At 53.5% G+C, this 243793-nt stretch overlaps 16 protein-coding genes across 26 annotated transcripts; 7 read left to right on the top strand and 9 right to left on the bottom strand.

Annotated features, from left to right (window-relative positions):
• Positions 1–9940: 9940 nt before the first annotated feature.
• On the top strand, positions 9941–28134 carry SMTN (smoothelin). 6 transcript variants are annotated; one of them, XM_065738855.1, is made up of 22 exons: positions 9943–10061; positions 13446–13606; positions 13691–13784; positions 13873–13951; positions 14039–14340; positions 14989–15085; positions 15293–15549; positions 15726–15789; positions 16650–16745; positions 17025–17420; positions 18154–18440; positions 20324–20440; positions 21447–21614; positions 21731–21806; positions 21911–22078; positions 22580–22642; positions 22778–22844; positions 22998–23168; positions 23244–23367; positions 23447–23598; positions 24929–25098; positions 27113–27203. In XM_065738855.1, exons 1-21 carry the CDS (start codon positions 10011–10013, stop codon positions 25071–25073), a joined length of 3135 nt encoding a protein of 1044 aa, XP_065594927.1. In that variant the 5' UTR covers positions 9943–10010; the 3' UTR covers positions 25074–25098; positions 27113–27203. The 6 variants fall into 6 exon arrangements, with proteins under 6 accessions (XP_065594929.1, XP_065594927.1, XP_065594928.1 ...); XM_065738857.1 differs by lacking the exon at positions 20324–20440 and having other exon boundaries at positions 9941–10061; XM_065738854.1 differs by lacking the exon at positions 24929–25098 and having other exon boundaries at positions 9950–10061; positions 16653–16745; positions 27113–28134.
• Positions 28135–28693: 559 nt separating this feature from the next.
• Positions 28694–30013, bottom strand: SELENOM (selenoprotein M). The gene is made up of 5 exons (XM_065738893.1): positions 29910–30013; positions 29801–29836; positions 29697–29731; positions 29274–29352; positions 28694–29192 (listed from the first exon to the last, which is right to left on the bottom strand). Exons 1-5 carry the CDS (start codon positions 30003–30005, stop codon positions 28983–28985), a joined length of 456 nt encoding a protein of 151 aa, XP_065594965.1. The 5' UTR covers positions 30006–30013; the 3' UTR covers positions 28694–28982.
• A 124-nt stretch (positions 30014–30137) lies between these two features.
• INPP5J (inositol polyphosphate-5-phosphatase J) lies at positions 30138–37138 on the top strand. 2 transcript variants are annotated; one of them, XM_065738872.1, is made up of 12 exons: positions 30138–30857; positions 31510–31620; positions 33080–33188; positions 33838–33954; positions 34027–34202; positions 34459–34570; positions 34755–34864; positions 35094–35277; positions 35455–35592; positions 35824–35916; positions 36104–36208; positions 36299–36418. In XM_065738872.1, the coding sequence occupies exons 1-12, from the start codon at positions 30184–30186 to the stop codon at positions 36335–36337; spliced, it is 1968 nt and encodes a 655-aa protein (XP_065594944.1). In that variant the 5' UTR covers positions 30138–30183; the 3' UTR covers positions 36338–36418. The 2 variants fall into 2 exon arrangements, with proteins under 2 accessions (XP_065594944.1, XP_065594943.1); XM_065738871.1 differs by having other exon boundaries at positions 30143–30857; positions 36324–37138.
• Positions 37139–37855: 717 nt separating this feature from the next.
• On the bottom strand, positions 37856–39562 carry PLA2G3 (phospholipase A2 group III). The gene is made up of 6 exons (XM_065738712.1): positions 39136–39562; positions 38801–39068; positions 38572–38732; positions 38361–38490; positions 38126–38254; positions 37856–38045 (listed from the first exon to the last, which is right to left on the bottom strand). The coding sequence occupies exons 1-6, from the start codon at positions 39560–39562 to the stop codon at positions 37856–37858; spliced, it is 1305 nt and encodes a 434-aa protein (XP_065594784.1).
• A 948-nt stretch (positions 39563–40510) lies between these two features.
• P2RX2 (purinergic receptor P2X 2) lies at positions 40511–42729 on the top strand. The gene is made up of 10 exons (XM_065738711.1): positions 40511–40635; positions 40740–40875; positions 40962–41033; positions 41218–41284; positions 41361–41448; positions 41553–41633; positions 41794–41932; positions 42065–42195; positions 42260–42416; positions 42501–42729. Exons 1-10 carry the CDS (start codon positions 40511–40513, stop codon positions 42591–42593), a joined length of 1089 nt encoding a protein of 362 aa, XP_065594783.1. The 3' UTR covers positions 42594–42729.
• An 815-nt stretch (positions 42730–43544) lies between these two features.
• Positions 43545–62751, bottom strand: POLE (DNA polymerase epsilon, catalytic subunit). Its single transcript, XM_065738819.1, has 49 exons — positions 62714–62751; positions 62482–62617; positions 62320–62400; positions 62188–62232; positions 62021–62113; positions 61269–61423; positions 60275–60416; positions 59995–60075; positions 59643–59750; positions 59431–59541; positions 58942–59027; positions 58467–58586; positions 57903–58035; positions 57624–57737; positions 57162–57374; positions 56675–56782; positions 56335–56463; positions 56067–56169; positions 55788–55934; positions 55529–55674; positions 55099–55247; positions 54634–54726; positions 54218–54362; positions 53917–54074; positions 52807–53002; positions 52464–52678; positions 52138–52240; positions 51580–51660; positions 51382–51504; positions 51078–51296; positions 50653–50862; positions 50386–50529; positions 50159–50299; positions 48837–48990; positions 48649–48755; positions 48346–48522; positions 47887–48110; positions 47512–47732; positions 47016–47220; positions 46691–46864; positions 46360–46485; positions 46057–46189; positions 45757–45943; positions 45527–45658; positions 45206–45399; positions 44574–44774; positions 44144–44269; positions 43889–43978; positions 43545–43752 (listed from the first exon to the last, which is right to left on the bottom strand). Exons 1-49 carry the CDS (start codon positions 62749–62751, stop codon positions 43639–43641), a joined length of 6831 nt encoding a protein of 2276 aa, XP_065594891.1. The 3' UTR covers positions 43545–43638.
• Positions 62752–64608: 1857 nt separating this feature from the next.
• On the bottom strand, positions 64609–71275 carry LOC136050091 (caspase recruitment domain-containing protein 8-like). Its single transcript, XM_065738709.1, has 11 exons — positions 71035–71275; positions 70781–70828; positions 70191–70277; positions 69973–70034; positions 69672–69737; positions 68379–68440; positions 68074–68294; positions 67186–67439; positions 66660–66785; positions 65956–66110; positions 64609–64986 (listed from the first exon to the last, which is right to left on the bottom strand). Exons 1-11 carry the CDS (start codon positions 71273–71275, stop codon positions 64707–64709), a joined length of 1602 nt encoding a protein of 533 aa, XP_065594781.1. The 3' UTR covers positions 64609–64706.
• A 2366-nt stretch (positions 71276–73641) lies between these two features.
• AIFM3 (apoptosis inducing factor mitochondria associated 3) lies at positions 73642–98446 on the top strand. Of its 2 annotated transcripts, XM_065738878.1 has the most exons (21): positions 73642–73676; positions 79191–79343; positions 83043–83256; positions 85082–85191; positions 85669–85778; positions 85907–85951; positions 86183–86279; positions 87255–87367; positions 88771–88857; positions 89748–89839; positions 90825–90955; positions 91704–91819; positions 92083–92154; positions 92599–92662; positions 93122–93198; positions 93432–93549; positions 93761–93859; positions 94306–94381; positions 94807–94866; positions 96759–96863; positions 97205–98446. In XM_065738878.1, the coding sequence occupies exons 2-21, from the start codon at positions 79313–79315 to the stop codon at positions 97242–97244; spliced, it is 1857 nt and encodes a 618-aa protein (XP_065594950.1). In that variant the 5' UTR covers positions 73642–73676; positions 79191–79312; the 3' UTR covers positions 97245–98446. The 2 variants fall into 2 exon arrangements, with proteins under 2 accessions (XP_065594950.1, XP_065594951.1); XM_065738879.1 differs by lacking the exon at positions 94807–94866.
• A 1263-nt stretch (positions 98447–99709) lies between these two features.
• On the top strand, positions 99710–101082 carry LOC136050090 (transmembrane protein 17B-like). The gene is made up of 5 exons (XM_065738708.1): positions 99710–99827; positions 99984–100087; positions 100193–100306; positions 100486–100704; positions 101011–101082. The coding sequence occupies exons 1-5, from the start codon at positions 99710–99712 to the stop codon at positions 101080–101082; spliced, it is 627 nt and encodes a 208-aa protein (XP_065594780.1).
• A 130-nt stretch (positions 101083–101212) lies between these two features.
• P2RX6 (purinergic receptor P2X 6) lies at positions 101213–105082 on the bottom strand. Of its 2 annotated transcripts, none has more exons than XM_065738818.1 (11): positions 105048–105082; positions 104589–104739; positions 104332–104403; positions 103283–103358; positions 103034–103127; positions 102740–102820; positions 102476–102617; positions 102149–102258; positions 101932–102025; positions 101760–101825; positions 101213–101473 (listed from the first exon to the last, which is right to left on the bottom strand). In XM_065738818.1, exons 4-11 carry the CDS (start codon positions 103308–103310, stop codon positions 101303–101305), a joined length of 786 nt encoding a protein of 261 aa, XP_065594890.1. In that variant the 5' UTR covers positions 103311–103358; positions 104332–104403; positions 104589–104739; positions 105048–105082; the 3' UTR covers positions 101213–101302. The 2 variants fall into 2 exon arrangements, with proteins under 2 accessions (XP_065594890.1, XP_065594888.1); XM_065738816.1 differs by lacking the exon at positions 105048–105082 and adding an exon at positions 104814–105047.
• On the top strand, positions 104961–108541 carry LOC136050089 (leucine-rich repeat-containing protein 74B-like). Its single transcript, XM_065738707.1, has 4 exons — positions 104961–105140; positions 106021–106153; positions 106678–106884; positions 108436–108541. Exons 1-4 carry the CDS (start codon positions 104961–104963, stop codon positions 108474–108476), a joined length of 561 nt encoding a protein of 186 aa, XP_065594779.1. The 3' UTR covers positions 108477–108541.
• A 48-nt stretch (positions 108542–108589) lies between these two features.
• LOC136050087 (leucine-rich repeat-containing protein 74B-like) lies at positions 108590–111184 on the top strand. Its single transcript, XM_065738706.1, has 6 exons — positions 108590–108607; positions 108920–109035; positions 109453–109531; positions 109716–109811; positions 110232–110649; positions 110684–111184. The coding sequence occupies exons 1-5, from the start codon at positions 108590–108592 to the stop codon at positions 110400–110402; spliced, it is 480 nt and encodes a 159-aa protein (XP_065594778.1). The 3' UTR covers positions 110403–110649; positions 110684–111184.
• A 1276-nt stretch (positions 111185–112460) lies between these two features.
• Positions 112461–116328, bottom strand: SLC7A4 (solute carrier family 7 member 4). The gene is made up of 4 exons (XM_065738814.1): positions 115338–116328; positions 114558–115234; positions 114114–114222; positions 112461–114012 (listed from the first exon to the last, which is right to left on the bottom strand). The coding sequence occupies exons 1-4, from the start codon at positions 116317–116319 to the stop codon at positions 113819–113821; spliced, it is 1962 nt and encodes a 653-aa protein (XP_065594886.1). The 5' UTR covers positions 116320–116328; the 3' UTR covers positions 112461–113818.
• Positions 116329–119977: 3649 nt separating this feature from the next.
• Positions 119978–126626, bottom strand: LOC136050159 (protein DGCR6). The gene is made up of 5 exons (XM_065738815.1): positions 126486–126626; positions 125052–125212; positions 124748–124848; positions 121978–122118; positions 119978–120214 (listed from the first exon to the last, which is right to left on the bottom strand). The coding sequence occupies exons 1-5, from the start codon at positions 126602–126604 to the stop codon at positions 120131–120133; spliced, it is 606 nt and encodes a 201-aa protein (XP_065594887.1). The 5' UTR covers positions 126605–126626; the 3' UTR covers positions 119978–120130.
• A 5032-nt stretch (positions 126627–131658) lies between these two features.
• Positions 131659–144454, bottom strand: SCARF2 (scavenger receptor class F member 2). 3 transcript variants are annotated; one of them, XM_065738811.1, is made up of 11 exons: positions 144087–144454; positions 141037–141095; positions 139961–140062; positions 139295–139814; positions 138999–139217; positions 138477–138605; positions 136973–137076; positions 136789–136906; positions 135128–135249; positions 133924–134076; positions 131659–133558 (listed from the first exon to the last, which is right to left on the bottom strand). In XM_065738811.1, exons 1-11 carry the CDS (start codon positions 144437–144439, stop codon positions 132375–132377), a joined length of 3063 nt encoding a protein of 1020 aa, XP_065594883.1. In that variant the 5' UTR covers positions 144440–144454; the 3' UTR covers positions 131659–132374. The 3 variants fall into 3 exon arrangements, with proteins under 3 accessions (XP_065594883.1, XP_065594882.1, XP_065594884.1); XM_065738810.1 differs by having other exon boundaries at positions 131660–133558; positions 133924–134073; positions 144087–144319; XM_065738812.1 differs by lacking the exon at positions 144087–144454 and adding an exon at positions 140526–140568 and having other exon boundaries at positions 131662–133558.
• A 1643-nt stretch (positions 144455–146097) lies between these two features.
• PRODH (proline dehydrogenase 1) lies at positions 146098–154499 on the bottom strand. The gene is made up of 14 exons (XM_065738813.1): positions 154218–154499; positions 153927–154135; positions 150137–150171; positions 149740–149889; positions 149592–149656; positions 149240–149356; positions 149011–149090; positions 148694–148775; positions 148318–148410; positions 148082–148228; positions 147814–147989; positions 147631–147729; positions 147444–147532; positions 146098–146683 (listed from the first exon to the last, which is right to left on the bottom strand). The coding sequence occupies exons 1-14, from the start codon at positions 154494–154496 to the stop codon at positions 146496–146498; spliced, it is 1809 nt and encodes a 602-aa protein (XP_065594885.1). The 5' UTR covers positions 154497–154499; the 3' UTR covers positions 146098–146495.
• Positions 154500–243793: the final 89294 nt, after the last annotated feature.

The following is a 243793-nucleotide window of genomic DNA, read 5'->3' as shown; positions in this document are numbered from 1 at the left end:
CTACTTTTTCTGTAGCTGCTCTGGCAAAGGTTTCAGACATATTTTTGTCCTCATCTCTTTGGTTTCTCGTAACAAAGTCTTAGAGGACATAGTTTGCTGAGCTGTTAGATGTCCAAGGATCACAGAGCAACGAGTCGTTAGATGCTTTGGGGGATGCTGAGCTCCTTTGTCCTGTGAGCCACTGCCGCAAACTGCTCAGAATCCTTTGCTTTTGATGCTGAAGTATTCCCACTGCAAACTGACATCTATCCTCATTAAGGGGATTGTTCTAGCTTGGCAGCTGTCTCTCCAAACTGTAAATAGCTCTAGATCTCTCTATTATATTAGTTTTGACAAACAGCTTTCCTTTTTTTTCCATCTGCCATGGCACTGTGGGTTCCTGTCCAGCATGTGGATATCCACAGGCATCTTACACCAACAGGCAGCATGTGTCTGGCTTCCTCCATTACCTTCCACAGATGCGATGAAGCATTATGAAGACAATCCCCCCTCAGCTCTGAGTGGCTTTTGTTGCAGTGGAAAGCAACAGCGTGCTGTGAAATACGCAACGTTCCTGATGAACGACCTCTGGAATGGCAGTTTGTCACACCAGTGCATGTTGGGGCTTGAGGCATGCCATCCTGCTCTTCTTTAACCTGTGGCCGAGTTTCATACCTGGAACTGAATTTCAACATCTCAATCTGTGCAGTGTTTTCTCTTTGAAGTGATCCCCAAATCTCTTAAAGAGAATCCACATTGTTCAAGCTTTGTGTTTCCATTTGGGGAGTGACAGTTCCTGCATAGTGTTTGCTGAATCCTTGATCTGGTGTAGTGTTTTGCTCACCCTCTTCCCACTGTGTAGTAGCCTGAGGTAGCTGAACAGTTCAGCTGTGTGGTCGTATTCTGAAAACTGGAGCTTGGTTTTGAATCAGCCCTTATTATTTGTCTTCCCTAATTTGAAGAGACTTGAATTGGAAGCATTTTCATATGTGAGTCACTGCACTGGTAAGTACTATGCACCATACAAATGCAGCAAAGTTTCTGTCCCACATGTACATGAGGTTTCCAGATGTTTTTGGCTTTATTCTGTGTATGTGGATACAAAGAAACATAAACCTTCGTGCTGTATAAATGTGATTTTCGCTGTTGGTGTAGTCCTTGTTGCTTCTGTCCTGACTGTTCACATCCAGTGTACTTCTCTCACGAAGTTCAGTTGTTATGGGTCCCAATAACTTAATTTGCATGGATTTATTTTCTATTGCTCTGAGTTCATGAGTTTCAAAGTGCCTTACTGCAGTGGGCTGTTGGCTCACAGCAGTTTGGTTCTGCTGCGTGATTCACTCTCATTACCTTCCTTTACAGGTGGAAATTCTTCCTTCCATGAAGTACACTGCCCTCTCAACACATGACAAGGCATTCTTCATTCAATGGGGTATGACTGTCTCACTCAGAGAGGAGCTACATCATGCTGCCTTTTCCTGAATATGGATTGAATTTCAGGATCAGCCCAAGACAGTGCAAGAACACAAGCCGTGAAATGAAGAATTTAGGAAAAAAACAAGTGTCTTACCTCCATTTTTTTTTTTTTGCCTAGCAAGGGTTTCTACCTTATGTGGTCTGGAGCAGAGCTGCTTCTTGTATTCATAGCAACATCTGTCTGGTCTCTCTGTTCATGTCAAGTGGCAGAGCAGTTTGCTGACTAACTCCAAAGAGAAATGGAAAGAGACTTTTTTTTTTTTTTTTTTTTCTTGAGAAGCTTTTTTACCTCCTATGCTGGCAGCCCTAACTCCTGGCTTTGTACTCTCTGGGACAGTCATTTAATGCGCAGTCGGTGAATCAATCCTCACAAGACATGCAAACTGAAATGTTCAAATGCAACTACCTGAACGTGAACGGAAGGCACTGATGTGAAAATGCAGCCACCCTTTGCACAATGCCCAGTGCCAGTCTCGTGCTTGCTTATTTCATGGGAAAGTCACACCATGGATTTGAATTCATTATTTTAATCTAGATATTCTCAGTGAGACACTGGCTGTCAGAAGTGACTTTGTAAATCAGTCTACAGGAGATTGGGAAAGGGAGAAATGGATGAGAACAAGGAGACATATTGAAGGAAGAACCAGGAAACAGCAGAATGGAAGATTGGATGTTGAGGATCTTCTGCCTGTACCAGTCAGAATTCCCTGGCCTTGAGTCTCTTTGCTTCATAAACTAAGAAAAAAAAAAAAAAAAGAATTAACAGACAAGGAAAAAAAAAAAGCAAAATGACAGTGTGAGACTTCTTCGCCTAAATCGGAAACTGTGGTGCTGAAGGGTCCACAAGAAGCTAGTAGATGATAAGCAATGGTGGAATCTTAGAAGAATTCAGCTGACAAACTTGGAAGAATTATGAGTGGCATGAATCAATCAGAGATTTATAGCTTGGCTGGGTTGAATGGTTTCCCACAGGGTTATTGAAAATAACCCGAAGGCCCGGTGGCTTCTTTCTTTCTAAACTGTGACTCCATGACAGTTTAGTGGCCTCATCAAGATGAAAGCTTCCTAATAGAGTGGCTAATGAGCAGAATGTCTTTTGTTGATGAATAGTTTTTCCTAACTCATTATTTTAAATGTGGAGACTGTGCTCAGTTCAGAGTGTCTTTAAGCCAGCCTGATGGGCTTGCTTGACATGGGAAGCACATGTGATTTCAGTTTGGCAGACTTGCAACCAACTGAAAACATGATCTTCTGGTGATCACAGAGCAACGAATGGTCTTGTATGGGTGCCTCTCAGAAGCATCCGAGCAGATGGGGCTGTGATTTGAATGAAGAGATGAATGGCCATAGACTGCATCTGAAAGAGAGCTCAGCTGGGCTGTGATAATGTGGAACAAAGGCTCTGGATACTCTTCTTATTAAAACATGCCAGTAGTGACTGTCAAAGAGAACTGTTCCTCTGTTCTGTGAATACTGCCATGTGTTAAAGGTCTTTTGTCAGCTCCAAAGGTGAGTGGTGTTATGGGGAATGAAAGCACCATAGTAGCAAACAGACTTGCAGTGAAAATCCGAATTTTGGAGAGGACCTTCCGAGAAATCTTTGCACTGGTATGTGGAGTCCTTTTGAAATGACTGGAGGAAGGAGCCTGGAGCCTTCCCAAGAGCAGCAGTGCCTTTTTGAACCAAAGACTGGCAATATCAGGACCTCGGTTTCAACAAGCTGAGATGCGACGTGCATGTCCTTGCTGCCTTTGCCTTTACCTTGATCTCTTTCCAAAATGTGTTTTCTGGGTAAAGTTCTCTGACCAACCTAGTCTGCTTTTCTGCGTCTTTCCTGTTTTTCTCACATTCTTCTTCTAAACTGGCCTATTAGCCATACTGTGAGAGCTCAGTAGCTTTATTTGCCCTGTGTTACCTGTTTGTTTTTCCTTCAAACCCTTATCAAGCCTTTTTGACTTCTTAGCCACCTCTGAGCTATCTGCTGCTGTCTTCTGTCTGGGTACCACTGCACCAGGGGTCATCTCTGCCTCATGTCAGCATGGCCTTGGACTCCAGCTGCCACTAGTTTGGGTTGAAGGCTGAGCAGGAGGGTCAAGCAGGAGCTGTGGGGGCTGAGCCTGCTGACTGGAGTGCTGCCATCAGCATGGGGGAGCAAGGAAGAGGCCTTTTCTCACTCTCCTTACATATTTACACCCATTGGAGCCTTGGTGTTGCTGCCGTAGACCCATGAGGTTGCCCTGGTCGGTGCCAGGTATTCAGCATTCAGCTCAAACATGAAGGTGTGCTTTGCCAGGAGGAGCACCACCATTTCAAGGCAGCAGGGATGCACATCACCACATCTCTCAGTGTCACCAAAGGCCATCCCAAATCCAAACCCTACATGGGGAAGCTGCCTGAAAAATAGGAGAGAATTTCTGCATCAGGAGTGACTCAGGACTTTGGTACATTGAGTTCTCAAATATTTATTTCAGTGTTCTTATAAATGTTTTATTTGGAGAAAAATATTGTAATTGGCCAATATTCCATAAAATCAAAATATTTTGCTCTAAGATAGCACTTCCCCTGCTTGCGGGGATTTGATTCTTTGCTGATTACACAGTTCAAGCTCTTTGTATTGACGAGGGCTTTCCCCCTCTCTATGGTCTGTTTACATGTGACCGAAGCCTTAATCAGGGCACTCTTAATAGCAAGCAGGGCAATGACGTTTTATCCTTGGTTAATCTTCAAAAATTGCTTTTCAACTGACGATTTTGTTCCACTGAGAGTGATACAGGAGCAGGATGGGACAGTTGAGGAATAAAAAGGCAGAGTTGCCTGTAAGCTGCAGTGCTGTGCAGAGAAGGGGGACCCTCACCAGAATCCAGGAGCTGTGCTGGAAAGGCCACTTCTTCTCTGCACTCGAGCAGTACAAGAGGTGTTGGAGAGCAGGCAGCGTGCAGTGTATGCCTTGGGCTGCCCCTTAGTGCAAGCTGTGAGAGGACTTTCTCTGATGTCACTCGTTTTTTGGAATTTCTAGGGTATTTAACACACTAAATGGTTCCTACAGTGGAGCAGTGTATTACTCTACACTCGGTGCTTTGCTCCATGCTGATTTCATGCTCCAGAGATCCACCTTTGCAAGACTGCAGTGAGGATGCTCAGGCTTCCACCCTTGCAGCACTCACATTGGAGCACATGAGCTAGCTCTGCTCTTGCTTTTCCCAAGCCTGTGGCAGAGCTGAGGTCAGCTCCTGGGCTGCAGCTGTTGGAACCAGCAGGCAGCAGTGCCAGGCACAGGTGGAAAAATCCATGGTGTGAGCATCTTGAGAATGTTGGGGGGTTTTGGAAGCATCTTCTGAAGGCTTTAATCCATTATGTGGTCCCAGTGGAAGCTGCTGGCATCCATCCTTCTGCTAGGCTCTATTTACCATCTATACTTGGGTCCAGGAAATGTTTTAACAGATACTAGGAGGAGAAAAGGAAGCTTGTAACAACAGCTTTCTGCTTTGCAGGATGCCAAAGGAATGCACATGTGTAAGAATGAAAGGCAAGCACTGCAAGCGGATCAGAAACAGCTTCATTGTGTGACAGGTGGCTTTTGTGTCCTGCAAGTTGCAGCGGCCACAGTGGGATAAGAATGAGGCACGTTCTGGGTGGCTGGGAGAACAGCTTCTTGGAGAAGCCCAGCACAGCACAAGGGGCATCCAAATTGGGTACTGATTAGGAGAAATGTGTTTTGGTGAAACGTTGTGATGTGTTTGCTGTGAAACACGGCTGGTGTTGAGGGGCTGTGGCAGTGTCAAGAAAGGAGAACTCATCAGGAGAGAGCAAGCTGCAGCATTCAGAGCTCTGAAAGTTGTAAAATCTCCAGTGGCTTACACGAGTAGAACCAGAAGCATGGGCAAAAGTCCTTTGGGCTTGGAGGGTTCTGTGAGTCCTCTCATGCTGGGGAAGGCTTGTGTTCCTGTACTTATGTTTGTTATTCCCTCCTCTTGTGACCTAAAAAGCTCGTCTTGGTCTTTGTGCTTTGGATGGAAGAAAAGATTGAAAACTACTTCAAGCCACCTCCAGTAACTTTTTCCAAGGAGGTGTATGGTCGTCTGTATGACTGAGGCTGTCAGTGCTGGATTTCTGGAGGGTGACTGTGGCAGAGGTGGAAAGCAGACATGCACCATGAAGGAGAACCAGCTGCTCTCCCATCCCCATGGCATGGTGAAAAAGAGCAGAGAACTGGTACCCTTCTGGACACAGCCTTTATCCCAAGTGCTGGGAAACAGAGTGAAAAGCCCCTGAGACATGGAAGAGGGGGAAGCAAGACTGCAGGCTGCAGAGATCTGGACAGGATTGGGTCCCAGCACCACAGCACTGCCAGGCCTGGGACCGCTAGTGAGCTCTGCAGCCACCCACCAGGGCTCTGTCTCAGCTGTGGGGACACTGTGCACTGACAGCAGCTCAAGATTTGAACAGTGACAGTGAAGACTTCTGGTGGAGCAGTTCAGCAGCTGGTGATGTGCAGGATCTCCATTTGGAGAGGGCTGCTGTGGTTGGAGCTGCAAGGAATACGGTGCTGGCTTGTGACAGCCACACTTGCAGGAGCAAGGGATGGCCCTGATTTACTGGCTGACATCATGGCTTACAGGAATGACCTCCAGACATGGAAAGAGTGGAAGAGTACCTCACAGGGACCATGGAGCTGGCAGAGCACCCCAGCATACTGGTGGTGGCTGTACCAGCTTTGCTGCGGATAAATTCTCTTTCCAAAGGGAATTTGTGACCACATATGAAATGCCAAACAATGTGCTAGCAGTCTTTTTGTGTGTAGATGGGCCATTTGAATGCAGCATGGCTCAGCCTGCCTGCAGCAGACTGGACGTACTGGCAAGGATTAATAGTCCAGTGCAAGACTTGGCAGAGTCACAGGCAGGGAGGACTCCTAACCAGGCAGCTGTTTGGGTCTTATATAAGCTGTCTAGACCAAACACGAAGAAACGAAGCCAACCCTGGCATAGGACTACTGCTTCTGCACAGACCGTCTCCAACCAACGGCCTTCATATCTGAGCTCGTGCGAAGTGAGGGAGAAACAGAAGGATGTTGGTAGTCAAGGCAACTCTGCATCAGGGAAAAAAAAAAAAAGGCTGTGAGCAACTATAAAAATAATGGAAAAGATCAGTAACGGGTGAGATTTATTACAGCTAGGAAAACAGTTGGCATTTTGCACACAGAAAGTACTGCTTTGCCAGGAATGGATCCTCACAGTGAGCCCACAGGAGTCAGGTAGAGCTGGGGAGCACAGCTTGTGCTGCACCAAAGGGGAGGATGCCCCTTTTCCATGTTGCTTGTGACTTCCAGTGGAAAATCAAGTTCATTCAAAGAGAAAATAGAAGAGAGCGTGGTCTTGAAGTGACAAATAAGGCAGAAGGATCTGTGGCTGGGACAGATATGGCCATGAGGGCATGAAAATGACCAGGGCTGTCACCAGAGAGCAGCAGAGCAAAAGTACCCAGTTGGTGAGTAGGGACAGGGCAACCCTGGATTAGCCATTGGTAACGTGCAGATTGAAGGAAGCCAGAAGCTGTGTGACACAACCAATCCTTGTGCCGTGGGGCAGGATGTGACCTGCTGGGCGCAGCGCACGCAGGAGCCCTTTGTCACCGCGTGGTTTGGCTCATTAATGAATACCAGAACAGGCCTCGTGCAGGTCGTCCACAACATCGCACACGCCCGGCTGTTTTTGGGAGCAGTGTGTCACAAGTGCCTGTGTGGCTGTTGCTTGCTGCCAGGGCTCAGGAGACAGCAGCTGCTGGGCAGTGGGGAGCAGCGGGCCCTGCTTCAGTGGCCATGCAGACATGGGTTTGCTCCTGCCCAGCCCCACAGGAGCTCTCCCCTGGGGGTCTGCACCCATCCTGACAGTGAAAGCAGACTGTACCCACAGACTCTGGGGCTCTTTGGCTTTGCTCGTGGCACAGCTTCTAGGAAGCCCCTATGAAAGACCATCAGGTTTGGGAGTTTCTGTGATCTGTTTTTTGAGTTACTACGATTGGTATCTTCCATGTACCCCTTGTCCTTATTCCAAACCCTTCCTTTCTTGGCTATAGCAGATCTCAGCTTTGTGATTTATGGGCTCCAGAGGTGTCCCAAAAAGGGAAAAAATAGCTGTGTTCAGACAGTGTGACAAAGAAATTGGAGAGATGGGGGGGGCTGGGGACGGATGGGTCACCTCTTAGGAATGTCCTGCCTGTGGAGATGCTGGAGCAGCCTCCTTCCCTTGTGCACATGGCCAGAGCCTTGTGCAAGCGCTTAGAGCTGAGCTGGAACCATGGCAGATATGGACTCTGGACTGAGTTTTCTGCCCAGCTCCAGGTGTGCTTTGTGAGATGGGCCAAGAGCTGGGACACAGCCCCACGCAGCCACTTACCCACCTTAAAGTAACCAGGACTGGGTTTCCTGGCTGCCAGCTGCTCCTCTTCTCAGGTCCCCATCCCTCTGGCTCCCTGCAGGCTTGCACACAAGTCACTCTAGCCCTGCACACATAGTGCTGCCCTGTGCGCGTGCCAGCCCTGCTCCAGCCTCCTCCCATCTCCCTCTGCTCTCAGTGGACGTGGTGCTCTCACCAGCCCATGGCTGCATCCTCTGACACTCTGCAGCTGCTCCTGTTGGCAGCACAGCACCAGCACGGCCAGGTGCCTGGCACAGCGTGGTGCAACAGCTCTTCCCTGCACCTCCAGGCCCCGTGCAACACTTCGTGTGCCACGTGCTGCTCATAATGCTGCTGTGGAGTGCCTGCACCTCTGTGAGCAGCAGGAGCAGGCAGATCAGATCCTGCAGGCAGATGGACAGACCTGCTGGTTCTCTTGTGCACAGGATGGTAGGCACGGCAGAGGTTCAGCCCTGGAAACAAATCACTCCAGAGCAAAGAGAAGTGGTGCGTGCCAGCTGGGCACGATGAGAAGCAGAGTCCTGTAACAGTATTGCTCCTCCTCAGCAAGATGTGGGACCATCACATGGCTGCTTCACATCTCAGCATCCGCAGTGCTGGTAGGAGGATGTACAGTGCCCGTGCCAGAGCAGGATGTGAGGAATTAGACACTCCTGATCCTGCCCTGGCCTTGAGCAGAACGTGAGTCACGTCTGAGAAATGGGTACATCTGTTTAGGAAGGAGTGCTCTGCCCTGAGTGAAGGGCAGCAGTTGTGCCCAGGCCCCATGGCTGCTGCGGGCCAGACTCTTATGCTGGAGGGGTGGCAGAGCTGCAGCACTGCTGTGTGTTCCTTACCTTCTTCCCTGGGGGAGCTCTGGATCCCTTCGGGACTGCTTGTAGCTCGTGCCTTACAGAGAGCCCGGGAAAGGTGTCACCTTTTGGAGGCTGAAGGGGAATGCAGTACTCCCTCAAGGGGCTTGGAAGTGCAGTGCCCAGGAGGAAGAGGAGTCCGCACGAAGCCTGGCTGCCTGACTCCCTCCTTCAGCTGGGAGTTGGGTGCAGCCCCACGGAGCTGCTCTGCTGCCTGGGCGCCCCGGTGTCCTGAGCCGTGGGAACTGAGAACCCCCAAACTCAGCTGGAGTGATGTCACTGTTTGTAACAGCTCCGTGGGAGCTGCCCTGGATGTTGGCATGCAGAGGAGCAGCATCGCTGTGTTAAACGTGTGCTTGCTGTGCAAGCAAAGCCAGGAGCTTTCCTCCTCCTCCTCCTCTCTGAGCACAGCACAGCAGCTTTTGGTAGCCAGGGGCAGGGGATGGACGCCTGGCACAGTCATGCCACGGGGGTGGCACTCCTTGCTCCACTTCTGCACCAGTAACTAAGTCACCTACAAGGCTGTGTTCAGCCGGGCACACGCAGCACCTCCCCGAGCTCACTGCTGCAGAACACTGAGGATGCTGCGCCGTGGGCACAGGGCATGCAACCTCGGGTAAATGTGGCTCAGAGAGGCACACCTGAACACGTAGTGACCTCAGCAGTCGCAGGAGAGGTGGGTGCTGTGCAGGACCCCTACTGACCTTCAGGACCCCCGCAAGGGTGGGTGCCCTCCTGCACCCACGGGGCTGACCCACCACAGTCACTCCGGGCGGATTTAGGGCCAAATTTGGGTGTTTGTGGATTTGTTGGTTGGTTGTTGGTTTCTTTTTGCCGTTAAAGCTGAAAATCGGACGGAAATATTACCACGACGTCTCTCTCCCGTCGGTTTCGAATTGCGAACTGAAGTTTCCTTTACACAAACAAACTCCGCCGCGGTCGGGCACCGCACCACGGGGGCCGCACCGGGGGCTCCCGGCTCCGCTGCCACCGGACCCCGGGGTGGGGTGGGGGGGGTCCGAGGAAGGGGGGGTGAACCGAGCCAGGCCCGCTCCCCCACCCTCCGGGGGCGGCCGTGCCGAGGCGGGGCCGGGGCGGGACGGCGGGACCGGTCGGGACCGTCCCGCCCGGAGCGAAGAGCCAATGGCGGCGGCGGGCGCGGGCGGGGCAGCGCGGGGCCGGGCGGGAGCGGGAGTGCGCGGGGCTGCGGGAGCGGGCCCGGCCCGGCGGAGCGCTGCGGCGTTGTATCGAGGGGACGGTACCCGGGGCGTCGCGGTGGGCAGCCAGGATGTCCCAGGAGAGCCTGCAGGGGATGGACGAGGGGGCGTTGAGAAAGCTGGTGAGTGCCCGCCGCGCTGCTCCGAGTGTGCTGCGGGCTGCGGGGGGGGACGGGGGGCAGGAGGAGAAGCTCCGCGTACCCGCAGGTGGCATTGCCCCTCGGGCCGTGCTGCTGCGGGACCGCGGAGGGAGCTCCGGGCGCTGCCTCGGTTCTCTTCCGGCCGTGCTCGGCCCTTCGCTCGGGCTGTGACATCGGTCCGTCGGTTCCGTCCCCTTTCGGCCGACGGTTCCCCGCGTCCCGCAGCTCTCCCTGCGCGGTGCCGGGCGGGACGGCTCTGCCCGACGTCTGCCACGAGCGCCCCGGCTCCGCGCTCCCCGCCGGCCCGGCTCCAGCCGAGCCCTCCCCGGCCACCTGCTTCCTGCGGGCATCCCGGCGCTCCTGGGACGGCTTCCTGCCCGCCCCGCGCCCATCCCCGGGCGGCGCTGCCTGGATGCGCTCGTGGGCCGTGGATCGGCCGCGAGTGGGAGCGGGCTCCGGCCCACGCAAGGGATCCGCGTTGGGAAGCCGCTTTGAGCTAGCAGCCGGCTCCGCGGGCGGTTCGGTGCCGGAGCAGGAGCTTGGGAATGGAGAGCGGCAGGAAGCTGAGTCAGCTCGGAAACAACGTCCGCGGGGAACGGGAAAGGGCCGGGGTGCTGCTGGGACAGCGCAGGGGTCAGCGCGGGGTCCGCGCGCCCGCAGCTCCCGGCTGTCCTCAGTCCGCTGGGAGCTCGGCTCACGGCCCCATCTTCTGCCCGGAGCCGTGGGACGGATGCTCGGGGTTTCTCCCGGCTCTCCGCTGCCCACCCGAGGCCGCCGAGGCAGCGCTTCTCCACGGGGCTGTCCCCGTTTAACCAGAAGATGCTTCGCACCTCCTCGAGCCTTCCCAGCGCGGCGGTGCCCGGGGAGAGGCCGAGCCCGTGGCCCCGCAGCGTGCGGGCAGAGCGCGGGGCTGCACCGACGTCGGGTGCTTCTCTCCATCCTGCTGCGGCCGTGGGCTCTCTGGAGGACGGTGTTTCCCTTCTCCTGCTCGGCCCTGTGCAGCTGGAGGAAGCCAGCTCCGAGCTGACGTGAGCCGGGGAAGGAATTTTTTATTTTTTTTTTTCTTGGTTAGGTTTTGGCTCCGCTTTGCTGGAAGAGGATTAGCCCATATAAGGGAAAACTGCCTGCCTCTGCCGCCGCTTCCTCCCTGCTCCTCCGCTCTCCCCATCCCTCGGTTCCTTGTTCTCCTCCTCCTTTCTCCCAGCATCGCTCTGACGTCCCCGGGGTGCCACCATTGGAACCCGAGGACAGCTCGGGTGGGTGCTGGCTCCCCGCAGCGGTGCAGGTGCTGCTGCGGGGCTCGTCCCGCCCGGGAGCGATGCGGATGCCCCCTCTGGCTCCTGTCTCCCCGTCTCTGAGCTTCCCCGTGGCCGTGCTCCAGCTGTTCAGTGCCCCTCTGTGCGCTGCCTATCCCAGAGCTGGATGGAAAGCTTGGGCTAATTAGCGGAGCTAATTATGGCCCTCTGCTGGCGGACGCGCGCTGGGTTGAGGCAAGGCTGAGTGCTGCTGTGCTCGGGCATCACCAGGAAAGCAGCCCGTGGTGGCTTGCCAGCACCCTCCTCACAAAGCCACTTTGTGTGGGACGAAGCGGGCGTTTGCTCACAACCATTAATTTGCTGCTGGCTGGGCAGGGCCCTTGGGGCCCTGGCATGTGCCGAGCTCAGGGCTTGTCACTGCAGGGCCCCGCGGCCCCTTCCAGCCCTGGCTCCAGCTGTGGTTTCCGGCACGTTGCCCCACGGAGCCGTGTGTTTGCCGTGTGCTGGCTCCGCGCTGACGTGGGCTTGGGAGCTCCTGCTGCCCCACCGCCATCTCTCCTGCGGAGGAAAGGCCGAACCCTCTGGGACCCCCGTGCAGGTCAGACCCCATCCATCAGATGCCCACGGGAAGGGCACACCGTGGCTCTTCTTCTTCTTCCCTCCCTCCACGCTGCTGCCTTTGCACCCCAGCCACGAGGCTCAGAGCTCCTGCTGGGGTGCTGGGGCTGCACAGCACGTGGCTGACAATTTGTTCAGCAAATGGTCGGGGCCTCGGCCTCCCAGCATGGGGTGGAGGAGTGTTTTTGTGCCCTTACGGCCTTCTCACAGCTGCAGAGCTGCCTTGTTGCCTCCCTTCCATCCTCCCAGCCCTATCGCAGGGGTCCCTCGGGGAGGCTGTGGGTGTTTAGAGGGCAGCTCTGCCTGGCTTCACGTGGGGCTCTGCCACTGCCCCAGGACCCTCTGTGCACGCAGGGACAGGGGTTGCTGCAAGATGGGGCGGCCCCAGGGCCTCCTGCTGTGCCCTTGGGCCCCTCCTGTGCTGTCTGCTAGGACAGAGGCTTCTCCCACCAGAGCTGGGGCCGTTCCCATGCCTGGCTACGAGCTCAGTGGTGCTGAGCTCACTGACGCTGTGCTCTGGGACCCCGCTGAGTGCTGAGCCAGCAGGGAAAGGGCTGTCCTGTTGCAAAGGCTGTGACTCCGGATGAGAACCCACACCCTGCAGCATGTGGCACGGGGCTGCAGCCCCCGGCTCTGTCCCCGGGAGGCGGATGCTCGCGCTGCTGCAGGATGCTGATATGGGATGCTGATATCACTGCACGGCAGGGGGTGCTGGGAGGGACATGGGAGGGAGCCTGTTTGCCTTAGGCTGCGACTCCCGATGACAAGGATCCTCATTTCCAGCCCCGTGCTGACCAGCAGGAGCTGACCATGTGGGAGGATGTCCCTGGGGGGGGCAGCGTGGAAAATGCTGCTCCCAGATGAGGATCGGTGGCTTTGCTGGGATGGGCTGTGTCAGCAGATGCAGTGTGTCCCACGGGCCTGCAGTGGGCTGCAGCCTTCCCCGGGCTTCTTGCATTCCTGGGGACAAGAGCCGTGCTTCTGGCCCTGCAGTGACCTGAAGCTCAGTGTGTGGCTGGTTGGCCTGGTAGCGTCCTGTGGGAATGCGAGGAAGAGCACTGCTGCCTTCGCCCTTTGGTGCGGCCGCTGCTGCTCCCAGCGTGCCGGGCCCTGATGCTGACAGCAGCTGCTGCGGGTCACGGGGTTTATTTTTAACAAGCTCCATGGGAAATGGTTTCCCCGGTTCCTGGGCAGGGCCTGGTGTCCCGCAGCAGGGCTGTGCCTGCCTCGTGCAGGGACGGCTCTGAGCACAGGCTGCCGGCAGAACTCACACTGTGCCCTGCTCTGTGCGCAGTGCTGGGTGCCGTGCCCGCTCCCCCGGGCAGCATCCAGCTCTGGCCGACCTCATGTCCCATCCCACGCCGGGGCTGGGCCACCCCTCGTCCCCCGGAGCGGGGGCAGACAGTGCCAGGCAGTGTGCATCGGGCGCGTGGGCAGCGCGGGACACACGGTCCCATTGTGCCCAGCTCCCAACCCTGCCCTGTCCTCCCAGCTGGAGGCGACGCTGGACCTCGCCGAGCGACGCCGCATCCGCTCGGCCATCCGGGAGCTGCAGCGGCAGGAGCTGGAGCGGGACGAGGAGGCTTTGGCCTCCAAACGTTTCCGCACCGAGCGCGGCAGCCACCGGCAGGACAACAAGGAGAACTGGCTGCGGTGAGTACCCGGGGCACAGTGCAGCTCCTGTTGGCTGTGCGGGGCTTTGCTCCCACACCGCTCTCACCCCTGGCTCCGGCACAGGTCCCAGCAGCTGGAGGAGGAGCAGCAGAAGGCCCTAGCCTCGCTGTCCCGGGAACTTGAGTCCATCACCGATGTGGAGGAGCTGACAAAGCTGGTAGGTGCCCGATGCTGTGGCATGGGGGGGGGGGCCGGGAGCCGCTGAACCCTCCCTGTGCCTCACTCGTGGCTCTGCCCCTCTGCAGCTGCGGGCGGCCAGCGAGTACGAGGAGCGCAAGCTGATCCGTGCTGCCATCCGCAAGCTGCGGGCTGAGGAGATCGAAGGTGAGGTCCCCATGTCCTGGCTGCCCTGAGGCTGCTTGGGATGTGCCCAATTCCTTCCTGAGATTTACCTTCTTTGCTTGCACCCAGCTGCAGCCCTGGCTGGGAACGTGCAGAGCAGCCGCAGGGACGTTGCCGAGCCCTCAGCTGTGCCCACACGTGCAGAACGCAGCAGGAGGGATGATGCTGAAACAGCAGCTCTGGTCAGGAATGGAGGGAGCTCTCAGAGATCAGGCACTGAGCTGCCGGCCGTGGTGAGCGTGGAGAGCAGCACTGAGCCCGTGGAGAACAGGCAGAGTGATGCTGAACAGCCGGTGCTGAGCGCAGTGGAGGAGAGCAGCCGTGGGGGGGACACGGACAGGCTGCCTGAGGAGGAGCCTGAGCGCCCCACGGTGAGTGCTGCTGGGGGTGCCAGTGGAAATTGCTGAGTCCTGCTGAGTCCTGCTGGTTGGGTGTCCCCACAGGGACACAGTGCAGAGCTTCCGCTTGGGAGAGAGGGTGGGGAAGGGACAAGCAGTGGTTTGACTGCTCTGTTCAGATCAGCTTTTCCCTCTGGGCCTGGCATGAGGTTGGTGACATGGGAAGGTGACCCCATACCATTTCCTTCCTGGTCAGCATCTGCTGCCATTGCAGCACCCTATACACACAGCCATCTGTGCACAGGCATTTCCTGAGCAGCCAGCCCATCTCGCATCACCTGGCTGATTTCTCCTAAACCTAAGCCATTCCCATTAAGCAGAGACCACAGTGGGGTACAGGTTTTGGTACTGCCTCCTCCCTATGCATCCCTTGGCTGTGGTCCCCTCTCCTCCTCCCCCCATCCTGTAGTTATACTGGGATCTCAGCTCGTGTCACTCTGCCTTGGTGTTGTGCTTCTGTCATCCCTTCTCAGCACCACGTCAATGCTCTGGACACTTACCCCTCAGAGCCTTCTGCGGCATCCCTGCAGCAGGCTGTGAGCTGCTGTGTGTGTGATGATGTTCCACCCCTTGCCCTGCAGCTGTGGGGCTGGGTGGGCTCTCACCCCTTCTCTCTTCCAGGACCGTGGGGAGGATGAGGAGCAAGAGCGTGGCCGAGCTGAGCTGCAGGACCTGAGCAGTCAGCAGCTGAGAGAGCCCCAGAAACCCTCTGCCCAGGGTGAGTCCATGTGTACAGCATATTCCAGAGGCCCAGCCCTGCCTGAGAGAAGGAGCAAAGTTTGGAAGTGCAGGGAAAAGTGGGGTGTTAGGGGGAAACATGAGGATGGAGAGGGCTGCGGGGCGTCAAGCCCAAGCTGGCAGCCAGGTGCTTGCTTGTGGCCACAGGAGTGGGGATGCTGTACAGAGCTTCTTATCCTTCCTGCAGCCACAGCTTCGGGGACCCTGGTGCTCCTGGACCTGCATGCAGCCCCGCAGCCCGAAGAGCACACAGCAGAGGTGGAGCTGCACACCGAGCAGGCATCTGAGTGTGAGCTGCAGTGCCAAGAGAAGGGTTCTGGCAGCCCCTGTGCCACGCAGAAGCCCAACGTGGAGCCAACAGAGGCCCCGTGCAGCACAGGGCAGAGCCACCAGGCGGAGCAGCGCGGCCCCACACAGCCCTCTGCTGTCACTCAGAGTGGCCAGGTATGGGAACACTGCACCGGTGGGGGCTGGGAGCCACCCAGAGCACAGCCCCCACCCTCTCAGCATGGGGCTGGGGGTGGCACGCGTGGCATGTTGCCCCTGTCGCAGTGCTTGCCCCTCTGGGCTGCTTAGGTTGGGTTTTGATGGCTCACCGTGCTGCCCCTTTCCCCCTGCAGTTTGTCATCTGCGTGCGTGGCCAGGTGTCGGGGAACGCCGTGATGCCCCAGGAGAAGCCAGCGGGTAAGGGCTGCCCCAGGCAGGGGGCAGCTGGGCCTGCAGCACCCCTGGGCCCTCCCCCGATAGCCCCGAGCCGGGCGGCTGCCCAGGAGGATGCACTGCTGTGTGTGGGGCCAGGCCGGACCTGCTGAGGCACGGAGCAGGCAGCGGGGTGCCAGGCAGTGTTTACAAGTCCCCCAGCTACCGGCCGGGCTGCTGCAGGGCCATGAAAGGGAATCTGTGCGTGCAGCAAACCTCGGCCTTTTGCATTCTTTGTCCCAATAAGGCTGGGAGCCGAGCACCGGTCCGGCCCTGGCCCCCCCCCGGGGCTGTGCTCGCTGGCCTGGCCGGGGGCTGAGCGCTGCTCCAGGCCCTCCGTGCCTGCCTGGGTGCTCTTGGCAGACCAAAAGGGATGGTGTTAGGCAACTGGTGCCTTCGTGCTGCTGTTGGGAAAGTGCTTCCCTTCTGCTGTGCCAGGAGGAAATAAGGCCAAATGGGAGCTCACAGCTGTGGGCACGCTGAGGGTCACGGCCCTGCGGAGAGCCTGGCAGCGGGCACGGGCTCAGGCCTGGTGGCTGGGGAAGGGCTGAGCCCTGCTGCCCTTGGGCAGAGCAGGGGCAGCTGAGCAGCAGCTCGGCTCCTTCCTGCACACCACGGAGCCTGCACAGTGCTGGCTCTGCTGTGCCGGGGTCCCATGGGAGCTGGGATAATCACACAGCCCCTATGTTCCTCCCTCATCCTTCTGTGCCCCATGGGGTGCGCAGTGGGCACTGACCTCCAGAGACGTGGGTGTCACTGGGGGTGAGCTGACATCCTTGCTCCATCCCGTGCTCACTCTCTGCTCCCTCTGTCCCATTCCTTGCACGTGGACGTGGCCCGGGCAGTAGCACCCACCCAGAGCTCAGCACGGACCCCATCTCGTATCAACGCTCAGCGCTGGGAGCAAGCACCCTGCTCGCCGTGCCCGCAGGGCCGCCAAGGTGAGGGCACGTCGAGGTCACTGTGCTCTGTTTGGGGCTCCCACCCGTGTGCACGGACAGGCAGAAGCTCAGAGGGCTGCCAGGCACCCGGGGTGGGGGGTAGCATCCCCGTGGGCAGCGTGCGTGGGGGTGGCATGCGTTGGGGGACAGCATGCATGCACGGCAGGGGGTCTGGGGGGGTTGGGGGCAGCATGCATCGTGGGGTGCCCGGGCTGCATGCACGAGGTGGGGGGCACTCGACGTGGGACCCATCTGATCCAGCTGCTGTGTCCCCCGCAGAGCCGAGCCCCGTGCAGCGCTCCTCGTCGGTGCGGGAACGCGCGCAGCGCTTCACCCCTTCGGGCGCGGCCCCGGTGGGCACCGCGGGGCGGCAGCGGGCGGCGGGCGGCCCCGAGGGGGCGGGCGGCAGTGCGGGGCGGGCCGGGCCCGGCCAATGGCAACGGGGACCTCGCTCGGCCCCGCCGGGCCCCGCTCAAAACGCTCGGGGAGGCGGTGGCGGAGGAGCAGAGCATCGCCCGCCGCCTGCCGGCCCCCGCCCCGCCGGTATCGGCCCCACCGCCGCCCACGACGGCATGAAGACGTACTTCACCATCGAGATCAAGGATGGGCGCGTGCAGCCCCACACGCAGTCCGTCACGCCCCGCATCGTGGCCGCCCCCGGCAGCCAGCGGGCAGGTGGGCACCGGGCAGAACGGGAGCAGTGGGATGGAGGGCACCCGTGGGCTGGCAGGGAGGGGTTGGAGCCCGGAGGGGCGATGTGTGGTGGGTGCTACTAGGATGGGAAGATTGGGGAGCATTGGTGGGTTGGGGGATGCTGGGGGCCGAGTGTGGGCTCTGCAGAAGGGCAGGAGCGTGGCAGCCCTCGCCCTATGGCTCCGAGGCCTGTCCCCATTTCCATCTAGATGCCCCCTTCACGTCCCACAGTCCTTCTTCCAACCCTGCAGCCTCGTCCCCTCCTGACCCTGCAGCCCAGCCCCAGAGCACGGCACAGCCCCGAGCTCCTGCCCTGTCCCCACAGACCCGCCTTCGTGCTGGCTTGGGCATCGTGCAAAGAGCCATCCCTACTGCTGCCCCATGTGCCATGCAGCCCTGCCTGCCCGTATCAGGGCAGGATGCCTCTGTGTGCTCTCCGGGGCCGTCCCTCATGCCAGGAGGTCTTGGCTCCTGCTGGAGAGCTGCGGGAAGTGTCCATCTTAGGGGTGAAGGCGTGCTGGGGGGGCCTGGCTCCCCCTGACGCAGCAGCTCCCACATGCTTTAGCCGTCCCCGCTGCCCTCCGTGCACACCAGAGCTCGGAGCCCTGCTGCAGGAGCAGGATGCGCAGGAGCCGGTGCCTCCCCCCATCAGCGGGCACAGGGCTGAGCCTGTCGGGCTGGAGCGCTCCCCGAGTGCCCGCGGCTTCCTTTGCAGAGCTCACCCTGGGGCTGAGGAGCACTCCCATCCGCATCACCGCCATCCCCAGCAGCACCGGTGGCATCTGCAACATCACCACCAGCAGCACCGGTGGCATCTGCAGCATCCCCAGCAGCACCGGTGGCATCTGCAACATCACCACCAGCAGTACTGGTGGCATCTGCAACGTCCCCAGTAGCACCAGCAGCATCTGCAGCATTCCCAGTAGCACCAGTGGCATCTGCAACATCCCCAGCAGCACCGGGGGCATCTGCAGCATCACCACCAGCAGCAATGTCATCAAAGTGAGTGCTCTCAGGGCCCTGGGTGTGGGGTGGGAGCAGCCCCGTGCGTCAGGGCACGCGCTCAGTGCTGGCAGCGTGGTTGGGGGCACTGTTGTGAGGATGGGGGCTCCTTCCCACGTCCTTGTCCCCGTGCCCCCCTGTGCCACAGTGAATACAGATGCTTAGAGAAGGGAGTGGGCAAGGTGCGAGGTTTTGTGGGTCTCCCCCTCTGCTCTCAGCTACCTCGTAGGGTTGTGGCAGCTCCAGCCCTGTGTTTTCCATTCTGGGAATGAAGCTTGGCCATGGGGCCAGGAAGCTCTTCTAGGGCTCTGCTCCAGGGACTGTGTCCTGCAGTCCTCCCTGGGTCCCGCCTCTCCTCTCTGTGCTCTCCAGCTGTGCCTGCCTGGTGCAGGGGGATTCTTGGGGACAACTGGAAAAACAAACAAACAAAGAAAAAAAGGTGCACCCACCCCCAGCTCCGACCTGGGTGGAGATCAGCACACAGCCCTGGGTGCTGCAACAGCGAGGCTGGAGGTGCCCAGGAGGCAGCACGGTGCTTACAGCTCTTCAAGTGCTTTTATCTGCTGTTGGCCATCTAGGGCAATGCAGAGCGCGCGCGTGTGCAGTGGTGTTGGCAGGAGCTGGGATGTCCAGAACGGCGCTGCCTTGCTCATGGGGCCGAGTTCCTGCCTGCCTGCTTCTCCAGCCATGGGCAGGGTGCTGCTTGCTCTCTGTGGGCCCGGCTCGGTGCTCACCTCGGCCACCGTGCAGCCTGGTGTGGCTGCAGCAGGTGCTGCCTATGCCAAAAGTGCAGCTCTCTGCCCACGGAGGGTGGCAGCCCCGCACTAATGCGCTCACGCAGGCTTGGCCCTGCAGCCCGTCAGCTCTCATTAAGGTATTAGCAGCACTGTGCTGCGGGGTGGGTGCTGGGGACCAGGGCTGGACACGGCCTCCAGGTGTGCTGCGAGCGGGCAGGGAGGAAGAGGAGGAGGAGGAGGAGGAGGAGAAGGGGCTGTGGTGCCCTCAGCCCTGCCAGGTAGGGGTCGGTCTGACCCATGGTGTGCGTGGGTCTGGGGGCTGCTGCCTTTTGCTGGTAGTGCTGTGTGTGCCTCATGGGTCTGCGTGTGACGAGGGGAGGTGAGAGCCATGGTCACAGCCGGTGGCACTGCCCTGCAGCGGAGCTTGCCTGAGGCCGGGGCTTTGTGCTGGGGTAGGAAGTTGTGCAGGAGGGGCTGCGTGCATGCGGCGGAGCAGCGTTGCTGGGGTGGATCCTGCAAGATCTCTGCTACCGCCTGCCCGCCCGCCCTGCAGAGCCCCAGTGCTGCATGGCTGCGAGGACAGCAGCTGTCAGGCCGTGGGGGCAGAGGCAGGAGCCCGTTCCCCGCAGCAGCCGCCAGGACCCCCCCTTGCCGGGCCACCTGGTCCCGTGGGGCCTGGAATCACTTCCAAGTGTCAGCGCCTGCCTCGGCGCCCCTGCACGGGACCCCCGACTGCACTGCGACAAGAATAGCCGGGCCGGCCTCCAGCTGGAGGTGGTGCCCCCGCAGCCCCTATAAAGGGCAGGGGACAGCTGAGAGGGGCCCGCTGCGGCACCCGCAGCCCTGGAGCCCACCGGCACCATGCCGGGGCTCAGCCTGGAGGGCCTGGCGAGGGCCGGGGCGGCCGAGCTGGAGGAGCTGCGGCGGGAGCTGCAGGCCTTCGGGAAGGCGGTGGAGGGGCAGCTGGAGCAGGCTGTGCGGCAGGTGCAGCCCCTGGCCCGCGCCCTGCGGGAGCTGGAGGAGGAGCACCTGGTGCTGCGGGCCGAGCAGGCTCGCCTGGGCCGCCGGCTGGAGCTGCTGGCACTATGGCTGGCACCGCCGGAGCCCAAGGAGAAGGACCTCAGCACTCTGTTTCTGGAAGCACAGGACCCTTGCGCTCATTTTGAGGGCACCGAGGAGCCCGGCAGCCCGGTGGCCCATCCACCCACTTTCTCCAGCACGCGCCAACAGTCGACCCTGCACCTCTCCCGGAGCGACAGCTTTGTGAGTGCGGGTCCTAGGCAGCACCCGCTGGGGGGGGCACGGAGCCGGGGCCGAGGAGAAACCCTCGGCTGGGGGTGGGATGGGTGGGCAGTGTGGCCGGGATCAGTCGCAGCCCGCTGCCGGGCAGGGCTGCGAGCCAATGGTGCCTGCCTGCTTCGCATTGCTGGCGTGCCGGCTGCGGGGCAGCTGTCCCAGCCCTGGCGTGGGCTCGCCTTGTGGTCGTCAGCTCGCCCTGCACTGGCCCTGGGCTCTGTGCTGCTCCTCCTGCCCAGAGCTTCACTGCCATGCGCTGCGTTGCTGGCTCCGGGCTGAGCCACCGTGGAGCCAGCCGTACCAGCAACGCGTGCCCTCACGCCTGGCAGCGGTGTGGGATGGGGCCAGGTGTGCAGCGGGGCTGCCTTGGCCCCACACCTCCCACCCGCTGCCTCCAGGTCCTATTCCGGGCTTGGAGAGCTGCCCACGGCACATTGCTTGGGGGTCGCGCTGAAAGGGACTTGGTGTCCTGGCCGTGCTCCCGCGGGGGCTGAGCTGGCCTAGTTCCTGAGCGGAGATGACGAGGAGGCTCTTGATCTGCACAAGCTCTTCTTTCCACTAAGTCCCTTAATTCCCTGGAAATCCTTTGTGCTGCTAATGGTGTGCTTTGGCCTTGCCAGTACCTTGCCAGCTGTGGGGTGCGGGGTGCAGTGCCCCCCCCCCCCACTTCACATGTGATGGCAGTGGGTCGTGGGTACCCACAGGCTGCAATGTGGGGGCATTCTGGCAGGAGGTACAAGAGCTCGTGGGGTCTCCTGGGGCAGGGTGGGCTGCGGTGTGCTGAGCATTGGGGATGTGGCACTCCACCTGCATTGGTCACTGCTGACGTCCATGGTGTTCCTGCCAGCCGTGGGCTCCTATACCACACAGTGCATCTCCGCTGTCCCTGCTGCCTGTGGCACTGGACGAGCATCAGGTTCATTAGGGGGACGTGGGGCTGGTGGGGCTCAGGCCTGCGGTGCTGTCCTTGCAGCCCATGGAACCAGAGGTGGTGGTGGTGGAGCAGCCCCAGGCACCGAGGCTGGAGCCGGAGCTGCCCAATGGCATGGAGAAGGTCCAAGTGAGGGAAGCGGAGAAAAAGAGCAAGCTGAACGTTGAGGAGCTGAACAGGATCGAGGACGAGGATGTCCTGGATAAGATGGTACGTCCTTCACTGTGATGGTGTGGGCTTCTGAGGGCGGGATGCAGGCTGGACACAAGGGGGCTCCGTGCTGGGTGGGAGAGAGGAGCTGTGCTGACCTCCCCTTCCCCCCGCAGCTGGATCAGACCACAGACTTCGAGGAGCGGAGGCTGATCCGTAACGCTATGCGGGAGCTGCGCCAGCGCAAGCGAGGTACTTGGCAGCTGGTGGGAAGGGGGAATGCTGATACCCCCCCCCCCGTGGGGTCGCAGACCTTACATCTCGCTGCTGCCACCATCTCCCGTGTGCATTTGCAGACCAGAGGGAGAAGGAGCGGGACCAGCGGCTGCAGGAGATGAAGAGTCAGGCTACAGCGAGCAGGGCTGGCCACAGCACCGAGACCACCACCACCACGCAGAGCTCACAGTCAGCTGATGGCTCAGCCCGCAGCACTGTCACCAAAACCGAGCGCCTCGTCCACTCTAGTAAGTGCAGGGCTCTGTAAGCATGCTTGCTGCCAAGGTTTACCACTGTTCTCTGTCTGCTGTTCTCTGTGCTTGCCCTAGCTGGGACCCCTGGTGTTTCCAGCATCAGCCCAGCCTGTGGTGTGTACCAGGGGAGGGGACAGCAGAGAGAGCTGAGCATCTTCTGTTGCTCTCCCTGTACAGGGAGCTGACGGCATAGTGCACGGGGTCAGCTGCACCCTGCAGAGAGCAGGACCTTGGCTTAAGGCCGGGTTTTGCTGCCTTTCCTTGGTCAGCTTCCTGCTTTAGGAGCACATGGGTATCTCCTGGTTCTCCCAGAGCCTTCCTGGGGCCTGAGCCCTAAGGGATCTGCTCTGATGCCTTCCCACCTGATCCACACAGAGCTTCTGTGTCACCCCATGCCTGCACAGGATGTCTCCTTGTCCTGCTGTGTGCACACAAGGGTAGTTCACAGTGCTTGGTCCTTAACCCAGCTGACCCCCTTTGCTTTCTCCCCTGCAGATGATGGCAGCAAGACTTCCCGCACCACAACCATGGAGTCGAGTTACGTGAAGAGATCAGACAGTAAGAGCTTTTGCTGCCTTTTCTCAGTGTCCACGGGGGCACTGCTGCTGCACAGCAGGTAGCAGGGCCTCCCCAGCCTGCCCAGCCCTGCTGCTCCATGGCTCCTGCCTGAGACCTCTTTCTTGTTCTCTGCAGATGGCAGCAGCAGCACTTTTGTTCAAACCAAATCATCCTACAGCTCATCCTCCAAGAAGACAGGCAGGTGAGTGGCCGTGACACCAGCCAGGACCTTGAGCTGTGCTGGTTCTGTCCTAGGCATGCAGAGTTCTCTGAGCTACAGGGATGATGAGGGGCGGAGAACCCTGGGCTATGCATGTTCCTTTCTGAGCTGAAGCTCCGCCTGTGTCTCTTGCAGCATCTTTGACCGGGAGGATGAGAGCTCCTCGAGGCAGAGTAGCCTGGCTGCGCTGGAGAGGCGCCAGGCTGAGAAAAAGAAGGAGCTGATGAAAGCTCAGAGCCTGCCCAAAACATCCGCCTCGCAGGCTCGCAAGGCCATGATTGAGAAGCTGCAGAAGGAGGGCGGGAGGTGAGGACGTGCCGGGCACGGGGCAGCTGGGGCAGCAGGCATCACGTGCATTAACCTCTGTGTTTTCTCTCTCAGCTCTCCAAACCCTGCAGCACCACGTGCAGCTGTGCAGCGCTCCTCCAGCTGTGGCGTCCCCAATGCCAACAGCATCAAGCAGATGTTGCTGGACTGGTGTAGGGCTAAGACCCGGGGCTACGAGGTCAGTGCTGCCTCCTCTCCCCATCCTGGGCCAGGCTGGGCCAGTCACTGTTCCCCTCGGTAACTTTCCTTCCCTGCAGCACGTGGACATCCAGAACTTCTCCTCCAGCTGGAGCGATGGCATGGCCTTCTGTGCTTTGGTCCACAACTTCTTTCCAGATGCTTTTGACTACAGCCAGCTCACACCCCAGAACCGCCGTCACAACTTCGAGGTGGCATTCTCCTCTGCAGAGTACGTAACTCTGGTGCTACCACGTGGGCTGTGGGCATGTCCCACGTGCAGGACAGTTCTCCCTCCTCCTGCCTGGGTGCAGGAACGTGGGCAGGGCTCTGGAGGAGCTGGCCATGCCCGGGGCTCAGCGCCTGTTGGCATCGCTCCTTTATGTCACACAGTGAGGTTGGGGAAAAGCAGACTTGGGTGTACTGAGCCCCGAGGGGCCTACAGTACTGCCCAGTTTGTGCAGAGGTGGTGGGCGTGGGACTGGGTGTCCTGGGCGTGGAACATAGAAGCCAAAAGCAGGGCAGGCTCTGTGGGGCAGGGCACCAGCCATGCGCGGTGCAGTACCTGGGGAGCTGGGACTGGGGTTTGTACGTGCAGGTGCCTCCTTCACGGTTGTAGGGGCTCAAACACCGTTGCAGCTTCTCAAGTCTCTTCCCTCCCCTTTTGCTTCTGGTTTTCCTGGGTGCTGAGAGATGGGAGCGCATCCAGCTGGAGGGCTGGAAGCCAGGCCCTCTCTCCTTCCTTCTGTCTCTCCTCCCATCCACTCCTCCTCCCCTCCAGCACCCTGCTGGCCTCGCCTCGGGCAGGGCCAGGTGGGTTTCGGAGGGGTCCTGTCCCCACCTGCCCGGCAGGTGGCAGCCAGCTGGTGCTCAGTGCGGCGGCACTGGCCGGGAGCTCCCGGCAGCTCCCGCGGTGCTGTTGAGTGGAGCAATCGGGAATAGGGGGCCGCGTGCCTGGGTCTTGGCGCTCCTATTAATTGACTTTTTGCTTTAATTGGGACCGGTGCGTGGACTGAGAGAGCCATCGATCTCTCCGGCCTGGAAGCCAGGTGGCCTCTTGTCCTTCCTCCTCCTCCAGCTCTTGTGAGCGTCTTCTCCCGAGCTTCCTGCACCAGGGCTGTGCCATGCGGTTCCAAGCGGAGCTGGGCAGGATGCTGGGCTTGCCCAGCCCTCCTGGCTGCTCTATATACGAGCTATATAGAGCGCTGCTCCGCTCTGGAATTCGCTCCCCGAGCACCGGGCGCGCCAGAACACATCACTCCCTCTTCTGTCTCGTTCTGTCATTCCCTCTGGACCTCACGCCTGTCCACACTGCTCACCTGCCCTCCCATCCCCTGCTTGTGAGCCCTGCCCCCCCCAAGTCACACTGAATGGCCTTGGAGCGCGGCGGTGCCTGGAGCCGTCCTGCCCCTGCATCGCGCACCCCCAGAGCATGTGAGAGCAGAGCAGCATCTGCCCGGGGAATGGGAACTGCATTGATCCGTGTCTCTTGTTTTCTCTCTTTCTCCCCTCCCCGACTGGGCTGCGGTCACTGGCTTGCCCCTCTCTCTCCCTGCCCTCAGGAAGCACGCAGACTGTCCGCAGTTGCTGGACGTGGAGGACATGGTCCGGATGCGCGAGCCAGATTGGAAGTGTGTGTACACATACATTCAGGAATTCTATCGCTGCCTGGTCCAGAAGGGGCTGGTAAAAACCAAAAAGTCGTAGCCCATTTTCACCCCCGGGAGCGATGGTGAGAATCTTCCTGTCGATGTACTGCCGCACACCCGCCCACCTGCGTCCCACAGCCTGGCAGGAGGGCCGGGGAGCGGCCGCTGGGGCACAGAGTGGGGTGTACTGGTGGGAGAGGGTCGAGTCTTGTTCCGGGAGCAGGGTGGACGCAACAGCACAGGTCTGCTCAGGTGATGGACAAGCCCCCATAGCTCCCACAGTGCTCCAGCCTCGCTGCCTGCACTTGCTGCCTCCTGTCTGGGGCAGCCTCGAGTCCAGTCCCGGGCACGCAGAGGCTGCTGGCTGCAGTGGGGGGCTGCAGCCGGTGCTGTGCTGCGGGGTCAGGCGTGGCTCAGAGCGCTCCCCTCCCATCGAGGTGCCGCCTGCTCATATATGGGCAGGAGAAGGAGAGCCTGGAAAGTGTGACTCAAGGCTGCAGTCCTGCCTCCTCTTGCAGTGTTTGTGCCTGTCTTCAGGGGCATCCTAGCTGGCACTGGAGCCTCCTCTCCCCCGGCTCTGCACTGCATGAGCACACCGAAGCCCAAACAATGCCTTTATAAGGGCAGAGCCTGTCTCCCTGTCCTGCCTTAGCTTTTCCATCACCCTGGCTGGTGGTAGCAGAGGACCTGCTGTGCTCCGGCGGGTGCTTTCCCAAGGCCCTGAGTGTGGCCTCCTGGGCTTGCCACATCATGCAGTGGGGCTGCTGCAGGCTAGAGCTCAGAGCCTGTTGCTAGCATGGCTGTCTGAGTTCCAGCTCTGCAGCATTAACCAGGAGAGCGGGGCACGAAGAGCAAGGCCCCAGGCTGGACTCCAGCCTTCCAGCATGGCTGCAGCACCTGGGAGGAACCCAGGGGCCAGGTGGCTTTCTTTGATCCCAGTGCTCCTTGCACCCATGCCTCCCTGTCAAGGGGCTGGTACCAGCTGTGGGTCTGTGCCAGTGCCAGCCCAAAGCTTCTTGCTCTAGAGACTGTGTGGGGACACCAGAGCACATGATGGGCCCAGCAGGGTCTGCAGCTTGGCATGAAGGGGAGGGGGGATTTTGTGGAGGGTGTCAGCCAGGGGTGTCTGATCCTCCCAGTACAGTCGGAGTTGTCCCATTGAGCTGCCCCCTGGCTCAGCCTGCATGATAGCGGGACCTGGAGGAAGGCTTTGTGGGCTCTGCAGGACCCTGACAGGGATGGCTCCATCCCTAGCCCCTGCATGGTGGCCTCAAGCCCAGGATCAGTTTCAGGCTGCTCAAGCCCCGGCCCTGACCTCAGTGCTGGTGCCACCGCAGCCTGTGCCCTATCAGCCAGCACTGGCAATGGCTGCTGCAACTCTGGGCACTGTCGTCCCATGGGTGGGCTCCCAGACACACCCTGCCAGCCCCAAGCCCTGAAGAGCCATGTGAGGGCAGGAGCTGTCCCTTCCCCTCCCTCTGCACCCTGCCTGGCTGCAGCAGCAGCCCCAGCTCGGCCAGCAGCCCTGGCACCAAGGAGCCACCTGGGGCCTGGTGGAGCTGGGGAGCTGCACCTTGGGGTGCAGGCTGGCAGCAGTGGGACAGGGGTAGTGCTCGTAGCCAAGGGTCAAAGTGAGCAGCAGTGTCATCCTGAGGCCGGCTTTGATGGCACAGAGGGCCCTGAGGTGGAGAGCAGCTGGGGAAGGACCCAATGCAGGCAGCATAGTGACTCCAGCTGGGGTAGCCATAGGCCATGGCTGAAGCCATTGGAAGTTGTGCGGCTCCGGCAGAGCGGTGCACACAGTCGGGCCCAGTCCGGCCTCTCTGGGCTGGGATCCAGCAGCTGGGTGGGAAGCGTGGCCAGGAGTCAGAGAGAGAAGAGCAGCGTGGAGTGAGGTTGCTCCGGCAGCTCCACCTCGGTGCAACAGCAGAGGGAGCAGGCCCAGGAGGGCTGCGAGCAGGGCAGGGCACGGTTGGCAGGGCACTGTGGAGGCAGTGGGGTGAGCGGTGCTGCCATTGGGCTGGGGGCAGCGGTGCCTGGTGCTGGCGGCCCCAACCCGGCCTTCTGCAGGCATGCTGAGGCCCCGTGTCTTCACAGGATGCTGGCGGACTGCGTGCCCCTGGTGGAGGTGGAAGACATGATGATCATGGGGAAGAAGCCAGACGCCAAATGCGTCTTCACCTACGTGCAGTCCCTCTACAACCACCTGCGTCGCCACGAGATGCGCATGCGGCAGAAAGAGTGCTAGAGCCTGCCCCGGCCTGCGGCTGCCCGACACCTCACTGCCCCCTCCCTGCAGGGACGCTGGTGTGCGGAGGAGCTGCTGCCCCATGGAGAGGCTGGCAGCGGGGGTGGAGAGGCTGTGGGGCTGGCGCTGGACAAAAGTGGGAGGCTCCTGGGTTACCCGTTGCTTCGGCCTTGCTGGAGCTCCTCAGTCAGTGTCTGCCCCGGCTGGCTGCCAGCTGAATGTATGGGCAGGGCAGAATGGTGCCAGGCGGGTGCTGCCTAGGATGCCACCCTCCCTGCAGCCAGCTTGGCTCTCCTCCCCTCTGCCATACTCTAGTGTGTTAAGTTATTCATTCTCAAGTTCATTTTACACGGGCAGTGCCCCTGCTTCCCCAGGGAGGCTGGGGCAGCGCAGTACCGTCGGGCCCTGGGCCAGCGTGGGTCTGTGTGGCTCAGCCCACGGGCTCTGCAAGCCAGGGCCCAGGTGGGCGCTGCTGGTTTTGGTGCAGCTGGGAGGCAGAGTGCCCTGCTCCCCAGGCGGCCTGAGAGCAGTTCTGGGCCCCCTGCAAGGAAGCCTCTCTGCCCACCACAGTCCCTGCTTGGTGCCACCTCCCTGGGGACGGCCCTGTGCTGACACTGCTTCCCACCGCACACACGTGCCCAGGGTGCTTCCACGGCGGGGACCTGCAGCACCCCCGTGCTGGGGAGCTGGAGGGGAGCGGGGAGGGCCCCAGGGAGCGTGGGGCCAGGGCCAGGGCCAGACAGCCCCCGCGCTCCTCCCCAGCTCTGGGCACCTCGTGCTCAGTGCCACTCGCCCCTTCACCACAGTCTACACCTGCGTTGACACGTGTACCAACACCAGCCAGACAATAAAAGTTTATTCTATAGGGTGATTCTTCTGCCTCAGGTTCTTCTCCCCAACCCCTCCCAGCAAGCAGTCCACTGTCTGCAGGGCCACTTCTCACCCCGGGAGGGTTTGCAGCCCCAGCTGCACAGAGACCCCTCAGCTCTGCACCAGAGGGCCCAGAGCTGGGCTAGCACCCTCACCCCTTGCCCCCCCTGGGGACAGCACAGGAACTACGGAGTGCCAGTGGAAACTGCAGCCAAAGCAACCCTGCAACCCCCTTCTGCCTCTGTTTTGCAAGCACGGATGTGCACCCAACTGAGACTGCCCCAGAAAAATGACAAGGTGCAGCTGGTGGTAGGCAACGGCTTTACTGTGTGCTCGACAGACACAGCTCTGCTGGTGATGTAAAGCCACACCTTCCCAGGAAGCAGCCGTCCCACCTCCAGGACTCAGCACATCTACCCTCAGCACGTGGAGCTTTCTGCTGAGAGTTTCATCCTGTCCTGTGCAGGTAGGATACTGCTGTCCAGCACCAGGAGTTGAATGAACCTTGGGGCACGGGAAAGGAGCAAGAAGATCTCTGCTTCTCCTTACTAATAGCTGGGCTGCGTGGCTCAGGGGCAAGGCAGTGACAGGCACATAGGCTCACTGGATGTCCCCAGTGCTCAGGAGCCCCTGCCCAAGGCTGGCACCACTCAGGACACCCTTGGGACAGAGGCTACAGAGCACCAAGCACCAATGGCAGCAGCAGGGATCATCTCTCTGCTTCCTGCTCACACTCTTGCCACCCCATAGCATGGTCCCCAGCCCCGTGGGAAGGGGCACCCGTCCCAACGCCCTCATCCCCACACTCTAAGGACTGACTGCAGAACCTCCTACCCCTGGCACTGCTCACTACAGGTCTGGGTGGTCCTTGTCCTGTTCAGACAGGGTCTTGCTGTCAGCTGCAGGAGCTCTGCGGGGCATTAGGGTGGGCAGTGGTTTGGCAGGGGCAAACTGGAACTCCTCGGGCACGGGGGCTTCAGGAGTCTCCTTGCGGTAGAAGCCCAGCTCCTGCACCAGCTGGTTGATCTCCTCCCGGGTCATGTCGCTCAGGGGGATTCTCTGCACAGAGACAAGGAAGCATCGTAGCTCCATCAACCCAGGTGCTCTGCAGCCATGCTCGATGCTGTGCAGCCCACTCACCTCCAGCTCCTCGTATCTGAAGCTGAGCAGCACGAGCTCAGGGTCGGCGCCGGGCAGGTGCTTCATCTCCAGGTTATGGCTGGGTGATTTGTTAAGGAGTGGCAGTGCCAGGTGGGACAGCCCCATCCCCCCCATCCTCCTCCCATCCCACCTCAATCTACACCCTGTTCTAGTCCCTGTCCAGTCCCCTGTGCTCATCCTAGCTCACCCCCGCCCCCGTCACATCCCGTCCCCATGCCGTCACATCCTGCCCCCTCCTCGTCCCATCCAGTTCCCATCACGACACGCCCTTATCCCATCCCAGCGGGTCCCATCCCCATCCCCACCCCGACCCCACTCCACCCTCATCCCTATCCCATTCCTCTCCCACCCCACAGCCCTCCCCAGCGCATTCTCCCCCCCCCTCCAGCCCCGCAGCGATACTACAGGGGGATGTCCTGGCTGACGAAGGCCTTCACCTGCGGGCAGAGCGGCGCGGCTCGGGACGGGCCCAGCTCGGCCCCCCCCCGGCCCCGTTAGGCACGTACCTCCGGCAGCCGGCTCAGCCATCACCCTCCGCACGTCTGCGGGCAGACACGGCGCGGCCCGTCACGCGCGGCCCGTCACGCCCAACCCCGACCCCGCAGCCTCACCCACCTCCACTTTGCCCCGTGCCAGACCCCGTGGCGGCCGCCGCTCGGCCCCCACCGCCGCCAGCAGCAGCAGCAGCAGCAGCAGCACGGCCCGCCGCATGCCGCCACGTCGCGAGCGATCCAACCCCGCGCATGCGCGGCGCCGCGCGTGCACGAGGCGGCGGCCGCGCGCTCGTGCAGGTGCTCGCGTCCCCGCCCCTCCGCCGTGACGTGCGAGGGGGCGGGCGCCGCGCAGGTGGCGGGGGGCGCGCGGTGAGAGCGGGGCCGCGCTGGGGGGGATGGAGCGGGGCCGGCGGGGCAGCGCGGAGCAGGGCCCGGCCGCCCTGGGCTCGCGGCCCGTCTCTCCGCGCAGCCCCTCGCCCGCCGTCGCCCCCCCCGCGCTGCTCGTCCCCTTCGGCTCCGAGGGCCCGGCCCCGCCGCCCGCCGCGCGGAGGAGCTCCCGACCCGACGCCGCTTTCGAGCCGTTCTCCCCGCGCCCGCCGTCCGAGGGGGCTCAGCCCGGCTGCGGGCGGCCCGACGAGCGGCTAGCGGGCCGGGCCGCGCAGCTCCCGGCGCTGGACGTGGGCAGGGCCCGGCCCGAACCGCTCTCGGTGCCCGCTCCGCTGCCCGTCGTGCCGGGCGTCCCCTCGGGCCGCGTCCCGGTGCTGGGTGCGGAGCTCGGCCCCGCGGAGCCCCACGTCCCCGGGAAACCGCTGCCCAAAGCCGAATCCAGCGACCACATCTCGGCCTGGGCCGCTCCCCGCGCCGTGGGGCTGCCCAAGGCCGTGTCCAGCGAGTTCCTCTCCGCCGGGCGAGTCGGGCTGGGCAAGGCCGTGGTCCTCGCCAAACCGGAGCCCGAGGAGCAGCCCCTGTTCGGGAGGTGCGGGGCGTCCCTCAGCCCGACGAGTGCCGGCGGATCCTCTGATGCTCTCCTGGGCTGCACGGGGACGGCTGCGGAGGATGGAGCGTTCCGGTGAGCTCACGGTGACGGTCAGGGGACATCGGGACCCCTTCTGCATGTGACATCGATATGGGGGAACGTGGGGTCAGAGCCCGCCGGGAGCCCCACTGAGCCGGCACGGAGCAGCGGCCGTGTCCCCTCCGTGGGTTGGGGCTGCCCTTCTCATCCCCCTGTGCTGGCCTTGGGTGGGGTTTGGGGTTGAGGGACCCTCCGAACGCAGCACGATGTCCGGAGGATGGACGTGGTGCGCTCCGGGTGGAATTAGAGGTGACACTCTCTCGCTGAGCTCTCAAAATGGTGTGGCACTTCTGTGCCACGCTGCTGGAATTGGCTCCTGTGTCACCGAAGCAGCCTGCGGGCTGCTGGCGTTAATGTGCTGTGACGGATGGTGGTGGCTGTGTGCTCTGAAGGACACTGCTGACACGCGATGCACTGCCCAGCTCCGGGCAGGGCGCAGCGGGGGGGGCCCAAACCCCCACGCCTGGGAACGGGGGTGGGGGGGTGAGCTCTGTATGGGGAGGCAGTTATCTGGGGATGTCCTGCTCTGGTTGAGCTGCTGCAGCCTGCTCTGCCTGGGGCAGGCACCTCGTGGGGGGGCTGGGTTGGAGGACAGGGAGCCCTTCTGAGCCCAAGCGTTACTTCGTTCTCCTTTATTCCTCCTAAGCATCACAGTGGTCACCTGGAACGTGGGCACAGCTATGCCCCCCAGCGATGTGACTTCGCTGTTGCATCTCAACACAGGCGAGACGAATGATGCAGACATGATTGCCATTGGGTAAGAGAGGTGCACGGCCCCGGGGGGGGGGGCTGTGATCGAGGGTTTTCTCATAGTCCTGGGGGGGACTCAGAGTGGGAGAGCTGCAGCTCCAGCCCGCTCTCAGGCATAGGGAGCAGGGAGGGGGTGCTCACTGTCAGTGAACAACGTCGTGAAAGGTGATGGAAAATCAACTTCTTCCAAAAACATCAGTGCTAAGAGGAGCTGAAGCCCTCAGGTCCCAAACAGCCATGAGCCACCCCCTGCACAGCCCACAGGTGGCTGTGCCAGGCAGAGTGTGGCCTCGGGAGGTGCCTGGGTCAGACCTGGAGAGGCTTTTAACTGCCTGCTGGATTCCACTGGAAGCGTTCTCATCTCAGCTCTTGTCCGTGCTATGTGAGCCTCAAGGGCACAGATCTGCTGCTCTCTCACAGCTGGCTTGGCTCTGTGCCTCTGGCAACACTTAACTGCTGGCAAGGCGGCCCCAGGTTGGTGTGATGAGGCTTTTCTTGGCGTGGCCAGCCAGGCGAGTTGAGCCAGAATTTTAAGAGAAAACCAGACCCTCAGGGATTGCCATGGAGCATCCAGATCTGTGCCAAGAGCACGGAGTTGCTGCCTGTTGTACAACCTCTGCCCTGCGAGCTCCCTGTGCACAGAGTGGAGGAGCTGTGCCACCGGTGGGCTCCCTGCTCTGCACCTCCACCCACAGCAGGAAAAGCACGATGCAGCTGCAGCACTGTGCCAGCACCCATCCCTTGGTTGGGGTCCCCTCAGCCTTATGGGCAGACCCCACCTGCACGGATTGGGGCAGGGGTGCTGCTTGGTGTGAGGGACTGGCTGGGGCTGTGCTGTGGCCGGGGCACAGTGTCCCGTGCTGGTGAGCTCCCTCTGCCTCCACGGTGCCTCTGCCTGCCCGTGTCCTTCTTCTGACCTATGTCTTTGTGCCCGGGGCACTCGATATTTTCGGGCGAGGCATTTCCTGATTCTGCTGTTCTCTGGGGATGCTCTCCTTCCCTCTGTTCTCTAATTGCTGAGTGGGGAGGAGCACTGTTAACCTTCTGGCGCTGCTGCTCTGAGCTCGGTGGCTAGGATGCGTCCGGACGCCCTGTGCTGACGTACTGGTGGGACCTGGCTCCTTTGCAGACATCCATGCAGCTGATGTGTCCCGTAAGCACCTAGAGATAGACTTTAGACTGCTGCCCAGCCTTGTGCAGCTGAACTGCTCCTGCTTAGAGGGCTGAAGCATTGCAGCTTCGCTGCCTCTTGTGCCTCTTGCTACCCAGCATCGCTAGCGTGAGGATCTAGCTGGTTTGTGCTCTAAATCCAGGGTTCTCCCTTGGAATGCCCTTGCAGCTCTGTCCTTGGTTGCCTCTCCCAAGGAGCTCTCCCTGGCCGGGATGCAGGTGCCTTCCTGTTGTGGCTGAGGGACCCGTCTGGGGTCAGACAGGCTCTGCAAAGCACTTTGTCCTTTCTCTCCCAGGCTGCAGGAGGTGAACTCCAAGATAAACAAGCGCCTGAAGGACGCCCTGTTCACAGATCAGTGGAGTGAGCTCTTCATGGATGTCCTGAGCCCCTTCCACTTTGTGTTGGTAAGGCAGTCCCAAAGGGGCTGGAGAGACAGCTTCCCCCCTGCTCCTGCCAGCCAGGCAGGGGGGCACAGGGCGGGTAGCAGGGCAGAGATAGATGGCAGGTGTGCAGGAGGAGACCTGACTAAAGCAATGCCACTCAGCCCTCTGAGCAGTGCATGGAATCATAGAATCGTAGGGGTTGGAAGAGACCTCAAGAGATCATCGAGTCCAACCCCCAAGCTGAGCTGAAGGTGAATGGGGCATTTTGGCAGTGTGCTGCCTAGCTTCTGCCACCCTGCTCGCTTCTCTAGTTGCTTTTGGCTTCCCCTGTGGTACTCTGGGGACACACCTTGTTGCCCACTGTGTTGCACCAGGGTGAGGAGAGGATCCAGCCCACGCTTCTGGCAGCAGCCTGCAGATCCCAGGGCAAGGCTCAGCTCCTCAGGCAGCTTGCTGCACAGAGTACATAAGTCCTAGTGTTGCTGGGCTTGTCTCAGTCTGTGGTCGAGATCCAGCAGAGTATGCCTGGATCTGTGAGCTAAATGTGCTGCTAAGCCCCCTGAGAGATGGGCGTGCAGAATCGTAGGTGCTGCTCTGGCCTGGAGCTGTCCCTACCCTTGCAGGCTGTGCTGTGGCTATCATCCTGCTACCAGCCCTGCTCCTGTTCCAGGTCAGCACAGTGCGGATGCAAGGTGTGATCCTGCTGGTGTTTGCCAAGTACTACCACCTCCCCTTCCTGCAGGACATCCAGACAGACTGCACTAGGACAGGGCTGGGCGGCTACTGGGTGAGTGTGGTCCCAGGGGGGCAAGAGGGGGTGGGGAGGGGCTGCCTTCCTCACAGCATCCAATTGCATCAGGGCAACAAAGGAGGGGTGAGCGTCCGTCTCTCCATCTTTGGGCACATGGTGTGCTTCCTCAACTGCCACCTGCCAGCACACCTGGAGAAGGCGGAGCAGCGCAAGGAGGACTTTGCCACCATACTGCACATGCAGCAGTTTGAGGGAAGGGCGGCCAGTGGCATCCTGGACCATGAGTGAGTACCTCTGTGCTGAGGCTGTAGGGCCAACCCTGTGCTTTGACCTCCTTCAAATAGTTGGATCTGGCTTCTGAATCCGAGCACAGCTTGGAGGTTGGTCCTGGGTGGCAGAGCTGTGCAGTGAGATGCAGTGCAATATGCTTCAAGGAGCCCTTGTTTGCTCTGGGGGCACATCCAGGCCTGGTGCAGTTGCTGGCACCCTCACAGGGGTAGGGGCTGGTTCCTGCCCTGCTCACCACCCTCCTGCCCACAGCCTCGTTTTCTGGTTTGGGGACCTCAATTTCCGCATCGAGAGCCTTGACATCCGCTTTGTCAAGTATGCCATTGACAGCAACATCCTGAGCCAGCTCTGGGAGAAGGACCAGGTGAGCAGGCCTGGTGTGCTGCTGGGTGTCTTCCTGCAGTGCCCATGCACGGGCTCTTCCAGCTCATTGGGGAAGTGTACTCCCAGAGTGTTATTTCCATTGGAGCTGTGGGTGTCAGCAATTCCTTTCTGGGTGCGTTGGGACGAGCTGGGGCCATGGAGCCTTGCTGCTCTCCTGCCCACAGCTGAACATTGCCAAAAGCACCTGGCCCGTCCTGAGCGGCTTTCAGGAGGGACCCCTCAACTTCCCCCCCACGTTCAAGTTTGATGTGGGCACCAACAAGTACGACAGCAGGTAGGAGAGCAGGCTGTCAACGCCACGGCTGGGGTGCAGGGGAGGGGGGGGGCTGGGACACAGCCGTTGTGCTGGTGCCAGTGCAGGTCTGTCCCTGCAGCTGCACTGAGCTGTGCGCCGAGACGAGCCGCATCCCCTGCCTGCGTGCTCCGTAGTGCCAGGGGGAGGCAGGTTGGGGTGGAGCCCACTGCCCCCTGCCAGGCAAGAGATGCCCCTCTGTGCCCTGCAGTGCCAAGAAGCGAAAACCCGCCTGGACTGATCGCATCCTTTGGAAGATCAAATCTCCCAGCGCTGGGGCGAGCGGGCGCCGGCCCAGCCGAGGTGTGCTGTCAGTGAGCCAGCTCTGCTACTGCAGCCATATGGAGTACACGGTCAGCGACCACAAGCCAGTAGCTGCTGTCTTTGCCGTGCAGGTGAGCCTGCTGAGGCTCTGAGTGAGTGTGTGCCCCGTGTGTGTGTTTCTTATTTGTGCTAGGCGGGACTGCTGTCACGCCACCGTGGCTGGGAGCGGTGGGGGTGCTGCTCTTGTAGGGCTGGTGGCAGTGCTCTGGTGTGTGGCCGCCTGCCCTTACCCACCATCTGCATGTCAGTTTGCTTCCAAGGCAGACAAGCCCCCGGTGGAGATCTTTGTGGCTGATGAGTGGATCAGGCCTGAGCAAGCAGTTGTCAAGTACAAGATGGCTGCTGGCTTCCACCGGAGCTCCTGGGACTGGATTGGCCTCTACCGGGTAGGGGCTGGGGTCCTTTGCAGTGTGATGTGATCCCCTCTGTAGCTGCCCCGTCCCACAGGAGTTGGTGCACGGCCTGAGTCTGAGCTCTCCCATTCTGGAGAGGCCACGTTGCAGGCACTGTGGATCCGGCACTTCTGTCTTTCTCCCTCTCTGTGGGCTCCATGTGGCCCGTAACTTGCTGGAAGAAGGGAAGAGCAAAAGCATCAGCTCACCTCCCTTCTTCCACAGGTGGGTTTTCGGCATCCTAAAGACTATGTGTCCTACGTTTGGGCCAGGAGTGATGATGGAGAGCGCTGCGTAGAGAAGCAGCTGTGTGCACAGGTGAGCAGCTCCACAAGTCAGGGCTGTTTGTGCCCTGGGTGAGGCAGCAGCAGCCTCTAGGACTTCGGGATGGCCCTGAACGCCCCGGGGGCAGGGAGGGAACCTCACTGCTTGGCACTGTATGGGTGTTGGGGCTGGAGGTGGCTGGGGGCAGCCCTGGGCCCAGCCCCGTGCCCACCTGCTGCAGGTGATGTTCTCAGAGGAAGGGCTGCCCAAGGGGAAGGGCGAGTACATCCTCGGCTACTACAGCAACACCTCCAGCAGCATCGTGGGTGTGACAGAGCCCTTCCAGGTCAGCAGTGCCTCGAGGCAAAGGGGGCTGGGGAGGAGGGTTCGGCAGGGCATCCTGCTGCAGTGCCCCACAACCCCCTGTGTGGGTCAGGGCGCGGTGCTGATGCGTGGTGCAGATCTCCCTGCCTAGATCCGAGGAGGGCAGCAGCCCTACGGACAGTTCGGGCAGCAGCTCGGAGGAGGAGGATGACAGCACGCTTGTCCTGCTGGCTCCCAAATCCCGCAGCCCCAGCCCGGGCAAGATGAAGCGGCACCGGAGCCGCAGCCCCAGCCTGGCCAAGTTCCAGGGTCTCATCCTGCGCCCATCGAGCCGTGACCGGGCCACCAGCCGCAGCCCCTCCCCACAGAGTCGCCGCGGTCTCACCGGGGACATCCCTGCCATCCACCTGCCCCAGCTGGAGCTGGGACGCCGCGGATCCAAAGCCAAGGAATCGGGGCAAGTGGCCAACAGCCAAGATAGCAGCCCGGGCTCCTTTTACCAGACTGTGAGAGAGCCATGCGTTGCCCGGCGTGCTGCTGTTGACAACCCCCTGGCCAGGGCTGACCCCAGGAACCTGGGCCTGCTGCCTGCGCTCCGCCTGGAAACCATTGACCAAGCCATGGGCCGACGGAGGGAGAGTGCAGATCAGGGCTATCCCTGCCGCAGGATGAGCCCCACCAGCCCTCCCTGCAGCACTTCCCCGAAGGAAGGGGGCAGTCCCCGGGAGCTGGACAGCTACAGCTGTACCATGGGGCGCTGAGGCTGTGCTCTCTCCCTCCTCGTAGCGTGCTTGCTGTGTGCTTTCCCGTGCCACGTCCCTGCTGAGCCATCCCTCTCCCTTATTTATTGCAGTGAATCACCCCTGCAACCCTGCTGCGTGCCTGCCCTGCTCCTCCCGGGGCTGCAAAGGGGGCACAGGGGAGGGGGTGGTGGTGAGGGAACCCCTCGTGTGTGTCAGAGCTGTGGGACAGGTGAGTGGGCCTGGGGGTGGGGGGATGGTGCTGCAAGTGAAGATGTTTGGGCCCCACCCTGGGGCACAGCACTGCTGCGGGCACCCTGCAGATGGGAGTTTGCTTCTTTCCTGCCCCTACCACTGTGCCTCGGGCTTGGACATAGTGTGAGCAACAAAATAAAGCATCCCGCCTGCCCCAGCTGCACTGTGCTTATTGCAGGGGGTGTGTGTGTGTGTGGGGGGGGGGGGGGGGGGAATATGCAGTGCCCCAGCACCATACGCTGTGTCACGCTGCCCTTTATTTGCCTTATGCCACACACAGGGACTGGAACCCCCGGGGCACGGCACCGTGCTCCAACCTCTACAGCTCAGGGGGGGACCTGGCTCGCCCCAACCCCCCCCTCTGTTGGGCCAGAACCGGGGGTGGGGGTCCTGGCACCATCCTTCCCAGGGCTCCCATGCCTGTAGCATCCTCCAGGGGACAAGAGGCAGTCGCTTTTCCCCCGTCCCCACTCCCCCCACCCGCAGCTGGTTGGGTGTGGAGGGGAAGGGGGGATGTGTGTGCAGCTGAGCCTCCTCCATCCCTCTCCTTGCCCCACGCAGTCACGCCAGCAGCCACGCTCGGTGCCATCCTTTCTCTCAAGGACCCGACATTGAGCAGCTCCGCCCCGCAGCGCAGCTCCTCCCCACGCACGGCACTGCTCCTCCGCCGGGGCTCAGCGGGGCGCGGGGTGCTGCGTGGCCCCCAACCCCCGCTCCAGGGCCACCCGCCGGCACCTCTCGTACAGAGCATCACCGCCGCTCTCCTGAGCATCCCGCTCCTGACTCTCAGCACCGCGACGCCGCAGGGCGGTCCTGAGATGCCGTGCGGGTACCAGCACTGCCCGGGCTGCGGTGACACAGCTGCTGGAAGAACAGAACGGAGCGCGTTGCGGAGAATCAGCCACAACCAGCCCCGGCTCTGGCCCGTTCCCTGCACCACTTACCCGTGCCGTTGCCCGGCTCCGCACTCGGGCTGCGGCTCCAGCACGAAGCAACGCGCGGCGATGCGCTCAGCCAGGAGCGGCGGCTCCGCGGCCCCGGGGCCCCTCGCCCTGCGCAGGGCCCGCACCATTCTGCGGGGACAGCGGGACAGCGCTCAGCGTCCCCCGTCCCCCCCTCCCCCCCTCCCGGTCCCCACTCCGCTGGACGTTGGCGGAGGGGCCGCTCCGTAGCACACACCTGCGGGTGCAGTTGCAGTGGAAGATCGTCCGCGCACCGCCGTTCCGCAGCCCGTACTTCGCCTCCCGGGGCTCGACGCGGTGCTCGCAGCGATCCAGGTGCCGGTAGGCTCTGCACAGCCTCCCCAGCCCTGAGGGCAGAGAGCGGTGATCAAACCGAAGCGCTCAGCCCGGGGACACACCCCTCCCACCCCAAACTCTCCGGCACTCACCCCTCCGTCCTCCCGCGGCTCTCTCCGGGACGGCCTCGCACCGCTCCGCCTCTCCGACGGCTCCGCTGCACGCGGAGCTCCCGACGGCCGCAGGGGCCGCGGTGCCGTAGGGGCTCTGCCGCACCATCGTGGCCATCGGCACCACCGCGTACCTCTCGCAGCTGCGGGCACCGCGTCAGGACCCCCCCGACGGCCGCGGCTCCCGCAGCCCCCGCAGCCCCGCACTCACCCGCCCCACCAGTGCCAGCGCACGCACTGCTCGGCGCGCCGCAGCACGAAGCACGGCACCTCCAGGAGGTCGAAGAAGGTGACGCCGATGAGGTCGGAGATGGTGTCGTTGAGGGCCCGCAGGCAGCGGCGGAACGCGGCGTCGCAGTCGCAGTGGCTGACGGTGTGCGGGCGGTAGTTGCGGATGCCGAAGTCGAACTGCAGCGCGGCGATCTGCGTCCCGCAGCGATCGTGCTCCCGGCAGCAGCGGTCGGGACCGCGGAAGAGACCTGCGGGCGGCGACGCTCAGTGCCCGCCCCGCACCCGCGCGGCCCCGCGCGGCGCCCCGTCCCGTACCCAGCTCGGAGGAGTTCCCGGCCGAGTCCCCGGCCCCGCACCACAACGTCCCCGGCACCGTCCAACCCCTCCGCCGCCTCCGGTTCCCACGGTGCGGTGCCGCTTCCACGCACGCCGCGCTCCTCCGCCACAGCGCGGCCACGTCCCGGCGCAGCGCGGGCGCGGGAGCGGCGGACGGGCGGCGGGCGCAGGCGGCGCGGAAAGCGCGGAGCACGCGTGGGTCCCTCCGCGTCCAGCAGCCCCGCAGCTTGCCGCGTCCGCCCCACGCGCCCTCCACCAGCGCGGGCGGCCCCGGCCCCGCGCTCAGGAAGGCCGCGTAACGCGCGCCTCCCGCAGCCACCCGATGCGCGCACACCACTCCTCCGGGCCAGGCGCGCGCGCACGCGGCCAGCAGCGCCGCTCCCGCCAGCACCGCGCGCGCCCACATCCCACGCGCGCCCCCCGCCGCCGCCGCCGCCTTTAAGCCTTTAAGCCGCGCCCTGATTGGTCCGCGCCGCCCCCGGCCCCGCCCCGAGCGCGGGAACCCCCCGCGGGAGCGCGGAATGCGCGTGTGCGCGGGGCTTCATCGCGCCCCGTCGGGGCTCCGCGCCGACCCCGCGCCGTCCTCGGTGTCACCTCGCGGGTGGGGGCCGCGCGTGTGCCCCGACCTCCTCACGCGCCCGCGGCCGTGCTCGCAGCCCCGTGCCGTGGCGCGGCCAACCGTGAGCCCGCCAGGGACCGCCGAGCTTGGCTTATGTCTGCGGGAGATAACGGCACCGCGGCCGCCAGCGCTCTGCCCTTCACCCCACGGCCCCACGCGTCGCTCCCGGCTCCGCTGACGTGGCCAAGGCCGTGGCCGAGGGCAGCGCGGGGCCCGACGCGTCCCAGCGGGCTGCCCGGGCCGGGGAGGGGTCACTGTGCCGGGGGCCGCGTCCTGTGCCGGTACCGGGATGCGGAGCCCCACGGCACGGGGAGAGCGCAGGTGAAGGCGCCCGAACCCACTCGGGCTCCCGAAACGCGGGGGGGTGGGGGGGGAAATTGCCATCGCTTTCCGCTCCTCCGTGTCCCTGGGAGGTGCCCTCCTCCTCCTGCCGGGAAAAGCCAGCGCCGTGCCGTGCCCTCCCCGGGAAACGACCCCCGCGCTCCGGGCTCGTTTAGCGCTGGGTGCGTCGCGTCCGACTGTTGCACAACCGCCGCCCGTGCGGGTTTGGGCGCTCGCAGCGGGCACCGTGCCGTCAATCATTAACCCGCGGGTACAACCGCGGGCTGCAACACGCTCTGCTTGCCTTTCCCGGCTCAGTCCGGGCCATGTGCATCCGATCCTCAACCCGCAGCCGCCCCGCAGCCCGCAGGGAGCGCTGCCGGGCCGGGCCGAGCCTGGCGGAGCTCCGCGGCCATGGGGCAGGGCTGCGTGCGGGAGGTGAGCAGCTACTCCAGCCCGCAGGTGGTGGTGGTGCGGGACGGGCGGCTCGGCACCGCGTACCGGGCGCTGCAGCTCCTGGTGCTGCTCTACTTCGTCGGGTGAGTGCGGGACGGGATGGGAATGGGGGTAGGAACCGATCCGACCCGACCCGGTGCTTCACTGATAGCTCTGTCCGTTGTCCTGATCCCGTCTTTCCCCGCAGGTATGTGCTCGTCGCGCAGAAGGGTTACCAGGAGCGAGAAACGGGTCCGGAGAGCTCCGTCATCACCAAGGTCAAGGGCGTGACGCAGTCGCCGAGCAAGGTTTGGGATGTCGGGGAGTACGTGGCCCCACCCGAGGTGAGCTCCGGTTCTCCCGCCCCAGCGATGCTCCGCTCCTCCTGGCTGTGCTGTGACCGCTGTCCTCCCCCTGGGCTGCTCCGTAGGGTGGGAGCAGCTTCAGCATCCTCACGCGGGTGGAGGTGAGCGCTGCCCAGGCCATAGGGACGTGCCAGGAGGTGAGCACGGGGGGCACAGGGTAGGGCGGTGTGTGGGGTGCTTGGGGGTGGGGTTGGGGGCACCAGTGTGTGTGCACAGCTGCTTCCCCTGGGAGGAGGTGAATGGGGTGTGGGTGTATGCCCACACAACCATCTCTATTCCCATCCCCTCCCCAACCCCATCCCAATCCCCTCCCTCCCTCAGGGTCCCAGTGCTGTATGCCACTCAGAGCAGGACTGTGTCCCCGGGGCCATGGATGCATCCCACCACGGTGAGTCCAGGGGGCACAGCCCATTGCCCCTCCGCGGGCAGAACCCAGAGCAGGGTGCCTGTCCCCTACCCTGCAGGTGTGAGGACGGGGCGCTGCGTGCCCGGGGGCAGTGGGAGGAGCTGCGAGGTGCTGGCCTGGTGCCCGCTCCATGGAGGCAGCAGCAGGTACGGGCAGAGCGATGGGGGATGCACGCTATGGGGCAGCAGTGCCCCCGGCTGTGAGCCTGGACGAGAGCTGCAGTGCTCCATGCTCACTCCTCTGCTCCCAGTGAGTCCTTGGCGGAGATGGCAGCGCAGTTCACCATCCTCATCAAGAACCACATCCGCTTCCCCCGCTTTGGCTTCTCCAAGTGAGTGCTGTGGGTGCCCGGGATGAGGGCTGGGATCCAGGCAGTGGCAGCAGCAGCAGCAGCAGCAGCAGAGACGTTGTGTGACACAGCACATCTCTGCTCTCTGCCCTCCAGCACCAGTCCTGCCCCATCCCCTGATGCACAGCCTTGCTCTCCCCAGGGCCAACATTCAGGCGGCCGAGAGCCACTACCTGAAGAGCTGCACCTTCAATGCCACCTCCTCCCTGTACTGCCCCATCTTCAGGCTGGGCTTCCTGGCCGAGCAGGCGGGCGAGGACTTCACAGCGCTGGCTGAGAAGGTGCAGTGCAATGGGCAGCCTCACCCCAATGTCCCCCAGCACTGCGGGTCCCACTCCTGCGGCTCTTCTGGGGATGCTGTGCACGCGGGGATGCTGTGCCTGCGGTGCACAAGCCCTGCTGCCCTGCTGCAGGGTGGGGTGATCGGTGTCATCATCAGCTGGGACTGCGACCTGGACCTGCCCGACACCGAGTGCAACCCGCGCTACTCCTTCCGCCGCCTCGACCCCAAAGGGACTTCAGCATCCCCAGGCTACAACTACAGGTGACAGCCCCATCCCCTCGGCGTCCCCGTGTCTTCCTCCAGCCCTCACCCCCGCGCCCTCCAGGTTTGCCAAGTACTACAGCTGGAACGGGACCTGCACGCGGGTACTGACCAAGGCCTACGGGATCCGCGTGGATGTGATTGTGCAAGGCCAGGCGGGCAGGTTCAGCCTGATCCCCACGGTCATCACGTTGGCCACCGCCCTCACCTCGGTGGGATTGGTGAGTGTCCCGGGGTGAGGGGGCTCAGCCCATTGCCCCTCGCTGACCTCGCTGTGCCCCCCCCCCCCCCCCCCTTCCTCGCAGGGCTCCTTCCTCTGTGACTGGGTGCTGCTGTGCTGCATGGACAAGGAGCAGCGGTACAGCAGCAGGAAATTCGAGCAGGTACCACTGGGCTGAGGATGCTCCTCCACAGCCCCAGATCATCTCTAACCTCCCCATTCCCCCCCCTTAAACCCCAAAGTGACATTTCCCACGCAGAGCTGTGCCCATGGCTGGGCAGGATGAGCTGTACACCCAGCCACCACTGCTGCCAATAAACCACCGCTGCTCAGCATCGTGGTGGTGTCCATGGAAGGGTGCAGGAACCACTGCTTGCTGTGCCTGGGGTTGGGCGGCCCAGGGGAGCTGGGGGTGGGGGGTGTCTGGGGCTGCCACCGAGGCACAAATCCTGCCCAGAAGCTGCCTGCAAAACCACAGTGCTGCTGGCCCCGGCCCAACGGCACTGTGCAGCCGGCGCCTGGCGGTAACCGAGCGGGGCATTATTTCTGAGCATAATCCACTGTTTTCCTGCTCTCACATTACAGCACTGCCTCCCCCAGCAGCTCAGGGGAGAGGCAGGGTGGGGGGTGAGGGGAGGGCTGCAGCACGCAGAGCCTTAGGGGTTGTGGGGAACACCCCAATGCCACGCAGGGTGCACTGCTGGGGAGGTGCACGCTGCTGCCCCAGGAGGGCTGTGGCTGCAGGACAGCAGTGCTCAGGCTGAGCCCCTGGGGGGCCCTGCCCAGCCCTGGCTGCAGCCCCCCGGGACTCAGTTACCAGCAGCACGGGCTGAGCCAGATGCTAACTCAATTGCACAAAGCAGCAATCACATTAGGGGCTGGCTCTGCTGCCCCTCCGGCCGCCTCGTTTGGAATTGAGGGCCACAGCCTCTCTGCTTGCAGCCCTGGAGCGAACAGAGGCAGCTCCGTGCTCCTTCCTGCACAGCCAGGCCATGCCCAGCTGCCCCTCTGCAAGAACCAGGCGTGCTTTAAACAAAGCATTTATTTATACATATTCTACATTAAAAACACACCGGGCCAGCACGCTGGGCCATACCTCCAGCACAAACACCCATCACGTGGTGCCCCTTGCTGGGCTGGCTGCAAGAAGCACAGCCCCTCACCTCTTGGTGCAGCACCCAGTGGTCCCTAACCAAGCTCAGATGGAGGATGCAAGAGCTGCCTCACTGCTGGAGCTGGGGGGTGGTGCTCAGCAGCCACTCGATGGTTTCCAGCAGATGGGCCATGCCATAGTGCTGGGCGATGTTCTGGAAGACGGTGATGTGCTCCATGAAGGTCTGCAGAAGGAGGGAGAAGGGAAGCACACGGGGCAGACAATGCTTAGAGGAAAGGCTCAGGGGCAGCTGGGTGGCCCCAGCAGGATGGTCACCACCCAGGGAGCCAGCAGCACCAGGCAGCATGCTGTGGGTGTACCTGGGAGGAGATGGTGAGGGCGAAGTCTCCAGCACAGCTGCAGTACACGGGCATGTGCGTGTCCTTCACGCCGTGGCACTTCTTGCACACCTAAGAGGCAAAGGAGATTTAGGGTGGGACAGGATGAGATGCTCAGCCCTGTGTTGGGCACACGAGTGGCACAAAGGCTGCCATGGGCTGAGGAGATGTGTGGGACCAACGCCTCTCTGCTGTTTGCAAAGGCTGATTGCCCCCCCAGGGCAGCCCGGTGCTCACCAGGTCCTGCAGCACGAAGGCCATCAGCTTCTTCTGCAGGGCTTCCACCAAGGCCATTTCTATGGAGTCGGAGTCGTACTGCGCCTGGCAGTTGGAGCACACCCAGCTGGGCAGCACCGACCCGTCCTGGAGGCAAAGGGGAGGGCAGTGAGCACAGAACAGACTCTTCCTAAGAGGAAACGACCAAACAAAGCTGCCCAGGAAGTCCCCAGCCCTGGCGAGATGCAATCAGGGTGAACTCTGCTCCTGGAGAGGACAAAGCACACAGCACTGGGACTCATCTCAGAGAGCTGGAAAAGGGGGTGCACAGAAATGGGCTTTAGGGGAGGCTGAACAGTAGCACAGAGCCAAGCAAAGGGCGTGAGAGAGGAAGCGGGGATTGACAGGCATACAGCAAAGCCATGCCAAAGCTCTGTGTCCACGGCTGTACCTGGGAGAGCGCAGGGTCTTTGCACAGGTCCAGGTCCCTGCAGAAGTTGCAGTTTCTGCAGATGACTTCAGGGAGCACGTAGGAGCGGCAGGGGTCCCGAAACTGGGCTTCATCTGAGAACTCGCCCACCTCGATGAGGCGCAGCAGGTCCCTGCGCAGCTTGTTCACCTGGTTGGTGATGTTGGCATCCAGGGACAGCACCTACAAGAGAGAGTCTGCTGAGCTCACACGTGGGAGCTGTTGAATCACGGCCTGAACCGCTGATGGATCACCTGAGGTGAGCACTGAGTCAGCCATGGGAGCACAGGTGTAGGTAATGCACCTGTGTGAGCAGAAGGGGTGGAGTCTGGCTCCACCTCTCCCAGACCCCATTTAAGGGCTGACCACCACTGGGGCAGGATCTCTTTCTGGAGATTGCTCCTTTGGAGTTTTTCTGCTGTTAGCCTGGGACACGTGTGAGCACTCCATCTCTTTCCAATTATTCCCTTCCACAGTGACAATCTTTCTCGTTCTCCTGACCACCATACTATTTAAACTGCTTATTCTGTTAACTATACAGCCCACCAGCAAAGAGATTCCTCCTGAGGACATCTCACACAGATGTGAGAGCACTGGCAGCCCACCCTGCTGACCTGGCAAACATATTTGATGAACTCCAGAGCTGGGTTGTTGAGCGGCAAGTGGGACCCAGGCAACACTGGGAACAAGTCTGATGGCTCAGTGGTGTGTCGGGAACCAGACATCTTCTTCTGGATCTTCTGTGTGATGGTGAAGAAGCTCTGAGTGAGCTCGTTGGCCACGTAATCCTGTGAGAACGTGATCATGCCTAGAGAGACGAAGCAGAGAGCTGTAAAGTGAGTGCAGTGCAGGTGTGGCTGGGCAGGTGGGCAGCTCTCTGCCTTCCCTTGGGGTTGCAGCAGTGCCAGCCCCAAAAGCCCACGTTGGGCACCCACCAGGCATGGCCCCCGTCTCGCCTCGTGCCTCCTGGGACACCTGGCTGGTGCCTCTTCTCTTGACAGGAGTGCTGCCAGGAGCATTGCGCCGCAGCTCCTCCTTCATGCTGTGGTACACGGCCACGATGTAGGCTGCAGGGACACCAACAGGGTCAGCCCGTGCTGGGGCAGAGGCAGCAGCAGCCACCTTACTGCAGGGCTCTTGGGATGGACCGCCAGGCCCTACTCACCCGACACGATCATCAGGAAGTAGTTCTGGCAGGAGGCAGCCTGTGGCAGGAACTGCACGATGTTCCAGCTGTTCTCCAGCAGCTCCTCCACGTTGGACTCTCCATCCTCCTCCTCGTCTTCTTCCCCTGCCTCCTCCTCTTCCTCACTGTCTGCCTCCTCCAGTGCTTGCTTCTTGTTGCTATCCTTCTGGAGTTGCACACAATGAGACAGTGACGTTACAGAGCTTCCTGGAGCCAAATGATGCCTGCCCAGTCAGCTCAGCCCCAGCTCGGCTCCTTGGGGAGCTTCCTCTCTCTTACCTCCCTGCAGTGGATGCGAGAATCCACTTTTCCCTTGATACCTCCATAATTGGCTGGATCCATCCAGAGCAGGAACTCCCAGCAGCGGGAGAAGGAAATAGTCAGAGAGTGGAAGATCTCCTTTGAGTGGATGCTGGAGGGAAGAGGCTGCAGTCAACCACAGCATCAGCCACTGCCCTAATGAACAGCTTTCTCCTTGGGAGGGGGTGGTGCTGTCAAGGACACAGTAACCACCCATGTCCTCCTAAGGGTCCCTTCCGGACTGAACCCTACAAGAGCTCTGGGAAGCCAGGTGCTGCCCACCTGTTGATGATGTACTCCATGTAGCTGATGGCATCCTCGATACGCCGCTTCTTGGTGCACAGAACGATCCGGTTGAAGTTGGCGTACACCACCGAAGAGCCGAGGCGCCTGAACTCAGCCACCAACCTGCAGGCAGAGCACAGGAGCTGCGTCCAGCAAGCAGCAGACACTGCAGCAGCTCCACCTCACTGCCCATCTGCAGCCCTGTCCCACTGGAAGATGCGACAGAGAGAAGTGGTTGGGGGTGCCAACGGCGTTCGGGACACAGATGCCATGCCGTGCCTGTCCCCCCTTCTTTCTCAGGGCCTGGCAAGCTCCTGTTCTCACTTACTGCAGGAAAAGCTTCTTCATCATGTTGTGCAGCGTGCGGTGCAGCGCTGGGTCGTAGAGCAGCGAGGAAGGAGAGCGAAGCCAGCGGTAAAAGTGAATGACCTGGTTGTCTGCATAGATGTTGTGGTACTGCGTGATCTCCTTCACCCAGCTCACCACCATGCTCTTCAGAATCCTGCCAGGGAGCACAGAGCACTGTCACCCCCCTGGCCATAAACAATCCCTTCGTCCTTCCAGAAAGGGACATGCTTTCAGAGTTATGCCTTGTGCCCTCAGCCACAGGGTAAATATGTGCCTCTGTAAGCTCCCAGCTCCTCCAGCCCCACCTGAATGTGTTGGAGCAGAGAGCAGTTTCATCATAGCTGGCCAGGATGTTGGCAGCTTGGTTCCCTGTCACCATGTCTTCCAGGGATGCTTGCTGGATTACGTCAAAGCTGATGCTCATGCTGGAACCTCCTTCCATATCATTTACGTGATGAGACTGCAGCACTGTGTTCACAGCCAGGCTCTGGATGTCCAGCTCCAGACACACTGTGAAGAAGCACAACCTCTCAGCAGGCAGGCAAGAGAAAGGACCATCTCCATCCCAGGCTTCCTAGTGCTGCTATCCACGTCCATAAATTAGGAATGGATGTGTACTTGGATGCCTGGGCACATTTTCCCATTGCACACAAGACCATCTCTGGGATATGCCCATTGCACACACCTTGCCCGGATCACTGCCAAACTGTCAAAGCTGTGGGGCACTACTGCCAGCTCAGATCCACCGCATCCAGCCCCGTGCAGTGCCCACAGAGCAGCACCTGGCTCTGCCCTCCTCACCCGTGGAGTAGCAGCCGGGGTTGTTGATCTCCACCGAGGCTCTCTCGTCGAACTCCATGACGAGGCGGTTGTCATCAGCCTCCTTCCCCCCCAGGTCTGGTCGGGCCGTGGGTGAGAGCCACAGCAAGTGGTTGTGACGCCGGAGGTGGCGGGAGAAGAACAGGTCAGAGCCAAAGGTGGAGATGTCATCGGGGAGATTCCCAATGGGAATGTGGTAATACCTGGAGGAAAGGGAGAGGTACAGTCACCAGGGGGGAGCACAGCCACGCCTGCCCCACCATGGAATGGAGCACGTGCCCTCGGCTTGGCTGCAGCTTCTTCCCCACCCAGCGAGGAGCATGCTGACCCCAGGGCAACGTGGCTGACCCCAGGCACCTGCTCATCTCGAAGGCCTGCGACAGGCACGTGTCCAGGTTGAGGTAATGGCGGATCATGCGCCGGGCCGCGTGGCGCTGCCAGTCCAGGACTGAGTAGCTGATGTCATCTGTCACCCGGATGGGGACCAGGGGGAACTCCTCAAGGATGGGAATGCTGCTCGCCAGCCGCTTCAGCTCCCAGTTGGACTGCACGGCGATCAGCGTGGGACCCCTGCGCTCGTCCTGTGAGCAGAAGACGTGTCCTGCACCTCACCTGCTCTGCTGGAGGCCGTCAGGCCCACAGTCCTCATCCCACAGCAGGTGGGGACTGCACCTTCAGCACTGCAGACAGCACTTCTTGGAGCACCCAGCTTCGCAGCAAGCACGGCAGAGCCCAACAGCAACACCACTTCTATGCAGCAGTGCCTCCCACAGCACCTTCCCCCCTTCACGGCCACGGGGCACCTCTGGCTCTCACCTTGTAACCCAGCAGCAGCCTCTGGATGGCTCTGCAGATGGCTTTGGGGTCGGTCTCGGCACGCACCTCGAAGGTGTGCTTGTCTGGAGGCAGCAGCTCCTCGCCCACCCTTTCCAGCAGCGCACCACGCTCTGCTGAGAACATGGTGGTGAGGTTTGGCATCTGGTTGCTGCGCACCTGAAACCAGAGCCAGACACGGTGAGGATGGAGGCTGCACAATGGGAGCCCAGGGCGGGCCTGACCCAGCCATCCCTGCTGAAAACCCACTGCTGTCCACGTGGAGAAAGCCCCCCAAGCTCCTACCGTGTCCAGCACAAAGACGGCGGCCTTGCGCTGCACGGGGACGAAGAGGCCAAAGAGGGCCTTGCTGCCCTGGGAGCTGTGGTAGAGGTAGATGTGGCGGATGCTCCCTACGGATGAAGAGCACGCGTGTGGTATCGCTGTGTGCTGGGCGTCAGGTCCCAGGCACACCGCCAGCACCGCTGCCTCACCTGGCTCCAGGTAGGGGAACTGGGCCAGCGAGCGCATCTCCAGGTGCTCGATGTCGAAGGTGTCGGCCTCGCGGCCCACCAGGTGCCGGGCGAGCTGCCTGCTGACCATGCACACACAGCCCAGCTGGATCAGGGCTCGCAGCAGCAGCGGCACCTGCACCGAGAGATGAAGTGGGACGGTGGCCCTCAGCCCTGCAGCAACCCAGCTCAGAATCATGGGGATCTGTGCTGCTTCGGGTCTGGCTTTGGTCCCGTGACCACTGCAGCTCCTGTATGACCCACCATCCCTTCACCATTTCACTGCCTTTTGTGTTTATGTCAGTACAGCATCTTAACATCTACACACCCCTTGTTTTATTTCAGTTGCTAATTTTAATCGCCTCCTGGCTAGCTTCGTGGTTCCAGCTAGTTCTACTAATTAAACACCACAATGAGAGAGTTAAACCCAGAGAACTGATGTTTGCTGCTGGAGGATTTAATAGTTAGCAACACCCCTGAGCAGACCAAGCTTTCCCTGCCTAGGCAAAGATTTTCAATCCATAATTCTATATTGCATTTTAGCAGCAAATTCGTTTGCCTTTACATTTTCTTCAGCACATTGCCCCACTCTTAAAACGGTGCAACCTACTCTGCCACTTCTATATAGGTCAGATCCTGAGACTACAATGTCTTTTCAATGATATTCCTGTCACGGGGTTTTCAGATGCTGAATAAATGCCCTTGATTAGAAGCAAGCATCCCAGTTTCTCCTCTTTGCTTTCAGGCTACCATTGCTAATAGCAGTAGTACACTTCATGTTGGTTTGATGCTTTGCATGCGTGCAGCTGAACCTCGTTTACGTTGCTCTTTGCTCTCCCTAACATTTCAAGCTGTACCCTGCTCTTCTTTCTGGCACACCGTGATTTTATACAGTCATTTTAGAGGATTAAAGAACCACATGGGGAGGAAGGTTCCTCGTCTTTACTCTGAACTGTCTTCTTGTTCATCTTTTCTAGTTTAACTGTTAGCATTCTCGTTCTGCTTTGGTTTAGAGGAGGATCTCTCTGCTTAAAGGTCTCTATGTTTTCTAATTCCAGATAAACCCAGCCCCCTTTCCTTGACATACCTCAAACCACCTACTGCTTGCTATTCTGCACCTCTGCCCATGCACAAGTGGTTATATTTGAGTACTCCACTGCCTTTGGACTTTTGATCTGTTACCATGTCATCACATTTTTAACTTCCAGGTGTCCTCTGCCATTGATATTCACGATAAGAGCGTCGAGCTAGCACTCAGCACTCCTTACAAAACAGGGAGGGAATGGGAGCACCGGAGAGGTTACCTGAGTCTCATACACTCCCTCGATGTCTGGAGCGGAGAGGTCAGCGTTGATCTCGTTGATATGCTCTTGGTACATCTCCTCAGGGACTGAGTACTCGTACAGGTTGTATACCAGGTTTGATCGGGGCAGGATCCTGTTCACCTGCCAATGGAAGGAGCGCTCATAGCACAGGTTGGGCAGCACTACTTCCCCATCCCAGAAGCATCAGGGCTGGACCAGGTCCCCACCTTCCTGTACACTGCTCCCTCCTCTGGCTTTGCCACTCGCTGGTTGACGTAGAACACCCTGGGGATGCTCAGCTTGATGCAGTGCAGGTCGCTCCCGATCACCGCCCACAGCCTGAACAAGCCAGGCTGGCTGGTCTCAGCAATCTGCAGGACCCAGGGTTTGGGGTGACGTGAGTGGGGAGACCCGGCACGTAATCAGCTCCTACACACAGCCCACGCAGCGCTTCGGGGATCCCACACAGCTGAGCTTGAGGTTGGCGGCCATACCTGAACGATCTGCCAGGGCAGGTCCAGGATGCTGCGCGCGGTCCGGCGCAGGTAGCTGCCCAGCCCCCTGGAGAGGGCATCGCGGACCACCCCTCCCCCTGCTGCCGTCCCCCCGTCCTCCAGCCGCCGCCTCTTCTGCCGCTCGCGGCGCTGCCGGGCCTGCAGCTCCCATTTCTTCTGGTGGAAGCGCAGCCAGGCCACAATCTCCTCCTGTGTGGATCAGCAGCGTGTGAGGGGTGCCCCTAAGAACCAGCGCGTGCTTCCCATCCACCCGACTCCACGTGCCACACCGACGGGCCCTCTTGTCCCAGCCTGCGGCCCTGCTTGCCCGCAGTGGGCCTCTCCCCATTGCATTTCTCTTTGTAGCCCCAACCCGTGGAAGCAGAGGGGGCTCAGGTTCGCAGCTCCAAGCTTCCTCTGCCCACCTTGGTGGTGCCCATGGAGGGAGGAGGGCCCAGGATCTCCCGCCAGGACTGGGACAGCTCCAGGCTCTGGGACATCTGCTGGCTTTCCTCTGCCGTAGGGACTCGCTTCCGTTTGTTCGCAATGGGAACGGACGGCTGAAGGCTCTTGGAGGCCCCAAAATCCTCTATGTCACCAATCTGTGAGCTGGGTGTGCCCTCCTGGGGCTGGTTGGCGAGGACCTGGGGGAGAAAGGGTAGTGGAAAGGCGTGCTGCAGGACAAGTCCCTGCTCAGCACAGCCAGCACCCTTCCCTTGCCTTCCTTACCTGCCTCTTGCCTTCAGAAGTGAAGAGCTCATTGATCTTTTTCTGTTTGTACACATCATTCTTCTCCAAGAGTTTCTTGTGCAGCCAGTCCGGGTGCCGGACCCGTGGCACTGGGTTCTTTACCTGGGGAACAGCCCCACGTTGCAGTCCCTGTCTAATGCTCCCCTACCAGCACAGAATCGCTTCCCACTCCCATACCTGCTGCAGGGCTGCAGGAATCGTGATGATCTTCTGGATGGTGCTTCCCAGTCTCTCAATGTAGTAGTCCCAGTCCAGGATCTGCAAACAGGGCAGAGCAGTGGGGAGTGAAGGAGCGGAACAGAAGGACACAAGTTTAGGTTTTACCAGCAGATGCAGGATTAAGCACTTCATAAATGGTGTGGGTTGGAAAGGACCTTACAGCCCACACAACCCCAGCTCCTGCCATGGGGTTGTCCAGGGCCCCATCCAGCCTGGCCTTGGGCATCTCCAAGGATGGGTGCACTCAATCCCATAATCATGCCATCCATAAAGATGCTGAAGAGCACCAGTCCCAGGATGGCCCCAGTGGGACACCACTCCTCAGCACCATCCACCTGGATGTAGAGCTGCTGACCACAACCCTCTGGCTGCAACCACCTGATCAATTCCTTATCCTGTGAATCCTTCAAACACAAATTTTCCCCTCACAGGAACCTACAGGGCCAGTGGCTGCTGCCCACACGGTGCCAGGGGGACGAGCTGTCCCAGCAGAGCCACAGGCCGTGCTCAACTCACAGCTCGAATATTGAAGTCCTGCAGTGAGGGGCTCTTCAGCCATTTCCGGAGGTAGTGTTTCCGTACACTGGGCTCTGCTTGGAAGATGGCAAGGGGGATGGCCCTGGAGAAGACAAGAAAGCACTTAGAACCCACCGAGAACAAGGTCCTGGCTGCAGAGCACCCCCCCTCCCGCACTGCAGAGACCCTCAGGGCTTTCCCCTTTCCCACTGTGCAACAGCTGTAGAGCAATACTCCTTGCTAGCCTCAGCCCCACAACACCCATTCACTCCCTGCTGCCACCTCGCCCTGCTCACTCGCTGTCACAAGCCTCCAGACCTGTGTACCTCTCAGTGACAGGAGATCCCTCGGGTTTCCTGGAGATGATGAAGCGGCAGCTCAGCCCCGCATCCTTCACCATCTGGTCCCCCAGGAACTCTGCCAGGCGCTTGGCAGTGCTGATGGAGGTGGATTTCTGCTCCCCGTAGTCCTCCAGCTTGCGAGACATGGAACGGTTCTCTGAGATGAGCTCAAACAGCTCCGAGTCAGGCATGTTGGCAGCCTGAAGGGAACAAAAATATACAGCAAGAACCTAACGATCAAACATCACAGCGCCCAGCCAGCTTTTGTGGCATCTTTTATACCACCTTAGGGGCACAAGGGACAGCTCAACTGCCAAGCGATGCGTACCTTGCTGTACAGCACATCCAGCCAGTAGTCAGCCACCTTGGCCACAGAAGCATAGACCTCCTCCAGGGTGGTGCCCTTCAGAAAGGCCTCGAATACAGAAGACTGGAATATCTTCACCAGCTGCAGCTCGCCCCGGCGCTTCACCTCAAAGCCCTTCAGCTCAGCCAGAGACCCGTCCTCGTTGAACACTGCGTACCTGGGGCGCGCACACTGTTTCAGCTTGGTCTGTGAAAGCACAACACTTTGTGCCCCAGCCCACCAACACCAACTGGGAGAACGTTCTGAACTGCACACCAGTAAAGGCCAGGAGGTGAGAGAGGGCAAGGTGGTGGAGATGAAGAGGGAGGTATCAGGAAGAGCTTTAGAGAAAAGGAAGGTTTGTAAGTTCAGCTAAATGATTCAGGGAATACCCCATGTATTCAGGGAATACCCAACAGCCCAACTCGGTCATAAGGGTGAAGCCTTCTCCCTCCTCTGGTGGTGGTGCCTACCAATAACCTGTAGGCTATTTCCATTTGAGGATGACCAAGGAATAAGAGCCTTTGCCAACGCCCAGAAATCACAGGGAATAAAGAGGCCCTCAGGGAAGGGTCCTGTGTGCAGTGTCCATCCAGTGCTTGGCATCAGCTTCATTCCTATGGCATGGACATAGCATGGAAGGGCACTGACAGTGTATGGCAGACGTCAGAACTTGTCTGATGGGCAGAGAGCACAGACAGGATGAGCATTTTAAGGACAGAGGGTGCTGGAGGATGGAAATGGCTTTTTTGAGTTCAGACCCAAGTCCACGGGTGTGTCTGTGGCTATAGAGGTTGCTGGTGCTCCTGCTTAAGTTGCTGTGGATAAATCAGTAACGTCTGATGACAACTGCATTCCTGTACAGGATTACTGTATTACAGCATGTAATAGCAAGACCCATTCCTTTTCTCCAGAAAGAGAAGAAAGGAGAAACGTCATGGAAAGAAGTTACCAGAACTTCTGAGAGACAGAAAGACTAAACCTGGTGAGTTTAAAAAAGAGTAGGTGAAGCATAAGCGATATGAAAAGACCTCAGAAGGAAAATCCAAAGCGACCTGGGAACATAAGAGTATTTCAAGCTTTGAGTCCTACCTTTTCTTCAGCTTCTTTCCCTCCTCCTTGGAAGCTGGGAGGATCATGGCCAGGTACGGCCCATCCACCTCAAAGAAGATGCTGTTCTCTGAGCGTGTGACGTAGGTGAGAGAGGCTGGGTCCTGCAGCTCCTGGTACTGATCGTTTGTGAAGCCTTCCTGCAGGCACAGCCCCAAAAGAACAGCCTGACTCAACAGCTGGGCTGCTTCTTCCAGGAGATACCATATTTTTTCCTCTCCTTGTCAGTCCTCCATTCATTTCCCCAGACTGCAGAGCTGCCAGGGATGGGTGCAAGACTCACCTTCACCAGGATGTTCAGCATAGCACCGGGGTAGGAGATGGTCACCTTTGGTTTCTTGGCGTTGGTTGACTTGATGACAAAGTTCTCTGGGAAGCTGTTGGGAAGGACACACCAAATCCCATCTGTATCCAGTTCCAGAGGTCTCCTAAGGAAAGAAGGAAGACTGCTCAGGAAAGCAGGTGATACACCAAATAACAGCTCTGCTGCTGCCGCCATGGGGGATGCAGCCTGTCACCCCGCTCTCCTGTCCTGCAAAGTGAGCCCTCATAAGGCAGCAGACAGACCACAATCTGAATCTCCAACACAAAACACTGAACTTTCAGCATCTAATGTGCTCCAACCAGTTCTCTGCTCCACAAACCCCACCCTCACTGTGTGCAGAATCACCTTTCTTTCCCAGCTCAGCACATACTCACCCAATCTGCTCTATCAGTTCTCTGGCCTGCGTGATGATATTGGCTCCAGTGAAGCAAACAATCCCGGCCATTTCCATGGAGTACCAGCGAGCTCTGGGAACAGAGGAGTGAAGGGGATGCAGTGCTAGCCCAAAAGCTATGGAGTAGGAAAGCTATGGAAAAGGGCAGGAAGGCATCCAGAGGGAGAAGAGCAAGGAACAAAGCAGTACTGCGCCTTGGTAGATAGCTCTCCTTTCCTTCTTAATGGTTCTTCAGAGAAGAAACACTAATAGAGAAGACTGCTGTCCCTTATTGCTCAACACTACGGGTCTCAAAGACCAGAAATCATTAACAGAAGCAAGAGGAAAGTGTGCCAGGGATCACCCAGCCCTGTGCTATGGAAGCAGGTGAAGTGAGTGGCAGCCTCCCCAAAACAACCCTGGGTGCACTCTGGAGGACTGAGCAACAACGCCAGCTCAGACTCACCCTTTCCGCATGACGTAGCCATAGAAAGAATTGAGAATGCACTTGTGTGCCAGCTGCAGGGAGTCGTAGAGGATCTCCATGTTCTTGCAGCGTTTCACTTCAGAGGCATCTCCTGTCTCCATGGCTGCAGACAGCTTCTTCTTCCACACCTGCAAGGGACAGAGTCAGGGAGGTGGTGTGTGCCCCATCCCCGGAGACACCCGAGGTGAGCTGGCTGGGGCTCTGAGCACCTGATCAGCTGCAGGTGCCCCTGTTCGTTGCAAAGGAGATGGGCCAGATGACCCTTATAGGTCCCTTCCAACTCAAACCATTCTACGCTTTCCCTACTGAGTACAAAGGCCGAACAAAGCCACCCTTCGGGGCTCAGGCTTTCAGCAGTGAGAACTCCCCGTCCTCAGGAGGACAACTGCAGCAGGACTCAGCCCGACACCTTGTGCAGCCCCTTGAACTCGTAGCGGCGGTCCCTGAAAGCTCGCACTGTGTCCACGTAGAAGGAGTTCTCCCGTTGGCACACGGTGGTGACCCGCTCCTCCACCTTGGTGACATGGATCTTCTTGTAGGCTTTGCGACAGTAATCTGGCCAAAGGAATAACACGGGGAGTTTCTTTGTGGTTGGTGCCCACTGTGGATGGAGGAGGTGGACACACAGAGGGGGTGGAAGAGCCCTGGCTCACAGCACTGACTCTTACCTGCCAGCCGCTTCTTCTCATACTTGGCTTGTTCTTCTCGGGAGAGCTCATGGAAGGCACGGGGTGCTCCATCAGGATAGAGAGGAGGGAACTTTTCCGATTCCAACTGCTGCTGAATGCGGTGGTACTCACTGCGGCTCGCAGGCACTGCAAGGATGGCAACGGGGAGTTTTCCAGAGGAGAAGCAGGAATCAGGCTCAGCATCATCCAGTGGGACAGCGAGGTCCCTACTGTACTCGGCCTCGCTGAGTGGGACAGCGAGGTGTCCATCGTACTCACTGAATTCTCCTCTCCATTGCCACGTCATCCGGCGCTGGCAGTTGGCCCCTGGCTTGTTGAAGTCACAGGCAGCACATGTGGCCTCATCCACCATCGCTGAGGGCTGAGGAGGAGAGAAGCAGATGTCAGAGGGCACTTGGTTTTTAACCCCACCCTTATTTGATGCCCCTGCCCTGAGCAGAAAGTTCACCCCTTGCTGTTCAAAGCAGTGAGATGACAGAGAAAGACATCTGAAAGACAAAACAGAGACTGTCCTGATGTCACCCACCTGCAACCTGTTGGTCAGAATGATGTTGGGGTACATGGCCCCCACATCTAAATGGTAGATAAGGGGACACTCAATTCGGTTAGGAACATCCTTCAGGGAATTCAATTTGACTTTGATTTCATCGCAGACCTGTGGAGAGATGATGCAGAAATGAAACTCAGGAAGGAATTAACATGCCAAATACATGTTGAACTTGGTCCTTTACTTCCACACAGAGGCACTAAAGACTGGAAGGATCAAAGGAGGAGCATTAGGGAGAGCAGCAGTGGGACCCTGCTGCCACCAAAAGCTTTGTTCTGGGCCTCCAGGTCAAGCTCTGTCTGGAAGGGGATGACATTACCTCCTGGAAGTTGGTGACTTGATCCAATGGCAAATGCTCCTCCTCCTCAATAGCGTGCCGGAGCGTCTTCTCCACGTGCTGCACCAAGTAGTCAAAGGCAGCAGGGTTCTGCAGGGGCATAGGCACAGTGCTGAGGCTGCTTCCAGCCCAGGCACTGCTGGGTGCTGGCTCCACTTTGGAGACCAAACTGTAGAATAGCATATTGAGGTGCAGGCAAAGGCCCAGCTCACTGACACCAGAACTAAACACAGCACAGGGAAGAAACTAGAGCTGCTCCTCTGCCTCTGAAGCAATTCTACGAACGGCCAGTCTGAGGCCACAGAGCTCCCCACCCCTTCCCAGCTCAGCCCCAAGCAGCTTCAGCCATCTAGAGCACCAAAGGTATTGGCCAACTCCAGCAAAAGCAGATAGGGAACGTTAACAGCAGTGGAGGATCCCCCCAGAGCACCGTGCCCTGCACACACAGGATGGCTGCAGGGCCCTTTACCATTCGGAAGCGGCAGGGGATGTCACTGCGGAACACCCCCGACTCCAGCGCTTCCACGTGGCCTCCAACATATGTCTCTGAGTCCAACACATGGCCATCCTCTGTCAGCTTGTTGAATTCCTCCTCCTGCTTGTTGGGGAAGATGATGTTGGCATGATAGGCTTGAACCATCAGCAGTGCCTCACACAGCGTCCCAGAACCTTTTCGTAACACCTGCAAGAGAAAGCAAACCTGCTCTCAGAAGTGCTGCACGCGGGTCCTGGGATCAGGATGGCTCTGCTCATGGGATGGCAGGGGTGGAAATAAAGGAGCAGCCTCCAAGTGCACTCCTCCTCCTTTGGTGACACGGATTGGAATGGATCATGGCAGCAGGAGTCAACCCTATTGCCAGCACATCTGGGTGACGTGGGAGATGCAGCCCTTTGCCTAGCAGGCAATTTGTTCTTCTCAGAGTGCACTCACCTCATCGGGCTCCATGGGGATGATGGTGCACAGGGCAAAAATGAAAGGATGCACATACTTCATGTACATGTAATAGGTGGCAACGGCGTCGGACACTGAATAGGTGGCCAGGGTCTGTTGGGGAAGGGTGACAGCCCAATCAGTCCCAGTTGCGTGTGATACAGCAGCTCAATGATAAACACAGAATGGTTAAGGTTGGAAATGGCCACTAGGTTCATCAAGTCCAACTATCAACCCATCCCCACCGTGCCCATTAAACCACGTGTACCCTGGGAATACCTGAGGCTCCTCTGTAGCCATCCGGCACATCTCTTCGGGGTCCAGCTCCACTGGGTCGTAGCCCAGTTTTGCTTTAGCTGCTGCCTTCAAGTTGTGACTTCCCACTGGGAGGTAGCTGTCTCTCTTCACCCACCTGGACAGAACAATGAGAATGTGTGCACAGAAGCCAGCCCTCACCTTCAGAAAGGGCTCCGAAATGCAAACAGAACCTTGACTGCTTCTCTACTATACATTTAAATCCTGACCAGGACGTTAGTCCATCGCTCAGGTTGACACTGTTCCCACTCTCATACCTCAGTGACTTAAAGACAAATGTTTCACTGCACGAGGAGATACCACCAGGACTGCAAGACCAGTCAACCACCCTCTAAACACTGGTCCATGGGGAAATTCCACCAAAGCCTCAGTTTCTGAGGCAGATTTCAACCTCACACAAACGTGTCCTTTCCTGTTTTCCCCATGCCAGGCGGGCTGGTGGGTCAAGATATGGTCCAATTTTCGGTATTTTATATAAATCCAGGAGATAACAATGCAGGTACGCAGTGGAAAGGCAGGATGTGGTACCTGAGACAGTCCATGTGGATGCACTGTGATGCTTTGTACTCTCCCTGACTGTCCTTCTGAAATCCAATTTCCTGGTACATGTTAATTCCATGAGCTGCAGCTCTTGCTTCCACAAAGGGCCTGTGGGAAGAGGCCGTGTGGGACAGAAGGAACACAACAGCCATTTCCCTTCATCTCCACCAACAGTTCCACAACCACTTCATTACAAATCACATGCAATTTTTTATCTGAGCTCTCTGGCCTCAGTGACAGCTTCCTGCATGGCAGAGTTATGGTGTAAATGAAAAGGGCTCTGCAGAAGTTCGTTATTTCAAAGGCACTGAACACAGGATTCAGTGACATGACAGCGTGTCCCACCCAGCCCCCTTGGGAGTGACACAAGGGGAAGGACATCAGGGCTGTACCCGACCCTGACCCACAGCTCAGGTCACACCTTCTCGGGAGGAACCGGTTTAGCTTTCATTCCTGATCTTACCAGTCAAAGAAGTCTCCATTGTACGTGACAATGATGGTAGGTTTGGTCTCCTGGACATGTTCAAACCACCTCTGGATTAAATGAGCCTAGTGTGAAATGGAAGAATAAAAACCATGAAGCAACTTCATCTCCAGGACAGGAAGACATTGCATATCATGCAGTTTACTCCGCCCTTCCCCTCTTCTCTCCACCCAGCCAGAAACCCTACTGTACTCTTATCAAGAAGCTTGCCAGAACCTACTGAATCATAGAATGGTCTGGGTTAAAAAGAACCTTAAAGACCATCTTGTTTCAACCCCCTCAGCTGTGGGCAGGGTCAACAACCACTAGACCAGGCTGCCCAGAGCCACATCCAGCCTTGCCTTGAGTTTCTCCAGGGCCCCCTAAGTCTTCCAGTGCGACAGAGTGCTGTGCAATTAGCTCTCTTTGGCCAACAAGAGACCCAGGTGTGTAAAAAGCAGCCGTGTCTGCCAGGAAGAACATACTCACTTCATCTGGTTCATTAAAGACACTGAAGGGACCCTCATACTCTGGCTTGGGAGTGAACTCGAAGTCTTCAATATCCTCAGAGACGATCTCCCTGTTTGTGATCAGGTAGCCCTGGGGAGGTGACCAAGAGACAGAACTTGCATCTCCTGGCTGCAGCTGAAACAGCAGCTTGCTCCCCAGCTTCGTGGCTGGTAGCTCTGCTGTTCCATCACCTGCCCATCAATCATGTAGGAGATCATCATGATCTGGTCCGTCTCCGCATCAGGAAACTTCAAGGGGAGTTTGGTGGTTTCAATGTCAAAAGCCAGGACAACGGGATCCTGAATAAAGCCAAACACATTGAAACAGACTTTAAAGCAGAATCGAAGGTGATTCCCATCAAGCTCACCAAACCCAGTACTGGTGCAGCACGTGAACCAGCTCCTCCTGGTAACCACGCACCCAACTCGACAGCACTAAACCCCATGAATGCCACGGAGTGACACCAGCTGCACGCTGGGGATGACTGCTGGAAGTCAGCTCCTAGGAGAGCCCCCGTGTACACAGCCCCACGCAGACACTCACCGGCCGCTCCACCAGCTCGTCCCGCCGGGTGATCTCGGGGGGGAAGGTGCTGCCCCGGTAGCGCACGGTGTACCAGTGAGCCTGGTGACAGAACAGCAGGCACAGCCTCACTGCAAGGCTGCTCCCAGCAGCACTTCTGTGTGTAGGCTAAGAACAGAGCTCCGCAGACTGAGCGTCACTCGGGGGAAAGGCACAGACTGGGGCTGCACACCAAGCACGTGACTGAGGTGGGAGGGCAGCAGTAGGAAGGCATGGCTTTTCCAGCCTCCTCATCCCTTACCACGTGGATCTTCAGGTCGATGGAGAGCCGCACGTGGTAGGGCACGTCGTACTCCCGCATGTCCACGATGTTGTCCATTTGGTTGGTGATCCTTCTGGAAGCTCCTTCCTCTGCTGTGGTCAGGCTGCCTCCAGCCAGAGCACTGCAGGGAGCAGAGGAAAGCAGCTCCTGTACGTCAGAAAGTCAGCGCTCATCTCGCACATAGCACCAGCTGTACATGAGAGCAACACAACAGCAGCAACACCCAAAGAGCAGACAGAAGTTGGCAAAGAACAGAGTGAGAAACGTTTCCCCTTAATACAACGACCATCTCTGTGCAAGGATGGTCCTCAGGACTGACAGCATCCCTTCACTCTCCATCCGATGTCCACTTTTTTCTTATACTCATGTGCTACATCTGTGCAGAGGTGCTGACAAAATCCCACAGATATCCGTGTAACAAGATGGTTTTGGATTTATTAAATAAGGTAAAAAGCCTAAAGATAAAGGAGCAGCCCAGGAGCTGAACAGCAAATGTACACCTTCCAGGCAAGCAGAGAATGCTATTCCCCTTGATTCTTCTTCCTCATATATGTTTGAACTGAAATCAGACTTCAGGAACAGGAAAACAAAGAGAAGGTCAAATCTTTCATTCGCATTTTTTCTGGCAGACTTCAGAAACTTGTGGTATTATCTACTGTGTTTCCAGTTCTGTAAACAGCTGCCCATTCTGGCAGAAAAAAGCTTTGTTTTGTTTTTCCTTCAGTCACAGCCCGTGCTGAGGATGCTCTCAGTGCCCTGATTGAAACTGGGCCATCTTCTGCAGGGCACAAGGGACTCCAGAAGGCTGCAGGCAGAGGAACCACCACCAGACAGTGCATCCAAGGGGCGCTGGGGCCCTCTTGAGGCACAGCACTGAGCTGCACAAACCATCACACAAGGATTCAGTTCTCAGAACGGAAAACCCCTAAGGAACATCACACTAACGATCAAGTGCCGCAGGAAGAACTCTCACCTTGACAGCATGGATGTGTAGACGTCGCTGGCCTGGTTGCGCTCCCTGTTCTTCCTCACAGCGGGGGAGATCTCCTTCCGCACCTTCACCAAGTCGTCCACAGTGCTGAAGGACAGCTTGAGGTAGTGTCGCTTCAGCCCCACCAGGTGGTTGGGCTGCAAAGCAACGGGAACATCAGGGAGGACGGCGAGATGGCCGGGACACGGGGTGCTGGGGAAGGCTGACTGTGCAGCACACGGGGTGCTGGGGAAGGCTGACTGTGCAGCACACGGGGTGCTGGGGAAGGCTGACTGTGCTGCTGCACGTCTGGAGTGTGCGCTCATGGAGAGGGATGAAGTGGCACAGCTGCCCCAGGGAGGTGGTGGGGTCACCGTCCCTGCAGGTGGTGTTACAGAACTGTGGGGATGTGGCACTGAGGGATGTGGGCACAATGGGGTGGGTTGGGGTTGGACTCGGGGATCTTAGAGATCATTCCCAACCTTAACAATACCATAGTAACACTGAGCAACTTCTGATATATAGTGCAGACATGGGTAAGAAGTTGAGGCGGAGCACACTGCTCCCTTCAGGACTCGCAGAGGTGGGTGATGCCTGTGTCCATCAGTGTTTATAAGGCATTTGGTCCAATGTGCCTTAACTCTTAGCCCTGCGGTGCTCCTCATCTCTGAAGGTCCCTTCCACCTGCACTAGTCTGTCCTGTTCTCCCCATCCCCTTTTTTATCCCCTGCCTGAAAGCGCTGAGGAATACACACCAGATCCAGATCTTCTTTTGGGACAGTTTCCAGCTTTGCAATCTTCCCTTGGAACTTCTTGGCCAGGAAGGAGGACACCTCCCGCTCACAGCCCTGCAGAGGAGCACAGCTCAGCCCTGTACCCCCACGGCCCCACACAGCACAGCGAGGGCAGGGCTGGCTCTCACCTGCTGGGTGGCCACGTAGAAGTAGGGTCTGTAAGGCAGGGCCACCTGGGGGGGAGCACACAAACACATACACTGTTTCAACCGTACTGGTTAGGGGGGCCCAGGGGGTGGTTGGCAGGGTGCAGGGCACACCTTGAAGCGGCTGCCATCATCCTGGATGAAGTAATAGTCCACAGCGCTCACCGCCCGCCGGTCCTCATCCAGCACCTCGGTCTGCAATCAGGCCCGGCGTTCTCAGCCCGGCTCCTCGCTCAGCCCGGCTGGCAGATCCCTCCCCCCTCAACCGCTCCGTACCGGGTGCATGTTGATGAGCCAGCCCGTCCGCTCGCAGGGCTCCGCGGGCCGCTCGAAGCCGAACAGCGCGTCCAGCCGGTCCGTGCGCTGCGACCGCTCCAGGCGCTTGAGGGCGGACACCGCGGGGCCATCGTCCCTGCGAAGAGCCGAGCCGTCAGCCTCCGCCCGCTGCCCACCCCCGGGCTGCCCACCCCCGGGCTGCCCACCCCCGGGCTGCCCACCCCCTGCTCACCGCGTGCCCTCGGGATCGCCGCCGCCCCGCAGCACCATTCCCGCCGCCGCTTGCAGAAGGGATTTCGCGCGCTGCGCTCAGCTCCCGCCAGCTCCAGGCCCCGCCCCGCATCGAGAGCGCCAATCAGAGAGCGCCTCAGCCCCGTCGCCCACACCTTCCGCCAATCGCGGGCGGAGGAGCCTGCACGCCCCGCCCCGCTCGTGACACGCGCTTCCGTGCCTCCAGGCCGCGCCCCCGAGCAGGAGGCAATTGATGCGCATGCGCAGAGGTGGCTGGTCCACCCGGAAGTGGATGCGGATGTTACCGGAAGTTGCGGGGCGGCTCCCGGAAGTGACAGTCCCCGGTGGGTCGGTGGCGTTCTCGGGCCGGCCCCTCCCGCCCCGCCGCGTCCCGTCGCCCTCTCCCAATCGATGTTCAGGTTCATTTCGAGTTCCCTCCGTCTTGGCAGCACACTGCGGTGGACGCCGGCAGCGTGCTCTGGTGGCCAAGTAGGCCAGCAGTACCCTGAGGTGCTTTACAGAGTGTGGCCGGAAGGTCGAGGGAGGTTCTCATCAGCTCTGCTCAGCTCTGCGCTGGGGAGGCCGCATCTGGAGCACCGGGTCCAGTTCTGGGCTCCCTAATTCGAGGCAGGCTGGGAACTGCCGAGACAGCCCAGCAGAGGGCTGCAAAGACGGTTGGGGCCTGGAGTATCTCCCTGGTGGTGAAAGGCTGAGAGCTCTGGGGCTGTTCTGTCTGCAGAAGAGAAGACTGAGAGGGGTCTCTGAAGAGACCTGGGCCTGTTCAGCTTCGAGGAAAGGAGACTCAGAGGGGATTTGATCCACCTCTATAAATATCCGAGGAGTGGGAGGCAAAGAGACAAGGCCGGACTCTTCTCAGCAGTGTGTAGAGATTGGATGAGGGGAAACGGCCACAAACTGAAGCATAGGAAGTTCTGCACAATGTGTGTGGGAACTTCTTCACGGTGCACTGACAGAGCACTGGAGCTGCCCAGAGAGGTGGTGGAATCTCCTGCTCTGGAGATGAACATCTCATGGACCCACCTGGACACCTACCTGTGCAACCTGGGCTGGGAGCTGCTTTGGCAGGGGTTTGGATTTAATGATTTCTAGAGGCCCCTTCCAACCCCTACAGCTCTGTGATTCTGTGATCTGATCAATGCTTCTCAATATCTAAAGGGTGAGGGTCAAGTGGATGGTGCCAGGTTCGTTTTGGTGGTGCCAAGTGACAGGACAAGGGGCAACGGGAGCACATTGGAATGCAGGAAGTTCCATAAATTGAATCTCACTGGGGGTACTGAAGGTGGCCCTCTACAAGTGCAGGATTCTTCTGAGAGTGTACACTGAAAAATGTTGAAAGAAAAGACATACAGCTACTATAAGGAATGTAGTGTAATAAAAAAAAGGAGTTGAAAACACAGGTCAGTTGAAAACATGGTTGGACTTGATCTTATTTTATGAGGAAAACCTTTACTGTGGGGGTGACAGAGAGAACAAGCTGGAGAGGCTATGAAGTCTCCTCTGGAGATTTTCAAACCCTGCTTTTAGACACTTAACTGTGTAACATACTGTAGGGAAGCTGCTTTAAGGGGGGTTGGACTGTGGGATCCCTCCCAACCCTTACAATTCTGTGACTGTGGGAGGTACCTGTTGTAGTGACAGCTCTTTGCAGGCAGCTGCTGGACCTCCTGGAGAGGCAGAGGCTCTGTGTTTACAGAAGGCAGATGGCTTCACAGCATGGCCACTAGATGAGGGACCAAAGTTTTTTGTTCCAGTAGGTTTTCATTGGTGACTGTCTGTCCGCTTCTAGTGATCAAGTCAGGTAAGGGAAGCAGGCCCAGCAGTTAGTGGCTCAGAAGGCTTTGGCATTGCTTTGTATCATGGATTTTGCATTGAAAGGTCAGAATTCATGCACTGAAAAATCCCTCCTTTTGCTTGACTATCCTGTCACTCCTTTAGCCTGGCAGTGGGAGCAAAAGCTGTCTGCTTTCTTGGACTTAGCTGTTCTCCAAGTCTTCAACAAGAAATGGGTCTTTCGACTGGAGGACCTTATAGAGCTTCTCTTGGGCCTTAGGCCCTTTTTTCTCAGCTAGGTTCAGCAGAAATCGGTTCTTCTTCTGTTTGGTATTTTGAGCTTTCACTTCCTCTTCTTCTTCACTGTTGATTACATCTTCAACCCTTAAGTTTTCTAGAATGGAAGAGAGCTGCCCCATCCTGGAACAAAGCTCTGTCCTGTGCTTCTTCATGAACTCTGCACCTAGCAGACACCAGAGCCTGTGTTACTGTGCTGCATGTGGCAAGGCAGATTGGTTCATGCTGTGGTACTCTGCATCCTGGCTGACACACCCAGGGGCTGTTCACTCCCACAGCCAAGAGCTCCCATTCCCTCCACTGCACATCCAAGGGGCTGAGCCAGCAGAAGAGAGCTCCCGCATCAGCGGTGGAAGCATTGGAGCCAAGGCAAGGACAAGGCCAGAGCTGAGAGAGGTCAGGTCGGTGACAGCCCAGGAACTGCCCCTTTCAGTGTTCCTACAGTATTTGAAGCAAGTGGGAAGCACTGGCTCTGTTGTAAAGTATGAGATGTACTAACTGTATCAGTTATTGAAAGTCCAATGAAATATTTGTAGGCTGTGAACTGTGTTAGCTGTGGCTCATTCTCTATAAAGAAAGTATGTCTGATCACAAAAAAGGCAAAACAGTTTGGAGGGTCCCCAGCAATATGACAGTTTACAGAGCATGCTGCCAGCAGTAAGGGAATAAAAGCTTTGAAGGGTGGGAAAAGGGTGGTTATCTGTTTTAAGCCAGAAGAAGGAAAACCCCAAATAAATATTCAGACTCAATAAATGCAGCTCTGAAAAACTGTACTGACCTGAAGAGATCTTGGAGACTCTTCTAGTAAGAATAAAATCACCTGAAAGAGAAAAGAGGGAGATTACAAAATATACCATCACCGAAATGAAGACCCTTTCTGAAAGTTTTCCTGAGATACCTGATCTTCCACTAAACCATTAGCCATTATTTCCTGCTTGCATTACTTTTGCCCATCTGTTGAGAACTCAGCTAAGTGGGGTCCAGGGCTGTGTACATTTGTGGGTGTTAGTGTGAGGGTGCAGAATTAGCCTAATAAAGATGGGATCCAAGGGCACAGTGCCATAACCTGCACTCAGAGTGTCTGAGCATCTCTTCTTACTGTCACGAGAAGTGCAGCTTGCTGTCCCATCATCTCAGTTCCCCTTAGAGATGGACCTGATCCTACCTGATCTCAGTGATGCCCTCCAGACCACGGTGTCACTGTGTCTGTCTGTAATAAGGAATTCAATTTCCTCTGCCATATTCCTGATGTAGATCTCAACAAAGAACTGTTGCTCCTTTGGACTCCTGTAGCAAAATGGCAAATGTGGCTGTAGGGATAAGAAGGAAGTTGAGTCTCACCCTGTGGAACTGTGAGTTTACACGTTTTCTGGCCACACAGAAAAGAATAAAGAAGCCCCAGAGGAATTGAACTCTGGAATGTCTCATCTCCTTCATGAAGTGGGAGTGTGTTGTCAGTTCTAGATTGGCTCAGCCTAGGCTTTATCTAGCAGAACACTGAAAGCCTTGAAGAGCAGAGGTTTTACCCCCATTTTAATGTTAGAGCTCTGAGTGTTGCACCACCACTCCAATTTGGAGAACATGACATGCAAGCAGATGGACAGGGTTTGTTCATCTTGGAGAAGAAAAGACAAAGAACTAATTCAACAGTGTTAAGGGGGGTGGGGGTGGGGTGAAAGAAAAGACAGAGCCTCTTGGAAGTGTATAGTGATGAGACAAGGCAACATACACAGGTTGAGACAAGGGAAATTCTGATTAGATAATAGGGAAAAGATCACAGTGCTGAACTAGAGACCCAGAGAAGCTGTGGTGTTTTCTGTTTCACTCGAAATAATAAAAAAGGGAACAGTCCAACTTACTTCAGGTGAAATCTTCACTCGAATGTTACTGGACACCTGATATCTGTAGCCAAAGAACAGAGGGCTGAATGGAGGAGGCTTGGGAATAAGCTTTGAGTTCCAGCTCGTCTCTTGTTTTTCAATGGCCTGTAAACATCAAGGATTGCTTCTGAGAGATGAAAAAAGGATCTGCAAGCTGGAGATAGCTCTCACTGCCCTTGGAAAGTCAAGGAGAGAAGAGACTGACCCAGTCAGAACAGATGCTGAACATTCATCACAGGCAGTGCTGTAAGAGGGTAAGGGCTGAGCATCTGCTGTGTAGCCACCTATGACTGTGCATGGCAGCAGCCAGCAAGTCTGACACCTGCTCTGCTCCACGTCCTGTGCCATGTCTTCACTCATGCTAGGATATGCTGTCCCAGCTAAAAACACAAGAGTGATTCCTGGAGCAGAACTGAGAGGGCTCTCTGCTTAACAAATCCACTTCCTCCAACTGCAGCCACTCCAGATGTCATCCTCTGAGCTCATCAAGATCCCTCCCTCTTACCTGCTTCACAGAGATGTCATCTGGGATCAGGTAGAGATGCAGGGTTGTGTTTGCAGCAGAGAGCTGATGGAAGATCAGCACTAAGGAGTGCATGGGGAGAGAAATGGTTGAACGTAACTTTCTCCAAACCACCCCAAGAAGTGAAAAGCTGGGATTCTCCAGGACAGCAGAGAAAGCCATCACTTTTGTTGGCTTCTGGATGGTCATCTGCTGGGATTCAAAATGGGCAATAGAGCATCCACTGATATCTACATCTGAAAGAGACAGTAAAGGCAACAAGACTGTACTTCGTCTTCCTCACACCATACCAGGTTACCTCCTTCTCTTTGATGGTTTACTAGAAGAAAGGAGACACATACCAACACAAAATGACATGCTCTGCTTTAGGGGTGAGGTGTACCCTGGGATTTGTGGGGTTCCTCTGCCCAGCAAGGTGTTAGAGGCCTTTGTGATTGTTCCTTTGGGCTCAGAGAACTGCAAACTTGAGGTAGCAGCTTGGGACTGCTGCGAAGCTGGGCAGAACCTTATGGGTCATCACAGCCACTGGGAGAGGAGGGGAGGGGAATCCAGTGGTGTGAGCACAGAGCAGGTAGGGGGGAAAGCACTGCGAAGGGTTAATAATACATGAGAAGAGGATGGAGGATGGCAAAGCAAGGTAGAAGAATACAAGAGAGCATAGGACACCTCTGAAGGGAGGAAAAATTTGGCCCCATCTGGAGAGAGGTCCCCAGGAGCTGTTTTGGTAAGTCACTGTTCTGTGCCCACCTGTGTGAGCAGGGCCTGGAGGCATCTCTGGTGGGCAGGGACAGCAGGCTGAGAGAAGGCAGCCTGGGAGAAGCCATGTGGCTGAGAGGCAGGGGGGCTGTGTCAGGGAGCAGGCTGCCATACCTTCCAGGCAGACGAAGTGAGGGAGATACACAGCCCGCACTGTTCCGGGCAGCGCCCAGATGTTGAAAAGAGGCCCAACAGGTACCCACACTTTCTGGTCAGCCTCTTTCAGATGCATGGTCCAGGTGTCATGGCTGTACACGATGCTGGCCCCTGACTCCACCTCGAAGGCAAGGCCCGTCTCAGAGCACTGGAAGATGCCTGGTCCAGGGAGATAAGCTCTGCAAATGGGAGAGAGGACAGGCTCATACTCTGTGCAGTGAAGGCTTTTGGAAGGAGTTCCCACTTCTCCTAGGAGCTCTTACTTGTATACGGTTTGTTCTGTCAAAACGTCTGGATCTTTCTCCGGCCTCACTTCTTGAAGCTCCTGCAACACAAGTGTGACTGGTTTGGGGCTGAGTGGGGTGTTGTGCACTGGATGCCATTGGCAGGAGGCATGCTGAGAACTGCAGTGAAGCACAGTGCAGGTTGGCCCGTGAGCTGGGAACACTACTGAGCAGCTCTGCCCAAGCTATGTTATTTTGCTTTTTTATTTTTCCCTGTCCAGAGCAGAGAACTAAAACGAGGAAAGGATGGTGAAGGAGAGCCAGTTTGAAAGTGGCAGGGGTCTGGTGCAAGCGGGCTGCCTGGTGGCCTTGTTGCAGAAACGTTCTCTATGTGCAAACTCTGTCACGTGGCCGAAGACGACCCAGCATGGTGCCTTCTTTTAGCAGCTCCCCAATACCTTCTGCTCTTACTCAGATACCTGACATGGTGTGGGAAGCAGCAGTTCAGCAAAGGAGTGCTCACGAGAGCCCAGTGCTTTTGTTTACTTGCTGTGGTTGTATATCAAGCATGCTGTGTTTCTTTTACCTCTTCAGAACAAGGGGACTACAGACCCTGCTGTGTTGTCCAGAAAACATCACTGATCAGTGAAGAGGCCATGAAAATCAATGACTGGCAACTGCCCTGGGATCCGAGGCAGGCATGAGACATGTCCAAGGCAGGCAGGCAGGATCTGTACTGATACGAATTCTCATGACCCTTGAACGTGGCTGCTCATTGCTGTCATTAAGCAAGGTGCCCTTGAGAATTCCTGCACACTGACATAGCAAGGAGGGCTGAACACTTATCCCCCACTGGCATGGGGAAGGCACCAGTTAATGCATGCATCCCTGGTGCATCAGCAGGAATGATAATGGTTGGATGTGCAGAGCAATACCTGGAGCCCCAGACTACAATTTCACACGCTGATTTTTGGGATGTGTTTTGAGCATGGAAATTCTGGATAGCAAAGTTTCTGTTTCCTGGGAGAGAAGATGTAGTTGGCTGCTGGCTTGCTTCAGCCGAGAGAACGCACTGGATGCAGACAGATGAGATGTTTAGCAGGCAGAATAAATTTGGGATGAGAATGAGTTGAAAAGAGCCTCTCCACTAATGTAAAATGAAGCAATGCATGCTGAGTTAGCACAGCAAGGAGACTGGACTCTTCTGGAGTCCAAAGAATTGCTGTGAACAGCAGGACCTGGAGGTACAGGTGGGAGCTGAGGTCTGCCTGCTGTGCCCTGTGAGGACTGATAAGGCTGCTGCAGGACAGAGCTGTGGGCAAGGACCCTTACCTGCCTCACACAGTGACAGCTACTCTCCTCTGCTGGAACATCTGACTGTGGCCATTTCTGGGTTTCCTGGATAAGGGAACATAGGAAGAGCACTCCCAAGCAAGATTTCTCCCCTCAGTTGTGCTTGCTTGCCAGGGGCATGAGGAGAGGCCTCCTGGATGCAGCACTGCAGCAGGACATTGAGTGCCACGGATCCCTGCAGGGATGGCTGCAGGCTCAGGGTGCTGTCACCCTGCCTGCTGCCCAACCCTGTCGCACTCCTCTCTCCATCCCAGGCCTCAAGCATCCCACCCGGCCTTACCTTTGCATTTGTTGAGGTGATGCCTGCCAGACCGCTCACCATTTCTATCCGTGACTCCATGCCTACCTGATGATTCCCTATTTCTATCAGTGATGCCACGTCTATAAGGCCGCCCCCTAATTCCAAGAGTGACCCCATGTCTGTCAGACCACTTTCCGTTTCTGTTGGTGACTCCATGCCTGACAGACCTTCCAGCATTTCCACTGTTGGGCTGTCACCTGCCTGACCTCCCTGCATTTCTACCTTTGAGGTGGCACCTGGCAGACCGCTCTGCACTTCCATCTGTGGTCCTTGATTACTCATACCTGGAACAAGAAGATGGTCATTGTCTCTACAGCTCACTGCAGTCACCTGAAAGGAGGATGCAGCTGAGGAGGGTGTTGGTCTCTTTCCTTGGGTGACAAGTGGCAGGATGTGAGGTGGCACTGGGGAGGTTTAGACTGGATGTCAGGAAGAATTTGTTCACAGAAAGGTTGGCCAGGCATTGTGACCGCCCAGGGAGGCGGCGAAGTCACAGTCCCTGGAGGTATTTAAGGGATGTGTGGCCGTGGCACTGAGGGACAAAGTTTAAAGGTGGATTTGTAGTGCTAGGTGTATGGTTGGTCTTGTTCTAATGGAGCTTTTCCAACCAAAATGAAGCCATCCTCCTTCACCCAGTCTGTCCCAACTCATTAGCTGCACGGTCCCTGGGTGCACCACTGCATGCTCCCGAATTTACCGTAGCTTCTGCGTATGAAGTGGACACACACTTGCCACCCATGCAGATCCCCTTCCTCCTCAAGGGTGCCAGTGAGGTCTGTGGTCTTACCTGAGGCACATTCCTCGGTCGCTAACCCAGATGAGTCACCACCTCGCACTGCAACAGTGACACAAAGCAGAGGAGAGCTCAGGAACCCCTCATGTCAAGGGAAGCATCCCCCCACATCCATTTCCCTTTCTGCCCTCCCCTCCCAGTTCTTCCCTCCCGAGGCACAGGGCTCGTGGTCCTCTTGCCCCTTCCCCTTGGCAGCCAGAGGCCATCCTGCTCCCGTGGCCACTCCCCACCTCTGGCCTGGTACTTACACTTAAGAAGGAAGTGTATAATGGCGTTAGAGGTAATGTTGTAATGTCTCAGAGTTAGTTCGTTCATCAACACCTTGCCTTCATAAATCAGTGTCATCTCAGAAGGTATGCAACCGGTCTTCTGTTCAAGTAGCTTCTTTACGTCCAGCACTGTGTCGTCCAAAGACACCGTCAGAAAAATACTGTCTCCAGTCAAACGTCTCAAAAGGATGGAGATTTTGGAGCCGAGTATGGGCTTCATCGTCCCTGTGTTGACTCTTCGAGACATCTGAAACGCGGTGATGTCCGGGCCGAGGGCTCATGAGAGTCTCGGGACTGCAGACTGCCGAGAGCAGGCAGAGCTGCCCGCAGTTCTTCTGCCTAGGTCACTTCCCATGAAAGTGAAACCGCTGTGATGTCGGGGGGGGGGGGGGAGCACAGCACGTTATCACTCCCTCCTCTGGCCTCCATGTGTCAGGGCAGGGAGACAAGGAGGCAGGGAAAGCAGAGGGACAGGGAAGCAGGGAGACAGGGGGACAGAGGTTCTTCCTGAGGGCATGGCTTGCACTAGGACTTCTTCTGTGTGCCACCAAGGAGCACCCAGGACCATACCCTGTGCTTTCCTATTTGCCCCCATTGCACTTGGCCACAGGTGGGGTCATGTGTCATGGCACTGATCTGACCATGCCCCGTGCTGGGGGCTGCAGGCTCAGCAGTGCCACAGTGTTTGTCCCCTCCTGCTGCTGGCCCCGTGGGTCTGTGGGCAGAGGGAATCTCACCTTCAGAAAGGGCTCAGTCACAGCAAGGATAGTTGTCCCATGCCTGGCAGCCAGTATGGAGCTGGGCCTTCCCTCCTTGAGATGGGAGGATGGAAATTTGGCCCAGGACTAAGGGAAATGTGTAAGTAAAGCCCTATCAGAATGCAGTCGACGTCCTACACAATATCAAAGACGTACCATCAGTGTGAAAGGCAGTAGTGACCCAACACAATCTGCAAGGAGGGGAGAAAAACTTTCCTCTGCACTCAAGGTGGTCTCAAAAAACAAAGAATGAAAACAATATATATGTGGGGCACGTACTAAGAAAAGGCACATAGAGATGCTGACATGCACCCAAACAGGGTATGATGGATAAGGAAAGTAGTTTACTGCAGAAAATAGAAAGCATGCCAGGCAGGCAGGAGGGGGAACAGATCCGTGTCTCCAAAGCTAGGAGAAAAATGTATATCCAGAAGGATGATAAGTGATATGAGAAAGAATGGGATTGGCTATTTCCAAGAAGGAATAATTCTGCCCAGGCAGCAGATGGTGATTCCCTCACCTTGTTTTACAGCAGTGGAACAAAAACTGGGCACCGAGCATTTCACCCATCTGGCAGTGTGTGGCTGTGGTGCCTGCACTGCAGCCTCAGGCTGCTGAGCCCAGAGGGGCTCCTAAGAGCTGGATTGAAAAGCAGAGATCTTGCTGGTGACAGGGCCCTCCTGATCATGGAAGCAGGGAATTGTGGAGCCATAGGACCATGGAAACACAGAGCCATGGAAGTGGAGAATCCAAGCTGGAAGAGACCCGTAAAGATCACAGAATGATTTGACTTGGAAGAAACCTTTAAAAGCCATCTGTCCCAACTCTCCTGCAGTGAACAGGGACATCTGCAGCTCTATCAGGTGCTCAGAGCCCCATTCAGCCTAACCTTGAATGTCTCCAGGGATGGGGCATCCTCTATATCTCTGAACAACCTGTGCCAGTGTGTCACTATCCTTATTGGCCTTCCAGTGCCCAAAAGGGGCCTACAGCAAAGCTGAGGAGGGACGTTTTTTAAAGGCATGTAGTGACAGGACAAGGGGAGATGGCTTTAAACTGGAAGAGGGTAGATTTAGACTTGATAGTAGGAAGGAATTCTTTACTATGAGGGTGGTGAGATGCTGGAACAGACTGCTCAGAGAGGCTGTGGATGCCCCCTCCCTGGAAGCATTCAAGGCTGGGCTGGATGGGACTGTGAGCAACCTGGGCTAGAGGGAGGTGTCCCTGCCTATAGCAGGGGGATGGAGCTACATGATTTTAAATCTCCCCTCCAACCCAAACCATTCCATGATGCTGTGATTGTAAACAAACAAACAAACAACCCTTTTTTCCTGCTATCCAGTCTTCTTCGTTTGAAACCATTTCCCCATGTCCTATCGCGACACACCCTGCTAATAGCACCTGTCACAGAGCCCAGCTCCTGGCTCCACATTAAGACCACCCAAACCCACGCGGTGCGCCCGCAGCCCAGGGGGAGCCGTTCCACTCCCACCGCCCTTAGGGGGCAGACCCTTTCCCTAACCCTAACCCCTTTCCCCCTCCCCTGAAGCAGCTCCACGCCGTTCCCTCGGACCCACTCGCTGTCACCCGTTCCTGGGGTGGGTGGGTGGTTGGTGGTGGTGGGGGGGTGGGTCGGACAGACACCCGCACCCTTCCGCAGCTCCGCCGCCGGTGCATGCGCACTGCCCGCTCCGTGCCATGGTACCCGGCCGAGCCGCTCCGTGCCGCTCCGCACCGCTCGGTGCCCGCAGGTAGCGGGGCCCCGGCCCGCCCCGACCCGCCCCGACCCGCCCGGGGGCGGCCGCGCTCCCTCCCGCTGCCGCGATGCTGCGGTGCCGCGGTGCGGAGCCGGGAGCTGCCCAGGTATGCGCGGGGCTGCGGCTCGGGGTGCGGGGTGGGGGGTGGGGGTAGCATCCCGCGTAGGGAAAATAGGGGGCTGACGGTCCCGCGCTGTCTAACCGGGTCCCGGTACCGGGTACCGGGGGTGGTTCGGTACCGCAGCGAACGCTCGGGGGGTGATAGCAGCGAGAAACCGGGCTGCGGGTGCTGCGGGGGGAAAGCTGCGTTTCTCGTGCGTTCCGGCAGCTCGGCACCGCGAGTTTGTTGGTCACTGTTCGGGGAGTGTGAGCCCACCCGGTGGGGCCGGAGAGGTGCGGGTGCTGCGGTTCGGGTGAGCGAATGGGGAAAGCGGGGAGCCCTGTGGTCCCCTCTGAAAGCGAGCGGCTCGTTCCCAGAGCGATGCCTGGAAGCAGGAATGTGGAGGTGCCGTGCTTAGCTGCTAGGCTTGGAAATCGCTCCCACGGTGAGCTCCTTCTGCGCTGCTTCGGTGGGAAGCACGCTTGTCCCTCGTGCAATAGTGAGATGGTGATGGTGGCGAGCAGGACTTCCCTCTAACACAGCGAAGGAACCTCTCTTCGTTGCAAAAACGCTCCGAGTTTTGCATCCAGCAGCCCTCACCTGGGCGACTTTTCAGCATTTTGCCATTTATGGGCGCACCTTTGAGATCTGGACCAAATCTCTCGTTTAATTATTAATGTCAGAACATTTTCCACGCAGCTTGCAGAGGACGCGTTGGAGCGGCGGCGATGAGAATGAGCCTTTAACCCGGAGCCTCTAAAGTGCTGAAGCAGCAGGCGCTAGAGCGGTTGTGGCTGATTGCGGTCTGACAGTGCCGCTGCACTCCTCCAGGAGCCGGCGGGGCACGTTTGTGGCGGCTTTTGCAGCTGGAGATGGGCAGTGGGGTGGGGGGTCCCTCCCAGCTCGTGCACTGGGCTGTGCGGGGCAGTGTGATGGTGTAGGGTGCGGCATCCTGGAGATGGGATGGGACCGGCGGCACAAATGTGGGCATTTCCCCCCCCCAGGTGCTCTGTAGGGCTGGTCTATGTGAGCGCTGGGGCTCAGGGGTTTGTAGGACCCCGCGTGCATCCTCGGTAGCGTAGCTCCTAAAAGAAATGCTTCCTGGCGTCCAGGATGGAGACCTCAAATTGTTTTAGAAGCCCGACTTTGACCCGCTCTAAAAATGCTGTCCTAGCTCTGCTCTGCAGGACTCTGTTCCCCTCCTGGTGGCTCTTCCCAACCCCCGTGCTGTCCCCGGGTCAGGGCTTGGGCTGACAGCGTGTCGTGCACAGCACGATCTGCGGGGTGCTGGGAGTGCCTCGGGACCCCCGAGGCCCCGGCCACACCTGGGCTGTGTTCAGAGTCATGCATCCAGTGGAGAGTTGTGCTTTCCTTGGCAGCACAGCCCGTGTTATTCTGGAGACGGAGCCAAGAGCCAGCCCCGGCTCCTTTCAGCTCAGAGGAGTGTTAGCATTGCTACGCCAAGCAGGGATTGGGGGGGGGGGGTCTGTCGGGTGTGGGGTGACCACTGTGTGGCTCTGGCTCACGTGAGAGCGGATCCTGTGAAACATAAGAGAAACGGAGAGCCCCTGTGCAAGGAGGACACCAGAAGTTGCTTGTGCAAAATGGTGCCTGGGTGCGTACCTGGGGTAAGCACCATGGAGAGCAAAGGTCTGCTGGGGATGGAGGGCGGAGTGGCACAACGGAAGGGACAAGTGGGTACATTGAGGATGGAAACAGGAGAAGATTTGTAGCTTGTAACTCGGGGGAGTGCTGTCTGGGGACAGTCCTTCTGGCGTCATGTACTGGATCTGTGAAGCTGGCTGGGTTAGAGCACATTGCCATCCAGGACTCAGTGAACAGGGGGCTGCCAGCACATCTGTGGTTGGTGAAGGGTCTGGGGGCTTTTGGGGCTGAGCCTCAGGGTTCACAGGGAAGCCCAGTGCCTGGCTCTGCTCTCAGCCTGTGGTGTGAGAGGGATGTGCTCCTGCCTCCTCCGTTGTCCCTCCGTTCCCTGTTTGCAGCGGATGCTGTTTGTCCCAGGATGTGGCCAGGAGGATGGGATGGGAGGGGATGAAATGGGATGAGATGCAATGAAATGGGATGGGATGCAATGAAATAGGATGGGATGAGATGCAGCAGAGGTCAACTCCGTGGTGGGGTTTGTGCTTCGCTCTGTTTGCAGGGTGTGCCCATAACAGGTCTCCTGCTGGAACTGCTCAGCAGTTCCCACCGTGCTCTGTGTGAAAGACAATATTGTGCACATACAGAGAGTTGGCAAGGAGGGAACTCTGCAGTAGATATGGTGTGTTTTGGGATCAAGGATTGTTTTTGGCCACAGTGGGGACTAGAACCAGAGCCAGCTCTTTCCTGCAAGTGTGGATGGTGCCATCAGGTGTCCTGAGCTCCTGTGCTCAGCGCACAGCTTTGCAAACCCAAATCTCTCTCCTAAGCAAAGGCACGTGGTCCTCATTGTGCTTTAGAGCAGACAGTTTTGGGACTGGGGGCACATTTGCCCTGGATTCCCAGTTGCAGAGAGGGGAAGGCAAACCTCACCTCTGGACTCGCTCCAGCAGGTCCATGTCTTTCTTGTGCTGGGGGCCAAAGGCTCTCCAGGGTGAGAGCTCTCCAGGTGGGATCTCACAAGGGCAGACCAGAGGGGGTCATCATCCTGCTGGCTGTGCTTCTTTTGCTGCAGCTCAGGATGCAGTTGGCTTTCTGGGCTGCAGGCACACACTGCTGGCTCACGTTCAGCTTTTCGTCAGCCAGCACCACCGAGTTCTCCACCTGTATTTGTGTTTGGGATTGCCCAGTGCAGGACTTTGCACACGGGATCACTTCTTGAGCCTGTTGAAGTCCCTCTGGATGGTATTCCTTACTTCCAGCATGCTTACCACACCACACAGCCTGGCCTTGTTTGGAAACCTGCTGAGGGTGCAATCAATCCAAGTCAAGTCAAACGGCTGTCTATGTCACCTACAACAATATTAAGTAACACCAGTTCATTGTGGACCCCTGTGGAGTACCACTGGTTTCTGGGTTCCACCTGGACTTTGAGGGCTGCTGACCACAACAATTTGAATGCAGCCATCCCACCAACCCCTTGTGCAACAGATGGTCCATCTGTCACCTCCACGTCTCTCCAATTCAGAGACAAGGATGTCTTTATCTACTAAGGCTGTGACCTCAGTGCAGGAGGCCACCAGATCTCTCAGACATGACTTGCTGTTACTGAAGCTGTTACTGAAACCTCTCTGTTTTCCATGGGCCTCAGCATCGTTCCCAGGTTGATCTGCTCCAGGATCTTGGAGAAGCAAATGAGGATCTAGGCTTTGCTGGAGAGTCTGTAGGAGAGCTGGAGCAAAACGCTTCCAGCTCTGTCATGACTGCCCGAAGTCAGATGGAGAGATTTCTATCCTCAAGCTGAGGGTAACTTCTGGAAGGCCTGCTTATCTGGCCTTCCAGAGAAGAGGTTATCTGGATGAGCTGGAAGAAGGGCACTATTGATAGACGTCCGGGACCTTCCAGCAACTCCACAAGCGTAGCATAGAGCCTTCTCCTCAGACCTGCACTCTTCAGAGACATCCTCAAAGCAAGTCCTGAGGAGAAGGTGTTCAAATACTTTGAGCCCAAAAACCACCTGCAGTAACTCATAATACTTCTGAAGGGGTAAGTTCTTGAGACAGAAATAGGTGCATGTTTGTAAACAATGGGACCGAAGCGCAGCAAAAAGAGAATCTTATTTTATGCAGAGGCAGTTAAAAAATAGCATCTCCTGTTGAGCTTGAAGCTCTAAGACATTCCCTGTGAATATCTGTGCTACGGATGATTGAGAGCTAGATAAACAAAACTGCCACGGGGAATAGTGCTCGAGAGATCAAGGGCACAGCTGGATTCCTGGTCCTGCAAAGCAGGGAATTGTTGACCTGAAATGGCTCAGAGGGGCCATGCTCAGAGCCACGGACAGTGGCAAAATACTCCACAAGTCTGAGGACTGAGAGAAAAAGAAAATCCCTCCCAGGCCCTGCATCTGAACAGTGGGTGCTGTGAGAGTGGCGTGGTGCTGGTATTGGGTTGAACATCTGGACTTGCCGTTCCTTGGGAGTGCTGCATCTGGTGGAAGAGGTGTGGATGGGGATTTTGGGTGGTCTCTGACTGCCAAGAGTGGAAATCCATGGCCTTAGTCATCCTTGGAGTCTCAGCCTTTTCCACTGATAGGTATCTGAGAGGTCTGGTGCCCATGGGACTTCTGGCCTCACCAAGGTCCGTTGTTCAAAGCTTAGAGCAGGGTTATCTCACGTTGCTCAGAGGTGGGGAGATCATGAGATAACGTGACATCCAGAGACCTTTTAACTGAAGCTCTTCTAGGATCCTGTGGCTCTACAGTGGCACTTGGCTGTGGTGCTCCCAGGTGCAAGGCTCAGCCTGTTGCTTTTGGGGCTCAAATAGAGCTCACGGTGCTTGCTGTGTACAGCTGCAGGACCCCACCTATGAGCACGGCAGGCAGCAATCAACCTTCCATCCCCTCCCAAGGGTCAGCCCAGGCACAGCCTGTCCCTCCAAAGAGCCTGCGGGGATTCAGTAGGGGAACTACACGGGGGATTGCTTGAGACTGCTGCCTTGAAGGCCTAAACAAAGCATTCACTTCATTCAAATGGCCAATACACGTGGGCAGAAACCTAGCAAGTCCCTCAGAAACCAGCCAGACCGGCTGGGAAGGAGTCCCACAGCCTTGGGCAGTGTGTTGGCACCTCCGGAGGGTTGGGAATCTTCACATGGTATTTGCTTTTATTGCTTTACAGTCAATTACTGTCTTCTGTCACTGATACCTCAACAGCTGAGGCTCTTCTTTCTCTCATACAAAACCGTTTTCCATTTCTTACTGTGAGTTTTGGCGAAGGTCCACATAGCAGCACAGCAGATACTGCATGTGACTTTGCTGCTGTATTTTTCCCAAATCTTCTGCATTTGTGTGCCTCCTTCCTTGACCCTTTCTTTTTTTTTTTTTTTTTTGCATTTGCTCTTGCATAAGTATTGGCATGCTGCTCTCCTTGGATGCTCTCACCCTTGCCACTCAGTGACTTGGCTTTTCCCGTTCCACTCCCTCTGCAAATGAGCTTGTGTGGGAGCTCTGCACAAGCCCTGTGTCTCTTTGAGGACTGGATGTGGCTCTCACAATGCATTTCTGGCTCATCCACAGGGACCTGCACGAGGTTGAGGAGTCAGGCCTGTATGAACCTCATGAAATCTGACAAGGTTGAATGCAAAGATGGCCATGTCTGTGGGTGCCCCATCCCCAGCGCTGCTCCAGGCCATGGATGGGCCCTGGGCAGCCCGCTCTGGTGGGGGCAACAAGCCCAGGGCAGGGGGTGGCACTGGGCGGGCTGTAAGTTCCCTTCCAACCCTACATGCTGTGACTCTACGAAACATTTAATTCTAGCCTCCCCGAAGGCAGGGCTTTGGAAATTTATTAAAGCCTGGACGTGACCCAAGTGATGCTGGTGATTTCAAGCTTCAGAAGGGTTTTTCTGCCCCATGCAGGTGCCGAAGGACGCCTGAGGCCCGGTGCCAGCGGGCAGCTGCCATGCGAGGCTGTGCTCGTGCCCTCGCTGCTCTGCCCGCCGTCCCCGCTGCGTTCCCAGCGCGGCACTGCTCCGCTCACCATGGGAGGATGCTTCTCCAAGCCCAAGCCAGGTGAGATGGAGGGATGCGGGGATGTAGGTCAGCGGCAGCTCTGCGGGCACCGCTGGGGAATGTTAATTCTCTGCTCCTGCAGGGAGGATTACCACCTGCTAATCCCCTGCATTCCTGAGCTCTGCCTTCAGCCAGAGTCCTGCAGGGCTGTGGGGCCGTGTGGGGCACAGGAGGTTCTGGTGTGTGCCCGGCCCTGATTCACTGCAATGTACCCAGGGGGTGCTGGGACCTCTCCCATCTCTCCCCACAAACTCCTGTAGTGCATCTCGGGGCCAGGTGGGCTCCTGTTTTGGGCAGCCTGGAGGACCTGAGATGTCGGTGTGATGTGGGGCATGTCTGTGAGCCACCAAACGTCCTCAACCAGCAATCCTGGCTTTGCAGGGCACGAGCACACAGTTTTCTTTGAGACACGAACTGAACATTGAAGGTTGGTTTCTGCCATGTGCAAAGGTTATTTCAGTGGCCAAAGGAGATGGCATCGGACACTCTGGTCAAGTTTCTATCCTCCCATTCACTGTAAGTTTTCCTCTAGAGAAGAACCACTCTGCAGCTTTCCTTGTTAAAAAACAAGAGTACATCTGAGAATAAACGCCTCTATTGAATGAACTTGCAACGAAGTCCACTGGCAGCTCTGCTTTATTCTGTATACCATCAGCAAAATTGCTTTTAATCTTGGGCTGATGCGGGAATAAAAGTGCTCTGCGGGCGCAGTTCCTGAGCTGCATATTTTCATGTCGAGCTGTATTTGCATAGCAGGGCAAGAGGCTGAGAATGCCACCCTGTAATGGAGCACTCCTTCTGCAGCTCTGTTTCTGATTAGCAGCCCTCAGAAGGATTTGACAGCAGTTCCCCAACCCCTTGTTAGCACACACTGCAATGCTTCACCCCAGTGCTTATAAAACCTCCAAGTGCACTGAGATAAGCAGATACGGATTTGCAGATGCTGATGGTGCTGGCAGACGTTTCACAACCTTTGTGTGACGTTTGGTTTTCATGCTGTGTGCCAGAAAGACCTTTTAATGGGCAGAAAACCAGAGCAGGAGACCCGCAGCAGCAAATGACTGCAAGCACTGATGTAATATATCAGTGTTTAATTCAGAGCTTGTGTTCAAGTAGTGACGTCATCTCTTATCTCCAGTGCTGCAGTCGTGTGACCCCAGACACCGTGCTGAAGCCTGGTTCCCAGTCTCTGCATAACTATTTTGGTGCTTGTGAGGGTGGGGCGGTGGGGTGGGGGCTGTTCCTGGGCCTCACTGCCCTTGTCCTGGCTGCTGGTACCTTTTAGAGAGGCAGGGTGGAACCAGGACCATTCATCTCATGAATTAGTGATGAAGTCTACCCTTTTTAATGAGAGTGGTTTTGAGTTGCAGGCCACTAAAATGAGAGGGCAGCGGCCAACTGCCAACCGTGTCCAACCACATCCCACCACATCCTGTGATGTCCACCATCCACATTCACCACAGCATCCCACTACGTCCCGCTTTGTCCACGATGTTCCACCACATCCTACCACAGCCCTTCACATCACACCACATCCCACAGTGTCCACCACCCCCAGCCATACTCCACGGCATTCACCATGCCCACCACCTTCACCGTGTCCCACCACATCTACCGTGCCCCATCACATCCCACAGTCCCACCATGTCCACCGTATCCACCACAACCCCACAGTACAGTGAGCCAGTGGGATTTTGCAGTTTCTGTCTTTCCTTTGGCTCAACATGGGAACACAGCACACAGAGCATCACTTGGAACAACCCACTGCTTCCAGTTTGCTGAGAGGGGGAAAGCAGGTTTGTTCTTAATCAGGCAAGGGGCAGCTCCTTTCTCTGACCCCAGCAGAGGGGATGGAGCATGTCCTGACCTCACTCATCTTCGTTTCTCTCAACTCTGCCATCTTCTCTGCTGAGCAAAGTGTCTGTTTTCCTACATCTCTCTGAATCTACTCACTGATTATCTTTCCTTAACTTCTTTGGGTCGTGGGCTTTAATTTTTATCATCTGCACAGCTCTTCCTGTTTGTGACATTTACAAGATTGGGAAAGCAAAATACCCTCCCGTGTGCTTGGGAGAGCTCTTTGGTCTCTGGCAATTATGCCCAGCTCCCTGTAAAAGTTCCCTGGTGTTTATTATAAATATTAATGACTTTAGTCTCATGGGATGCCTAGGAGATAAAGAGATACTTTATGCCTGCTTGGCAGATGGGGACATGAAATGCATTTTTAAAACTCACAGCTGTCACCTTGCATGGTTGGTTTGAGATGTTAGAGCCTGGTTTCTCAGGCACATGCTGTGACCATCTCCCTGCTCCATGGGGTTTGGTGGCGCCTCAGGGATGTTCAGAGACTCTAATGAGTTGTGCCCAAGGAAAGGCCCAAGGACTGGTACCATTAATGGCCATTAACGACTGTGGACATTTGCATTTAAGTAAGCTGATTAGCCTCACACAGGAGCCCTGTGCTGCTGTTCCCAGAAGCAGTCTCATTCCCCTGAGATCATCCTTTCTCGTGGTGCAGTAGCTACCTCATTCAGTGCAGGTCTTACAGCTTCTTGCAATGGCTTGGGTGTGATCTGGGAAGTTTGGGATGGGGTTTGGAAAACCTCTGGTGGGATCTGGGTGGGCTGGGTTGAGGTCTGGAAGGTCTGCAATGGGATCTGAGAGGTCTGAGTTGAGGTCTGGCTGGTCTGCAGTGGGGTTTTGGAGGTCTGAGATGGGCTCTGGGAGGTCTAGGATGGGATTTAGGAGGCCTGTGGTGGGATCTGGAGGTCTTGCATTGGCTCTGGGAGGTCTGGGATGAGTTTTGGCTCTCTGGACTTCCTATCCCAGTCCCCACCAAGGCCAAGTCTCTCCCCTCTTGACCCACAGTTCCATCACATACATTTCTCATATCTCATTAGCCTGCCCTTGCCTTCGCGTCCAGTGTTCCCAGGAGAATCCTTGCAATTTGTGTTTCTTGTCTCCTGAGGACCTTTAACATTCTTCAGGGGCTCCTGCTGCTTTCCTGGGCCTCCTCACACTGCTGCTCCTTGATTTGGGGAGCAGCTTTCTGGTCTCTTCTAGAAAGCCATCACCTGGCTTTACACTAGCATTTATGGCCAGAAGTGCTTTTATTGTCAAACCTGTTAAATAGTTTAAACCTAAATAAACCAGACAATTCTCACTTTCCATGAAGATTCGGTCTGCACTGAAAACTTCATGCAGAAAAAAATGTCCAACATTTTTAATACTGGTTCCTTATTAAGTCCATCTAACGAAGCAGTTTTATACACCATGCAGTGCCGGCTTTCTCTTTCAGTTAATGTTATCTACCAACAAACAAACGATTTTTTTTTAATCTCTTTGAGCCCTAGAGGCCTTGGCATGCTCACACTTAACTGCCTGAAGCTATTTTCCATTAAACAGGACAGGAAGAGTGACGGAGGGATTGTTTTGCACCAGTGATTAATGCCTACTGGAGAGAGTATTTATGTTATGCATGCAAAGGTGCACAGCTGAGGAAGAGCAGTGGAATAATGGAGTTGTGTATTCAAGCCAAGTTTGATATCAAACGCTTTATCTTCCCAAGCAAGACAGCAAAAAATCTCAATTCTAATGACATCTGCCAGTTCCTTTTGAAATCCAAGGGAAGAGGGAGAGGCAGAATGACAGCAAAAGTTCAGACTTTGGTTTAATGAAGATTTCTGTTTGTTTCTGCAGTTGAAGTGAAAATTGAGGTTGTGATACCTGAGAAGGAGAGGAGCAAGGAGGAGATGTCACCCAACGGGAAAGCCAGCCCACTGGTTTACAAAGTCAATGGGACCGCCCGGCATTACCACCTCGAGGAGCATCCCATTGCCAGCAATCCCTACCACAACCCAAAGGACGTAGTGGAAGCATCTGTGTGCCATGTGAAGGACCTGGAAAACGGACAGTAAGTGCCTAAAATCTTCATAGGCAATTAAAGAAAACACTCAGATGAGAGCTTAGAGCCAAAACCGAACCTTCTGCCTGGTTCCTCAGTTTCTTGAGATGGTAATTTAACTTAGTAAAATGATTTCTTGTTTTCGAATCTTAAAAAAGTATACCATCACCGGTGTGTGACAACAACTGCTCGTTACCCCAGTGTGTGCTCTTGAGGATCAGTGCATCCTTCTGAGCTCCTGTTGTCACGAGGTGCAGGTGTAGGCTGATGGCTGCTGTGGTTACTGCAGCAAGGAGATGCCACGTGCTCAAGGAGACAACCTCTGCTGTTTGGGGCGTTCCTTTGGTGCCCCAGTGCAAGGGATGTTGGAAAACTAGGGCTTAGATAAACGCATTGCCTGGAAATGTGCAGTATGGCAGAGCAAATGGTTGCTGAGGGTGAGGAGCGTGCAGGACTCGTTAAGGTTGGAATGAAGCTGGATGACCGCTTATCCCTTACTCACCTGGCTGTAGCAGAAAGCTCTTTGGTCAAACAGGCAACTGCTAAAGCAAGGGCTGGAAACTGAATCAGTCAGGAAACAGCTTGAACTTCAGATGTGAGTGCATTTAACTGTTGAAGCTAGTTACCAAGTGCTGCAGCAGTCTTCCCCTTTGTGGGCATTTTAAGTTGAGAGTGGCTCTGTTTCTAATGTACAGTTGAAAGTAAAGGTGTGTGAGAAGTCCCATGGTTTGTAAGCAATGATCCAGGCCAGGCCTTCCCCCTCTGGAACTCAGAGGGATACTCAGGGATGAGGTAAGAGAACAAAGTGCCCACTGTGGGGTCAGCACAGCTGTGTGGGTCACCTTCTGGGTCACTGGGACTGAGCACACGATGGGGAATTTGCAGGTTGCTGTGCATTGCCTTCAAGATGCCAGGTCTTGTTTTTGCCTCTCTCAGATCACACAGTTCCTTGGTAAGCTGTAAACTCTCTCACTTATCTTATCTTATCTCCCTGTGGAGTTATGGTTGTCATTTAACGAGAAGCACAGGTTTTATCTGAAGTGCTGAGGAATGCAGCAGGACTTGTACTGCTCTATTCGAGTTGTGCTGACTGAAGGACATCCCAGTGCCAAGTGTCCTGCTCGGGAGTGGGACTGCCAGCTGGTGGACAGGTGGCTCCCAGAGCAAGCAGAATGAGCTCCCTAACCCTCCGCTTCTCCCCACATCTGCACCTTGCTCTGGATTTCACGGGGTGTCTCAGGGCTGGCAAGTGGGAAATCTCTGTCGTACAAGTACCTGAGTAGAGGTTGCAACCAGGAGGAGTCAGTCTCCTGTCTTAAGTGACAAGTGATAGGGCACTAGGAAATGGCCAAGGGGAGGTTCTGATTGGGTGTCAGGAATGATTTCTTCATGTAGAGGTTAATCCAGCATTGGTCTGGGCTGCCCGGAGAGGCACTGGAGTCCCCATCCCTGGAGGTATTTAGGAGTGGCATTAAGGGACATGGTTTGGTGTTGGGATTCAGTAGGTCAGGTTGATGACTGGACTTGATGATCTTGAGGGTCTTTTCCAACCTAGGTGATGTTCTGAAATGCTGCTTTCCAGCAGCGATAGCATTGTTAACCAGGTAGGTACTGCAGGACACTGCAGGAGCTTTTTTGGTTTTGCAGACAAGGTGCATGATCAGCACAGGTGTGCTTTTGCCTAGGGCAGGGCTGACAACACCTGTGAGCCTCCCAGAGCTGGTGGCAGGTAGGCTGGAGGAAGGAGGAGCTGGGCAGGGTGGGATGGGGCTGCAGCACAAGGTGAGGGAATGGCCCTGATTTTAACATTATCTCTCCATGCTCCTCTCCCAAGGATGCGTGAGGTGGACCTGGGCTGTGGGAAGGCATTGCTGATCAAGGAGGGTGGTGAGTTCTACGCTATGGGACACAAATGCCCCCACTATGGGGCCCCGCTGGTTAAAGGTGAGTCTGTGCCCCTTGCTGTGTGAGTCAAAGTGGGGTGCAAAGGGTTTGCAAAGCAGTCAGCCACGGGAACGGGGCAGTGCTGTGCCTTTTGCTCTGCTTCATCCCAATTTGGGGCTGATGTAACTCTTTCAGCAGCAAAAAGACATGTCTCTGGTGTCAGTGGGGAAACAGCGGTTCACTCTGCCCCAGATCAGCTCCTTTGGGTAGGAAAAGCCAAAGTCCAAGGCAGCAGTGCCTGAGCAAATACAAGGAATGACCTTGTTGCTCTGGACATGTGATTTCGCAGCAACTTGTAGACTCCGTGTTGCATCAAGATCTGTTCTCAAGTAGGCTTGCTCTAAGGGATGCTCTGCTTGAGGCATGGCTTGCTCAGGCTCATGCTGGGTTTATAGATCTGAGTGCAGAACCCAGGAAACTGCAGCCCATCCCTGCGGGGAAGGATGTGCCAACACTGCTCTGCTGTCCTTTGTGCAGGGGTTTTGTCCAAAGGAAGGGTTCGCTGCCCCTGGCACGGGGCTTGCTTCAACATTGGCACTGGTGACATCGAGGACTTTCCTGGCTTGGACAGCTTGCCCAGGTTCCAGGTGAGACCTCTGTTGCTATCAGCATGGCCTGCGTGGAAGTGTGGGGCCAACACATGGTGGGCTGGCCCTGTGAGCCCTCCTCACACCTCTTCCCTCTCCTGCAAACCACTGCTCTTTGTTACTCTCAGGTGAAGATTGAGAAGGAGAAGGTGTACATCCGAGCGAGCAAGCAGGTGAGAGGCAGAGCTGCCCAGAAGCAAGGCCAGCAGCAGGCTCCATGTGCCCGTGGGAGAGCACTGCACTTTGGGCTCTCTGGCAGGGGAAGAAGTGTCTGAGCAGATGGATGTGATGGTTGAGCATGGGTTTGGAGTCCTCATTGGGTGCAAGGATGCAGTTGTTCCCGGGTTGGTAGTTGTCCCCAGTTCCTGCCTGGCTAATGACTGTTCTTCTCGGTGGTGGTGTAGGCTCTTCAGACACAGAGGAGGACAAAGATGATGGCAAAGTGCATCTCCTTGAGCAACTACAACCTGAGCAGTACCAATGTGCTGATCATCGGTGCAGGTATCGAGTGGCACTTTCTGGGACATCAGTGTCCCCTCCCAGGGTGGGAGTCAGAACAACAGGATGTGCAGACAGGTTTAAGTAATATGTCTCAAATAACCAAATGTGGAGCTCCAAACTGGAGTGAAGTGTCTGAGAGAAGGGGGACTGGAGGCACCCCACGTAGTTGTGCTGACATAGTGTGTTGTAGGTAAGGAGTACAGCTTGCAGAACAGGATACTATACCAACATGCAGTTAGCAATTTCAAGAAGTCCAAGTACTTGAAAGTCAAAGGCGAGCTGCTGTCTCAAGCACATCAAATGTGCATGGGAACTTATTCACAGGGCAATGACAGAGCACTGGATCTGCACAGAGAGGTGGTGGAGTCTCCTACTCTGGAGACATTCAAGACCCACCTGGACACCTACCTGTGCAACCTGGGCTGGGAGCTGGTTTGGCAGGGGGATTGGACTCGATGATCTCTGGAGGTCCCTTCCAACCCCTACAATTCTGTGATTTTCCCTTTCTTGTGGCCATGCTGTTTGTTGATAAGAGCTGGAGTGTGGCTCCCACTGGCCAAGGGCAGTTGGGCACTCTGGGGACCATGTCATGGCTAAGAGTAAACAGTCATCAAAACCCTGAGCCAAGCTGCTCTGCAAGTGATGGTCATTGTTGCTGAAAGAACTTTCTCAGCTTTGACCAGCAGAGCTGATAGCTCTTTCTAAAAGCCAAAGTCTGTTCTGGTGAGCAGGAAGGGAGATCTCACAGCTAGCTGTGTGGGAGGAGACTACCATAGTCCATTGAAGTGAGATGCTGAAGGCTGCCCACTGCTGTGATACACTGCTGGGCTCAAAAAGCCACCCCACTGACCCTGTGGAAATCCATGCAGGTTTGACTGAGTTCTTTCTACCAAAACCTGAATTTGTAGGGGCAAAGGATTCAGGCCATCAAATACAATGTATGCATGGCTGATGTGGGTCTTCCTTCTTTCTTAGGTGCAGCAGGGTTAGTCTGTGCAGAGACCTTGCGCCAGGAGGGTTTCTCAGACAGGATTGTAATGTGCACAATGGACAGACACTTGCCCTATGACAGACCAAAGCTCAGCAAGGTTTGTATCACCTTGAGTATGAGTTTCAAAAACTGTCCTTTGATATTCTACTCACTGCACCATTAGGTTTCTTCTTCATTCATCCTGAAAGATGGAACACAGAAGAGGAGGTGTACAAACTCTGAACAAGGTTTCATCAGCACAGAAACCAGGGTGTTCACCATAGGTCTACCAGCAGCTGTCTTGGCCTGCTTATGCCTGGATGGATCCTCTTACTATGTCCATGGATCAAAATCTTTAGAGGAATGAAATGGTGCTTGTTAACAAATTGTATAATCTACTGGGTTTTTTATTAGTTTGCATGTTTTTTATGATCCTAGTTGAAACTGTTATATAAAAATGATTGGTATAGAAAATTGATATAGCTCCTTGCTATAATTGTTACGAGTATTGCTTGTCACTGCAACTTGATGAGTTGTTCTCTGTGCAAAGTTCACTTTTTTTCTGGCATACATTCCATTTTAAATGTCAATCTGTAGAGACAAGAGTGATCTTCTAATCACATTTTTATTTCTGATCCAAGGCTTTTCTTGATACCAGACAACAACTCAGGTTTAACAGCAAGGTCTTGAAGCTTGGACTTGAGAAATGAACAGGCAGTGTATGTATTCCCCTTTATGTCAGGGATACTTATCTAGAGGAGCTGGTACTCAGCAATCAGAGCTTCTAACTCATTGTGCAGCCCCAAAACAAAGCCTTTTTCAAAGGAATGCAAAGATACATGTGAATTTTTGAGAGCACTGGAAAGATCCTTTAGAGGAATAACACATCAAGCTGTATGCTGCAGACTTCTTGCCCTCTGAAACTGCATCACTGCCCTTCCTCTTGCTGAATGTCTGTTATCAGTCCATCCCAAGGCTTCCTCCTACTGTTCCCCTCTGTTCCCTTTGGACCATGGTCAGCTCTTTGTTGTGCTGTGTTGTCCCCCTTCCTGTCACAGGAGCACTGGACAGCAGCAAAACCCTCAGGGCCTCTGCACTGCTCCATGCTTGTGCACCAGCATGGGAACCTGCACTCCCAAGCCATGGGGTCAGAAGTTCCTCTCTTGGTAAACACTGAACGTTTAAAGAATTTGCAATAAAACCCACATGACCCTGCACCACCTACGTTTCTTCTGAGTACAGTTACCTGAAGTCATGGGAAAGGTGTATCCCCTGCTCCCAATCAAGTGGAGATGAAGGACTTTGCACGTCCATCCCTGGTGTGCAGCTGGTGTCAGGGGTGCAGGTGGTGAAGCCCTTGATTCATAGAGGCTTAACGAATGCCATAAGGACTGATTTCAGATTGTAGAGTCACAGGATGGTTTGAGTTGGAAGAGACCTTGTGCTGGGAGCAGGCATAGCTCCGCTTGCTTTTTCAACTCACAGCTGTTGGCAGAAAAATCTGCTTTTTTTTTTTGGTAGTCAATGGATTCCCACCCAGAGCAGATCTCCCTGCGCCCCAAGGAGTTCTTCCGCACGTACGACATCGAAGTCCTGACTGAAATGCAGGTAAGGAGAGCTCCACCCATACATTGTGGTCTTACCTGCTGCCTCCTGATGCAGAAACACCGAGTCTCCCTCATCCCATGGGTCACTCTACATCCCAGAGCTCAGTCTTCCTTTTGTTTGTTCAGATTCAGAATGGGCACAATTCTTCCCTGGTTGAACTCTGTGGTGATTATCATTTCTTACCTGCCATTTTCTGAGCATCCTTGCATGGATTTGGGGTGACCAGCTGTCCTCTGATCAGGACAATCTGCCTGCAAGCGCCCAGAAAGTGATTAATTAAATATTTTCTCCTGTTATTTTATTTATATTGAGAGATTTTCAAGGATCTGTAGAAGTCAACTAGAATGATATAAAGTCTGGGTTGGCTGAGCTGAGCCAAACCTTAGAAACAAGAAAACTACTGAAGAATTATTAAAAATTGAAACCTATGTTATGCGTAGAACAGAGGCGGCAGTTGGGGTATGAGCCATGCTGCACTGCAAGAGGACAGATCCTGTTCTGGAGTAAGGTTTGCAATTAGACTGCAGGAGATAGCTCAGGGTGAGAGGACTGCTGGTGCTGGTGAGGCTCTTCTGAGTCCATGCTTCATGCTGGCAGTGCTGCTCCATGCCCCATGTGTGGAGCAGCCACATTACATTCGTGAATAATCGCGGGCAGTTGGTGATTCCCTTGACAAATAGAGGCAGAATGGGTGGAGGAGGGAGGCAGAATCAGAGAATCATAGCATCATTAAGGTTGGAAAAGACCTTGAAGATGATCAGGTTCAAGCATCCACCTACCACCCATAACCGTGTCCCTAAGACAGGGATGGGCAGCCTCTGGCTCAGCACATGGCATCTCAGTGGGTATCTAAGATTTCATCCCTTAACACGATTTAGAAATGATTTCAGGCTGCGGCTGTGGATGTCAAGAACAAGACAGCTGTGTTCAAGGATGGATTTAAGATGGAGTATAACAAGCTGCTGATAGCAACTGGAAACACGTAAGCTACAGAGAAACATTTCAAAGATCAAGAGAAACTGTTATATCTGAGAATCTGAGGAGCTTGTGCCTGGGGATAAGGGATCAAACATGGCACTTTGGTTCAGAAATCAAATCTGTTTTCAAAAATGTTTGCAGAAAAGGCAACAAACACATACTGAATAGGTCTGAATCTCTAGCTGTGTTGGGTGTATCTACTCAACCAAAGCCGAGAATCAAATAATGCATCCACTTGAATCTCTGGATGACCTTAAGATGTTTTGTGTCCAGTGTCTGGCTTCCTTGCAGACAAGTGCTGCTGCCACATCAGCTGGTAGTGCTGGTGCTGGGTGATGCAGCACTGCAGCCAAATGCACCCACCGCCTATGGAGGTGCACGAGCCTTTGGAAATAATTTCAAAATCCTCAAGCACAAGCTCTGAGTACACTGGGTAAAGTGTTTTTAATGTACCTGAATTATTTAGGATCTTCAGTTCCATTTCCAGTCGGGAGTCGCGTATGCAAGGGCCAGATATTTAAAAATACATATGCCCCAGTAAAGGCATGGGGAGGACAGGATCAAACTGCTACTGAAGCCACATCTGCACAGGCTTATAAAACCTTTAAAATCTGGCTCCAGAGCTTCTGCTGAAGAACAGAGTTAGCTGTGTCCCACTGGGCTTCTGAAAACTGTACTGCATGACAGCAGTTCAACTTAGAATCACAAAGCAGGAGCCATCCTGCATTGAGCTCCACTTCCCTGCACAGAGCTTGCCCCAGCCCTGTAGGGTTGTTCTGCCAACCAGCTGCATGAGGGCTGTTCCTGGGGCTGAGGGATCTTGCTGTTGTCCTCCAGTGTTTGGGTTTTGCGTATGATGTCTCCAGTCCAGTTGATTTTGCAGAGAAACGTGGCAAAATGGGAGTTGCCTTGTCCTGATGGGCTGCAGACAGCTAGCCCAAGGTGCCTGCAGGAGCCCACCCCACATACCCTTTCATTTGTGTTTTCAGGCCCAAAGCTCTCAGCTGTAAGGGCAAGGAAGTGGAAAACGTTTTCAACATCCGGACACCAGAAGATGCGAACCGTGTGGTGAAGCTGGCCACCAGCAAGAACGTGGTTATAGTGGGGGCTTCCTTCCTTGGTGAGCTCTTGTTTTGTGTATTTTCACACTTCCCAGCTTTCCACGTGTCCCTGCAGATTGCCACAGCCCTCCTTCCAGTTTGTTGTTACCTTCTGGGAGGAATTCCCCACCAAATTTTTGAAATAGACAGAAGTCTTACAGCTTCTTCTGTGTTTCTTCTTTTTGTGGATCCTACAGACCATAGAAATAAATGATTGTTAGGAGGGTGATTCATTCCAAAATGCTCCGTATTTGTTTCTCTTCTTTTTTTCTGGAATTTAATGTTTTAAAGACTCAGTCAATCCCACCTACAAAAAAAAAAAAACAAACCATGGGTTTTGAGAGATTAATTGCAAACTGCAGATCATTGAAAAGAACAGCTTCCAAAAACTGTCATAGAAAGAAAATGTCTTGCAGAAGCTTTCCATGCAATCACCAGCACCAAAATTGGTCAACAAATATGCCAGAAGAGGAAAAAATACAGAATTCACAGGGGCTGTTTTCACCCTCGCGTCTAAAACGTTCTCAATCATGAAGGCTGTTTCTCTCTTCCTTCATCTGAGGTTCATTACCTAATGGTTCCTGTGGCACTTTGGGATTTCATTAGGGCCTATTGCTTCTTTTGATCCCTAAAGCCTTCCACCTCTAAGAATAAATTGCTGTGAATGATAAAACCATTATGATACTTAATGGTTGTATGAAAGTGGTCTGGCCCAAGGCTGAGTGCTGGGACAGCAGTGGGTCACTGGGATGTGCTTGTGTCCCCCAGGGATGGAAGTGGCTGCCTACCTCACAGAGAGGGCCCACTCGGTGTCCCTGGTGGAGCTGGAGGAGGTCCCGTTCAAGAAGTTCTTTGGGGAGAAGGTTGGCCGTGCTGTCATGAAGGTGACTTCACTTTCCTGTCCTGGCTTTGGTTTTGGTGAAGAAAGTGGGTTCTGCTGGCTTCAGTAACCTGTGGGTGCAGTTGTTTTAAGAGCTGATTTATTGATGGAGCCATGAAAGTGCTTCATGGTGCAAGCCCTATAAATACTGGGATGGAAGCCTCTCTGGGGTGTGCGTGGGTGAGGACGGCCCTCTTGTGGTGCAGGCATGGGATCCCACAGGGGGATGGGGCAGTAGAGGCTGAGGTGCACTCACTCTTCCCACAGATGTTTGAGAGCCACAGGGTGAAGTTCTACATGCAGACCGAGGTATCGGAGCTCCGGGAGCAGGAGGGCAAGGTATGGTGTGGCAGTGAGCAAGAGACAAGAGGTGGATACAGCCCCGCATATCACCCCATGGAGCTGCTGTCTCCTTGAAGGCTGGGTTTATGCCCTCTTTCCTAGCCCATGAAATTTCTACTCCTGGGCTTAGCCCACGGGATGAAGCATGCTCCAGCCATGGTATTTGGGGTGGAATCATTGCTCTGAGATCCTGGAGAGGCAGAAGAAGCATCAAGGGTAACCTTGCTGGGACACTTTCTGCTTTTCTTTAATCCTGTTCCTAGAAAGCACCTGCAGGACTCCCTCAGAGGGCCCTAAAACTACTCCTGTTGCCATTATAGGGGATTATGCTCAACTTGCATGTCAGAAATGAAGTGAGATACTAGCTTGGCTTCCTGCTGCTGCAGACTTTTACTTTGTTGTCTCTGAAATAACTGCAGTTTCCCCCTCTCTCCTGTAAAGCTGAAGGAGGTGGTGCTGAAGAGTGGGAAGGTCCTGCGTGCGGATGTTTGTGTTGTCGGTATAGGTAAGGGGCTATTGCTGTGAGTACACTGTGAGGTTCTTGCAATACACTGGGGCACACTGGGAAGCCTATGGAGCACCCTAGAGTAAGCTGAGGAGCTCTGTGAGTACTCTAGGGTGCCCTAGAGAACACTAGGTAGCCCTGGGAGGTCTCTAAGGTACATTGGGAAGCCTCTAGGGTGCCCTAGAGCACGCTGAGAACTGCCAGGCCCATCAAGCCAGTGGTGGTTTGCTCTCCCAGTGGTGGAAATGAAACTGGAGGACCATAAGAGGAGAATATTTTTCTCTTTTATGCTTGTGGAAGGGAAGGTCCCTATCGAGTTGTAACTTTTCTACACTTTGCAAACTGGAGCAATCACGGGATTGGTATTTCATTCTCCTGGAGTGTTGCTTTATTGACTGCTCCACAACAGAGCAGCTTGTGGAGTCTAGAGGACAAAAGGCCTTTTGTCTTCTTGCACAGGTGCAGTGCCAGCAACAGGATTCCTCAAGCAGAGTGGCATCAACATTGACTCCAAAGGCTTTATCGTGGTCAACAAGGTGAGCACGGTGGTGCACCCATCTCCTCTGAGCTACCAGCACGGGGACAGTGTGTCCCCAGATGCTGAGATATGAATACTGCCACATGCATGGTTGGCAAAGCCCAGCCATTTCGGTGCTATGGGGTCCACCTTTGTGCATCTCCCACCCCTAGGGACTTTGGACAGTTCCCTGCCGGCAGCTCAGGTAGGGTGAAAACCCCACCAAGGTGTCCTTCTGCTTCCTCCCATCAGATGATGCAGACCAACATCCCCGGCGTGTTTGCAGCTGGTGATGCTGTCACATTCCCACTTGCCTTGAGGAACAATAAGAAAGTGAACGTCCCCCACTGGCAGATGGCCCACATGCATGGTAGGTGCTCCTCAGTGCCTTCACTTTGCACAGCAAATTGCTTTCAGGAAAGAACCTTATCCATATCCACAGGAAATTTCCAGCCCTTTAGGAAGAGAATGAGACAACTGAAAACAGGGAAACAGGGTAGTTATAGGAAACATTGGGAGCAATATTTTTTCTCCTGTCCCCACGCTTGCTCCTCACTTACTGTGCTCTTTCTGTCTTCCAGGCCGTATTGCAGCACTGAATATGTTGGCCCACGGCATGGAGATCAGCACCGTGCCCTATTTGTGGACTGCAATGTTTGGGAAAAGCATTCGATATGCAGGTGAGGGATTCCCTGGGGCTGCTGTGGACTCTAGGTGGAATTGTCCTGGCACACAGAAGTCACAGCCACCTTGCAGGGCCGCTTGCAGCCTCCTCAGCTGGCCCAGGGTGGCATGGAGGGACAGCTCTTGATTTGCAAGGCCTGAAGGGCCTTGTGGTTACAGAAAGCCTCCCTGAACGTGTGTGTATTTGAGCAAGCGTGGATGATTCTTGATCCCCCTGCCTTCCAATGCCCATCTCTCAGTGGCTGCAGGATGGCTGCCTCTACGGTAGCTCTGGGTCGCACTTTTTGCTGTATGCAGAGCTGTATTTGGAGGAAAGAAGTGAAGACCAATTTTTAATTCCATGGACAAACTAAGTAAATGACAAGCAAAGCAAGACATTTGCTGTGGAAATTGTATTCTTAGCAGCAACGCTTCTCCAGCTCATAATAATTTCATCTTTCAGGCCACGGGGAAGGATTTGATGATGTCGTCATTCAAGGGGACTTGGATGAACTGAAGTTTGTTGCATTCTATACCAAGTAAGTGTTTCTCTTCTCCACGTCCCTACAAGAGCATTTGTCTCAGCTTGCTCACTAGGCTGGAAATTATTTTTGCTAGAGCTTCTTCCAGTCAGTTCTGCTCCAGTCTGGACACTGAGTTTGCAGGACATGAATAAAACTGCGTGTACAAATGCACGAGTGCCAGGTGCTGGAGGAGCAACATGCTGAGTATTTCTTTCCAGCATACAACCTTCTTTGAAGCTTCTTCCCATCCTTCCTTTCCATCCCAGAGCACAACGGGTGTAGCTATTTATCCCAACCCTAATTAGAAAGGAAATGCCAGAGCACTTGAATAAAACATCTGTGGAGCCCTTTCAAGAGCAAGAATAATCCCCCGTGTGGTGTGGGGCCTCACGCTGGGTCTGTGGGGCGGGCGCTGAGCGCTGCCTTCTTCTGCCACCCAGGAGGGGCCCCAGGAGATGGCTTTGGTGTGGCAGGACGGCACCGTGCGCCGAGAGCTGGAGGTACTGAGGGGTCCAGTGGGCTTCTCTCAGCCACAGCCCCATCTCTGCCTCTGCCAGAGGTGACCGGGAGCGTTCCTTTCCTCCTTTTCTTGTCGTTTGGTGATAGTCCTGCTACTGGTGCTAATGCTTTTGGATGAGGACGCTGTCCCAAAGTGGCCATCTCCTGTTTCCCACGTCTACCTGTTGCCTTAGCCTCTTCCTCTGGTGTGTGCTGGTTCTTGCATGAAACGCTGGTGGTGCCCATGGCTGGAGCCTGCCCTGAGCATCAACTTTCACAGCAGAACTCTTCCAGAATTTGAAGAGTAAAACTATTGATCCTCATTCAGAGCTGAGGGTGAGCTGCTGAGGCTCAGTGCAAAGGACAGGGTGCCCTGCAGTTGTCCCCGTGTGACGCCACAGCACCTCCACCAGAACAGACCAGTGTCATCCCAGTCTGTAACACCCTGGAGCTCTTGGGAGACCCAGTGAGCAGCTGTGGTCACCTTCCTCGTGGCACCCCGTTTCCATTGCACTGAACCCTAAAGGAGAAAGGAAGACCTTGTGCAGATGGTGCTCATCCCCAGCAATTTACTGTCTTTAGGCAAGGACTTCTGATTGCTCCCAACCCCACCTGCACAAAGGGCATCCTTGTTGGCCTCTGAAGACCTCTTGAAAAAGAGGGACTCCTCCTGGCCTCAAACAAAATGTTTCAAAGCCAATGCTGATGTGAGATGCTCCAGTTCACAACTGCCCTGCACATTATTTCACAGGAGGACCACCTGCCCCTTGTCTTGCTGATGGAAGTTCTTGTCTGTGTCAGCACAGCACCTCCCAGCAGGGAGAGAACTCCTGGATGAACTGTCAGTGCAGGGCTCTGTCGCACCCTAGTTCATCATGTTCCAGCAGATACCTCCAATGCAGGCTGCTCTTCCTGGGGGCTGTACTGGAGCATTAGCTGAGGGACGTGGGTCAGCGGGCACAGTGGTGATGGGTTGGCAGTTGGTTGGACTGGATGATCTTGGATTTTTCCAACAGTAATGATTTTATGATTCATGTGCAGTTGCATAGAGGACGGAGTGCAGTTTAAAACAGGATCCAGAACGTGCTGGCTCCTTGCGTGCTGCTGCCATTCTGTGCATGCATTAATGGATAAAACGTGTGATAAGCTGTGGAAGATCTCCAGTGTGTCTGTGTCCTGGGCTCCCAGTCTGGGCAGGGAAGCTGTGGTGGTGTAGCCCTGTGGCAGAGGACTGATCCTGGTTTGCTGGGTGCTTCCACACTTCAGTTTCCTGAGCAGTGTCACCAGTGTTCGATATCTCACTCGTGCACCTTTCCTGATCCCTACATTGTTTATCTGTTACTAATTATAAGCCAGGCTTTGTGCTCAGGCTGACTTCTGCCAGTCTCAGAGCAGAGAAACCCTTCTCGTTTGCTTTGTGACTTTTACCCAAAGCTCCTCTGGTGTTTTTTTACATCTCCTTCTGCTTCATTCATTTCCCATTCACCTTTTGATCTCATGTTGTACCACCAACGCTGGGGTATGGGCAGATGATGGTCAGCCAGACTGGGACACACTGCTCCACCATCAGCTCCATCTCTTCTGGTGTTTCCCCTATGTGCCAGGGTGCCCAGATCTGTCTCCATCCCACTGCCTCTGGGTGCCTAGGGTCCCACCCTCGGGCCTTGGCTCACGAGATGAGCATCTCCAGGCCGACACACGAATATCAGTGAGACTGCAGTGGGGTCATCCAGCTCCAAGCCCTCTTCTGTCCTTGTTGCACACTATAGTCACTGCTCACACCTCGGGACAGGTCCCGTTTTTCCTTTGCTTTCCCCCTCTCCCCAGCATGTTGCTTTTGGGTGATGGAGATGTCCCTATTGGGGCTGTGCTGACCTCTGCTCTCTGGCCCTAGGAGTGATGAGGTGGTGGCTGTGGCCAGCATGAACTACGACCCCATCGTCTCCAAGGTGGCCGAGGTCCTGGCAGCTGGCAGGGCCATCCGAAAGCGTGACGTGGAGTAAGTACATGTGCTGTGCTGAGGGGTGGGCTGGGGAGGAGCCTCGAGAGGGCCGCCTAACCCTGGATGTCTTTTCTTTCTCTGTCCCCTGCTGCATCCGCACCTTTTAGGCTGTTTGTCCGTCACGGCAAGTACGTTCAGTGTGGGGTCCTGTGTCTGTGTGGGGTATTGCAGGAGTGGCACATCTTGAACTCTTGCACTGAGGCACTGATGATGTGCGTGTGCTTGTATCGCAACCCAAACCTGCTGGGACTGTTTTGCATGGGGTGGAGGTGCAGGCAGAGGAAAGGATTCTGCACAGCTTGGAAAGCTCACAGTGCTGCTCGTTTTTGTCTTTGTAGAACTGGAGATATGTCCTGGCTAACGGGGAAAGGCTCCTAACACAGACGTGGCTGTGACCTCCTGACGCTGCGCTTGCCTCGAGGAGATGGGGACAGCTGCAGCTCCACGGCACGATGCAAATAATGCACCTGAGTCCTTTTCTTTTGAGACTTGGCCAAACCCAGCCTCTTTCACCAAGCAGCCACCTTCCCAGCAGCTCCGTGCATGCAAACCACCGCCGGCTCTCCTGGCCCCACAGCCACCAGGCGTGGGGTCAGTGGGTGGAATTCCCACTGGAAAGTCAGGAAAACAGACCCTGGGGGAGCAGGCTTGGCACCAGCACGGCTGGCAGGGAGCTGCAGACTGCTGACATGGGTGCCAGGGTGATGATGGGTGCCACATCCACGCTCTCCAAGTGGCACAGTGAGAGTCCCAAGCACACCCCTTCACCCTGTGAACAGCATGAGTGCCTTTTGTTACTCTCTGTGGCCGGTACATGCTCTCAAGCACATTGCCCCTTCCCCAATCCTCTTTTCTCCCCGTGGAGCCCAGCATCTGCACCCTCTTATTAATGGTTATTGAAGGATCGACGTTGCTGCTGGCATGTTACTCCAGGAAGAAGAGCTGGAGGAGTATTTCTGGCTGCTCTCTGCCCTTTATCACTTATTCTTCCTGTTGCTTGGTGACAGGGCTATTTTTCTCATCTCAGCTAGCAATGTCGGTGCTCTGTGGCTGTGCTTGCTGCCCCTGGCTCATGCTCAGGAGTGAGGATGGCCAACCCAGAGCCCCGCATCCATCCACCCAGCAGAGCCAGGCATGAGATTTCCCCAAGGACAGCTTACAGTGCTGTCCTTTGGGAGCTTTTTTTCCCCGTCTGTCCATGCATTACCCTCAGCCCAAAGCCAAAGATTTGCTATTTTCAGTTTGATTCACCCCCTCTCAATGAAAGCAGTGCTCCTGTTGTGACCCAGACCATTTCTGATTCCTTTCAAGCCCAGCAGGTTGGCCAGATGGTGCCTGCACCTCTTCTGTGCAGGGTTCCCTTGGTGTCCCACGTCCTACTCATCTTTATTTCCAGACTTTCAGACCTTTGCTCGGATGGCAGCGTCACCAGTCATCTGTCACACCTCTGCTTGGTGTCTTCTGCTTTTCCCAGGCCTTGTGACCAGTGGTAGCAGTTGGCAGGGATGTGGGCACAGTACTGCTGCTCTGGATCCATATGCCCCATGGGCAGATGTGACTTTGCATCACACATCTTGCTGCTGGGATGGTCAGATGGTCAGATCATTCGCCTGCTACTGCTCTGCTCCTTTCCTCAGTGTGTGTCCTACAGCAGCTCCATGTGCACCCCAGCAGAGCCTGGCTGAGCTTTTCCAGCAGCTCCATGTGCACCCCAGCAGAGCCTGGCTGAGCTTTTCCAGAGCACTCACCTTTCTGCTCACCCAAAGGCACCATCCTCTGAAGCCCTCCCAGGCAGATTTGCAGCGTGTTTTGCTTTTCAGGAGAAACGTGTCCTGTTCAGACGTGGCCAAACAGAGCAGCAGGACCTCATGGGCCTCTCTACTGGTCTGTCAGCCTTCCTCAGTGCATTGCCCTTATCTAGTAACAGACCAGCACTCACAGCATGCTGTATTTATTGCATACCTTGTTACATTGCCTGGGATATCCATGTAGCATAGGGCTTTTCCCCAAAAGAGAGCTCCTGGTGGGCTTTGGCCACATGTGCTGACCTCACAGCTCTCCCTCTTTCTTGCTGCCAGCCTGCAGCAATGTGCTCCACAGCTTCGATTTGGCTTTAGAAAGTAGAAAAATCCTTTTTTATTTGGTTTCTCACATCCCTTGCCAGGGCCTGGCCCTTAAGGACCACTTTGCAACAGCCTCAATATCTGCAGCAGCCAGACCAGGCACAAGCAGCAGCTGCTGTCCGAGACACGTTCTGGGATGGGGTGAAGGCTGAAGATCATGAGGAGAAACATTGGGTAGGACCAACAGTGAAGGACTCAATGCCCATCCTTGCTAAGGGATGCTGCAGTGAGCAGGAACCCACGGAGACCACCTGCTCCAGGGAGAGTAAAAGACCCCACGTGTCTGGGGACTTTGAGACTTGTTTCTGGCAACGTCACCTCAATACCAGCATGGAGGTGGTGGGGCACCTCTGCTGCGGTGTCCCTTCTGTGAGGGGAAGGCTCTCAGGGGATGGGACACGTCCACACCCATCAGGAAATCTTAAGCAATAATGATGCTGACGCAATGCAGCGGGGAGAGGGTGCAGCGAGGTGGAGCACTGCGTGGAGGGGACGTCCCCATGGCAGTGTCAGAGGGATGGCCACCACTGACTGCTGCCACCCCACCGGGGGAGACGCTCTGTACCCTTGGGCTCAGTGTCTGGGAGCTCTCGCTGTGGCAATAAAGGCCCTTCCCCAGTGGCTGTGTACTATGGGAGCCAATGGCCACCCGGCCCCACGCATTACCGCGCCGTCACCGCGTTAATTCCCCTCCTGCTAATCCCAGCTGAGCTGCCAACCATGGCCGTGCACACACCGCTGCCCCCCAACCTGCGCCGGGGGCTGACAGCCTTCAGCAGTGTCCTCTTCACCACCAAGAAAACATGGGACAGCGGAGCTGCTCACCTCTACCACCCAGGTACCCCCGGAGGGTTCACTGTTGCATCTGTACCATGGGCTGCCATGGGTGCCTGCACCCCCAGCAATGGGTGGCAGTGAACAGTGGGGCTGCGAGGCAGGGGAGGGATGCTGGGGTACGGGGGGTCCTCCCCAGTCCTGTTTTTGCCCTGCCCAGTGCACGAGGTGCTGGCCAGCTTGCCCCTCCAGGTGATGCTCTACTTCAATGCCTGCTACTTCCCCTGCTGGTGCCTGGCCGAGGGCATGATGCTGCAGCTGAAGGTACCCTTGGCTTCCTAGGCAGGGATGGTTACACCGGGAGGGCAGAGTGGGCAGGGTTGGGGATCAGCACGGGGCTGGGACGGATGAGGCTGTGCCCTGTTACAGTACAACCTGCTGCCCCGCTACTACCAACTCCTCCTACTCGCTGCCTTCCTCATCCTCATGCTGACTGAAGGAGCCCGGCTCTACCTGGGCTACATTGGGAACCTGCAGGAGAAGGTAAGGGCTGGCCTGCTGCTCCGTGCTGGATGCTCCCTTTGCCTGGGATCTGAGAGCCCATCACCTCCCTTCCTCCTTGAGTGCCAAACCAGGGTGCTCCTGGGGGTTCAGCCCCTGCAGAGGTGCACCCCACATACCAGTGATGCCCACACATCCTCACCAGCCTCTTGCCCACATAGGTGCCTGAGCTTGCTGGGTTCCTTCTCCTCTCCCTCCTGATCCAGCTGCCCATCCTGCTGTTCCTGCTCACGGACCACCTCACCATCCGCCTGCCCCTGGAGCTGGCTGTGCACAGCCTTCTCCTGGCTTTCCTCACCTGCGAGGTGGTGGCCGCCTTCCTGGCGCTGCGGGCGATGAGCAGGCAGCTGGCAGCTCAGTTCTACCTGCGGCAGTTCAAGGTGGGCAGCCAGGCTGATGCCAAGGGACACGACCCACCCCACAGAGCCCAACAACATTAAACAGCACCAGATCCCCACCACGCTTCTGAGCACTCTTTCTGAGCTGGGCAGCACCGGGGGTCGTGGGGTTCCCTGAGCTCTGCCACCAGTAAAGGAGCAAACGTCCATGCTGACACTGGGGCGTGCAGCTCAGTGCTTGCAGGATGCTGGTGCACTTTCTCTGTGTGACCGTGCAAAGGACACGTGGCTCCAAGGGAAAGAGCAGGGCCAGAGCCAACTCCCACTTTCTGGACAGTTTTATTTCAGCACATCCGTGCTTTTCACAGGAAACCAGCTCCCAGCACCATGTGGGAAGGGGAGAAGCGCAAAGTGTTTTAAGCCTCTCGTGCTGAGCATGGAGAGACCCCACCCCAGTGAGCCCAAGCCCCATGCAGCAACCCCACAGCACGGCCATGGAGCTGCACGCTGTGCCAGGAGGACTCTCCATATGCAGTGTATGTACCAAGGACTTCTGCTGATGCTGGCAGCATCCAGCCCCAGTGCTTGGCCAGAGCTGGGCCGCTTCCTGCAGGGCCAAAGCATCGCTTCTACCTGCAGGTCACTCTGGTGCACATTGCTGAGCATCCCCCAGGTCCTGGCCAGCCCTCTGTCCCTCAGCTGCTGCATCTTTCTTAGCTTTGGGAGGTTTTGCCTCCTCATATTTCTCCTTCCAATACAAGTCAGCCTTCGTATCCAGGTAGAGCAGAACCAGGTCACAGATCATGGTGGCCTAGAGGGGGACGTATGGAGAAGAGGTGGGGAATGCTGCGGGTCGGGGTTGGTAGAGGGGAGAGCCACGGTCATTGCCATGCAAGGGACAGGGACAATCACATCTGGGGGACATGGGGGCAGGCGGGGGACCCCATTACTCTGGAAAAGGGGAAGGGCGACAGCAGCATGTGCCAGGCACATCAGGTTCCCTGAAGCTAGGAAGCTGCAGGCAGGCAGGGGAAACAGCAGATGGGCAGCAGATCACAGCCCACGGATCAGAGGAAAAGAGCATCTTCAGCACTCACGGTTCCGAGGAACGCGATGCCGGTGCCGAAGCTGACAGCAGCAGGAATTACACCAAACTTCCCGGCCTGATGAAAACAAGGGGTGGAGGAGAGAGGGCAGAGAACAGGGAAAGGGCTGCGAGGAGCCCATAGGGAAGCTGTGGGGCTGCTGACAAGGATGAGGACGTGCTACCTGGCCGTGCACAGAGATGTCAAAGCGGATGCCATACAGCTTCAGCAGGCTCCGGTAGTGCCGCCGCTGCGAGTCCCAGTAGTAGGAGGCCATTCTGCAGAGGCACAGCCACACATCCATGCACCCAGCGTGGACACGGCTGGGTTACCACGTCCCATCTGCCCTGCTGCTCCTTCCAGGGAGAGAAAGATCCCAAGTGACAGCAGCGTGGCCTCACCTGAAGTTGTACCTCCTGTCCAGCAGGATGAAGGAGTACCGTGGCTGGCAGAGGGCGGCGGGCTGGTCCAGGTCACAGTCCCACTCAATGCGCACGCTGATGCTCCCTCCCTGCAGCACACCAACACGTGCTATACTCCAGGGACTGGAGATGTCATAAAATCATAGCACAGTTGGGTTGAAAGGGGACCTTAACACCCCCTAACCCCTGCCCTGGGCCGGTTGCCCCCCACCAGATCACACTGCCCATGGCCCCATCCAGCCTGGGCTCCACTGGGGAATTTGCAGTCATCTTCCACACTTTAAAATAAAAAAAATAAGTAAATACCAGCAGTGCAAGGTCCCCAAAGGTCTCCCCGGCTGCTTCCACCATGTCACGGATACGGAACACGGGGCAGGAGGGGCTGAAAAAGGGATCGTACATGCAGGTCTTGAAATAGGTGGGGTCATTGGTCTGCAGAGTGTTACCCCTGAAACAGCAGAGAGAGAGAAAGAGATGGGGGGTGGGGGTGGTACGTGGCCCCCAGGATGGGCTGAGCAGAGAGGCTGGGCCGTGCAGCACGCGCTAAGGGCTGGAGGATGTCATACTCACTTGGAGAAGTTAAATTTGGTGAAGTTGACGGTATTTTTTATAAAAAGAGTGAAATTCTCTGCTTCAGCCAGAAGAGGTTTCCTGCAGAAACAACCGAGGCACATCGCCATCCCACAGCCCCAGGGCAGTGACCAAAGGACCACAGGATCATAGAGTGGCAGAGCCATTACTGTTGGGAAACACCTCTAAGGTCATCGACTCCAAACTGTCTGCCTCCCACCAGTACTGCCCACGTCCCTCAGTGCCACATCTCCCTGAACACCTTTAGGGACCATCCCCATCCCTGTGCCATACCTGGGCAGGGTGTCATTCTCCACGGGGCACCAGCCAAAGATCTCACAGGTGGAATGGGTGCTGTTGAACATCACACATTTTCCAGTCTTAATCCCTAGAAACGAGGCAACGCAGATCACATCCCGCTCTTCTGGGCAGTCTGCTTGCCTCTGGGTTTTACTGCACTGAACTTGGGCAGTGGGGCATTGCTACAGAGCTGGAATTTAATGATTTTATTCTATTTTTTTTTTTAAGCAAAACACGCAGTACCATTGCCATGAACCACTGGGTTTCCCATAGGACAGTCCACATCTTCCACGCAGATCCCATCCTTCACAGAGGGGCTCTGAAAGAGACAGAAGTGGTCACTGCTGTGCAGCCCTTTAAGGCTCACAGCCATTCACCCACGTCTCTGTGGCCGAACCCATATCTTTGTGCATGTCCTGAACACTTCCAGACCAGCAGCACCAGCACCCCCAGGGCTGGGACAAGGGGTTCTCCAGTACATGGTTGGGTTGAAAGGGACCTTAAAGCCCACCCAGATCCACCCCTAGCATGGTGTTGCCCTGTGGTGTGAAACCCAGCACAAGAGCCAAGAGCAGCAGCTCTCTGAAGCACCTTTGGGACTAAGAGAGGTCACTGCCTGGTGGGGTGGGAAGCATTATGGGATGCAGCATGTTGGGATGGTGTAAGTGTTTCTATGGGGTCTTTAGAGGAAGAAGAAAGTACAGAGGAAGGACAGAGAGAGAAGCGGGTAATAAGGATGTGATTACACGTGAAGAGGTGAAGACCTCGGGAATTCTGCTACTGAAGTCCATGGCAGTGCTATAGAAAACCTAAATCTGGCCAAGATCCCTTCAGCATACCCCTCCTGCCACCTTCTAGTAAGTCAGCTTTGAAAATCTATCGGTGATGGTGTTCTCCACAGGCACAAACAGAACCAGGCTACACGTGCCACAGTCGTGTGAGACCGGATCTGCTGTGCAGAAAGCCTTTAAACTCTGGGGCTGAAGTACTGGTGTGTACAGAAAGCAAACGTACCTGGGCAGAGAATGACTTCACTCTTCATCTTTATCAGAAACGACTGCTGAACAGCCATGCACTGCAGCCGGGAAGCAAAGCCAGCTTTCTCGGGATGCAAAGCACAAGTGGCATCAGAGAGCAAACAGGGAGACAGCTTCTTCCTAGTCCTAACACCCAACTCTCCTCCCTTTGTGAGCTCCGGCAGCTCGGGGTCGTGCCCACAGCCCTGGGGGGCTGAGCCATGCCACACACTGCTGCAGAACGGGGCAGCCCCACCTGCAGCAAGGCTTGCTCACCTCGGGACAGGTGCCCTGAGCCTGCTTGTCCGTCGCAATGAAGTTGGTCACCAAGAAAAGCACGTTTTCTCCCTGCGAGGCAAGAAGACACCTTCAACACCGCACTTCTTCAGCGCAAGCGTTGGAGTTTCCAAGCTTTTTTTCGGGCAGCAGAGCTGGGCAGCTTTACAGGGCGGGGGTGGAGAAATCCCGTCGCTGTGCCGCGGGTTCGAATCCCGGCGCGGTAGAGCCGCGGGTTCGAATCCCGCCTCGCCTACCTGCGGGGGCCTCGCGAAATCTGCCGCGTCCCAGAGCCGTCTCCGCGCATCCTCCGCTCTGCTGACGGACGCTCCCTTCAGCTTGGTGACGACCGAGACGTGGGGAGCGGCATCGGTGTCCTGGTAGCCCCTCCGCACCACCAACACCCACCTACGGGCGGAAGGACGGAGCGGTGAGCCCGGCTCGGAGCCGGGGGATGGAGCAGCTCGACGGGGCGGCCGTACCCCAGCACGTAGCCCAGCACGGCGAGCTGCAGCAGGCGGTGCAGCAGCCCCACGCGACGGTTCCGCGTCAGCGCGAACTTCTCGGTTTTATAGTCCAGCAACGCCCCGCACAGCTCCGTCTCCATCGCAACAGCGCGGGGTCCGGTGATGGAGGAGGACGGCGGCTCCGAGTTCTGCTCTTCTCCCGCAGAGGAGGAGGAGGAGGAAGGCTCCATCCCGGCGCGGAGCTCGTACCTGGCGGCGTGCCGGGTCTGCGGTGTCCGCCCTGCCTCCTTCCTGCTGCCCGGCACTGCGCTCCTCCTGCGGCACCGCGGGGTGGGCCCCCGGGTGAGGGCTGCCCTCCTGCCCCCACCCCGTGAGCCTTCTGCCGTCCCCATCCTCTCTATACCCGTCCCCGTTATTACCCCTTCCATCACCCCTCTCGTTATCCTCCCTCGTTACCCACTCCCATCCCCCATATCCTCCTCATCATCCCCCCCATCCCCATTATCCTCCCTTCCCATTATCCCCCCTAGCCATCGTTAACTCCCCATCCCCATTATTCCCCCTTCCCATTGTCTCCCCCAACCCCATTATTCCTCCCCTTGCTATTCCCCCTCCTTTAGCCCTCCTCATTACCTCCCCATCTCTGTTATGCCCCCCATTATCCCCCACCATCCCCTATGTTCCCTCCATTTCCCTCCCACCCCCACTGTTCTTTCTCCCCCACCCCCCTCCATTACCCTTCCCATTATCCTCTTGTCATTCCCCCTCCCCCACCCTGTTATCCCTCCAGCCCCATTATTCCCTCTGTTGCTCCCCACCCGTGTTCTAGCCCCTGTTATTCCCACACCCCTGATTGCACACCAGGACCCCCACCTTATCACCTCCCCCTTCCTCCTCCCCTTTCCAGGGGCTGCTGGTTCTCCCCTCCTGGAGTCAGAGAGCCCGTTTCTGTGGCAAGGAGGCTTTGAGGACCCATCTCCTCCTGCTTGTCCTTCAGTTTAGAGATGTCCACATTAGGCACCATCCACTGGTGCCTGGGTTTGGGCAGCAGAGTCACACAGGAAAGGCTTAGGTTGGAAGGAGCCTCAAAACCCACCCAGCCCCTGCAGGGACACCCCCCACCAGATCAGGCTGCCCAAACTCCATCCATTCTGTCCCTGAGAACCTCTAGGATGGGGCACCTACAGCTCTTAGGCCATGCCAGGGTCTTTTTTTGTTGCAGGGTGCCAAGGTTTTGGCTCTTTTGCTGATGTCCAATACCTCTGTCATCTCATTGGACCTGGGGGACAATTGGCTGCTGGGAGGAGGAGCAGCTGCAATTGCAGAAATGCTGGAAGAAAACTGCTGCATTTCAGGTTTGTGTAATCCTTCCTGCTGTTCCCCAGCAGCAGCTTTGCTCTAGAGGAGGAAACTGTGCTGTTTCCCCAGTTCCAGACTGAACTTTGTGTAAGCCGAACAGGTTGCAGCCCTGGAGGATGTATGTTACTCACTAAGAACAAGGTCAGCATAGACATCTGAGCACAGAACACAGCTTTCAGCTCAGGCAGCCCTAATCTGCCTTGCCAGGAGGTCATCACAGATGGAAGTGTCAAATTCGGTGCTGTGAAACTCCAAGGAGCATGGGATTTCCTCATTCCTCTTCTCTGGTGGTTGAATTCTGCAGTAGATGTTCAGGGCTCTGATAATTCTGTGCTAGAGAAATTCTTTCTATGTATGAATGGGTGGAGAAATTTAGGCCCCTGTTTTCCCTGTATGGGAGCAGTTTCATCTTACTTTCTGAGTCTGGCACTGCTTCTGCCATTAAGTGTAGAGCTCAGGCACCTCCCTGGCATCTGTTATGGTATCATCTGATGATCTGATAATGTTTTTCCTTCCCCAGCTGTCGATTTATCTGACAACAAAATGGGCACAGAAGGAGCTAAGGCCTTTTCTGCTATGCTTCTAGAAAACACTACGGTTGTGGCCCTCCAGCTCTCAGGAAATGAGTTTGATGACCACGCAGCAAAGTCTTTAGCAGATGCCATCATGGCAAACAGCAAAGTGGAAATTCTGGATGTGAGTTATGACAGGTTTGGTGACAAAGCAGGTAAAGTGCTGCCTGCAGGCCGTGCACAGAGGGGTGCTGCAGGAGCTATCAGGGCAGCCTGATGAGTTGCTTGCTTGCCTTTGCGGAGCACTTGTGCAGAACATTCCTCAGTGCTAATCCTTAACTCTTCATCCCTTATGCTCCTTTACTTTTTGCACGTGGCTGGCACCTCCAACGCTGTCTGTGATGGAGACACTCTTGAAAAAGGAGATACTGAATTTCATAGAGGCATTTGAACCGGGGAAGGAACCTTTACAGGCTCCCTAGTCTAACTGCCCTGCAATGAACAGGGACACCTGCAGCTCAATTAGGTGCTCAGAGCCCCATCCAGCCTGACCTTGAATGCCTCCAGGGATGAAGCATCCAATGCCTCTCTGGGCGTTTTGAATGTTCACTCTCCTTTGCTGTCAGATTCACGTTCTCCTTCCCTAAACCTGCTTGTGCTTTTAGTGAAAAATCCATGTTCCCTCCTTTACAACCCTTTATCATCACCATCTCACCTGCTATAGCCTCCTCCTCGAAGATCCTTCATGTCTTCAGTTTGCTTTTCTGGCTCACAGGAGAGGGAAGAAGTCTTCCTTCCCCTCTCCTTCCTCCCTTCCCCTCTCCTTCCTCCCTTCCCCTCTCCTTCCTCCCTTCCCCTCTCCTTCCTCCCTTCCCCTCTCCTTCCTCCCTTCCCCTCTCCTTCCTCCCTTCCCCTCTCCTTCCTCCCTTCCCCTCTCCTTCCTCCCTTCCCCTCTCCTTCCTCCCTTCCCCTCTCCTTCCTCCCTTCCCCTCTCCTTCCTCCCTTCCCCTCTCCTTCCTCCCTTCCCCTCTCCTTCCTCCCTTCCCCTCTCCTTCCTCCCTTCCCCTCTCCTTCCTCCCTTCCCCTCTCCTTCCTCTTCATTATTACCTTTGAAGGCTTCAGTACCTGCTTTTCTCTCCACGCCTGCACTTCTGACCTCCTGCTGCCTTCACAGCCAAACATCTCTCCTGTCTTCTAGACTCCAGGCATGGCCATAGGTCTTTTTTTTTTTCCATGCCTGTCATGGATCTCATTTCTTTCCTACCACATCAGACACTTGCAGAGTATTTGCTGAGAGAGTTTCTTCAGATTTCAGAGCTCTAGGGGTGGCTAGAGAGCAGAGCCGGCTTTGGTGCCACCAGCAGACTGCAGCTGGCTGGAGTCCAGAGCTGTGGAAGAAAGAGAGAGCCCGTGTGATGCTACCTGTTACCTGGTGTCAGCTTTCAGAGCCATGTCAGACTGGAGAAGGAGGCTGTGCTGTCAGCTCTTCAGGCTTCAGCAGCAGACCACGGCTCTGTTATGCAGTGATTGGGTTTTCTCTTCCACAGGCTGAGTTTGCACTTTTATTGTCTGGCTGCTTCTGCTTTGTGTCTGTGCTAAACAAGGTATAGACGGAAAGGATATATTCTGGTTCTGATTGCTTGCCAAGATGTAACGCCGACAGTTGCAGAGAAATACCTGAACTAAACTGACCCCAGCTCCCTGCTTTGCAAAGCAGCAAACTGTTATAACTCCTGAGCTGTTTGGCATCGTGTGTTTTTCTTAAGGTGAACTTCTTGGAGTGGCAGTAGCAGAAAACATTGGATAAAAGGAACTGAAAATCTCCTGGAACCATTTCCACAGTGAAGGGGCAGTTGCTTTGGCCAAAGGCGTGGGGGGTAGGAAATGTTTTCACTCCTGTTTTAAGTCCTGAAGTCTGACATGAAGCTGTGTCTGTTTGTAGGAGTGTCAACGTCATCATGTGATGTTTATCCATGTGTATGGGATCATGCAGACCTTGGAACCAAGACAGTACAATCACTCATTGTTTACTGACATAGTACATATGTTTCCCTTTCTCTACTTCTAGCTCTTTCCCTTTTTAGAGTCCAACTTGGTATAAGGAACGCTTTGAATTGTTTCACTGCACTTCCGATTTGCAAATCAATATAGAAGTTGCTTCTTAGGCTCTATACAGTTTTTACTCTGCTAAAAGAAAGAGATTTCTTTTAGGAACAAGATTTTGAGTTGCATCTGTATGTCACACCACAGGGAAACGTATTCCTCAAGGTGCTGGATGTTTCCTACAATGGCTTTGGCAACAGTGGAGCAGCTGCTTTGGGGGAGGCCCTCCGAGCCAACAACGTGCTGGAAGAGCTCAACATAAGGTGAGTCAGGCTCTTGTCCTGCTGCACATCTTTCCCCATTCTCCAGAACCTACGGGAGTGAGATATGAGGTAAAAACATTACGTTCGGAGCAGGAATTGGACCCTCTGTTCAGCTCATGGCCTGCAGGGAGACACACCTAGGGCTGGGAGCAAGGTGGCCAGGAAGCTGAGACCTCAACAGGTTTGTGGTCGATAACATAGCTGATGGAAGTGGTCCTCCCCCCCACAAAAAAAGAGCATAGACGGTAACGGGGAGCTGCTGTGAATTCCCTCTGGACTCGTTTTCGACACTGGGTGAAACAGGAGGTGGCATATCCTTTGCCAGAGCACTGCATGCAGGCTGTGTCTCGCATCAGCCTGGCTGTGTGGGCCTGGAGAAGCTGCATGGGGTGAATCATGACAACCATCTGTTTTTAGCAACAGTCGGATTTTGGTGGAAGGAGCTCTGCGACTCGTGGTGGGCCTGAAAGAAAACAACACTCTGAAGATCCTTAAGGCAAGTTAACTTTGCTGTGAGGAGGGTTTGGCGTGTGGCTGATGGCTTGCAGTCGCTGTTGGAGGCTGACAGCTTGGTGCTAAGCAGTGTCCAGCTTCAAGAGGCAAACTGGAGCTGACAAAGAAGAAGTTGGGGGTGGGAGGAACTGTTGCGTCTCCTCCTGCTGTTTTCTTCCTGACTTCAGATGATCAGAAATCCCATGCAGAACGAAGGATGCTGTGGGGTCCTCAAAGCTCTACAGGCAAATTCTGGCAGTGGCATGGAGATCCTGGATCTGCTGGTACATGGGACAGCAGAAGGAAGAGGGAGGGGAGGGAAGAAGGTGAGTGTGTGAATGACAAAGTGGTGCCAGGGGGATTCAGGCACAAGACATCTCCTGCAGTCCATCAGAGAGCATTGCTTTCATTGGGTTTCTTTCAGACTGCTATCATCTTAGTGCTCTTAGGACCAAATGATTAGCGAGTACTTGCATTTCTAAAAAGAGAAAACCCACATCTGCCATTGATTCTTGTGCTGCTCCATCACCTCAGCTCTTCTCCTTGCCCAGGGCAACGTGGGCAGCCCCAGATCTCACAAGCTTGTGTTGGAATTTTCTATTTGGATTGGGAGGATGCAGCAAATGTCACAAAACCTTTTTTCTTTATTTCTGAGGGAGGGTACACCATACCACGTGCTGGCAGCGTGCCCCCTGCCTCTTTAGGATGTTCCCATGAGCAGAGAGTTGGCAGAGCTGTGTGAGGCTGTGAAAACGCTTCTCCCAGATCTTCTTCTCCGACATGGTGGAAGCACACAATTGCAGAGAAGTCCGACAGCAGTTGAGCTTTGGCCTCAGCCCAAAGCATTGGGTAATTCCCATAACACGGTGGCTTAACATGGGTCCTTTTGGGGCTGCTGCTTCTGCCTGATGTCCCAGTACTGCTGAGCAAGCGGTGACACGGGGGACACCCCTGGAGGTGGGAGCTGTGGAAATGCTGCCTGCTTCACCACTTGGAAGTTTTCCTGTCTGCTCGCTTTCAGGATTTCTGCTATGTCCGCTTCTAAGTCTCTTCCAGCACATGCGAGAGCTTCCCTGTGGATGAGGGCTCCTTTTTAATCATCACCTTTGGGCACAGGGGCTAGTGGAGCACCACATAAAATGATCTGCTTACGTAGCCAGCAAACTCTGCCCAGAGCTGTGCTGTGAACAGATGCTTGCTTTCTTAGGCTGTCCTGCAGACAGCCAGGCTTGCCTTTGCTGATCTGGCTGTCAGATGCAGCAGTGACTCACTTTCAGCTGCTTCCTACCCCAGCTCCTTGGCCTTGAGGAGCTTGTACTCCCCAGGGTGAAGATCCCATCTTAGTTCATGTCTGGTGTTATTTCCCGGATGCACTCTCTTTCTTTGTCGAGTTTCACATAGGATGGATGCTACGAGCTTCCTGGAAACAGGACAGGAGCTCAGCAGTGATTCAGCACTGACAGCAGCACATGGCTTTAACCCTTTCCCCCTCCCTGCAACGTTTGCTATCGCCCAGCAGCTCCCTGCACTTAGCCCAGGGGATACTCTCTGTGCTGCCAGGGAGAAAATAACTCTTATGCAATAATGTTTTGCCTTAAGAAAACTGTCCTATCGACGTACAAATTATTTGACACCTTACATATCTAATAACTAACACTGTGCCTACAACTCAAAGCACTCGGGGTGGACTCTTGCACGTTTTAAGTTCTCTAAATGGTGATCGTTGGCATTAGTGATAATTTCCCTTTTGTTTTTCGAGCAGCTTTAGCTCTGATTAGGGTGTGCTTGCAGCCTCGCTCCTCTCCAGCTTGCTGCAGGACCTGTCTCCTTGCAGCTCTGTTGGTCTGCTCTGATTGTTTCTGGCAGGTGAACCTTCATGCTCTGGGCAAGCTCACGGGCCAGATCCACGTGAAACAGCTGTGGTGCAAGTCACACTGGTGATCACAACGTGTTCAGCTACAGTAGCTACCAATAAGCATCATTTGGGGCAGGGCTGGAGCACAGCACGACTCCGAGCTGTCCCTCTGTTGCACAGAGGAGTGTTTGTGAGCACTTTCATCTCTATTGCAATATTCAGTCTGATGTCCCCGTGCTGAGGATGAGGGAACGCAGGCACCTGGGGGGAGGAGGGGGTTGTGTGCCAGTTTTGGATGCCCTGCCTTTCGCAGGCTCAGGGGAGGAGGAGGAGGCTGGGGATGGGCATAGTGCTTACCTCATCCTCAGGCTGTGTGTGCAGGAGGAGGGGAAGCTCACGTGGGACACTGAGCGGATTACTTGCAGCCAGCCCTGCAGCTCCTCTGTGCAGGGTGGGTGGCAGATGGCTGAAAACCACAGGGTTGGAAGAGACCCCAAAGCACAGTGCTGTACCACTCCCCAGCGGGGTGGGGATGCTCACCCATGGGCAGCGCCAGCCCCGAGCACAGCCCGGCCCATGGCATCTGCAAGCTGCCCCATGGCCTCCAAAGCCGTGTCAGTTTTCCACAGCCCTTATACTACTCTGACCTACATACCTCACCCCGCAGCACTGCAATTAGTCTGATCTCCAAGCAATCCAGCTGGGCTGATTAGAACACTTCCTACAGGCCCCAGGAAAATGCTGTTTGTCTTAAGGAACAAATTGTTGCAGGAATGCTCCCCGCTAGCGGTGGCTACTGAGAAGAAACGGTCTTGAGCATCATTAGGTGGACAATTTAAAATCAATTAATATGTATTCTGCTTCTGTGTAAAGCACATTACCTCAGTAGGACGTGGGACGGAAGAGAAGAATCAACCAATCCCGTAACACTGGGTAAGAAAAGCCCAACCCAATGGTGCTGCAGAGGGCACGCTCCTCCCAGGCCACCACTAATCACATCTCCATCCTTAATTCTCTGCAGCCACGTCACTCCCCACCCACACGCAGCCCACGTGGTCCCCACGGCCACCATCGCTTTATAGGGAATCAGCTGACAGGTGAGCATTGTTTCTCTGCGTTTTTACAACTGCATTTGGGTTGGGTAAGCACCGACAGCTCGTGTAGCAATGCAGAACAGCACCCGTGCTGGGGCCATGCACATACCCCATGGCTCGCCTTTAATTCACATCATCGACACCGGTTTGCACATTCTCCAAGCTCAGGTCACAGCTCTGGGTCAACACCACAGACCCTGTCCCAGTGCCAGGACACCGCTCTGCTCAGCCCTGTCCCCGCAGCTGAAACTGGGGCTCAACGCATTTCTGCATCCACGGGGCTCCAGCTCCCTGCCCCGTGCCCACAGCTCCAGCCAGAACCCATTCACTGCTGGGATGAAGTGAGCTATGAGGGGGACACAGCACATGCACCCGGAGCTATTGCAGAACCAGCATTTATGGGGGTGACCAGGTCAGCCCATTGCTCACAACCACTACAGAGGCGCCAAGCAGGGCCACAGTGGGGCAGGGGTTGGGCAGCAGCAACAGTGCAGGGGGAGCAGGATATGGGCACTGTCCAGGGGTGCAGAGACCCCGGGGGGACCAGGCAGGGGATAGGAGCAGCTCCCACCAAGGCACAGCCCCACAGGAAGGTGCAGAGATGCTGCAGGGCAGGAGGTCTGCATTGCAAAGCCTGGAGGGTTCAGAAGCCTCTTCCAGCACCCTCCAAAACCCGCAGCTGAGGGAATGACACCAAAAAGCACTCACTGAGCCCATCCTGAGCCACTGGGAGCCAGGAAAAGGCAGCACCCAAGCCCAGAGATGTGGTGGCTGTTGGGGCATGGGGAAAAGGCATGAACTGTGCCACTGTCCACACGGTTCTGCCTATGAACCAAGCCCCTCTCTGCACGCTGCCATGTCTCTTCCCCAGCTCGTGTGGCCCTGGCTGCTCCTTGTGCCTCTCAGTGCTGTCAGTGAAGGGGAGAAGCCCCAGAGAGTTGCAGGCAGAGGGAACAGCAGCACAGGGCTCAGCAGGGCTGCAGCAGGAGCCAGGATGAGGTGGGGGTGGGCATGTTGCCCACCCCCATCCTCCATCCACGCAGGGCAGTGGGGATGAGCTGGAAAAAGGGGCATGGCATCTGGGTGGGCACAGGGGAACAGGGTGGGGATGAGGCTCCCTCTGAGCACGGCGGGCACTGCGGTTGGGGGCAGAGAGCTGCTGCTCCCCAGTGCTGGGAGGGAGGGGGCCAGCCCCCCCACGCTCTGCAGGGATGAGTGAGCAGCACCCCTGGACGGAGCCCTGCACTCGAGCAGCCCTCGCTGCACAGGGGTCAGGCAGAGCAGAGGGGTCCGAAGGGTGGGTGGGCACTGCCAGAGCCACAGGACCCCCTTCCCCTGGGCATCATCTCTTGGCCTCGGTGGTGTCGGTGTCCGGCAGCCCGGTGGGAGGCTGAGGGCTGGGCTGCACTGCCTGCACCGTCTCCTCCAGGCTGCTGCTGGGGAACACCACGTAGCGGGCGCTGACACGCTGTGGCTGAGGCTCCCGCAGGTTCTCCTTGCTGTGCCAGATGCCGTAGCCAAAGTAGACAAGCAGGCCTGGAGTGAGGGAGAGGGAGGTCAGCGTGCCCACCCAGCAGCACGAGCCCTGGCACAGGGGTCCTGGCTCTGCCTCGCCATCAGGTCCCAGGAGCACTCACCAAGGATGAGCCAAATGGCAAAGCGGAGCCACGTCATGTAGCTGAGCTTCAGCATGAGATAGATGTTGAGGACAATGCTCAGCGCTGGGGACAGGGGCACCAGGGGGATCTGCAAGAGATGGAGCTAATGGTGAGGGGTTGCTAGCAATGGCTGTGCCACAGGACCACCTCCCACCCAACCGTGCCTGCACACCAGGCGACACTGCTGACAATAGCCCATGCCAGTCATAGATCGGGCTGGAAGAGATCTTGCAGCCCCCCCCAGCCCCAACCCCTGCCCTGGGCTGGTTGCCCCCACCAGCTCAGGCTGCTCAGGGCCCCATCCATGGCCTGGTGCACCGCTGAAGATGGGGAACCCACAGCAGCCTGATCTAGAGCCTCAACACCCTCTGAATAAAGAACTTGCCCCTAACAACTATCCCCTAACATCAGCCTGGGGCCCACCTGGAAGGTCTGGGTGCTGCGCTGCTGCTCGTGAGCCCAGATGAGGAGGAGGCTGAGCACAAAGCCCAGGCTGAAGAGGACCAGCAGCAGGGAGTAGCTCCAGGTGGGCAGGTGGAGGTGGGTATTGCCGAATACCAAGATGGAGCAGAGACAGACGGCGGACACCATCAGGGTCACCACAGCCACCGTGACCACCTCACCAGGGTAGAAGTCGCTGAGGAACTCCAGGTAGGGCTCGAAGGCTGCCTTCAGCTGCCCTGGCTCGCGGTGCTCCTTGCTCTTTTCATTACCCACCAGCTGCAGCTTGTCAGAGAAGGACTCGTACTCCTTCAGCTCGGGGGCAGCGAGGCCCTCACGCTGCTCGGGGTTGGGCTGGCTGCTGGCCGGCTGCACGGGGCCATTGGTCTTCTGCTGCTGGAAACGCAGCACGATGATGCTGGCGGCCACGAAGGTGTAGGCCAGCAGCGTGCCAATGGACAGGAACTGCACCAGAGCCTCCAGGTCGAAGACAAGGGCCAACAGGGCCATGAGCAGCCCAAAGACCACGATGCCGATGACGGGCACCTGCGTGCGTGGGTGCACCCGGGAGAACACCTGGAAGAAGAGCCCATCCTCGGCCATGGCGTAGACGATGCGTGGCAGGGAGAAAAGGTTGCTCAGCAGGACCGTGTTCATCGCTGAAGGGTGGGTAGAGAAAAGGGCCCCACGTCAGACTGGGCCCCAACCAGCCCAGATCCTGACCCCATGCTCTCCCACCTTCCCCCACAAACCCACACTCACCGCAGATGGAGCCGGCAGCCACCAGGAATCCTGCCCAAGAGTAGCCCCTCCTGTAGAAGGCGTCAGCCAGAGCAGAGTCGGGATCCAGCGTGTGCCAGGGCACCATCAGCGTCAGCACCATGGACACAAGGATGTAAGCACCGGTGGCCAACCCCAAGGAGAAGGCAATGGCCCTAGGGACGGCCTTCTGCGGGTTCCTGGCTTCTTCACTGGAGGCTGCGATGACATCAAAACCCACAAAGGCGTAGAAGCAGGTGGCCGTGCCAGCCATGATGCCCGACAGCCCATAGGGGGCAAAGCCTCCCTCCTGGGCACCCCAATTCTTGGGCTGCGCGAGCACAAAGCCCATGATGAGAATGAAGAGGATGACGCCCATGCTGACGGCTGAGAAGACGTGATTAAGCCAGGAGGACACTTTGGCCCCAAAGGAGATGAAGGCGGTGGCCACCAACAAGATGGCAGCTGCCAGGAAATCAGGATAGTGGGCCAGGAAGGGCACCTGCCAGGCACCAACGTGGGTCTCGGTGAAGTTCTTAATCTTGTGGTTGAAGATGGAGTCCAGGTAACCGCTCCAAGCCCTGGCCACCGCCGCGCCCCCGATCATGTACTCCAATAACACGTTCCAGCCGATGAGAAAAGCCCATATCTCACCCACGGACACGTAGGTGAACATGTAGGCAGAGCCCGTCTTGGGCACCCGGGCCCCAAACTCGGCATAGCAGAGAGCAGCCAGGAGCGAGGCAAAGCCAGCAATGATGAAGGAGACGATGACGGCGGGGCCGGCGATCTCCTTGGCCACGGTGCCCGTGAGGACATAAAGCCCAGAGCCCACCATGCCCCCGATGCCCAGCAGCGTCAAGTCGATGGTGGAAAGGCACCTGTTGAAGGACGTCTCCATCATGTCGGCCTCCAAGGTCTTCACTCTGTTGAGTTTCTGGCAGAAGCGGGCCAGGTCCGTGGAGCGGGGCAGCCATCTCGCCATCCTGCTGGGGGACCTGGGTGGGAGGCGGGAAGGTGTGAGGATTGGGAGGGAGCAGCAGATCGGGAACGCTTCGGTTCCGTTCCGCTGCACGACCCACTGGGACCAGGGGGTGGTGGTGGTGGAGTCACTGTCCATGTTCAAGAACCGTGGGGATGTGGCACTGAGGGACGTGGGCAGTGGGCATGGTGGGGGTGGGTTGGGGTTTGGGAATCTGAGATTTCCAACCTTAATGATTCCACGGGTGAGCAGCCCCTGTGCTTCTGCTCTGCTGCCTGAATCCTGCTTCTTGGCAGAGCCTAGGAGAGCAGGGCATGGGGTGGGGAAATCACCAGCCACATTTCCTTGGGTTCAGACCTCCTGAACACCAACATCCCTTTCTCTGTAGCACGCGGTGGGGTCAGCGCTGCAGTGTGGAGGGGAACCGCAGCACCCCCAGCACAGCATTTCCCCGCCCTTCCCTTTCAAAAATGATCGCTGTTAAAACCCAAACCAAAGCACACCGGGCACACCACAGCTTCCCAGCACCATATCCATCGCCTCCCTGCCCAGGGGAAGCCCTGGTGCTCCGGGAGATCACCGCGGGGTCTCTGCCGGCCGCTCCCCCGGGGTTAAACCCACGCACAGGACCACCACGACGCAACGCGCTCCATCTGCAGCTCGGGGTCCGCTCCCTGAGCCAGGGATCCCCCCCCCCCCCCCTCAAACCTCCGACCCACAGCCGGTTCCCACCCCTCCTTCACCATCCACGGGCACGCAGCTCCGCATCCGTCACGTGGAAGAGAGGGACCGGGACGCGCCCGCACCCCCACCGCAACCACCGCCCTTTATCCGCGCGGGTGCTGATCCAGGGCGGGGGCTCCGGCCTGCAGCCGGGAGAGGAGAAAGGTGAAATCCCACGCGTGTGGTTCTCTCACCTCGGATCTGCTCACCTCTGCGCCCCGGAGGCTCCACGGGGAGAGGTGGGGGGGGATCCGTGCGGCTCCGGCCCCGCACCTGCTCCGCACCGCCGCCGCGCCCCGCCCCGGCCCCACCTCCACGCGCGACGGTGAGCGGCTGCCACCTGGTGGGTCCGCTGGGTGCCGGGGAGGAGAGCAGCTGGAGGGATTGTCGGCAAAGGAGGGCGGAGAGCACGGAAACGGGGCGGGAGGACACCGAGCAGCCCGAGCGTGGTTTGAATTTGGGGTCGGACCCTCGCGGAGCCAAGAGATGCGCTCCGAGATCCTCGTGGGTCCCACTCGGCTCGGGATAATCTGTGGTTCTGTGCCACTCGTAGCACACAGATGGAGGTCTCCAACCGTTCCTGGGACGAGGGACCCGTGGTTGGGTGATTCAGAGCAGCAAAACGTTTCTCGTTTCCTTCTCTGCTGCCATCCAAAGCCTTCGTGATGTGTCCTTCGATTTTATGGTGGCTGCTGAGCACTAATGCTGACGTTTCCGTGGAACTGTCAGGCATTGCCCCAAATGCCTTCAGCGGTGACTGTCGACTCAGCACCTCTCCTTCAATCCTCAGCGCTCCCACGTGTGGAAATTCACCTTCACCCACCCCAAACCCACCCCCTCCCTTGGAGGGGCCCACGCTGTCCTGGCCAACTCAGCAAAGCACAGCAGAATTCACCTTGATCCTTCCTGCTACTGCTCACTGCTTCTCGTGCGCCTCCGCTCACCTTCCACCAGACCACGGTAACTGGATCCTATCGTGCACTGCTTCTCCATGCTGCTCCTGGCAGCACTGAGGCTTTGGCAGTGACTCAAGGCCCAGCACCACGGGTGACTGGAGCCACCTGAGATGCCACCATCCGCACAGCAGGTCCCCAACCAAGCGTTCCTGTGGCACCCTGGAGCTGTGGGGCTGAACAGGGGCCGAGCCAACATGAATGCAGCCATCCAGGGCTGCATTTCCAGCTGGGGCAGCTCCTCCGGGTCAGTCTCACAAGATCCAACAGCACTGCAGGAGCAGGGCTGCAGCCAGCCCCATGGGAAGGGTTGCTCTGATCACGAGCTCCACCAGGAGCTTTATTGTCTTAAAATAACCTTCTGTAAAAGAGAAAAAAAAAAAAAAAAAGCCAACAGAAAACCACACACAGCAACAAAAAGAAAACCCATGACCCGAGGCAAGGCTGCAGGCGTGGAAAATTGCAGCAGGGCTTGTTTGCCTGGCAGAGCAGCGTGCAACTGAAACCAGATGGTGGGAGCAGGAAGCTCTGTTGTCATGGTGCTGCTGGGGCAGCCTGCTGTGGATACCACGGCCCTGGAGAAAGCTGGGCTGGGTGGCACAGTGCTGCACGTGCCATGCGTTGGGAGCTCTGCCCTGCTCAGGTGTGCAGCAATGCTACGGTGCTGCAAGGTGCTCCAAGCTCCTCCAGCTGTGCTGCTGGCTCTGCTGCTGCCTGGCAGCAGGAGCTTCAACCTCTTTGCTTCCTGCAGCGCTGCAGGAAATCAGCTCCAGCATGTTGTCCCTACCAGAAGGCCACCCACGGACTCTGCCATCACCTTTGCAGTTGCCTGATTTGAGTTGTTGATGGCCCCAGTTTGCTGAGAACCACAGCAGCTTTGGCCATCTGCTTTCAGAAGGATGTGAGGGCTTAAAGCATCTTCAATAAGGGGCAGTAACCTGCTTCCTAGCTTCAGTAATTAACTGCATACTGAATCTTCTAATGCTGCCTTCTGCTGTGAACGGAGGCTGCTGCAGTAATAAGAGAGGATGCAGGCAAGAGCTAACAGCAGCAGAAAGGAGAAACCTCTCCAACACAACCCTTTGCTGTAAGAACACTGGAAAAGCTTTAAGCAGTGATCTGTGTGTCATCAAAGCCCTTCAGTGCAGGGTGGTAGAAGTCCTTGATCCACCTCCAGCAGCTGCTCTGACTTTAAGAGCCACTCATCCACAAAGGGTAACTGCTTTCTTATGCTGCCCTGCACCATCCAACCTCCTGTGAGCAGCCAGCACTGCACATTACCTGGCACATTTCTTGCACATGAGCTCCCATTGCTCCTGTGCACCAACTCCCAAGGCTCACGTGTTCATCACCTCATCCCTGAGAGTTCTGAGACCAGAATCCCCACCCCTCCAGCTCCCCACCTTTAATACAGCACAGACCCAGACCCCAAGCAAGGACAGGAAAAGTAAAGGCGTGGCCATCGACCTTTGGAAACCCAGAAGGCCGTGCAGAATATTTCTATCCATTAGGAACTGTTTTGGAGTGACAAAGTGAGGTGAAAACACCACTGACATCATGTCACAGTCCAGTCCAGAACTTTAATAGAACACAGAGAAGTCCATGTTATCCACCTCGATGTCTCCCTGGGAAGTGTCTGCCTGTTTTATTTCTGCCCCAGCACACACCTTGTTGCACAGGCAACTCTGACTTTTTCTTTTCCCAGCTGCCAGCTATCTGCACACTGTGGCTGCCAAGGAAAGCAAACACACTTTGCTCCCTGTCTGATAGGATGGTTACTCACCTCTTCCATCCCCTATCAGACACTCCTCCTTGATTTGGAAGAGCAGATCATCGTTTAGAGGCAACACTGCTCACTGACACTGCAGGCTGCAGCTGGCAGATTCATACCCTGTCAGCCCTTGTCTTAGCAACCCACTTACAACACAGCAGGAATTGTAACATGCTTCTTGCTTCGATGGGTGGAAAGGCAGCCTGGAGCCCTCTGCTCTGAAGGACTGCTTCCCCTGTCTCTAAAGGTAATCTAAGGGTTTCAGCTATTATGCAGTTGCTGGCCAGTAGCCTCTTCCTAATATAACATAAAGCAAATGCATTGACTCTTTTCTTTAGAGAGAAGTCAGAAGAAAACTGCATCTTGTTCAGGAAAAAGCCTTCTCTGCCTCAGATTCCTTCTGCTGCAACTTCCGAATCAATTCCAGTAGGTTCATCTGCAAAGTCAGCTCCTGTTAAGGAAGAAAGATGTTTATGTATGGATAAGAAAACCCCATTCCCTTCTGCAGGAAGCAGAAAGGACTCATTTGTACCACCCACCCAAAAAAAAGGCATCTTAAGAGAACAAAAGAGCCACGCAGATGCCAAACAAAGGCTTAATCTTGTTTGAGTGTTCGTATAACATACAGGGCAACAGTATCTTAAGGGACCTGCTGCAAACTGTGCCTGCATCAGGAATCCCAGGGCTTTACAACTCAGAAATGGTTCAGAAAGGCTCTTTCTCCCTGACAGCTTTCTAGCAATAAACCTGGTGCGGGCTGCCAGGCCAGCCAGCTTTCCCTTTTGTCCCACAGCACACACAGCCACAGCCACGTGGCATGGAGGAAGTTCTCCAGGGAGGCACAGCTTCTCCCACTGCTCCTGAACTGCATTTTCAGAGCCTGATCCTTTTCCAGGAAAAGACAGCGATTCTCCAAAGGCTGCTGTGATGGTACATACAGTTCCCTCTTTCATTCTCCAAAACATCCAATTTTCCCATGGCAGTCACCACCTCCTATAATCACCACTAGCAGCTTATGGCTTCCTTATTATAAACTGCCCGTGCCATCTGCTTGTTCTTCACGTGTGTTTAGCTCACAAGCCATGTAGCACAGACTGCATTTCCCCTGCACATGGTAGGACATCTCATTCAGTAAGCTCTGCTCTGTGACTCAGGCCTGTAGACATTACAGCATGGAAATAAAACTCCATTTTTGTAAAAAAAAAAATATATATATTAACTACATAAACGGGCAGTTTACATAACAGACTGAGGAAAACACAGCTACTGACAGGAAATGCAGGGAGAACAACAGATTCCAGCAGTGATTTCTTGTGCTGGAAGTCAAGGGCTAGCAGCTATCATAAAGGCAAACAAATGAGAAATAGCAATAGGAACCCTGTTAAGAATTATTACTTACAGAAATAACACAACAGGCAGGGACAAGGGGGGAGACAAAGAACTGCTTTCAGTATATAGATGAGTAACAGCAACACAGGAAAAAAAAAGAAGGGACTTCTTTAAAAGTACACAACCAGAAATGGTGTGGGTTCTAGGAGATGGCTGTTCAACTCTAGTTGTTCTCTCTAGTGCATCCTTATCAAAATTAAATGCAATCAGCTGGAAATGAAGTTCAGAACAGCCTGTTTCTGTATTCTCTGCAAGCTTCTGTGGCATCAGAAGGAGATTTTGGAAGTTGCAGTTTTCCATTCCCGTGGTGGACAGCAGAAAGGAAACCCAGGTGACTGCTCTCAGGTTTTAAGAGCACTGGAAAAACCCAGAACAGTTCTCTAATCACAGTCTGACACAATTATGTCCACTAACTCATGTGCAAGAATTAATGAAATACCATAAAGGAAAACTAACAACGTGACTGAAGGCAGTGCATGCAGCTAAGCTAGGCACAAAAATGGCAAGCCTACTTTTCCATTTATTTCAGCATTACATTGACCCATTTCAAGAGTCACAGGACTGCAGGCTGCCAGCACAGTGTTCCTCCATCCACACAAAGCTGGAGATGCTGCCCTGCCCGATGCACTCCTGTCGCTTTGTTACAAACCCACTGCCTCATCTGCTGAGATCACAGTGCCCATCAGCTGATGGGACAAAGGAGAGACCCTTCTTTCTGAGCCTGGATTCAGACTTCGTTAGGAACAGACTAAGCTTTCAAAAACCTAAAAAAGCTGTTAGCACAAGAGCACTGCCAGAACTTGCATTCACTGCTTACACACTGACCTGTGGGTTGGTGGTGATGTAGAAGCCAGACACCCCAGCCTTCTCCAGGGTGCTCTGCTGGTCTATCACTTTCTGGTCCAGTTCCAAGACGATTTTCTCATCCATCATTCTCTGCTCGTCTCGAATTCGCTGCTCCACAGCCTGAGAAGGTAACGTTCAGCAGATGAGCGGAGTGTTTTCCTTCCTTCTGTATTTTTTTTCCCTCTCTTTTACTGAAACCAAAATGCTACAAGGTCCTGAAGCACACCAATTCTGATGACTTCGCCTCTTCCATGGACAGTAGAGGGCAGCAAGCACAGCCTCAGATACCATGTTGGGTGCTTGCCATGCCTTATAGTGAGCTACCTCTCACTACAAAGCACAGGGAAACAGCTAGGACTAGCCTGCTTTAGTGCATTTTGAAGCCAGGAAAGAGACCACGACCAGCAGATTGTGATCTGAATGACTTTTCCTGAGGAGCAGCAGGCTGTAGCCAAGTACTCCAGCAGTACATGCGCTAAAGAAGTCAGCAGCCCAAAAGTCACACAGCCCTCACAGCACTGCTGAAGCTGCAGAAGACACAGAGGAGTGATAGAGATCAGTGAAAACCAACAAAGCCAGCTCAGGTGCCTCTATGTTCTCCGAGCACTAACACACACAGTGCTGGAGCAGCACATCAGACCCAGTTCCTATTGAATCACTAAGGAGCCAAACTCCCCCGTTCCCAACTTTGCAACAGGAAGCACAGCTATGGGTTTTTTTTGTGACAACAGCAAACAGAAGCCTTGCTTGGAACTACAGCCTGCTGGGGCTCTGCTTCTGGTAGACTGAGAGTGTTATCAAGTGAGGACTTTCCCAAACAGCCCTATCAGAAGCACACAGACCCTCCCACCCTGCATGAGAAGAAAACCACATCACTTTAGGAGAACAAATGGAACAACAGAAGCAGGGACTCACTGCCTAAGCACAGGATGGCAGAGCTGGAGCTCACTTTGCCACAGACACACGGTGTAAATCATCCTCTCTGCCTGGAACATGGAGATCACTTGCTACTTCAAAGGCACACTAGAAATCAGGCACTGTGGGCAGGCTCTAAAAACACTACTGTGTTCTGCTAGCTGCAGAAAGGGGCCTAGGTAGGGAGCAGGACCGTGCTGGGTGACAATGAACAACAGCCTTCCTTCTCAAGCCATAGGGAAAGCTGGGAGACACCAAATGGGACCTAAATACAAAGGAAAGCTCCTTCTCTGCTAGCAGCTAAGAGACACAAGTTTAAACACTTCACCCATGCAGTGCTGCCTCTGTAACATTATAAACACAGGCAAGCATACAGCTGGAAATATTCAAAGGAAGAATAATCCTCAGAAAGAGAGAAGTCACCGGGTCTGGGATTTCCTGTATCGATGGCTGTGGTTTAAAAGACCTGGACAAATCCATGTGGAAAGGGAACTGAAAGCTTGTGCTCAGGAGTACTGTGGATATACTGCAGACAATTAGCATGTTACATCTTCAATTAGGTCCACAGATTTGGGAAAGTGAACCTAAAGTTTGCAGAACTACAGTTCATTAAAGAGTCTCACACTCCTACTGCACCGCTAAGTGCTCATAGATAAAAGTTGTATGGGAAAGGCACCAGTAAGTCTGCAAAGTCCTAAATGGGAAAGTTAAATGGGAAGGATGCACCAAGTCTGCCACACACTAGCTGCCTCACAGCAAGGACCTGGACCAGAGACCTCCTGAGGTCCCTTCCAACATGAACTAACCCACGAGCCTAAGAAAGCTCTGACTTTGCTTCTGCTCAGGTGGCTGGAGAGCTGCTATGCCAGGAAGCTGGACATCCCAAAACCATGTTATTATCCCTCCTGTGGGACTGATCCCATAGGAGCAGGTCCTTGAACCACAGAGAGCAGCTCTGATTAGACACATCCCCGTTGTCCCTGAGCAATCTACTTGCAAAGTGCTCTCCAGCAGAAATAATAGAACACAGAAAAAGGGAAGGAGTGACTTCAGTTACCCAACAGAGGACTAAAGAACACAAAGAGGCGTGGGGAAAGCAAAAGGAAGTAGGGAGGAGGTGTGCAATGCAAGGAGAGAAACCACATCTATGGGTATGTTTGTCACCTCACGTGGATAAAGGCTGCTGGATAAAATGCTCTGGAACAGACAGCAAGGATGATTCCTTACTGTTACGATGCAATTGCACGTGACACACAGGAATGAAAAGGATGGCTAATGCAGGTCCAGCCTGACTTCAGCCATCTCAACAGCAAACGAGAGATGTGGAAACAAAAGGTCCAAATGGGCTCTCACACCATGGCTATTATGGGTAAAGGTCAGGAGAAAGCTGACATTTAAACATGTTTGCCTGATGTGGACACATACATTTCAATTACAGGGATTAAGATAACTAGCTACCTGTAATTTCCCTTACTTTAAAAACTGCCTTTATCTTATCACTAACATACAGATAAGAGGATCTTCAGACCTTGGGGACTGAATGTCCCTCTTATGCTGAAGTTCTTTTTCCAGAAATGCTTCGGGAAACACAACAAATCAACTTGTTTTTAGGCACCTTAGGTTATTTCTTCCTTACCTAAAGAGCTAAAACACAGCTTTGTGGGCATTTTCTGCTTTCACCCTTTGGAGTCCCCAGGGGCTGTGATGTCCCTCAAGCTGTGCCAGCTGGGACAACCAGCACTGCCTCAAAAAACGGCTGCAAACCCCTGGGATGGCTTCTGTGCTTGTGTGAGGGGCAGCGAGGGTGGCTGCGTGCTCCTGCTCCCCCCCTTACCTCCATCTCCCGCTGCTGGGCGGCGCGGAGGAGCGGCAGGTTGTGCGGCCTGCAGCACTGCTGGGCCTCCTTGTGCCGGTGGAAGAGCTCCTGCTTCAGCCCTGTGCTCAGGGATGGGGGACAGCATCAGCACCGCGCCGCTACGTCCCCCATACCGCCAGCCCCACACTTCCCCATCACCCCCATGCAGTGACCCAGGCTCCCCCCATTGCACCTCCCCACACCTTCACCCCAAAACGTCCCGCCACCGCTTCACCCCGGTGCCCCCTGGGATCCCCCATCCCCAATCCCTGGCCGTGCTGACCGCGGTGCTCGCTGTGCAGCTTCAGGCGTTGGCTGTAGAGGTTCTTCTCAGTGAGGTGCTGGATCTCCAGCAGCCCCTGCACGATCTCGAACACCGTCCCATCCAGCAGTGCCAGCGCCAGGTCGCTCAGCGTCGTGTAGGACAAGCGCTGCTGGCAGGAGCTGCAGGGACCCAGCCAGGGTCAGGGCTCAGAGCTGGGGTCAGGGTTAGGGTTGGGAACTGGGGGTTGGATTAGGGGTTGCAGTTTGGAATTGGGGTTAAGAACTGAGGTCGGAGTTTAGGATTGGATTAGTGCTGGGGCTTGGATCTGGGGTTCAGAGTTGGGGTCTGAGTTTGGAGTTAGGGTTGGGATTAGGATTGGGAATTGAGGTTTGGTTTTTGGAGCTGGAATCAAGGCTGGTGTTTGAGGTTGTGGCTGGGGTCGGGGTTTGGAGTCAGGGCCTGGAATTGGGATCAGCATTTGGAGTTGAGGTTGAGGTTCGGAGTTGAGATCACATTAGTGCTGGGGCCTGGAACTGGGGTTTGGAGTTGGTGTCAGGGTTCAGAGTTGGGGTTGGGATTAGGATTGGGAACCGGGGTCAGGATTGGGGTTCAGAATCGGGGTTTGGAGTTCAGAGCTGGAATCAAGGCTAGTTTTTAAGGTTAGGGTTTGGAGTCAGGGCTTGGAATTGGGGTTGGAGTTTGGAATTGGGATCAGAGCTTGGCGCTGGGGTTGAGGTTCAGAGTTGAGGATTAGTGCTGGGGTGTGGAACTGGGGTTCAGAGTTGGGGGTCAGGGTTTGGAGTTAGGGTTGGAGTTCAGAATCAGGGTTTGGAGCTGGCGTCAAGATTCAGAGTTGGGGTTGGGATTAGGATTGGGAATTGGGGTTCAGAGTTGCTGTTTGGAACTGAGGTCAGGATCGGAGTTCAGAACTGGGGTTTGGGTCGGGTTTGGGACTGAGGTCAGGATTGGGGTTCAGAACTGGGGTTTGGAGTTGGGGTTGGAGTTCAGAGCTGGAATCAAGGTTAGTGTTTGAGGTTGGGACTTGGGGCTGGGGTCAGGGTTTGGAGACAGGGTTTGGAATTGGGGTCAGCGCTCAGAGTTGAGATCGGACTAGTGCTGGAGTTTGGAACTAGGGTTCAGAGTTGGGATGTGGAACTGGGGTCAGGACTGGGGCTCAGGATCGGGGTTCAGGATCAGGGTCTGGAGTTGGGGTCGGAGTTAAGAACTGCGGTTCAGAGCTGGGGTCAGGGTTTGGAGTTAGGGTTGGAGTCCAGAATCAGGCTTTGGAGTTGGGATTGGAGTTCAGAGCTGGAATCAAGGTTAGTGTTTGAGGTTGGGGCTCGGGGCTGGGGCCAGGGTTTGGAAGCGGGGTTGGGGTCCAGGCTTCGAGCTGGGCTCCGGTCTCAGAGCCTATCGGCACCACCCTGCCCTAACCCCCCGCTCCCCCCGCACCTGGGCAGCGCTTTCACCAGCTCCTGCAGCTCGGACAGCAGCCGGTAATGCCTCTCCTGCTGCCGGGACAGCTCCGCCGCCGCCGCCACCTCGTACCCGCCGCCTCCGAACCGCTCCATTACGCACCCGTCACGGACGCAGGGCCGGGCCCGGCTCCCCGCGCAGGCGCAGTCGGTGCCGTGGGCGGAGCCTCACCCGGGGCGGGGCCGGAGGGGGAGGGGCGGAGCGGGGCCGGCTCTGAGCGTGGGGTTGCGCTGTTTTTCTCGTTGGAGGTTTTCCAGATCCGTGGGGATGTGGCACTGAGGGACGTGGGCACGAGATCTGAGAGGTCTTTTCCAACCTTCGTGAACTACCGAGACGGGTGATCAGTGGCAGCGAGAAGAAGTGAGCTCCTGCTTTGTCTCCTGCGGATGGGAGCTCAGCATCCCAGCTCCGTGTCCTGAGCAGCTGGAGAAGTGCTCAGATTAATTTCAGCCGTTCTCGTGAGAAGATTCCCGGCTCGAATGAGCGAAACGAAAGATAATGCCGAGCTGCACTGTGAAGTTTAGGCAGTGTAACTCTTCGCATCACCCCAGAGCTCACAGGAGCTGCACTGTGTGCCCAATGGGACCAGAAGTGTCCACTCGAGAGAATTCATAACATCCCCAGGGACATGGGACATCCCTACAGTGTCCCCGTCACATCCCTCTGCCTTGTGTGGTTAACCCTGCCGTGTCTGTGTGTCCCACTCTTCCCCCAGTCCTGGCTGCAGAGCTCCGGGCAAAGGCTGTGGTGTATTTTTAACAGGCAAATCAACCTACGTTTTTCCTAACCCCGTTTTCTCAGGAGCTGCCAAACCATTTTTGCTGAGCTGTGGCTGCCAGAGGCAGAGCCGTGGCACAGAGCCTGACTGGTTACAGCCCACTGAGGTTCCAGGGGATGGAAAACACGACCTTTTAATTTAAAGCCATTAGTCGTGGCTCTCAGCTCTGGCTGGAGTGGTATGGAATACAGTGCTGTTAGTAAGTTGGCTTAGCCCCCCAGCACCTCTCTGTCCCAGAGATTTGAAGAGAGCTGTTGCTGAATGTATGAGTTTGGGTGCCCGGAGCACTGTTTGCAGCTCCCGTGCTCCCTGCTGGGTGACTGCTGCCATGTGCTGGGGACATCGCTGATGTGCCATGCAGAGCTCAGCTATCCCAGAGAGGGCCGTGGCCACAGTGGTGAGCCCTGCTGTCCCTGTGCCATCAGGAGTGGCACAAACAGCCAAGTGGAGCAGAGCTGTTGCTGTGCCGTGGCTGACAGGGACTTGAACACTCTTGCAGTTTTCCAATCAACTTCCTCATGGGATGAGACACAGCTTTAGGTGTTTTGATCTTTGCCCTTCCCCCTGCATCATCTGCATCCCAACCAGGCAGTGTTTTGCTTGCCCAGAGCCCTATTTTTGTGTCACTGTAGCACGGCATCCATGCAACCTGCAAATCCTCCATCAGCTGTGCAGGGTCGGGGGGCAGACCCCACTTGATACCAGCACAGGACTGAGTGCCCTGACGTGGTGCTGTGGCACCATGCAGCCTCATTGCTGCTGAGCACATCCCTGCCTTGTCCCTGTCCCAGCCACATTCCTGTTGTTACAGCATACAGCAGCCCTTGCCTTGATCTCTCCAGCCCACAAACCTTCTCTGTGCTGGCTCTGTGTATTCTGCACCCAGTCTGTTCCTAGTGGGAGCTTAAACCCATTGGTGGCACGAGGGTCTGCGGATCTGATGCTTCTCATGCCTTTGTGCCCCTACCCCTAGTGAAGGAGCAGCGTTGCAGGAAGGACCCGCACCCCACGGCCCCCACTCTGTTCTGCTCCACGGCGGACATTCCTCTCCCTTCCTTTGTGCTGCAGGAAATATGTGCTTCCTCCGTTCCCAACGCTGCTCCCCACTCAATCGCTACCAGATGTGGGTCCCATGCGCTTCTCATTAGTCTGGCAGGCTCAGGGTGCTGCCTCCTCCCGGCTCGTGGGCCGAGCCTTGGAAAAACCGAGCTGCTTGTGGGAACCAGCAGGGATATTTGAGCCGGTGTGCACGCCACGAGGCAGCGGGTTTGGGGTACCATAGGACCAGCACTGCCTTTGTGCTGGGCTGGAGGGGTGTCAGGGTGCTGGGGAAAGCAGCTGGGGGGGTCTGGTCCAGAATGGGGGGTTGGAGCTGCCCAAGTGCCGTGGGGGATGGGGTCAGGGGCACGTTGATGACTTGATTGTGGGTTCTCACTGGGGAGATGGCATCAGCAGCAGGGACAACAAGCAGCACATGGATCATCCTGCCCAGGGTAGGATTTGTGGGTTCAGGGGGTGCAGCGTGAGATGAAGCATCATCATTTCTTCCCAGAGCTTGGAGGGGATTGTGGTGGCTGGACACAGAGGCTTCAGAGCAGGAGCAGCCCTGCAGGAAGCTTATGCTCTTCCACAGTAATGAGGTCTCGGGTGCCCACTGCTCCCTGTACATTTGAGGAAGGGAGCCTGGTTCATCCCTTCCCTTGGAGGTGATGTTTGCCCACTCAGAAAAGCCAGGATCCTGATTCAAACAGACAAGGCCAAGAGAGCAGAGTGTGCACACGAATGCAGTGTGATAACTACTTTTTGCAACTGGAGAGCGCTGCAATTAGGAGCAATCCTCCAGAGAAACCTGAGCACAAAGCCATCCACAGGAGATGGCTGCCAGAACCCGGTGTCCCCCATGGGGCAGTGGCCATGTCACCGCAGCTCTTAGTCACTGTACTGGAGCCAGGAGCTGCCGTGGGTTTCCACTGGGCAGCCAGTTGTGCCAAAAGGCAGCAATGAACCGTGGCATAAACAAGCCCAAAGCCTTCCTGGTAGAGGATGAGGGGAAGCAATGCGGAGCCTGGGGGCACAGCAGGGCCAGGGCTCAAACCAAGAGCTGGAGAACATCCTGCCCACAGCCTAGATCCCAGCTATGGGTTGAGCTGGGGATTTGGGAGATCTGGGGCGTTTGCCCCTCCATTCCTCTATCCCTATTCTGTGCACTGCCAGCTGGTGTGCTGGGTGTGTGGTCACCACCCTTGGTACCTCTGTAGCCTTTTGTCAGACCTCAGCGTCCTGCACACTCATCCTCTGGGTGAGGGGGGGACCGTGGGAGCCTCACAGCCACCTCTCTGGGTACGCAGGGTTTATCCAAACTTACTGAGCGCTGTGCACTAAATGTGTTCCCCTGCTATGGCCTCAGGAGCTGAGCATCTGAACGGGAATTTCAGCCTGAGCTGTAGCTAAACTAAGGTCTGGATTTAGGGGCTCCCATGGAGAACACGGGGTCTCCATGAAGGAGTTGATTGCGACTCAGTGGCTGGAGGGGGTGTTCTGGCCCCGCAGCTCCTAATGTCTGCACTGCCCACAGAGCAGATTTGTCAGCAGGGCTGGGTGATGCTGGCTGACATGTTCATACCACCCCACGGACAGTCGGGGTGCGAGAGGGGAAGCGAGAGGGAGTGAGAGAGGGGAAGCACATGCACAGGGACATTGGCTGCAACGCATGCAGAGGGCTACAGCGGGCTGCAAGCGATGCAAAGGATGCAAGGGCTGCAGCAGGGTACAAGGAATGCAAGGGAATGGTGCAAGGGGTGCAAAAAATACAGTGTGTCGTGAGGGCTTTGAGGGGTGCAAAGGATGCAAAGGGAGCAGTGGGGTGCAGAGGTTCAAAAGGATGCAGTGGGCTGCAAGGGCTGCAAAGGATGCAAGGGCTGCGGTGGGCACAGTGGATGCAATGAATGAATAAGCTCTGGTGAGGTCACCTGTGGGCAGGATGCTGAGCACTGCACCTCAGCCGTCACCCCCGTGTCCTGTGCAGCACAGAGGGAGCACAGCCAGCTGCAGCAGCCTGCGCCGATCATGTGGCTCCTAATGAAATCCAGACCCTGGCAGAGCGATGACACAGCGCCATGATTTGTGCTCCCATACAGACTAAACAAGCACGAGTGCTCCTCCGTATCCAGGCCAGTGCAGGCGTGGGGATAAATTAGGTAGTGGTAGTGGGATGCCTCTGCCCATCTTCTGTCAAAGTGGTCTCTTTTGGAGTGCTTGGATGCAAACGCATGCATGCTATTCTAAATCATGCTGAACGGAGCCTGGACAAAAGCTTGGGCTCTCAGATGTGCTTGGAGGCTCCTGCTCCCCATGGTTTATGCCCACCAATGCTTGAGGTGCACATCGTCCATTTGCTCCTGGCCCTTGCAGTCCCGTCCCCCCCCAGCATCAAACACCGCCGCCCTCCCAACGAGTGCTCCCTTATACAACCCTAGCAGCTCACTGCCTCATGCATATTTCATTCTCATTTGAATTTCCCCTTCTCTCTTTCTTTCTTTTTCTTTTTTTTTTTTTTGAGTTTATTTTTGGTAGGGCCCGAAATAGGAAATGAATAGCTGGCAATCGGGTTCGCTTTTATCGCTGCTCTCCAGCCAAGCCAAAACAAATGCGCTGTTTTCCAACCCAACAGCTCCTCTTTCGCTTTTGGAAATGGGGACAAAATGGGAAAGACACCGATGGCACAATGTCAGTGGGGCCCACTGCAGGGCTGGTGACCCCTCCTGGAGCTGCCACTGCGTCACACTGCCACCTGGGCACCGTCCCCGGGGGGAAGGAAGACCTTGCTCTTCTATTCCCTCATTCCAAGTTATTATTCTGCGTTACGACTTCCTCTCGTGATGGGATTCAGCTGGTTTTGCCTCGGGGTCAAAGGCCTCAAGAGGCGAAGGAAAGAGAGTTTATTTATGCTAAGTGTGAACTTTCCAGCGGGGCTCGCAGCTGCGGGGGAAATTGTTTAGGGGTCCACAAATCAACAGAAGATGGAAACCCGTAAAACAAAGTGCTCGCAGCGGTTGCGTGCTGCACGGTGCTCTCTGTCAGAGATAACCAACGTGCAGTGTGTGTGTGGGGGGGATATCCCGCAGACCCCAGCGGGATGCTTGGAAAAGGGATTCGGAGTCCCATCACGCAGAAAGAGTCAGCATCAAAAAATAGCTGGTGGCCCAACTGTGTGAATCATGGAATCACTGAGGTTGGAAAAGATCTCTAAGATCCCCAAGTCCATCCCCCACCACGCACGCTGCCCACGTCCCTCAGTGCCACGTCTCTATGTCCCCTGAACACCTCCAGGGCCAGTGACCCCCCCCCATGTGCAGCCTGGGGCACGCAGAGATGGCACCCGGGTACAGAAGAAATACACTTTTATTAGAAAAGCGCTCTGCAGAGATGCCAGGCTCTGTCGTACCAAACCAAACCCACCTTCCTGACTCCACTGGCCGGATCCCCCCTGAAGCCACGACAGCCTCCACGAGCAGTGTGCTGCCCAGGCCTTAAATAGTGCTTTCCTGCTGCCGCTCCTGGCACAGGCAGCCCTGGGACCAGGGGCATCAGTCGAAACCAGCTCGACCCCACGCCGGGAGCGGTGCGGTGCCAGAGGGACGGTGACACCTGGGGCTGCACCTCCAAGAGGGGAGAAGCTGAAGTGATAGGGCAGGGAGGCCCGGGTGAGGACAAGGGGACGTCCCCGGTGGTGGCCCCGTGCATGATCCCCTTTGCCCCCACGCTGCGATGGGGACCTGGTGGAGTGGAGTGGGGCGTGGGAAGCGAATGGCTTCGTTACTGCAGAATATAACATGGGTACGTCTAGTACAACAAGCACTGCTTATGCAATTGATAATACTGCTACAAAAAAAAGGGGGGGGATGGGGGTCCCCGGCTCCTGCATCCCTGCACAGGGAGCACGGCACCAGGGGGGTACCAGGTCCTGGGGCAGTGGAGGAGATGGACTGATGGGAGAAAGGGGATGAGGGGAGAGATGGGGAACGAGGAGGCTGGGGGGCTCTTCCAGTCCAGGCACCAAACGTCCTTCCCAGGTGCCCAGCTCCCCATTACTGCACCGTCTGCGCGGGCACCGCGGCTGCTTTGGGTGTCTCCAGGGTGGCTTCTCGGCTCTTCTTCCTGGGGGGCTTTTTAATGGGCGTCTTCTTGGTCGTCTGCTCTCCCGGGGGAGCCGGGTCCTGGCCGCTGGCTGTGGTTTGTTTCTCCACCCGCCTGGGCTCGCCCCCGGCCGCCGGCTCGGCCGTGGCGGGGATCAGTTTCTGCAGGTTGGGTGAGGTGGGCAGCAGGGGCTTGCTGGCCTTCTGGCCGCCGGTGGCAGCTGAGCGCTTGGCTTTCTGGGGCGGGGTGGGCTTCTCCCTCTGGGCCCCCACCCCATTGGGCCGGGCGCTGCCCTCCGCCTTGTTGAGGCTCTGAGTCTTTTCCTTCAGCTGGGCCGCCAGCAGCGTGGCCGCCTCGGAGGCCAGGTGGGGATGGAGAGCGTCAGAGCGTGGCTTGCTGGCACTGGGGCTGCGCGGGGCCTCCCCGGCCCGCCGCTCCGCGTGGAAGCCGCCCATCTTTTTGAAGGCGTTCTGCACCGCCCCGTTGATGTTCTCCATCTGCTCCGAGCTGGCCTTGCTCCTATGCTTGGGTTTCGAAGGCGATTGGGGCTCCACGGCGAGGCCGGCTTTGCCTTCGGGGACGCCGGGCTCCCTGGAGTGCTTCTGTGGTCTCTCCTTGCCACGTGTGCCACCGCCGCCCTTCTCCTCCGCTTTGCCGTGCACACCGGCCGACGTCTCGCTGGGGCTCCTCTTCCTCTTGGCCAAACCTTGGCCGTGCTCGGGGCTGCTGGGCCGTGTGGCCGCTGCCTCTGGGGAGCGACTGGGCAGCGAGTTGGACTGGTTGGAGTTGTAGCGGCTGTGGATCCAGGACACCTTGGGCTTGGTGGATGGGTCGGGAGGACGAGGCTTGGTTCTCTCTGGGGACGGTGCCGTCTCCTCCTCCTCCTTGGACTGCTTGGAGAGGCGGGCGACCCTGGCGTAAAGCACGGCGCTGGCCGAGCCTGACCCGCAGGATGAGCGCTCGCTGTCTGAGGACTTGAGCAGGGGTGTTTCGCTGCTGTCAGCATGGAAGGCCTTGACGGAGCCCGTCTCCTTCAGGAAGCTGTACTCGGCTGCCTCCTCCCCGCTGGCTGGAGCCACGAGCTTCTCACCGGGGCTGGAGGATGGTGCCCTGTCCCTGCCATCACCCACGCTCTCTGCAGGAAGAGAGCATGGACGTGTCATGAAGGCATGGAATGGTTAGCGTTGGAATGGAGTCTTAAAGGCCACCCAGTCCAACTCTATCCCACGGGTGGGATGCCCGAAGCTGCACTCAGTATGACCTTGAGCATCTCCAGTTATAGGAGGCCACTGCCTCACCACCCTCATGGCAAAAAACAACCCCACGTACGGTGTTGGGGAAGGGGCAAAACTGGGCTCCTCCATGCCATGTCTCACCACTTGGTTACTCTCTACCCCTTCTGCATGTCACAGGACCCCCCCCCCCCCCCCCGTTACGGGGCCAACTCCAGCCTTCAACCTTGCGTGAAGCACCCAGGGAAGTGCCGTGCCGGGGACTCACCTTCATGGGGCACACAGTACACTGGTCCCTCATCCGTGGTGTCGAAGGAGGAGAAGGAACCACGGGATGACCAGGATGGGGAGGGCTGTTCCACCACTGAGGGCGGCTCGATGAAACTGCAGTTCAGTGTGTTCTCCAGGTCATGGTGAGCTACTGCCAGAGCAGGAAAGTGGCCGTCAGCCAGTGCCTGCCCTGCTGGGTCCCAGTCCTGCTTAACTCCCCTCCCCAGGGATAAGATGTGGTTGCAAGCAGCCACGCTCCCCACACACAGCACAGCACTGTGCAGGGGATAAGGGATCATGGAGATGCACATGTGAGAGGGAATAAACCTGAGAGAGAAATGGCTGAGCAAGGTGGGGGGACCCTGATGTATAAGGGATGGGGGAGGATGCAGCAGCTGAGAGAAACTCCGGAGCCAGAGCAAAAGCAGCAGCGATATTTAAAGAGTGAACAGCCCAGAGTGGGGGATGCAGCCACTCCAGCATGACTTTCCTTGTTGTAAAACCCAAAAAGAGAAAATTAGAAGCAGACCGTTGGAAGCAGATGAAGCGCACTGCTTCCTGTGAGAAGGCGTGACGGGGCACTGGGACTCGCGGCCACGCGGCATCTCCAGGACTTGGATGGGACCAAGGGGATGGCTGGAGGAAGAGGAGCACCAGCAGCAGCTCGAGATGTGCTGGGGCTCCTGCCTGACCCCTGGCAAAGAAGGGCTGCAGGTCCCTGTGATGCCGGACGGTGATGGATGGATGTCACTGCTCCAGGGACAGCCCCAAGTGGTCGGGGCCGCTGCCTGCCTGGGTCCCTTGTTGCCTGCTAGCACAGAACCCTCTGTCCCGGGGTCCTGGGGGGCCACACTGCATAGCCCGAACCCCAAAGCAGGTTGTAACACACAGAGCCCTGGAGTTTGAGCCATCCCCTCCCTCCCCTCCGTGTTTACACAGCGCTGCTGGGTGGGATCCAGCTGCCGCGGGGCGGCTGCAGGAAACGCACACACAGCCCCATTGAGCCCCGCACACACAGCCCCCTCTGTCCTCCTCCCTGAGCCCTGCCTGGCCCCTTCCACAAACACGGCCCCTGTTTGGGTTGCAGTAGGGATGTTTCCCCGGCCCCGGAGAGCTCTGCACGGGTTTGGGGCTGGGAGCAGCGCAGCAGGTTGCACGTGTTGGCCCTGCTCCTCCTGGCTCTCTGCCCCTCGGTGCCTCACCTACGACCTTGGGCATCTTCTGGCGGCGCAAGGGGATGCGTGGCAGCTTCATGCTGATGCGGCTGAAGCGCCCACACAAGCGTCTCGGAGGTTTCTTGGCTGCCACGGGGTCCTGATTTGCTCTGCAAGGAAACACAACGGCCCCATCAGACAGAGCAAGGCAACGGTCACACTGGGGGCCATCCATCACGGAGCCTGTGCATAGAGTTGAGGGCTTAGGGATGCTGCATGTAAAGAAGGGTTTGGGGAAGAGGCGGGACAGGGAGATGCCATAAGGAGTGTAATCCCTATTGGTTTCGCCCCAATTGAAGCCCAGGATGGCTCAGGGAAGAGGTCAGGGCTGTTGCCAGCCCCACGCTCCAGCTTGCCTTGTGGCAGAACCAGATGGTGCCCAGAAAACCCACAGCTCCCAGCCGAGCCCTTGAATCATATGATTAACTTTAGAAAAAGTAAAAAAAAAATAAAAAAATTTAAAAAAATAAAAAAATCCCAACCCCAAACAAACACGTGGCTTCTCTTTATTTGCTCTCTGGTTTTGAAGCCTCTCGGGGACGAGTTTTCAGGCAATTATCTGCAGCCACAGCAGCAAGAGGATCTGTGCAGTGATGCCACTCAACCCGTGTGCACCCACGGCCACTAAGGTCCCCCCCCACACAGCCCTTCCCACTGTGCCCCTGGCATTAGGGACACTCTGGGACAGGCCAGCGGGATGGCAGTTTGGGATCTGGGCACCCTGCAGTGCCCAGGGAGAGGAAACTCTTTGGAGCCATTTCCCATGCAAGACTGCTCCGAGCAGTGCGCTGAGTTTGGGAAGTGGCTCCTTTTATCTGCGGCATAATGACATGCAGCCCACAGGCTCTACAAACCAGATGTGCTGGGCTGGAGTGGAGCTGGCACGGCTGCAAGCAAAGGCTTCCGGAAAATTCCTGCACAGCGGCTGGCGGCACGAGGGACGGCTTTTGTGCAGCTGGTGGAGCTCCCCCAGCCCCTTTTTCTCTCAAAAGTGTCCATCCCCATGCCTACCCCTACTCCTATCCCCATCCCTACCCCTACTCCCATCCCCATCCCCATCCTCATCCCTATCCCCATTCCCCATCCCCATCCTCATCCCTATCCCCATTCCCCATCCCCATCCTCATCCCTATCCCCATTCCCCATCCCTATCTCCATTCCCTATCTCTATTCCCCATCTCTACCCCCCATCCTCAACCCCATACCCATCCCTATCCCCATTCCTACCCCCATCCCTATCCCCATTCCCCATTCCTACCCCTATCCCTATCCCCTATCTCCATCCCCTTCCCATCCCCAACCCTATCCCCACAGCAGGGACTGGAGGGGCCCATTTTGTCCCGCAGACCCTACATCCCAGCCCCACTGTGGAAGCTGCTGAGTGCACTCCTGCTTTCAGCCCTGTGCCATTCTGGGGGTCCCAGCCACAACTCAGGATGCTCTAAGTTTCCCTTTGCAGCCTCCAGCCCTGGAGACCCACTAGGTCCCAATGAGGCGATGGCCAACAGTGGGGACACAAAGCCAGGGGCCACCCCTGCAGTGCGGGGTCCTCCTGCTCCACTCCTTGCTCTCTTTTCTCCATCTACATCACAACAGAAAACTGCCTTGTGTTTCCCCCCTGTTCTTCTTCCCTGTCAGCATCCACTCACCCGTTCCCTTCGTCCTTCTTGCGGCAGACGCAGCAGCAGCAGAGCAGCGAGAGCAGGAGGATGAGCAGCAGAGCCAGCAGAGCTCCGGCCCCGATCACCCCCATCCTTTGGTTGGCTTCTGCAAGACACAGCGTGCTCAGCCACCGGCCACCAGCCTCCCCAGCACCCCAACCCTACAACTCACCCATGTGGCAGGCTCCCGTCAGCGGGTCGCAGGCGCCGTCGTGGCAGCTGCATGCTTGAGCACAGTTGGCCCCATAGTGGCCGGGTGGGCAGGTGAGGTTACAGCTGGGGAGAGGGTGAGGGGTGAGAGTGGGGTGATGCATCCCAAGAACGCTCCCTGCTCCCTTTTCCCAAACTCTCTCTGTGCTGGACTGCATCCCTGTAGGGGATCGTGCCACCTTCCTGCTTGTCCCCATGTTTGCTGTCTCTGAGAGCCCTCCTCCGGCCCCGTGTGCTGCACGAGGCTCTTAGCACCGTGCTGATAACGGGTCACTAACCCATCCCTTGCAGTGCTGAGCATCTGCACTGGGTCTCAGCTCAGCATCACCGATGCGATGTGACCATGTCACACACCCAGGATGGAGCCCTTCCGCTGCAGCTCTTGAGCTTGGAAAGCTCTCAGCTCACTGTGTGTACAGAAGGGAGAACAACCACGGGGTGCCCTCCTTGCCAGGCCTCATCCTCCCAGCTCAGCACCACGGAGAGAGGGCACACACCCGGGCTGGAAGGTGGGCAATACGTTGGGCACCACCCAAAGGTGTGGGTGCCCTCCCAACAAGGATCCTGTCCCCAGAGTTCTAGGGGCAACGACCATTAGGAATGATGCTATGCAGGATCCCACTGCCAATGGGATGGGCACTGGGATACACGTGGCAGGGCTGATGGCACTGAGCCCAACGCCAGCTGCTCCCAGCCTGCAGCACCGTGGCCCCAATCCCAGTCCCTCTCTCCTGGGGCTGCAGCTGCTCCCCTAGCTCAGCCACATTTCACGCTCCCTGGCTTTCAAAGCACCGCCGTGGCTGAGCCACGTGCCCTGAGCACACAGGAGCAGCTGCTGTGCACTGGGACAAGGGGATGGGAGCAGGGATATCTCCCAGATGGTCCGAACTACCCCCATCAGCTGGACCTGTACTTCTACCCCAGACAGAGAGATTTCAGGTGATGCCACGGGAATGATGCAGTGCAACAGCATCTTGTCGGCCTTCCCTTCAGTGCTTCCAGCCACTTTCAGACAGCGCTTCTGCTTCACGTTGGGAGAAAGCAAAGGGGACGAGCACGCACTGGGACTGGGACAGTGCCACCTGGCTGGAGGTGGGCACAGCCAGGGGAAGGGGCTTTGGGCTCGTCTTGGAGCTAGCAGTCCCAGTGCAAGCTGCCACTGGGAGCGGGAGCACCACACGGATGCCATACCCATGAGGCTACATGCTATTCTGGGATGTGGTTTCTTTTCTCTCTGTTTTCGGCTAGAAATTCCACCCTGAACTTGGGGGAAAAAAATAAAATAATAAAGAAAGTTCAGTCGAAGGCATTTGTTTTTGCCAAATGGCCATTTCCTAAAGCGAGTGAGCAACTGAGTGCTGCTGCCTCACGTTTGTTTGGATCCCATCCCAACCAGGGGCAGGAGCAGATGGGGACTGAAGGTGACACGAAGCGGTGACGTGTGCCCGGGGTCCCCGCTTGCTTACTACGTGCCGTGGGAGCCGGCGCGGCACAGGCATCGTCCCGTCTCGAAGTGGCACTCCCCGCTCACACAGTCGCTGCAGACAAAGGCGCAGTTCTCCCCGTACGTCCCATTGCGGCACTTGGTTTCACACCTGGGGAGCGGTGAATGCAGCTGGAGCAACGGAGGGACAGACACACACACACACACACACACCTCTCGTGGGGCCCAACCCTGGTCACCCCATCCTGCTTCTTATCTGCAGGGAGATGGGGCTGGGTGCTGTCAGCCCCATTTGGGTGCGGCAGACCCTCAGATCCAACCCCAGGAGACTCCGAGGGAGTTTCAGAATTGAGCCCTGCTGTGCGTTGGGGTCACTGAGCAGACAGCTGTGCCGTGGCACTGGGGTCTCTCAAGGCTTCCCATGGCCCCGTGTGCCAACACTGTGGCACTGAAGTCCCCGATGCCAGCAATTCCCACTGTCCCTTCCCCAGCCCCAGCTGTGCACCCCCCCCCCTGTGGACCAAGTGAACAGTGCGGCACTCACCGATCTCCAATCCAGCCAGGGTTGCAGTGAGAGCACTTGCCATTGATGTGGTTGCAGGTGTGCCCATCCTTGCAAGGGGGGCAGAGCTTCTCACAGCCCTCCCCATAGAAACCAGCCGAGCAGGGCTGGTCGCACTTAGTGCCGTTCCAACCCGCCTCACACGTCAGGCAGCGCCCATCCGCCACGGTGCAGGGCTGCAGGCTCTTGCACTGCCCACACCTGCAACAACCCAGGGACACGTGGCATATGTGGCACCCCCAGAGCTCCCAACTCCCCCTCCGTGCCCCGACGCTCACCTCCTCCGGCAGCCTTGCCCGTAGAAGCCAGCTGGGCACGGCTCGCGGCAGTACTTGCCACGGTAGCCCGGCTCACAGGTGCAGGTGCCATCCACCTGGTTGCACTTCCCCTTGTAGCACTGGCAGTAGCGGTCGCAGCGGGGCCCGAAGGTGCGCTCGCGGCACTGGCAGCGCCCGGTGAACTGCTCGCAGGGCGAGTTGTTGCAGGAGCACTGGTTGTTGCAGCCACGGCCCCACCAGCCCGGCTGGCACAGGCAGTTGCCGGTCTGCTGGTCGCACTGGGAGTTGTGGCTGCAGTAGCAGGAGCTGGAGCACTGGGGGCCCCACCAGTTGGGCTCGCAGGTGCACTTGCCCGTCTTCTGGTCACACTTGCCATGCTTGCAGAGGCAGATGTTCTCGCACTTGGGGCCCCAGCGGTTGGGGTTGCAGGTGCACTGGCCCGTCACGTCCTCGCACTGCCCGTTGGGGTGGCAGCTGCACATCTCCTTGCAGTCGGGGCCCCAGAACTGACGGGGACACTCTGCGGGTGGAACAGCGCTGCCGTCAGCCACGGGTGACCTCACGCGAGCACTCCTTGGTCCTCTCCATCCCCACTTGTCCCAGTGCACTTAGGGGATGGGCTCCCGGCACGAGGTGGCCCACCCTGGGGTGCCCACTGGTACTCACTGGTGTCGCAGTTGGCACCGAAGTAGCCATGGCGGCAGCGGCACTCGCCGGGTCTCACGCACACCTCGTTCTCCTTGCAGGTGAAGTTCCCCTCGCAGACGGCTGCGCAGATGGACCGACAACAGCGTGTGAGGACAGGGCCTCACATCACCACTGAGTGCCACCAGGCTCGTCCCATCTCTGTCCCCAACCCCCAGAGCAAGGGACGCACGGAGGCATCGTAGCGGTCACTGAACTGTGACTCTGCACGACGGAGATGCCACCGTCCTCCTGCCACCGTCCCGAGCTCCAGCCCTGCCCCAGCCCCGTGCCACCCTGCTCACCCATCCCCGTGCTGCAGGCGAGACGTGGGATGTGGGACAGGGGAACGCAGGCAGCCACCAGCACAGCCCCCCTCCTCCTAACTTCCCTACGGAGGTGCCACCCTGGCACCCCCAGCCCACGAGTCCCCCCGTGCCAAAGGGGAGTGAGTGCTGGGGCACGGCATGGTGCTGGCCCCGTGGCCCCTGGAGCCCCCTTGGCTAGTGGGAGAGGGGGAGCAGAGCACCCGCACCGAATGCCTTACCTGGCTGCTGTTAGACCTACGGTGGTGGGGACTATAGAAAACCCTAAAATAGACAGATGGAACAGGTTAGAGGCAGTGAGTCTAACGGTTAGAGCAGCATGGGGGGAAAAGTGGGGAGAGGAGACCGGGACGGCTTGCTGCGGGACCATCCTTCTCCCTTCCTGCACCAGCTGCATGCAGCGAGCAGTTACGAGGGCGCATGCAGGGTGAGTTAGTTGGTTATGGGGTCTGCAACCCACCGGCTCCCTAGGCACCACAGCCACCCCAAACTGGGGGGACACACGGGGTCCCCAAATCCTGCATGGTTGGCAGCCCTGGCTCCCTTAGGCTCAGTGGCACCGGTGCCTTTCCACGGTGGCACGTGGCTGTCCCTCCATCCTCTACCACAGCACTGTGGCAGCACGCAGGGGGCACTGCACCGTCTCTCGTGTCCAAGGGCTGCACCCCAAGGCAATGTGGGGTGCACTACACAGCTGTGGAGCTGTCTCACGACCTCAGTGCTGCTGCTTACCTATCACGCACTCGCTTCCTTGTTGCCTCCATCCTGGGCAGCACATGAGCACCGAGGAGCTGCAGTAAAAAATAAGCCCACAAATGGTTGGGACGTCCAGAAAGCTGCTGCCCTTCCTGGAAACCTGTCAGTGATGCTGTGATGGTACTGAGAGCCAATTCTGCCATGCAGATGCTTGGCGTGGGGCACCCGGCTCAGTGCCAGGCATGGGGCAGCCATCCCCAACATCTACGCGCCCAAAGTGCAGAAAATGGCTTGGATCATTTTACCACCAGACGTGATTTAAAGGATAGACTAAAATGAGGATAATCCTTAACAAGGGCTTTGGAAAATGATATGTAGGAGGAAGGAAAGCCTGGGCAAAGCAAGGAATGCTTATGGAAACCTATAGATTGGTTTGGTGCCTTTGCATCTTGGCAGCACAGGGATAGCACACCAAGGCAGGATGAAGGCATCTCACCCCATCCCAACCAGTGCAGTCCCCAGAAGAGGGGCACAGGGCCACGCAGAGGAGGGGATGTTCTCTATGCAGCATGAACCCTTCGATTTGTGCAGCTCTGCCTGAACACTGGAGCTGTTCTCCAAGGATGGGAGCAATCTCGGAGGCTCTGGAGCAATCCAAAGGCATGCTGCAGTCGAGGAAAACTTGACATGGGCTGGACCAGTGGCAGAGCCTGGAATGCATGCTTTTTTATTTTTTTTTCCCCCCTTTCTATGTAACAAATGCAGAAAGAGGAGGAGGAGACAGCGAGGAAGTATTCACGAAACGCAGCGCAGTCACAGGACCACGTCTGGCTGCCAGAAGGAGCTGCTGTGGGATGGGGGAGGAGGGGGGGGTGGGAGCAGCCCCCGGTTGGGACGCGGGCTGAGCTGAGCGGGGCAGCACCAACATGGGAACGCCGCGGCCGCCCCTCGTGGAAGATGTTGAAAAATTGGACGGGAGGCAGAAAGGAACCACAAAAATGATTCAGGGCCTGGAAAAAATGCCTTGCAGCTGGAGACCAAAATAGCTCCATCCACAGCCCGACCGTCACTGAGATTACGCGGCGATGTGATTGCGGAGGGCACGGCGAGTCCTGGGGCTGGAAGGGGGATGGAGCAACGAGAGGCAACAGGGCACCAAACAAAGCCTCTCCACAGGGGACAGGACCCAAAGTGAAATAAGCTGGGCTCCATGGAGCAGGATGGGCTGAAACGTGCCACGATGGAGTTGTCCCATGAGCATGGGTTGTGTCCGTGCGGTCTCATTCCCCAAAAGCCCCATGAGCTCCGCTGCAGGTGGGTGGGAAGGGGTCATCCTGCCCAGGGAGGGACCACGGTGCACAGTGGCACTGCAGTGTGACTGAAGTACTGTGAGTGGGTCCACGGCCGGTGTGGGGCAGCCCACACGCAGTGCTGGGATTAAAGCTATCTCCTGGCAGATAGCTAATCGCCTCCACCGGGCCGTGTCCGACACCTCCCCGCTCAGCCTCCCCTCCCTTATCAGCTGCTCTGACAGCAAACCGACGCGCTCAGATTTCAAAGCTTGAGCCACCTCCCTGCGCCCCACAGCACAGCTGGGACCGGGACCCAGCCCCACAGCATCCTTCAGGTTGCCCACGGACCTGCTGCCTCCCCCAGCGCATCCCTTCTCCTCAGTTTGACTGTGTTTTCCCCTTGAGGAAAGGGAAAAAGAATCACTTCGGTGCGTGGCCAAAGTGATGCAGGGGGAAAGGAGCACAGAGTCAGAGCTGCTCCTGAGATGTGTCTGTATCCCACGTTGCACAGAGAATCATCACCTGCATCCTGCATCCCGCTGAGCGTCCCAAATCCTGCATCCTATCAGGGTTTGGGAGCTGCACAAACGGACAGAGGTGAAAACCCCTCAGCCCAGAGCACTGCTGCCACCTGCCCCAGCAGTGTGCCCATCCCAGTGCTCATGCACCACTGCCCAAACTGGGGAGCAGCATCACCCCGGCACTGAGCCCCTTCTTTCTCCACACCACGCATCGCTCGGTGCCTTGTGTGCAAAAGGAAATCCAGGAAAAATAATTGCCAAAGGAGAGTTGTGGTGACCAGGGACAAAGCAACTCCCATGCACACAGTGCTTGCACTCCTCGCCCTGCACCCCTGCTCCTCCACCAGCAGCTTCAGACAGGGGCACAGTAAGTGCTAACAGGCGATAAAAGACCTTCGAAGTCAAGAGGAGCTTCAAAGCACGTCCTATTCTCCTGCCCTATGTAATCCTGCACGGACACAGATTATGGGGTGCTGGACCCAGGGGTCACCGCTTGCAGCCCCACTGCCACTCCAGGCGACAGCTTTGCTGTGTACCGGTTCTACAGGGGAATGGGGAGACCCAGAGCATCCATCCCCCCCCCCCCCCCTCCTTCTGCCGAGTACTGGGGCCGCGCTGCTCTGGCAAAGCCTCCTTCGGAAACTGTAATTTGAGGAGGGGGCACCAGCGCCCCGCGGCCGGGCTGAATGGAGCCATTATGCGGCCTCTCCAGCACGCAGCACATGTTTTCCTTGTGGACTTGCCTGACCTCAGGGGCGAGATGTAAAAAGGTGCATTTATGGCCTCTCCCCTCCCCCCTTTCCAACAGCTCCCCCCCCCCCCCCGCCATATAGGGGTCTCCTCGCCGGGATGAGGCGGCTTTGGGGCCGTCGACCCCTGCGTGGGGGGGAGGGGGGGAAGCAGGCAGGAGGATTCCCCGGGGACAGCAGCGTTGTTCTGAAGCCAACCCCAAGTGCTGTCCCCGTGCTGCCAACGCGGCCGCCCCGAGCTCTCCGGGGGCCGCTCCAGCGGAGGGGACACCCGCAGCATCCCGCATCCCACCCCTGACCGCACCCGGTACGCCCAGAACCGGCTTCCCCCTGCGGGACCGCAGCCGGGACACCGAGATCCAGACCCGGGAGGCAGAGATTTGGACCCGAGATCCGGACGCGGGACACCCGACTCCCCGCCGCCCCGCACCGCTCTCTCCCAGGCCCACAGCCCCCCTCCCCCCCCACCCCCCATCCCGGCCTCCCGCCCGGCCCCACCTGCCCTCCCCTCCCCTCTCTCCTACCCTGCAGCCCTGCAGACGTTCCTGCCCCGTGGGCTCAGCTCCTGCGCGGCTCCGCAGCTCAGCACCGCCAGCATCAGCAGCACCGCGGCTCCGTTTGGGCGCGGCGGCCGCAGCCCCACGGCCGCCATGGCCGTCGGAGCGGCGGAGCCCGGTCCGACCCGGCCCATCCCATACGGGGCTCGGCTCGGCTGCCCGGTGCCGCCCTGCCCTGCCCTGCCCTGCCCTGCCCCGACGGCCGCTCTCGGCGGACGGAAACTGCAGGGCGAGCTCCGCACCGCCGCCGCCGCCGCCTCCCCCGCGCCCCTCTCGGCGGCGGCGGGAGGGGCCCCGCCGGCAGCCAGGAAATTCCGCATTGGTTCCCCTGACGGCGGGCCAGGCTCCGGGGGCCGCCGCCGCCGCCGCCTCCTCCCCGTTCCCGGCCCCGGCCCCGAGCCCCGACGGCTCCGGGGTGCGGGTGTAGAACGGCAGTGCCGATAGCTCCCGGGGTGGCTGTGCCCCGGTGCGGAGCCGTAGCCCCGTAGGAGCCAAGCGGTGCCACTCGTAACCCCAAAGAAGAACTCAATTGTTCTTTGGGTTTTTTTTTTTTGGGGGGGGGGGGGGCACTGAGCGGTCCTAGCCGTCCCAAATCCCTAGCGTGGACGGGGGACAACGCCGGGCGTCTGCCACGTGGTTACACAAACACTCAGCGTCCCTTGAATGCTACAGAGCGTCGTCCGTGGAGCTCAGCTACCCCAGGCATACGGATCGAGGGTCTTCACGGGAATGCCTGGGTCCTCTCCTGCCGAGGGGCTGCGGGCATCTCCTGCATCGCCGCCCTTGAGCATCGCACGCCTCTGGGAGAGGATGCTCCGACAGCATCTTAGGGCAGGGAGCCGGGGCGTGTCCCGAGCACCGTTCCTTCACCGAGCGAAGAGTGGATGAGCAGCCGCTCACCGCCGACCTCTGGATTTATCCCGTCCTGGTCCAGGGAGCAGCGATGCCGCAGCACAGAGCAACCAGGACCCGCCTGGGGTAGCCCCTTCCCACGGAGCTATGTTGTCACCGTGTCACCGACGGGGACTCGTGAGGCAGAGCCACGCCTGGGAGCTGCTTTCTCCCTGTGCACGGGCAGATCGTGATGCGAGCAGCCACGGGTGCAGAGGGAGGGGCTGCGGGGCAGCAGCCATCGGGGACAGATGTCACTGCCCTGAGATGACATGGATGGCACCATTCCTGAGCTGCACTCATTCCTTCCTGCCCCTTTGCCTGTCCAGAAACCACCTCCCCCCTCCCTGGCTGTTACCAGGTGTCACCTACCTACTAGTCTTTCCCGACCTCAGACTTCAAACCACTGGGCATCCCACCCCACTCCCTCTGTCACATCCCCACGTCACTGCTGGGTAGCAGATCCCCGACCCTGGTTTATCCATCCCGGCAGTTGTGAACCCTGCATTCCCCGAGGGGCACAAGGACACCCAGGCTGCCCCTAAAGCAGGGCTGCTCCCCTGCCCCGAGCTGATGCTCCACGAGCCCATCTCAGAGCTCCCTATTCTCTATTATTTTGCAGTTCCTCTTCCAGGCTCTGGGGCTGGAGCTGCCCTGCCAGGTGCTCGCCTCCCGCTGAACATTGTTTTGGAAAACATCAGCAAAAGGAAGAGAGTGAAACCCCGGCGTTGCAGTCACTTCCAAACACAAAGCAAAGGAAAAAGACATCGTTTTGTCAGCGGTTCAAGAACTCCCCGCAGCTGTTTCCCGGGGAAGGACCGCATGGTGACCCCCGGGGCACTCAGCACCGTGCCAGGCTCTGCCCCGTGGACGGAGCCCCCACTCTCGTGCACTCGGACCTCCCCCAGCATTGGAGTGCGGCTGCCGCGATGACTGCTGCACAGCGTGGGCTCTCTGCCTTGCAACTCCCCCTGCTGCTGCATCCAGCACCCAGCACGCAACAAGGCGTGCTGCAGCACCCCCAGCCTTTGCTCTCGGGGAAGAAGTGCAGAACCCAAAACTAGGAACGAGAGCAGCAGTGCTTTAATCGTCGCCATTGGCTGCAAATCCAGTGCTTGGCAGAGCTGAGCTGCAGCCCAACTCCGGGCTCCCCGACCCACAGCACTGCCTTGGCCCCACGGGACAGCAGGGGGATGTGGCTGGGCAGATCCCACCCCCATGATAGGTGCTCCAAGGCCACAAGGCACTGAGTGCCTGCAAAGCTTTGGCTCTGCCTAAGAACAGAGGGGGCATCACTTGGGGCACGGGCAGCCCTACAGTAGTGGCCTCCAGAAGGAGGATGTGTTTCTACAGCAGTAAGAGAACATCTCCTCCCGGGCAAAGGCTTCTGGGGGAAAAACAGCAGCAGAACAAGGCAGGGGAGCTGGGTTAGTGGTTAACATGAAGGCACAAGAGACCCCGCTGCTGGGCACGGGGCTGCAGGGATCAGGGGTTGGTGCTGAAGATGGTGCCTGCAAAAAGTCGCCGCTTGAACTCCCTCCAGAGCAGGTCCCGCTCCTGGTTGGCTCTCTGCATGAAGCCCCTGTTCTCCTGGGCACGGCGAGACAGATAGGGCAGCACCTCATCCACTGGGCCATAGGGCACGTACTTGTAGACAGGGAAGCCAGCCTGGCCTGGAAGGAGAGAGGGAGAGCATGGAAGTGCCCCACAGAGCCTCCAAAGCACCACTGGCTCTGCTGTGACCAAGGGCAAGGATCCCAACACAGGAACCCACGGCACTCCAGGTAGCAATGGTGGTCTGCACACAGGGGACACTGGGACGTCCTATTTGGCAGCTCAGCTCTCTGCCTCTGTGCGGGGGTGTAGGGCCAGCCCAGTGTGTCAGGGCTGGAAGATGGGATTGAGCAACCCACAGGAAGCCTGGGTGCATCCTTGGCCAGTTGCAGGGAGCCCGCCCAGGGCAGGGGGGGAAAAAAACACAGCCGCCTGTCCCCCCCCCTGCTCTGCACAGGGAATTGGGAGGGTGCCAGGGAGAGAGTGCCGAGGTCACCGGCAGCCCTGGGAATGCCTGCAGGCAGGACTGGGCCAATTCAAGAAGCATTCAACTAGAAACATCAAGTTAACACATTTTTCCAGCATGACCAGAGGAGACTGCAGACCCACAGCCAAGCCCTGCTTACTGAGGGAACTCCAGGACAGAACAGCATCCGTGCTGGACAACTGCCTGGTCTGCCTCACTCTGTTCCCCTGGCCTCAGGTTCTGGTTCTGGAGACTGGGACAGATCCTCAGCCAGTCTGCCAGCAACCTACAGCCTGGCTCCACTGGCCCTTCAGACCCCACTGCAGCTGCTCAGGGAGACCTTGGGGTGGTGGTGGGACAGGAGCCCTCTGCCACATCCCATTGCTCCCAAGTGCCAGAACGGCAGCACTCACCCAAGGGGAAGGTGATCTGGTCACACATGCCCAGCAGCTGCCCAAAGCACACCTTCTTCTCTGAAGGATGGATCCCAAGCTCCATCATCCTGCAAGCCAAGCCTCGACGTTAGGGGAAGAGCAGAGATCCTTCATGTCCCATGTGGATTGGCCAACCCAACACGGACCCCACCCCACCATCACCCACCTGCGCAGGGTGAACTTGACCGTGTCCTCATTGTGAGTTGCCACCATGACATTGGCTTTCCGGCTGTGCTTGATCTCCTCTAGGACATAGTCCAGGCACCTGCAGGGCAGCAGGGGGCGGCATGGGGAGGCCGCCCCAGCCCGCTGGGGAGGGAGGCAGGAGCGTGGTGAGGGCACCCCCTACCTGTGGTACATCTTGTTGGTCTTCTCATAGGTGGGGTTGATGGGATCCTCGTAGCCAATCTTGGCTGCTCTCTCCCGCTCCTGCTCCATGTAGGCTCCACGGACCAGCTTGGTGCCGAAGTGCCAGCCTTCCCGGCGCGACAGCTCCACGTCCACACTCACATTGTCGTAAGCCTCCTTGGGGGTGGCCCAGGGTCACCAAACCAGTGCCATCAGCCACCCCGAAGGGCTTACAGCATCACTAAGGCCTCCACCCACTCCATCCCCACCTTCAGGTAGCACTGGTGGGTGTTGAAGATGATGGCCCGCTCCGTGTTGAAACGACGCTGCATCTCCAGGGTGAGGCGGCTGATGGCTGGCTGGAAGTAGCTCTGCTCTGCATCCACCATCAGCCTCACACCCTTCTCTGTGGCTCTCTGTGGGGTGAAGGAGGCATGGACAGCTGCTGAGGCTGCCTGCCACGTGTCCCCACCTGCAGCAGTGCCCGTCCCCACCTCCCCCACACCTTGGCAAGGACGTCCATCCGCTGCAGCATCCGTTTCATCTGCAGTTCCTCTTCCTCGGTGAAGTGGGAGAGCAGAGGCTCCAGCTGCCTGGTCTGAAACGAGAAGAGCCCATTCAGCACTGCCTGAGGCAGCAGCACTTCAGGCAGACAAACACCCTGGGGAGCCCACCCCCAGCACTCTACTCAACGTGTGCAGCATGTGGGGTGCCCACCCCAAAAGCTGCATGCAGCAGGACAGGGTGGGACTCCAGAAGCCCCACACGGCCTGAGGATGGCAACCTCACACCCCAGGATGGGGATGAGCTGTGTCACACTGGCAGTCGCCCCCACTGCAGAGCTGCTTGGTGGGCAGAGCCTGCCCGAAGCACAAATGCACCTTGATGTTGGGGACGAGCAGCAGCTTGGAGAGCTTGGTGCGGCTGTCGATCAGGCTGTTCCAGTCCAGCAGATCCACGGTGCTGTGGGGGGAAAGCCAGGTCTGTCCTGGTGATGGGGTCTCTACCAGCTCCCACCCCACCAGCAAACCAGCAAGGGGCACCCTCACCCAGCCTGTCACCCCTTTGAGAGCCTCTCATTGCTGCAACAAGCCAGCAAAGGCTTTTGGAAACCTCCCCTTGCTGCTGCCCATCTGCCCAGGGTCTTGGTGGGGGTGGCCCAGGTCCCCCAGCACCCTATGGGCTGTGGATAGCTTACCCGCTCTCACCCACATTCTCTCCTGTGAACCAGTGCTGACTCTCTGCCTTGGTCGCGATGCCGAGCTTGGCCAGGGCCTCCTGCCACCAAAAGGAGCATCAGTGCCAAAGCACAGCCAGAGGTGTCACAGTGCTGCCAGGGCCCCTGGGGCCACCTCCTGCAGCACGGCCCCGACAGCCAGCCTCCCCCCAGCAGCACAGCTTCGCTCCTCAGACATCACCCTGCTCACCTGCAGCTTTTCCACCTCCAGCCTCATCTCCAGCGCTGCCCGCCCGCCCTGACCCTGCTCCGCAGCCATTTGGTGGAAGAACCTCCGCCACTTCACCAGCACCTCTGAGAACTGCAGCTGTGGGGATGGAGCCTGGGGTGAGCTACCTGGGCTCAGAGCCTCATGAGATCCCTCCCAATCCCACACGCAGACCCCAGTGCTGTAGTTCTCTGACCAAGAAACCTGGTACAAACCACCCATGCTCCTGCGCTGGGACTCCTTCATGCGCTCCCAAAGCTTGAGGCTGTCCCCTAGGTGGCCTTGGGCACCCCAAAGCACCCACTGCCTTCCCTTTGAGTCAGCAGGCACTCACCAGGAACTGAGGTCTGCCCAGTGCTGTCAACTTGATGGCTGAGAAGCCGTCCTCTGAGCTGCCACCTGGAGAGAGCCACAGGGGCAAGGGCTGTATGGGGCAGGGTCCCTGGCATCTCCAGGCACACAGGGACATGCCAAGGACTTACTTGATGCATCGATGCAGCGCAGGAAGGTCTCCATGTGCTGGTCACACTTGGCCTCGTCGGCGTAGAAATAGGTGCGGGCGCTGATGACTCCATCACGACGATCCCCAAAGCCACGATGGGCGCGGAACTGCTTCTCCCTCCGCTCTGCTCCTAGGGTGGAAGAGGGCAGAGATGTGCCCCACAGCCCCTGCCAAACCCCACCAGCTCCTGCTTCCAGCCTCAGACCTCATGACAGCCCCTAGGGGACACCAATTTGCCGAGGAGTGGGGTTGGCTGAGAACCTCAACATTCCTCCTCCAACTCGTGAAGGAGGAATGAGTCCTTCCCCCAGGCGCCCAGAGCAGCTGGGCCTTCAGCCAGGTGTTATCTGCTGAGAGCAGGAGAGGCCATCACTCACCTCCTGGCTCCTTCTCGGCTGCAGAGGTGCAGGAGCTAAGAAGAGAAACAGGGAAGGTGAGGACCAGGCCAGCAGCACCCTGCAGCCACACAGCAGTGGCCAGGGCAGCCCCAAGGTCTGGCACTGGGCCCCTGTTCTTCCCTCACCATCCCATTGCTAAGGGGGCCAACACCACTCTGTTGGCAGCTCAGGTGCCCCAAATCCTCTCATGGAAAACAAAGAGGCTCCAATACCCAGGACAGCATTTCCTAAAGAGCACACGGGGAGGATGCTCCGGACCTTGGCCCACCCCAGCCAGCTGTGGTTGGGGGCACACACCACATGGCAAGGACAAGACCATCCGTGGTGGGGCTGGGTGTACCACCTCAGGTTGGATATCAGGAAACATTTCTTCTCCAAAAGAGGGGTGCTGCACTGGCACAGCTGATCAGAGATGTGGTGGGGTCACTGTCCCTGGGGATCTTCCAGAACTTTGGGAACGAGGCACTGAGGGACCTGGGCACAGTGGGAGTGGGTTAGGGTTGGACTCAGCCACCTTAGTGATCTTTTCCAACCTCCAAACAGTGGGAGCACCAAACCTCATCCCAACACCAGACTATAAAAGCAAGGAGCTGCTGCAGAGCGGGTCGCACCAAGCCATGGGTCCCACAGCCCCACTGCTGCTCAGCTGTCCCACTCCACCGTGCCTCAGCACCAGCCAGCTGCTTACAAACAAGGCTCAGCCCTGGCTGCAGCACACCTCGGATGTAATTTCAAGCCAGAGCCCCATGTCACAGAGATACCAGAGTTCTGACAGACTGGACTGGTGCCCAAGTCATGAGTTCCCAAGTCATGAGACCCTGCTGGAGCTCAAGGAGCTAAGCCTCTCTGCTGGCCCCCTACATCCAGCCCATGGACAGGGGTCTGATGCAGGAGCCCCTGGAAGGCAGCCCAGAGCCATCTCCTCTCCCAGGAGATCTCTGCTTTGCAAAGCCCCAGCATCACTGTCCCAAATTGGCCATGCCACCAGCTGGGGAGCCTCACTGGGTGGCTTGCAAAGGCAGCACCCACGTGGGAACCCCGTGACAGGGATTAGGAGTTGCTGGAAGCATAAACAAAGCCCTTTCCTCCTGCTGGAGGCTCCCTGGGGCAGCTCAGAGCATAGCAAAGCCTCATGTGAACTGTAGCTCAGCAGGAGCCGTGCCACAACCTGCTGCGTCCTTGGCTTCTGCTCTGCGACCGTGGTGCTCCCTGGGATGGGTCAGGAACCTTGCTGCTCAGGAACGTGAAAGGAAGAAGGATGCCACATCAAAACCCTGATGGCTGCAAGATGCCCTTGGTGCAGGTAGGACAGATATGCAGCCCCAAGCACACCTCGATCCAGCACCTGTGTGCTGGGGACAAGCAGTGCTGACACAGCCCTTCTAGCCTGCACAGTTATTAACAAACACCCCTTGAATTTGAAGTGTTTTGTGTTCCTGAAGACAAACACACCCTTTCCAGCAGCATTCCTGCTGCATGACTGCATCAAACCCTCCACGCTCCCGTGTGTGTGGGGGGGTAGGGCATTCAAAGCAGTGCCATGGTGCTCACTTTATTGTTTTGCATCAAAACAAAATAAAGGAAGCTCCTTCCAGCTGAAGAAATAACCCTTCCTGGATACCAGCTGCTTTCTTTGCAGTGTTAGTTTTGGCAAACACAGTCATTCCCACATCACTCAAATGCCACTCAGCCCAGCTGAAGTAGCTTATACCAGGCCACGGGGGCAGGAAGCATCTCTGAACACTGCCCAAGTGCTCCTGAAAGCACAGCAACCCTTTGTAAGGCATGCTCAGCCCTGGGTAAGCTCAGAACATGCTGGTGCCACCAGCCCTGCACAAAACAGGCCCTGCAAAGTACTGCACAAAGATCCTTCACCTGTAGGATGTCCCGGGACCAAATGTGAAGGAAAAGTGTGAAAATGAGCAGGCACCATTCTGCTTTATCACTGCCAGCGCAGTGCAGCAGGGAGCAGCAGCTTGCTGGAGTGCTGCAGCATTGGGGCTGTTTCAGGATGTTTTGGATCAGGATCAGATGCATTATCTCAGGAGAAGCACAAGGGTCCTCCCTTGTGCAGGTGGCAATGCATTTCAGCCTGGAGGTTGCCAGGAGCTTGCTTGCTTTGCCCCATCAGCAGGAGGTGGGTCTGGCAGAAGTGGAACACAAGGGAGAAGCTATTCCTCAATGACTGCATTCAAGGCAAGCCTCAGGGTCACAGGAAGCCCACACTCGAGCTATGGGCAACATCTAAAACTGCTCAGGGAGGAATCAAGCAAAGCATTTGGTAGAGAATCCTCCAAGCTTGTGCTCGCAGCACCAGAACTGCAGCAACAGCTCCCTGCAAAGAGGAGACAGAAAACACCCTAATCTGCAGCATGCCCTGGCACCCAGCTCCACTGGAAGGGCCACTGGGAACAAGAAGCTCCTCCTGCAGGGGCAGGAGCCTCCTTGCCCACATCAGTGCAACCCTCACCTTGCCAGGTACTCTTCCACTCTCCTCCCAGGGAGCAAAGCCCCTCCCCAGCTGCAGCACTGCCCACCTGTGCTGCCTGCAGGAACCTTTCCCCAGCTGTGCCACCGTGACCTGTGACTGCAGCTCTCACTCTGGCAACTTGAGGACACCCGTAGGGTGCTGGCAGGGTGCCGGGCACCAGCCTGGGCAGGGCAGGAGCGAGCTGGCTGCAGGCATGCCAGGACATGGGCTCAGCCATTGCTTCCCTGTGCCATGTTACTGCTCCCAGCCGAGAAAAAAAAAACAAAGATCAGTTACGAGGATGATTTTTTTTGGGTCCCCAGCTTGCTGCTCGAGGCCTTGCACAGCACTCCAACAGCAGATGGCATCAGGAGGCCACAGATGCACTGCCTGCAGCTGCTTCGTGCCTCCGCGGGCAGCACGGCACCCAGGGTGACAGCTTTGGGGGGGGGTGGGGAGGAGCACCCCACGGTGGCTGCAGCCCCATAGCCTGCTCCGAGGGGGGGAGGGGCAGCAGAGCATCAGGAGGAGGCAGGGGATGGGTGCAGAAAGCCCTCAGTGCTAAGGGCAGGAGGTACAGCCGACACAGGGACAGCGCAAATGCCCGCCCTCCCCCCACCCCCGGGTCACGGACCGCTTACACTCCATTAGGATGCCGAGCACGGCTCGGATAGCAACTCGTGCCCCCATGGCTGCGTGCCCGGGGAAGCACACAGGGATCAGGCGCTCCCGCATCACCGCCGGGGCCAGCAGAGCGGCCCGATAGGCAGCGCTGGGTGCGGGGCTGAGATAAAGCTGCTGGGGGGGGTGGGGGGGGAACACCTGCTCGAAAAGCGGCCACCCACTCCGAGCATGGAGTTTCAGGTGTTTTTAGCACAGCAGGACAGCGCAGCTGCGTGCCACTGGGGGAGACGGCGGCGGCGGGGGGGGGAGAGGGGGCTGGTCATCAGGAAAAAGGGCTGAAATATAGGGGGAGGGAGGAAGGAAGGAAGGAAGAGGCTGGGAATGGAGGAGGGGAGGGAAAGAAGGTGGAAATGGAGGGGGAAGCGGGGTGGGAATTTGGGGAAGCAGACGGGATACGTCGGGGGGGGGAATGGGGGGGCGATGCCGGGGGCCGGGGCGCGCAGCGGGAGGAGGGGCGGTGACGCACAGCGTCCGGCAGCCAATGGGAGAGGGGGGGATGGGCGCGCGGAGCCAATCGCGTTGCGGCCAACTCCCGCGCCCGCCACCTCCCTCCTCCTCCCCACCCCCATTCCCCCCCCCCCCCCCCCCCCCCCCACCCCGCAGCCCCGCGCTCACTCCAGCTCCTGGCGCTCGGCCCGTGCTGGGCTCAGGTCTTCCTCCACGCTGTAGTCCAGCACGGCGCCCACGCCGAACGCCCGGTTCCTCCGGATGAGCGGCTTGATGGCCTCCTGGTCCTCCCCGGCCACGAACTGCCCGTAGAAGGTCATCTTCATCAGCCGCTCGAACAACGCCTGGCCCAGCACCTTCCTCCCGAGCTGCAGCAGCTGCGGGACATCGGGACCTCAGCGCCCGCACTCGCAGCCAGGCATCGCTTTTCCCACCCCCAGCCCGACCCCGGGTACCCACCTCCCGGTTGTGCTCCACGAGCGGTCCCACAGCGCACAGCCCCAGCACCAGCAGTCCCCGCAGCAGCTCGGCGCTGCTTTTGCTGCGGAACGCTTCCTGCGGGTCCCCGAAATCCACGGCGGGGGCCGCAGCCCTCGGGGTGACCGGCGGCTGTACCGGCCGGGTTCCCCCTTTCCCGGTAACCGAGAGCGGTGGGGCGGCCCCGCGTGGAACGGATCGCGGGGCACCCACGCGGGCGGCCGTGGCGTGGAGCGCCCGCACGGCGCTCGGTAGAGCCATGGGTACGGCGGAGCCGCCCGACAGCAACGCCGCCGCCTTAAGTACGTCCCGCCCGGCACCGCCCCGCCGGGCTCCCGCCGGCACGGGCCTGGATCCGGGGGCCGGCTTTCCGCCCCGCGTCCCTGCCCGTTGCCTCCCCCCCGGGTGAGCGGCTGCAGCCCCTCTGAGCTGGGAAGGGTCGAGGGGTGGGGGTGGGGTGGGGTTGGAAGGGTGCCTCGTGTCCTTAGGTGGGGGAGGAAGGGAGCCCCCTCGGAACGGGCTACGGGCGGATAAAGGGATCTCCGAACGCTCGCAGCCATCCCCGGGTGGGTTGTCGCCTCCGCGGGGATGCCCCGGTGCGGGATCTCCGAGCTGGGGTCCCGGCAGTGGGATGGGTGACACTGCGAACCCCCGCTGGCTTACTCCTTTGTGGGTAGCACTGAACCTGGGTCAGGGTGCTCCCGGGCGCTCCGTGCAGCCCCATTCCCCCCCCCCTTGTCCCCGGCCCTCCCTCCCCGCCCTCCCCACGCCGGGCTCCTGGCACGGGAGCAGTCGACGGGCACCGCTCCCCACCCGCTTCGCCGTGCAGGATCGCTCAGGAAGGCAGCCAACCTCCTGCCGGCCCCAAAGTGCCATCTGGCGCCCGGCGATGCTCAGCGCAGCCTGCGGGCTCGGCCGGGGCTCCAGATCGCGGGCCCGGAGGCAGAGGAGGGCATTGCTCTCGAGCAAAATGTTGGCGATGAATAAAACAGGCATTTCCTTCCAAATATTTGTTGCACTGTTCCCGCTGTCGTGCCCCGGAGTGAAAGAATCCATTCGGAGCTCCTTGCTGCAATGTGCACGTGGAGCCTCAGCTCTGAGTTTTCTCACATCTGGGCACCAAGACCAAAATCTAAAGAAGAGACCCCAAATAATTGGATGGAAACGCAGATCTGTGTGTTTGTGTCAGGGTGTGATGCTCACAGGCGAGAGCACGCATCCCAGTCACTCAGCAGTCAGCACTGGGCTGGGAAGTGTCTCTTATTGATGGGCCGAGAAGCTGTAAGATGTGAAGAAACAAATCTGAAGGCAAGACAAATAGGTGAGAAGGGGATTTAGTGCGGGAGGAGAAGGCGGTTTGGAAGCGGGAGGACACAGCATGCATATTTCATGGGCCGGCGCTTGGCGGAGAAGCATTCTGACACAGTGAAAATAACAGATGGCAACGAGTTACAGCAACCGCTGGTGGCACTGGGAAGGGAGAGCTGTGAGCTGGAATTCACTGCTCCTGGGTTTCAGCAGTGATGGGAGTTCCAGCAGTTTGAGGTTACTCTGTCCTTCTGATCTGCTCTGGAGAGGTCGCATCTGGGATGCTGGGTGTTGTGCTGGGCTCCCCAGTGTGAGGGAGTCCTGGAAACAAGAGAGACTTCAACAAAGGGCTGTGATGATGACAAATGGCCTGGAGCAGCTCTCCTACAAGAGGAGACTGGGAGAGCTGGTCCTGCTCAGCCTGCAGATGAGGGGACTCCAAGGATCCTCTCCATATCCTTCAATACCTGCAGGAGGTGTGGACTGGATGGTGCCTGGCTCTGGGACAAGAGGCCATGGGCACCAACTGTGACTTGGGAAGTTCAGTTTCAACATCAGCAGTGCTTCATTTTGGTGCAGGTGGCTGAGTGCTGGCATGGGTTGCACGGAGACCTCGTGGGGTCTCTTTTGGGATCTTCCAGAGCTGCCAGGATGTGACCCTGGGCACTGTGCTCTGTTGGCCCTTCAGCACCCACGTGGTCAAGAAGTTCTCTATAGGTGGCCAAGCATTTTATCCCCATGCTGGTGGCTGTAGTGGTGATAGTCCATGACATAGGGCCATATCCAGGCAGCTGGAGCTGCCATGTACCCTTCCACCAGCTCTGAGGGCTCCTGCACCTCCTTGGGAATGCAAATACTGATGGGATTGGGAAGCGAGGAGGTTACACTGGGGCTGATAGCTAAAATAAAGCAGTATACGAAAAAGCTAGAGCATCTATTTTGTCATTGGCTGTGGCTGTGCTGTCCTCCTTCATCTCCATCCTTCCTCTTCATTTTCATCCCACCCTCTTTTTCCCCCAGCCCCTTCCACCATCCCTGAGGTCTGCACACAGTCCCAAGGCCCCATACAGTGCCACATAAGGGGCTGCTCAGGCTGAGACAGAGAGTCCTTCTCATGCTCCACCATCCTGGATAGGGGGGTGAAGCTGGGATGGCCATCTGGGGGAGGGGAGTGGGGGAAAAAGAAGTGAGTGAATGCCTGAAGCCATTTCTCTGCACTTGCAGCCTAGAAATGAATGTGCTGTAAGATTTCTGTAGAAGCAGTGTCTGGGGAATAAACTTAAAAAGCCTTTTTCCGGGCTGCCTCCTGTGGCAAGGGGTTGTTTACAGAGCTGGGATGCCAGAGCGCCTGGAAGGGAGCCAGTTCTGTTTTAGCCCATCCTAAATGATTAAAACACCTCACGCTGGGGAGCATTCCTTGGAAAAGAGCAGAGAAGGAAGGGAGGGTGCTGGGATTCGGGTCATCTGGATGGGAGCTGGGTATCCTCCCATGGGGTTGCCTCCAAAGAGCTCCTCATCCCACTGTGCAGCCCCTTGCAGGGTGCAGCCCTGGTTCAGGGAGTGTGGGCATGCAGGTCTCCCTGCAGCATCCAGTATCAGCCAGGTGTCACTGGGCTGGGGGACAGCAGCAATTTCCAGGCTGAGGCAGGTTAACTTGAGCCACCTTTGACCTTGAGAATGGGGCTGTTCCTTATTGATGAACGCAATGTCTCTTTTTTCTAAAAATACGCTCTTAATTACGGTGCCTCGGGAAGCAGAGATGTGGCTCAGCAAAACCTCATTGATCTGAGGGCTGCTGCAGGCACAGTGAAACCCGTGGGCTTGCAGAGTCTCAGTGCCCACCACGCTCCCTTTGTAAGGTGGGTTATTCTGCTGCGGGGCACGAATCGATGCTCAGCATGTGGCTGGAACCGATGCTTCCCTCTAACCAAGTGTCACTTGCTTTGGCTTTTTAACTTTCTGTGTATTTAACTGAGAACAGATAGTGTTGAGTGGCCCTTGGGCTTCTCTTCCAGTGGGAAAAAAGAAGAAAGAAAATGTTCCCTTTCCCCTTTCACTACGGAGATGCCTGCAGTGACAGGGGACAAGCCATTCTGTTCTCTTTTTGCTGTTGTTTTCCTGTTCTCCTTCTCCTAGGCAAATGCTTTGCAGGGAACTTCGCACTTTCTTCTTGTTCCCACTGCCACAGGGGAATGACATTCCCCCAGGACCATAGAGAAAAGAGGAGCCAGGGATGGAGCCCACATGCAGCACAGCTGGCCGCTTCTGCCTGATCTTGCATTGGAGTGGGTAAGAACTGAAATCACCTCTCAATGTCACCAGCCCATTTTCTGCAGGTTTTCCAGTGGATGGAAGAAGGCAGCACTCCAAGCCCCCGCTCCACAAGCTGGCTACGTGACAGCTTTCTGCTGGAGTGACTGATTTTGTATTTTCTAACACAGGACGAACAAAGCCATTTTCTCTCATTAGAGGTGCTGATACAGCTGGAAAGCAGTGAGCTCGTTTGCTGTAAGCTCCAATCCATTTGCATCTCACCCACTGCTCCCACAAAACCCTACCCTCCAGCTTGTCCTGGCTTCAGCACTTCTCATGCCCTGTCTGCTTTCACTGAAACTTGGAAAGAAAAAGACTCGAGGATGGAAAATTTCAACCCTAAAGGGCGAAGAGGGACAAGATCCAGGCAGGACTTGGCAGGGAGAGCTGACAGCGGTGCCGGCGCTGGCCGACACTTTGGCTTCTGCTCCTTCAGGAACTGCTCTGTGGCTTTGCTCCATCCAGGCCATGTTCCATGCGAGGAGTGGGGGATGGAGCCACGGAACGGGTCGTGCTTCCCTTCCCGACCCGGAGGAGGAGCCGGGGCGGCGGGCGGTGGGAGCGCGACGTGGCCGCTCGGTGGCGCTGCGGCTCCGTCCGCCGGGGACGCACTGGAAGTGGGAGCCGGGCGGTGCCGAGGCGGTGCCGGGGCGGGGCCGGGATGCTCGGGAGCCGGGCACAGCACCGCGGCAGCAGAGGAACCCACGGTACCCTCCGTTGGGCTCGGCGTTAGGAACACTTGGAGTTTTACCGAAAGGACCCTACGAACGGCAAGGCTGTGGGGTTCCCGTATTGCTGAAATGGCTAATGCTGCAACCCCAGAGAGGCTTCTCCTGCTTGCCCGTCTCCTCGCTGTGCCCCTCAGGCTTCCAGAGGCTGAGCGTAGCTCGGAGCTGCCCGTCTCCCACCGCAGCCCCGCCCCAGCAGAGCGCTGTGGTTCCTTCAGTTTTCTTTAAAAATACAAATAGTTTGCTCGCACGCACAGAGTGAAGACTCTTCGAGCAAGCCCTCCTCCGAATCACGCTATCTGCTTGCCCCAATTATGTCTTTATGTGCATGGGATGGGAGTGTGGGGCAGTGGGTGTGAGTGCACACAGGGCAGGGCACAAGGGCATGTGTGCATCCGTGTGTGCTGGGAGTGTGGGGTGAGGGTGTTACGGGAAGTATGCCTGTCAGAGGATGTGCAGCTGTGCCCAGCAGGCCCAAGCAGGTCTCTCTCAGCTCTGACCCAGGGATGTGCTGTGCTGGTTGATGCACAGTTGCCCCTTGCCAGACACTGCTCCATGTGCCCTGTCCCCAACCAAATAGTGGTGGTGCTTCATTGCTGCTCCCTGGGACAGCTGCAAGAGCTGCAGCAGTGAGCATCCCAGCCCAGCCCATCCGTCACACACCAGCTTGGCATTTATGAGGGGCATGAAGCAATAAATTCTCTCTGGATCTGCTTGGGAGCTGATGTCAAGGACGGGCTTGGCAAATCTCTGTTGCTTGCTCTTGCTGCCTGCTCCTCCCAGTGCCCTGGAGTGAGTGTGTTTGTTGGAGAACTGCAATTTTAAAGATGAGCAAAATGGCATTTGGAGTGTTCTGGGCCCCCCAGTACAAGAGTGACATGGACACTCTGAGGTGAATCCATCAAGAATTAAGGCACTGGAACAACAGGAGTGAAGTGGTGAACCTCCACCCCTGGAGGCACTCACAGCCTGCACCGGGTGACATGGGCAGGGATTGGCAATGGGTCACCTCCAGCCTCAGCAGTCTGTAAGGTGAGCTCTGGGAAGATGGAGCAGATGTCTAAGAGCAAAAAAATAAAAATAAAACCCAAAGGGAAATAAGGCAGTTTAGGCTGATTCTTGACAGTCATGAAGGGCAAAGGTGGATGGTGGTGGGTAGTGGAAAAGATGATCCACTCCCCCCAGACCTCCTTTTGTCTGCCCAGCCTCACCAGAGGGCATCAGCGGGGAACTTGGTGTTTTCCCAAAAGCAGCAACAGTTTGGTCCCAGAGCCACGTTTCCCTGCCTCTTACTGGAACACAAGAACAACAGAGATGCTGCACAATACATACCTTGTCCCAGATTTGGCATTTTTTTTTTTCCCACGAAGGGTGCTGGGATTGTGATTAAACCTGGTTACATCGTGACATTTTGCTCTATGAGAAAGCTCTTCTTGGCTGTGCCCAACACTGCGGTGTTGCTCAGCAGAGCACAGACGGCGTGACAACAATTTGGCTGCTAGAATTGCTAAAAATAAAACCCGCTTTTCTTACTTTCTTACTTTCTTTCTCTCTCTCTCTCTCTCTCTCTCTCTCTTTTTTGTCCTCCTCTCTCCAAAGAACCGTTGCTGCATCACACCTTCCTCTCAGTCCAAAACACTGGGCAGAGGGTTGCAGCCATGCTACTGGGCTCTGAATGTTGATAGTGGATGAGGAAATGGGGAAGTGAATGTCATGGGGTGCATCCAAAGCATCTGCCATTGCCTGGGCTGCTCAGAGAGGAGCTCTTTGGGGTGCCCTATGGAGAAGGTCTTCCTGAACGAGGAGGCTGGGGCTCACCCCAAAACGTTCCAAAATATTTCAAAGAACTGAAGACAGACGGTCTGATCTGTGACTCCTCATCTTTTCCATCCCCTTGTTTTCTCTTTGCTACATAGAGATGCTGTGTTTTACCCCCATGCTTCTCTAGGATCTCTCGAGCCTTCAACATTTGTCACAAACCAGTGCCAACGGCTCAGAGCTTGCTTGTATTCTCCAGTGTAATTTTGCTCGATCCCTGACTACTCAGACAGATTGAGCTTACCTCAGCATCCTGTAAGTGCTTCCTTCCTGGCCCCGGTTCCCATCACTCACCGGTGCTCACTGCCCTAGAAACTCCTCACTGCTCGCTGCAACCCTCTATGTGTACTCTCTTTGCTTCCCTTCTCCATTACAAAACTCGAGTGTCGAATCTCTATTCTCTCTGTTATACACCCAGTGCATTTCTGGAGCTTCTGTCATTGCCTTCTATCTTCTTGCTGCCTGCCACTCACTCAGCCTTCTTGTGCTACACCCATGTGCTCGAGCTATCCCTTTACACTCACCTTTCCTCTCTCATTCCCATTTTTATAGGATTCCTTTTTGATTTTCAGAACACTAAAGTGCTCCTGATGCAGCAATACTGGTCTTTTACTGTTGTCCCACAGTTCCTCTGCGTCAGGATATTTAGCTGCTGTGCACCTCTAATAGACTCTTTTAGTAACTTTGCACACTCCTGTATATTTTTTCCATAGGATATCTCCCCAGGGCACTCTTGCTGGTGGTAAAGCATCCCCATGAATTTGTTCAGTTTATGTTTCTGCAGCCAACTGTCTTTTTTTTTTTGGGGGGGGGATGCTTTCTTTGTTTAGATGTCCAAACCAGTGAACTACGTGGTCTGTGATTGCTGTGCTCCACGTTATACTGCTTCCATAGATGCCCAGCCAGTTCTTCCATATTGGTCAGAATTAAGGCTGCAGTAGCTGCCTCCACTCTATGTTCCCAATCTCACCATTTTCTGTCAGGAAAAAAAGAGCCAGAGAACTCTCCAAATGTTGTCTGGGTAGGTTATGTCCTCCCATATTTATTTCTTTCCCAATGGGATGTCAAAATGGGATGGTTTAGGCATAAAAAGTTGCTGTTTATTCAGCCAACTGCTCGCTGGATGAGGCTTTAACTTGAGAATAATTGCAGATAAAATGAAGCTGTATTTTTGATGAATAAATTGTTCTTCTTTCAAATGTGCTCAATCTGAGGTTTAGTGCTGTGATAAATCTTTGCTAACTTCTGTTCCTGAGAGAAGCAGCAGGCAGGGAGGGAGCGTGCCACGTCCTGCAGGAACTGCTCCCAGGTGCCTTCTCACTGCCCCAAAATGTGATGGGAATGGACAGAGACCAGTCAGCACCTAGAGGCAATGGGGCTGAAGTGCCACATTTGCTCTCTAGCTAGTGAAGAGCTGATGGAGTGGGGTTGTCCACCCATCCCTCCATTTGTCAGTCCATCGAGCCTTCTCTTCCTCCTCCCATCTACCACCCACCTGCTGCATTTAATGCTGTAGAGTGGGATGAGATGGATGTATATTCTGCAAACCTCTGGGGAGGAGAGGCAGAGGGTTGGTGACTGAGCCAGGTGTGAAAGTGTCTTCCCCATGTGCAGGTGCAGACCCATGCTAGCAGCCAGGACAACGTTAGTGCAGGTGAATGGAAGCTGGGATGGAGGATGAAGACTCGCCGAAAGGCTGGGAGGTGAAAGGGAGCCAAGGATGGTGGGAGGCACCGGAAGAGAATTTCCTCCACCAAACGTGATGTTTCCTCTCCTGAATGTGAAATCTCCCCCAGGTGTGTTGTTTCAACAGAGGACAAAGCTATGGTCAACACTCAGTGAAGAAACACAATTAGGACAGCCTGCTCAATGAACAAACACATCCAGAAACAACGTCCCTGAGCCACATCCTGGGCACAACAAGGACTGCCCCTACAGGAGCGTCCTCCTAGCTCTGCTCCATTCATTGATGAGGACTTTGACCACATGGCCTTGAAATGTCCCTTCCAACTCAAACAATTCTATGATTCTATTGATTCTTTGTCCTAGCTGGTGCTGCCCAACACTTGGGAGCACCGAGCAGGGGATAAAGAGCAGCACCTGGTCTGCATGGTGGTCATGTTGTCCTAGAGTGATGCCACTGAGGGGCTTTCTGCCGGGAGAGGCAGCAGTGCCCACCAGCACACACTGTCCTCATCCACATCTCTCCTGCATCCAAGGGGATAGGAAGGCGCAGGGTTGGTCCCTGACCCCAAACCCACCCAAACTGCCATCGCAACGGCTGCAGCTCCAAGGGCCACACGTCACAGATGTGACCTCAAAACGGACATGCTAAGCCATTCCGCTTTCGGAGAAGCTTAGCACTTAAAGCTGATTTCAACAGCTTTTGCCTAAAGTTTTAAGACCCGTCACTAATCAGCAGCTGGTTTATGGCTGCTGTAAAAGATCAGAAAAAATAAAGAAATCTCCCAAAGTCGAGGGGAGCGTGTCCCGGTGCCCGCATCCATCACCCGCAGAACCGACATTTACGAGCACAAGGAGCCATAAATCCGCGTGGGGCTGACACCGGCCCAGGACTCGGTGCTGGAGGGGAAGTGTTGTGTCTGAATCCGTGTCCTGCCCCAGGAGGAACTTTATTAATGCTCCACCAGACATATCCCAGCCCCAACTACCTCCATCCCCAGATTTTGAAGGCTCTGCTGTGCCACAGCCTGGGCTCCTGATGGGTGGTTTTGAGCTGCCAGTGCCCTTTGTGTGCAGGAGACATGGTGTTCTGGGATGGGGCAGGCAACAGCATTGTCTGCTGGGATTTTGGTCATCCTCCACAAGCATTTCTGTAGCTCCCAGGCACTGCTGCCATAGAAACCCACCAGAGAAGGCTCCAGGCTCAGTGTTTGCTGAAATCCAGCCTGAGGGTGGGATGCTGGGGGCAGCGGGGTGAGCTGGGCACGTAATCACTGAATATTCTCATCTTGAAAAGATCCACATCACACCCAGCTCCCACCCTAAACTCAAACCCTTGGCCACTGGGAACCCTGCTTCGAGAGCAAGACCTTGCTCCTCTGCCTTGTAAAACACTGTCTCTGCAAACCCAAGTTTGCATGCAGGGGTCGTGAGATATCCCCAGCCAGAACACTCACTCTGATCACACATAAATTGACGTCTTGTAAGTGAGCAGCCCGGAATCCTGAGTAATTACAGCTGCCACTGAATCACAGGGGAGTATGGGCACCACATCTCCCTTACAAATCAGAGCAAAAGACCCTGTGGACTAAATCCTTCCTTCCCCCCTTCTCTCACCCATAAAAGGCTGCATTTGTGCTGTAAACAGTAAAAATAGCAAGAGCAGTTATTAATGGAGATGTACAACTGCTGACTCCAATGCCGAATGCGTCTCCATATGGTCATTACAGTTGAAGGACAAAAACAATATTTTATGTTTCTCGCAGTTATTGTTCATCAAATGTTTATGAAAATGTATAATGAGTGTGTATGATGAGCTCGTTGTTCAATAAAGGGAACGAGACGAGAACCTGTGTGAATTTTCAGCCCAAATAGTAAAGACCATTAAATTAATAGCTTAATTATGTCATAAATTTCAAAACATTATATAGAATTCATTTTGTTTTTATTTAACCTAATAACACGTTTATCTGCAACTCTTTCTGGGATCCATACATAAACCTGCAGCCGTGGTTATGTTTCCCTGGCCTCGTTTCCACTTTCATAGCCCTTCTGGAAATGTGCTGTCGCTGACAGCCTTACGCAGAGGGACACCAGTGCTGGAAGACACTGGGTTGTAATGCTCAGGGCTGAGTGTGGGGTGTGTGGCCGCCCTTCTGTGTCCCCTGCACCATGTCCTTGTCCCCTTGAAGCCATGCACCCATGTGCACCTCCACCTGCCTTGCATTGTGCTGGTCCCTGAAATGCCCTGGAGTGTGATTTGGCATGGGATGTGGTGGCTGTGGGCTGGGACAAGCTTTGGGGTGGGACATGTGTTGGCTCTGGGGTGGGACAGCCCCTGGGGTGGGGTATATAGTGGCTCCTGGGGGGGCAGTCTGTGGAGTAGGACATTCAGTGGCTCTGGGATGGGACATGAGGTGGCTGGGATGGGACATGCAGTGGCTCTGAGGTGGGACAGGCTCTGGTAGGACATGTGGTGGCTCTGGGGTGGAACAAGCAGTGGCTCTGGGGTGGGACATGCTGTAGCTCTTGGATGCAACAGACTCTGGGGTGGGACATACTCTAAGATGGGGAACAAGGTGGCTTTGGAGTGGGACACACAGTGGCTCTAGATTTCCTCTGCTGTGGTGCACCATTCTGGGCTCAGCATCCACGAACTGTGCTGAAGAGTCACAGCAGTTGTGCTGCAAACCCACAACACAAAGCAACGTCTGGGCACTTTTGGGCATCACTTTTCTGGCACATCCCTGCATCGCCCCTGCACATAGCTAACATGGTGGGCAAGGAAATAGGATCTGCTCAGTGTTCTCTGAAGCACAGCTATGGGTGCTCCAGTAATAACCAACATCCCATTAACAGCAGCGAGGCCTTGCAGCAGGCATCGTGTAATTAGCTGAAACTTCTGTAAACAATAAATTTATAATTAGAGTCTCTCTAACAGCTTATAGTGGTGGAGGGGGGGCTGCGTGCATGCTTTCTGGGTGCCATTGCCTCTGCGGGTGAGCACGGTGTGTCCCCACTGCTCATTCTGCTTGGGGAAAGGTGTTTCATTAAAGGCCAATTGGAAATTTAATTGTATTAATTTTCTTTGATTGCTCATTTCACTCTAGGTGAACTCACCTGCGTCTCCCCTCCCTACCTGCATGCTGAATCAATCGCAGCAGTTGGGTTGCTTGCAAATGTGGATGTTAAAGTTGTGCATGTCTTACTGTCAACATTCAGACCCTTGTTCCCACTCCTGGAGCAGCTGCCCCAACACATGCAGGGAGTCACAGAATCATGGAGTCCTTAAGGTTGGAAAAGACCTGTAAGATCCCCAAGTCCATCCCCCGTCCACCCCACCACGTCTACTGACCACGTCCCTCAGTGCCATGCCTGAACACTGAACGCTCCAGGGATGGTCACCCCATCACTCCCTGGGCATCCTGTGCCAATTGCATCACTGCTCTTTCAGAGAAGAAATGTTTCCCAATATCCAACCTGAAAGCTTGGAGCCTGGTGCACATTGGTTTCCAGCAGTGGGGTTGGGTTGGTGGGGTTCTCTTCAATGGATGGGTGACAACCTGTGCGTGGCGTGCTGCTGGAGCAGTGTGGGTGCTGTGTGCTGTCCTTGCCCCCAGCACCACTCTCCCTTCCCCGCTGCTGAACAGAGATCTTGCTTTTATAGGCACTACATTCGCTTTATTCGAATTGAGGCTTCTTATGGTTTAATATCATTAAATACAGATGCAACTTGTGTTCTCTAAAGCTGTAATGCCCCTTCCTGTTACTGCCTTACAATTAACTGGGCTATAAAGCTTTCAAACATATTGCAGACACTAATTCAACTGCATGGTGAAGAAACATGGTTTTATTGGGCAATTACAGGGCTTGGAACATACTCTGGTCCACGTGATTGCTTCCCAACAGATCCAGGGTCTGCCAGGTCACACCGCTAAGCAAGGTTCAAAGGTGGCATCCAAATAATCTCATCTCCAGGCTGTAGGGGTGATTTAATTCACAGCTTAATAAAAAGCTGTCCAGGAGTGTGCCAGACCTGGGGAAAGCTGCTGCTGCCTGGCTGTCCACACCACAGCTCCCACCTCTGCTCTACTGGGTGCTTGGAGAGCTATGGTTGCCCCATCCCCACTGGTGCTCCAGGCCACAGATGGGCTCTGGGCAGCCTGGTCTTGTGGGGCAACCAGCCCAGGGCATGGCTTGGGGCTGAGGGGCCCTTCCAACCCAACCATTCATTGATTCTGTGCTGTCTCTGTGTCTTTATAGCCAACCCATGTCTCATGTTCTGTAGGCCTCTGCAGAGAGACCCTCCAGTCCCCTGCTGCTGATAGCCCAGAGGATGTGATGATGGTTGGACAGGGGAAGGACCCCGGGGAATAGTATCACCTGTTGGATCCTGGTCCTTCAGCAGGGACCTGTCCCAGCACAAGGGCACATGGGGCAGGAGGGTGAGAAAAGAGTGATGCTGGGCTGCAAGAGAACTGTAGGAGCCCAAGGAAGCTGGGACATTGCTGTGGGGGCTGTTGGTTTGGAGAGGGTCCTCACCTCATATATACCTGCAGGTTGTCCCACAGACATGTCCCAGAGCCTCTGATTCTGCCATGAGGGAAACATGGTATGACATGATGTGGCACAACATGGCAAGACATCAGACGTGGGTGTCCCTTTGTGGGGTTTGGGAACAGGCATGAGCATCTTCATCTACAATGAGTGCAAGGATCTGGGCTGGCTTTGGGGTTGTGCTGAAGCCACATGGCTTGGCAGAGTGCCTAAGATTCCCTGTAGGGAGGACTGGTGATATCTGTCTGCTGGAGGTGTGAAGCGGTGTCAGTCTGTGAGCTGATGTGGGGGGATGGTCCGGAGGAGGACTGGGTTCTCACTCTGTAGTGTCATGGATGCTGGTTCCAGTTGTCTGAATGCACTTGGACAAGCACCAGAGAAAGCTGCTTTTGGGTTCTCTGTGAGGTCCAGTGGGACACGGTCTGCCTTATGGGAAATTCCCTGGCTGGTGGTAGTAAGGGAAAGGAGAACGGATTGGACCCAGGTATGAGCATCCACTGCTCTCCCATGGGGTCATTCCTGGAAAGGGCTCAGCACTGACACTTCCCTACACTTTCTGGGGGTGGAGCAATGGATTTGGGGCAGATTAAATCTCCCACAACACCAAGGGACCTTGTTCAAGGCACTGCTGCCTCGGCAATGAGCCTGCTTCTTCTCCAGACATGGATTTTGGAGGTGTCCATGTCCTATGGCTGAGTTACACCACCCAGATGGGGAGTGAGAGCCAATGATCTCCATATTTCTTTCTTTCTTTTTTTTTTTTTTGTTTAGAAATTGAGAAAATTTGTTAAGTGCAGAAGGGAAATGGTTTTATTTCAGCTGTAATAGCAGAGCTCTGTATCCCTGTTTATCCCAAATATGACTGCTGCTTTCATGGTATTACCTTCAAGGAGCAGTTTCTCATTTGTATGTTTCTCTCTGTAGAGGAAGGTCATATCCTTCTCAGACGGGAAAACTAATTAGAGAAGTAAGTCAGCAGTTGTCTGATAAGTCAGATACTGGGAATAAATACACAGGTTAGCACACGATTATGATGATGCTTGCAGGCAAGAGTGGGAGCATTGTCTTTTGGGTGGGAAGCGATTGCGTCCCTCATCTGCAACCTCAGAGCTGGAGAGATGCGGCACGGCCAGAGGAGCAGCAGTCATGCTTGTAGCTATTTGCTGCTCACAAATGAGCTACAGCCTAAGAATTGTTCACAGGAACGGCTCCAAGTAGCAAATTCATTTGAGAAAGCTGCAATCTGCTCGTGGCTAATTCGAGAACAGAAAGAGAGGAGGACCGGTGCATGTGATGAATTATTCACATGGTGCACCATGAGGCTGGTGGTGCAGAGGTGTGGGGTGGGCATGGCTTGGACCTCATCGTCTCAGACAGGGAGAAAACTGAACTGGCTCCAGGTCTGGGAGCAAATTCCTTTCCTTGGTGTTGAAACAGGGACAAGCAAGCAAAACGCAAAAGCTAGATCCTGGGCAGTGAGGTATGTATGTGTGTACCATCAGCAGGGAAATTACTTTGCAGCAGACAACGAGGTTTCACCTGGGAGGAGAAATAACCGTGTGCATTAGATGCTGCTGAACCAGGTGATGATACCTACCAGCATTCCAAGAACATCTGAACCACAGCAGGCTGCGGGGCCTATGGGCATGCCTTGGTCCCAAAGGCTTTTGGTGGTGCCGGGTTTAACTGGTGGTGTACCTGTCAGGACAGGTTGATTAACACTGGAGCACAGATCCAGTGCTACATGAGAGGCAAAGAGCAGAAGGGAGTGAGAAAGGAAGAAAGTGAGAGGAGGAAAGTGGGGCTGACATTGACTGGGGTGCTGAAGATCCTGGTAGAGATGAGTCAGAGGCGAGGGAGGTATGGGAGGAAAACAGATGGGAAGCAGAGGGGCCAGAGATCCTGAAGTGTTTGACAGACCTGACTCTGGGAGTCACAGCCAACAGCAGCAGCCTGAAGAAAGGGGCATTAGGTTCCACTTGATGATCTGGGGTCACTGATGGTCCGGACCATCCTGCAGAAGGTCACCCCAGGGCTCAGTCATCACACTCTGTCCTGGCTGGGAATCCTGCCTCAGGTCCTGGGCTGTGAAGACACATCTCAGCTTCTTCCCAGGAGTCCTACTGGGCTCAGGAACTCCTCCAAGTGGATGTCAGCAGGAACAGATATAAACCTTGGGCACAGATCAACTCAGACATCACCAGCAGCCATCTGGCTACTGCTGCTGGGGGGCTTAATATGAGCAGGGAAAATGAGATCAGTCACAACAAAGAATGAACATTCCTGGCCAGGAGTGACCAAAAAAAAAACAAATCCTTTAGCCAAAGACAGTCCAGGTGGAACAACAAAGTGACGTTTTCTCATGAAGGAAATTTTTCACCCACCAGTCACTGTGGGTGAGGTGGGAGTGGAGCAGGCTGCCATAGGAGGGAGGTGGCAACAGAGTTATTTTGCCGAATGCTCCGTTGTTTGCTGTGGGAGATAAGACTGCTGGGAGCATAAAAGATAGAAAGTGCTCTGATAGCAATACTTTCTGCAAATATTTGGTGATTGCATTTGATTCTGTACAAGCAGAGACCACCAGCATACCCTGTCTGCCATGGAGAGATTGTTTCCAGGTTGTCAGAGGAATTCTGTTTGTCATCTCCATCTGGAGCTGTTTTCAACAGCAAGCTTGTGTCCTCAGCCCATGTGAATTTTAGTCTTGCTCCAGCCTGGGTGCCAGGGCTCGGGACTGGGACTGACCCAGCAGATGGGAATGATGCTCACAAGAGGTGCAGAGCTTGCTGAGTCCTTTGTTCTGAACTGGTGGGAGTGGCTGAGGGAACTGGGATGGTTCAGTTTGAAGAAGAGAAGGCTCAGGGGAGATCTCACTCTCTCCAACTCCCCGAAAGGATGCTGTGGCCAAGCGGGGATCAGTCTGCTCCCACGTAACAGTGACATGACAAGAGATGATGGCCTCATGTTGTGTCAGGAGAAGCTCAGGTTGGATGTTAGGAAGCTTTTCTTCTCAGAAAGAGTGGTGATGCACTGACAAAGGCTGCTCGGAAGATGGTGGGGTCACCACCCATGAAGGTGTTCAAGGAACTTTTATGTGTAGACGTAGGGACGTGGTTAGCGGGCAGTGTTGGTGGTAGGTGGATAGTTGGACTTGGTGATCTTAGAGATCTTTTCCAACCTTACTGGTTCTATGATTCTATGACTCAGGGAAGAGGAAATGAGGGACTGAGAAGTTCAGGCAAGGCTGCTTGGGGCTGTCTGGTTTACAGGCTCCTGCATGTGTCACCCTCTCATTCCTTGTGCAGGGATGTGTCACTTGCCTTCAGTTAAAGCACCCCCAGGAGAGCAGCCTGCCCCCAGGAGGTGAGCACCTGCCTCACTGGGGCACTTCTCTGCTAGAAGAAGCTCCTTCCAACACTAAAACAGTTCCTCCACAGCAAAGTGCTTATGTGGGAGGATTAAGCCAGCTTGCAGACTTCTTGTTAGTCAAGATAAACAGGTTGAGCTCCTTCGAGTTGCTTGTTTCTCCATCCATCTAGTGGCTGGCAGCTGTAGGCAGCACACACATTACTATCAGCTGCACTATGCTGCTGTGCTCTGCTCTCCCCTCTTTATCCCTTGACTCCTTGCGTGCTCTCAGTGACCCCAAGCAGATCTGCATAGCCCTGTAGGGCCTCTGGAAGAAGCACTTGGCTGCATCTCAGTGTTAGGGAGAAAGGATTTTTGGGTGATCCCATCTCTCCAACCCTGCTGTGGATCTATCAATCCCTCCCTTCTTTGCATCAGCCACAAATTTTTTATGAATGAGTTTTTAATATGTGTGTTCGAATCATTGATGAAAATATTGACTGCCTTAAACCTCCTGCTGGAAAACATTATGAAAACCACAGATTTAATGACAGCTCCCCATCGATGATGGCTGTCTGAGCTCCTACCCAAGTCTCAGTCTGTCTCTCATGCTTCTCCCTGATGCTGCTGAGTGCTCATTTTTAATCAGCTGTGCAGCTCAGTCCCTGTGCTGAGGTATATCACATCTATTCAGTTGCTTTTATTAACCAAACCTGTGATCTCTTCTTTGAATGAAGTGGGGGCTGACAAGATCTATTTCCCATAAAGCCATGTTGATTGGCATTAATTCTCCAGGTTCCTTCCAGCTGACTCCTGTATTACTTCCCCTTGGCTTTGCCTGTGTCTAATTCTCAGGGCATCCCCCAGCCTGCTCTCTCTGGTGGGCACGTGCTGTACCTTCCCAGTGGTACTGAATTTACTGGGGATGCTCCTGTGCAAGGTAACACCTTCTCCAGACCTTCCCATTATATCAGGTAATCCCATTCAGTGCCATTTAATCTTTGATCTTAACACTGCTGTTGAGTTCTACAAATACCTCTTGTGAGACAGACACGAAGACAGCCCGGAAACATTTATTGCATTTCTGCCTTATTAAGAGCTTGGTCATCTCGAGAAGGAAAACTTCTGCACCATTATATTTTGTTCACTGAGCATTTCAATTGCCTTCTCACTGTCATACATTCACTAACTTATGCACTTTTAACTGATGAGTGTAGCTCCTTATATCAATTTTCCATACTTCATAACATCTAATTCAAAATCAATGGTTGTCTATTTCCCCACTCCATTTTGTTACGTATCATTTTTCCTATTTCTAATAGCAGCCTCCACTGCTGAAGAGGATGGGCAACTGGCCAAAGGTGTCCTCTTACTTGATTATGAAGTTATGGCTCTCTGCCCTTGGAGGAAAACTCCCTGTTTTCACTCCCATTACTGCGCTGTCTTTTTTTTGTCCCTCCCGCTTGATTCTGATTGCAGTTTACTATCCTAATGGGGATGTTTGCCTTCTGCAACACCAGAGATGCCCTGTTCCAGTGCTGAGGACAACTGCTGCCCTTCCCTGGTGGGATGGAGTGCTTCTGGTGTGTGCCTCCATGGAGAGTCCCTACTCCTCCAGCGTTTGCAACCCTGAGAAAAAAGCAGGGCAAATCCAAATCAATAATTTATGAGTGACAGCGACAATTTCCACCATTTGGGAGAGAGAAGAAAATAATTCCATAAACATTTTTCTTTTCAATTTCCTACCGGTTACTTGAAATTTGATTTCCATCTAGTTGTTTTCGTTGAACCTCCCCAGCGTGATTTGAAAAGTGTCACCACCAATTACCCAGCTGAGGAAAGAAGGAAATGGCAATGGAGCCACTCTGCCTCAGCAGCCCCAGAGGGACCAGAAGCTGTGTGGGACCAGAAATGACAAGTCAGAAACTGACCTAGGCATGGCCATTGCCTTTGGGGTGGCTGGGACAGGGACGAAAGGGTGTGATCTCACGTTCGTGTTGGATGTTAAGGAAAATCCTCTTCTCCAGAGCTGTTAATTCATCAGAACAGTCTTTCCAGGGACAATGGGAGAGTCACTGCCCCTGAAGGTGTTTTAGAAATGTGAGATGTGTCGTTGATGTTGACATGGTCAGTGGGCATTAATGGTGGTAGATGGATGGCTGGACTAGATGGGCTTAGTGGTCGTTCCTAATCTTAATGATTCCATGATTCACAGGGCAAGTGAAAAAGGGGCTGTGGGTAGCAGCAGGTGGGCATCCGATTGTATGCATGCACATCATCATTCGGTGGAGGATCTGATTCAAGTAGGCGGGGGAACCCCAAACACCAGGCTAAAATATTTTCATCTTCCCTGTAATTGCAGAAGACAAGTGCTGAATAGGCAGCAGCCCTCAGTGGACGTCATCCAAGCCTGGAGGTGTTTACAGTGTCAGCTCTTTGAGCATAATAGGGAATTACATGAATAGGTTGGCTGAGTTTGAAAAGTAATAGCTTTGTTAAAAGCAGTTAGGATCAGGTGATGCTTGTCAGTGCCACAGCTGCCTCATGGTCATGGCAGACATGGCTGTGCTGTCCTGTGAGCCTCCAGCCAAGGAGCACACTTATTTCCCTTCTAAAAGAAATTGCAATAAGTGAATTTGGACATTCAAAACAACCCACAGCACCTGTTCTGTAGGAATAATGTCTTTACTTAGCACAGAGGAGCACTAATCTTTCCATGCTGAAAATGAGGTGTTCTCCTGACCTTTTGCTTTTAAATAAACACTCAGGATGGCAATAACTGCTCCGAGTGTGAATACATCAGCTGGAGAGCTGCTGGGGTAAGGGAAGGGGGAGGAAACCTGGGGCAGCACTGCGTGCTTTCCTCCAGCCCCAAGGGAAAGAGGTGGGTGCCACCGTGCATGAAGGCTGGATATTAACAAATGAGGAAAAAAAATTTCTCAAAAAGAGAGATTATACATTGGCACAGGCTGCCCAGTGATGTCACAGACCCACTGTCCCTGAAGGTGTTTAAGAACTGTGGAGATGTGGCACTGAGGGATATGGTCAGTGGGCATGGTGGGGGGGGTCAGTGATTTAACTTGATGATCTTAGAGAGCTCAAATGGGACCTGACTGTGCATGAACTCCTCTGGCTGAGCAAAGCCAGAGCCAGTTCTGGGCTCAGGTAACATCCTGCTGCCCATATCCCATGTTTAGGTTTAATATCTGACATCACTTTTGCTGTGACATCCACTGTCCTGCCCCACAGACCCTATGCAGCAGAACGTACTACAACACTGGTGTCATACCCTTTCCCCAGGAGAGCTGGAAGAAGTTTCTGTAGAGGACCTATTTTTGGCTTTTCACCCAGCTGCATTGCTCCGAAGACTGATGAGTGCACTCTGGAAGCTAATTAGAAGTCTCTTGCATAGTTTGACTAAAATTGGTCAAATTGTTATGGAGATCCAGGTCAGAGACATTACTCAGATTTGGATTTGCTCCTTAAATTGTGGTTTTTGGAGTATGTTCATCCATCTTAACAAGAAAAATCTTTCCACTGGGCAGTCCAGACCAAGGCAGCAGAGTGACAGTAATTAAGCACTGCTGCTAATGAGGCTTTTACTTTATAGTTAGACACCCACCTCCTGGTGGCAATTTTCAGCCTAGAGACAGCAGGTGTGAAAAGATCCTGATTTGCTTTTAATATATTTTTATTAAGTAGAGTGAAGGTGAAGATACAGAACTCAGTTTTTCTTCTCCTCTGGGTAGGGACGTAGAGCAGCCCCAAGATGCCTCACTGCCCAGTGCTGACCGCTTACCCTTATCCCTCTTCTTGGCTCCCTCCTCTTGCTGTGAGGTCACCGAGCTGGATGTGGTAGAAGAGGGAGGTGACCAGAAGGTTTCAATGGGGTCCCACCTGTGCTGGGAAGGCACAGTTTTGCTGCAAAGCAATGATGAGGGATGAGCCAGAGTATGGATGTCTCTTGGCCATGGTAGGGTGAGTGAAGATGTTTCCAGTGTTTGATGTTAGATAACAGCTGTTCCAATCAGATAATTAATCCAGATTCACTGCCAGCGAATGGGATTTGTTAGTTGGAGCAATGTGAACTGGAGTTTGAAGCTCTCACCGCTGTGTGTTGCATTACAGCTGTGCCATTTCAGAGAGGACAGAACCTTGAAAAATTCATGTGCAGTTCTTGGAGGATAAAAACCCCCCAAAACTTAATATGGGTTTTCCTGACATGCAAGCCCTCTATAAGGCCCTATAAACTTTTCCTGACATTACCAGTTCATGAAAACTTTGATTTTGGATGTTGACTAAATCTTTAATCTTCCTCTACCTGCTAGCTCTGTCTCCTTTTCTTACTTAAAAAAACATTTTGGATTTGTCTTCGATGGCATCTTTCAAATGTCAGAAGTTACCAGACTAACATGGAATGCAAAGGCCTTGGCAAACAGTCTTTTAAAGAGCTGGGGCATATAAATTTAAAGGCATGATATAATCTAGGAGGAATCCATCAGCAAGGGGAGCCTCTTGCATGAAGTGTATTGAGAACTGAACACAATATGAGCAGAAGGAAAATTGCTTTTTCCCTTTTGAATTTTTATTCACTTACCAGCAATATTTACTAGTAGCGGGCAGAATCTATTTTTCATTTTCTGGGGAGATGGGAGAATTCTGGTGCCACTCATCTTGTCACCAAATTAAATCTGTCGACTTGCTGCCAGGTTGCCACGATATTAATGATACACTTGTAATCCCTTTCATTTGGGAGGGCTGTGGATGGAGAAGTGAGACACTTGACCATTGTTCACACACTGTAATAGAAGGAAAAAGCAGCACTTCTGAACTGCTGGGAAACCACGGCTCCCTCTGTCATTTATTCCCTTTGTGTTAACAGAACCCTTCTGCAATCAGTTCTCAGAGCTCTGTGTGTGGACACCCAGCGATTGAGAGCTTTTATTTGTTAATTAGTGGGACCATGGGCCGGGTACAAACAGCAGGCACTCACATATCTTGGAAAAGACCTCAAAGATCACCAAGTCCTACTCCAACCCATCCCACTTTGCCCACTGACCATGTCCCTCAGTGCCACATCTCCATGTTTCTTGAACAGTGACTCCTCCACCTCCTCAGGCAGCCTATTTGGGATGCCAGGATTTGGACTTGCAGGCTCTGGGATGCAGCACTGCAGGGGCTGGTGCTCAGGATGGGATGGAGGGCTTTGCCCTTGGGAGTCACATTGCAGCTGCACCACATCTGTGCCCTTCCCACTCACCAGTCTCCTAATTAGCATTCCTTTTGCACACTTAATTAGCACATTCCTGCCTTTAAGTTATGGGCTGCTTTCCTCTATTTACACCCTCCTAAAACATCAAGGGAGAGGTCTATAAATTACATCTCATGAAAAAAAATTAATTGTTTGAACTCCTTCTAGGATTCATAATGTTCTGCTTGCTACCCACTTTGCAGGAGCAGGAACACAACAGTCCCATGGCCTGAGAGGAGGCGTCAGATCTATTTGAAGCCCTCCAGCTTTAAGCTATGGTGCTTGAGAAGGTCTGAAAATTGAAGAGGTATCTGGACACCACTTGCAGACATACGATTGGATTTTTGGGTGGTTCTGTGCAGAGGCAGAAATTGGATTAGATGGTTCTTATGGGTCCCTTCCAACTCAGGACGTTCCTTGGCCCCCAGTTTTCCTTAATTCCTGGAAGAAACAACACACAGCAGATATCCAGGCTGGTGCTGGTGGAGGAGTGAAGCCGAAAGCTCAGGCATAGGCTCTGCTATTTTGGTTTTCCTTGTGCAGCTTCTTCTGCTGCTCTGAGATGTAACTTGGCCTGGTGGGATGGCTCTGACTAGCTGATGGAACTTGATGTGTCTTGCTGATCCTGTCCTATGGTTCTCATCTTCCCAAAACATGAGAATCTGAAGTCCAGGATCTAAGGAGAAGTCTTCTGCCATAGAGCTCACAGGTCTGAAAGTTGCTCTGTACCTTCCCCCACAGCATTTACTATCACTGTCCAACAGATTCAGTACAGCTCACAAAGGCTCAGACCACCAAGGTCTGGACCACACCAGCTGGAGCAGATCCATGCCACCTTACCTCTCTTCCCAGAAGAGATGCTGAGACCGCTTTTCTGGTGTCCCCAGTGCTGCTTTTCTCCAGGAGGGAATCTTGTGCAGCCTTCTGGGGACAGGCACTGTGCTCAGGTCTTCATGGCATAGCTTTTCCTCCATCCACCAGTTCCTAGACCTTTGCTATCTTGCAGTAAAGCAGAAGAGTTACTGTGACCCATGCTTTCTATAGGGTTGGTTGGACGTGAGCTGAAGGCTGTGAGACATTTGGCAGGTATTCCCTCCATTTACATATAACAAGCTATAGCTATTGAACTCTCATTAACAATTAAAGTGCAGCCAAGACCTTAGCTAATGAGAAAAAAAATGTCACCCTGAAATGTGAGCTGGCTTGGTGCCTCCTGCTAAGTGTTGAGCAGCTGAGATCAAGAGTGCTCTTCATGTCAGCACTGCTACTTGGTCCTGTGTGCTGACAGAGACCAGAGAGTCACTGAATATTCCAAGCTGGGAGCAACACACAAGGATCATCGAGTCCAGCTCCTGGCTCCACACAGGTCCATGGACTATGCAAGGGTCCAAATCTACCACGCAAAGATACTGAACCTGGAGGAGACACTCAGGGAGCTCTGCCGTTCTTGGATATCTCTGGGGTACAATTTCATGCCTATTATCACACACAGACCTCATGATCTTCAGGTGCAATCAGGTGATGTCACAGTCCTCCTCTAAGAGATACCGTGTCAGTCTAGGCATGTTTCAGTGGATCAGTGCTGGACAGCTCATCCATGACTGTTGGAGACGCATGTAATGGTGTGAACCTTGGGCTAATTTATCAATCCAGGCAGCATGAGGAAATTTTGAGGGGATTAAGAGCCCTCAGTCTCTCCATAGTGAGTGATGTTCTGCAAACATGCAGTGTGCGCTTGCTCAGTGCCCCAGGCAGCATGCTGCACTCAGCAGAAGGATGCACTGTGTGGATAGCAAGTGAGGGATGCACATGTCATCTTCGGATGCTTGCTATGTCATCCTAGGAAAAATGCAACAGTGCAGACAGTAATTCTTCATGCATGTTCTTCATCCATCTGGAATTTACACATTGCTGCTTTTGATGTTCTCATGAATGTGTGTTTTTAAGCAATACAAAAAAATATTACTTGTGGATGAGGATGCTCCATGGACAACAGCAAACCTTCCCAGTGAGAGCAGCTTGGCAGGAAGTTTGCTGCTGAGCTCAGCCTCCCTGATCTCCAGCACTGGCATTTCTGCAATATGCACTCACTCTGCTTGCGTTTTCCACAAAGTGAGTTGTTTTTTTCTGCATTTCTTTTAAGACATATTCGAATATGTAGGCCCAAACCACGTCCACGGGGATTCTTTTGGTTTGTTACAGAACATGGAAGGAAATCAGAATCCTATTATTCATCTTTACGAGGTAAAACTTGTGTTTCCATAGGATTTCAGCTTTCTGAATGGCCAAGAGTGAGGCACCATCTCCTTGAGGGCTTGGAGATGGCGTCTCACGGTTCTCAGCCTGCACAGTACAACCCTATCCCCACCCAGCTTCTGAGGATTAAGGCATGTTGGGTTCATCACCAGCTAGACACTGACTGTCCTTTGGCAACTCTCAGCTCAATTTCATTTGGTGTGGGCTGAGAAGAGATGGGTCAGGCAGAAGAACTTGGCACACAAGGTTTTGAATCAGAAGGATCCCACAGGGTAAATAAAACAAAACTGAAGAGAAGGGAAAACAGATGTAGAAATGTGAATGGGAATTGTAACTTCCATAAAAGCAGTTTTGGTTTTACCCCCAGAGAAAGGAAATATAGGACACATTCCTGTAGTTTAGGAGGAACAGTACTTATAAGTTAGAAAATCAATACATAGAAAAAGGAGAAGTGGGGACTGATATCAAATCAGAAGTCAAGAAACCTAGAAGATATGTGCAGAATGTGACAGATATGTGTAAAACCCATGTTTGGCAGGGCTAAATGAATCAGAGGAACTTAAAAGATATTATACAACAACAAAAAAAGAAACAAGGAGTCCCAAATCCCAGCAAGGTGTCAAAGCCAGCACAAGATGGAGGAAGTCCTCAGGGAGACGTGAAGTTTGGTGTCAAACAGAGTCACTAGGTGATATTTTCAGCCCAGCAAGAACCCAGCAGTGTCATGATGTTGCTAATGCAAAAGTGGAACAAGCTGACACTTTGTCTGTGGGGAGGGCTGGGAACGGTGCAATCTACACAGCTTCATCCGCGATTAGCACAGTTAAACATTTTCATCAATTATCTGTGAGTAAATGGAAAAAACGAGTGCTAATTACAGCTGTAGCTTGCACTGCCAGCTTTACATTCAGGAATAAAGAATAGAAGTCCTTAAGCTGTGGAGCAATATCTGCTGGAAGAAAAGAAAAAAATAAAGATTTCCTTATGGCAAAGCAACTCCTGGGGCATGCAATGGCAGAGCAGGCACAGGAATGTGAAAATGGGGAACAGTGGGTCAGGGTTATGTGTATGTGCCTGTGGGCATCTGTCTGTGCAGGAGAGGAAAACTGGCTGCAAAACTGAAGGGAGGAGGCTCCTTGTTTGGCGGTGAAGAAAAGTTCTGGAGCTGTTTGCTTGCTGCCAAAGACAAGAGTGAACCTGTCTCCCCAGCAGGAGTAGGAGTTGATCCCATCCAAAGGAAAAAGTGTGAATTTGGAGTTAACTTCTGACAAGCCCAGTGCTGGGAATTTATCCAAAAAACATCAGATTTCCCCTCTTTCTACACAGCACCAAGCTGAGTCAGGAGTGGGGGCATACGGTTTGAGACTGGGTGTAGCTGGATCTGTGGGGATAGCACAGGAGAGCTGTGTGCAGGGCCATGAGATTCCAACAAACTGTGCAGCTGGACCCCTGCATCCCAAAAGATGGGCTTTGATTCCTAGAGCAGTGACCTGGTCTCACCAAAGGTCTTAGCAATGCTCTTCCTCTTGTTCTTACCAAAGAAAACTTGCTACTGGGCTGCTGTGTCTTGTCTTTCGCTGCCCCACTCCTGTACTCTGGGAAGATGGAAATATTTGAGCATCCATTTCTTTTTCTCCTCTGCAAAGCCTCATCCAGAAGAAGACTCTACCATCCCTGAAGGGAATGGTTGCTTGAACTGGCTGAGACAGAAGGCATTTGGATCGTGGGGTGTAAAGCTTCATTCAGGTGTACTCCTGCGCAACACTGGTGGCGTTTGATCTTCATATGGTGGATTTCATCTCTATTTCTAATTTCTCCAGCTTGCTTCTTGTTTCTTGACAGGTCCTGTCTCTTTTCTGTAATGGAATAGTGACAGATCACTGGAAAGTGCTCGTGTCATGCAGCTACTTACAGAAACACATGCCCAAGTGATCTCATACAGGCTTTTCCTACTGAGATCCTTGTAGTAGAAATTGCACCATTGATTTTCCAGCATCCTATGAGCAATATTTATTTTCACATTTGCCAAATACACATACTCTTTGTACAATGGCAATGCACGTTATTTTACCATTCATCAGGTGGCTAAGCATTTCCAGGCAAGACACAGAGCCATTCTGCACCTGCTCATGTGGAAGGGAAAATGAAGAACACTACATCCCGATGGTAGAGGTAATTTAGACAGACAACATTTAATAATAGGCTTGGAATATGCCCAATAACCAGAAACAGCAGTTTTGCTCTTGCAAAAAGCCCCATCCTGATTATATTCATGACCATGGGACTCTATCTTAATAAGCAGGTGTTTGAGAGCAAGTAAAAAAGATCACCCTCAAAGCAAATAAATACACCCAGTAGCTACTGAGGGCTGGGATATATGTACCCTGCCCCACAGTCCTTCCCCCTTCCAGGGCTCCCCTTTCTCTCTAATTGAGGCCACTGGTGGGGAGGGGACACCTCAGGTCCTGTTCATGGTCACAGCTCTCTGTGGTCCCTGGGATGTCCCTTCCCATAGCAAAAGCAGGCAGATCTGAATCACAAAATATCTGGGCAGAGAAAAGGAGTTTCCGGTGGCACTGAGTGACATGGTTAGTGGGCATGGTGGGGATGGGTTGATGGTTGGACTAGATGATCTTAGTGATCTTTTCCAACCTTAATGGTTCTATTCTATAGATTATTCCTTCATTTTTTGGAAGGCAAAAGCTGGCCTTGCTGCCCCTCGACAGCCTGGAGCTGGCAGGAACCTTTCCTGGCTGGGAGTCAGGGCTTGGGCAAGGAGCATCAGGAGCAGGGCTGCTGTAGTCCTGAGTGGCCTATGGGATACCCCATCTTTCTCCTTCCCAGAGCAGTGCTTTGGCCTGTGCTCACTCACATCCAGCAAGGTGGTTCCAGGGACTGAAAGCAATCTTGCCAAGAACAGCATTTTTCTGTCCCCTGGATAGCATTCCTTTATTTGGCAACCTTGCAAAACCCAGTTAATATAACCACAAATAAAAATGCCTGTAGCAGGCCATATATTAAGAGAGAACTGGCTAAATCCTTGGTGGGTGTAAGTCAGCGTGGCATCACTGGCTTCCAGGGGTCTACCCTGATTTACACCCGCTGAGTTCAGGACAAACATTTACATTTACAACGTACAGACATGATAAAATGAAATAAAAACAAAATACTAAACACGATTCCGTCTTAAAGCTTTATGTGAGCCATAAATGGGTTTGAAATCAATCACATACCTCTCCCGGGCCGTGTAACTCAGACCTGAGGAGCACGGTGTGGAGCCAATTGCTCACCCCACCTGCTGAATCGTGCAGAGATTTGTTGCTCTGTGGAGGTGCGTTCCATACAGAGCACCATTTTTTGAGGCTGGGAGTTATGCTGAGAAGTCAAACTCTTGGAAGGCTGGGGATGCTGGAATTAGGACTGTGTGGGGAGTGAGAACTTTTCCCGGTGCTTATGAGTTAGAAGTACCTTCTGTTCTCAGCCACATCTGATTTTCCCCACCTCACTCTTTTTTTCTTTTTGTAGTTTCATCTTTTTTTCTTTTCAGATCATTATCATTGTTGGGAAATTTCATTAGACTTCAGACCTAAATGGCATTTCCCTCCCTGACCTCCATTACCTGTTCCATTTCAAGTTTATACTTGACTCACTTGACACTACCACTGTTCAAGAAGTTGGAAAGACAACAGCTAAATGATTCCTAACCTTGTCTCTAGGCTTCTTCACAACGTTTGTATTGCTTTAAAAGATGAATTTGCTCCTGGACTGGTTGCAGCGTGAGGTTGATGGGAAAGTTGTGATGGTGGCTGTGGCTTCTGCTTTTGGTGAAGATGTTGGGCATTTTGGGGCTTGCAGAACAGAGGATCTTCTTTCTGTGTTGCTTTAAAGCCTTTCCCTCAAGTCCTTCCGTGGTTGTGGTGTAAGTGGTGTTGGTCATTCTTGGAGCCTTTGCTCCTTTTCTGCAGCTGTAGCTTGCAGAATGGCAGCTCATTGGCTTGGGCTGCTGCATTCTGCGAGAGTTTTTGTTGCCTTCTCCTTAGAGATGTTTGAGTGACCTTGAAACACAAAACCCATCTTGATAACTGCATCACAGCTTTTGATGATCCAAGGTCACACTCCGGACAGGACACAATGGACACCCTGCAACCCACAGCCTGACAGTGCTGTTTGTCCAAAGCTGCTGGTATCTCTGCTAAAAAAAAAAAAGAGAAATGTTGCAGACTTACATGACAAGCCAAATCCTGGGATTTATCACTGCCTCCTGAGGGATTAGAGCAGCAGGAAGGAGCTGAGCCTGTGTTTTCTTTCTGATGGGTGATTGCTCTGGGTGTTGCCTCTTCTTAGCCTTCCTGACAAGAGCTTTGGCTTTGCTTTGTGCATCTAAGCTGCGTGATGAATGGTTGGGGTGAGCCCATGGACCTTTGCAGCAGCTTAAGTTGCTGTGTGGTTTTGTTGCTTCCTGAAGTTCCCGAGGCAGCACGTGGCCATGCAGCTGTGCCAGGACCCTCTGGCCCCATCCACGGGCTACATGGGCAAGTGGTGGACTCTGTGCCTGCCACTTTGGCTACCCCATTGCATCCAGAGGAACCACTGATGCTGGGAGAGACATTGAGGTCCAGAAGGTCTCTTATTGGTCTTTCCTTTCCTTAGGTCACTGCTCTGCTCTTGAGTCAGCGCTGCCCTGAGCAGGGATCATGCCCACTGGGTTTGTGCTGTCCCCTGTCCATCACTATGGCCTACATACTTCACATTACAAACTCTTTATTCTGTCATTCACAAGCAGTGCATTCCATAAGCAATATTCTCCAGGATCTCCCCTTGTCTATTCCTGCCTTAATGCTTCCAGCTTATGGCATCTCTCCTGCTCTGTAGGGGACCACTGTCCTTCTCACACACCAGCATAGCCCTCCACTCTTCTAAGCCATTCTGTGTCTCAGCTTCTGCCCCAACACTGTTATAGAGTCAGGAGGCAGAGGGACTGCAGCAAATGTCATACAGCTACAGGGCACTGTAGGAGCAGTGCACATGCCATGGGAGAGGACACTGGGGAGCCAAGAGAAGGACACTTGTCCATGCTCAGGTTGTCCTGCAGAGGGGAAGCAGCCCCTAACCTGAAATGCAGCTGTTGGCAGCTGTTCCTGAGCAAGCTGAAAGTGTTGAAATAACTCAGAGAGAACATTTTTCCCTCTCTTGCCAACACAACACTCTGGGCTCATTTTTGGAGAGGACAATTAGAGAGATTGGACCACAGTGGTTCCAAACACCTTCCTGGACCAGTACAAATGCTGGGGTCCCTGGCACAGACCCAGCATGGCACGTTCCCAGATCTGTGAGCTCCACGAGCTGCAGTGCTGGGCAGGGATGCTCACTTCATCTGCTCAGGCTTTGGGTGCTGTATACACTTGGGTTGCCTGAATGCACTTCCTGGTGATCCCTGGATAAGGCTCTCCTTTTTAAAGCTTTTTTGTTTGGTTTGTTTTGGAAACTTAGGGTAGGAATTTAGGGTAAGCCAAACAGCTCTAGGAGCTCAAAGGTTTTGGCTCACAGAATCACAGAATTGTAGGGGTTGGAAGGGATCTCTAAAGATCTTCTAGTCCAACCCCCCTGCTAAAGCAGCTCCGTAGACCAGGCTCAATCAGGGCTGGCAGGACTGAAAGAAGTGAGTGAGGACTGGGGAGAGGTGTGGTATGAAAAGATTTCAAATGACTGATCTGAAGAGGGCTGGGGATTAGTGACAGCACACTGACACCGGGCATCGAGCATGTGGTAATGAACCTTAGTTGTTAGAAAGAAAAGATTGGGCCTTTACATTTCAAGGTAAAGCAGAAGGGTTGGTGCTCTCATCCCCCTAAGAATTCAGTAAACAAACTCAGCCTGGAGAGGAAAGGAGCCAAGCTCAGATGCTGCAACGTGATCCAGAGGGAACCAGATTGATTTTGTAAAACTTCTGTCAATGCATTTTAGCAAATCAGTGCTTCCCCGTTTGGCCTGGCTTCCTTCAGGGAGGTCACTGGATAATCTAATGCGGGCAATGAACCACTTCCTCTCTGTTTATTCTTTGATTTTGCTTTTCTAGCAGGTATGGGTTTGCAACCAGCATGATAAAACTGTGTTTACTGCCAGCACCTGAAAGCATTCAGCTCCAACAGATGTCTGTATTTCATTTCAAACGCATCAGGATGTCTCCAATTCTCTGGCAATGGGAAGTTGGGTGTTGTGAATTCTGGAATAATTCTCTGTAAGATCTCTAGTAAAGATGTAGTTAAGCTGAATTTTAACTGCAAAGATAAAATCTCTAGTCATCTTATTATAATGATCTCTCTTAGCAGTGAACATGGAAAACACCTGTATGATGTGTACGAATGAAGTTACGGCAATTAAAAGTCATGCAAGAGGGGAAAATCGTCACGGGCCTCTACAAGAGCAGGAAAAACATCACTAATAGACTCTGGGAATAAGGGCCGTGGAAGGCAGAGACATGGGAAATATTTACTGCAATATGTTACTGCAGTACACATAAAAGAAGCAGGAAGGCAACACACCAAAAGGAGACTTTGCCTTTTTTTTCTTTTCTGTACTTGGGAGGATACATTAAAGAATTTTCTTTTGGCAACATGAGACGACAAAGAAGTATTTGACGTTCCTGTGATCCACATTTGCTGCTTCGGGTTTTGAGATAAGAACACTCTGAGTGTTTTTGAAGGATAAATCAGCTAGAAAATGATTAATGTTATTTGCTTGCAAAATTAGTGCCCTATCCGATTAATAGGCACTTCATTACTACTTTGGAGCTATTATTCCAGGCTCTCTTCAGCTGCATGTCATGGAATCATAGAATCATGAAATCATTATGGTTGGAAAAGACCTCTCAGATCCCCAGGCCCAACTGCAGCCAACCCCACCATGCTCATGACCATGTCCCTCAGTACCACTTCTCCATCTGGAGCACCTCCAAGTGACCTCACATCTCCCCGGGCAGCCTGTGCCAATATCTCACCTCCAGCAAACGTCAGTACTATAAACTTCCATTTGCACTGAAAGTTTTTGTTATGGAGCACTCTGAAGTTGATTTAGCCCGCTACTTGACACTGGAAATAAAAGCCTGTGTGGAAATGGCATGCATGAAGGGAGCTCGGATTCAGGCACTGTTCTTCTTCCCAGCCCTGGCCAGGACCACGGTCCCAGGGGCAGCCCTAGCACACACAGCTTGTTGTCAGCAGCTTCCTTCCCTTTGACTGGAGGAAATATCCATCGCACGTGGTGTTGAGCCTCTTGGAGTGGCTTTAGTTGGTCCTGTACTTGTTCAGCAGAAATAGATCATGTTAGGAGGAGGGGACCCTGCTACCAAGTGTGTGTGTGCGAACTTCTCATGTTGTCAGCTGAAACAGAATATAGAAAAATAGCATGAGGGTGAAATGAGGCTATCCGTCCACCTATCCCCAGAGAATACCAACTCAGTGCGTGCTCACCTAACAGATTATTAATGAATCCCCGATTATGATCATCTATTCCACTGCTCTAGTCTTCAGATGATAAAGAAGTTTCTCAAACATCAGGAGGAATTTCACCTTTGCTGGGCTCCAGGCTCCGTCCTTTCTTCCACTCATCATCTCCAAAATCCTGTTGTGTCAGGAGAGAATCCAAACATTATGCACAGCCAAGAGCTTCGCATCTGCTGAAGCTGTATGACCAGCTTCAAATCAAGGAGAGAATGTCTAGGCAGTGTTTCATCGCTCATTTTACTCCAAGAAACAGCTACCAGAAGAAAAGAAAAAGTTGGGAGGTTGCTTTTGTTGGACAATTGCTCACTCTGATGCTCCTGAGGAGTTTTGCATTTTTCAGGCAAGTCAAGCAGAAGAGGCTAAGTGCACCCAGCTGTAGTACAGAAAATTGGGGAGTGCTGCAGTCCATGCAGGAAATAAAAACCATGAGCAATACGCTTTTCAGTGGATGATACAGGAGACAAAATCATGGGATTACCTGTGATTGATCTAGACAGTAGAGCCAATCTTGCAATTTTGGGAGCTTGCTGGGCCTCTGATAAAAGGCAAGGCTGCGAGTGAGGTCTGAAAAGGAGGAAACAGAGAAAAAGGGGCAAGGAATGGTATGCAAGAAGCCCCAGCTGCACCTCTCAGCAAAACAGTCAGAATTTGCCAAGTGAAAAGAATCTCTGTCATTGGAGAATTTGGCTTCTGGGAGGAGAAAAAGGAGAAGTCTGAGTACTGCCAGGTTGGACTCATGCTCTGGAAGGAAATCTTACCGACTTTGTGAGTACTATGGGTCATTTTAATGCCCCTCCTCCGGGTGTGCTCTAACAGGTCCACATCCCACAGAGATAGTGATGATGTGCTGGCACTGCTGCCTGGAGAGGCTGTGGATGGCCCATCCATGGAGGTGTTCAGGACCAGGTTGGATGAACTGTGGGCAGCCTGGTCTGGTACCAGCTCTGGAGGTTGGGGGCCTTTCCTGTGACAGGGGGTTGGAACTCGGTGATCCTTGGGGTCCCTTCCAACCCAAATCATTCTGCGATTCTGTAATTCTCTCCTGTGCTGAGGATTCTACATCTGGATGCAACGCTGGGAGATGGCAGCAGAGCTAATGTGGGGCTGAGCGTGAGCTGGGGCAGCCCTCACAGTGTTCTGCATGGGGTGGCACACATGCAGCTCAGTTGGACGTCCTTGCAGTGTGTGGTTGTGACAGTGGCATCAAAGCAACTGGTGCTCTGAACTTTCAGTCAAGCACAGGTTCTGTCTTTGATGACAGGTTTTCACTTATGAACTCACAGGTAACGGATGATGAAGATAAATTGTCATGTTATGTAACTTAAAGTGAATTTTGTCTGCATGGTACAGCTAAAATAAATGTGCTCGTTCCCACAAAATGGCTGATCTGTCACATTACCCCGTGTCCTCATCATCTCCAATTGAGCCAAATAGTGGGAATTGGAGATCTCATTGCTTTGAAGAGCAAATTTATCTCATCCTTAATTTCCATTTGTATGGAGAGCCGGCACTTAATGTTTGTTTACGCAGATCCCAGCCTTACCTCCAGGCAGTGCGATGGCTTTGGCCACTCACCACATCATCCTGAAAGCAATGCTGGTTCTGATGCTGCTCATGGATTGTACCTTTAAACAGGTGCAGCTCCGTTCCTTTTCCACGCAGCCTGCCATGAGCAAGCTACTTTCATGCAATTACAGTGATTGATGTTAATCCTACCTTTAATTCTTCATCAGCTGAACCCTGTGCTGGTTTTCCCATTAGGTTTGGTAACTGATTTCAGGTTAGAGACCTTCATGGGGCACAGAGAGGCAAAATATTAGCAATCTCACCATCTCCTGAAGCTCCCTGTTGCCCCAGATGTCACCAAAATTAATACAAGCTGGATGTTTCCTTGTTGGCTGGTGGGATGCTGGGGGAGCCCTGTCTGCTGTGATTAGTGTGGAAAGGCATCTCAGTGAGAGGCTGTGTAACCCTCCATAGCAGTGAGAGGGAACACACCATGGGTCCCCTACTATACCAGCACATCCTCAGGCTCCTCCCCACACAGCACATCAAGATTTCTACTCCTGTCTTCTCTGCCTCATTATTAGTAACTTCATCATCTCCACTAATTGAAGGGTGCTCTTTGATATTCAAGACCTGCCTGGACGCCTACCTGTGTGACCTGGTATAGGGAACTGCTTTGGCAGGGGGGTTGGACTCGATGATCTCTTGAGGTCCCTTCCAACCCCTATGATTCTATGATTCTCTGCTTCCCTTCCCAGTGGGAAAGGCCTTGCTTGGCCCCCTGCTCCTTCCTCCCTGCCCTCCGTGCCCTGCAGTTGGCTTGAGGCTGCCACCGTGCCCTACACTGGGGGATGGGGAGCAGGAAGCACTCTTCATTCGCTGTGTGTCTCCCTGTAACAGCAGCACTATTTCATTGCAACTTATTCCTTTCGTTGAAACCTTTGAATAATTTCCCTCCGTAATCAAACTTTTCTATCCCTAAATCAGTTTTATAACCACCTTGTTATACCTTGAAGCTCAAAATGAAAAATTTGGTTATAAATAACTGGGCTGCGCTGTGAATGCAGAGTAGGGCAGTGGGTTTCAGAGCACGTGTTAATGGAGATGTCCACTCCAACTTCCCCTTCCTTTCATTGTCAGAAAGGAAGAGTCAGTGTGGTTGTTTGGGGAGCATGCAGTTATCTTCATGACTTTTCAGTGAGGGAGTTTGTGTGTGCCTTCAGGAAAGCCTGAGCCACCTCCTCATTGTTAGGTGTGTATCAGGAAGAAGGAGTCTGTTGCTGGCTTGCAGCTTATGTGATGGTTTTATTTAGCAGATTCATAAGGCTGAAGAGATGCATTAGATCATCACATCTGGTTTCCTGCACATTGCAAGCCATTACGTTTCAGCAGCCTCATCATGCAGTGCATCCAGTGACTTGGATGTGACTGAAACATATCTTTCAGAAAGATCTCTTCAGGCTACTTTCACTGGTGGTTAAATGCAATCCTTCCAAAGAAATGTCTAATTTATAATTCGAATGTTGCTGGCTTTGGCTTCCAGCTCTTGTTCTGTCTTTCACAGCGAAGTCACAGAGTCTTTATTGTGTGATATTTTCTCCCTCTGACGGTATTTAGATGCAATGATGAAGTCATTGTCTTTCAGTCTTCTTTTTTAGAAGAGCTAACCAGCTTGAACCCTGTAAATCTCTGGTGCTCTGAAAGGTGCTCTTCCTGGCCCTTAAATCAACTTTGTGGTGCTTTCCTGTACCGTACCGGTGTTCCAACTTTATTATTATTATTATTATTTAAGGAAAGAGCTACACAAATACCATAATTTAGCAGAACATGGTGTTAAACTGGAGAGAGAATAATAGACTGATCCCAGGCTCTAGTGAATGGCCCATATGCCTGCCACCCAAACAAATAATTACAGGGCTGTAAATGAGGTGCAGGCAGCTCGTTTATCTCTGAGCTGCCTCAGCAGTTCCTGCTTGCCAAGAGGCTCAGTAAGATGGCAGCTCTTGCATACCCATGCTCCGTGCACCCAGCTCTGCTCAAAGTTCCAGATGATCCAGTGACACGTCACCCAGACATGCAGGGCCCAGCTCTTGTGCCCTTCATAAGGAATGTCCCATCCAGGTGAAAAAAACTGAGCACTTCATCCATGTATTGCTGTTCGTAAAGCTCCACATTTCTCTGACCACGTGTGCTCAGTACATACTGTCCAAGAGACAGAGTCTTCTTCTCAGTGTGGTCCTGATTCATTTTGGGTCTGCAAAAAGAACAGTGCAGTGCCAGAGGGCAACCAACCCTCTGGATGGGTTGGACTGCAACCCATGATTTTGTCTCCTGTATCATCCACTGAAAAGCGTATTGCTCATGGTTTTTATTTCCTGCATGGACTGCAGCACTCCCCAGTGGACTGCAGGAAGCAGCATGGGATGTAGTGCTCTCCCCTGGCTGACCCTGAAGTGGAGCCTGTTGTGTGCCAAGGCCAAGATGAGTGATAGGGTCTTCTCTAGAGTGCAATGCTCAGGGAACTTAACTGAGTTGATAGTGTTGGGTTCTATTTCTGGGACAGTTCTCCTTAGAAATTCACTCCTCTGTAAAGGTCTCTGAACACCTGCTCACCTTGCTTGTAGCTCTTACCTTGGGTCAGCCTGGTCAGTATCTCTTATAGTAACTGACCCTGGGACATAAGCTCAGCTGCCCCTACTTAGCTCTTCCAACAAAACTCTGCCAAACACTCCCAAAACTGTCCACATAGAAGTCCATTGTCACCTTGTCCTGGTCATTTTCCGGGGAAGATTTAGATTAGACCTGAGGAAGCATTTCTTTTCTGAAAGAGTGGTCAGGCACTGGGATGGCCTGCCTAGGGAGGTGGGTGAGGCACCATCCCTAGCGCTGTTCAAGAAGCGTTTAGATGAGGTGCTAAGGGACTTAATTTAGTAGTTGGGTAGAGATAGTGATAGGAGGATGGTTGGACTAGATGATCTTATAGGTCCTTTCCAACCTTATGAACTTATGAACTTATGAACTTATTGCAGGAAACTGGAAGAGCAATCCATCCCGTTGATAGTGCTCCACGGACTCAAGCAGCCTCCTTTGGAAGACCAGAACTCCCACGGTCTGCCCAAAATCATGTCTGTACTGCAATATGGACACTCCATAGAGGAGATAATTGACCCTTAGGCACACAGGAGTGGGAGTTTTCCAGCAGTGAGATACTTTTCACTGTGCTGGGGGTATCTCCCTACACAGTGTACTCCCAGTGCCCCTTGGGTTCTGGGGTAGAAGTGGTGCAGCTCCATGGAGGGCTCAGGACAGAACTCACACAGAGGACAGATCCTTCTGACTTGGGCATCTGTCACTGTAAATACGTTGCTGGAGGGAATCCTGCATGACACGCTGTTTCCATACACATGCCTTTCAGACACACGCCTGCAGGTCACTGGCTTCTTCAGGTGCCCTCTGGGCTGCAGGCAAAACAGATAGGAAGAGGTTACTCAGAACAGCCCTAAGTTTACTGGATAGTGGAAATTATCACGAAGGGTCACTTACCTGCTCTTACACTGCAGAACTGTGTAGGGCTGCTGGTGCGTGGATGAGAGCTCTCTATGGGAACTCTCCCTCCATCCCATCTACTGAAGCTCTTAAGGCCATGGCCCTTAGATCAGCTCTCCCATGGATCATGCTGTTAACTGATTTCCTCTGAGAAGACTGACATTCAGCCAAGGAAAACTCAAATGGCCAAAGCCTGAGTGTTCCCCTGAATCTCTGCTAATACCAAGGCAGTGAGCTAGACGCTGTTAACCATCAAGGCTGAAGGCAGCTATAATAATCACAGTCATTAAGCATGACTATTTGGCTATTAAAGAAAGAAGAGAAGATGAGAGATGGAACACGAATGGCAAATAGTGGCCGGACCCGCAGAGAGCTCTGCAGAGAGCTGATAATTGAGATGTGTGGGCAGGGAGCACATGTCCCCAGAGGGCTCCTCTGCTCTTGTGAGCTGAAGACAAAGCACATCCTTCCCCAGAGCTGCTGGTGAGTCCTACCTGACACTTTTTAGACAATTAAAGGAGCTTAGAGATGGGCACAATAGCTGAATTTGAGGGCTGGAGAATCCTCTTTGCATATCTGAAGTAATTTAAATGATATCTGCATATGCAAATTGGAAGAATCTCAGCTAAAGCCAATGAAACCAAAAAAAGCATTTAAATTAGTTACTTGAAAGAAGTCACTCGAAGGAGTAGTTTTGAAAATCACAAAATACCTGGATACTAAGAGTCCTAAATCCAAATTAAACCCCATGGTTTCCCTCTGTTTTCCAAGATTAGCTCATGTCTTTTCTCAAGGAACACATAGTATAAGCAAGTTGGTATTTAACAGGAGAAGCTGTTAATACCTTCAATTACAACAGCATTTCATTATCCCATTAAATTCATTACGAGAATACATTAACACTGACTCCTTGCCAGAACATTGACAACTTCCTATTGCTCCCAGTGCTGAAGAAATAATGCGGTGTGTCACATTAAAAACCTGGTGTGTCACGACTCCTTATTGTTCACTATTCTTTGCTTTAGTTACCCAGCCTCTGCTTACCTGAAAAAATTAACTGCCACTGCTAGAAGGACAACGTAGTGTCAGACATCCTTTCACAAGCAAAATGCCTTGCCCTGCATTGATGTCTGCTCATGAATAACGAGCACATCTGTGTATAGGCAGTGTAACCCTCATAGCTTCTGGTGCTGTGGCGGGAGAGTCTCAGAGCATCTTCAGAGAGTTAACTTTTTCCCTCTGATTTAGTCCACAGTCCCATTTGCATGTGGACAAATTGCCATTCTGGCCATGATTTTTCAGCCTACTAACTGGTCTTTAAGGGAAAATCAGTTCTTAAAGCGTTTTGAAACAGGACAATCATCAGTCATTACAGACATCCCTGTTTTTTCTGTTTAAGCCTTTGGAGGTGATTCTTGTTCCTCTGTATACGTATTCTGAGGCAGCAGCATGCTCCCCTTCGAAGGGTCTGGTAGAAGAAGGTCCCCAAGTGGGTCCTTTGCTGCCTGAATGCAGAGGGCCATGTACCCCAAATCCACGTGCCAGGCAAGGCAGCTGCAGCACCACTGAGATGAGGGATGGGCCCCGTTCTGTACTCAAACAGCTCTTGCATCAAGATCCAGTTATAACACCAAACGGCCTTGTTACACTTGTACACATCCATCTCCTGCACTGAGAACAATAGCAATGGCAGTTATTATATGAGGCGTGTATGCGGAAGCGAATCATTTGTAAATAAACGTCTCTGAAGGAGCTTATCAAGGCAAAAACATCCAGAAAGGTTTTGACCTTTAAGCAGAAACATGAATTTAGACGTAAGAAAGGTCTCCTACAATGCATTCTCCAGTTCTAAATGTTCTTCTTAACATTTGAGGAATAAAGATGTTAGCATGCTTATGAAATTGATTCATTTTAGTTTCTAAATCACACAGAACATTCTTAAAAGGAAGACTTTTTCTTGCCAGCCTGGGTAAAAGTTGCCCCATCTTCCTGATGTACTTTACAGCTTCTGGTAAGGATCCCTCGGGTCATCCGTTTTGATCCTAAGTAAAGCACTTCTCTCTTCCTGAAGACAGCTCTTCTAAACTGCAAATGTTTTGGCAAATCTTTTCTCTTGGAGTGTTATTTCTGTGCCTGAATTGTCTTGCTTTTAAGGGGGCAGTCGTGCGATTGTTTCCTTCTGACCCACAGTTTCTTGTGCTGTCATTAATCCCATGCAATGCTTTTACAATGCTCAATTAAAGACCTCGGGAAAGAATTCTGCGTGAGGCACAACTCCTGATGACAATGCTACGCAGTTTGCTTTCAGACTATAGCACAAAAGGCGATAGAGTTTATAGCTTCAACGAGGTGAAGGTACATGAAGCAGAGCTGTGGATGCTGTGTGAAAGCAATAGGGAAATGAAGACACCAGCATCGTAGACACCAGCAGCGCGCTCGCTCTGCTGTGACAGACTCTCTTGCACAGATCCCATCCCTTCAAGAGATTCGTCCACGTCCAAATGATGGTAATGTTACTCTGGATCACTCGGTGCTAAGTTCATGTTGTTCTTTAAATGTCACCCTTAGGGTTTTGGTTTTCTGAGAGCTTTGCTGGGAGCAGGACAAGCCCTGGCCCTGGGCTCACTGGAGAGAGATGGATGGGGCATATCTCAGTTCCCGAGGAACAAAAGGCTGTTTCTCCTCTGAGATCTTCTCTAGGGTTTCCTGGGGTTCATTTGCATGGCAAACTGGACGATGGTGGATGAGGCACCCCAGTTACTGACAGTGGTGGATGGAGAGGACCTCACTTCAACCCCTGAGGGTTCACCGAGGCTGTGCTTTTCGCATCCCAGATCCCTCCAGTACTATCCCTTCCCACCTGCATGGGGACAGGCTGCTCACACCACCTGCCCCAGCAGGTGAGATGCAGGACTGGGGCTCCCAGACCGTTTCTACACCACTGCTAGCTCTGAGAGTCTCCTTGCTCCTTCCCATGGCTCTGACAGACTGTTTCTACAGCCAGACAGCAACACAGCAGCACTCTTTATTTCCAGCAGCACGAAGCCACCAGATGAGCTGAAAACAGCTGTGGATTCTTTGCAGCCTTGGACTTCCTTGAGCTGTGTCTTGCCTTGGCCATTTATTCCCTTCCTTGATTTATTCCCTGTATCATCTGTCTCACCCTTTCCCTTGTATCAGCTCCCTTTAGCCCAGGTGTGCTCAGAGTGGGCAGAGCAAGGCACGCTCTGCCAGCTCCTAGCAGGCACACGCTGCTCCCAGAGGCTGATGCTGTTGGTTTTGAATGGCATTAAGAAAAGCCATGATGGCAAGAGACACTGTAATGAACCCAGCGGTGTGAAAGACGTTTTCCAGAGACAGTCACGTTTTCCTTATTCAGCTGGTGATCCCCCGCTGTGTTCTCACCTCCTGGGTGTTTGTTAGAGGGGTGCTGCTGGGGCATTTGTCATAACTTCACAGCTCGTTGCTGCAGAGCCTGTCACTGGTAATTGCTCCTTCAAGGCGTGACAACACTTGGATCTATTTCTCTATTGAGTATCTCACTTCCCTGCACTGTGCTGTGGCTGTGTGGCTGGGGTGGATTTGGGATGGCTGCTCTGGGTTTGGGCTCTGGTGCAGAATGCAGGTAACTGGGCAAGCAGCCTGGGGTGAGCTACCAGCTAAAATGGGGACTGGGATCCTAACATGCTAGAATGGGATCCCAAGAAGTGGGTGAGTGAATGTTGGGGGACACGTGCAGCTGGGAAGGGGCAGGGGCCTGACCGTGTGTGATGGTTGCAGGAGGGACAGTTGTCCCCGCAGACCCCTGAGCAGCAGCTCTTGTTGATACCTCATGCCCAGTCCCTTTTTCCATATGGGAAAGGCTCCAAGTGTGCATCCCATGCACTGGAGGGGATGTGGATGCGATGGCATCTGCATTCCACAGTGCATAAAGTATCTGGAAACAGGCAAAAGGTGAGATGGATGCTGCACAATCTGCAGTACGAATACAAGCTCTTGCCATGTCCTAATTGGGGTGCTGGGAGCATCTCAGCAGTTCTGAGACGGTTCTGCAGTTTTGTGTAAATGCCTCATCAAAGTGGTAATGCTTTCTAATTATTAGCAGAGCACTGGCTGCCTCCTGAACCTGTAATATTTTGTGGCATGTGACGTTACAATGAAAATGTATGAATAACAATTTTTCATTTAAATTACTAGTTGTGTGATCGATTTTTTTTGGTAGTATTATGAGGTTTGGGGTAACTACTCCATAAATATGTAAATAACTCGTGATATTGATGCATTAGGTAATTGTAGGAGGACGCAACTTGTGATGCAGATTAGCTGAGAGCAGAAGTACCCCAAGACTCTGTTTTCTTGGACAGGTGGTGATGAGCACTTGTTCTTGCATTTGCTTCCCAATGTCTGAGGTGTGCCCCTTGGATGACACCTGGGATGCTTTCTGTCTTGCTGCACTTTCTGTGTCTGTGTCAATTTGAAAAGCTTGTCTTTCCACCAAATTTTTTTTTTCCAACTGGATTTGACCTTGAAACCCTCACTTAGCAGGTCATGTTGGGTTCTTCTGGGCCAAACTGGCCTTGTATGCACACTTGGTAACACCTGGATGTGAGGGTCTGGGTGCTGGGACAGGGAGACTGGGCATAGTCTTTGTGCCTCCTGCTGACATCTCCATGGGGATAATGCAACTACCAGGGCAGCCAAGGTGTTAGGGAATCTACAAGGACAGGATCAGACAGAATGTGAATGTTGCCGTAACATGTGCATCATTGCATTTCGAGCTGTGCTGTACCCCTCAGGGTTGGTGGTGTCCATCAGCATGATGTTGGGCTTCTTTATGGCATGTTGGGAAAGCTGGAATGCTCCAAAGCCAGGGGAGGGCACTGGGAACATGAGGTGTCCTTCTCTACCACCTGGAGTGGGAAATGTCCCAGTCTGGTCTTGTGGGAGGAGAGAGAATGTGATGTTGTGACTCAGTTTTTCCATTGGAAATACTAGAGCAACTTGAGAACTAATTAAAACATGAAGGAGAACAGTGCGTCTGCACCAGGGAGAGGTGAAAACAGCAGCACTTTTATTAGGAGAATGATATTTCTGGAAGAAAACAGCATGAGTGTAATCTCCTGGAGAGAGTGTGGTCACCGTGGGAGTGGGGAGAGAAATGTCTGCAGGGTGGTGATGGCCCAGTGCCATGAGGGAAGGATTACAATTAGCAGCAGCATTCTGCCCTTCATCACCAGCACTGTGCAGTGGTCACAGGAGCCAGAGCAGCCCTGAGTGCCTGCTGGGTGACCTTTCAGGAAACCTCATTTTGCTCAGCTGGGATCGGTAGCCCTGCTCCTTAGCTGCCTACAGGAGGGGCAGAGATCAGTGGGTTTTATTTATCTCAGTCTGCTGCAAACTGCACGTGCACTTTGTCATCTGCTCAATGATCCTCGTGAGTCCCTTCCAGATTGGGATATTGTATGGTTCTATGACTCTACCACTGCTTCCAAGCCCTGCCTTGTGTCCTGTGAATGCATCTGCATGTGGATCCAATGGGATATGGTGGCTCTGGGGGTCAGCACAGCCACCTCACACAGAAGAGACTCTGCCATTCTTGATCTCAGATCACAGCACAGTCTGTGGACTTTCTTGCATAGCAGAAAACTTAATGGCAGGGAGGGGAATGAGATCCTGCTTTCTTTTTTTTCACAGAGGACTTTGGCCTCATTGCTTCCACACTCTTCAGCTGCATCCTGTCCCTCAGAAAGAGGGTCTCTATGGGACAGACCGTCCCCTCTCCTGCCAGAGCCATCCCCAGACTCCTGTCTGGGCTCTGCATGGTGCAGGGAGTAACACCCCCTATAGATCAATTATTTAGCTCTGTCTGATCCTAAGGGGTTTAAAACATCCCTGCAAAGTGACATGTGGTACCTGTATCACTGGAAGGCCTATGGCTGTGGTCTGCCCATGCATGGCTTCCCCACCTCACCCTCGCCCCTCCTTCCCTCCCTACAAGAAGGGGACTCATTTTCCTTCCCCTCCTCCCAAGCTCTGCAAGCAGTTCTGAGTGTGACTGGAAATGCAATGGGGCTGGGAGAGGGAATCCCAGCACCGTGGCCTCCAGAGAGGGAATATTTGATGAGGCTGGGTTCTGTGAAGAGAGAGCAGAGCCTGTTGCCATCACAGATATTGCAGCACAGATGCCACAGAAGAAAGAAGCTGGGCTTTGTAAAGAGCCTTTGTATTATTTCCTGCCTCTCCAGTTTCACTGAAGTGAAAATGAAGGTTTTTTTTTTTTTTTTTTTCAAGAGTAAGGGAAAATAGAGAAAGTAAGAAAGGAAGCAGAGCAACTTTTCTTTCTGCTGAAAGCACGGTGCTGGGCTTTAACTCTTCCCTGAGCTCATCTGCCAAAAGCAAGCTGCCTGGGCTTCCATGCAGAATATATCTCATTCAGCAGACCCCAGTGAGCCACTTCTTCCACCAGATATATCTTCTGGGTTGGCGGAGGGATGGGCTGCTCAGCCCGGGGAGAGCCAGCACGAGTGGCTGCGGATGAAGGACGTGCTGAGTGCCATCCATCACAGGCTCTGCAGGGCCAGGGAGGACTGTTTGTCAGCCTGCCCCACCACATTTTACCAGGTGGCACCCTCCGTCCCTTAATTATTGTCGTTATTATTACTAGCTTTCTCCAGACATAACTGGGTCCAAAATCTCTGCGGTGCCAAGAGCTCAGCTACTCTCTACATTGAGAGCGTTCCAAGTTCCAAGCTTTTCTTCCCTTTGCAAACATTACAGATGAATGAAGCGCTCTGTTCCCTCATTTGTTTTACTTCTCCCAGCTCAGGATGGCTCCAACTTCATGTAGAGAAGAGCAGGAGGAAGGGGGGAGGAAGCACATCGCATCAGGAGGGCTGCACGTGCCTCCAGACTCCTGCTCCCAAGGGACTGCCTGAATGAGTGGCTCATGATCTGCTCCATTATCCTCGGATCATCTCCTTAAACTCTCACATCTGCACGGTGATGTCTGCAAAATATTCTCATTGCTTTTTTACTGTTGTTTGCCAGCAGGAGCTACAGGAGGGACCTCACTTGGTTTCCAGACTGATGTGGTCTGTAATGAAGAAAAGCAAAGATGGACTCATCCTGGGTGGATTTGTCTCCCTCATCAGGTAAGTCCTCATGTACTGGGTGCAACCTGCTCCCCCTCTTACCCCAAGTGTTCAGGTTGAAGTTCTCCCCACGGCATGAGACTTTGAGCACAGCTAACACTCCAGTGTGGCACAAAGGTGGGGTGCAGCTACCTGGGTGGTGATTCTCTGACTTGCAGGTAACACACGACTTTCAAATAACTCCAGTGTCTGAGTCAGACTCACTACAGTTCATAGGGTCGTGAGATTGAAGGGTGTTTGTGAAGGGTGTGGGGTGTTTGAGACATCGTGCTCTTCCACAGGACTGTCCTCGCACCCCAGATATGTGCAGGGAGCAGAAACAGAGCAGTCCACCCCCTGTATGGACAGCATGTGGTTGTCTGCTGTCGCCCTATGGATATAAATTGCATATAAAAATCATATCAAAGCTTTCCAGACAACAATCCCCTCGCCAGAATTCAGGGCTTCTCTGAGAAAGCTGCACTGGGTGAGGCAGTCTTGACCAATTCCTGCTCCTCTGTTTGCTGTTTGCCATGCCTGTGGCTTTCAAAATGGTCTTCAGAGAAATGAGGCTGTGAGTACCAGAGCTCTCGTCCCTACTCAGACACATCTGACTCTGAGACACTTCCCTACGAATCTTCTATATCGTAAAAATAATGGGCATGTAAATTAAACGGTCCTGAAAGTATATGGCAGAATACTAATAGGGAACTGGCTGGCAGGGAATCATCCTCCTTGTCAGCTTATCAGAGGCAGAGGTGAGCTGAAATTAACTGCTCTCCAACACCTTGTGGGCAGGCAGTGGGGCAAGGTCACCAGCACCTTTAGGGACCTGGAGGTGTGCGGTGCCTTTCTCCCATTGCTGCAGCAGAATCTGCTCCTTTTCAGTACTGCCAGTCTGCCCTGCACCTAGCCTTCAAGCAGGACAAAAGCTGCTGCCAGATTTGAAGTCATGTTATAAATAACATCAGGTTATAGGCACGGGGCACTGAGCATGCTCTGCAGACCGCTTTTCCCTGGTATGCTTCTCAACCATTCTTACTGCAGCTCTTTCCATTTGGTTAGCAGCTTAGCAATAAGGCTGGGAGAAGAAAGGTGTTGCCTTTAGCTCTTTAACCAGAAATGATCACAGCCCTTCCAGAGGAAGGTTTTTTTTCCCAACAGAATGGTTGTAAGGTTTGCCTGGTGATTCCCTAACACCGAGTTCCCAACATGTTGATGGATGAAGGGTAACTCAGGGTTCTGGTCAGGGCTGCACACACTGCTCCTTTTGTAGCTGAACTCATCCCAAGCAATGAAACTGAGTTTGCTCCATGCAGTTATGGCTGTGCAGCAAATACATCACAGCATGCCCAGAAGAGGATCCTGGGAACTGCAAAGTGAAGCACTGAAATTTAGGAAAAGCCAGAACCAGAAAAAAAAAAAACATGCATATAAAATAACTCAAAATACACTGCAGCCCAGAGCAGAGCATCCCCTACGCAGTAGTAGGTGGATGAGGAAGGGCTTTTAGCAGAACTGGGTGAAGATGTGGTGCCAGGGCTCATCTGAGTATCTAGGATCTGCACTCTGGCCCACTACTCTACAGAGTTGGTGTTACACACACAGGTTTGCTGCCCTAGATTATTTATTTTATGTCAATTTCACAACATGCAGGCAAACTCACCCGTAGAACAAGCACCTCCAGCACCAAGTTACTGTTCATCTGTGGAAAGCTAGGTGCATTAATAGGGAAGCTGACATTGAGTGATAAGCTGGGAGGAAAATATTGAATTTTGAAAGAAAAAAATCCACTTTCCTTGTGGTTGTGCATGAAATCGAGGAGCGGCAGCGATTGTGTGCAGCCATAGCAGTGGGTCAGCCTCTCCTTCAGCCAGCCAAGGGAACAAGCCACTCCCTGACTTCGCTGCCAGCCTTGGAATTTGGCATCAATGAGACCTGACCACTTCTCTAGGGTTAAGCACAGAGCTTACAGGAGGGAGTCAGGGATCCTGCAGTGCTATATCCCAGCAATTTATTGGATGTGTGGAGGCTCATGTTTCTTGTCCCTCTGTTGCAAGCCAGAGGTGAGAAAACCAGCTCCACAACAAGGATGCTCTCTGCCAGCCTCCAGGAACCCCGAGGAAGTGTGGGAAGCCTTATCTGCAGAAACAGATAAAGGTTTAAAATTAAACTGAACATGAAATTCCGGGGAGAGCTGTCACGTCGGCGGTATTTTATTGTGGCATCTTTCTTTCTATTGAATGCATTGCTATTGTTTAATATCAATCACATTGATGGATACACACGTTTTATATATATTTATGCAAAATTTCAGTCTGTGCTTTCATTCGCTTGCACGTTAGAAACAGCATCATGCTCATTTCCAGTAGCAGCCTTGCTTTATCTTGTGGGAGAGATGTCAATCGTCTGACACATTTTTATGGGGATCGCTTTCCCAGTAAAAATATTGGTAAAACTTCATTCTCATATCCCATCCGTTTCAGAGTGGTGCAGTCATAAAGCAGAGGAGAAAGGATAACCTCACCGTGACACTGCACTTGCAAAGCACATCCCATAGCACAAACTCCCTAAGATCAGGAAGAGGGAAGAACTACTGGAGCAGAAGAGGAAGGGAAGAGGGGTAAGGGAAGACTGGAAAAGAGCACATTAAAAGAGAATAAGGATAGTTAGCTAAGTCTTGCTCTACCAAACAAAGGACCTCATTCTGCTCTTGAGCCTCCTGCCACTCTGCTTGACCATGAGGCCAGCCCATCACTAGGTGACATCTGTGTGACAACGAACAGCAAGGGACTGCTGCTGATCTTTCAGTGCTGCTCAGTTCAAGGGTCCTGAAGGCAGCAAGGAGCTTCCAAACCTCAGTTCATGGTCCCATAGCTGTGACAGTTATCGCAGACTCTGCAGGGACTGTTTGGCCATTGCATTCTTAACCTGGCAGAAGTCCTTTCTTTTACGGTGAGTTTCTTTTCTACAAGTAGAAATTGTTATTACTACAGCTGGTGTTAATAGTACGACATGTTGGTTAGATTGCAGTGCCCTGCAGTCGTTCTGGGTGCTGCTTCTGTGGAATTAGAGGAAATCAGACCACTGGCCAGATGTGCCTGACAGCTTTGAAGATGGGCATGATGTCGCCCAGATGGATGTCCCTGATGCTGAGCTCCTCAAGCACCCTGAGAGGTGTTCCTGGTTGGAGGGAGATCCACTTGTGCAGCCCAGTGCCGTGCAGAAGAGCTCGAAGAGCTCTTGGGCTTCTCACTACTTAGAGGTTAAGATGATCCATGTATAGTTATGCTAACCTATAGTTAGACACATGCTCAACTGGCACTCAGCTGTCACACTGGGTGTCTTCTATCCATTCTTTCAGCCCACCAGTTTGAGACAGCTTTGTGGTTGTTAATCTGTTGTAGAGGGCGTTACCAGTTCTTACTCATTGTCTTCCTGTGCCAGGCGGAGGGAAGAAGGTGGGAGAAAGAAAGAAGGGGTTGGGGGAGCACAGCATCATGAGTACCTTCCCTGTGGTGGTGGTAGGGGGTGTGGAAGTGCTCAGGATATGTGTAGATGTGGCACTTAGGAACATGGTTGAGTGGACAAGGGCTAATGGTTGGACTAGATGATCTTAGAGGTCTTCTCCAACCTTAATGGTCCTATTAGAACACTCCACCTCACTTCTTGGTGCTCCTTCAGGAGTTGTAGTTCCCCTTCGGAGCAGATGTTGATGATGTGAATTCTGCTGGGTGTCCCAGAGGCTGCTGCATGGGAGATATGAGTTCTCATCCTGAAGCAGCTTAGCTGTGGCCTCAGCTCCAGGAGGGGCAGGAAGGAAAGACACATTTGGTCCCTGGGAGCTGCAGTTCATGCCTATTCATTAGCAGGGACCCTGCTAGAATAGTGATCATGATTTTAGTATGATTAGCAAGACATGGAGATACATTTGTTAACCGCTTTTACAGTAATGCCAGGCAGAGCACAGACCATATTAAATGTTCCAGTGCTGATGTAAGGAGATGATAATTAGGCAATAATATGCAGCCAGGGCTGTCAAAGGGTGAGAGCAGAGCACAGCAAGGCAGATGCAGCCAGGAGGCGAGGCTGGGCAAGGGAATGGATTTTTTTCCTCACAGTAGCCCTTTATTTCATTGATTTGAGTGGGATGCCTAATGATGAAGCAAAAACCAGGCCATGTGTTTGTGTAATTATCAGCTCCACCTCACCTGATGGTCCATGTAAGAGGAACATGAAGACCATAAGGCAGCAAGCTATGGGGCAATCCAAACAGTCCTGAAGAAGGTAAAGATCCTACCTGGCAAGGGTTGCCCAATGACCCTGCAACATCTCACTTCACTCTGGTGCCAGCATTTAGAGCCTTTGCAAAATCCCTTCATGATGCCCCTTGTTTGAAGAGATCTCCCTTCTCATTTTGAGATCTGCTGTTTTTTTCTAACACCCAATTTACACACTGGCTTCACCAGCATCACCTAGAACTGGTTTTAATCCAAAGCCGTAAAACCTGATTGTGCCTGACCACTTTATCCTATCAGCCATACATGTTCTCCTCTGAAAACAAGAACAGATTTGTTGGGCAAGGGCTGCTTTGCACAAAACCACGTGGACTTCATTTGATAATATTCCTAGCCTTTAATTCTTTAATAATTCAATCCTGTATCATCTTTACCTTTACTCTGCCAAGGTCCAATCTCCATAAAGAATGCTACCTTGCAAATTAAACCCTGGCATATTAATTTATACCAAGCAATCCTCTGTTACTTTCCAGTCCCCCAGTGACATACTGAATTTGACCTTCTTTTTCTCTTTCTGTCAGCATCCAAGAGCAAACTGCTTTTATGTCATACCTGGAGTGTGCAACCAATGTTTCCTGAGAACCTCTCTCTTAAATGATGCTTGTCACTTTTTTCTTGCACGTGGATACTCTGCTGAATCTGTTTCTCCCATGAGGTAATACTGTGAGTTAGAAAAACCCTTTGTTCAATTTACAAAGTTATTTTGAACATGTGTCTGAGAAGCAGCCACTTTCCTTATCCTGCTCTTGAGCACAAGTGTGTTCCAGGATGTCTGGGGCCATAGAGACCATGGCTTTCTGCATAGGTACTTCTCTGCTCCCATTTCCTTCTTCACCTCTATAGCTCCCAGAATCACTGCTCTTGAGAGTCCATACACATCTTCCTTCTGCATTCTTTCTCTTCTATCACCATATATTTATATATTTATTTCTGTATTTATTTTGTTCATTACTATTTTTATTTGTTTTGGTTTATTGAGCCAAACATAATGGGATTTTCCCCCCCCCCCTTTTTCATCTTCCTGTCCAGCTGTGCTGTTCCTGCAGTCCCTTCTCAACATTTTCTTTACCTTTGGCAAGCCTGTCCTTGCAGGCACAGGCAGCTGAGATGTGACTCGTAGCAGGGCCACCCAAGCACTCCTGCTGGCTGAGCTGGTCCTGGCAGCGAGCTGGGGCTGAGCAATTGAAGACGATCCTCCTGGCACTGTAATTACATTGTGAAGAGTCTTGAAAGTTTCTGTTGTTGAATATTTCATGCTAGAAGAGGAATAAGACCCTGAATGTGAATTTTATGATGGATATCTTGCTCGCCTGTGGATGTGCTGAGAGCCTCCACTCACCTTGCAGACACGGTGAAGATGAATATTCATCCTGCTTCCTCCAGGGCTTGTCTCTTTGTGAGGCTGCCAGGAGCTACACGCTGGGAGCTCAGATAAGCAAGGAGGCTAGTGGGGCATTTAGAGGGAGAGGGGATGTTCGGAGAGTGCCTGTCAGGTGCAGATGGTGTTGTAGTAATTGAGAGCATCTCGTTTCAGGTTGTGTCAGCCTGCTCAGTGTGTATCTGCAGCCCGGGACAGAGCAGAGCCAGTTTCTGTCTTGCTTACCAGAAGTAGGGGAGATGTGCAGGCTGCAGTGTGAGTGTAGTAGGGCATACAGCTCCATGCTCAGCCCACACTTATACAGATGGTCTGTGGTCTGTTTTGGTTGTAGCTCGGTCCCAGGGGAGTGTCACTGTTAACCAATGTGGCATTCACACATCCTCTGGTTTTGCAGCGAAGGGAAAGCTGTATATTTGCTCTAGGCAGGGTTGGACAACTCCATTGTTACCTCTTTAAGTTGATTCCTCACCAGTACCACCATGGCTTCGATCCACAGCGGATCCTGAAGTTTCAAAATTGCTTTTCATCTAACATCCTCATGGAAACCAAACCCTTAGATATATTTGTATGCTTGGGACTGGAATGTGGGGCTGGTGTGAACGCCCATAAGTGCTGGTGTCAGCTCCTGCTGGGCCTGGTTCCATACAATCTGGGCAGCCTGGGAAACTGATGTAGCTTTGTGAATTATATATGTGTTCCTGTTTTTCTGTCTGCTTGGCCGTTATTCCTACCTCCAGCCAAGGGATAACCTGAGACATTCTTGCTCTGAAGGAGATGAAAGCTTTGCAGGTGACACTGAAGAGGACTACGGCTTTGGTTTTGTGGGTACCATGCTCTTCCCAAGTCAGTCTCTACAGAGCTTGGGCTCGTCCTTCTCAAAAAACAGAGAAGAAATGAGGATGAGCCCTACTGGGATGGATCTCAAACACAGCTGCTAAGCACTCTCACATTTTGTGTCCCTGGCTGCCACACAGATGTGAAGAGGGATCATTCCCAACTTGAAAATCTGGGAGTGATGCTCACCCTTTTAAAAAAGGCAGTGCAGCTGATGGGTGTACCCCTTGTGAGAGCACTACTGGGGCAGGCATCTGCTGTTTCCTCTGAAATGGAATGGAGACAAAGAGACAAAGTTTTGAAATCAATTTTGTACACAGTATGAATTCTCTTGTTCTCTGATGAGGGAGATGAAAAACACTAGGAAACATTAAGTCGCTGTGTTTCTCCCCTCAAGTTCTGGTACTTTTGAGTTTTCTCCTTTGCAGTGGCAGCATTTCAAGAAAGTGTATGTTGTTTTTTTTACCTCCTGTGATTTTTCTTCCAGAATCTTAGTTTTTCACTGAGAAAAGGTTTTGATAGTGAATTCTGAATCACCCTTAATTTATCACAGCCACCAGGCTGTCCTAGCTGGGATGCCAGCCTTGACAGGCAGCCTTGACTGATACAGCCACCAGTGCTTTACAAGTATGCACGCAGGTGAATATATATCTAGGGGCAAAAGATACAGACTATGTAATGCAGCAGAGCTGTACTGATTTCTAAGCAGTCTAACTGCCCTTCACAGTTCTTGTGCTGAATCCCCAGCACTCACACAAATGCTGTGCTGCGCTCACATGCAGATCTTCTCCAGGCTCTTTCACCGAAGCCTTGCTTGGCAGAGTGTGACATCTGCCTGCCTGCACGAAGCCCTCAGGAAGAGAATGGATATATCCTTATGTTGATAGAGACTTCCAGAGCTATTGCATGGACATGAAGAGACCCACTGACCTGAATAAAACAGAACGGAGGGTTCTGAGCGTGACAGACCTCTGTGATAACAAGCAAAGGATATTCAGTTGGAAAAATTAGGAAACATTTCTTCTCAGAAAGAGCGGTGATGCAGTGGCAGGGTCTGCACAGGGAAGTGGTAGGGTCAGCATCTCTGGAGGTGTTCCAGAGCTGTGGGGTTGAGGCACTGAGGAACATGGGCAGTGGGCACAGTGCAGTGGGTTGGGGTTGGAGCTGGGGATGTGAGAGGTCTTTTCCAACCTTGATGACTCTGTGATTCTATGAAAGGTCTGGTGAGCTTTCAGGATGCAGTGTGGATGGTGGAGGTGACTGTGTCGTCAGCATTTCTCCCTCAGCAGTCATGGCTCTGGCCAGAGAATGTGTGCTGCTTTCATTATGGATTTTTGCACACACTACAAAAGATGTTCACTGATTATGCAGCTATGCCAAAAGTGGAGAGCTGGCAGATTGTCTTCACACAGCCTGAAGACCATGAGGGAAGCTTCTGAGGCTCTATCCGTGCTGTTGAAGTTCCTCTCCAGGAAGTCCATCCACCCTCTGCTTCGTCCAGGTGTGAATGGCATGCACAGGACACGATGGGAAAGCTGGGGGGATCTATGAGTTGTAGGCAGCTTTGTGCAGATGGAGCTGTCTTCTGAGTCGTGGGAGCTCTGAATGGTGTCAGGTGGAGGATGGGTGAATGCAGCAGGGATTACACTCTGGTAACAAGGTTAGTTTTGATTTATTGTTCCCAGGAACCTTTAGTACAGCAAAGCCTTTTGAGTTCTCTGCAACAAGCGCTCATTGTTTTACTGCCTTTATAAATCACCTTAGTGAGCAGAAATGTGGGAATAGAAAATGTTAGTCTAAAATAAACAATCGCTAACCAGTGAGACAAAATAATCAATATTCATAAGACAAAGCACCAGTGTAAGGAGATCGATGATAATAATGAGGAGGAGAAACAAATCACAAGGTGAGATTCTCAAAACCTTACTGCCAAAACAAGTATGTTGCTTTGGACTGAACTGTAGTCAGTGAGCTTAACCAAAAAGTGATAATTGGTGACCGTGGATGAAGCTGATGGTGCAGGATGGCACGCTGGTTCAACCTAATTCATGTTGGATGTGCAGAAGAATGAGCCTGCAGTGTACTTAACCAGTGATGCTGGGATTGTGCTGGAGAGATCAAGAACACGAGGTGGGAATGGGGTAGAATTGAGGGGATTTCTGCATAGAAAGTCATGTCTGATGAATGGTACATGGGCAGGGTGAGCCTGGTGGCTTGCCCAGTGTCATCTGAGGTGGGAGAGATCAAAGGAGAGTGGCTTTGCAGTTTTGTAGGAGCACAAGTGTCTACAGTAGTAAGCTGGATGCAGGTGGAGACACTGGTATTTCCTCTGTGCAGTGAGTGAGCAAGGAGGACCTCTCTGTGTGGAAAGGCTGCCTGGAATGAAACCATGGCAAGACAACAAGTGAGTTGGCTGGGAAACATGCTTGGCCATGCTTGGGAAAGCAGTCTGCAAAGAATATGTGGCATAGGTTAAGGACTGGGTATATACTTGTGCACTGTGGTGGTTTATGTCTGAAGCCAGCAAGTGTGGACTAACTAGAGGGGGACAGGGCAGCAGCCTCCTTGACTTGATCATCTCCAGATAGAACCCTTGGAGAAACACCCCTGTGAAAATACCCCTCCTCAGAGCAAGGTGCAGCTCAGTGATGTATGTAGCCTGTACATCAGTTAAACTGGCCCTGCTGAGGAGATAAGTCTGATAAAATCACAAAAACTTCTACACAACCAAAGAGTAAAAATTGGAAAAGCATTTGGGATGGGGACCTCCCTGCTGGAGTAATTTTCCTGTTTTCTCCTTTGCAGAGGCGTTGCCAAAACCCACTGACACCAAGAGGTACAGCACGAGCCACCGTGCTTGGTATGAGGGCCATTTCCTTCTAAGTGTAAAGTGTAAGACAGCGAGAGGAAGAGCTGCTGCTGGAGGAATGCCGTCCTCACCCTCTGCAGGCACTGACTGAACGTTGGATTAGTCAAAACCCATAACAGCTTTGACCTCTCCTCAATGGAAGGAAGCACGCCTCTCAGACCCTGCATCCCAAACACCCATATCATGCGTCTGGAGGCACATCCCATCACCCACCCTGTGTGGCACTCTTGCAGTTAGACAGCTGGAAGGGAAGCAGTGACCTATGAGCAGGAGTTGGGTGGGAAGGAGAGGGCAGGATGGCTGTGTCCAGGGAGCTGTGCAAAGAGTGGAGAAGGACAGAGGCCAGGAGATATGGGCACAGATACAGAAGAGAGCAGCTGAGGTCCACAAACAAGCGTCTGTAACTGACCAACCAGTGCCAGATAAATCACTGGAAAACACCAGACAAGTATTCATGAAGATCTCTATAACCTTCCTCCCCAGCAAACTCTTTTGAGGAAAAACTCAAAAACTTTGATCATTGTTGCCATGGTGATGTGATTTGGAATAAGTGGCGGAGTATTTTTTATTATCAGCCTTTGTCATGAACAAATAACCTGCTGTAGACTTAGGAAAAATAAAAGGATAGAGCTGGGCTCAGACCATCTAATCATCAGACCCAAAGGCTGTGACTAATAAATCAAGGTGATGGGAAGATTGTAAATTCCACCAGAGGTCACTTGGTTAAACAAAGTGCAGGCATGGGAGACAGCCAGAGTGGGTGGGAGCTGAATTAACAGCAAGGTCTGGCCACTGTCAGTGAGCATTCAGATGCTGGTTTATGGTGACAGGCATCTCATCTCCAAAAACCTTCTAGGAAATACAGCCTGCATACTAAGCATGGGCTAGCTGGTGTGACTGAAGCTGGGCTGGGGAAACACTGCCCTGTGATTACCCAAAGGATATGAGCAGCACCCTATCTTGAGTACTCTCACCTGATGACTCTAGAGACAGGAACTTGTCCTGGCAGGTGTCTAAATCACTCTGTTTGTGCAGTTTGCTACCCCCCAAGCACAGTGGTTGGAAGAGGATGAGCCTCTTGCACACGTAGTAGGGCTCCCTTATGGGCACATGTGCTTCATGCACATTACCCAGACATGATGTGTACTGAGCAGAGCCTGGTCTCTACTGCAGGTTGGGGTCAAGCAGCCCTGGGCTGCTCAATGCTCTCAAGGTCTAGAGGAAGCTTATATAATGCAGGGAGGAAGGAAAGTCCTAGCAAACCTGGTGATCTGGAAGTTAGCTGTGGGAATGCTCTGCCTCCGGGGAGTACCTGTGCTGCGTGGCTCTTTGGGTTTGTCTTGGAGACACTTGATAGCTCTGTTGACAAAGCTGCGAGCTCACAGTCGCTTCTTAGCATAGGGCATCTTGAGCAATTCCCTTGCCTCTGACTTCTGGTATATGTATCATGGGAAGTACACTATGAACACTGTCTGTAAGCTTGAAATACTTCCTAAACCTGTGGTGAAACCCTGCAAGTATCACCTACAGTTCTAGAAAAATATGGCCCCTTTCTAGTACAAAATCTAATCCTACAGGTTATCAGGATAGACATAGCTGATGTCTATGCAAAGCAGGCTGACACCAAGTGCCTACTGTGAGCCATTATACTCTTTAATTCAAACCATCCCTAACTTCGAACATCTTCAGAGCTCAGACGCTTCCATCTTCTGAAACCCAGAGCATCAAATCAGTTTAGATTTCTCTAGGGGAGGCTTGAACTGTTCTCAGCTTTATTGTTGGCTGGGAGAGCAGCGCTGCTCTGTCTGACTCTCCCTGGGATGCTATGGATCAGGCTGCTTGCTTGCACAGGATTACACTCAGATTTCCTCCTGTTTTGCTCCACGCTCCCAGCAGAGTGCTCTGCTTCCACGAGTCAAGCCATATCCATCCTTGTTCAGCCTGAGCCCAGCATTTATTCCTGTCAGACAAAGCCTTGTTTCTCACAGCCCAGCAGGCTCCCTTGTTGGTCCCAGTCTAAGCAGCAATCTCATCACTATCCTGCATCTTTGGAGAAGAGGGAAAGCAGTGTTACCACTTCTGAGAGCAAAACGAAGTCCACCTCTGTGCATCCCTTCAGACCTCATATCTCCACAGAAGGACTGGTGGCCTTGCACAGCACTGTGAGAGCTTCTGCTCATTCACCTCATAAATAATTCCTCTAGCCTGACTTCCCTGGAGGTATACAAGACATCATATATATACATGACATCATTTATATATACATGGTATATATACATATGCACACATTTCAGCATCAGGAAGTAGGGATTGAGAAATGTGACCTCTTCTAGGGACTTATGCTAATGGGGAAATACGGAAAGATTACAGTTTTGGTTTGGATTTATGGAGAGGTGGCAGCAGAGGAGACATTGTATGAGCAGCAGGAGCGTTCACTTTTTTAGCTTCAGCTTGGAGTTCATTTTAAAAGTAATTAACCCCCGGGAGTTAATTTTCTAGAAGCTTGGTCTGCGTGGTGGGTGGAAAATCCTATGTTTGAATACATCAGCAATGGCCCTGGGGAAAGTATGGATACAAAACCACGGTGTAAGAAGCATGCCCTGCTTGGGGAAAGATTTATCCTGCACAAGCAATCTGCTCTGCCACCCTCAGAAATGTGCACCACCCCAGCAAAGGTGACGTCTAAAGGGCTGCACTTTGATCACAGCACAGTTCTTTTGGGTAAAGAACATATCCCTAACCAAGAGCCTTACTGAAGAGGCTGTTCTCTACTAAAAGTCACTGACACACATGGCCACCACTTACATCAGAGGTGGCCGAGGGTGATGGCCCATAACTGTTCTTAATGGAAATGAAGAACAGGGCTGTGAAATTGTCTGTTTTTCTCACTCTGTGACTGAAGGGAAAACTTCAGGTGGTCAGGAGACCCTGTGGAGTTGGCAGGAGGGTGATGATCAACACTCTGTGAGTGGGTTCTGCTGGGCTACCCTGCACGCAACTGGGGAAAAACAGCTGAAGATGTCACCAGAGCAAACATCCGTGGGCTCAGTGGAGGCCTTGGACACCCTTCTTGACCTGTCTCCGTACCTGCGACATGTGGGCATGCACACAGAAGCATCCCTGGCATGTCCTCTGACGGAGGGTACCACTCTGCTTTGTCAGTGCCTGAGGTGCTCTCTCAGCTGTCATAAATTCTCCCTTCCTCGGCCAAAGAAGATTTCTGTAGATGAAGTTGCACCCCTCCATTATACAGTGGCTCCACCAAGGAGCTGTAGCCAAGGGTAAATTTTCCTGAGTACCCGAGCAGTGAAGCACCTAATTCCCTGTGGGGCCTTCTAAACTGGCTTCCTCCCATTACAGCTGCTACAAGGCTGTGAGGAAGGCCATCCATCCTTTTCATATTCCCCATTACAGGAACAATCTCTGCTGCTAGCAGTGGACTTAGATGAGAAATGTAATTCTTGTTTTCCAGGTTGTATAAACTAACTTCCAGGGCATTATATAACTTTCCCTCCTTGGAGCGTGCACCTGTTTTAATAAAAATAAGTTACTAGTACAATATAAAGTTAATGTAATGATACCATCTGACTCTTTCCCTGTAGGGCTCGGGCTGTTTATTAGAAGGGGGAGGTGAGAGGCGAGCAGAGGGGAAAGCAATTCCTAAGTGCAGATGGAAAGAGAGTTTGGTGCTTGCAGAGAGGAGGACACAGGTCCTGGGTATGCCAGTATCTGCTCACCCACACCCCTACCTCACTGCAGAGTGTAGTTGAGTGAGGTGACAATCCACAAACCCAGGCTGGGCACTGCGGCCAGCCCTCACAAAACACACTGCTTGACCAAAGGTTTTCAGTTTCTGCATCAGATCACTTCTCCCTTGAGCCTGCTGCTGTCTGCAAACAAACTGTACACTCTTTTAGCATGAGTTACCTACACCAAAGACTGCTTGAGGTCCCCCTTCTTCTTCTGGCTGTCATTCGCCCATTGGTGTGGGATGCAGGAACAAAACTGCCTGAGTTAAGTGACTAAACACACACCCAAATCCCATTGTGGAAAGCAGCTAGTAACCAACTGAACCCTTCGAGGCACCCTGAATCTCTGCATGACTCACGAGAACGAGTCAAAAGTGCTTTGAGGAAATGACCCAGTTGAGGAAATCAGAATCTGCTCACAAACTGTTTGCTAACCCAAGAGCGAGTGCACAGAGCCCATTTCTCACGGCCTGACTCATCCACAGCAGAGTACCCTTTTCTCAAAAATTGCATGGAATTGCCAGAGTATTTTAAAGGTATTACTCACCAGCTCAGCATGATTAAGTGCAACCTATAATAAATATAAAGAGGGCAAAATTAAAAAAAAAAAAAAATATATATATATATGTCAGACTGGCTCAAGAGCTAAATTCCCCAGGAGCCTTAAGTGTTGCAAACGCTTAGGACTGCAGCACATCATTTTCAGGCTCTGTGCCACCTAGGAGTGCTTCTCCTTGGGCTTCAAGACTGACAAAGCAATGCAGGGAGATTGGCTTATGCTGCCCAGCTGTGACAGTCCCTGTTCAAATGCAGGTAGCTCTTTCCAGCTGTGAGGAAGAGTCCATTTTAGCCTAGAACTCTCTTATAAGGTGAAACCTTTAGATCCAGATGATTTCAGTAGGTAGACTCATCACTTCGGAATATCTCACTTCGGAAGAAGAAAGTTGTTTGGGCATTTGATGTAGGAAGACTGTGCTGCCCCAAAGTTCCTCCAAGGCAGTTTAAAGGCTAACACTACGATCTCCTGATTTCAGGGAGGGTCAGAAATCCCATCCCAAGGAAGAGATGATGAGGGAGGGCTGCATCACCATCACACTCCTAGGACAGTCTCTTGGAGCTCAATGTCTTGCTGTATTTCAGTGTCTAGATCAAAGCCAACAAATCAGAACTCAGCATATGAGCAAGACACAGCTCTTCTGAACTGCTCATCACCGAGCACAGCCAGTTTAAGGCTTCCTGGTGGACTGTCAGCTTTGAACGTTTGCCCCTCCAAGTGCCAGGAGAGATTATAAAGGGCACAAGTGTGGTGGAGGCAAGGAGAGCCCTGGGAAACCTGGTGGATCCTCTGGCTGCTATGAGGCTGGGACTTCTCTGGGGAGCACCCACCTGCCCCAGCCCCAGCCCCCTCTGGGAGGAGAACAAGCTCCGTTGTTCTAAGCAAAGCAGCGCAGCCAACATTTTTGGCCAGAGCATTTCTCTACCCGATTTGTGTCTGTTGCTGACTCTGCCTCCAAGAAATTTCTAAGCAACACATGTTACCAGCTGCAAAACGCATCAAGGAAATACCCCGGGGTGGGAAATCATTCTTAATCCCCTTTTAGGCTCAGAAGACTTGAGCAACAACCAGAGAAGGCTTGAGCAGGGCTTCACCCTGCTTCTGCAAGCTGTGAGTGTTTGCAAAGAAGAGGTGAGTCAGCAGCACCCTTTCTGTGCAGCAATAGTAATCTTGGCTTTTAATAGCTCTGTTAGCTCAGAAAGAAGGAGCAGCTGACCATGAAGCAGCAGCAAGGACATCAGAGGAGGCCTAAAATTGTAACATGTGAATGATATGTTTTTAAGCTGAGCACAAAAAGGGAAAGAGAGAAGTTGAGATTAAGTCCAAACCTGAAAAAACAGTTTGGGGGAGGAAATCAATGCAAGGTGAAGATGAAAATATCAATTGGGTTTTGAGTGAGGGGGGGAAGATTGATCTTTAAGATCCAGACCCTTTCCTGGAGAAAACAAGTCAAAACTTCCAAGCAGAGGATGCTGTGAGCAGGGAAGGCATGTGATGCCCAGTTCCCACTCAAGCTTCAGCTATAGGGATGTTATGGGCTCTCAGTTATCCAGCTAGGACAAATCCCAACAGAAGGATGCAAATGGTCTGCGAATAGCTGCAGAACTCAGCATTGGGCACCTTCATTCTGAAATGTTCCTTCAACTTTACTTAGACTCATTAAGGCTGGAGAAGACCGCTGAGATTATTGAGCCCAACCACCAACCCACCCACACCGTGCCCACTTCCCAGTTTATATTTTGTCATGCAAAGCTTCCCTAGCAATAACTGCAAAACAAATTAAAAACATCCTTACAGAAATGGGCGTTAGGCCTAATACTTCTTACCATTCAGTAGGTCAGTTACTACAGCAAAGGAAGGATTGCATCTAGCCTGACACGATCTGTTATTCAGAGATCCATACCTTATCCTTTGGGTGATCATAATCGCACTGTTTAAAATTGTTTTCCTGAAAATCTCCAGGCTCTGAAAGTGAACTGTAATTTGGAGCTGGTCTATAATTTCCACCTCCACCTCCCTCCTTCCTCTTCTGAAAACAGATATTATACTTCTGCCTCAATCCCTGCTCTTACGACTGCCTGAAGGTACAGCAAACAGTTCAGACACTGCTTCAGCTGAATCCTTCAGTACTCCGGGGGGGGGGGGACGTCACCAGGTGCTGTAGATCTGAGTACCACTGTTCTGGTGCAGTCATCTTTAACTCATCCTTTCTCACACCTGGCCTGTCTAATCTCTCTGTGAAATGCATTGCCTTACACAGCTTGTTGCAATTATTTCTTTATTCTGAGTGCTGAAGAATACGCCAAATGCTTCAGCTTCATCTGTGTCATCTGTTATTTGCTGTCATGATCCCATAGGGCTAGGCTTCCGTTTGTCATCTTCTTACTTTGAAGGTATTTCTGGAGCCTTTTCTTGTGCCCTCTCTGCTCCTCGCTTGCCTGGTGCATGTAGGGACTGCTGCTTCTATTCGGGTGCAATTGTGCTGCCACTCTACATTCTCTGTGCTAGTTGTGTTCCCCACTGCCATTTACTGTGTGATTCTCTGTTATTACAAAGTAAAGTAGCCATAATGGCTCTTATTATTCTTCCTTTTCCTCTGCATCAGTGTTGTTTGCTTTTGAAAGGGAAACATTTTCCACTGTAAGCCAGGGAGAGAGATTTGGAGATCTGCCAACCATGTAGGGATGCTCTGTGGGGTCTCTGGGTGCTGGGAGGCTCAGGAGGGAGATGGGGTGTGATTCTGTGGGAGGGAAGGGGGGGTATTAAAGCTTGAGCTGAAGAATGGGTTCCTGTTTGATCGGTGCTTCCTTCCAGCCCTTTTGTTTTGATTATCCCACCTCATGTCTGTGGCCACCTGATAACTGATTTCCAGCCAGGCTCATTAACTCTTATGGCACTATTTTCTTCTTACTTTTTTTTTCTCATCGCTCTTGCTGTATTTCAGCTTGGTACCAGCACCCGTGAGAGGTACTTTTAAAGCAGGGCATTCTGTTTGAATAGGGCACTGTGCCTCTGATAACAGCGACGAGAACTGATGGCCTGGTGGCTCTGTCTCTATGTCATCCTCGTCAAAGATCCTAAAGAGTCTGGACAATGCTCTCAGTCATATGGTCACATTTTTGGGTGGTGCTGCGTGAAGCCATGGGTTGGACTCAGTGATCCTTTTGGGTCTCTTCCAACTGAGGATTTTCTATGATTTACAGTCTCAAAGAAAACACAAGGAGAATTTAGCTTGGAGTGGAGCAGCATCTCCTTGTACTGTCCTTAGTGCAGGGTGGCACAGCTTTCTTTTAAATTATCTGCTTGCCATGGGCACTTCAGCACGAGGCAAAACTTCTTTGGTATGCACCAGGACCACTTTCCTGAAAGTGATACAGAAAACCACGATAAAGGCAGATATGAAGGTCATTTAAGATTGGCAAATCCAAGAAAAGGGCTGAAGACATTGTGTGCCCACTTCAGAGAAACACTGACACCAAGGAAGCGCTTGAAATTTTCATATCAAAATGACTAATAACACAGTAGGCAATAATAACAGGAGGTGTGCATTGCAGTTATCCACCTCTCCCGTTGTGAGCAGTGCTCCAGTGCCAGTGGGTGCTTTGGGTGGGTTACAGCTGGTGCGGACAGGTCAGAGATGGATACAGGGACCCTTGTCCTTTAAGACAAGAATGCAAATGCTTACAATCCTTTCCAACCTTTAAAAAGAACTTCTGGAGTCTTCAGCTGAGTTTTCTTGAGTTGGACTCAGGTCCAGCTTGGCATGGGAACAGTGAAATAATTCAGCTACTCTGTGTCCTTGGACAAAAGGAGACATTTTTCTTGGGCCAATTTTAAATCTAAAATCTGCTTGGCCAGGAACCTTTAATGACTGGTAATCTTTCAGTTTGTCTGTCATAATAGAGACATGGGGAATAGGTACAGTTTTTCAATAGCATAAAATACAGTAGAAGGTGGCTTGTCACTCACCTTGGTAAATCCAGTGAGAAGCTGTCCAGGTAAATTTCTGACTCACAGTATTGTAAATGTTGATAATCCAGCTCTCAGTGGGCTAATTCAAATTTTATTCTGGTTCCCAGATGTCATCCAGCTCGTGCTCAGAGAACCCAGTAATGCCTTTAGCATTCTCTTGGCTGGCTATTTTATGAAAACAGAAGAGACATTTATGGAACAGCATCCTTAATTCCTTCACAGGAAGTTTCTGTATTTTGAAGTGGTCTAATAGATTGACTGTGAAGAATCTGGAGCATAATTTCAAGGTATTGAACTGTGTTACAGGGTGTAGATTAAGTTCTTTAAAGATGAAGTCCTGTTCTTGATGTAGAGATGGAAATTAGCATTATACTGATGGAGTCCAAGAGGTGTTGATCAGGAGGCATGTTTGGATGCCTTTGGTCCAATGGTGTGCTCAGAGCAAGACCATCAGCAACACCAGGACAAGCCAGCTGTGGTTTTCTGCAGTGAAATGTGGAAAACCTTCAAAGATAAAGCCCTCTGTGAACCTCTTCCAAGGCTGCACCACCCTCCCAGTGCCATTTTTTTTTGTTCTTAATGTTAAACTTGAACTTAAATTTGACCATAGCCCCTTGTAATGTCTATCATTGCTGAGAAGTGCTTAGATCTGTGACCTTTATGCCTCCCTTTCCCATTGTTGTAGGCTTCTCCTCTTTCTTCACTGAGTCACATTTTCACTGGGATAGACAGTGCTACATTTCTACAATGAGAGAGCTCACTGTTATCTTAGTATTCAACTGAGTGTCCACTGCAACCCCTAGGTCTTTTCCAGCACTGATAGACTTGATCTTGATGGAAAATGAATGGATATGTTCGACCTGATATGAAATATTAAATCTCTATTCAAGATGACATTTCATAAATTATGTGGCTGTGAAATCATGGAGAACTCAAATCATTTTCAGTAAGGATATTTATTCCTACCACAAAACCCAACTGGGGTGCCATTCCTGGGGCAAAAGCCAGGAAAGACCTAGGGCCACAAGACCTCTTGTGGATATGATTTTGGTTCCGTAAATCTGCAGGTGCATGGACTGGAAGCTGCATTTATTGAGTGCACAGGGCAGATGCACATAGAAATGCTGCTCTTATCTGGCCCCAGTATATGTAAAGGCTGAATGTGGCTCATAGTGTTCCTTATCAGGACACATGTCAGAAGCTTGGCTGTGGATTCAAGATTAACAAATTAATGAAAACAAGGGCCATGTCCCCACACTGTAGGGTGTTTCTGTACAGCTCCAAGCCTCCCAGTCATTTCCTGAGCTCTTGGCTATTCCAGATTTGTGTTTGCCTGGACATCTGCAGGCAGGCTGTCAGTCTGGATCCCATGCTGCCAGCTCACTATGAGTCACACTGACCGAAGCATCCATTTGTCCGATTATTGTTTTTCTTTGCTACCATCAGATTGGCAGTTTCATTTCCGAAAAAAAACCCTCCTGAACCACTTTGGAAAGCAGAAAACAAAACACGTGAACAATGCCCAGACTTGTTCTTCCCATTGCTGCTGTGCTGAAGACCACTTGTAATCCGGTGCCAAGGAGGGGAGGCAGACATCCCACACACTGCATCATGTGGCCTCAGCTCACATGCCTGGGACATAGACCATACAAGTAGACCATGGATGTTCAACTTTTTGCCTTGTCTGGCTGGGTTGAGGCACTCATGAAATACAGTTTCTTCTTTTCCTTTGTGCCAAGCTTGCAGAATTCTGCAATCTCTGTCCATGTGCAAGGCCTAGGCAGAGCAGCAGGGTCTGAGTGTGGATGAGAGCCACGCAGACTGCAACCAATGAAGGCAGATTAGACTGCTGGCAAGAACCTAACCTGAGTGGGGTGCAATAGCATCCCACAGAATGATGGTGAGAACTACCGGTGCTCTCGCACCAATGCCAGAAGGGTAAACAAGGTAGTGAAAAATCAGATGTACACTATCAAAAAGCACCACGATATCAAAAAGCACCACGATGTAGCTGACTTCCATGACCTGATAGAAAGAGGAAAGTCAGTGGGTAGAGCACTGTCAATAGAGGAAGTTGAGAAGGAAAGCAGAGAAGGAAGTACAGATGGGGGTTGCACTGTATGCAAGAGATTGTTTAATGTGTAACAGCATAGAATATGGTGAAGAAAGGGACATTTTGGGAATCATTCTGGCTGGAAATCCCAAAATGGAAATGACTAAAAATGTAGCAGTAAATGATACTTAAAGTGCTGCTGCCCCTGATCAACATTGTGGTAATGATCAGGAGATGTCCAGTGAGGTGAGAGGAGCTGCAGGTTTAGCACAGGTAGTAACGCAGTGATTTCCACTCCCCATAGAAACTGAGCCAAAGATGGGATGCACAGACAGATACTATGCATGACAAATGGTGCTTATAGCCCTCAGAGGATGCTCTTTTGGCCCTTAACTGTGCATGGAACCTTTTCTACAAGTCATTAGTGGGAGAGATGCTCTGCAATATAACCACAGTGCAATTAGTTTTAATGCTCTGGCAGGCTGTATAAATCCAGCACGTGGCCATTCAGTGTTACAAAAGAGAGGTATGTAAAAACAGGGGAAATTGTCAAAATAAACCTGGAAGTGTTAACAGAGAGGTCTGCATATGATTGCTGTGCAATAAAGCTACAAAGCAAATCAAAAGAAGGCTACAGATGAAGGTAGGACTTGTCCCTGTCTTTCTGACTTTGCAGCTCTGGGATACTGGTCTGTGTGCTATTGGGGCTCCTGGCTTTTTCCTTTCCTGGTGATGAGAGGTCTGAATCTTTTGATCACGGTGTTTCATCAAAGCAGGACTCAGAGCTTTATGCAGACTCTGCTCCAACAATGTGAATATTTATAGCGAGGACAGAAGAGCAGAGCAGGCAGTTGGCACCACCACCAGCACGTGCACTTATTGCTGCCTGGGGTTGTGCTTGTCAGCAGCACCCTTGGTCTCTAGGGTGCCACACACCACGTGCAGTGCCTGAGACTGTAACAGCAGCTGTGGGACAGTGTGAAAGGCTCCCCACACTGCTAAAGCAGCTTCTCTAGTCCAGAGGAGTGAGGGTGAGGATGGCTCTTCCCACCTCTTCACATTGGAGAACAAGAGGAACAAGACCTGTATTTGGGTTTTGTTCATTATTCCTCTGCAAGTGCCTCTCTCAAAGCTCTGGGACTGACAGCATATGGAGAATCTGCGTTTGCCCCCTAAATTCACGTGGAATAAAGGAAGGTGGGTTAAGATTTCAGGATTTTGCTCATATCAAGTGGCCAAGGTGAGAGAAACAAGACATTTAACCCTGGTCACTTGCCACGTACCATCATACAGAGTAGGAAAATAATGCCAATAAAATAAAGAGGATATAAATCAGTGGTTAGGACTGGGAGGTGATGGGAGACCGTAGGCACAGCCCAACTCTAGAAATGGCTGAATCACCATGACAGGCTGAGTTCCAAATCTAAGGCTCTCCTCTATGAAAAGTAGAGAGTAGAATACAGAAATAATCTCCAAACATGAACATCTGCAGCAGACAGTGAGGCTGGGTGGAGGTGTGGTGGAAACATCCCATCTCTGGCATCTCCCATGGGCTGTGGATGTAGCTGAGATGTTGGACTGGATTTGTCTCTCCTGATTCAGACTTGTGCAGTGAAGGCACTTACAAAGGAGCTAGTGGCTCTGGGAGGGTGTGCTTCACTTCGTCTCATTTAGAATGAGAAGACATTTATCTTCCTCTGTCAACTACAAAGGAAGACCGTGGTTCAGTTCAGACAGTTGCATCTGGTAGAAGAATTCTTAAAGAGTGAGAAGAGTAGATAAACTATTTGCATAAGTGATGAACTTGCTTATGGAAGACTTGACTGCTTTGATTTACTGCAGGACATCACTGAGACCCAGGACAATATGAAGGAAATTCTCCAAAAGGATTTTGTGTCTCATCCATTTTGTATCCATCTGTCACTACCCTGTGTCTAATGCCAAGGTTTAATGCAGCAGGATGGTGTTATTTTCCATGTTTTCAGAGAACAAGACACATTATAACAAAAACTAGCCAGGCCCACATCTTCCGAGAGTTCCCTCTGGTACTCAGAAGAAAACATCACCATCTGGAGAACTCACCTCAAGGTGAGGCGAGCCCCTTAGAAGCTACTGATGTTTCCTGTGGACAGGAGGTGGGGTTGGGATAGCAGGAAATCTCACTTCCAGCCCTTTATTAGTGCAGCTGATTGAACTCGAGTCTGATGGATTTATCAGACAAAGTTCTATAAGGGGCTTAGGGGAAATCCAAAAGGCTTTTGAAGAAGGATTTGAGCAATAGTGTGATGGGAGATGCTGAAAAGAGAGGGATGCTCATAATACGTTGGGCTCAATTACATTTGGTACGAGTCCAAGGATGCACTTGGGGTTGTGCCAAGCTTAGCAGACCAGAACATGGGTTGAGAGCATGGTGAAAGGAAAAATAGATTGTCTGAGAGACCAGCAGGAAGTAATTAAAGCAGCTCTTTCCAGGTGAGGAGTGAACTACGTATCTGTGAATCTTTTTGATTCATTACACACCAAAACAATTGCTATTATTACAGACCAGAACTCAGCAACATGGCCTGGAATAACTTAACAGGACTGTAGGGCAGGAGGGATGTGTAGAGGCAAGGCAGCTCTTGCAGGTTCCTGAGTGTGCCAGTAAATAAAACAGACCAGGTACCATTCTTTGGCCTGGAGATCAAATGGCTTGCATGCAAACGACTTAACAGGCCTTCCTCCTGATGTGTGTGCCCAAACTCTTTGGGAGCACCAATGACCTCATTCTACTATCCTCTCCAGCTGCTCAGGGTGAGAGATTATTAGTGGAAAATTTACACATATGTGTATAGTTAGTATGGATCCCTTCAATAGTTGGTCTTAGACACTCAGTCTGCCCAGTATCTGCCCCTGGATCACAGTTCTCCCCAGTTATTGGCAGCCCTGCTCCAGCTCATGGTGATCAGACACAGATGCAGTTAGTAAGGGCTCACATGGACTTCCCTGCCTTTAGTTTTTCCCCCAAACATCTCATAGTAAATCATGTGTAGTCCTGACATGCTAGAACGTGTTTCATACCCCTTGGCAGTGATCACCTTCAGCCCCTTAGGTGATATCTGTACAGCTGCTCACCACTGGCTCACCCATTGGGTGTCCCACCTGGGTTGTGGGGTGATGGATTTGCTGGAACATCCCAGAGAGGAACCATGGTAGCATGCCTTGCTGAATCTGACCAAGTTGTTGGGGTTTCCTTGCCCATTTCTGTTCCCATGTTCCTTTGTGTATTTGTGGAGATGAGCTAACAAGAGTCAGAAAACTACAGTTCCTGGGAAAAAGAGCCTTGAAACAAAATGTTTCTAAGAGAATAGTAAGGACGAGGAAGATTTTGAAAAGTCAGTGTTTGGAAAGATACAACAAGGCTAATAAGACCAGGTTAAAACCTATAAATAATCAGTACAGGTATTATAAACAAAGATATGTCAACATAACTGTACTTTCCATTGTATGAGAGACAAAGCGTCTCGAATGTTGGAGTACTTGGCAACAGCTTCTGTGAGGATGAGCTGAAAACATCTTATGGATGAGGACCAACAAAATGGATTTCTTCTCGGCAGAATATTTACAAGGAACTGAAATTCAGAGAAAAATCCCGACAGTGGAGTTCTGGCTGAGCATCATCTTCCAAAACCCAAAGTAATCCAGCCCTTGGAAACAATGGCAAAGGACCTCTCTACTATTTGAGGGGTACTGGGGACTAAACAAGTGCACTGCACATTTTCTAGCAAGTTGGTGAAGATGTTGCAGAGGAGTGACATGAGTGTTTATCACCAGCGAGGACAGCTCTTTTCCTTTTGACTGAAAATGCTTTGCAGGCAACATCCTTCTCTCTTAAATAATAAGTAGCCTTCTCCTATGATTACTTTGTCAACAGAAGAAATAGATTTAGGAGTGTAGCTGGAATAATATTTATATGTGTATCTTTTTTTCCCACCACATTTTCTCCCCCCACTTCTTCCCTTGAGAAGGGGCAATAAGAAAATGTGATGCATTTAGTTGGCCGCTGGTATAAAACCACCGCAGTAGTCCACATAGAACATCAAAGGATTTGAGAATCTTCCCTGGACAACATCAAGAAAAGGAATTTTTAAGCTTCTGGAGTCTCTCCCCTGTACCAGAGCCCACTGCCAGTGTCCCAGCAGATGCCCACTCTGCAGTGCCAGCAGCACATGCCGTGGAGCAGAATGTCTGCCCAGCGAGTGTTTGAATCCAGCACCTTGTGGCTGCTGTGATATTGGGTGGATATGAACTCTGATGATTTCTAATCTCAGTTTTATTGCCTTTTCTGTCTTTCTTTTTCTTTTCTTTTTAATTTCCAAATGATGTCTGCAAAGACATGGAATTCCAGGCTGTCATAAACTGTCATAAACTATCAGTACTTTCCATTCCAACACCTTCCAGCTACCTTTCATGTCTCCCTCTGTGTTTCCTTTCCTTCTTTGTTGTCTTTCCTTTCCTTGACAAAGTTCTACCTTCATCCCTAGGTTGAGGATACCCCATATTTATAATCTTTCTGATGCATCAGCCAATCTTCCCTCCCTCCTGGCCTATCATCCCTCTCTTCTTCCTCCTGCTGAAGCTGATGATGCCATGGGGGGTCAAAGAACCTGACATCTTTAATGCAGGCAAATTGGAAAAGTACAGTACAAAAAAAGGACCTTTTTCCACAGTGAGAATGATGCTCTCAGCTTTCAGCTGCCTCCGGGTTTTGGAGTTGTATCTTCTAAAGTGAGACATTTCAAAATACTTGGATGCTTTGGATTAGACTCCCCAAGCTGTTAACCCCTCCAGCTCAGAGTGATCACAGCAAAAGCCTTTGTTCTGTCTTTGCTGGGCACTAACTGCTGGCAGGTGCTTTGGAGGAGGACTTACGGTGTAGACAATATGTTGCTTTGGCAAGAATGCTTCAATGCAGTGACACCTTGGCAGGTCTTCCCCTTCCAGCAGCATAATCCTTCCACTTCAGCAGCTCTGAGGGCACCTCTGGGAGGGAATGCTGCATCTGCATATCCTTTGGTAAGTGCTGGCTCTGAATGAGGCCTCTTTGTGGGCAGAACACATCTTTCAGAGTAACAAACTGAGCACGCAAATGAATGCTCTTCTCATGATACATTACCTACCTGTCCCCATCCAAGTTTTTTAACGGTCCTTTTCAAAGCCAGAGAAATACAGAAAATGTTTATACACAGATGGGAAGACCTCATGTGTTGCTCCTTCTCTTTCCACCTACCCCTTAGAGCAGTGCTTTGCATAGGCACACACACATATAAACCATGATTTTTCCCCCTTGTTCTTTTCAAGCCCTAGACCAAGATCAGCAGCTAGAAACCCAGCATCTATGCTCCTGGTAACAGAACAGCGTGACCATATGTGCACTTGGTACTTTTAAATACATGTACCTATCTGTGCTGTTATGTCCTATAAAATGTATGCTGCTTTTTGCTGTGGTTTATGTTTCACTGTAAAGTTGGTATTGCCGTGTTCAATTAAGATTTTTATTATTTTCACTATTTGATGTTCATTAAGGATTTTATTGACAAAGGTTCCATAAAAGTTTATAAGTTACACAAATACATGGCACCAAATAAAATGAGCTTTCATAAAAGCGCTGCCCAAAGCAGAACAAATGTTCCTTCAGCTCTTGCTGAAACACCCACACCTCTGCTTGCAGTTTGCTGCAGTTTGCTCTTGCAGCACTGAAGGTCTCACAGGGGACAGGGACTGCTCCTACAAGCCGCAGCATCTTCACCTTGCCCTTCCAAGTTCATGCCTTGGTGCTCATCTGTAACTACCCAGGACATTTTTAAGGCCACTCTTCTGCCTATGTGCCTGGGCAATACTTTCAGGCATAGAGTAATTCCTACTAAAGGCTGTTTATTTCCTGCCTTGAGGGCCAGCAGTGATTGTGGACTTAAGACTGGGGATGCTGTCTTACCCAACACTGTATCACAAGAGAACTGGGGACTCTCCAACCTTGGAGGAGCACATGTAACTGTTCCTTTCCATGGCTGAGTTTTGAGACCTGTGATGGGGAAAGAGTTGGAGACTTGCTACACAAACAGGGCTCTATCTACTTAAACAAAACTATAGACTGTTTAGAAACAGACACTGGGGCTCTGACTTGTGCCACAGGGTCTGTGACATGAAAATCCAAGCCATGGCTGCATCATTTTACATCTCCCATCCTCACTAGATGGAGATATCAGCGACAGCACTGAGCACACTGAGATACAAAAGCTGATAGAAGAAGTGCTGCAGGCATACAAGTGCTGCCTTACCCCTGTATGACGGGGGCTGAATCTGATATCTGCACCCTGAAAAACATCAGCTGGATCTACCCTGCCCCAACCGTATCAGTTATGAACTTCAATTTGTGGTTTTGCTTCTGGATCTCCTTCTCCAATCATGAAAAAAAACCCAAAACATTTCTGAGAATCTTTTCATTGCTGTGAAAGCATAGATTGGGTTTGCTGCTTGTTAAGAGTGTATTATCAGTGATGCAACAATGTATGTTTCATCCAAGGAAAATTATTCACTAAATCTGGGAACACAAGATGAGATTCTGAAGGACTCCGGAATAATCTGAGGGATGGGAGACAGACAGTTTCAGCCTGATTGAAAGGTAGAGCAGCCATAGCTCAGATCTCCAGGAAGTGCTACTAAATTGGGATGTACAGAGTCAGAGAATCATGGAGTCATGGAACCATGAAGGTTAGAAATACCTCTAAGATCCTCAGGTCCAACCCCACCATGCCCACCGAACACGTCTCTCAGTGCCACATCTCCACAGTTCTTGGACACCTCCATGGACAGTGACTCCACCACTTCCCTGGGCAGTGTGTGCCAATGCATCACCATTCTTTTCAGTGAAGTTTTTCCTATAATATCCAACCTGAATATCCCCTCATACAGCTTAATCCCATCACCTCTTGTTCTGTTGCTGTTACCTAGGAGTAGAGGCTGACCCTTATCTCGCAACAACCTTCCTTCAGGGCTTTGTAGGGAGCAATAAGACATCCCCTGAGCCTCCTCTTCTCCAGACTGAACCATCCCAGTTCCCTTCAATATCAATATATGAACAACCAGACAAAGGTAGTCACTGACAGACTTTTTTTTATCACTGGCCATTTCCTGCCATGTTTCCAGGAAGGGTCACCAAACCCATTTCAGGAGCCCCCCTACCAATAAACATGCAAGAATACATCTGTGGAGCTCCCAGAGTTTGTGTTAAATCAGCAGATACAAATACATATACCTCTCTTTCCTGAAGATTTAAATGCTGTGTATTTGCAGAAAGAAAGATTCCTCCAACACTTCATCTAAGATGTTATTCATGTTTCCTGTACTGTTTGTCTTCTTTTTTTTTCAAGAAAACTGAAATTTATGATAAATGTTTCATGAGTAAACAATGGTGGTAATCTATTTGTTAAGCTCTGCAGTGCTGCAGAGAACACAACACAAAGAAAGTCACCAGTGTGAGGCACATTTAAAATATACCCTCCAATCTGCATCTGGGGACTTGGAAAAATCAGAGGCATAGGTTGATACTGAGAGTATAGGAAGGAAGGCATCCACTAAGTGTGAGGGAGTGATCCACTGGGGAGGACAGTGTTATCCATCAGAGCTCAGGATGCCTTTCTTCCAGGAGAGAGCAGATGCTTTTCAGTGGGCTTCACAGCTCTGCGGTCCATCTGAGATAGCAGGGGCCTGCTTCTCACTCTCCCAGATACTCAGGGGCTGGTCAACACCATCATATCCAGCTGTGCTGCCATCACCATTCTTCACGTTGCCTCTCTCCATCAAAATATCTGTGTCACAGTGGACTGTACACCCCAGCAGACGTATTCACCCGAGGCTGAGACTATCCCTTATGAAAAGTTAGGCTGGGTGAGGGCCTTTCTAGTGCAGGTTTTGGCAGCAGGAGCACCTTGCGCTGGTGGTGGAGCCCCGTAGAGATTATCTAGGGCTCCTCCTCCCATGCAAATCCCATCCAGCCTCCAAGAGTTAGAAATTGGCTCAGCCCAGCTGTAGGAGGTTTAGTAATATCCTTTCCAAAACACGTTAATGTTAACTCTGTTAATTGGATAGACTCATTATCCGTATAAATTTCTGTCCCACTGGGGTTCTGCACCATGGATGCGTGAATTCAACTTTACAATCCGTTGCTCTGGCATTTCTGGGTTGTGCTCAGCATGATTTAAGTGAAGAACCGTGGTGGCTGATGACTGCAAAGGCATCTGGGTGTGCTGGGGATTTAAACCAAACTGCTCTGACACATCACTTTGAAAAGTGGCTTCTCTGGGAAGGAGCTTTACAGATAGAAATTCTTAGAGTGAATATTAAGTAAATTTGACTGTAAGCTCCCTGGGAGAGAGAATATCTGTTCCTGAAGTTTGTGCAGTTCACAACACCATTGTCTGAATCCAGCCAGCACAGTCATTTAATGGGTTCATGACTGCCACTGATTGAACATTGCCCTCCCAGCTCATTTCCTTGAAATTACTTAAATAGCCCAGTCATTTTCACTCCTTGGCCAGTGGAGGGCTGAAGGTACTCCTTCTATTTGCTCTTGGATGTGAATCAGTCCCTGGTGTGTCTTATTCTTGAATGGGAATGCATTTGGAAATTTCATGTACTGTAAGACTGAGACAAAGGAGGAGACAGGAGCAGGAGGAGCTGGAAGATTTGACATGGCTTGGTTGTTACCACTGTGTTGGCAGACAGAAAGAAGGGGACAGCAATACCTCCAAGCAGTAGCAGAACAATCCAGATCTGCTTTTTAGTAAAAAAGTGTTGTTTTGGCATTTTTTTCCTCCTAATAGATCTCACTCAACAGAGAAGTCTGGAAAATACTGAAATATTACACTAGTGTGGTTGGATTTCTTTCGGAAGTACATATCTGGTTTTAATGGAAAATTACCATCAACTTTTAAAAAAATTTGAAAAGAAAAAAAGGAGAAAAGAGAAGAGAAACTCACAGGTTGTTGTTGTTTTTCTTTTTCCTGCCTAATTTTTGAATCAGCTCCAGCAAGTATGCCTTTGCTAAAACAAATTGATGCAGGATATGTTTGTGTGGTTATTCTGAAATACCTGTAATTTCCCTCCTCCTGTTTATAAAAGACTCAGAACATGATCAGGGAACAAAACCAATAAAGAGCAATTCTAGCCTGTTCCCTCATTTATGGGATGAGTCTCATACTGTGAATAATGAAGAGTGAATAGCTGAAGTAAATAGTTCGCAATCAATCTGCCTTGCCTGGTGTGGCAAATGCAATCAAACAAGATGCAGTGTATGTAATATAGCTGGGTGCAAGGTCGCTGTCTAGAAACAAAGAGTGCAGGTTGCAATTGTGTGGCAGAGAATTGCATTTTGGAAAGTGTGGAAGGAGTTGGGGCCATGATGGAAGCCAACAGGAGTGCTAGAACTTGGGGAGGGTGACGGGGTGACTGTTGGTCCTCTTGACTCCACATTGACTTGTTGATGCTCTTATGGGATCCTCTGCTGCTGAACCTTCATAGGAAGCACCGTTGGGATGCAGGAGGGTAGGACCAAGCTGTGGAAGTATCCTGCACCAAGGAAAAGCGTCAGCTGTAATCTTTTAGTTGGCTTTGTCTGGTATGGTGGGAAAAACTGGACGCATTGCATCTTGGTTGCTGTTATCCAGGGTGAGCACTAGGATTAATCTCAACTTCCATCATGAAGCAGGACGTTTGTAGGGAAGGTGCACTCTGCCACATTGCCTCTGAACTGCCATGAGCCCCCTGAAAGTTCTTGACAAACCACCAAGGGGAGATATCTGTAGGGTACCAGTGTTCTGCCATGGTGAAATACTTCCAATTCAGGCACAGTATCTTCCATCAAACCCATGTTTTTACCAAGCACTCCTACCCAGCACTTCACTGCCCTATCTCTGTGCTTGGAAAGCAGATGTCTGGCTGGGAGGGCAGAGTTGCAGATGTCAGGTTGGAAGAGCGTGGAGCTGGAGAAAGAAGGAAGCACAGAGAGAGTGGACAAAGACAGTAGAGGAGTAGAGGAGCAGAGGAGTATCTACTATGTTTAAGAATAAGAAAGGGAAGCAGGTTAGAGACACAGGGAATGTACAGGGCAGGACAGAGCTCCTGGTGAATTTCATGGCCCAGTGGTTGTCTTGGAAAGGGAAAGGTCTGCAGAGTATTTGACCTGGGCACTGTCTATCATTAGGCACCATCTGTGGTCATGCCAGCGCTTCCATCCCCTCCTCTGTGGAGTTGCAGCCCACCTGCACATCTGCATAATGCAAATTAGAGCTGAGGATTGCTCTCCAGGGAGATGACACAGGTATAATGTGCTGCTGGTGCTGCCCCAGAGCCAGCCCTGACTGAAACTGCTGCTCACACGCACTGCAGAACATGAAGAGTTAAGTCCTACAGGTCTCAGCTCAAAAAGAATCTGGCTGGCATTGCCTTTCCTAGGAAAATTATGGATTCTTGGCAGCAAGCTAATAAACCAATCAGCAGTAATTAGCATCTTTCGAGGAATGAACTGTCTGGTGGCATTCAAGGAGTAGAACATCTTGCCTGAGCGAAATGAAGTGTGAAAGCACTCTGTTGAGAGGTGGGCCTATTGCAGTGGTGTTATCCTCGCAGGCCCAGTATCTTCAAACCTGCTGCAGCAGAGGCTGGACTGATGGTCCCGACTGCCCACACGCCTTCCTGAACAGATTGTCTCCTCTGTCTGTCTTTCTGGGCTGTGATTTTTCACTGCTGGCTGCAGCCTTGCCCTGAGCAATGAAGGCCCTCCTTTGAGGCATGCTTAGGCATACAGCTGGCCCATGTTTTGACCTTTTATTGCAATGGTTCCACTTCCTTTTGCTTTGTGGGGTGTTTGATCTCTTAACAGAAATACGTAAAATAAAATACAACAGATAAAAACCACCAGTTCCTTAACTTCCTGCTGAACTCTTCATTTTCTGCCGACAAATTGAATTTCCACTTTCTATCCTCCCATGTTTGCTCTTCTCAGCTTACAGTAGGGAAATGGACACTGTTGTGCCATGGGGACTGCTCTTCTGTCCCTCAGAGAGATATTCTCTTCTTTCTCTGAATCTGGGATGGAAATACAACTATCCACCCCATGGCTTGTCTCCCTGTAGATACGCTGCTCCCACTGCAGCCTCTATGCTGAGGGTTTCAGCAAAGTGAGTTTGGTTAGGGCTGTGAGAAGCAGGTGAGAGGAGACCCCTCAGAATGGCAATGTGCAGCATATGGCAGGCATGCTGTGGCATACTGCTAACAGACCTGCACTTACAGGCCCATTAGTCTCAATTAATCTGAGTTGGAATATTTAGCACAGGTTCAAGTAGAAGTGACTGGAAGTGGTGCATTGGGGCTAATCAGTGTGGCTGGAGGGACACACCAGAGGCTAACAAGAAGTTGGGACTGGGGGAATGAGGACCAAGAAAGGGGGGTTCTTGGTGTTTTGCATGTCAGTATCGTTGCTTGCATCAACCTCTGGAGGCTCATCCTGAAGCAAAAGCTGTGTTTGAGGAATACAAAAGAGCATATTTGTTGGGTTGGCCTCCAAGGGATGAGCCTGAGGGAGCAAGCAGGTATGCCCACTGCTGCGCCCTGAGCCTAGCGAGCAGAAACATTGCTGCAGACAACTTGGTAAGGAGAGGCATCTTCCTCACTTCTGTGTAATGGAGATACGTACCAAATGTTTCTGCCCACTTTGATTCTGTAAGCTCCCCTTAAACTGAAGCCACAGCCTCGTCCCTGGCAGTAACCCACCAATTTCCATTCAGCCTCTCTCCATAACTCTGGTTCACACATGGCCCCAGCTCTGAGGTTGTCAAAGCAGCTCTGGAAGAATGCAACAGAGCAGCAGTAGGTAGTGCTGATACCACTGACTGTGAGGACAGATGTGGGGGCTTTGTTTTGTCAAGGACATAGGGAGGAACATACACGAAAGGAAGCCATGAGCCCAAAGACTTTAGCTAGGAAACCATCATTAAGAATGCCCTTGTGGAAATGCAGACATGCTGTGAGCTTAATTCCCCACCCCGTTTAATTGCCTCTGTGGGACGCTGTAAGAAAAAGAAAAGCAAACATTAAAATACGCAATGGGATGAGGATGAAAGTTGCTACCTCCGCAGCAATTATGCAGCAAGGGAGAGATCAGAGTCTGGCCATAGGCTGTGTGTTTCCCCACAGCAATGGGAAAGTGTGGCTACAGCCCTGGCCCTCTTCAAAACAAACTACAAAGTTCATTTCCTGAGCTGCATTTTCCTTCAGTATATTATTTATGTGTACAAACACAAACTTACATGGACCTGCAGAGAAGTGCAGGAGCAAAGCAGCATTGTGCATACAAGTATACACGAATCAAACTTCTCCTCTGGAAGATGGAAAGAGGAAGACAGTTACTGCATTGCTTGTTTCTAAACTTTCATGCAAAGGAGATGGACGTCTCATGGTCTGTGTGACAGGACAAGGGGAAATGGTTTCATGCTAAAAGAGAGGAGCTTTGGACTGGATATAAAGAGAAAGGTTTTGATGGTAAGGGTGGTGAGGCACTGGCACAGGTTGCCCAGGGAGGTGGTGGTGCTCCATCCCTGCAGACACACAAGGTCAGGGGATGGGGCTCTGAGCTGTAGGTCTCCCTGTGCATTTCAGGGAGGTTGGACTAGGTGGCCTCTAGTGGTCCCTTCCAACTCGAGTGATTCTATGCTTCAAATCTTCGTATGGAGACAATTTACGTAAAGGTGTTTGGAAATGTCCATGGGAGTGGCTGCAGCTGTGGGACAGTGTGAGCAAGAGTGGGAATGCAACAGCTCCCACAGAACACAACGTGGCCTATACTGAAGGTTAAGTGTCCTTTGAGCAGATGTTTGCTAAAACCATTACTGGTGATGCTGGGCTTCTGGGTGGTGGCTTATGTGATCTACGTGTGTTGCCACTTGGTTTAATAGCAAAATAATTAGGGAAATGATCATATTTGATGCAGTTAGAGCAGGAGGGTCTTGTTTTCAATCATCAAGTGGCTGTTTATGGTGTGTGGAGTCTGCAGATAAACGACCATATTTAGATTAATGTGATGTTAATGATACATGAAGCTAACTGGCCAAAACATTGTTTCTAGAGCAGGTATTCAGAGACCAGCAAACAATGTGTGGACGTCTGATTTGTCCCCTGAGACACATTTAATGAAGCAAGAGCGTCTGGAGCCACTTTAAATCCATGTAGACGCTTGTCTCTAGAATCCAAAGTGGTTGTAATGCTTTCCAGCCTGTTGTCTGGCAGCTAAAGGAACGATTTGTATTGATGCATGTTATATCATTTACTGCATGTTCCCATAAATGGGCTCGCTCTGGTGTGACCTCTTTTTGTACAGCTGTGCACACAGGGACACAGCACACTCGCACCACCTTCTGTAGGCTCAGAAACACAATAAGGACTGGACAACACAGTCAGATGTGTGACTGGGGCATCTTCTTTCTCTCAGATGACCAAAATGAAGTCACTGGCTTTGTACCATTTTCTATTTATCTAATGGTGTTTGTGATCACTGGTGCTAAATGGAGGGTAACTGAGTGTGTCATGTAGATATTAAAAGAATTATGGAATCTTTGAGGTTAGAAAAGACCTCTAAGATCAACCAACCCCAACCCGCCTCCATCATGCCCACTGTCCACATCCCTCAGAATGGTTTAGGTTGGAAGGGACCTTTCAGATCATCTGTTTCCAACCCTCATGTTATCGGCAGGGACACCTCCCATTAGACTGGGTTGTGCAGAGCCCCATCCAGCTTGGCTTTGAATGCTTCCAGGGAGGGAACATCCACAGTCTCACTGGTTAACCTGCTCAGGTGTTTTACCACCCTCACAGTAAAGAATTTCTTCCTAATATCTACTCTAAACCTACCTTCTTCCAGTTTAAAATCATTTCCCCTTGTCCTGTCACTACATACCATTATAAAATGTCCCTCCCCTACTTTCCTGTAGGCAACAGTGCCACATCTCTGCAGTTCTAGAGCACCTCCAGGGATGGTGACTCCCATTTTATCTATTGTATGACTACTTTATCTTCATAAAAATTGGAATAAGTTGAGAAATGGAAACATAAGTCATTGGTGATAGCCATTCAAGAGCTTTGTCTTTGCCTGAAGATACACATGGATACTGCAGAATCACCAGTCTAGAGAGAGAGAGCTGAGGGATTTCCAGCCCTCTTAGATGGCTTGTTGAATCCAGCCCTATTAGACGGCGTGTTGAGGACTTTTCAGTGCCCTTCCTTCTGATAGAGTGTGGAAAGCTGGGTACATAACGGGGAAGGGCTTGCCTGGATATTTATTCACTTTGAAAGGGAGCTTCTAATGAGCCCATCTTCATAAGTTCTTCACAGATGCTCTCTATGAGCAGTTAGGCATGCTGGATTTACATTCATTCCTGAATAAATGCATGAGACCAGGCCCTGGATGTGGTTCGCTCCTGTTCACTGATGTTTGATTGTCTGCACAATAATTTGGATTTTCAAGCTTTTTTTTTTTTTTTTTTTTTTTTGTGAAAATGTCCCAGTATATACAAAGCAGCTTAATTTGAGGTTATTCAAGCACAAAGCCTTGGTTGCTCTCTGTGACAACCCTGATTAAGAAGCGCGAGTTATGCAAGCAAAAAAATAAAAAGTGACTTCAACGAATCACTCAAGTCATAGTACAAGTAGTTAAATATTTTGGAGGTTAACAAGAAAAGTGTGCCTGAAGGGCTCCTGCAAATTTACCAACCATTCTCCAATGCACAGAAAACGTGAATTTCTCAAAATTATTGTTGCAATGGTTAAGTCAAGCAATGCTTTTTGTGAAATTACATTCCTAGTTCAGTTGCTGCAGTTTTCACTGGGATGACTTTGGACCTAATACAGTTCTCTAAGGCTGCACTTGACATTGCAATCACAAAATGTTAGGTTTTGTCAAAGATCTGTGCAGGGAAGTTGGCGTGAAAAGTGGCAGACTATGAATTTATGGTACATTAGTCGCAGCACATTAACTCTATGTGGTCTGAGATTAATCTCTGCGAACTTCAGCTCTCCAAAAAGGAGCTGTCTCATTCAAACCTCTCTATAGAAGGAGTAGGAGAAAGAGGTATGTCTTGAGGCAGTTCATTCTATCCAGGCAGATGTCATGGTGAAAAGAGTTTAAGATCAGTGTGAAGGTGACAATCAGTTTGAGTGATGCCAGGTAATCTGCTAGAAGGCACCAAGACACAAGAGAATACTTCTGCTGAAGATAGAAGGAAACTGTTCTGAGTTGGATATGTGAGACCATTATATGTGTGGTCACAGACAAGATGCAGAGGACCAGGACTAGAGCCATAAGGAGCTACAGAAGAGCTGGGGAAGGAATGTAGAAGATTTTCCAAAGAAAAAGTCAAAAGATTTGGCAGAGGGCAATCCTGGAAGAAGGTTCTGCATAAGGAAGAAGGTATGTGATGGGAGAGGAAAGATTGTGCTGCATTTTTTTACTGTTTCCTTGTAACAGAAGAGGGCTCTGTAAAGCTGATTCGTCAAGTATTTGCTGCAGAACACATGCCTGGACAGCTCAGTCAAAATAGCTTATTGAAGGCATGTAGTTTGAATGTATTGATGAACCTGGATCATGATAAACAACAGGGGAGGGGATGGGGACTGAGCAATGCTGGTGATGCTCACAGAACACCCTGAATCTGGGGTGTCAGGCTGCAAAACTGAATGGGAACCTGGTCAACCTGTGTCCAGGTCTTCCAGGCATACATACAGGACGTAGGACTGACCAAATCACCAGAAGTCACACTGCTCTCCTGACAATGAGGGGCTGCCCTGTGGGTGTCAGGATCTCCTTTGATCTCCAAGATGCAATCAAAGTAACACAAAGTCAGCTTCCCAGGGATAATTTCCTTGCACTCACTATGTCCTGCCTGCTTGGGGCTTGCTCATTTCAGGGGCTTTACAGCAGAGAAGATGTGATTCTCTGCTGAAGCATCTCCAAGGCGCTCTGTGTCTCTGACAGGTCTTGTCTGCCAGAACTTAGAAAGCTGGACTGCTTGTGGATCTTCAAAGTGTCCTCTCAGACAGGCAGATTAAGCTGTATCTAGGATAATCCTCCCCAGTTTCAGAAACCACAGCTCTAACAACAGCACAAGGGACATGTGAAAACTGACCACATTCAAGGTATGGTTCTTGGAGTGCCTCATGGAAACAGTCTTTCCTGCACTGTTAGTCACAATTACTGTGTGTACTCCTGTACAAGACTTATATCTCTTCTTTTATATATTGCTTCATCATCCACACAGGGGAGAGGTACTTGAGGGCCCTTCAGCAGTGTGAGTGCAGGCCCACACACATCTCCATTCAATGACACTGTGACATTTCATCCATCCAGCATGGTTATTCAATGAAACTCTTTGTTTCACTGTGATAAATGGGGCAGGCAGGGAATCAATTTCCTTCTTCTGCCTGCAAGGCGTCAGGGAGCTGCTTTCATCAGGAGGCCTTCTCTCTGCCTCAGTGCTCAGATTAACTTATTAGGAGTTAATTAATCAGGCCCATTGATTGGCTGTCACACTGCTGGATGGTTAGTCTGCACTCAGGTCAGGAGGTCAAAACAGATTAGTTTCTTCTGTCCTCTTTGCTGTGTGACCCATCAACGCCAAGAGAGGACAAGCAACAAGGAAGGAAGAATTGGAGATGATTCATAGTCAGATGGAGCGTTGGTATTCAGCCCTCAGACTCCCACTCACTTCTGCCTGTGGGTGTTCATATTGTTTTTGGATAAAGATTGCTGCTCCAGCAGGTGGGGCACTGCCCACAGTGGGTATCTTGAAGTTACCCGTGAGGTTATCAGCAAGTATCCATGAGGCAATGAGCAGTGGTGTTTTGGAGCACAAGGATTTCAGTGATTCAACACTGTATGATAGTGTTCACCTACAAAACTCCAGAGAAAAGCTCCTTTCTTTTTCAAGCATGACCTTCAATGGAATTTGGATGAGATGCTGAGGCCAGCATTCCTGGATCTTGTAGGAAAACTGATGGGAGGTGGTAAAGTTACCATTCCTGGAGGTTTTCAAGAAAAAAGATGTAGCACTGAGAGATACAGCTTAGTGGGCATGGATGGTGGGTTCATGGTTGGACTAGATGATCTTAGTGGTCTTCTCCAACCTTAACTATTCTATGAACACCTCAAATTTTGTTTGAGGAGTCACCAGCAACAGGAGAGCATAGCCACTGGATACAATGCTGCTTGAAAACCTGCATTAACACAAAGCACTGGAGAGATTTGGTCAGTTTTGTCTACCTAGGAAGGCAGAAGGTAGTGACCTGGTAGAAGCCTCTAAGTATCTGCATTGGAGGGAGATTTCTGACAGTAGAGGACTCTTCAGTTGCACAGAAAAGGGTCTCCTGGTGTCCAGGCTTGAGAAGGAGTTATAAACAGTGAGGCTACAAATACGAGGTGATTTTTTAAAAGTGAAAGATTAACTTCAAAACTTGCCTTGAGGTGTAGCTAATTCTCCTTTCTTTTGATCATGCCCTAGAAAGGAGGAGTGCATGGAGGATGGGAACTTCTTGAAGATCTTGCCCTGTGGTCTGAGCTTTCTGGATGAGTCTACAGATCTGTAGACACCTGCTGAGTTGGGACCTCAGCTCAGAGAACCAACCAAGTATTTAATGCCATTACTCTCATCATGTCTGGCATTTGTTTCACCTGCTGAGTAACTGAGAATCACCTGCCCCTTGCATAGTCCTCCACAGCCTCCAACCAGGGAGATGGAAAACTGATACATCCACATTGGAAGTTGCCCATTCCTGGACATTTCAGCTCAGACCTACAAGGTATTGGCTTCAGCAGGTCTCACTGGAGCACACTCTTCTTCAGCTTTTGTTTAAGGTGCTGAGTGGAAACAGAGAGACAAGCATGGGAAGTTATGGTGAAATCTGGTTGGACAAAGGTCAGTTTCTGCTGTAGAATGTGTGGAGGAGCTTTAATCCACAAATAAAGGTGTTTGTTCACTTCTTTATCAGGATAGACATCCACTACCATTTCTTCTAGTACTCTAAAACCATGCATGCATCTACAAGACCTATTGAGTAATCAACAGAAGAACTGAGGTAATTATTTATTCCTTGCTCTTAACCCCTGTTCCAGCTTCAGCCTTTCTGGGGATCAGCAGCAGCCAGCGCTGCAATTATTCCTGATGTACAGTGTTAGCTCAGTTTCTCTTTTCTCCCACAGTATCTGTCCCATCACTACTGACAATGAAGACATTGGTAGGGGATCCATGAGGTTGTGCTCCTATCACTCAGGTGTGCTCTGTTCTGTGGGGATCCTATGCCTCATCTAAAAATAGAAGTGAAGAGGCCTCCTCTGGGACACTGATCACACAGTAAATTTAGACCCTCACTCATTTACACCATTACAGTCTTTGAGAACTTTAGCTGAATGAGATTCTGTTGGGTTGATTCTTGCTCTTGGTCTCTTTCTATGCCCTGGTTGGATGCATCCATTGAGATGTAACTTATCCCCTCTCAGAAGGAGGAGAGACTTAGTGGTTGAGAGAGGAACAAACCAGCAACAGCTCTGAAGATGCAATATGGAAAAAAAGTATCCTTGTAGAGATGCTCAGTTAGGGACATTTGGTGAAGGCTTGGGGCTGAGTTGCCCTGAAGTTCCTGCTCCACGCACCATTTGGTTTCTCCTGCTAACATTAGAGAGAAGCCAGACCTCCTCAGCTCTGCAGAACCTTGATGGGAGGACATGACAGAACTAGTGCTAATGTTGATATAGTGTAAGCATGCATGTTTGGCAAATCCTACTTGATAACTTGTTGACCAGTGAAGAGACCGAGAATCCTCTCAACGTACGGTACGCAAATCAAGATCCCAAATGCGTTTTCTGCAAAGGAAACCAAAATACTTTCATCATCAATCAGGTAGACCTGGCATACGACAAGAGCTTGAGAGCAGAAAGCAGAGTGAGCTTGGGAAGCCTTGGATTCCAGCCAGCAAAGTCTTGAGTTTCCCAGCCACGCTCCTGGAGTGCATGCAGTCACATAACACATGCCATATGGGAGCTCCCTGATGGGTAATATAACACCTGAGCCAGGCACATCTACACTGTGGGATGTCCTCTCTGCCCAGCTCATCTCAGTGCTTGGTTCCTGGTTCCTGTGCTTCTCCATCACACGTGTCCAGGATGCTGGAGCTATCCAGGAGCAGTTGGGATTTAGGCCTCATACCATATCTATTGTCTCTCAATCTGTGGTTTGCTTACATGGCAATGACTCAGTCTTTACCATGCTTAAAACTGGACTGATTCCACACAATGCCTTTAGCAGTGTGATGTTGCTGTCTCCCCGTAGATCCCCTGGGACCCCACAGTCAATTTTCTCTGGGCATAAGTTGGTCTGCAGAACAGCAACTGGGCTGGGTTTGTACCTTTGGAAGAACCAGAGCTTACGTTCATGCTTGAATCACATATGTTTACTTGATGATCTAAAAGAGCCATCTTGGCAATGTACAGCAGAAAGAGCCATGGTCCTGATAGTCCAGCCCAGGGTGACATTGGCCTTTGCTACAGTGATGCACTGGTGGCACATCACTGGGGGAGAAGGAATGCAAGGGTTCTACATCAGGCTCAGCACAAATTCCACAGTACCAGAGAGCCTGTCGAGGGTCTTTCTTGGACTTGTACCTGCTGACACAAGGTGGTGACCACCACTCTGAAAATGTTACCAGCCAGTAGAGAGGTGGAATAGGTCACATTGTACTTTTCTGCAGAAAATGACATTTTGCAGTCTGTGCCACGTTACTTTGTTATTACCAACACATAAATCTGCAAGTGCACAGCTTATTGAGGCTCCCTGACAGCCAGGAGATGGGGAATTGTTACAGTGACAGATGGACTGACAAGTATATTCCTATAGAAAAAACTTTGTTCAGCTTGGAGTTAAGGCTGTAAATATATAAACCTTACATAAAGGGAATGTGATTAGAACAGTGCAGCTCGAGAGGTCCAGGCATCCCATGGTAGCAGTGGTGGCAGGAGGAGCATAATGGCTCCTGGCTGGAGGAAGGGCTTGGAATAGGGCAAATGCAACTGCTCTCAGCTCTATGGTTCCTTTATGACAATAGTGAGCATCATCAGATTCAGATTCAGGGGTTTGATCATCCCATGATGCTTCAGACTTGTCTGTGTAAGAGCACAGTGTGGAGTCTGTGTGAAGCACACCCTGGATGACAGCTCTATGTTGGTCAATGTGAGTGAAAGTGTACAGCTATAACAGTATCAAGGCAGGGAATTGCCTTCAGAAGGCTTTCAGCATGCTCCTTCCCCCTACTGGAAGACCAAAGATTGCAAAGTGAGAGGTCTGCCTTGATTCTTAGACCTGTTAAAACACCATTTCAACAGACATAAAGCTCATAACACAGTATGTGGAGGTACTGTATTTGGAGGTATCTGCTGGGCTGGAAAGCTTTGGACTTTCTGTGAGAGAAACAGAATCATAGAATCATTAATGTTGGAAAAGACCTCTAAGGTGATCAATTCCAAGTCCCCAAGGATGGGGACCTGTGTCCCCCAGCACCTGTCCTACAGAGTGTGAGCTCCCTGCAGCTCTGCGAGGCTGGCCTCTTGCTAAACATCTTTGACATTTGATTTGAGGAATAAAGGTCAGGCTCCTCCAAGAATGGTAATGTGGGTTTAATGAACAGGAGCTGTCAGCATTTGTGTTGCTGCAGCCTTTGCTGAGCCTGGGAGTGCTGCAGCTCCAACAGTGGTGATGTTTGCGGTTGGCACCTTGCTCTTTGCACATCCCAATGCAATGAGCAATGCAGAGACTGGTGGGGACGTGTCAGCCCAGCTCAGCTATTGCATTCAAATGCCTTGTGGAGCATGGGGGAGCTTAGCTCTGAAATGTTTCCTTTGGTAAAATCAGAATAGAAAGGTAAGAAATACAAAAAACAAACGAACAAATACGAACACCTACATTCTAGTTTTTGGAAAACAAGAAACTGACTTAACTGTGGCCACTTTTTGCCAAATTCATAGTTTTCAGACTTTTCCCCGTTTGCTGGGAGTGTTTTGCCCTGTGCATCCCTTTCCCCTGCCTGACTAACTTCCTCCTCCCTCCCCAGGAGCTCTCTCGATGTCTCCGTCACTGACTGACAGAAGCTTTGCCTCTGTGTCTAATAATGCACATCCCAGTCCAATTTCATGCTCTTACACTCACAGTGTCCACACAGAATGCAACTCTTTGCACATACACGATTGCAAACACATGGCTAAACCATGACCAATTTCATATTTGCAATGTAATACCTCTCATTTATAGATGTGCACATTTTCTGACCACAAAATACTTAAACGCACAGCATCACTTGAAGCTAACCAATCTCTCTCAAGCCTGTTTAGGAGCCATCAGCCTCTCTCAGCTGTCCATACTGATATATTCTCTCTCCTTTACTTTGCCTTCTCGAGTAAGTGTAAATGCTGGATATTGTGTTTACCTCTGTAAGATAGCAGAGGTGCTCAGTCACAGGGAATCAGCCAGCTCCCTATGGCTTAAGCATTAAGATGCTTTTCCTCTATGCTTGTGGAATTATATTTAAAAATCTACACCCAAAGTACACAGATGCTCAATGTCAAGTGCTTCAAGTGATGGGAGTGCCAAAATTAAGGCTGTTCTCAGCTCCAGCCCCTTGAGAGGGATCATTATGGTGCCGTTTTTAATTACATGATCATATACTAGTTTTTCCATAGAATCCCTAACTCATTCCATGCTTGAGTAGTCATTCAATATTTCCTTTAATCCTCCCCATTCAATGTGTGCCACAGGCTTTATTTATTGTGCACCATTCAAACCCTTTGTTGACTACAGTTATTCATTTCGTCTTGAGTGTTTCTCTGGTGCTTTCATAGTGTCTATGAATGCTTCTCAAGTGCTAACAGATTTATTTCTACAAAACACCTGTGTAATGACCTTGCGTTTTCTCTCTACAAAACTGATGCAGAAAGATGAGCACCAGGAATAGTGAGAATCAGAGTTTGGATGCATCCACACTTGCCTGTGCAGCAGGCCCTGTGCTTGATTTTCTGTGGACTTAGCATTTCTTTACATTTCATCTTTACAAAGAATAGCTCCCATTGGCTTCCATTTTGAGTGCTCAGCACTTCTGCAAACCTGACCCTAAGGATCTCCCACTGGGGGCCCTGGAAATGAGAAAGACTTAATTAAGCTCCGCACCAAATTCTGGAGGAAATGTAAGGGTAGGGTGAAATCCTCATGGGAATATGCTTTTTTTCTCATGCAGTTCCTTAGTAAAGATTTTCTACTCTTCTCAGATAATGCCTTGTTACGCTGTCCCCAGAGCAAATCCAACCCAAGCGCTGAATGGAAGCTGAATGAAAACTGAACATGATGGTGTAGTTGCAGCATACAAGGCCAGGTTGGGAAGGGCACCCTGAATTAGTGGTTGGCAGCCCTGCCTGCAGCCAGGGGTTGGAATAGGATGATCTTGGGAGACCCCAGCCCCTTCCCTGTGCTGGATGTCCCCACCAGATCAGGTTGCCTCCAGCCCCATCCAGCCTGGCCTTAAGCATTAATAGAGATGGGGCACCCACAGCTTCTTAGGTCAACCTTTGCACAGACTCTGCTCTTTCCCAGCTGATGGGATGCCGCCCGTCCCTTCCATTGTCCTCTCTGCCATCTGTACTCTGCTCTTCTATTTGTTTAGCAAAGGTTTCATGTTCACCTTCCCAGACTCTCAGACAACTGCTCTGACATATTTTCCCTGTCAATGCAAAGACAACACAGTCTGGTAAAACAGCTGCCTGAACCTCCCGGGTTACTACGTTCTCAATATTAAAACAACATTTTCTGAAAGACTGACAAGGAAGTTGTGAGTCCCACTGCAGCTTACTTCTGGAGGGGCAAAACCAGCTCCCTCCATCCTCCAGACCCCCTTTTCCTGGGATGCCTCTCTCCAAGCAACCTGTTGGCTGTTTGCTAAGTACTGCCCCATCTGTTGTTGAATATCCAACCTCAAACACCATAGCCCATCTCTCAAGAAGTAAAATGCACTCTGTGCACAGTGCTTATGTAGCTGGGGCTCAACAGAAGAGTAAGGCTTGGTGGGAGCTTGTTGCATAGTGTGAGCACCTGGAAGGCAGCTGGGTGTCCTCTCAGCTTTCAGGTTAATGCTTACAGAGGTTGACCAACAGTTTGTCTTCTCAGATCTTGCACAGCACTGCATTTCAGCAAAAGCACCTCGCTGGGATGGCCAGATGGCAGTGCGCTGCTCAGCCTGCCTGCCCATTGCTGCTCAACGGCTCTGCTGCCTACCATCAGTGCTTCTTCCAGACCCCTGACAGCCAAAAAGACTACAGGGTGCTCTGTTCATCCCTCCTGAATGGCACTAAACCAATGTGACAGCTTTGTTTCGAACCGTGGTACCACAGAATCAAAGAGTGGCTTTGGTTGGAAAGGACCTTAAAGGTCATTTAGTTCCAACCCCTTGCTGTAGGCAGGATTGCCCCCCACCAGTTCAGGCTGCCCAGTGCCCCATCCAGCCTGGTTTTGAATGCCTCCAGGGATGGAAAATCTTTTTCTAACATCTAATCTAAATTTCCGCTCTTTCAGTTTAAAGCTAGTCCCCCTACTCCTGTTTTACCATGTAAAAATCGTTCTTCCTCCTACTTATAATCTTTCCTCAGGTACAGGAAGGTTGCAGTGAGGTCTCCCCACGGCCTCCTCCAGGCTGAACAAGCCCAACTCCCTCAGCCTGTCATCATAGGAGAGGTACTCCAACCTCTGAGCATCTTCATGGCCCACCCTGGACCTTCTCCAGCAGTTGGGATTGAAAGGATTAAAATGCTTGGAGAATTTCCACTTGTTTGCTCATTCAGGGAGCAACTGGGCTGCTTGTAGCATGGTACTTAAAACACTAAGCTGCAGAAAGCTAAAACTGTGACTGAGAGAAAAAAACACAGTGTTTTTCAGAGAGTCCTAGAGAAATAGCATCTGAAGCCAGCTGTGCAGCCTCGTGGCTTGTGCTGAACCTTCACACAAACCATTTGCTGAAATGCAGATTCCTTCTCCCTGCCTGTGGAGGATTACAGTGGGTCCTGCTGTCAAAGATGACTTAGAGAGGGATGAAACAGTGAAATTAGAAAATCGCTCCGTTTTGGGAGAGAGTTTAAATGATTCATTAAAGGGTTTGGTGTTGTTGGGAACACCGAGCAAGACAAAGGAAGAGTTATTGATGGAGTTGGGCTGATTTCTGAGCATGCACATGAAATTGCTGTGTTGGTGACATACTGCTACAGACGCTGGAGAGATAAAACCACATTATGTGATCTGTGCAGCAAATTAAAGGAACGGTCAAGCAAAAAGGCACAGCATGGGAAGCACACAAAGACTCTTTGCTTCAGGTATGAAATAGCCCCATACTGCAAACATCTTTCATTTCAGGAAAAATCATGCAGACAGAGCAACAGATTGAGTCGATGTGCTGATCAGAGGAAAAACAACATTTATGTTGGCAACTATAAAGTAAACTGAATCCCACCGAGGATGCAACAGCTCCTGTGAAACTGTTTAATTATGTTAATGGAAACAAAAGGTGTTTTTTGTGCTTCTTCACAAGCAGCAAACAAAAGACTTCATACATGATCTGCAGGGCCTCTAATTTCACAGCTGGATTACCGGAATCTGAAACGCTAACAAGTCATGGCTGTAATAAAAACGTATGCAAAAGAGATCCTTCCTCCTGTGTGCTTTAAGGTGACAGTAACACAGGTGCTCTGTCAAGGAATCTGTTAGAGAAAGGGTCTGTGTTTATTGCAAAGGATGGATGGGAGAGTGTTTTTGTTGTAACAAATGGAGGACCCTAGACCACAGGCCATCGAGGTGGGACGCTGGTGGTGGGATGGAGTTCACAAATGAAGTGTCTTTTTGGCAATGTTTTCACATGCACTGGTTGCCCAGGTTCCCATTTGCATCCGTTTGGTGCCCGATGAAAATCTGGGGCGTCTGCACGGAACTGGCACATGAGGTCTGGAGATCTATGGGACACCTGGATGCCAGCTGGAAGCCCGGTGGGACCCCTGAGCACATAACATGATACTGGACACCTGTGATCATCAGTACTTCAGAAATGGCCATGAAGACTCATGCACATGGGCAGTGAGGTCTTGGTGACCAAACCTCTGTTGAGTTCCATCTGGAAGTCATCAGAATGGTATCTTCAGAGTCTTTGACACACAAAAAAATCATTAGATGGATTTAGTTCAAATGTAACTCTGCCCACCTAGATGTCTCCAATCAGGTAGGCTTTTCAGGACCTAAGGAAAGCCAGCCTGCTACAACACAACTAGCTTCTTCTGGAAGCACTGTTAAATCAGAATATCCTGAGTTGGAAGAGACCCATAAGGATCGACCCATAAGGAACATTGAGTCCAACCCTTGTCTCCACACAGAGGCCTCCCAAAATCAGACCATATGACTGTGAGTATTGTCCAGATGCATCCCAAACTCCATTAAAAGACTTTCCACAGTCTGCCGTGGGAGCTGAGAGGCTGCTGACCTTAACAAAGACGTGTGAAGCCAAGCGAGAATAACCTCAACTTTTGTTTAGTGCTTGAAAGAGGAATGGCCCCTTCGTTTTGTGTATTGCGTGGAAGAGAGAGAGCTGGGATGTGGTAGGGCTGCAGCTATTTTTGGAGCCAGATACAAGTTGGCTTTAGTAGGGTACAGGGAAAAGAGACATGGCTTTCCCAATCAGTGATGTTGTCCAGGATGGAATTAAATGATAATAACAGATAATTGGCCAGGCTGCTTGCCTAGAAGGGAAGATATATTGACTTAGCTAGCTGACAGAATACCTTTGTAAAGCTGGAATTAGCTAAAAGCTGCTAATAGGTAGAGAATGAAGACAGATACAGAAGAGAATTCAGAGTTAGTATGCCATGCTCATTCCAGGATCACAGTGTTTGAAAGAGCATCCTCCCAAGCTGCCAGGCAGTGGGTCACAGGTGCACCATTGCAGCTGCTGGTGCTTCATGGAGGACGAAGTGATGGGAGAGCCAAACAGACACTGCCCAAGGCTGCATCTGCCCTTAAGCTGGGATGCAACCACGTGAGGCAGCTCTCAAAGCACACTACAAAAGGATGTTCAGCACTGCTGCTGCCTGCTTCCCACTCACCACCTTGGATATCAGTGGAGGATTGCTTTAAACCAATCTGATAGCATCAAAGTGCACTGCAGTGTTTTGGGAGATAAGAATCCAGGACCCATTAGGGGAGCACTGGTAGCTGTATGCTGCTCTCCACTGCCACAGGCATTGTGAGGACATAGCTGAGAACAAACGTAGTGAAAATATGGGATGTTATCTTCAAAAGTCCTTGTCTTGCTCATGGACTGGGAGGGAGATGGGTATCTCCTTTGTCTGTCCATAGTGCCTCATACCTTGTGTAGGGGAGCAGCACCTTCACGTCCCACTCCTGCTAGTGCTCTTCGTGCAGGAGATGCTAGGTCAGGATGAAGGTGGGCTGGGAAGTGAGATCCCTATCTCCAGAGGAAACACTGATACTTACCACAGGATAAGTACTTGGAATAAGAATAGACTTCCCAAGCTTATCCTACTTCCCATCTTACCCTACAATACTAGGCTCCTGTGTTGGAAGCAGCCAGCTGCAGCTGTCAGATGCTTGCTGCAGGTGGGGAGCATGAAAGTATGCAAACCATCTCCACAATGATGAGAAGTAGTTAGGCTTTAACTGCTTGCTGCAGAGAGTCCCCCCTACCCATGTGGGCATCTCTGTACCACGAACCATTCACATACCCCAAGCACAGTGACA

This window comes from Cyrtonyx montezumae, unplaced genomic scaffold, assembly GCF_038088225.1.
Source record: "Cyrtonyx montezumae isolate F1298 unplaced genomic scaffold, pur_monq_1.0 scaffold_23, whole genome shotgun sequence".
Lineage (NCBI taxonomy): Eukaryota > Metazoa > Chordata > Aves > Galliformes > Odontophoridae > Cyrtonyx > Cyrtonyx montezumae.
This window is presented reverse-complemented; position numbering and strand designations above follow the sequence as displayed.

Bases quoted from the DNA above. Each gene is read 5' to 3' on its own strand.
- SMTN (XM_065738853.1), top strand. From the start codon at position 10,011: ATGTCCCAGGAGAGCCTGCAGGGGATGGACGAGGGGGCGTTGAGAAAG. The intron at 15,790-16,649 runs GTAAGGGCTGCC...TGGCCCGGGCAG, and splicing joins GCCCCAGGAGAAGCCAGCGG to TAGCACCCACCCAGAGCTCA. The intron at 21,807-21,910 runs GTACTTGGCAGC...GTGCATTTGCAG, and splicing joins GCTGCGCCAGCGCAAGCGAG to ACCAGAGGGAGAAGGAGCGG.
- INPP5J (XM_065738871.1), top strand. From the start codon at position 30,184: ATGGAGCGGGGCCGGCGGGGCAGCGCGGAGCAGGGCCCGGCCGCCCTG. The intron at 34,865-35,093 runs GTAGGAGAGCAG...TGTGCCCTGCAG, and splicing joins ACCAACAAGTACGACAGCAG to TGCCAAGAAGCGAAAACCCG. The intron at 35,278-35,454 runs GTGAGCCTGCTG...TCTGCATGTCAG, and splicing joins CTGCTGTCTTTGCCGTGCAG to TTTGCTTCCAAGGCAGACAA.
- PLA2G3 (XM_065738712.1), bottom strand. From the start codon at position 39,562: ATGTGGGCGCGCGCGGTGCTGGCGGGAGCGGCGCTGCTGGCCGCGTGC. The intron at 39,069-39,135 runs GTACGGGACGGG...CGCCGCCCGCAG, and splicing joins CGGGAACTCCTCCGAGCTGG to GTCTCTTCCGCGGTCCCGAC. The intron at 38,046-38,125 runs GTAAGTGGTGCA...CTGTTCTTCCAG, and splicing joins GGAGCCGGGCAACGGCACGG to CAGCTGTGTCACCGCAGCCC.
- P2RX2 (XM_065738711.1), top strand. From the start codon at position 40,511: ATGGGGCAGGGCTGCGTGCGGGAGGTGAGCAGCTACTCCAGCCCGCAG. The intron at 41,933-42,064 runs GTGCAGTGCAAT...GCCCTGCTGCAG, and splicing joins TCACAGCGCTGGCTGAGAAG to GGTGGGGTGATCGGTGTCAT. The intron at 42,417-42,500 runs GTGAGTGTCCCG...CCTTCCTCGCAG, and splicing joins CCCTCACCTCGGTGGGATTG to GGCTCCTTCCTCTGTGACTG.
- POLE (XM_065738819.1), bottom strand. From the start codon at position 62,751: ATGGTGCTGCGGGGCGGCGGCGATCCCGAGGGCACGCG. The intron at 54,075-54,217 runs GTGAGTCTTGCA...CTGTGCCTGCAG, and splicing joins TGCTGAACATCCTGGTGAAG to GAAGGCTTCACAAACGATCA. The intron at 45,400-45,526 runs GTGGGTGCCCAA...TCGTCTCTCTAG, and splicing joins CGAGACGGGGGCCATGCCTG to GCATGATCACGTTCTCACAG.
- LOC136050091 (XM_065738709.1), bottom strand. From the start codon at position 71,275: ATGAAGCCCATACTCGGCTCCAAAATCTCCATCCTTTTGAGACGTTTG. The intron at 70,035-70,190 runs GTGACAGCCCAA...ATCATCAGGTAG, and splicing joins AATGCAGGGAGGTCAGGCAG to GCATGGAGTCACGGATAGAA. The intron at 66,786-67,185 runs GTAAGAGGGAGG...TGATGTTTACAG, and splicing joins ATGACATCTCTGTGAAGCAG to GCCATTGAAAAACAAGAGAC.
- AIFM3 (XM_065738878.1), top strand. From the start codon at position 79,313: ATGGGAGGATGCTTCTCCAAGCCCAAGCCAG. The intron at 79,344-83,042 runs GTGAGATGGAGG...TTGTTTCTGCAG, and splicing joins CTTCTCCAAGCCCAAGCCAG to TTGAAGTGAAAATTGAGGTT. The intron at 86,280-87,254 runs GTATCGAGTGGC...CTTCTTTCTTAG, and splicing joins TGTGCTGATCATCGGTGCAG to GTGCAGCAGGGTTAGTCTGT.
- LOC136050090 (XM_065738708.1), top strand. From the start codon at position 99,710: ATGGCCGTGCACACACCGCTGCCCCCCAACCTGCGCCGGGGGCTGACA. The intron at 99,828-99,983 runs GTACCCCCGGAG...TGCCCTGCCCAG, and splicing joins TGCTCACCTCTACCACCCAG to TGCACGAGGTGCTGGCCAGC. The intron at 100,088-100,192 runs GTACCCTTGGCT...GCCCTGTTACAG, and splicing joins GCATGATGCTGCAGCTGAAG to TACAACCTGCTGCCCCGCTA.
- LOC136050089 (XM_065738707.1), top strand. From the start codon at position 104,961: ATGGAGGAGGACGGCGGCTCCGAGTTCTGCTCTTCTCCCGCAGAGGAG. The intron at 105,141-106,020 runs GTGAGGGCTGCC...TTTTTGTTGCAG, and splicing joins ACCGCGGGGTGGGCCCCCGG to GGTGCCAAGGTTTTGGCTCT. The intron at 106,154-106,677 runs GTTTGTGTAATC...TTCCTTCCCCAG, and splicing joins AGAAAACTGCTGCATTTCAG to CTGTCGATTTATCTGACAAC.
- P2RX6 (XM_065738816.1), bottom strand. From the start codon at position 105,028: ATGGAGCCTTCCTCCTCCTCCTCCTCTGCGGGAGAAGAGCAGAACTCG. The intron at 104,740-104,813 runs GTACGGCCGCCC...TTCCGCCCGTAG, and splicing joins GTGCTGGGCTACGTGCTGGG to GTGGGTGTTGGTGGTGCGGA. The intron at 102,026-102,148 runs GTGAGGCCACGC...GTGCCTCTGCAG, and splicing joins GACAGGAGGTACAACTTCAG to AATGGCCTCCTACTACTGGG.
- LOC136050087 (XM_065738706.1), top strand. The intron at 109,532-109,715 runs GCAAGTTAACTT...TCCTGACTTCAG, and splicing joins ACACTCTGAAGATCCTTAAG to ATGATCAGAAATCCCATGCA. The intron at 109,812-110,231 runs GTACATGGGACA...CTGCCTCTTTAG, and splicing joins TGGAGATCCTGGATCTGCTG to GATGTTCCCATGAGCAGAGA.
- SLC7A4 (XM_065738814.1), bottom strand. From the start codon at position 116,319: ATGGCGAGATGGCTGCCCCGCTCCACGGACCTGGCCCGCTTCTGCCAG. The intron at 115,235-115,337 runs GTGAGTGTGGGT...CCCACCCTTCAG, and splicing joins GGCTGCCGGCTCCATCTGCG to CGATGAACACGGTCCTGCTG. The intron at 114,223-114,557 runs GTGGGCCCCAGG...CATCTCTTGCAG, and splicing joins GCAGCACCCAGACCTTCCAG to ATCCCCCTGGTGCCCCTGTC.
- LOC136050159 (XM_065738815.1), bottom strand. From the start codon at position 126,604: ATGGAGCGGTTCGGAGGCGGCGGGTACGAGGTGGCGGCGGCGGCGGAG. The intron at 122,119-124,747 runs GTAAGGGGGGGA...TTACCTTCTCAG, and splicing joins CCCAGCAGCGGGAGATGGAG to GCTGTGGAGCAGCGAATTCG. The intron at 120,215-121,977 runs GTCAGTGTGTAA...CTTCCTTAACAG, and splicing joins ACATCACCACCAACCCACAG to GAGCTGACTTTGCAGATGAA.
- SCARF2 (XM_065738811.1), bottom strand. From the start codon at position 144,439: ATGCGGAATTTCCTGGCTGCCGGCGGGGCCCCTCCCGCCGCCGCCGAG. The intron at 135,250-136,788 runs GTGAGTGGATGC...GTTTCCTTGCAG, and splicing joins AAGAAGGACGAAGGGAACGG to AGCAAATCAGGACCCCGTGG. The intron at 133,559-133,923 runs GTGAGTCCCCGG...CTCTTCCTGCAG, and splicing joins GTACTGTGTGCCCCATGAAG to AGAGCGTGGGTGATGGCAGG.
- PRODH (XM_065738813.1), bottom strand. From the start codon at position 154,496: ATGGCTCTACCGAGCGCCGTGCGGGCGCTCCACGCCACGGCCGCCCGC. The intron at 147,990-148,081 runs GTGGGGATGGAG...GCCACCCCCAAG, and splicing joins CCCACCAGTGCTACCTGAAG to GAGGCTTACGACAATGTGAG. The intron at 147,730-147,813 runs GTAGGGGGTGCC...GCTGCCCTGCAG, and splicing joins ACCAACAAGATGTACCACAG to GTGCCTGGACTATGTCCTAG.